General features: G+C 45.0%; 3 protein-coding genes across 15 annotated transcripts; all 3 read right to left on the bottom strand.

Annotated features, from left to right (window-relative positions):
- Positions 1-1,138: 1,138 nt before the first annotated feature.
- Positions 1,139-19,225, bottom strand: phf20b (PHD finger protein 20, b). Of its 6 annotated transcripts, none has more exons than XM_064298562.1 (20): positions 19,059-19,225; positions 15,502-15,602; positions 15,110-15,281; positions 14,304-14,363; positions 13,845-13,929; positions 13,500-13,576; positions 12,169-12,856; positions 11,340-11,444; positions 10,487-10,672; positions 10,328-10,384; positions 9,971-10,231; positions 9,470-9,685; positions 9,115-9,216; positions 7,671-7,820; positions 5,244-5,422; positions 4,888-4,987; positions 4,364-4,559; positions 3,671-4,079; positions 3,261-3,453; positions 1,139-2,915 (listed from the first exon to the last, which is right to left on the bottom strand). In XM_064298562.1, exons 2-20 carry the CDS (start codon positions 15,582-15,584, stop codon positions 2,773-2,775), a joined length of 3,462 nt encoding a protein of 1,153 aa, XP_064154632.1. In that variant the 5' UTR covers positions 15,585-15,602; positions 19,059-19,225; the 3' UTR covers positions 1,139-2,772. The 6 variants fall into 6 exon arrangements, with proteins under 6 accessions (XP_064154632.1, XP_064154633.1, XP_064154634.1 ...); XM_064298563.1 differs by lacking the exon at positions 19,059-19,225 and adding an exon at positions 18,565-18,593; XM_064298564.1 differs by lacking the exon at positions 19,059-19,225 and adding an exon at positions 17,764-18,106.
- A 4,023-nt stretch (positions 19,226-23,248) lies between these two features.
- On the bottom strand, positions 23,249-84,581 carry arhgap46b (Rho GTPase activating protein 46b). 4 transcript variants are annotated; one of them, XM_064298557.1, is made up of 10 exons: positions 84,423-84,581; positions 59,008-59,457; positions 42,446-43,802; positions 37,713-38,337; positions 37,028-37,126; positions 31,926-31,999; positions 31,144-31,343; positions 29,450-29,541; positions 28,174-28,343; positions 23,249-26,283 (listed from the first exon to the last, which is right to left on the bottom strand). In XM_064298557.1, exons 1-10 carry the CDS (start codon positions 84,434-84,436, stop codon positions 26,089-26,091), a joined length of 3,276 nt encoding a protein of 1,091 aa, XP_064154627.1. In that variant the 5' UTR covers positions 84,437-84,581; the 3' UTR covers positions 23,249-26,088. The 4 variants fall into 4 exon arrangements, with proteins under 4 accessions (XP_064154627.1, XP_064154629.1, XP_064154630.1 ...); XM_064298559.1 differs by having other exon boundaries at positions 37,731-38,337; positions 84,423-84,579; XM_064298560.1 differs by lacking the exons at positions 59,008-59,457; positions 84,423-84,581 and adding an exon at positions 45,060-45,417.
- Positions 84,582-86,920: 2,339 nt separating this feature from the next.
- LOC135234203 (extracellular sulfatase Sulf-2-like) lies at positions 86,921-205,058 on the bottom strand. Of its 5 annotated transcripts, XM_064298555.1 has the most exons (23): positions 204,633-205,057; positions 183,972-184,081; positions 162,241-162,302; positions 116,661-116,893; positions 113,066-113,305; positions 110,997-111,148; positions 109,384-109,553; positions 103,017-103,167; positions 101,767-101,942; positions 99,732-99,860; positions 98,252-98,308; positions 97,804-97,933; positions 95,423-95,630; positions 94,166-94,421; positions 93,857-93,953; positions 93,599-93,693; positions 92,992-93,051; positions 92,592-92,761; positions 92,108-92,250; positions 91,512-91,635; positions 90,446-90,479; positions 90,058-90,111; positions 89,330-89,503 (listed from the first exon to the last, which is right to left on the bottom strand). In XM_064298555.1, exons 4-23 carry the CDS (start codon positions 116,833-116,835, stop codon positions 89,473-89,475), a joined length of 2,652 nt encoding a protein of 883 aa, XP_064154625.1. In that variant the 5' UTR covers positions 116,836-116,893; positions 162,241-162,302; positions 183,972-184,081; positions 204,633-205,057; the 3' UTR covers positions 89,330-89,472. The 5 variants fall into 5 exon arrangements, with proteins under 5 accessions (XP_064154622.1, XP_064154623.1, XP_064154624.1 ...); XM_064298556.1 differs by lacking the exon at positions 90,058-90,111; XM_064298552.1 differs by lacking the exons at positions 90,058-90,111; positions 90,446-90,479 and having other exon boundaries at positions 86,921-89,503; positions 204,633-205,058.
- Between the last annotated feature and the right edge of the window lie 5,355 nt (positions 205,059-210,413).

Below are 210,413 nucleotides of genomic sequence, written 5' to 3'. Positions count from 1 at the left end.
TAAGATCACTTGCAGTTCTGAGATACTTATTTAAATTATATGCATAACTAATTCCACCTCCTTTTCAAAATATTTTGTTTTAAATAACTCAACTGGAATTGTCATTGTTCACTGTAGTTATACATTGAATTGAATTGATACGGTTACACAATAATAATAAATAAAAAGAATGGTTTGAGGGGTACTGCTGGTTTGTCATGGGAAATGTAACTAAATAGAAGAGCCTTATTGGGTGAACTGTGGCTATAATCATATAATCCTCTTTTTTCTCAGAAGAATTGGGCCAACAGAAAATGGAATAATGGGGGACAGTAGCAGCTGTCTGTCTCTGCATGTGATTATTAAATTAAATGCAAAGAAATCTATCTGGGACTTGTAAAAACCAATAACATAATACTGGTGTGGTTCTAATAAATCAGTATTTCCTGTAAATCTTCTCTGAGCCAATTTGTCACTGTATTGGTAGTAGTTGATTAAAACACAGAAATACAATCTAAATCCTGTAGAAAACTGATCAAAAAGTAATGCTCAAAACAATTTGATTTCTGTCCATGTAAAGCACTTTGGGCTACCTTTTGTGAAAGTTGATATGAAAATAATACATTTTAAAATGCAATTAAGCATTGAATCAAAGTTTAAGAAGCCAAAAAGATATTTCATTTGAGCACAAGAAATATTTAAACATATCTTCCCATGTGTGGTCTTGTCAAGCAGTAATTTGTAATGAACCAGTTAAAAAACAAAAAACAAAAAAAACAACACTAATCCTACGTACACAATAAGAGCACCACCTGTCCATGGGGAAGGGAACCACCTGGTGGAGAGATTAGTGTCCACAAAGAAAAAAAAAAGCTGATACAAGACAGAGCACATTCTGAAAATGTGTTTATTTTCTTCAGTCTATGGTTCTACTCTATCTTGACAAAATAGCACTATCGCTGGTGAAGGACTCCAGCTGTACAGACAGCTAACTGCACAACACTGCTTTCCATGGAGCTTCACACATGTTTAGAATAAAAAAAGACTCATTTTTGACAAGCGATATAAGAGGCTGAGGCAAATACCCTTTGAAGGTTAATTTCGAAGTAATAAATCCTCAAAACGAAACCTGGAAAACATGGTCAGAGATGCTACAGAATCCAGAGATTTCAAGGTTTATTAAAAATTCCACAAAGTCAGTAGTTAACTAACCTATAGAGAAGAGCTAAGAAAAACCAAAAAGGATTCTCTCTTTTCCCTTGAATAGAGTGCTGAGCCAATTCAATGCTGAAATATGACAGGACAGACCAACACAATTTAAATACAAAGGAAGAATAGAAAATAAAAAAACTTAATTGTGAGGCTGAGACCGCTGAAGAAACAGGCAACATGACTATGAAATGACAGATTGGACTGGGGTTGAAGGTAGCTAAAGTACAGGAATGAATCTACTGAGGGAGCAAGGCCTTCTTGGACTGCATGCCAAACCGCCGTCTGGGCCCTCTGCAACCAATCTCAACGTCTCTCTACAGGAAAATACACACAATCACACAATATGGTATAACTGTAGGTAGGACGAAAAAGTCAAATAAATTACCTTTTCATTCATAATAAATAAGAGGAGTACAGAAATCACCCAGGGAACAAAACAAAACAATGCGGCTGGATAGCAAGCATTAAGACGACAAAGGGATAAGGAAAAAAAAAAAAAAACAAATTACACAAAATATGAATTAAAAAACATTTACAGTAAAAATAAATCTGACAAAATGAAATCTACAAACTGTACAATTTCATTACTTATGGCTGATGCATTTTCAACATACCAAGGTACAAACCAGTCTCTCAGTTTCGCACACATACTTTCCATCATAAGTCTGTTATACTGAAACAGAAAAAGGAATTGAAGTGAAAATGGGAAAAGGCAATTGTCATAGGAAAAATGGAGGGAGGAAACATGGCTTTATATAATATGTAAGAAGGTTCAGTATGAATACAGTATAGGTTTAAAATAATCTTTCGGAACATCAGACTCCCTTCATAAATTCAGAGAATTTGCATGTTCAAATGAAATTAACTTTCTACTAGTCATCTCAAGCCTTTGGTTAAAACCATTATTAAGCATTTCAAAGCATTTATTGAATACAAACCCTTAAGAAAATCTCAGCAATTGCAGTTCTTACATAAAATTTCTTAGTTACAATCCTTTCTTTTTCTACACTGTGACACAGATCACATATTGTCATGGCAACAAGACCATTTTCATTTTAACCTTTTTTGTTTTTACAGCCACTGCTGAGACAAGCAAGCGTTTAAGAATATTTTCTTTTTTGTTTTCTTTTACAGTAAGACTGGTTATTCAGACAGAAAACACATGCTTTAACCCATTTCACTGATTATGACAGTAACAAAAATAACTAAATTTACATTATTAAAAAGAGGGTTTATAATATCAGAAAAGTAAGTGCTGAAACAACTGTATTTCTTATTTTGGTTGACAGTACATCCTTCAGCTGGTAGCTGACTGCAGGACGTCTGCAGTTCTGAAAGAAGAGCCATGTCTTGCAGTCAACATTTTCTCTTGCGAACCCCCAGCCAGCCTACATTTCCCATGAATCATCCGGGCCATCTCAGTTAAGTCCATGTGCGCCTCCTTCCCGTAGCCCTGAATAGGGTTTGTCTGCCACTGTGCGAGTTATACTGTCTGGTCGGATTTTATTCTCGAGTGTCTGGGTTGTTGTCGTCTGGCTTCCCCGCAGCGCGGATGAGGAGCTGCAGGGCTCGGTGGCGCCCTCATGTGGAGCAGCACAGTGCGATCTGCTGCACCTTGCCCAGCTCCGTCAGCAGCTGCTTGATGCGGTGCTTGAGCTGGGGCAGACGGGCCAGGGGCTCCGGGGGCTCCAGCTCTCCGGTATAGTCCAGCCAGCTCTCCAGCACTGCAGACCGGGCAGGAGGGAGAGGAAGTGCGATGTTATGGCCGTCAGTACCCACATTAATCCAGCTAACACAATTTCAGTCAATGCCATGCTCATCAGGACTCAGCAAAGCAGACACCTTTTGAGACCGTGCATGTAGAGGAACAGAAATTTCACAGTTGCACAGACGTCACCATCAATGAGTGAATATTCTAGCCCGGGGTGAGACTGCAGTTGAGAGTTTTCACAGTATCCTTAAATGAATAACAAGCTGGAATGAATTACAGGCTGCTGGACTGGTTAATCAGCCTTAAATCCCCCTGTAAGGCTGTGAGCGACGCCGTGTGTCTGTAGTGTAGGACTCACCGTCCAGCTCCCGCTCAATGAAGTCCATCCTGTGCGTGACCTCGTCCTGCACGGCCTCTATGTGGTCCAGCAGGTTGATCTGCCACTGCTGCTGCAGGCTGCTGTCCGTGCTGCTCTTACCCCCGGCATCGCCGTCCTCGCTCTTTACCTCGTAGCTGTGCTCCACGCTCAGCTTCTTACAGCAGTCCGCCTCCTGGAACCACACGCACAAGCACCACCTTTAGCCACGGCCTACTACAGAACTACAGCCAGGCTTGTGATTAGAGCTGAGCAATATGGCAATAAAATATTGATATTTCTAAGCTTTTTGGCAATGTACGATACACATCTCCATATTAATGCATTCTCTGAAATAGCCAAACAAAGTGACCTCTCCTATGAAATGAATGAAGAGGACAGGCCGTGGTCACCTTGGTGTGGAGGGGCCGGTCCAGCTGCAGGTGTATCTTGCCGCGGTCGGGGTCCAACGGGCCCCCGTAGCGCTGCTCCAGCTCCAGCAGGTCCTCGGTGCTGCGCAGGCTGTCCTCCAGCTCGGAGCCGCGCGTCTCCACCACCAGCCGCTGCTCCACCGCGGGGTAGTACGTGCGCGGCTTCTGGTAGCAGTGCTCGCTGCTGATGTACGAGTCCTGGAAGGAGGGGGCGCGGCACGGCTGCTTCTCCGCCGCGGCCTCCGCCGCTCGGCTCCTCTCTCGCTCCTCCCCCCCCTCGTCCGTCGCCGGGGACGGCATCGCACCCGTGTCGGCCCCGCCCCTCTTCCTCGGCTTCTCGGCCTGCTTCCACGGCTGGCACCACAGCTTCAGGTCTGGGTGCGCCTGGGTCCTAAAGGGACGACAGAGCGGTATGAGGAGAAATGCTAGCCCAACATGCTGAGGTAAGTCTATTTCATTTATGTAGATGTACTAGGATTCCCCCCCAAATCGATTAATACGGCTAAGGAATGCGTTCCCTGCTTCCTGCCAGCAACCGGAAGTGAATTGCTCTTTTTGTCTTGTTATAAAGCTTTGTTTCATCCTTTCCCTGTCGATATTGCCTTTCCGAATTCCTGGGCTGTGCTCCCCTTCCCCAGTTCTTGATCATGTGACTGACAGGAAGACCGAACTCACTGCAGGATGCTCATCTTCAGCTGCAGGCCGTTGAGGACCTCGATCACGCGGTGCACGTCTCCCAGCAGCTGGTGGGTGGCGGCGATCTTCTTGGCGTTCTGGTGGGAGTAGTTCTCCTCCAGGAATGGCAGGCCGTACATGTGCCCGCTGCTCAGCCAGTCCCTGTCGTACCAGTACCGTAGGCTCTGCCTCTGACCTGCACAAACACAAGCGTTCATGTGCACTCACATACTGGAATACAGATACGTCTTCAAGCTCCAAACCCTTCTGTTAGCGTAAACTTCTGCAGTCAGTATCCCATTTCAAAATTATATTTATTACACTATGCATTGCACTTAAATACAAAGAAATATAATACAACATGGCCGTATTCCTTCTCTGATCCTTAAGATATTGTTGCAATTTTCTTTTTAGGAAACAAAGGGTATGCCAAATGGAAGTTCTCCTGGTACGTGAACGGACCGTGGATTGTAAATGCACATGCGCACTGCCTCCAGCAGGGACAGCGTTTGCATGGTGCTCACCTGGCGGGTCTCTGCATATGTAGCAGGTGTACCTTTCTGGAACATTTTCCTCCAGGAGCCCCATACAGGTGCCATGTTGCCAGCATAGACACTCCTCACACTGCACATGTAGGACATACAAGACTCCATCACAACCAGCCGTTACAAGTCAGGCAGCATGGTGCATTTAAATATTTCCCACTGTGCAAATAGTACTGAACAATACATCAGTCTGAGTGACTCACACGTACACGTAATATCCCATCACATCTGAGGGCACTGAGATGCAGGTGCCACTTAAATACTTAGTGATTAAAGTGGATTGTGAGCAGCTCCGTAAAGGCTAGAAGGGCTGACCAGGCACGCTGCTCCCTCACCTGAATCATGAAGTCATTCTCCTCCTGTACCTCGCAGACACAGCGCACAATCTCAAAGCCATGCGCCGACATGGACACGCCCTGCTCCTGGGGGGGCGTGGTGACGTCCAGCTCCACCCCCAGCTCGTCCTCACTCCACACCGGACTGTCTGTGGACCAGTCGCTCGCGCTGTCCTCATCTGGGGAAGAGGGGAAGGGCCGTTCAGACCTTGCCATGCGCTCAGGTTTGTGTGAGCCCGCTGTCTGCAAAGGACTGGCCTCCCATGCTAGCATCTCCAAATACTACGAGTGACACCTTGTTAAAAGCACTTTCACTGCCTGATGTACTAAACATGTTCCACACAATTTAATTAAGCAGAAACAACTGATCAGTGAATGCACAAAAGCTCAATTATTTTAATTGCAAGTGAATGGCTAAGCCTGAAAGCTCAGCACGTCTATGAAATATGAAGTGTGAAAAAATAATTTCATCAGCTACCACAAAATCACTGAGAGCAGAATACTGAGAGTAAGAAACGTTCGCTGATTAAAATGCCCTTAACATTACTACACATTTCTTCCAGTGGTGTCTTCTAGGTCACAAATTGACTTGGTTAAATCTGTCTTTTTTATTATTCTTATTTTTTACTTTGCATGGAACAAGAACAGCAATAAACAAGTACGCAGGCTAAAGCATGGGTTAAAATAGAGAAATCCTATGAGATTTTTAAAGTGTCCACATAGGGACAGTTGGGAGGTATCTCACCTCGACATTCAACCAGAATCTGTATAAATGTGTCTCAGGTAATGGCTCAAGAACTTACCACCATGGAACCATTATTTTCTTTACTGATTGGGAGCATTAAGCAGGGTTCATACACTTTTTCACCAATGATTTTCAATGACTTTTCCATGACTTCTCCACAACCTTTAACTGAATTTCCATGACCAAAACAAATGACTTTATCTCAGCGGGACGATTTAAAATTATTTATTGTAACACTAAGTAAAATTAGGTCTGCATCTGCAACATATGGTGCCTCTCTAAAACAAATAAACACCAGACAGACACACTTAGATACATTCTCTCATATTTTAATTCGAATAGTTTAACATTTTTGTCAATGTCTCAGACAGGGCTCGAAATTGCGACCATTTTGGTCGCATATGCTCCCGAAATTTTACCTGTGCGACCTCGAAATATAATTGGGAGCATTTGTGCGAGTGCAAATAATTGTTCTGGTGCGACCTTTTTTTTTTCTTTTCTTTTTTCAGTCTAACGTCTCTTCCTCTGTACATTCGCTAGTTAGTACACTCAATATGTGCCTTGGGAGCTGACGGTGACCCTTCTAACCAATCGTGAGCTTGACATTCTTACCTTTAATGCCGATTTTAAATTGGTTAATATTAGCCTTCAATCACTCCCTTTCGCAGCACTCCACTGTCACGCGACAGAGACCTAACGCGGTAACTAATGTTACCTGAAGACAAAAGTTTATGTTCAATTTATTAGCCTTATCGAAAGCTGAAAAGTTGAAGCGAACGATTACAGCATTTATTTTAAAACATTAACGTAGTGTTTTGTGTAGCGACCCAGTTGAAACAGCTAATTTCTCCGATGCCGTTTACTGACGGTTGATTTAATTAGCGGTATTAATGTGACGAGAAGCGCTTGGTCGTTTGAATGCATAACACGCATTCAAACGACACATTTTAGGCGTGACAATTTAACTGTTATTTGTAAACAGTACTGTTATATTGTCGTTTTTTATCAATAAAAAATGTATTGCATATAGTGTTGAAGTTGGGAGCACAAGTGCTACCAAGTAAAAAAGTTAATTTCGAGCCCTGATATATTATTGAAGCTGCACTTCCCTGGTATATTGTCGGCACAGTAGGGCCTGCGTTTACTAACTGCTACATTAGCAGAAGCGTGCCTGTAAACAGACTGAGCCAGGCCGAATTAACTTCTCACACCACCAAAATACCGCGAAGGTTACGTGCCAATTTACATTTTATTACTATACATACTATTTTTATGATTTGATTAATTAGTAATTATATTTGATGCAACTTTAGCTACATTTCCATTACTTTTCAGAAAATATTATTTTCCATAGCTTTTCCAGGGCCTGGAAATTGCATTTTAAATTTCAATGACTTTTCTAGGTTTTTCATGACCGCACGAACCCTGATTAAGGCCTGCATATGCAGCATTTCTCAATGCTCTTCCTCCAAATGAAGTCTATTCCTACTGATCCTGTTCACTTTTTCCTTAGGTCCACTGAAACCAAGCTGAATGTGCTTCAGTGCAACACAGCCAGAGAGCACAAAAGCAGGCAAAAGTGTCATCTAAAGGACCAGCAAATGGCATTAGCAAAGAGTATACTGAAAAAGCAGGAAGAAAAACTCAAGAAAAGAGAAAAGATACAAGCTCTTGATACCCACCGTCCACTTGTATCTGTTCTGTGTTGTATCCCGGGCTGGAGTTGTATGACAACTTGTGTTTGTGTGAAAGGGGGAATTTGTGTAACAAATTCAATTTGGATTGAACATTGAACATTGAGATGTCAATATTCTCTTCACTACCCGTATACTCTGTCAAGGGGAAAGCAAATGCATAAGAAAATTAAACACTTCAAATTTCAGGACACAAACAAACAAAAGGCTACTCTACCAAGGGACAGAAGAACAATGTTCACAAACTGTTCCAGATGGACCAAACAATGACAATCAAATTCAATGAAAATAGCAAAAATGAAAGGACCAATTTAATTTTGTACGGTAACAGAACTTAAATTAATTTGTGTATTTGGTGAGACCTTCTTAAACTCACCACACATTCTAAAAACAATCCGACAGCACACTTAGCTTCAGGACAGTCATGGTGTACAGTATATTATAATAATTTCAAGGTATCCTTCACAGTTTGCACTAACTTATGTGCTCAGTGTAGGCTATAAAAATAATACATCTTTAACTGCAAAAAAATTTCACAAACAATACACAACTATATAGAGAATGATTACAACTTCCCTCCACCTCTTGCTGTTGATAGCATATAGAACACGCTGGAACACAACTGAGAAACTGAAGTTATTTTAATGATATTCTCAAATGCTACTGAGATGTCCAACCTGCAGTTTTCTGATCTGCTTCTAACAGTATAGGGTGTATTCTGTTTGGAACCAGTGGAAGTAATCCAATTACATTTGCCCCCACAAAATGAGAAGAGTGCATGTGAGGCATGGTGACTAAACAAAGGCAAATCCGCAGGGTCTGTTCTCTAATAAAGTTGTAAATGCTGTAAGAGATCTTTCAGTTTCTATTTCAGCTTGAATGTAACCATCTCCAGGTGTTAAATGCATCATGCATCATCACATGGTATAACAGAAAGTAATTTTATTGTGCCCAACACAATAATGTTTTGGGTAGAAAAACGTATTGCCTTGGTGCATGGTCCTGCGTAAATTAACCAATGAATGCAAAACGTCAGAGGAAACATTTACGGTATTCATCAGTTATCTTTCTGAACCCTCCATATGAGAGAACTATAAATTATACTGATAATCCTAAATAAACCGGTCAATGAAATGGACTGCTTTCCCAGGGCAGAAGCATACAGACTTCAAAGTTCAGGGGTCATCCTGTCCAGTGTTCCCCACAGATCCAAATAATCTGACATTTCTGGATATTGACCAGATTAGTGGCCAGATTGGAGACTTGTGACTAAATGAATTGAGTTTGGGAGATCCAAGTGACACCAGCCTGGGCTACAATCAGCAGTTGCAGCCTTTTCCATGTCGCCCCTCTTCTGTCAGACAGGAGGAAAGCGCATAGAGGCAAAGCAAGAGAGGTTACTGCTGGCTGAACAGAGCCCGGAATCCCTTACCTGACTTGGACTTCTTTTTCTTCTTCTTCTTTTTCTTCAGTTTGATGCGGAGAAAGTCCCTGTGCTTCTTTTCTTTCAGCTTTTCTCTCTCTTTTGTTACAGCTGTACATGAAAAAGTGCAGCCCATTTGTGAAGATGGTCCATGCTTAAAGGAGAATTTTGCCCATATTCAATTCTATGTAGCCTATACGTTTCTTTCATCGTTAATATGGTACAAAAAAGGCATTCATATTTATACAAGCTTGACACATACAGACATTAGCGTTCATTTATGTAACAAGATCTTGACTGTCGTGTCAGATTACAGATATTGACTTATGGGTGAAGCTGGCCTGGGGCAGGAAGGTGTGTGCACCTGTCTCGGCCCCGCTCCGCTCCCTCTCCTTCTCCAGCGGCTTTCGTCTCTTCTCCAGCTGGTTCTCCTTGCTCTTCTCACGCAGCAGGGGCCGCTGCTGATCCGCAGCGCAGACCGCAGGGGGCGCTGACGTGCGCCTCTTCTCGTTGAGCCGCGTGGCCTTGCCGTCGCCGCGGGGGGAGTGGAGGGCTCTGTGGGTGCCGTGCAGCGAGGAGTCTGCGGAGGAGACAGACAGACGGACGGACGGCACGGGACAGCCAAGGCCGTGAGCCTTTATTAGCACAAACACAGTCCCACGGGCTCATGAACACGTAAGCGTGACCTCCAAGGCCGAGACACAACAAAAATGTATCGGCTAAAGCCAAATGTCTATTGATAGGTGAAGATAAAAACGAACATTTTGCAAATATTTTCATAAAAGCCCTGACTGCAAGCGTGCCGAAACAGTGAAAAGGAGGGGCCCAAAACGTGAGGGAGACTGACTGCGCCAGAGGGACTCACGCATCGAGGCTGAGATGGTGCGCCTCCTCTTGGGGCTCTCCTGGGCAGCCTGCTTCTCCGATGCCCTTGTCTGGATGCTCCTGGTGGGGCTCAGGTCGTTCTCGCTGGTCTTATCCGCCTCGTGGTAGTACTTCATGTGGTAGTGCAGGAGCTTGGCCTTGCGGAAGGACTTGAGGCAGCCGGGGGCTTTGCACTTGAAGGGGTTGTGGTCAAGTTCGATGGACAGAATTGGTGGAGGTTGGTTTTTAATGACTCTGTACACTGAAGGAATAGGACATAATGGATCAGTGAGTTTGGCCATTTGTGACTGTGTGTGCGTGTGCGTATAAATGGACACACAAAGGTTACAGTACTCACACGGCTCCCTGCTGTATTTGTTGGTGGTTGGCAGATGGACCTGGCGTCTCAGTACAGCTGTAAAGAAATAAAAAATACGTTTTCACCTTTCTTTTCCCACATGTACAAAAACTCACAGTGTTGAACTATTAATATATATACTCCTCACAGTGCTCACACCTTGTAATGCAGGCGATAGCTGAGATTCATCCACTGCCGGTTTAGGGTTATCTGTCAAAACAGTCACCCCTTGAGCTTCTTTATCATTGGTGGCCACAGCTGAGGGTGTGGGGGTGGAGTCTGGTTCAGACTGTTTCTGATTGGACGGATTCGTTGTAGGCCTGGATTCTGTAGAACTGTTTCTGTCTGAAAGGGGGTATAAAGGACAGCTCAGAATTGATATACTTGCCTGAAAGTCTTACATGTCATAAAAATAAGCATAGCAAAAAGTTAAGAGCTGCAAAAATACATAATAGTTAATGACAATTACAGACAGGTGAACCACCGGGCAACATACATAACAGTTCAGCACAATCAGCTCTGGTTAAGCCATTCACTACTCATGGAAACAAAGCCTTACAGCTGGCGTTCTAAATCTGCATCCTGGAGCCAGAAGTATATACTTGATATTTAGAAGGTGGGTTTGGTCCATTGAGGACACCCTCTGTCAAATATTCAACCAGAGAAACATGCCTCCTCATACCAGAACAGTGGTGAGGGTGACAAAGTTGAGAACAGGACACACCATGCTGAAGTAACAGATGGCTGTAGTCAAGAATTATTCTAACAGTGAGATCATTTTCAAGCACATACTCCACAATAAAAATATTAGAGACGGCTATAGACATTGTACTGGCATTATTTCTGTCACTATTACAAGGTTCACATTAGTCATCATGCTCATTTATTTTAAGAATGAATTTGTCTCCCTCCAACTTGGCAACACTTGGAAATGGTGCACAAATGAATGGTTGATGCATCAATAACTGTAAACAAAAATTCCACTAAAAAAAACACTACAGATCAGGCAGACCTGTGCTAGTGTCTGGCTTGCTCTTCTTAGAGGGCGTGTTCTGTCCCAGGCAGATTTTTCTCTTTCTCAGTTCGATGACATCACGCAGCTTTTCCCCCCGCCCTCCTGTGAATAAAGGCAAGTTGAGAAGTCACAACGGGGTCCTATTCTGACTTGGGGAAGCAAAGTGCTTTTTGAGCACTCTAACAGACAGGACTCAAGCATCAGATAAAAATGCAGGCTCACATGAGATATGCACCAGTAACTGAAATGGGTAGCCAGTTGTGGGCTGTACATTATTTAGTGCTACATGGCATGTGTTACCCAAGGACCTCCTTGGTGAATAAATGGGCAAAAACACCCCACCAGTACACAAAAACTGTCTTGTGTGTCACAAGCTACCATTGTTCGGCTTTAGTTGACTACAAGCCCTCTGCCACACCTTTCCTTTTAAAGATTTACTCATGTCACAATGTATCATTTCCAAGCTGTACAGCATGTATGAAACAAGGCCTTGGCTGAGCCCGATTCTTCCAAAGCACAGTAAGCCAAAAGCTCAACGCCCCTCCCTGAAGACCAAAATGAAAATAAAGCAGATCTGACTCGCTGTGAGTCAGCAGAGGAACTAGGCGCAGTTCCAGAGAAATTTTGGGAACACTTTCAGCGCATAAACCGCATATTGAAACCTCAGATAAACTGGTTTCTTCTCAGTAAGGAGTTATATATGAAATACAACCTTTTGACCATAGTGTCTCTTTAACAAACCATTTGGCAAGTTTGCAAACTTGGAATGTGTAACATTTTGTACATGTTCATTTAAAACTAGTCTGAAAGAGCAAGACTGGCTCACCCTCTGTGAGTCTGCCCCGTGTCCTCCTGGTGTGGGAGGGGCCGTCCTTTGGGGGCTCCCCTTCGTCCTCTGTACAGGGCCTGGTAGCGGGCTCAGACCCTCCCTCCTCTTTCATGTCTCCATCCAACAGGCTGCTGGAGCTCTGCTGCTGTCCTCCCAACTGGTCCTCTCCTCCTGCTGGCTCGCTCTCCTCCTTCTCCTTCACTCCGTTTATCTCCTCCATCTCCACCTTGGAGCCCGTCTCCGATGTCCCGGATCGTTCCCTTGTCCGCCTTCTACCCGATTCACCTCCCGCCTCCACTTTCACCTTGCTGTCCTCCATGATCAAATCTTTGTCTGGCTTAGTGTCCTCTCTTTCAGACTCCTGATTCCTAGTTTTCTCAATCTTCTCCTCCTCCTCGGTCATTCTCTTTCGGTGCTCAACTTGCACTTCCTCTGTGGAGGCATTCTTAGTCACTTTTGGCTTGTTGCCCTTTCCTTCCTTCGGTTTGTTATCCTCCTCTTCCTCAGTGTCGCTCTCTGTGTCCTGGCAAGATGTTCCACGCTTGTCCCTCTGGCTCTTGCTGCTGCCATTCTCCTGTATGCCACGCCCATTCTCCAGAGGCTTCCTGTCTTTGCCATTATGCTCTCTTGTAACTGGATGCTTTTCCCTGTTTCTGTCTTGGGGCTTGTTTCTACCTCCACCTCTCTGCAAGGAAAAACCAAAACGGGGAATGTGAACGTATCTGATAAATGACAGGAAATACCATCTTTCTCTGTTAGGCCATCTTCAAGAAGTTTACACTAGAGATGCACCAAAATGAAATCCTGGGCTGATAAGAAGAACCGATATTTTTCCAGCCATAGTGGGTTATGCTTGGGCCAGTACTACCCTATTTCATGATATACCACAAATGCAAACTGCAGCCAAGCTCCACATTCATGAAAATGTTGATGAGCATGGACATCGACTTATGAAGGAAAAATCTGACAAATGTGATATGTATAATGAAATTTTAACTTCTTTTTAACTACTTTATTATTAAGCTGAGAGCAGGAGTCTTGAGAGCCAACAAGTCTCTGTAAAGCTTTGCTTGTGAGTTTGGCTGGAAAATATCATAAATAAATAATAAATAAGAGATTCAAGATCAACATGATAAAGCTTTTTTGAGGATAACATCTTCCCTTAATTTACCGTATCAGCAGTGCATGAAATGCAGTACCTCTGTGGTGCAAGCATGTTGTGTCATCACACAGGTCACAATCTATATCAAAGTTTTTTTCTTAAGCCATCATTGGTTCATTTCTATAACAACACAAACCTGAAGGACAGATATCAGAAAAAGACAAACCTCCTTGTAAAAGGGTTTCACATGAATTCCCTTGACAGTCTGGATGACGCCATCAAAAAACTTAACAGTGTACGAGGCTGAAAAGCAAACAAAACAAATTAACCAATGCAAACAATTTTTGTCCAAACCATTTTCACAAATACAACTTCCAGAGCATCCCATTTTATGTTCCATGCAGTCATACATCAATTCAATTTTTTCACAGAAAAATTACAAGTTTCTAATTGTACGTCAAGGAAAAGTGCATTGTAGAATTAATAAATCATAAAGAGGTGAACACAATAATAACTAAAAAGGCTAGTTATCTGCACTGGATGTGTCTGCTTGTATTTTCAGAGGGCCTACCATCTTTGTTGACTGCCAAGACTTTAGCAGGATAGAAACGGCAATCAGACCAACTAGCCAGGACCTTTTCATTGACATGAAACCCCTGCAGGAGACAAAAACACAGATTAAAGATTATTTGGTATCTGATGAATTCACCACCAGACAAATATAACAATAACAATGGAAGGTGCTAGCGTGCTCAAAGTTAAGGGGTCATGAGTTGTGTGTTGGAATTATTTGTGTTTTGGGTCTGGCTGCTCACTGCTGTACTGGCAGTGACAAAAATCTGCACTAGTGAGAGAAAGAACACTTTTTCAAATGTATGTTGTAGTTATTTAAAAAATATGTAACAGCAGTGCAACCAGAAAGAACATTTCTTGCTGCTCTAAGATCGGGGTGAGGAGGCAGAAGCCTAGGTGATGAGAGCTCATTTGTTTTTACAATCCCGCCTGACCGGTGGCTACCCTTTTCTGATACCTTGCTTAGCTGACAGCTCAGGGAGTGGGAGAACTGTCCATCATACTTGCTTGTTTTTACCTTATGAAAAATCACAAGAGGGAAAAAGTACAAAAGGGAGAAAGTTGAGAATACTGTACGCAACAGCTCTCTGTTGCATGTAACACCAATAACTGTAGGGAACATGGAGATTTCAATTAGAGTGATAGGGAGACCTGACAACACAGTACCCAAAAAAAGAATGCAGCCATGGCAGATTTTTCAAAAAATCTTAAGTTGCTGAGGCAACATGACTACATAGAACAAAACAATACACACGCTGCTACTTCATGCCCAAAAACAGCCAGCTAGGCATAAACTAAGCAGGGTTATATAAGATGCGGTTGGATTAATCTTATATAAAATATTTATTTTGTGGGTCAGTTTTGCTTTCACAAATTACGGACTATAGGTCAAACATCAGGCATTCGCGGTGTTGCCAAAACTGAGACACATTTCTTTCAAACACTACGGTAAGGCCCATTATTTTCAGGCATATACTTACAGCTTTATAATTCATTACAACAGCACAAAAGTGCATGTGTCAGGTAAAAGTAAATAAAAACTGTAATTAGAGAAGAATACAATGGTAATAACTAGGAATACTCCATGAGTTTACCAATAATTACACCCTAAGGCGTGTATCGCAGTGATTGCACAACATGACGCACGTATTTGGTTATATGGCCCAAGCTTTGCAAAGTAAGTTGTTTTTGTTTTAGTAATGCACCAAGTTATTTTTTGACGTTCTGCTGCTGTGGGTTTGTATGACTGTACTGTACACTTACCGGGACAGGGGTGTTCTCCTGAAGCCCCTCCCTCCTCAGCTGTACCCTCTCTACCGGACGCAGGTACGGACTGCTCCAGTCAAACCACTCATCGTAGCGGTGGCTCCACTGGCGGTAGTGGATCAGCACTCTCTCCTCTTCATAGTCAATCTTCTCAATGTTGGCTGCATACCTGAGATTCCCATTTACGAAGTACAATGAAAAATTGAATTAATGGAATTAACAATGACATAGTCAGGAGGGCACAGACCAAAAACACCAAAAAGAAGGCATAACAAAAATGCTTTTCTGTTGGGAAAAAAATACAGCACCGTGTTTTATGAGTGTAAAATACCATTGTGATGAGGTGACTTATATTAATGAGAAAGAGATCAGAGAGAGAGAACACTGACCAGTTCTTCAGACTGTCTCGAGCCTCAAGCTGTGCTCCCACCTCAAAGGATATCCCTCTTCTGTTGGGGGGCGTCTTGGTCATGCTGCACACATTCAAGACCTACCACACAAACCAGGACACGATGTCAGGTTCCATAAATTAAAGGCCAAATGGGCCCACACGTCCAATAACATGAAGGGAACAGGCACAAAAATATGACAACTGGCTGGAAAGCAAATCACTTCAGGGATATTCATGCCTCTGGCTAGAGTTTTATGACTGGTTTTAGTCTCAAAAACCCAGCCTATGCTATGTTTACTCTGAAGTGTCAACTAAAAAGATGACTGCATAAGCACATGACAGCTTAAGACTGGAACCGCAGCAGATCATTAGTACCAATCTTGATTTTTAGTGGCATGGAGTAGACCGGAAAAAAAACATGTTGGAGAAAAAAAAAAAAAAAAAAAAAACATGAATGGGCATTGGTGCATGATCATGGTACAACCAGACAAATACAAAACTCTGAGCGCACTGCTGCCCCCTCCTGGCACGGTTCGGATAACTGTCGAGCCCAGCCATGTGGGGACTTCCTGTCTCCTCTTCTGATATCTTAATTAGACATAGCAGGGCACTTGCCTCAGAGCAGCAATTACACAGGTGCTATAAGAGCTGGCCAAGCAGGGAGCAGTGCAAAAAAAAAAAAAAGAGCAGGTGCATGCCGAGGCGGCTCTAATTAGCAAAGAGCTGAGCGTTGCTGACCGCCGACAGGCAGAACGCCTGCGACGTGAGGAGAGAGGAGGACAGACGCCAGACTGTCTTCCGTTTGTGCTGCCGAACACTGGACAATGCTCAACCGCAGAGAGGGGTGATGCCTGGGAACAAGTCTGTCGCTTCAGCTGCGACTCTACCGCCCTGGCTCTGGGTGTTGATTAGCCTGCTGCAAGGATCGCCGAGGCATTACAGGGCCAAAGCACAGCAAGCAAAATTGAGGAACTGGGCCTTTAAAAATCAAAGAGGACAAGTGGACTTGACGAAACACAAGTATTTCCTGCACTGAAGAAATGAACAGCCTTACCCTTAAAGTAATGCCGCAGGAAATGCTATGCAGCCACATGTCCCATATGTCTTTACATAGACCATTCTTCAGCACTCACCCTCAGCCACATCCATAACTAAAAAACTGCTCAAAACACGAATGGGGTAACTGACAGCTTTTCAATGATGTAGTTGCATTTTATTATTATTACTTAGACTGGTATATTCGTGTGACACGTTCACTTTGCACCCATAAAATATGGTCTGCTACTTCCAACATCACTCTTGTGCAAAAGTACAGTTTTATGATGCAATGAGAGCATAAACCATTTAAACTTCTTCAGTCGCACTTAGTGTAAAGCCGACTATGTACGCCTATTAGACGTCTCACTTGAATGATGAGCCAAGCTTTGGACATGCTTTTCTTAAACCACGAAAGACTCTTTTATACTGTTATGCAAGGGCCATTCCATTTGGGCTTACTAAACAACTATTTTCTAAATAAGTGATACACTGCATTCGTGTCTTGGATTTGCGATTAAACATGTGAACAGCAACCAATACAAATACGGCATCATCGTTAACCAGGTTTTTCCAACCGTTATAACGTTAACGGGAAAGACAAGCTCACTACCACGTTACGGAAATGGCTTCTTTCCACATAAAGACACCTAGCTAACGTTATTTGGCTTCCCTTGACAAAACTAGTACAACAGACAGGTAAAGCTTAGCGCCCTACTATGGTAACGTCAATAACCCCCATTAGTCTAATATATTTTGACATTTTATTTATTCGGTCTGCCACGTAATAGCAATATTTCACCATACCCCCATAAATACATTAATTTTTAAACTTAATCCGACTATGTCGCAAGATGGCTAAGATCAGGGTTTGCCCACTAAGTTATAATTACCGTCTACATCATAACTATAGACTAGGTACCGTTTTTTTTCTCTTAACATTAGTAGTCTGTTAGCTGACGTTAGGTTAGGGACCATTAATATTCCGCCATGACCGATTAAAAATGATTAATTTTACATTCGTGTACTTCGGCGATAAAAGCAGTAAATTAGAAAGCCTCCCTGTGCCCAGGGACAGAGGACCACAGACCACGTGAACTGTTAATGTCGCTAGCTAGCGTAGCTTCAAAGCGTGCATTATGTCGTCGGCTCGGTACTCGGCAAGCTAGCAACCGGCAAAAAGGCACGCCATTTTTAAATGTGTCTTGTTTACAAGAATACAAACCTTTAAAGGTGGTTTGCGCTTAAAACCAAAAAGTGTATAGATTGCGTTGTATTAGATTATACAGCAGGTGATGGGTGGCCCAAAGTTTTAACAAAGGTAACTGTTAGCTCACTCTACCCTCCGCAAAGCGGATACTATGCGAATGAGCACGTGCTCAAGATTCTAAAGGTCTACTAACGTAACAAGGTTCTTAGGTACCAGATCAAGTATAACCACTCTGGTAACCTATGATTAGATAATAGCTTAACACATCACAAACATCGTATAGATGACCAGTGAATGTTTCAGCAACCCATTTTTTCCTCGCTACGAAACGCACAATCACTGCTACAGTAGCCTGGAAGCGAAATGACGCAAATGGCGCGCAATACGTTTCCTCCCCGTTGTTTATGCTACACGACTAGCTAACGTTAGCTAGCTCGCTAACACGATAGCAAGATCCGCGGCTACGCGCAGATGGATAGGCACTTAAGAGCGGACTTTCACAAGACACAACTTTAGTTTGTTTGCAGCAGATAGCCAAACATAAGCTTAAAAATAATATTACCAATACTAATATGTTTTCTTTTACTTTTCCACCAAATATGGCTTGCTAGCTCGCCAACTAACACAGTATCAATGATGGGAAACGTGTTTGCAACCTTTATCATGTTAGACATCTAGTTTGATAGCTTCGACAATAAAGAGTCGCAATAAAAGCACCTACACTTCAGATAAAGATTGCGGCTTCACAAACAGCAACGTATGCCTATATTATTATTCATAAATATCTTCCTAGGGAAGTAAATCCACATTGCTTACTTTTTCATCTGTATACCGATTTCGAAGAAGATCATTGGCCAAGACCACTAGCAGAACCTGAACTTAGAGATCTTATAGGCCGAGTGAGCCGTCAATCAGTATCTGACTTTACCGGGGCCTCTTCGGCCTGCTCCTGCACAGTCAGTGTACCGTAATTACGACACAGAAATACAAGGCTCTAACTTCCCAGAAAACTCCCCGAATCATCTGGAAAGAAAATCAACGACCGATTTACAGCGGGCTTCTATAGACACGTTTACATGAATATCAACATTTCTGAAGTAGCAGGCCCCTTCTCAAACAATATTATTTAATTTCCCACGTAAGTTGAATAGCAAGCATCAGTCAGTAGTACAGAAACACATGCGGGCAACTTTCATTTCTATTGATGCATCACCTCCATCATAAACGTTTGAATTTCATACTCCATAATAATGACATAAATGTTGTAGAAAATCGTTTGCACTATAAACAACTGCGTTGTGAGGCTTTACCTTGGGTTTTCTGGAGTCTTTCTTCGATAGTGATGCATGTACAGTTAGCTAGTCCTTCACGAAGCGTGCCGCCACCTTCCTTGCAGCGGTAGTCCACGCAGTTTATTTTCCGATTCTGCTACGGAGCAGCGAGAAAGAGAGCACCGCCGGTGTCACGGAGGGGGCGCTCATCTGCGCTTGCGCCACAGTGCGTATGTGCCCCCTTTCTCCCACTTCAAGAAGTGTAGAATGTTCTTTGAAAATCAAATGTTTTTTCTTCCATTAATTTTATCGTTTCATGTGTAGATGAAATAGGATTTTTCAGCATTCAAGTATATACTTTTTTTTAGCAATTACTATAATACAGGAGGAGCTATAATAACTCCGTCAAGTCGAAATACATCAATAATAATAATAATAATAATAATAATAATAATAACGGTTATTTTTCTTCTTCTTCTTCTTCTTCTTCTTAGTATTATTATTAATTTTAATAGCAGTAGTAGTAGTAGTAGTTGCAGTAGTACTACTAATAGTAGTATTAGTACTGGTGGTGATAGTGGTAGTAGTATTGCTCTTGCCCTTGTTTGTGTTCCAGCTACTACAGCAGTTAAGCAGCATAAACATTGAAAACAAACTTTAGCTGAACTAAAAAAAAAAAAACTAAAAAAGGCAGTATATGGTAAGATGCATCATTTCGCCAAATTATCTTGTTATCTATTGCGAGTGATGAAATGAAAACTAGAACTTTTTTTATAGTGGTCACTTGCAAAAACATGGCCCCAATGGTACACTGTACATCCTTAAAATCTCCCAAAACAACAATTATATAGTTACTCTCAGATGACCGCTTCAGCAAGCAACACTGTGATTCTAGCAAGCTACATAGCCTACATTTTAAATTTTATCTAACCTTCCTTGTTTCAATCAATGTGCAATGCAGGATTTTTTTTTTTTTGAGTGAACATTTCTTTTTCTACCCATCAGAGGGCAGTCAAAACAAAGATGTTTATTCACTTGAATGTAAATGTATTGTAAATCCCTTCTCATGGGGACATTTGCATTACAATTTATTGGTGTACAATTTCTTTGGGTTCATGTAGTAATCTCCAAGGGAATGGCTGGAGGAATCTGAACACTCTGGTAGCCTTGGTCAGTGCTGTCCACCAGAGCCTAAGCTACTGGGACCCCTAAACTGGATAAAGATCATCAGCTGCACAACAAACTGTGCATGTACATTTGCCAGCCAGCAGGTGGCGCTGGGAAGGGTTCTTGCTGAAGCTTTCATATATTGGATGGTACTTGGGAAGGCCTCTTCTATAAGGTGAAGCGATATTGGAAATTGTATGAAGGTGAGGCTGCAGTTGTCAGGACACTAATTCTCCAGCACAGCCATTTTTTCCTTGAAAACCCCCTCAAAGCCATTAATCATTGGGCCCAAGAGTGAAGTAATACCCACACTACAGACTGTTTAGTCTCCCCAGTGACTTGTTTATTAGACAGAAAATAAGTCAGCATTCTCAGTAGCACACTGCCTGGATTGAAAGACTATATTTTGGGACTACACAAGGCCTACATGATTTTTGAAATCATAGTTGGGGCACCATGGTGAGCCAAGGTATATGCCATAGTGAGCAGTGTGATGTAGTATCCCACTGTGCTACTGTGTTTGTGCTCCAGGCAAGAGTGTCTCTGAGTTGCTTGGAAATGGTTTTCACTTGAACCTGGTCATATTTTATGCACTATATTTATACATTTTTTTACCATCAAGACAAAATGGCTACCAATTAGAGGCTACATGGAAAGACTTACAGGTTGAAAGCTCATTACACATCCATAACAAGTTCCACGACTGTTACTAATTATTTTCTTGGATTTTTAATGTTGTTTTATAGAACACGCATGCAAAACACCATGGTGGATAATGTAAGAATTGCCCAATTTTGCCACCTATTTGTAAATAACCACATTAACCATTTATAAAGCATTATCAGTTTTGTATTGATCTTTTCTTGGTGTGTCAGTTGAAGGGTTAAAGTATATTTTTGTAAAAAAAAAAATGTAATTCTGATTTCCTGATATTTTTCTGAATATATAATACCTAAGACATAAGTCATTTCCCACAACAGTGACATTTTCAGAATACAGAATCATAGAACCATATTAGGCACATTGCCTTCATTTTGACTGTATTCCTGAATTTTGACGGTAGAAGATCTTTGCCACTTCCTTGAATTAATTAAAAAAATATATAATTATTAGTTATAAATAAATTAATAGAAGAAGAAGATAATTTAAAAAATGTATTTATATAAAAATGTATGTACTTGGTATGGTTGATGGCCAACAGTCATAGTTTGGATTGAACTGAATTACGACTAAAGGAAAAATATGCACCATATTTACTGTTGTGGCCTTAGTCTTCAGATGAAAAACACAAGACCGTATTATTTCTGAATGGGGTTATAATTTTTGTCAGACAGTTGCAATGATAGCAGTTTAACAGTGTGTCTTAATGAAGAAAAAACAAGGTTCTCAATAGTCTGTATTTAATAATCAATTGCACATGACAGACAGTTTTAAATCCTGGTTTTCATTTTTTCCCTAATTAAATGGTTTGTTTGTCCCCCCCAATCACTCAGTCTCTTGTCACCTGCTTGCCAGGGGTTATTAAAGATATAAATGAACATGTTCAGTGTGTTTGCCATCATATGAAAAATAACAGACGGCTTTAGTATAAAGTGGCATAGTACTTTAGAGGAGGTAATTAAACAGACACTCCCACAGGTGTTCTTGGGTTTTACCTGAACAGTGATTAACTTTAACCTTTAAGTGGAATGGCTAAGTGGCACTCACTTAATGTGACTCAGAGGCAATATTTTAAAGTGTGACCTCTAAAGAATGTGAGCAGTGAGGAGCTACTGTGAGGAATTACTGTAAGCTTCTCTTTGAGCTGTTCTGCTCTTGTAACAGTTAACTCCCTCATCACAAAAATACCAGTTCATTCTCCTTTCACTGAAAGTTGAGCTCTTTAAATACGCATTAGTTGGCCACAAAAATTTTAGTGGTCTATAGTGTGATTTTGATTTTAAACAGAGATACGAATCGTAACAATCAGAACAATCACTGGGTGCTCAAGTATAGAAATATCTACAAGCTCCGGAGATCAGGACGAGCTAACATACCAACATACGAATCATCTAACTTGTGGAATATCCATGCTATTCTTAAGTCATGAAGGCAGTATTTGTCCACCAGAGGTCAGTAAAGATTCAATTTATTAGAGCAGTCTAAAAAAATGTCCATAAAAGTGAGGGCAGCCCCCTTGTGGTGTAGATATACCAGGGCATAGCAGTACAAACATGCATACCCCGGTCATTCACTCTATGACATTGTTACATGAACAAAAGGCATGGATGGAATATCCTGCAACAATTCTCTTTCAAGTGATATCACCCTACTTGATAAAAATAATACACATATTTTATATATATATATATATATATATATATATATATATATATATATATATATATATATATATATATGTATATAGGTTACTGGTACAACAAGTTAGTTCGGTCTGGGTGTCTTTCCCAGCCTTATGGTGAACTGTAATGCTAGTATGTACAGTAACCCTGAAATAATCCACAACTCTGATGCCTATACATGGCTTCATTTATTCTAAAAAATGCCTATGAAGAGTCTCTTAAGATATTCAGCAATGCTATACATTTGGGGTTCCTATTCACCATTTCCTTTTGTTGTTCCTAGTGTCATGTGTTTTTATGCTGGAATATGTCACCATATTGCAGTTTGTCCTCACTCCCATTTTCTGTAAATACCATATACTTTAGAAAAAAACTAGATTGGCATGTTGCATGGGAACAGAACAGCTGACTAAGCCGCCCCCCCATGATAATCAGTGCAGGAGCTCCACACAATCATGTTTCACGCCCAGAGAAATGTCTGCATGCCAAGACAGAAAGGAGGTGGACTGAGGCAATCTGAAGGGGAACTGGGGCTAAAAACAAAATATATCTATGGTTGGGGAAAAAGGTGCTGGACCAAAGTTTTCAGAATCCCAGTTCAGAAACTGTTGTGTGTGGAAGCAGGTAGCATTATCTTACCATGGAGGCAAACTGTGTTGTGTAGATATCCTACTGCAGGTACATGTGGGGAAAAAACAGAAAACACATGGCACGTGAAAATTATGTAAATTTACAAACTTTATTTTTCCATTCATTTATGAAATTAGGGAGAAAATAAAGGCAGCCTCATCACCATTATGAACTGTCACTTGGTGTATTCACACACACACACACACATACGCACGCACACATATACAATATATCAAAAACTGGCAGGGGCATTTACAAGCGCCAACAGCATCCATATACAGGAAACAGCAGCAAGTACAGAGGAAGAGAAGCTAAGTGCAATACAGGAGAGCGACTTGTTGCTAGGTAACTGTAGTCAGGTACAGTTTAAAATAATACAGCTCACTTTTTTCAACAAACGTAATAAACAGTTATTCCAAAGGGAAAGCAAAATATACAATGAGAAAACACAAAGGCTGCAATGATAGCAGGCAGTCAGTGGCAAAGAGACAAAGTTATGAAAAAGTGAAAATCTTCTATCTTTAAAAAACAGGCTGGAAACAGAGTTAGCCTTGTGGATGTGAAAGTACAGTAATTAAGACCTTCCAATTCACTATTTACATCAGTGAAACTCGAGAAGACTGGATGACCGGTCAGGTTCCAGGAAATGTGCATCACTGCAGAGCATGTGCTATTTTCTGACAAACTTTCAGCTGGTTTGACTGTAGATTGTTCCCACAGAAAGCAGTGAATGGTAAAATATTAACATGCTGTACCTCAAACATTCAGCCAAAAAGATGGTTTGGGGGAGGGGGGGGGGGCGGGGTAGTACGTCCTGCAGCTACATAAAAGAATGTGAATCTAGTCCTTCATATCGCTATGTCAAAATGAATGCATTAACTTTACTAAGCTTGAAACTTACTAAAAGTTAATATGGCCAGTAAAAATACATAAAGCTAGTATTTCAGGACAGTAGATTCCTTTTTGAATAACAAAACAAAAAAAAAACCCCTCCGTTCCACCCTCCCCATTCTGGCATGAGTTTTGTAGCCTTGTCACATCTTGACAGGCACCAACCCCCATAGTCCTATCCCACATGCATTCAGAACTCCGCCCATTTCAACCGGGACATTTAGTAGGGTGTGCATTGTTAGGAAGACAGGCAGTCTGTGATGTAGCTATTGAGAGGGGGGCACTTTTAGTAGTAAATGATTAGGGAGAAAGGGAGAAAATTGAAACACTCACTGGAAAAGCTATGATGGAAAAGGGCTACCAACAAGCTAGCTAACCTCAAAATACATTTTCTGGCTTCACACACCCTCTAATTTAGGAATTCCAGCTTCCAGGAACAAGCAGGGGTATGCATGTGCACACAAACAATAGCACAGAACTACACATGCACATAGTGTAAAGACATTCAGTGTGTCACTGAACGCCAGTGTAGAAATACATTTTGGGGATGCATCATGGAGTCATCACCCGCCCCCCCCACCTCATCCATCAGCACAGGCCTGCGTAAAAGCCCTCAATGTAAGGAAGCAAACGGAAAAACATGTGGGGTGCTTAAGGCCCCAAACCCCAACCACACGGCTAAATATAACAGAGACATTTGGGGGGCAGCCAAAGGGGCTCTTCACTACGCAGCTGAAATACGAATTTCAGATAATCAACATTTTTGAGGCACAAGGTTTATTCTGAAAAGCAAGACCCTGCTATGTTTGCAATACCTTCTAAAAATATAAATGTGTGTTTTTTTTTGGTCTTCCTTCCAGCCTGCCACAAATGAACCATCTGATTAAAAGATGGACCATTTTGACTTTTGGTTGTATAGCTCATACATCCAGTCATAGCTTTGCATGAAGACAGAGCTCGCTCACATTTTCTCACATTCCTTTCGCCTGACTGCTAATCCCTAAAATTAGCATTTTTACAACCGCCTTCAAAGGTATAATTGTTTTCCTGTGTGTGTTCTGCAAACAGGACCTCTGGAAAGTGTATAACGCCTTGGGTACACCCCCAGCCCCTCAACCCCTCTGTAATTATCTACAGTAAAAAAGTTGAAAGTTTTTCAGAATAAAATTCTCCTTTGTTTTAGAAACTACCACAGAAAGGAACACTCACGGTTTTACCCATGGTTGTTTACACTCGTGTGTACAGACAAGGCCTTTCACTCTCCCACACAAAGCACAGGCCTCAGCCTGGCTGCAGTGGTCAATGGTTCCGGTCAACAGCTTTTCCATAGTAGTGGTGCTGGAGAGAAAATAAATAGGTTCCCCGTGAGGTGCCAAGAGACAGGCAGTTGCTCAGCGTTTGCTCCTGGCAAGCCCCCCTGAACTGGGCACAAGCCCTTTCACCCCGCATCTCCAGCTCGCTTTACCCAAAAGTTAAATTAAATAAAAACCAAACCAATCAGAATTAAATTATAATAAGAAGAGAATCACTGCTTTCATACATATTTCTTAAAAACGAAACGAAAACAAACAGACAATGGTTATATTACATGGCCATTCCATGATGTGTGCCAGTTTGGATGGCATCAGTGCAAGAGGCACCACTCACAACCACCACAGAAATAACAGATTAAAATAGATATTACTCGCACATAAAAAAGAAAAACAAAACAAACAAACTTTGATGCTTTTTACACTGCTCGTGCATTATTGTCTATTCACAATACACTTCATATGATGAACTTTAACAGCACAGTCCAGTGTTTGTGGACATTGGGAGATGACCTGCATGACAACAGTTTTCTCATCTAAGGTCCCCTTGGTCCAAAGATTATTAAAAATACGAATGGAGAAAATGAACAAAGATCCAGTAAATATGCATGACTCCCAGAACTCCAGACTGCGGCAGTGACGGATGAGGTGGCATGGGAGACGAGAGAGTGGAGCGGAGGACAGGCACCGGGCAGGGACGAGAGGGCAGGGGTGGCTGGGGGTCCCCTCTCACACGATGCCCTTGATGAAGCTGGTGTCCAGGTGTACGATGAGCATGCGCAGAAAGGACATCTCCTTGCGCGTGTTCTCAAAGATGACCCGCGGGTCATCTGACTGGCAGCGCAGGCAGTTGGGTGCCATCACCATGGCGAGGTTGTTGACGTCCATCTTGGTTTTGCTCACATTGACTGGCTGGGCAAACACCTGGAGAAAAAAGAGGAGAAAAAACACTGAGTGAGTGAAACAACACAGATACTCTTCTGTGCAATAGAGGCCCTGTAAAATGGGGCTATAATTAAACTTTTCCATCACAAAGTACTACAAAATCCACTCCCTTAGGTAAACAATGGACTTCTGGTCCGTGGCTCAACAGAACTACTTCCACAGAAAAGAAAGCAGGAATTCAAATCATATAAACCATTAACGACCGATGGTAGCTCTGAAACTCTCAAAACAAGATGGCACATCTAGGTAAACTACAATGAATGCAGCCAGGTTAGTCATCAGGCCAGAGCCACAAAGTCAACGTGTTTCACACTGTGCTGATGAAGACACTTTTCAGTCATGTTTGCTTCATGTCATGCTTTGCTTTGGCAAATAGCTTTTACTCCCACCTTTATTTGCAACCACAGCCAGTTCTACCTGACCTGAAACAGTAAATCATTTTCCTGTGCTTTCTGTCACTATTGTACATGCGAATGACCGCGCAATGGCAGGGAGGATACTCTCCTTCACATACATACAGACTCTCATGACCACCCAACATGTTTGTTAAAAAGAGGAACCAGCTGGGCTATTTTCAAAAGGTTTAGAAACTTTTGAAATTCGAGTTAATGCAAACAATCTGAAACATCAAAGACCGGGTTCAGCAATACATCCCTGACTAATAACCACAGCATTATCCCTGCCCAGTCGGACCCAAAAACACAAAACAAAGAGCCGTTTTTGCCACACAAACGATGAGAAGAGAGCACTGGGTCATCATGTGTGCCCCCAGCCTCGTCACCTGTCTCTCTCCGTGCAGTGAGGGGAGGGAGGAGGGTGAAGAGGTGAAAGAAACGGGAAGAATGAGTGGACAAAACAAAAAAGAAAAAACAACTTGGGCAAAATATCTACATAAAACATTGGCTTCCGAGCTATTGCCTGTTTTTTCATGCAATTCTACAACCGTATGATACCTGTTATATCTATAAAAACTGCTCTCTTTTAATCCTCTAACAAAAAATATTTTTACATATCAATACATTTACTGCACAGATGCTTCATATTTGCTGACAAACAAAAAAACAAAAAACAAATATGCACTAAACTTTTTACTGTCCTCTCTCTGATCCAGTATGTCAAAGTTACTGTGTGCACAAAGTTTAAAAAAACAGCTGGCTCCCCCCCACCCCCCCTTCTGACTCAAGGCTGTGGTTTTTCCATCTGCACTGAGGGTAGATGCCCATCTGGGCCCTCTTGTAAAGGAACACACTCCTAACCACTGACCTCTTCAGAGGCATGGCTAGGAACCTCTCATTCATCGGGAAAGCACAGCAGAAAAACAGAGGAGAATCTGATTCCTCTTGCATGTGAGGGTGCCATGAAAGGGGGAAAACCTAAATCAGGTCCTAGACATGTCAGTTTCAAGGGTGAAATGACCCGTACGGGATTCAAAGAACACCGTCCTCACATGTTGACCCTACTACAGGAAATGATGAAACCAGGAGGACAGTGTAGGAATGACTGTTCTGCGCTCACTCTCTGAATGTTCAGCTAAGGTCAGTCAGCCTGCCCTGGTTAATAATGACGATATCTTAGTTTCTGTTTTCCGTGGGCTTTTTCATTGCCACAGTTTGTCTTTGGGCTCACGTTACTACACAGAATGGCACTGAAGTGGCACCCCCACCCTGCATCGAGATGACCTGCAGTACAGAGTCTGGGTGTGACTGTACCTGCATATGATTGAATGTGACTGTGTATTGTAACTGAGTATGTGTAAGAGTGTGTGTTTATATGTGTGTGTGTTCATGTATATGTGTGTGTGCGAGTGTGTGTGTGTGTCTCTGTGCGAGTGTGTGTGTGTGTGTGTGTGTGTGTGTTTCTTTCTGTTACCTGCAGGAAGTGGATGAAGTAACACAGCACCAGTCGGCTGAGCTCTGGCAGGGACTGCACCACGCTGATGGCTGCCTCTGGGTCCTCGTAGTTAGTGATGCACTGTCTGTAGAAGCTCTGCGGGATCACAGGCTCCTCCAGCTCACGGTACCACAGCTTCAGCAGGGAGGCTGTAGGCAAGCAGCACGGCACAGTTTAGCACTCAGTTACTCACACACGTGTGCCCACTCCCTCTGCAGCTGCTCTGCGCAGCCACGCCACACAGCTGCCATGGAGGGTTGGGAGCAGCTAGCACGCTTCCCCATTTCACCCCAAAAGAGGACAAAATCTTACATGCTATGTGTGGTCAGGCACTGAGGCCATCTATAAACTAAGCCACACTGTCTGAAAACCCAGATTCCCTTGTCAAGGAATTCCAATGTTTCAGTCACTTAAAAGTGCCTTGAGTTATACAGTATGATCTCTACATTTGAATGTATGAAATAGATTTATTTAAGGTCATTATTAAGTATCACTAACTGGAAAACATTGCTTTGATAATTGATGTGTTTTGCTGGATGTGTCTTTCATGTTTGACAGTTCCAGTGGGAATCTCTGAATGGGGGCAGCAGGAGAACTCATCTGCTACACAAAATCCTTGCTTATGCTTTAGCCGACCCTGGTTTTGCTTTTCAAATTGCCATGTCCTTTTTAATCTTTCATTTGTATAAATTCATTTGTGGATTTAAGTTGGTAAGATTTTTAAGTTGGTAAAGATGGTATGTGCAATGTATAGTAAAAATGGTTTGAATATAGTGCATCACGAAAAGTTTCATTGTACAAAAAAAAAAAAAAATCATTTAACATATTCTCATACATCAGTGCCATACTGATAGAGCCATTAATCAAAGTCATTGGTAAGAGAGCACTAACATTAATTATGAAGAAGACCAGCAATAATGGAGTAGTAGGACAGAAAGGTAAGTCTGAATTGATGGACCCAATTCCTCTGACTTAATGGCTGTCAGTAGTTTATTAGCCATATATGTTCCATTAAGCAGGGCAGTAAAATATACTTTAAGTACACGGAAGGGCAACGGCATGTCTCATGTTATGATTCATCACTTACAAAAGTAAAAACAATGTCAGACTGAGCAAATGATTAAGCTAATTAAGTATATGAAGCAAAGCACACGTGACCCTCCAGGAATTTTCTCTCGGCATGTGTGGGTCTATTTCCACCAGGGAACATTCTACGCCCTGCCTCTTATCTGGACTGTAATCAGAGGTCTCATACCTGGGACATTGGGATCAGACATATTTTCCGGGATTTTCCACTGATCCACCTGCAGTTTCAGTGCATTCACCTCGTCAATGTCTCCTGGCACCCTGCAAGTTACAGCACAGAGCAGACATCAGACAGATGACGGGAGAAAGTGATCCATGGCTATTTGCAGTGGACTCTGCATGTGTTCTATTTAAATACAAGTATCGGAAAAACAATACAAGCAGAAGTTGTTTGGTCAATTACAACATATGGCCACAAGGTGGCACTTGTACTGTGAACCCCGGCAGTCCAAGCTTCCCATAATGGTAGAATCCATTAGGGGCCCTGTGACCCCAGCAAATACTTGGATAAAATATCCAAGCCCAATTCCTTTTGGTTCCACTAATTAAATTACTGACTGTGTTTCCTGTGTGCAAAGTGCCAGGCAGTGTAGGCTTGCATTTTTACATGGCTGAGGAGATATCAATTACACAGGTCAGCCTGAAAACAAAAATCCGTATCAAAATCCATAAAGGGTCAAAAACAATGAGTGTAATCAGCAAATAATATCTGGAATTCATGCAGTCCAAATTAATTTGCCGGATGTCATTAAAAACTGGCCAGAAATACATTTCCTAGGCCTTATATTAAGCTCGACCATATGGTGCTATCATTTCCTATATTAGACTACGTGCATAATCCTTCACTAAGACAAAAGCAAAGGTTTGTATCTGTGCTCCAAGGTCAGGATTAACAGCAGTTAGTGTTGACAGACATGTTGAGAAAGGCAGAACAGGCCAGTCGCTGTAATGCACTTGGATTTCACTGTCAGCCTCGATAAAGCATGATAACCTGGGCCCATGAAGCCCAATGAGAAGAGCAGACAGGGCCGCTACATTCGACCACTACTGTTTATCTTCTCCCTTCCACATGTGGGCCTCTAATTGGACTGCAGGGCATAGAGCATGGGATGGTTTCCATTGTGTTTACACTTGCATGTTTAAAAATAAATGAGAAAACATTTCTCTAATTAGGTTTGGTTTATAGCGGTTTGAGTGTGACCACAAGTGCAGTTTTGTGCAAAGCTATCCATCCGCCCCGATACCAGCTGAGAGAGCAGCTTTGTTGAAAAATGTTTTTCGGGAGATATTAACATTTGTTTGAACCGAAATCGTCTGTTTGGACCACCCAGCTAGCCGATGGTCGAGTGTGAGTTGTGGCACTAGAGAGCGAACACGTTCAGCATTAAAGCCCGTAGGGGTTCAGGAATCAGGACGAGAACAAAACTCCTTGACTGTCTGGGTGCTTGGTCAGGGTGGTAAATAATTAAACCATGGTTTTGGGACATTGGCTGTTTATTTAAGTGATTAGAATGGCTAAAGATTAGAACAAACTGAAACTCAGAAAACCCCACTCTCGGACAGGCTTCCTGTCCTGTTATTTAAGAGACACTGATACTAATTGCCATTTTCACACCACTCATAAATCTTCAGTGAAAGAAAGACATTGGAATCACTAATGGGAAGTTATAATTATAACTGTGCTGCTGCAGATAAGAAACTCTATGTCTATCGCAATAATCACTGCCTATCACAGCACTCCTTAACTTCCTGCCCCACCCCTGCGGTCACTGCGACCACCACACCTCCCCTGTCATTTAGCCTTGGTTACTATGGTTTCACCCCTTCCGCTGTACCCTTGCCCCGTGCAGTCCCCATCCTCACCTGAAGATGCCCTCCGTCTGGGCCCCGCCCAGTGCCAGCACGCACTGCGACAGCTGCACCTGCACCCAGGGCAGCTTCCTGCTGGGGAAGAGCTCGTGCTGCCGCTCCATGATCTCCTCCAGGGCGCTGCCGAACAGCGAGGGCGTCACAATGGCGTTCCTGCCGTGGTCGATCTCCTCCAGGGTGGGCTTCCGAAGGCCCTGCAGGGGGGACATGGGACGGGGGGTGAGGGAGAGGACACGTCATGTGCGTACGCCACAGGTTTGGGACGCTGGGGGGTGGGTGGTGGGGGCGGCGTAGACGCAGCCCGCGGGGGTTAAAAATAAGAAGGCAGTAAAATGGCTGGGGACGGCTGTGGAGAGCCTGATTACAGGGTGAGCTGGGCGGAGGGCTGTGCCGAGCTGGCTGTCTGCTGTGCCCCCCCACCCCCCCACACTTAACCTGGGGGGCAGGGCGAGACGCAGGAGCCGCAGACCCACCGGGGGCCCCATGGGGGTCTTCATAACCCCGTGGCCCTTGGCTGGGCTTACAAATTAGTGCCTCTCTCTCTCACAGAGGGACAAACACAGACATCTCTGTAAGAGCCACTCTGATCACTAACACATGTCTGCGCTCCCAGCATGCTCCACTACAGCGCTGTCCTCTCCACAGTCTGGCTCATAATGACAGCGATGTCCAGGGTTCCAGGCTTTTCCCAGATGAGGAACTGTTGTATTTTTTCCCATTCTGCCATGGGGCATAAATTTCCATGACAAACGGAAAGAAGACAACCTCCAGCTTACCTTTTTACCTCCAGTCACAGCCACCTTCTGCAGCTTGCGGTAGCAGTACTTTGCATATGTGCTGATGGGCAACCCTGTGGATAGGAGAGAGGGGACATACACTGTAACTGCCAAAACCACCGAACCGGAAAACTACCATTATCAGAACACCACGAGACGTTTCCCAACTCGCACGCCTTAACAATTCACAGGGGTGCGTTTATGAGGCTCCAAGGAAACGCAAACTTCTGGCTCCAGAAACTTGTAACTCACGAGTTAAGGGTTAAGTGGAAAAAGCTTCCCAAAACGGGAGCAATTTCTCAGAGATCTAAAAATAGCTCCTAGAAAAGCCCTGATGACACAGAGTGTTTTCTAACATACTTTTTCATGTTGAATTTGAGTTAAGTCAAAGTTCCCATGCTCGAGGACATTTCATTTCTGTTAAACACCTGAAGGGGGTGAACTGAGGAGCATATCCTGTTTCATGTGAATCACCTCGCAGAAACCCAGACTGGGAAGCCTGAAGGTTTTCCTGCAGGGAGCATTCCGGAGGAACCCTGCACAGTCGCCGAAGCCCAGTCTCCCCCGAGATCAAACTCCGAGGGGAGCAGCCTTCCTTCAAGAGTGCCTCAGATGTAACAACACCGCGCCTGTTTGAGCCCCAGGGCGCCGAAGCACAGACCTGTGTTGGCACTCCATGTTGGTTTTGCCTGGATCTCAAATCCAGTTCTGCACTATCAAATAGAAAGTTCCGGAGAAAAAAGCCCCCAGGATTTATGGTGCACAGGTAATGGCCCAGCACTGAAAGCCTGCTGAAGCCAATCACTCACATTTTTAAAATTCTTAAAGCCAACTGAGCCTAAAAAAAAAAGAGTACTGTTTCACTTCGATTTCAGCACAAATGCAATGCCTTTCTCTGACCCATATCAGGCTTAATTTCAAACACACGTCATGAATATAAAAGAAGTACTGTTTTCATGGTGAAAACATTTCAGTTTGATCTTTTCCACTGCGCCATTCCTTTTTTTTTTTTTTTTTTACAATACCAGCATTAATAAATGAATTTAGAGAAAAGGAACAGGAAGCAGCAGGCGGCAGTGACTCAGGACTGTGACAGAACAAACACTCACATTGAAAGAACTTCTGAAGCCACCTGTCACATGGAGGAGAGGAGGAGGAACAATAGGAGCCTCACACTGCCGCTGGCCCCGGCCCCACTCAGCACTCAGCTCCAGGGCCACGGGGCCCAGGAGGCGGCAACGCCCCAAGTTCACACCAGAGCTTCACACCCCGCCGCGCACAGCTGTGCAGCAAATGGCCGACGCCTCGCCGAGCGACCTGCGGGAGGTCACGGGCAGAGCTCGCACTGAGCGCGCCCAGTCCTGGCCCAGCCCAGAGCGCGCAGTCCACATGGACACAGACACGGCCACGCGGTCACGCTGGTCCACAGCCCCACCCTCGCTGTCCAACGCCGTGCTCAACGAGCCCGAAGCTGCCGTTCGACCCAAATCTGATGTTTTTAATTCTTTTTTTTTTTTTTACAATTGTTTCCATTGTCTTCTCAAACATCTCATATTGGGGTTTTCCAGACATTTCTGTGAGGATCAGCTTGAAGGCAAAGAAACAGAAACCTAGTTGGATGTAGAAGGGGATTCTGAAGCTCATGATATTGGCATATGTCCTCACAAACACAGCATATCAGAGCATTCCCACCAGCTGAAGCACAAAGGCTGGCAGGCATCAGGCACACTGGCCTCTCGACCAGCCCAGCACAGCAGACACCGCGCAAGCTCCTCAGGGCGGACGCAGGTTCACCTCCGCGCTGCGCTACGCGCTGAAGCGCTCCCGGCTGCATTCCGGAGGCTTCCGGCGCCGCGCCCCGGGGTGGAAGGGAGGCGCGCGGGTCAGGGTGCGGACCCCGCCGAGCGAGGGAGAGCGCCGAGGAGGGCCCGCTCGCTGGCCGACGCTGCCGTAATCAGCGCTAATAAGTGCTAACAGATGTTTCCCCACGCTGAACGCTGAGAGACAGATTGCTCATAAATCCTCCACGGGGGGAGGGAGAGAGAGAGAGAGACATAAACTCATCAGAGTGAGGGTGCCTGTCTCACGGTGTGTGCAGTCTGGATTTACAGTGCTCTTCAGCGGGAGGGCGCTGCATGCAGGCCCTCCCTGGGGGGCCTGGGCTACGACATCATCTTTTTCCACAAACACTTCCCGCGTATGTATTCTGGCCTGGTAGAACTCCCATGCTGCCTCACCGCCATGCCGCAGTCACCCCAGCGCAGGTGCGAACAGGAAGAGCCGCCTGAAGAGCGCGGTTCTGTGGGATCCGGGAAAGGCCCGCGAGCCGGCCGGGCTTTTATTGCCGCGTCCCGCGGAGTGGGCCAAACCCCCGCGGAATGTCACAACAACCCAAAACAGGCAGGGAGAGGGAAGCGTCCTTCAAAGAGAGGACGGGGGAGAGGGGTGTTGAAAACAGGCCAATAAAAGAGCATCAGAGATTCGCTTCTCAACGCCCTCTTTTATTGGAACAGCGCCGCCCCCTTCTCAGCACCAAACGCAGCGTGAGTGTGCTGATGTGTCTAATGAGATAAAACGCCGCGCCGAGCAGGGAGAGAGGAGAAACACAAGCACCCCCATCTCCACCCCTCCACTCGCCCCCTCCCCCTCCCCCTCTCCCATATTTGCATACAAATGGGCGGTGTTGTAATGGCTGGGGTGTTAATCCTCCGGCTCTGAGCCCACACAAAAGGGGCCGCTTTGCAGTCCCTCGCTGGGGGCTTAAGCGGGGGAATGTTTTTCCCAAGCTGCCCACCTCGGCCGACACAATGCCCCTCTGCCCACGCCGCGTCGGCCCGTCTGAGAGCGGAGGCGGACCCATTGTCCGTCGCACGCTCTCCAAACGCCGCGCGGAGGGCGGCGGCCCGCGCGAAGCCCCTCCCCCTCTCCTCCTCTAACGGCGCGCTCAGGATCTGAGGCCTCAAGCTGGCGCCCGCACAATGCCTCTCCACCCTCGGGGGGCTCCCTGCCCCCGAAAAACAGCAGCTGGGCCGGGCACCGTGGTGCCATCCCTCATGCCCGCTGGACGTCCCCCTCGCCTCCCTCCAACTCTCACGTGTTCAAAACGGTACCCGCAAAGCGCCTCAGGCCCCCGGCCCCGCCCTTTGATTAATAGCTATGAGAACCCCTAACCCCCACAAACACTGCTTTTGTCCTGCATTTTGACTGAAATCCCAGCCCTAGGAAAGCCAGCGCGATGTAGGAGTGATCGCATGACACTGGGTCACCAAGCGCAGTCACATTCCCATAAAGAGGGCTCCGCGGCCTCCGGTCTCCGTCCAACACTGGCTCTTCTGTCCTGCGGCCCGGCCAGTGGGAGGCCTGGGTCTGGCCTCTGCCGTTTTACACCCAGTGACTCAACAGCTCTTCCCGGTGATCGTCGTACCCAGAGCATTCCTCTCGAAGGCTGGCGAGAGCTCCCGATCGCTCCTTAATTGTGTTTATTTCCTCTGCAATGCGGGCGCTGACGCATGGTGTGAAGGTCTCCCTGATGTGGTCGCTGACGCAGGGGTACGTAACAGGCTACGGGTTAGCCGCTCTGGCGCTTTGGGTTTCAGTACACTGGGGAGGATTCTGGGATATAGTCCATATCTACACTGGTGGTGGCAATGTGAGACCACTGAGTGGGTGAGGGCTGGTGATTCACGAGCCTGCCAGCCTATGGGCTGACCCCATGCTCTCACGCACACTCGCAAACACAGACGTTAACAAGCCCCAGTCATACATGTACAAATGTACAGCCAATCTGACTCCAACAGACCTTATGCATGTGTGTAATCACATATACAAACACACATACACACACACACACCTGCTCTTAAATCCAAAAATGCAACAACAGTGCAGCATCAAACAAGATTATTACTAAGTTTCTCTGAAATGCTGTGTATTGTTCTTTTGCATAATGTATTTTGCATTAACATAGCCAATTATTTCAAACCATAGACAATAGATTTCAATGCAAATACAGTCCAGCAGGTCTTACTGGCAGACCCTTCTAAAAATACTTTTTTACAAACCCCGAACAGTGGGGAAGTGCCTTATTCTTGGCTCTGCTGGCCGTTCAATCCCAACTTGTTTCTTCAGAGCCAGTTATAGCTCCTGATAGGAAGGCTACAGTGAATGGGGTCCCTGTGTGCGTCTGGCCTACAGGCTAATTAATATGCGTCTCTATTGAAACTCTCCAATTATCAGCCTACAGCTTTTTTTTTTTTTTTTTTGGAACCTTCCAACTTGAAAAGAGTTCATTGTGCACAAGCTCCGAATGAAAGGGCCCAGAACACAAAAACAACTGGTGCGCCCAGCTCTCGGCACGGCTGCCAGGCGCTTTGGGAGTGGCGTTGTTTACCCCGCTCCACAAAGTACCCTGAATAGGGCATCACGCTGGAGGCCCTGAATTTCTGCCTTTCTCCAGCTCCCCTCTCTCTCTCTCTCTCTCTCTTCCAGGCAGGTAGGGCGCTGGGCCAGGGAAGCGTGGGACTGGTAGACTGTCACGCTGCCTGAACTAATCGCTGCGCGCTAACCGTGACACGCCGCTGAAAAGAGCCAGAGGACCAACGCGGCCAGAGACGCCCGCTTGTGCCGCTCGACCTCCCTGGCAGGTCCGCTGCTTGGCCATGTTCGGCTGCCACCACCATAGAACGCTTTAATGGATCTCTCTCGGCTCTAAGGCCAGCCAAGGGGGGCAAAGTTTACACCACAGCTAACTGCTCTCGGCGTTCTAATCCCTGCTTGTTGCGTCTGACCTGCCCCGCCTTCAAGATCACAGCAGAACTGCTGAGGTAGAGGCTGAGTGGACAAACCAAGCTAAAGATAGACAAAGCTTTATTCTGAATCGGTCAGGCAATTCAATGAATTAAACTGCAGCAGACAGGAGGTCTGGATCGCTCCTACATCAGACAGGGCAAATTACCCACCTCCATATAAAATGGCCATACCTCTGAGTGACTGCTTATATAATTCTGCTGCCTGCTATTGTTCTGCCCTTGTGTGCAGTAAACGGTGTGAAGGCCAGTTGGGACTTTAGTACCCACTTGACGCTAAGCAAGAGAAGTGAAACTCACCCTCATCTTCTTCCTCTTCATTGTTCTGTTTCCTCTTCTTCCTGGACTTTGAGTTCTTCTTGTTCTTCATGTCCTGTTGCTCCATTATGTGTTGCATTACTGCATTAAAACAAAAACAAAAAGGCCTCGTCTAAAGATCATCTCCAATCACAGCAAAATAACTGTGCTGTTGTTCCGCTCACCATGACATTTCACCTCAAATTTTTTTCCTCATTATTTTTCTCACTTTTCCAATTTGGCATCCTGTTTTACTTGGAAAAGAGCCATGGTATATTTAGCATTAAAACCAATATTCATTTGTTGTTTTTTGGGGGGGAAGGTAGGGTGGAGGGGATACTAGAAGCATGAACCTCTAAAATTACCATTGTCTCAGGAAACATATTTTTAAAGGAAAACAGCTGAGAAAAACAGGCATAGGAAAACACACACATGCGCATGCGCTCCTGCGCACACACACAAAAACATGGGTTGAAATGCACACACGTGCGCTCCTGTGTACACACAAAAACACATGAAGGAAAGCACAAACACACATGCGCTCGTGCACACACACACAAAGATGCATGCACTCCTGCGTACACAAACACAAACACGCATGACGCTCATGCGCACACACACAAACACCCGTGTTGAAAGGCACACGCACGTGCACGTGCACGTGCAGAGAAGAGAGAAGCGCACCCACCGTCAGGCTCAGACTCACTTTTCTTGTCGTGGCCGGGCTCCAGGTGCCTCTGGATGTAGCCCTCCAGGTAGCGGCGGAACTTGGGCGAGGGGGAGAAGAAGGCCAGGCTGATGGCCATCAGCTCCCAGCCGGCGGCCAGGCTGCGCAGGCTCAGGTTGTCGGTGGTCTGCCGCACCAGCTGCACGTACAGCTCGTCCCGCAGCCCCTGCATGCTCCAGCACTTGGTGACGATGAGCAGGGCCACGTGCCGCCGGTCCAGCCGGGCCTGCCGGTCGCCCATGTAGGCCTGCACCAGCTTGAACATCTCGCAGGCCTCCTTCTTGACGGCGCGGTCGCTGGTGATCAGCATGGGCTTCTTGATGGAGCCCCGGTTCCAGGAGAGCATGTTGGCGATGGACACGCGGCGGCGGAAGATGCCCTGCGTGTGCATGTTCAGGTTCTTGCTGGCCCAGTCCGCCATGTTGATGTCGGGAGGCGGCTTGCACAGGGTGGCGTAGGGGAACTGGTACCCCCCTCCCCCCGCGCCCGTGGTGCCGGCGTGGTGGGAGCCCAGCGTGCCGCTTCGCACGGTGCCGCCAGCCTGAGACCCGTTATCCAACTGACCCTTGGATTCCAGTGTTCCTGCCTGCGGGGGAGAGGGAGTGAGGTCAGGAGAAGAGGAGGGCACTGGAGGGAAGAGGGGAGCAGGACAGCAAGGGAGCAGAGAGCAGGGAGAGAACCTGGAGGAGGAAGAAAAGAGGAAGAGGAGAGAGGGAAGAGGGATAGAGAGAATGCAGAAAAGGGGGGAGGAATGTAATAGGGAGAAGAGTGATAACAGTGACAGGCCGAGAAGAGAGGGAAAAGAGTGAGGGAATGAAAGAGGGACAAAGACAGAGAGGGAGGACAGAAAGAGTAAGAAGGGAGAGATGAGAGTGGGAGAAAGGTGAAAGAGAAAAAGAGGGATAGAGGAAGAGAGGGGAGAGGGAGCGCTAATCTAGATGGCTGTTTGCAGTATCAGTTCAGTCATTTTTAGCTTGTGGCACCTGGAAACACTCACACAGAACTCAGTCCTCAGGCAGGTGACCCAATATGGAAATAAACGCTCCTTCCCCTCCCTGCCTCTGTCTAAATGACTGGTAATGCTACTCTATGGAAAATAAATAACAATTCATCTACGCGTGTAAATCTAATAAAGACCTTGTTTTTTGACCCAAATGGGATTTTGGTACATGACACAATGTTGTTGTTGTGGCAACATCTGCCTGGAAATAGCTGTAATCAAGTTAATGTAATAAGAAGCATAAGAACTATGCCCTCGAAAGGGAGATATTTTATAACTTGAGTTACTTAACAGAAGCGTTATAGGCCTTTAGAAAGGAAAAAACATAAATATAGGCATAGTTCTACAACCAGTTAAAAAAACAAACAAAAAAACAGACAGGATCATAACATGCAGATAGCAATGTTTCCAATGTTTGTTTGGAAAACATGGTTCACATCTACATTTAACAAACAGGTTATGTAGTGGGTTGCACCATATAATGATCAAATAAATAGCATATATGATCAATTATATAAGATCAATTTTACCATTTCCAAATATGTTGTTCCCTTAAGATGTTGTAATTCCTCTGTGGACTTCTGGAAAATATCTCTAAATGCTTTTGAGCTAACAAGGGCACACTACAATGTTGGCCCTAAGAAGCTGAATATATATCAGAATGTATTATTTACAGACTGCAACAGGCTCCATGTGAAGGGTTAGTTGATGGGGAGATACCAGCAGTAGAAGGATAAAATGTATGAGAGCTGAGTTTCACAGGGCTCATTAAGTGTCTAATTAAGCAGGGCCCATCCAGGGAATTACAAGCTGTCAAGCGAGCATCTGAGGACAAGATTAGGACTTTCTGGCTTTGTCATGCTAGAATTAATCTGATTGCTGCATAACCGCAACCCGCCCCCGCCCAGTCCCTTCTGCTCGCCCTGCCCTCCCGGTTCGTAAATCCCTTCCCACAATGCAGGGTTCTCCAGGCGCGGCCGGGCCATATGGGCCTCAGCATTCCGTCTTCCTGACTGGCAGGGGTGGCACTGCGGAGCTCTGCAACGGCCTGGCACCGGCCCCACTTCCTGGGCTGCGGGGGGGTAGGAGGGCCAGTCACGCCCCGGCGACACGTTTTGCGCGGCCGACAGGAGCGGAGACCGCGCTCTCAGGAAGGCTCGCCTTGCTCAGGCCTGTCAGTCATGGTCCAGGGTCGGGACCCCGTGCTGTAGCATTCATGCCACATTAACTACAAGTGCTTTCAAACGGCTACCTTCATAATGTGTCTTTTTCTGGGCAGCTCTGCTCAACAATGACTTTTTAAATGCCATCGTTAGCTACTTGTTCGTTTGAGTTCTCGCTGCAGCCACACTGAAGCGATTTCGCAGCGGCGTTCTTAAAGCTACAATTTCAAGGGCGTTCTGCACTTTCCCCTCTGAGGAAGATCCGGCCAAGTCACTCACGAACCTGACGAAGGCAAATGACAGGGCTCAGCGCAACTCCGCCGTGCTCGCACGTGTGTTTAAATACTGCTGCCCCCCTCCGAACCACGTCCGCTGCATCCATCCACAAACAAAACCTCTCCATGTGTTTCCCATCTGTTCAAAACGAAGCCGTTTGCGTCGTTCTTTAAAATTCAAGTGTACATCACATTACATTTATTTGGCAGAAGCTTTTATCCAAAGCGACGTACAAAAAGTGCAAGTCCAACGGCCAGCGTCACTGTTTGCACCATATGTTAGCGTGGGGTTTGGGCGAGTCACTCCTCCATCCACTGGCTACGTGAGCATGTTTCAGCCTTGGGCAGTGACCCTGAGCACCCAGACCTTCAGCTTTGCCCTGTTCGCTGAAGTAAACATCCAAACTGAAATGGCCAACAAACAGGTCCACATTCTTATTGCGTGAAACACGCCAAGACGCTTCACAAAGTAGGTACTTTCCTGAGTTTTCATGATGGGTAAAGAAAATGTTTCCCAATAAAAGGACTCCTGGACCTAAGCCAATGATTTTATTAAGCCCAGGAAAAAAAGAGAAAGCTTATTTAAAAGTCCACAATGGAGTCTGAAAAGAGATCAGCTTACGTTCCAGTTATTAATCAAAATGAGCCAACTGGGAGAGCAGATAGAGCAGCATCCAAACTGACCCTACTTCAAGCAAGTGTGGGAAAATAAACATCCAGTATAAATGGAGTGAGTCACCATTACAGAGTTACCTGGAGAAACACTTTAATGCAGAACCATTTGCTCTTCACAAGTTGGTGTCCTGACCCTGATTGATTAAACTAAAAAAGACAAGACACTGCACTAGTGATCAAAAGCACAGCTCTCTCTCCGCCTCTCTTCACAATCCTACCTAGTTCTCTCTCTCTTTCAACACAGCTGGCTATCACCATGAGAAGTCTGCCTGCACTCCAAACTGGTAAGGTCATATCTAGCAATTTCAGAAGAGTAGCTGTACTGCAAGAATCAAACATTCCAAAAACAGCACAATCGCATTCCTGAAACCCTGGGACCAAGCTTTGAGCTGACTGGGTATAGAAGCTGAATTTCAGTACTCACCCAATTCCAGCACTGAAGCTGACCTACTTGCCGTGCCTCTCAGTGAAAGCTCTTCCCATTGGCCTAGACTTGCATTTCCCTGGGACAAAATTCTTCCAAGGCCAATAAATCCACCAGACCCCGCTATTATTGCTCTGACACCGAAGAACGGCAGAGGGACTCTGTCCTGCGCCTCAGCCGCACGTTTCCCCTGAGAGATCAATTACACTGCAGACTGCATCTGCACAGCCAGGCAACACCTTGTGTATCGAGCCTTCGCCCCCATCAAAGCTCCTGCCTGTTTCATGTTTATTTTCCTGTCTACCGCAAACGTATAATCAGACTGGATGACTTGTCGTTCGCAGTGTATTTAAATCCCTTTCCGAGCTTGGGCCTCGCAATTATGGGGGTGGTTGCGGCAATGATAAAACCCTCTCACAGAATCGACTCCCAGGGTATGAATAACCACTTGCGCAGAAGGACTGAAATTAAAACGAAATACATACACTTTATTTACCGATACATAAATAAATAAGTTTAAATGTATTGATTAAAGCTGCTCAAAACCTATTGGGACTACAGTACCCCCGGCTAGCAATATACACCCGGCAACATAAATCGAAAGCTTTTAATAAAACAAAAAAAAAAAACTGTTATACAAGTAAAATGTAAATGTTAGCGCCGAGCGAGGCTCTGAAGTAAGTGCCTTTGCCTTTCCTGCTCTGACTCTGGCAACAGGAAGCCCAGTGCGGGCAGCTTCATTCTGCATTGTTTCTGCAGAGACAGGACGGAGACACTTTTTTAGGAGGGGGATTGGGAGAGGGAGGAGAATCAGAAAGAAGAATGCAGGCTATTCTGTACCATGGGATCTAAGGCTTCTTTTCAGTGGCATCCATATTGGACCATTTCCACACAAACTTTAAGAGAAAAAATAAAATACATCTCTGATTGGGAGCACAGTCTTTGTTCTAAAAAACAGACATGTGAACAGCTTTTTACTGAGGCGGATGGACAGTCCCAGGCCACAGTGCACAGTCCAGCTGACCTGCAGTGTAATGGACGCTCACATGAGACTGGGAGCAGTGACACTGCCTGTACTGGCTGACAGCATACACAAAAATGAACACACGTGGCCACACACAGACACACACACACACACACACAGGCGAGGGATGTACCTGGGAAGGGGACCTGGGAGGCTCGGGGGAGGACAGGCTTATCTGGCTGGTTACGCTTTTTTCGAGGGAGTCCACCTTCTCGTAGGTCCGTTTCTGCCTGCCCATCCCTTCGGACGCCAGGGGAGAGAGGGGCACGTCGCCGTGGTTACCGGCCCGGTGCAGGGAGCGGTTGCTGGCGGAGAGGTCCTCCCGCGAGCCCCCGCGGCTGCCCCCGCCGCGCCCCGTGTACTTCTTGAGGGAGTCCAGCGGGGAGCGCGCTCGGGGGATGGAGTTCTCGGACATCTCGGTGTCCAGGCTGGCCTTGCTCCCCCGCACGGTGTTGGAGCGGCTGACCACGGCCCGCATCTCCGCCATCAGCTTCTCGTTGAGGGCGTTGAGCTCCCCGCTGCTGCCCACCGAGCCGGGCCGGCCCTGTCCCGCCATCTGCCGGCGGCGGTTTTTGCGGCGCAGGCTGGGCGAGGGGCCCGTGGAGTAGCCCGAGTCCTGGTAGTTGACGGTGGCGGCGGCCGGGTACTCCTGGGAGGCCAGGCTGTTCTGCCGGCTGTGCCGCGCCTCGATGCTCTTCAGCACGTTGGCCTCCAGCATCCTCCAGGACTGCTTCTTTTCCAGCGCCACCTCCTTCTGCGGGGTCTTGGCGGGGCCCGGCGGGAGCTCGGCCGGGGCGGGGGAGCCCGGCAGGGCGCCCGGTTTGGGGGCGCCGGGGTCCACGTTGACCATGTGCTTGATGCATTCCCGACCGGCGGGGCTGTACTCGGTGGCGGAGGGGGTCCTCTTGTGCTTGGAGCTGAGGTGGGAGGGGGGGTACTGCAGCAGTTTGGGCTGCTGCTGCCCCTGTTTCTGCAGGCTGTGGGTGGGGGTGAAGTGGGCCGGGGAGGGCCGGCTCGCGACGTGCGCTCCCTCCACCTCCATCTCCACCGGGGGCTCGTCGTAGATGGGCGACTCCATGGGCGGCTCGTCGTAGATGGGCGGCGTGGCGCCGTACTGGGGCGACGAGGGCCGGGAGGAGCTGGCCTGGGGGCGGAGAGGGGCCTGGTAGGCGGGGCCGGACGGAGAGCTGCCGCTGCTGGGCATCACCAAGCAGAAGTTTCCGTTATCCGCCTTCTTCAGGTGGAGCGCCTGCCTGGAGTCCACGGGCGCCGCCATCTTTCCAGAAGGGGTGGCTTTGTCGGCCTGACCCGGGTACACGTAGCCCCCCACCGGACGGCTGCCAGGAGAGTTCGCAGTGCTGCCGTTCTTTTGGTGGGCGAGCTGCAGAGCACTAGTGGGTCCCGCTGCCTGGTTCCTGCCAATGCTGTTGACCTTCACCAACATGGCTGCCTTCGACCCAGGAGCTGGCTGCCATCTCTGCGCGGGTTCCCTGTACGAGACAAAAACGGGCATTAAGTGATCCGCTTAATCCCAAACACTATCGCATTTCGGTCAGTTGGAAAAATGTGACATTTTTAAAAGCTTACTTGTCCATATCTTACAGAGGAGAATGCATACCTAGCATTCCAAACCGGGGGAAGAAAGTCTGCGAGTCTTTCAACGCTCTGACCTAGGTTTTTCCTTTTTTAAACAAAAGCCTTTAAATAGCGGTTGGTCAAAGTAATTGAAGACGCAGCCACTTCTGTTTAAGGCACAAAGCGACCAACAAAAACCTGCTGCCCCAACTCTGCATTGCAGCAACTTAAAGACCTTCTATTCCTTTCCAATGGAGGCAGGTACTAAACTGTCCTGTTTTTTTTTCCAGAACGAGGCAGTGGCAGGGCTGTCAAAGCTGACCAGGGAAAACAAAGTGCATTTTTCGAGAGACGGTACCACGGTGCAGTAAAAAGAGGACACCCTTCCGGAGTTCCTGTTTTCACTACTCACGAACTGGATTTTCCAGGACAGAGTACCGTGTTTGTAGGAGAAACACAACAGGAAACATGGTACAGTGTGTTCAGCAAAGGTCAAAACGCAGGGACGCAAAAACAGGAATTTAAGCTTCATTTCAGAACCATTCTCTCGGGAAAAACCCACCTAGCTGAACCCCGGAATGCTCCGGGTTAAATTTGGGCTCTTTTCTCAGAGGAGAGTGGGATTAAAACCATTAATTCACCATTCAACCACTGCCGAGGTTTCCCCATCGGTGACTTGGGTAAGTTAGAATTTTAGAACAGTAATCACAGTTATTACCATAAATCTGTTGGGGAAGTTTGCACAATACTGAAAGTCTGGCAACTGTGTTCTGTGTCTCATTCCTGTGTGAAGCTTCACTTCGTTCATCAACTCTTCACCAGACACAGCAACAGCTTCTGGGAAAAGCTAGCCCTGAAATGCCTATATTTTCATCACAACTACAATCCACTTTCACGCATTCAGAATCCACTACAGAGATGGACACCGTGTCTTCAAAGCTACCCCAGGAACGGGTGTCATCATGCCCTGATTACTGTGCTGTGGTTCAACCCCAGCACTGACAATAAAAAACAGAGCTCCTCAACACTTTAAACGGTTTCCAGCAACAGCACAAAAGCCATCCCTTCAGATAAGCCGTCATATCCAGCGCTTGATCCAAGGGCAAAAGTGTACAAATCATGCGACCACCTGAAAAGCCCCCTTTATTCTGAAAAGATCTGAGTGTACTTACCCCCCCTTGCTCCCCCATGGTGGGCCAGTAAGGCACTGATGAAAGCTCTGGGTTCCTCCCGCCGGCTCAGGAGCATTAATAAACTGATACCAAATAAAACAAAACCAAAGACCCTGAACAGGAGCTTCCCTGCCCAGCTATTTTTAAAGTGTGTCTGAGTTCGATTGGCTCATTACTCACAGGTCCTGGTGTGCCACCCGCCCAAAGACAAAAGGACTCGCTGCTTTTAATTGCAGACTGCCACCAGCGCCTAGATGCAATTGTGGAGTTTTGAGAAGAAGGAGAAAAAGGCGGAGGCTGCTTCAGTTTTCCCAGTTACGGTAGCAGGAATGCAGGCCCTGCAACCCCCCCCCCCGCGCCCCCCCGTACACACACCCCTCCTCCGCCCCCGTCGCCTTCTGCCACTGCGCACTGACTTTCAGCATGTGAAACAATACAGCAACAACGCCCTTGAGGCCTGCACTCCACACTGACCCGCAGTTACTTCCTCTTCCTCTCCCTTTCCCTGCCTCCCTCCTCTTTTTCTCTCATGCTCCGTCTTTCTCTCTGTCTCTCTCTCTCTCTCTCTCTCCTCACATTATGATCAGAGCCATCCATTGTGGCTCCTATCACACGGCTTCAAATGTCAACAATCTTTTCGAACTGCTAAGGAAACACGGTGCCTGGCCAATAAACAACTGGGTCGAGAGGACGGACGATGGCCCGCAGAACACTATCTACCAGGAACAGTGTGGAATGAGTCCAGACGTGGCAGCACAACAATTCACTTGTTTACGCCATGCACTTAAAACAGAAAGCGGCTCGTAGTACTAGATAACAGCACATTGTGAAGTTTCCCCCACTCCGCACTGCAAATAAGGTTCTTAATGCCAGCTGTGTTGGCTTTTACACAAACGTGTGATATTCATAAATGTGTTCCGCTGGGAAGGGCAAATAATCAGGGCTCTAAAGTTGAGAGCCAGGTGTGCTTAAAAACTTTACATATCGTAGAGAAGGATTGGACTCTTGTAAGAGGTAACCTCTACACAGGCACTAACGGTATTGACACTCACAACAAACCCCTCCCTGACATACAGAGAGACCCATGTGTATACGTGTCTGGAACACAAACAGGAACGCCACAGCCATTCAGAGTGTGGTTCAAATTCCCACACCGGCTGTGCTCATGTTCCTGATGCAGGCTGTTGCTGTGTGAGCGCAGGCACTGGATGCTGGGAGAGGGGCCACGGCCCCGTCTGTGAGGGGGTCCTGGGGGAGGCTCCGTTAGAAGGTTCAAAGGACGTCTCTCGCAGCACAAACAGGAAATACCACCACGGCATTCACATCGACGAGAGGCGGAGAAGGGCTACGCGGCCGATGCAGCCCAGATTGGGGAACACAAATAAACATGTCCTCCGTACATATGGATGTAGTCTCTCTCACAGACACCCACACACAAACACACACACACACAATACATAATGCGACAAAGTACATTATAAAACCATCCATCTGCAACAGTACTTTTCCACCAGCATAGAAAATTCTCCAACACAAGCCCGCATCATGCAAGCCTTTGAGCTCAGAAAGAATGTCTCATGAACCAAAATATTACAAACCACTCCATGTGCCAGTAATGACTACCACAAGACATGTTACAGTGGAAAATGGAGCAAAGAAACAAGATCAACCTGATGATATCTTTAGCAGAAGGACAGAAGGCTTTGATATATAAATGTATATATAGAGACGGAGAGAGAGGGGAAAAACAGAGCAAGCTGTGGGGGTGAGCGTCCTGCAGGATTATGATTGGATGGTCAGGAGGTATCAGCAGGATTCTCATTTGACTGTCGGGTTCCTTCTGGGGATGTCACACCTGCAGGGCAGAACAACCGAAGAAAACTCGCACACGTGCAGATGCACACGCTGCGTAATCAAAATCCTCCGCTTCTTTTAATCAATGGAGGCATTCCGCGAGGAGGCGAAAATGAAGAGACGGAAGCAGAGGAGACGGAGCAGGTCCTCAGCCCGCTGCACGTGGGACGTGAACGCATGAAGTCAGCTCCTCTTCTGTGGGAGCGGCTCTTCCTGGGATGAGCTCACAGCTCTGATATATAACAGGAAGGTGTAGGTCAGTCTTTCCCATATTGTGAGGCTGGGGGTTAAGACAGGAGCAGAGCCCTGGTGGCCCCCGATCCTGTAACGATCTACAAATGACTATCGTCTTTCTCCGTGGACTTCCTGTGTGGAGGAGTGCCCTGCTCCCTCTGGCCACAAAAACATTTCTGCGGTGGCGCTGTCAGACCGATACAGTGCATCATCCTGCCACTTCCTCTGCCTCACACACTTCTCCCTGGACTTCCTGTGCAGGGGAGCACACAGATACGCTGGCCAGACACCTTCCTCAAACCTTCAGACAGCTGCACACTCCTCTTTGTTTCCTGATTACATCATCAGACCAGTGGCATCCCATGAGAGATAAGGCCTGGCTGACTCTGTTTTTCGCAGCAAAAGGACATGGAAAACATTCTCAAACATGGCTGATTCTCTATATATTGGAGAGTGTGTTCACATTTTTGTGCATGTGTGCTTGTGTGTGTGACAGTCTGTTTGTGAGTGTATGTGCTTGTTGGTGAGAGAGTATGGGTGTGTGTGTATGTATGTGACAGAGAGAGAGCGTGTGCATGTGTGTGAGTATGTGTGCAAAACTTCACTGGGAGAGTTGCACTGAGCTCACTCTAAAGGCACTTTGACTTAGTTGTCAGCATTGAGTTTTGAAGCAGCTGCCTACAGATTTGCCATCGTGTGGTGGATTGGAAAATGACCTCCACTAGCTACCCAGTGTGAGACTTGCATTCATATCTGCATGACTCTTTTCTATTATGACTTCAGTTATGATGCTGTTTGAAAAAACAATGCAAGGGGGAAGCCTTGGACTTAAGAAGCTTTTACGTCTTGAGAAGAGAATGTTGTTATGATCATAAAACTCAAAGCAGTTGTTTATACTCAAAGCAGAGCAGCTGATTGGTTGCTTCTGAAACATGATCAAGTAGCAAGCTGCTGCTGTAAATGCACATCAGCACTTTCTCTTGCCATGGAATTAGAGTATCCCCAACAATGGAACTGCTGAACTTCAATAAGGTTAGCATGGGTCATCGGAGCACCACCTATGACTTCGCCCTACCCTATAGGGCAGGCAGGCACAAGGAAAAAAAGAAAGCTTTTTAATTTCAGAAACTTGAACAAAACAAAAAAAGAATAGTGCATCTCTTTGAGCTCCTGCTTGGAAACCAGACAAACCGGTGTCATGCACTATGGTGGCGGTTGGCATTTGGTGTCTGTAGTTCCACAGGTTTGCTTTCGTTCAGTGTGGGGGTGTGTTGTCCGAGTGGATCACAGTAACTGCACTGCATCCAAGCAGAGAACACTCACACGCAACACAACAGGTCAAATGCATCCGTGTTTGCTGATATCATATGTCTGCAAGTCTGTGTAAGTCCCATTATTTAACCTTTATTTAAATGTATAAATCTATTGGATAGTTGTTAAATTATGAGTTATCACTGCTATTCTACATGACTATGACAGTGTCTAAAAAAAAAGTTAAATCCTGTAATTATTATTATTATTTTTTACAAAATACTGTTTTTTTACAGTGTATACTAGATAAACTGGTTTTTGCTGGAAGCACAACGCACAATGCACAATGAAACCTCTTATAATTTGCCATTTCTAGGCATGATGCAAACAGATTCTGGCTAATAAATACTGTTGTCAGAATAAGACATACCTAGGGTTCCACCATCCCCCAATACTGTTGTGTTACTGTCAAAATCCAAAAAAAGGAAAAGTTTAAGAAAAGATAGGTCACTGCTAGAATAGCTGCCAACATACTGTGGATTCTTTTCTAATGATACTCTAATTAATGAACAATAAAAATGAAAGGGAAATATTGAACACAATTTGTCTGCTTACAGTTCTGAACATTCTACCATTGGCTGCAGGGGGTTGGAATTTGTAACATATCCTACAGCAGCAGCAAAATATTTACACACATTTCTATACACAGAGAAAGGAATAGATGAAATAGAATGATTGCAGTCAGTCTATTTGTGCTTTTCTCTGACCCATTTTTCAACATAAAAATAACGTGCCTTCAGTGAGCTGACCAGTTGCAGGATTTATGCTATTGTGTGTGGTGTATTGGCATTTTAGGAACTGTAGGTCAACAGAAACTATATAAAGTGCAGCACTGATTCATCAAAAGAAAATGGACTAGAATTCAAATGTCACATGTGAAAGGCTCTAAAGCTGGTGGCTCATTCGATGAGATCAACATCAAGGGACCCGTCCCTTCAGACTCCACACACAGAGTACTCAGAGTCCTCAAATCCCTGTTCAGAAGTTAACCTTGCACAAACAGGGAAATAAGGAGGGCATTTGCATAGACATTGGAATGTATTTGCTTATAATTACTCACCATAGTATTCAGTGAGGAGTGAGGCTTAGCTTTCATTTCATGAGGAAAGCAGAGGAAAGCAGCATAAATACACATAGCTGAGCTAAGTGAAGACATAGCTGTACATGCACAACCTATATATAGGCTTGATAGAACAGCAGCTGGACAGATATGCATCTCTGCTAATTTTCCACCACTGCAGAAGGGGTGTGTGCGTGTGTGTGTGTGTGTGTGTGTGTGTGCGCGCGCGGGGTGGGGGGTTATAGAAAGCTTCTCTGTTGTGGGGGGTGGGTTGTGATCACATGCTCATTGCTGTGGGCTGCAGTGAGTGTCCTTGGCTCTAATCCTATTTGGTTCAAAGAATCCACGGCTTACAGTTTCCCCACCCACCAGCCAGCCCGAGCTGAAACTAACACCAGACACACAGTATTACATACTTTCCCATGTTTTCCCCTATTCACGCGTTCAATTTTCAGTTTTTCAGCTCTCCACTGAAGACATTCCGAATGTTTGCGCACATTTTTTAAAAGTCTTGTGGAGTTCTACTATAGTGGTAAAAACCGTGTATTATTTAATACAAATTTGTAGAGACTTCTATTGACACACACCGCCATGTGACATCAGACCTCAGAGTCTGGAGTTTCAGCTGGAAGTGTAAACCGTTGAAAAGCAGCTCAAGAATTCCACCACCTCCTTGACCCCCGACTGAAAAGCACCTGTTTCTTATGTGTATACTATACACACTAAATCCGGCAAAGCACTTGACCCTAATCTATGGTTTTAATGGTTTTAAGTAGAAGTAAAGACTTGGAAAGGACAGAACTGCTGCCGCACACATGAGAAAGTACATAAACCTTAAATTTAAAGAATATAAAATACCAAAAAATTCTCAAGAATCAGTGCTTCTTTGTGATCTTTTTTTTCCTTTTTGGTAAGAGGGTAACCTACACACTCCAATAGTGTTTGGTGAAGGACAGGCTGTGGTTTGGCAGTTGGCCTGAAGGCTGAATACTGTGGTAAATATGGGGAATGGCTTTCCCTTTGGGTCCAAGCTCCATCACTAGCGGTCACAAGGTACAGATTAGGGGGACAACAGTAGAGAGGTCAGAGCCAGCATCCTAAACAGGTGTCTGCCGCTCTACATCGCTCTGTGAGAGGGGAGGGCAAAGGGAGGGGAGAGGAAAGGGGGGGGGAGAGAAGAGGGGGAGGGTCCTGGAGAGATTTGTCATGGGAAAGCCAAGAAGAGGTTTTGAATCGACTTTGGAATTCCTGCTTTCTGGAAGGTTCTGTGGGCCCCAGGGGTGAACTGTGCAGCCAGACAATACAGTAATACTGACTCCAGGACCATATTTCTCAACAAACTGCTCTGTGTTCATGTCCTGAAACACAATCCTCTGCCTGCTATATTAAACTGGAAGCTGAAGCATATCTGACAAGAAATAAAGATTTTAATCTGACAATCTACTATCTCTATAGATGTCAAAGGCTGGGCCATGAGTGCAAATCTTTGATAAGAGTAGGAAAATGAAGATAACATACTTAGAAACATCAGCAACTCAATTTTGGACATGGAGAGACAAACTAAATTAGCAGTCATCAGGCTTCAATTTGTTCCAGGCAGCCATGGTGTCTCTTCGCTGACCATGATACCAGGCTTTCATAACGGGCGCTTTCTTGAGCAGAGGGGAACTGGGGAGGTGCCTAAATATACCCCAGCTATTTGTGTTCCAAGGTTTTCTTTCTGAAATAAATGTCGGCAAACAGACTTTGAATGACTCACAGGGGTAGACTGGGAAGTACCCATCTTATTTACCCCTCCACCACATTCCCCCACTCCTCAAGAATAGGGAAGTGAGGATTTCACTGTGAAATACCCAAATGTGTCTACCAGCAAGACTACGACATCACACTCTCACCTGCGGTGAGTTAACAAGATCACGTTCCCAAGCAGCACAACCCCTCTGGGACTAATCACTGTCATTCCAGAGAATAGTGACATGGGGCAGCATAACATGCCCGGAAGGTCTTCAATCAGTTCAACTGACTGCTTATTTCACTCAGATAATAAATCTAGTCTCTTATCTGTCATTTGTTGGCAGATTCCCATTGATAAAGACACAAAGGGGAGTGTAACAGGGTTGACTTGGGAGAGTCGGATCCCTCAGGGTGTCTTCAGATGGTGTTGGAATAAGTCATACAATGACAGATTTTTTTTTCTTTATCCATTCATTTTTTTCTACATAATAATACTTCATAAATTATAACTTTTTGAAATATGGAATGGGCAGTTCTACCTCTGAAGTAAATGTGTTTTAACCTGAAACCACACAAGCTGCAGCTGATGCAGGCATGACACGATAGCTTCACTGATGAGTTTTCTACTCTACATTACTGCAGAAAACAGCACCATAGGACAGCCAGTGTCAGCAAATCTCTCACCGATGGGAGCCTATGACTACGTAACATGCTGCTGGGAGGAGCTAACCCAATGAACCTGGACAGACTCCTGTCAGGACAAATCCAGTCATGTCCTGTCAGACTCCCAGTTGACTGATGACATGGCCTGAGCCTGCAACAGTGAGACTATAGGGCCAAGCCTGCTCTATTGTATTTCTATTTAGGGCCCTGTGTGTAGCATAATGGGAAGAGAACTGAGTAACTCCAAGATTATAGGTCCACTTTCCAGGTGGGGCACTGCCGTTATGCCCTTGAGCAAGGCAATTAAGCTGAATAAATATCCAGTAAACATCCAGCTCTATACACTGATTGTAGGTTAAAAAAAAAAAAAAAAAAAAAAAGCAAGCTGTGCAAGTCACTTCAGATAGAGTCGGCTAAAGGCCTAAAATGTAAATGTAAAAGGTGTTTATGGGGAGAGGAGGGTGTGATTTTCCCTAGTTGAAGCTACAGTGACGGGGTTTAATGGAAACTATGGAAGGCATCTTCTAAGACTAAAATCGAACCCAGACTGGCATATGAGACCTCAGAAATTGCAGGGGAACCCCAGCTGTCCAACAACAAGTGATTCCCCTGGATCCCCACTATGCCAATAATTTAGAAAGTCACTTAAAATCCCTCAACGCCCCCACCTCCTCAAAAACCTACTATCCCATCGTTCTCATCTTTAAGACCCCCCAAATTAAAGCATTAATATTTCTGTTGCTATTGATCTCACACATGATAAATGATGCCAAACTTCATTGAAATTTCATGCTAGGAATTTGAGCACATTTTTTTTGTCTTTAAAATCGCTGCGTGATCGATCATTAAGAAGACAATTTCCTAGCACAAGTTCAGCAACTCTTCGTACCTACTATGAGATAGTACACTAATAAGTGAGCGGGATAATAAAGTTGAACTCTGCCCCCTGGCCAGTCAACCGTGACGCAACAAACCATGTGATATTTGGATGGACCAATGGGAAAATTTGTTTCATTTAGAGTATACTGGTGCCTTGAGTATGGCAGTAAAATATAAATTGAGGACAGTCCTGCATTACGCCAGACCTCTCACTTCCTCTCTTAGAATGTGTGCATGTGGAAGCTGCTGCTCGTGACTGGAGTGAGGGGAAGATGATCTGTGGGTCGGAACTCAGTAAATTATGCCTTCTTGGCAGTGGCCATAAGGGCCATGGTGAAAGAGATCCCACTGCTCCACACAGCCCGCTCTGGATTAAACTGAATCCTGGGCTGCGTCATACTGAACCTGACCTAAACCCGGCCTCCGGTTTCCAGTGTCCCCCCACAGCTGTTCACATCTGTCTCCCCTTCAGGACCCTGGCACGCCCCCCGAATGGAGCGCTGCAGGGTAACCCGTACCCCGCTCATGGCTGCTCTAATATCTGCTGTGAAGAAGGCCAGAGATTCTGATTAGAGCACACAGTGGCACAGCATCCGGGACTGCTTTATACAGGAACCACAGCGGTGATAACGAATCGCTGTGTATGTAAGTGTGGGGGAAACACAAAGAAGGAAAAATGTCGCGTTAAAGGAGATGAGAGGACAAAGCCGAAAGCACTCTGAGCCAAAAGCACTTTGATTACAAGAGCCATCCCCGAGAACAGAAGGCAGGAGAACGTGTCTTCTCTCCCCTGCACACAGTGGTTCATTTGGAGCTCTACCCTGCATGGACCCTTCAACAGAGACTAAATTCACACGGAATGCACACAGGGAAATTCAGCTAAACCGCTCCGCTCTCTGACTTCAGCATGACCCACAATGCAACACGTGACACTCCCTGAAGCTCTCCCTTGTGCCGACTCAGGAACGCCCATCAGGACGGGCTGAGACCTGACTGCAGAAGCCTCTCAGAGACAAACAGGGCCTGGACACAGTATTTCAGTTACACACAGAGCATGGCGTGTCAAATCGGTCACCAGCGAGACTCCTATTATTCTGTCACACCTCATTTAAATCAGCTTAAGGCTAGGAAGAATGATGACAAAGATGACATCACTGGCATGTATCACCTGAAAATTCTGCTCTGCCACAGCAGGCAGCTGTGCTTCATGCTTCGTTGAGTCTGTTTTGATGGCACAAACACACCAGAAGGGATTTGCAGTAATAACAGAAGTGGTGTACCTAGTTATTCTTCACGTTATCCAGACTACTTCCTGTGATCCTCCAATGTAAGATAAAATAACCACGTGAAATCAGCTCTTTGCTTATTCAGACTAATGAAAAAGTGTTTACATCGGAAATCTAATCTAAACAGAATTATTCATATGGCAGGAGATAACAGGAGAATGTCCTTCACAGATTACCGTGACAAACCCAAATCCTCTTTGTGAAAAAAATCACTTTGATGGCAGGGGATGTATAAAATGCTTTCATTTTCTCTTTTGTGGCACAGTTGCTATCATTCTTCCCACTATCATGAAGTCAACAACGCAATCTGCTTCATATTTTTTAGCAGAGATGACATTCCTAAAACATTAAAATCTAACAACAAACACATGCATCCAATAAAATGCATCATAGTAAGCAAAAGCGACTGCATTCCGCATGAATTTCTTTACATAATCGTGCTTTCTTGCCGAGTATTGACGCCAGCCACAACACCCCGTGGCAAAGCGTAGCTGCACAATCCTTACGCTACATCACCGTGACTGAAACAGGCCTGAAGTACCATTAAATCACATCTACAAGTACCTCTAGAGCAGAAACAACTGAATCGTAATTATAGCCATAATTACGTTTGTTTACACCAAATAAAACTCGGAGTTAGAACAAGCGAGTCCTCAATGCAAAAAAATGCGTTTGGACCATCAGGCACAGGCAATGTAACAAACGACACACTGGAAACGTGCCCCACACTCACCGCCCCCCAAGCCACTCATCACGCTAACTCACAAAGTCACCTCAGCAAAACAATGCAAAGCAAAACACAAACACGCGTCACACTCTGCTCTGAGTCCACTGATGATCGGGGAGGAGGCGCAGGCGTCCCAACCCACAAAAGGCTTTGAGTTTGGGTGGCGGGCCGCTAAGACGCCCCATTTGTTAGAGTGAAGGGGACGTTCCCCGCACAAAGAAAGCCTGATTAGCGGACAGATATAAAAAACACAGCGGCCCTTTCACAAAAACCAGTCCGGTGCTGCCCATTGTCCCTCCGTCTCATCTCAAGAGGTCCCTCGAGTGCCATAAGAGAGGCACACCCCGCGCACCCCATGTGTCACACTCACCTTCACAAAAAAACAGAGCGGAGGGAGGGCCATGGCAGGGTGGTGCGATGTTCCTCTATTTAAATCCCATATGGCAGGAATTTGGCTCTGTTTAGTGGAGAAGGCCCCAGGAGATGCAGGGTGTGCGAATCCCAGGAGCTTGACCGGGGTTCAGGGACGTTAGCGGACGATGCCGCTGATTTTCATGGCGGCTGGCGGCACACACATTCGGGATCAGCAGCCCATGATTAATTCCTCTGGCAATGTGCGAAGTGTGCACCTAAAATAAGACCAGCGAGGCTGCCCCAGCTTCAAACGCGTTAAGACCTCAAATTTAGTTGTATGAAGAGTGGGCTCGTTGAATGCACACACACACACACACACATACAGAGAGAGAGAGAGCGTGAGAGAGAGAATTGATAAACCTTGCTGTCATAAAAGGGAAATGCGCAAAAGTGCAATTCAGTTACTCAAAGAAGAAAAACTGAGGGCCACCTTCAATTTGTGTCTGTTCAGTCTGATATTTGACATCTAATGGACACTGTGAAGAAAGCAAGTAAAAAGAAAATGGCTCTAAATTGGATCCTCATCCCTGAGAGTTTAGACACCAAGGCAAGCCATTTCATTGTACTTAAGCTCAAGGTCTGTATCTTTAGAACAGAACTTTCACAGTCTATTATCACAAATATCATAGGAAAGTAGTGACATCATCAATGAGGAAGAAGGGCAGAAACCACAAGAATCACAAGATGGTGGCAATCACTTGGACTTCTTTTTAATGAACAGGACTGTGTGTCAAATCAAAACAAAACTGACTCCCAGGGTTGTGGCCCAGTCGTCTTTCAGTGAAATGGAGATCACAATGACTAAAACATTGGGGATTTTTTCTCCGACACGTCAAGAGGGAAGTGTCTGCCACAAGCATAAACAGCCTTCTCCAATAAACAAGCATTTATAGTGTTGGACAATATAATGTTCATTTTTAAATCAGCCCTGACAAAAAAAATCTCCAGCAGGCTAAACCTCTTTAATACAAATTTAATTTCTTAATCATTCTTTTTTAAATTACCCTGCATTTGGCTAACAGATTTTATCATATCCTGGCATTCTCTATCCCCTCCCCTCATCTCTCAGTCTCTCTTTCACTCTTCCCTCAGTTGGCAAAATCAGTGGCAAGCACTAAATCCCCCCTCCCCACCTCTAAAAACAAATATCTTTCTCTGCCCTATGCACAGCATCATGAAAATGTTCTGCACAGCTGCACCAGTAGAAAAAAAAGCAGAAAAACCTCCTGCCCGTTTCAAAGGTCAGTGACTCTGCGAGACGCTTCAGTCCAGGCCAGATCAAATGTTCTGACTGACACGTCATGATGTAGAAAAAAAGCTTTTACTGAGGGAGTTTTGGAAGTTTCCAGACGGCTCAAATAGGGTCAAATTCCCTTAATATGAGATAACATTAAGAGATAGCCAGCTCGCAATAAATACTTGTAATGCTTTACATATCACATTCAATCCAGGTTACGGCTGTTGAGTAAAGGCTGCCAAAGCCAAACATTTTAATAAAAACAACGTCAGGTAAAAAAAGAGAAAAACAGAAAGTGTTTTTCAGAATCCTAACAGAACACTGAATCCAAAACTTTATTGGAACTGCTTAAATCACCCCGCACCACCACATCCCCCACCACCAACTCCTCCATCTTTTGCTACAGCTGCTCATATTTTAGCACGGTGTACAATACACCAACCTATTCTCCAAGGCCCAGTGAACTGATGGGAAAAGCAGAAATCTGCACTGAAAGGGTAGGCCTTGTGCATGGGGTAAAACTTGTTACCAGCAGCCAGAAACTCCATGCTCACTTTCGGTATGGGACTGAGGACAGTGTGGGGCTTGGGGGGGCTTTACTAAGTCAGTTTGGGGGCTAAACACACACAGTTACAAGCATGCAGGCATGCACTGTCACACACACATCCCACACACACAGACACACACACACACGCTCATATTCATGACTGGCGCAATCCCAGCTGTCATCTGTGGTGTGCAGGTGCTCAGGATGATCTGTGATAGGCTAAATCCAGGAGTGCGAAGGGAAGCGGTTTTCTGGGCCTTTCCATTACGCCACTCCAGTGAAAGGCTAGCCCTCCCCGTGGGCCACTCAGCCAAGTTAACCCTGCCCGGGACACCGAGGACCCCCCTGTCAAAGCGCTCCCAGTCCGAGCCAAGGGCCGCCTAACTGTAGAGCGTTTATTTTAAGGGCTGACGGAAAACCTGCCGCTCACCGCTCACCGTTCACCGTCACCCTGGAGTCTTCACATTTTCCTTTGGCGCTTCTCTCCAACGGAAGGTGGGAAGGACTGAGATCGACTAGTGCCCATATATGGGCTGCGGCTACTGCACATGTCCCTCTAATCAGCGTGCGGTGCGCTTAAGTGATTTTTGCCAAAGGAGAAGAGGGATGAAACACAGCTACCTTCTCCCTGCTTAAACAGCTGCGACTGCTTGCACCCGTATGTGTGTAGTGCTCCCCGTCATTGCCCCACACCCTTCCAGTCACTGAGCTGCAGGGCTGTTTCAGGGGTAAAAAAAACTGCCTCCCTCTCTAAGAGAATAAGGTAGCTGAATATAACCACTGTGGCAGTCAGCCAGGGGAAAAGATGGCCTACCTAAGATCTGGTTACACAGAAGAGGAGAAGAGAGAACAGGCAGGCGTGCACACAAGCACACGTGGCTTAAGCACACTGTTTGAGTATCTTACTGAGGAGGGATTTTTCAGCTGAGGTTTCTTATGAGGAAATGGGAGAATGGCACATGCTTCTGTGCATAAATAGAGGCTCGTGACCTCTGCACATTTGATAGCTTTTTTGTTTAAGCGCTACTGTACAAATCACCAGCTATTCAAAATAACAGCGGCATTTTTTTGTACATGATGCCCCAGAAAGGGGAAGAAAGTCCCAGTCCCAGACTTCTTTGAACCTTAAACCTCAGCATTTGACAGAAGTGCCAACTATAGCAAAGTATAGCTCTATCCGTTTTTTAAAATAATAAAATTCCATCGTCTTCACAGTTGTTATTCAGCACTTCATTCATCTATTCATTCATTACCCAGCTAACTCACCTCAGAAGGTTCCTTGTGAAAACAGAAAATCAGCCACCGAGTTTGTAGGGCAAGAGTGGATGCAACTGCTCTGCCTGTAGTCACAGGAGATAGTCAACACTAGGTGTCCTTTGGGAATACTGCAGAATAATGTCCTCATGACTCTTATTCAGGATAGATCCCCTGAATGAGGAGTCCATTCTCAGACCGGCTCATCCCCAGCTAAAGGGGGGGTTCATCCACACTGCTAACAGGATGAAGAACCTTCTCCAGCGAAGCCTTATTCTCAGGAAGAGGGGAAGGTTTCAGGGGGAAGCTGCGACAATCTCATTAAACATAAATTGGGCTCTGCCAGTCTCAGCTCTCCCCAAACAGGTTTAGAATTTTTATCTCTCTCTCTATCTCTTCCTTTCACGCTCTGTCTCTCTCTTTCCATTTACCCGCGGCTGAAAGCATACTGTACAGCAAGCTGACCACAACTGACTCAAGAAGGAAAAGTGGACATTTGCTTAGCCCATTTACATGCGGTTCTGGTATGACAGCTTGTTACTCCAGTGAGCTCAGCGCAGTCTGGCAAACTGAAACCATGCATTGACAATTCCATTATGACATAAAGGCAGCGTAATCCCACTGCAATAGCTCTGAGACAAAGGAGGGAAGGACTGCTAATGGAAAAAGATTCCTGTGGCACGCACAGCTTCTCAGTATCCACTCTCCGGGGAGACATTCAGTAAGAGCGGCGCGAGTGTGACTTTACCTGCCAGCGTCCTTCGTGCTGTCCAGGCTGTCGGTTCTGCCCTTAGAGGGGGTCTCCCTTCCGCTGCTCTCTAGTTCCTGAGGCGGGGGCACGACGTAGGCTCCGGGGCCGGCTCCCAGCAAGGGGGTGCGCCGGCCCTCCCCGCCCGCGCCCGTCCGCAGCTTGCCGGAGTGCCCCCGCAGTTCGGACTCGGAACTGCGCTTCATGGCCTGCAGCTGGGCCAGGGGCACGACGTCGCAGTTCTGGGGCCGGTGCCACACCGTCTGCTGGCTGACCGAGTTGTAGTAGTAGAAGCGGTTGTTGTTGCTGTCGAAGAGCTCCCACCACTGGTTGCCGTCGGACTGGCGCACGGGCACGCCGGCGGGGCGGTCCCAGCCGCACTCGCCCGTCTCCAGGTTCACGTACATACGCTCCCTGGAGCGGGGCTCCAGGATCTCCACCCAGTCAGAGCTGCAGAGAGACGCGGGGGACACCATCACTCACAGAGCTCCATATCCCACAGCATATAACCACACTCCCCCACTGCATAGCCACACATCACACTGCATATCCTACTGCATATTTACCCCACTGCATAGCCACACATCACACTGCATATCCTACTGCATATAACCACATTCCCCCACTGCATAGCCACACATCCCACTGCATATCCTACTGCATATTTACCCCACTGCATAGCCACACATCCCACTGCATATCCTACTGCATATAGCCACATTACTCCACTGCATAAGCACACATCCCACTGAATATCCTACTGCATATAACCACATTACTCCACTGCATAGCCACACATCTCCCTGCATATCCTACTGCATATAACCACATATCCCACTGCATATCCCACTGCATATAACCACATATCCCACTGCATATCCCACTGCATATAACCACATATCCCAATGCATAAGCACATATCCCACTGCATATCCCACTGCATATAACCACATATCCCAATGCATAAGCACATATCTCACTGCAAAAGCACACATCCCACTGCATATCCACACAATCCTTAGTTTACAATTTATTTGTCAGGGACCGTGTACAGTTTAGCAGAGACTCATTTTCATTGGATCCAACACCATCACAGAGTCCACAGAATGACAAACACTAAACTTCTGGATTAGATTAGTTCTTCTTGGAAAGATTTAACTGCCACTTTTTGTCACAGAGAGAGCCAATTAGAAGTAAGACAGAGTAGGAAAAAAAACTCACTTCATGCCAAATCAAAGCAGCTAAATACTAAAAAAGGAAGAAATGAATACAATCCATCCCGTACAGTTGACTGGAGTTGCAAATTACCTCAAGAACTGCAGGTCAAACCATTATGAACAAATCGAACAACTGGGCCCCAGGGATTCTCCTTTAACCCACACGCTGGAATAATTGTGATCAAATGCAACACGTCATCCCTCTGAGTTGTACAAAAGTGTGTGTGTATGTGCATGCATGTGTGTGCTTATATGCGTGTGTGTGTATGTGCGTGCGTGGGTGCGTGTGTGTGTCCACCGCGACAACATCTACTTACAAAAGCACAGTGTCGCTGGGGAAAGTCTAGACTGTTACAACAGCATTTAATAAGCGTGAATAATGATGCTATATAGTCCGAATAGTTACTTTAATAGGACCGGGTTGTCCTCAGATCTCCCCGTCAGATAGGTAAGGGGAGAACAGCAAGGAAAGAATTCCGCACTAGGAAAGAGATTCCAGAAGGGGAAACAGGGGGATGGACTCAGAGGGGTGACACTTCTGGCTTCTTCCAGTTTTTAGCATGCCTAGTGCCTCAATACCAGAGCAGTAAAGTAGCAGCACTTCAGCTGGAGGAGAATCCTCTGTGAGCTTCAAAGGCCCACGCCAGCCGCCCAGCAGCCCTGCTGATAGGCCCAATCAGAGGGAAGCTCCAGGGCCGCGGCACAGGGCTTTGCTGCTCTAATCGCCTCTTGTGAAGAGTAAAACCTAGGAATCTGCAGAAAGGATTTACCGTCCTCCCCAGATGGAAAAAAAGCACCAGCGGACGCACACGCTCACACACACACACACACACACACATGTGCTCACACACACTTGTAAACACACATATGTACACAAGCATGCATGAGCAAGAGTAAGCATCGTTACACACACTAACGTGTGCAAACAAACACAAGCACACAAGCATGCAGAATATCAGGCATAACGCACACATTGTCATGTTTTCCTATCAGCACTGTACCTGTAGCACACTAAACAAGGAAATATTGGGAGTTCTCACAGGACTGAGTGGACCAGCATGTAAAATTAAGGGTTAAAGTGACACCTCATCTAAGGTACAAGAAACTGAAAGCATTAAAAAATGGCATCGCTTCCCTCTACTATGAATGGGCACATTTCACCAAAAGAGACTCTGAAACACAAGTCCCTTTCACAGATCTGTTTCTCAGTTCTCTGTCCCCATGCTGATGCCATCTTTGTCCATGCCTAAAATGTTATTTTCCCTCTGTCTGCCCTCCCCGCCCCCAGCACCAGGCAGATAGCAGACAAAGGCAGCCTTCACATGCCAGGACATGTCAGCAGATCTGCTGCGGGGACTCCAGAGAAGCCCTCACAGGCTCTATCCTGCAGCCCGATCGCAACTGCACACTGACCTCAGGTGGAAGGGAAGGCCTCACAGTACAGAACCCACTACGTTCAGTTTTTTCTAAAGCAGAGCACCGAATAACCTTCCAACACTGGATTAACCACTCCTAATACCCAATGTCCCACCCACTCCCAGAAATCACAGGGTGTGCTGAGTCAGCGTTGTCACTCTACCTGCATGTACCCTCAGCTCTGTACACCAGTCATCGCTGCCCTGACCTGTACTTCTCTAGAGCTTTCATGCAGGTACAAGCCTTACTAAATCCACCCAGCCCCAGCCGTGCAGTGCAGAAGGCACATTGCCAGAAGGTGTGAGGGTGAGCACAGGTTACGGCAGCAGGTGTTTTCGGTGACCCTGTGGGGCGAGGAGGTGATAAAATGAGGAGGAGCTTCCCCTCGGCCTTCCACAGTCAACTCTGGGAACCTGAGAGGGGCTGCAGGACACTGCTCCCTTTGGGCGAGGGCATCTGCAGCACTTCCACTGCGGCCATATGGCGGCTCTCAGTGGTCTATTTCTGCCCAGGGACTGAACCCTGACATCTCGGGTTAACACAGGCCACCGACACCACCCAGCACTCCGCTTCCCAAATCGCCAGCTGAAGCAGACAGGAATAGACACCAAGTGTGAGTGTGATGCCTGTATACGACAGCAATAAAAACATTCAACCTGTGTGTGTGTGTGTGTATGTGTGTGTGTGTATGTGCGTTCGTGTGTGTGCATATATGTGCGTATGTGCGTGTGTGCGCTTGTGCGAGTGTGCATTTGTGTGTGTGTATATATATGTGTGTGTGTGTGTGTACACACATACACACAGAGCATATGGACAGAATACATAGTGAATTTTGGCTCAAGGGTGTGAAACAGGAATGGAGAGCCGCCTCCAGCAGGTTCTGCTCCTCAGCACGTCCCCTCTTTCTGGGGAGGCATGCGCTGTACCCGTTCTGAACCCTCCGAGAGTACAGCGTTGGCACAGTGGAACCAGAGCTGCTTGGATACAGTGCTTCCCTAGGCAGCCCAGCGCAGCTTTCTAACACCACTTACTAACAAAGTTTAGAGACCAACCAGCAAGCAGCTCAGTGTGGACACACCAGTCCTGAGCTCGCTCAGCAGTCCCTGCAGCCACAGCAAAGACTTTTCACCTACAAGGCCATAAAACTGGTCTTCACCCACCCCAAGAGTTAAGACTTCTCACCTACAAACAATGCTCGTCCAGCTGCTTCACAGTAAACAAGAAGAAGGTCATTGGGGGAGTTTTCACATTGTAATTGCTTTGATTGAGATTGTCTCTCGCTCCATGAATACAACCTCCATAGTTTGCCTCACCTCTGTTGAGCTTCCGCTAGTCACAATAGCAGGGTCTTATTTCCAATGAGTCAGTAACGGACGGCTAGGCCCTTCAACCACCTACAATACCAACCATAAAAGGAGAACAGTATGCTTCCTGGATGATGTCATAATGTAACACACCCACAGGCACACCTGGACTGCCAGACGTTGCCATGCTGATGGCAGAATGCAGGTTCCCTATAGCAGTCCCAGATACACGCACCCATGGCTTGCATCAGAAGAAATGCATATACTCCCGTAGTGTGACAACATTTTGATATACAGTGCCCTCCAAAAGTATGCCAATGATTTTTGCTATTTACTTCATTCGGATTTGGCATTCAGATTTGAGATCAAAAGATGAATGAGACAAAATCAAAGCAAAGTGTAATATTTGGTTGCAAAACCCTTTCTGGTTTCTGTCTTCAGCCTCCTCTTCAGCAAGTGAAATGCTAACACAATTGGATTTAAATCAGGTGACTGACTTGGCCAGTCCAAACTTTCCAATTTTTCCCATTGGTGAATGCTTTGGTTACACAGGCAGTGGATCCTTGTCTTGCTGCAGGATTAAGTGCTGACTGCCAATCGGTCATACTACTGCTGCTGTTCTCGGTTTTACATCATCGATAAAGATGAGTCAGCCTATAACAGAAGCAGGCATACATGCCCAAGCCATGACACTACCTTCTCCATATTTCACAGATGAGGGGGATGCACCTTCCTTTATCCACACTTTTAGCTTTCCATCGCTTTAGTAAAAGGTTTATTTTGATTTCATCTGGTCCATAAAACTTCGTTCCAGAACGCTTCTGGCTAATCTCTGTATTTTTTGGCAAATTCTAATTTGGCCTTTTGATTCTTGCTGCTGATGAGAGGTTTGCATCTTGCAGTGAAGCCTATAAAATAGTGCTCACAAAGTCTTCTGCGTATGGCGGCTTGTGATATTTTCACCCCGGCCATCTGGAGACTGCTGGTGTTGTCACTGACCGTTGTTTGAGAGTTTTTTTTCCACAGCTCCTAGGGTTCGTCTGTCATCAACTGCAGTTGTCTTCCCTGGCTGACCCGTACGATGTTCATTGGTGAGTCCACAAGTGGTGTCTTTTTCAAGACTTTTCAAAATGCTGTACTTGATATTCCCAGTTTCTGTCCTGTCCTTCTTACTGAATTCTTCTGTTCTCTCAGCTTACAGAACACTTCTTTTTCATCCAGTTAGTCTTCATGATCTTCTCTGTTCACCTCTCAGTCATTAACTTAAAATAATGAATTTCACTCCACCATTACTATACTTTTGGAAGCACTGTATGATGGAACATATGAAGGCCAGTAAAGCCAGGACTGCGACGTGCTGTGAGCCTGGAAGCAAAATCAAGATAAGGGCACAACTGACTTCATTTGGCAACTGCTACCATATTTTCTCACAGTTGGCTTTTGTTGCTGAACCCCTGAGGCTCCTCAAAGCATAATACATGCATTCACCGTTGGGACTGACCTAAATATATTTCAACATACAATGTAAACAAAACATAACTTTTTCCCAAGGATTCCAGAGGCACACTAATGCTTAATGCAAACTAATCCTTTACGTTAAAGACCTGTGTTTTACGGCCTTTTCCTGTCTGTTTAGCCAAGAACTCACAGCAACGTGTGACCGTAAGGGATTAAGTTTCAACAAAAAGACATGAAAAGCCTCCACAGCATTATTTACATACTTGTCCAGACAAGACTTTCTGAAGACACAAGCTTGTCGGTTCTGGAGCGTATTAAATTTAGGGAGGGAGTGCTCTTGCAGCATGGCCAACTTTTGCTGCCTTTTTTTGTCCAACATTAGGAAAACGAAATCACCTGGTAACTAGTTATGTTCAATAAATAAATAAATAAATCCTGCTTTTATAATGCCTTTAAGTAACCCTTGTTGGTCCAGTGACCAATATATCAATTAGGAGTGCCATGCTACTTCCGTAATGCTGAGTGGCCAAAATCAAAACCAAAGCCACATTTTTGTGAATTAATCCTATGAGAGAGAAAGTCTTCTGAGTTAGAGACAGACGCAGAAATCACACGAGCCATCTCTGGGGACAGCTCTGTCTGAGGGAGAGCTCTCAAGGAAACACTTTCCCTGAGAAACGGAGCAGCTTGTGTTGAAACAGAACAGGAAAAAAAGCAGACAAACAGAGACACATAAACAACTGCTCAAGTGGCCCCTCCTCAGCTTGGAACAGTGTGGTTTTTGTGGGAAATTTTGTCTGCCTTCAGAAGCTCTGTGTCCTGGGCTGCTTAGTGTCTTATGTCTCCTGAGCCCTATGGTCACATGGCTTTCACATACGGTTTTTGTCTGCTGTCGCCCAATTTCTGAGACACATATGGCATGTTATTCCATGTCTGATCCCATCTCTGAGAACCATATAACATGCTTTATCAGAATGCAACATAAATGGCAATCTGATTATAGATATATAAATACGGATTATGCAAAAATCTAATAGAGCAGATCTTAGCAGAACAAGCAAAGGAGATGCAAACATGAAGGTTCCCCAGCACTAAATTAAAAAATATTAAGGTTGGGAGCATTCTGACAGTTATTTTTGACTATTTGGGAATAATTAGAAAAGACCAAATTATTAAAAGTGGTACTTTATTTTTCCTTAGTTTGTGTAAAGATCAGATGGAACATTGAATGTGTTTTTTGTAAACATACACACATATTTATGCTTTATTTCCATAAAGGGACGTGATATGTTAACATGTTGATCCTTTTCATTTTTTAATTTTTGAACCTGATCTGCCATTGCTTGCCCCAGGATGACATCGTCTAAATGAATGGCTCTGAGGTAGAGAGTCCCTGGGCCTATGAACACATCAACATCAGCATATCTAAATTTGAAGCCCATTTCTAAAGGGAACAAGCATTGAAGTCAAATTATTTTCAAAATCTTTTGGATTGGGCCGAAAGTCTCCCCAAAGGTATCCAAAGGCTAGCAGGAGGTATGCTGTCAGTCTGAAATGAACCTGCCACTGTTATCTTCCAGTGTGCTCTGAAAAGCCTTGGTTCCCTAACACAGGTGAGCCTTCCACTACAACCAACAGACTACCTTAGACATCCCTGGGGCTACAGGCCAAACAGGACATGTTAGGGGCCATGTTAAGTCACTGAACTCTTTCCCTTGAGATCAAGGGGCTATCTTAAAATCATGGCCTTGAGAGGTGGAAGTTTAAACATTCTCTGGCCAAATACGATGACCATTTAGAGAGGTCTAAACTCACTATTACAATTTTGACCTTCAGAAAGAAGTAAATGTAAAATACAAAAATACTCTCACTCTTTTAGGGCAAAGAGTAATGCCCTAAACATACTCTAAACACTGCCCTTGGGAGAGGCCCTATATGCATTATGCACTAAAAGAAAAAAAGAGGCCCTGAACACAAGCTGAATGGCATGTCCTTGGGAGCAGCTCCAGCATGGCAACATGCCTCCTGCAGTATGTTTGGATGCCTGGACCAGGCTGCCCGCAAAGACAAGATTTAATGAGCTGCCCTCCGCCCGCATGTGACCACATGCCTGCTTGCTCCCGGGCTCACACCCAATGTGCACTGGAGCATCAGAAAATAGCCACCGAGCGGCAGGAGCCTGGCCTCCCGGGCACCGCCTTTCACCCCCTCCCTTCCTCCCGTCCACTGGCTTCCTGAGGTGCCACACCAGGCATTCCCCTCTGCACAGTCCTTATGAAAAGGCCTCCTGTCTGCAATGCACCTTGTGTTCTACAGTCTGCCTTTCGGCCTGTCAATCATCTTGGAATTCCCATATCTCCCACATCGCTGCCCGAGTTAATGGGACCCTGTACCATGAAACCCTTCTGAAAAACAATCATCAGGAAGAGACCTACTCACCAGACTGCAAAACTATTTTTCAAATGTAGCTTATTATTAGGTTAAATAAGATTTGAATATATAATAAAAATATGAAGTGTTTACAAATATACATTGTGTATGATGCTAATCAGGTTTGCAATGATAAAATAAGAACAGATACACTTCGATGTTAATGTTAATTCAAGTGTATTGCACTGAGATATGCATTTAACACTGCTGAAATACTGTGGATCAGCAAAAAACAGCTGTAAGTGAGAGTGACGAGATTGGATGTGGCTTAAATCGGAAGTGCAATTAAGTCTTAGGTCGTTTGTGTAATTAGCATGACAAAAACAGGAATGAGTAACTCAGTGCAATGTCAATGTTTTATTTTCCTTTTATTCTTTAGGTATTAAATTTGTCTGCAGAATGTCCAGATCTCCAAGACACTTTCTTTCCAGAGCTGGCAACTGCAATTCCATACATTATTTTCCTCAAATAGCTCAATTACATTCCTCGGCTTATGTTCGCCATTTGAAAATAAACAGTACATTTGCAAAGAAATGCATTGCTCATTGCAGCCAAACCCACAGTCTTAAGAGAGAATATTTTCTGCCTCGTATCACCCGCTACATATTCCAGATAACTGCTCTTTAATGCTAATTACAACATGCTATGCTATATATCTACCTTAAATGAAAGAACAGCTTGAACATGTGTACCCCCCCCCAACCACACACACGGTTCTCAGTTTTCACACCATTCCTGCCCTGAGCGTGTGACAGTGCCTGGGAGCTCCAGGGCACCCCTGACTCAGTGTGCTGCCGGCGACACCCTCGGACGGCTCGCTCAGCTGTTGCTAGGGCCCGGCCAAGAGGGGGACATTGCCCCGGTGACGGGCCCCACCTGTTGCCTTCACTTAGCCGGGAAGATAAACACGGAAAGCTCGGCTCCCCTTACGCCTGGCCTCCGCAGTAATTCACGCTCTGTACCTTGACCGGCGTGTCTCGGCCATCTGGTCCCCCCAGGCGAACCAGCTAACGCCTTTTGTGCAATTAGCGCAATCTGCGGTGCCTTTCTGCTTACCTGGTGAAAAACAATCTGGCTGCTGGATGAAGCCACAGAGGCTTCTTTCTTTGAGACAACTGAACGGTGTGGGGGTGCTCTTTGAGCCAATCACATTTCTTTTCCGGACAACTGACTGACCACAAGAAAGAACCTAGAGTTGCAAAACCCCATGTTGACCTTCACAGTCGGCCACGGGGACTGTGTACCAACTGAAGAGCAGACACAAAATGGATGTGATGGATACTGGAGAGACAAATAATTTAAGCGATGCATATCTTCTCTGTCACTGTGGCTTCAGAGGCCCAAGGGAGAATAGTGTTTCAGCCCCAGTAATGCCCCTTTTCCAATTCTTCTTTGTTAAAGTCACGTTCATTGAGCTGTATTACAGTGAAAGGAAGGCCAGGAAGGGCTTTGAAAAAATACACAAACGTGCACGTGCACATGCCAGCTCACACACGTGCACTCTCACTTGCTCTATCACAGCACACAGGGCAAAGTTCAGCCCTGAAGGGCGCTGAGTAAAATGGAGTTTGATTAAATATAGTGAGGAGCCCCTCAGGAGGAGAAAGGCATTGCTTCATACAAGCTCCAGCTGATTCTCTACACCCCTCCAACGACTCACAGGTTTGCAAATTGAGAGTGTGCTGTTGTTTTTTTGCTGATCCATATACAGTATATTACTAATGATTTCTGCTTTAAAATCTAAAACAAATTAAAGTACAGACTTATCTGGACTTGAATTTCTAAGATGATAAGAGCATAAAATGCATAATAATCTATCAGAGAGATAATTTATTTTCAATTTATTTTGATTTTAAGAAGAAAGAGTGTGAAATTGAACTCCACTTACATACAACCACAGGCTTACAGGAAGAACTCTTGAATCCCAAAAGCATTTTTTTCAACTTGGTGTATGCACTTCTGCACAAATACGGCTAAGAAAGAAATTTAAAGGCTATGATCTATCGGTGACTGGGGGGCGGGAATATGGAAACATCCCCGATCGGATTTCAGCAAAATCACACGGCAGTTAACACTCCTTTCAAAATGCCACCTGGGCCAGTTCCTCAAGAGGCTCCCTGAAAGGGCCTTAATGCTGCAGAGATCAATACCGCCTCACAGCAGCTGGGAACGCCACCGGAGACGGGACGGTCCTGCTGACACACAGCTCCGGGAGTCCGGATCTCATCACCAGCCCGTCTCTCACCTCACCATTCAGCCTCATGGCGGCAAGAGGAAGGCGACAGAAGTCACAGGTCAGCGGCGATGGTGACAACACAGACACCAACGACAAAGAACAACCTGCGTGAGGTCTGAGGAATGCTTCCTGCTGTCCTCCAAGTGCTCTGGCTACACCTTGCCACTGCACGCACTCTGTGGGGAAACATTCCTGTTTCTCTGTTTATGGCCTGGAGTACATGACAGACAAATATGGGGGCGGGGCTATGCAGTCGCCCCCCCCCCCCTTCCCCCATTAGTCACCAGGAAAAGGCTTTAACTTAAAGACGTACGGTGCTTGTTTGTTATTTCATGGAAACGGGAGAAGTGAATAACAGACACGGGTGTGAGTGTCTCCCTGACTCAGCTCTGAAAGCTTTTGTTTCTGACTGGAAGGGCAGGTAGACACACGGTGAGTCTGAAGAGGAAACCCCTGTCAATGCCTGATGGGGGCTGGAGACTGGAGGTGCTGCTGGAGACCTGAGGTGCTGCTGGAGGCCGTGGCCCCCCAGGTCATGTCCAGCTGTGAGGGGCTGTAAAAACTGGGCCCCTGGCAAGGGAGTGCACAGCTTAGTGTGTGTGTGTGTGTGTGTGTGTGTGTGTGTGTGTGTGTATATGTGTGTATATGTGTCTGTGGGGCGGGGTGGGGGGGTCAGGTAGGGCAAAGGAGGAACTCTTAATGAGTGGCACCCTGTGGTTTGTGAAAATAGGGGAAAAAATAAAAACTCAAAATAATGATGAAAAACTGAAAAAATAAAAACACAAAAGGGAAACTGATCCAAACAAGCTCAACTCAGAAACCAGATGTAAAACTGAGACGCCTGCTGCTTATTACGTATAAGAAGTGAAATGGGATGAAATGAGGACAGTGGCACTGGCCCCTTCCCCTACTCTGTGAGTCTGACTGAACCTGAGCACCAAGCCCAGCATGCATGCAGTGCCATGGCAGCAATTCATCCTCCCAGCCTGAGCCTGTCAGGTCTATGACTCTTCAAACACTCATGCCAATCAACACCATTTAATGGAAGACAGAGGACCAGAGCCATGCATGCATTACCAAACAGAAAACCTCTCACATGCCCACACACACACACACACACACACACACACACACACAGATATATTCAAGTGCTATGCTAATGAACAGAAATAAAATGTATGTTATAATAGGCCTATATGCTGTAATGCCCCCCTCCCCGGCCCAAAACCTACAATTAATTTTATCTGCCGGGCCATCCTCAGGGGGACACCCCCACTCTTCTTTCCGGCATGTCCAGCTTCCCCTTTCTCTGTCTATCTCATTTCCAAATCCCTTGTTTGCGGGAGTGCACTCCCCACCCTTCCTTCTCCCTTTCTTCTGCCATCCCCCCATTAATAACAGAACCTGGGCCCGTAACTGAACGCTCCTGGGCCAGGGTACTCCTTTACAGGTGTGGAATGCAGGGCCCATGGTGGAACAGACTGGGCAAGCTGAAAAAGACATCTCACTCGTGGCCTTCGAGTGGCCGGTCGAGAAAAACCCCCGAAAAACAATCTGCTCTGCCAAAACGGACCGGAGGTCCACGGTCAAACAGGCCCAGAGCGTGGCCATCAGCTTAACCCCCTACCCGGCCCAAGGTATTTCTCCCCTGGTGGATGAGCTGTTTTTGGACCAGGATGCCTAAATATAAACAAATAAGATCGGGAGACAAAAGAGAATAAATGTGGCACCTTGAGCCAAGCCAAGGGTAGCCAGTTTTCCGGGAAAGCTCTCGCTCTCCGCTGGTGTCTTCAAGGGCCTCTGACTGAGCTGTGTTTTCTTCGGGAACTTACACCTCTCTAAAAATAACAAGCGCAAATGTGTGCTTAAAATAGCCCGACGTTTCCTAGTGATGAAAAACAACAACATTAATGATCCATGCTATTGTCTGAAAATCTGAAAGAGGGAATTTTTCTTTGGAAGGATAGAGGTGGGTGGTTGTCCTGGAATTTGGAATTAAGCCCCAATTTCTGCAACATTCCCAAGCACAACATAATGAGATAAATAGATCAGGATAAGGCATTATTTTCTATGTATCATGTGAGTAACGCAATTTGATAGGAGAAGGAACATGGCACTTTTATCATAGCTGTACGAAGGATTACTGATGTTCACTTCATTTTATGTCAAAAACTTTGGAAACTTTGCAATCTTCTAACTTTATCACAACCCCATTTCGCCCCAATCAAAAGATAAAAATATGTTTGAACACTTTTAAGCTAAAAAGCAGACACTGCACTTTAACACAAAAAAACAAGACAAGCGACAATATTTTTAAATTCATGAAACAGCTCTTTTCTTTCATTAATTACTCAAAGTGATTTATAAACAATCTCTGAGTCACACTGAAAAACAATATCTCTAAACATCTGTACAACTACTTGAGAAGCAGGTCATAGTGATTGTTTCAACAGAAACACTTCCTGATCTCCCCTTCTCTCCCACCCTCCCCCCCGGTACCTGACATACATGTCTCAGACGTGCACACGCTCACATACATTCTGGAACAAACCCAATACACAAAACTCTAATGATAACCTTCTATCTTCCTTCCGTTGGTGGCAGTTGGACACAGTACAACTAATAAGTGTCTGACCCTACAACAGGCTCTCTACTGGACTAAGTGCTTCTCTTCAGGGAGCCCACAGTAATGGCTTCCACACTTATTGGTATGTTTGGGCACTTTGTATATCTCATGCAGACCCAAGGTCTGTTCCTGCCCGCCCTTTCTCCCTTGACTTGTAAACCTGGCTATAGGCTGGGTGATAAACAGTCTATTTGGAGAAAGGGCATGGTCCCTAACCTCGGCTGACCATGAGCGCAGCGTTTAAAAACAGGCGTTTGACGTTTATTTCGAGATGGGCGTTTGACCGACTGCAGCGCCCGTGGGCCAGATCAGCCCTTCTATTTGCTGCCAGCCGTTTCCTGCCTGAAGACACGAAGTCCGTTCTCCATAGAGGTTCCTTTTTCAGGCAAAATGCTTTTTCAAAAATAAATAAATAAGCTCCAAAACATCCTCCACGCCCACCACCAAAACAAATTACAATGAAACCAAAAAACAACCGGTCACTGTTTCCAGTTATTTTCTCTGCGCAGGGACACAGGCCTCGCTGGCCCTATGCAGTACACTGGTACTAGAGGGGTTTTTTATTTACAAAAGTGCCCCCAACTATTATACAAACATATATATATGACAGAAGAATCAGCACATCAATTATACTCACTCAATTACACCCACCTATTGCCAGCCACTAGTGCTGAGAGCAAATGACCTGCTTATAGACACTGTACATTTCCATACAATATTCAATTATCTCAGAAGGAATGACACTATATTTTTACACATATATTACCAGTTGCTACTTTATATCTAATAATCACTTATCTAATTGGGTATGAGAAACTATTACGAATAAAATGTATTGTCTCCCCCTGTCGAAAATAGCCAATTCCTTCTTGTCCAGCGCTTCCAATAAAATTGCACAGAATCCTGACATTCGAATTACGGCATTCCAGTTTGAAACCAGATTTGTCTGTTTAAGTTATTTGCAGTACATTAAGGTGGTAAACAAATGTACAGTAGCAAACGTGTGAGTTGACAAACCGGCAAACGTAAGTGGTGTGCACTACATTTATGAAAGTAGTGCACACTCGCGCCAAGCAACTGCTACCATCAGCAGATACAGTTAAACAAACGTTACAGCGTGCACGTGTGTGTGAGTGCATGTGTGTGTGAGTGCACGCGCGCGGGAGTGCACCTTTGCAGTTAGCAACATGCATCTGTTCTGAATTTCTGAAGACACTACACTATTTTCACAGGTTAAAGGGGCACTTAAAATGAGTGTGCATGTGCAAGAATGTATAAGTGTGTGAGTGAGTGGGCTTGGCAAGAGATGCAGAGAGGGTCCTGCTTCTCTACAGAGGAGTGTTTATTCTGCAGAAGTCAGCATGTTCTCTACCAGGGGGCGATGCACACTCTGCGCACTTCATTAACACACAATAATACCTTTGGTTAATAAATGATGAAAAGGTTGTTTTTAGGGTACAGTGAGGGCTTCTGGGATGCAGAAATAGGTCACCATGTGACATGACTAAAAGAACAGAGCATGGTTTTGAACAGCTTGCCAGTCCCCATCACCAAGAAACCTTTCCACCTCAATCCCACCGCGGGCTTTTCCCTTTCAGGTTAGAATTTCACAAAAATAAGCTTTTGTGTTACAAACTTTGGATGCAAAAAGGGAAAAGTTTTCCCAACATGTCTGTTGACAGGCTGACCTAGACTGAGACTGACTTCAAGGCCAGTCAGAAGTCCCACAGAACCCTATTAAATCTGCCAGAACCTTTTGTCATGCTCAAAGAAAGAAACAAACTGCAGCAGACTTGTGTTTCTAAGCCATGCTTGATTCCAGAATTTACCCTCTGACTCATCGCTCTCTAACAAGACATTTATCATGGAGGCTGAGAAATATTCCGTTTACGCACACAGGGTTCAGAGAAAGACATAGGTTCAGGTTCATGCTGACTGTTTGGATTTCTGTGTCAGATCCAAGTGTCAGATTAAAAAACAGTTCAAAACGTTTCAAAAAGCATAGACTGAGCATTAACATCCATGGGACAGGAGTTCAGCAGAAGGGGGTCATTGGACGGCTCACTCGAGGCTGGGAGGGCTGGTGGACTGAGGCCCATGAGTGGTGACCCTTAGCAGGCCTTCTTGTCCCAGCCACAGGGCTGTGGAGAGTCCTAACAATCTGACTGAGATCACTCCATCTCAGGACTGACAGCAGTCTGTAATCAGCGAATGTCAGCGTCTAGACAACAATCTGCTTTGCATTTAGCGCTCCTCTGACACGTGCGTACGAGACCGAACGCAACAGAAAACAACGCGCTCCACTTTCCAGTAATCAGAACTGCGACCGCCTCGTAAAACCAGCGTTATTCCGATCGCTCCCGGGGCCGCCGTTCACTCGGGAGGTTTTAGAACCCTTGGAACGTCGAGAGGAAAAAACGCAGCGGGGAGAGAGCTGGAACAGGATCTCCCCCCACCGCTACCACCCCCCCTTGCTCAGCAGCACTCAAAAAAGAGCTCTCAGACACAAAGCGGTATCGCAGACGGAACGATTCGCTGCTTGTTCACTCTGGTTTCCCTCGCATGATATTCCTAATCAAATGTGTGAGGTAAGCTACATGCAGAAGGTCAGGAATCTACTCGGAAAAATGGCAGGCGGACGGGAAAAAAGCGACTAGCCGGAAGAATTCACAGCACAGCAGAGAGCGAGGGAGAGGGAGTAACATGAGAAAGAATGCAGGAGGTGGAGAAATATGCGTTTTAAATGTCAGATTATTTCTTCATAAAGCAAAAAAAAAAAACTTCTGCACCTGTCCTTGTTTTCTCTTTTTTCCCCCAACTCTCTCTTCCATTTGTTGATCTCTCCCTCTCTCTCGTTTCACTCTGCCAACACCGGGAGGGCAAATAAGAGCATGGTGCCATCTGCACTGGTTCCACACAGTGGGGTGTATTTATTTAGTGAAACGTATGAGACAAATGCCTTGGCAGCCTTGACTACAGCCCACTTGCCCTGTATAGGCCATGGTCCCATAATGAGGCTTTTCTTCTCTGATTGTTTTCACAATGTGTGTGTGTGTGTGTGTGAGAGAGAGAGAGAGAGAACATGCTTTTTCCTCTGTTGCAGGCCCCAAACACATACACAGACACACACACACACACAGACACACATACAAACACACACACACGCGCACACACACACACACACACACACACACACACACAAAGCTGCCAGTTTCTGTCCTCACGCAGGTTGTGACTGCTAGTCTTTCCTATGTCTCTGGGGTGGTGTGCGATGGGGGGTGGGGGGGGGGGGGTGGTGGAGAAGCAGCTGTCCATGTCCGTTTGCGCAAATAAAGAGAAATTTTAACAGCGTGAACAAATGCTGGGCTTATTCCGCGAAAGGATAAACGGTCACAAATTATCAAGTGTGACTTCTGTTAACAGATCCAGCGCAGAGCCGGGCCCGGCCGCTGGCAGGCCGCCAGGAGCCCGAGGGAGGCTGGTGCCAGGAATCCTACCGCCACAGAGCCTGGCGGGACGGGTCTGGCTCATCTGCTCCTCACGCTGGAGAATACCGCCGCGGATCTCTCCGCTCTTTAAAGCGGTACTGACCACCACCCCCCAGACTGCCTTCCCCACATTCCCAGCCACAGAATACAGCACTGGGACTCCGCACACGATAGGCTGTGCCATAGACTATACAAGCCGTGTTCATCTCCGGAGAAATGCCATTACACACACTGGAATTTACTCATCATTTATGCACAAGTGTTTGTGGTTGCATGGTATAAATAAATGTCAAGATATAGATACTGAAAGAAAAGTAATGGCTATGGGGGCTCTCAAATAACAGATGCAGGTGAGTCATTATCCTACAGCCTGGACTGAACCAAACAGTGTCAGTGCTGACTGAGACCTGTGGGTCAGTGGGTCATGCGCATTTGCCAATAGCATTGCCCGGAGAGGGAGAGCTTAACTTTGGCCATTCAGGGCAGTGCCACGTGCTTGTGCCACCTATTCCAGCATACAGTAGCTGGTGTGAAAAGCAGAGGTCAGCAGGCTGTGAGCCACAGGGAAGAGCTGAATGCGGGTAAATGGCAGTGGTAGGATGAGCCTAAAGCTGGCAGATAGAGGCGAAAAACAGGGGAAATGTAACGTGACTAATCTTGTGAGAGCGTGTATCATAGTGTACTCCCTCAGAGGGCACCAGTGTCCCTCCTCTGTTTGAGTGTGACTCAGTGGTTTGGGGAGGGGGGAGGGGGGATGGAGCTGAGAGGGGTAACCCCCCCCACCCCCTCACGCATCCCGAGGAGCGGTGGAGCCGGCAGTGAGCTCAGAGTCGCTCATCCGGGGGCCTTTCATCTGCGCGTCTGGGCCCATAAAGCAGCCGTCTCCCTCACTCGCCCGAGGGCTCGCCCTCCCAAACGAGACAGAGCTCAATCACTGCCAGTCTCTCTCTCTCTCTCTCTCTCACCGCTGCACACGTTCCCAGGCTGACAGAGCTAAACGCTGCCGTCGCCAGCATTGCCTTACACTCACACCCAGGTCACACTGAAGGTCAATAGTACAACCCAACAATGAAAATCATACCCTGGACTTCATAATGTGCTCCCTGCTCACTAACCCTGGAGCCTGGACAATGCCGGGAAGCCTGGAAACTGCACAAAACATACAGTTTATAGCCACTCATTATCGCAAAATGGCTGCAGGAGTTCAGCCAGTGGTTTAAAGTTTTTCAATCACATGAAAAGCATAGACAGATGGAACGATAAACCGCTGATTTAAATTCTGCTCTACACTCATCCACGGACGGACGCACGTACGCATGCACACACACACACACACACGCAGATGTTGTCAGATCAGAGCAGTTCCTCCATTAGACCGTCAATCTCATTTACAAAAGCTGTCAGGATGTAAATTACCCTGCAATTTCCACAAAATTATAACAATTATGTCAACTAAGCCAGGAAGAAAATGAAAGAAATTAAAAATGACTCATCAAAATAGAACAATGTCAGCTAATTAAGATTAAGCTTATTTACTGGAATGAGATAAAATAAACAAACATAATTTGAAATAAGTAATTAGGTACCCTATTATCTCTATAGCATTGATAGAGCTCCTGTAATTTCTCATATTCAAAGACAGAAGTGAGTCAGAAAGTCACTGATTTGAAATTTGACCAATCACACCATCCCTCAGCCAGAGCCGCAATATCACAGCCTGTGTGTTTGATTCTACAGGCCTACTTTACATGGAGTTCCTGAATGGCCTTCTATCACTGTGGCAGATCAGCATGAGCCCGGGATGATTACAGTAACACTCACTGTGGTTCCTGCGTTGGGCACTACTGCCCTAATTACACCAGACAAAGAGCCTCACTGTCAACAGCCAGCCCTGATTCAGCGTTAATTGCCATCCTGATTGTGTTTCCAGTCAGGGCTGCAAGAAGCTCAAAGGCTATTGTAGGGGTTTATTGAGTGGAGACCGTGCTGGGGTAAGGGGTTAGGGTGCGGGGTAACCTGAACAGCTGCGCCTCCCAAACAGCCTGACCCCGGTCCGATCCCCTATCCACCACTCCAAGCTTGCTATTTAAAGCAGGTTGAGTTAACCTCTTCAGAGACCCAGCCAGGGTTACTGTATAACAGCCATTGTTTTCTGGGCAGTCCCCTCCACCCCAACAGCATGGAAAGTTCCAGCTCTCACGGGGACTGACCGGTCACCACGTTTGTCCGGAGGGCTGGGTGGTGCCAAACGGCAAACACCTTTTTTGGAGCCGGGCCTGAGAAACAGGACACCGCGGTGGGCCCCCCAGCGGCGGCGGCGGTGGCGAGCGGACACGCGGCGCGGACACGTCAGAGCTTCGCCCAGTGGAGGCCGCGGCGCATGGGAAGAGAGAGGCAGGAAGGAAGAGGATCGCTCAGGCCGACCGTTACTGTGCGCCGGCCGAGTCCTGTTTCCGCTCCAAAATACCGAGCCCAACGGCCACTCCGCAAAGCCACGGCCGCGCAGGACATACCTCTAAAAAACAGACAGAGCAAAGAAGAGACACAGGGCTTTTTTCACTTTAAGTGTTTAACCCTTCACCATCAGAAACGAAAGGCACCTGAGAGTCTGGTGAAACCCTCTATGTAAACAAACTCCACTACAAATCAGCAGAAAAGAGTGAATTTCTGTGTCGTTTTTGTGTGTTTGTGTGTGTGTGTGTGCGTGTGCGTGTGTGCGCGTGTGTAATAGTCCTTTGGCAAAATTCAAGGTCAACATAAAAGTTCCTCTTAATCTTTGGGCCCATATGTGACACGCCTGCAGTTCTGCTGCTCGGCTGCTTCCTCTCTCTGTGGAGACACGGAGAACTACACTACAAGCCAGAACACAGACCATGTAATGAGGTGAGAGAGAGGTCAGGGGTCAGGCGCAAACCACACAGGAAGGATCCTGAGAGCATTCTTAACGTGGGTGCGGCGAGGAAGAGGAGCTGGCCGCTGATCCTGGATCAGCCGAATGTCACCATTCTGGACGGTCCAACATACACAAACCCTGCCCCAGCGTTCAACAAATTCCTAGCTTCCCTCTGTTCCAGACATCACAATGAATGTACTGCAACTCGCTGTAATGGACAATAAGAGGGATCTTTCTTTTATTGCCAATTATAAACATATTTGGCCTGTGACTAGAATAAATCGGAACCACGCCTCATACAACAAAATGGGTTCCAAACAGTGAAACTGGGAAAGCAAGTAGAAAAAGTAACTTCCAAAGACCATCCAGACTGTTTTACTACGTAGATTATACAACCATACACCCAGAGCAAATTTCAAAACTATGCATTATTGTATAATTTTATATATACTAGCTATGGAACAGTAGCTCAATCACTTTAAATATAAACAATCAGTATTTGGAAGCACTTGGTATCTGACAGAGTGCAAGAAAAAAAAAACTGTAGGTGAGTGACAAAAGAAAAATGTTTGCGAATCAGTGACCTACATCACCCACTAAAACAACCTAATGTCTGTAGAGTCAGTGTGACAGTTTAACGCAGGCTCTTTGACCTGCTTCGAACCCAGGTGTCGACCGAGCTGTATTGCGCTGGGGCGTGGACAAGCTGGGCCAATCCATCAGAGCACAGGCGAGTCCACGCACACGCCAAGCTCAGAGGCTCAGCGCTACGGCTGCGTCTCTTCGGAGACGGACTGCTAAGAAGTGGGCCCTTTCTCCAAAAGCAACAGCTTTCTTCACCCACCCTTGGATGTGAAGAGCCTTTCAACAGGAGTTTGAAATGGCGTCCCATGTTGAAGCTCAGGTGAAAGCTCTTTAAATGGAGCCAGTTGAAATAACACGGGGCGAAGTGAACGTGCAGAGCCCATCCCCTATCCAGGAACAGGCAGGCCGATTCATGCGGATGCGTGCGGAAGCACTGACTGCCCAACCTTTCTGCGGCTCTGAGAGCGCCTGTCCCAGGAGCCCTGGCTTCTCACCTCTCTGTGAGTGATCACTCTGTTCACCAGACAAAAGGAGCCTTTTACCCAGCAAACGGCAGGTCGCGACGCATCACAATTCACCCCCAACACCACCCCCTCCACCCCCACCCAGCTCTGCCAATCCATCATGCACTTATTGTCTGTTGCCATGGAAACAGCAATTACACTAAGCCTTGTGACATCCGGTGAGCCGTGTGCTGGCATTCTGTGTGAAATGGGAACACCTCTTCCCTGCCCCTCTGTCAGGGGTCTGGCCTCAGGTGTCCCTCCATCCCATCACAGGGCACCCCAAAGCTGCCCCACCATAATGGCACAGTGGAAGACAAAGGGGCAAAACCTTCACTTTTCTGAGAGGCACAAAACCCAGAGTTAGCGTTGGGAGGCCCTGTCGCCCCGCACCCTGCCCTAATCCATCCCCCTACACCCTGACACACATTCTGCCCACTCTCATTCCTGAACATCTGACACGCCATCCCAGAGCAAACAGACCCAGGAGTAGGAGAGCAAACAAAACACAAAAAGCAGATCTATCAGCCTGACAGGCAGGGGAGCCCAGGGGACAGAGCGAGGGCTGGGGGCATGTTTGACTGGGCCAGCGGGGCCAAAGAAAGAGAATAGTTCTCCTCAGTGGAAAAGCCAAGAACTCATTTTGGGGGATTTTGAAATTCCAAACCGAACCGAGATTACTTTTCCACAATCATCTACTACGTACCTTCGCCTTTTGGAAGAGCTGGGCTCTTCGCAATCAGTTACCAAAATGTACCTCCCACATTTTGACCCACCCCCCTTCTCCTCCCCCCCTCTTGGTCACATCTCTGGCTCTCTTTGCTCACCTCCATCCCAGCAAAGATTTACTGCCGGGTGCTGAAAGGCCTCAGACGCCACAAATTAAGCGCATTGTGCGGCTCAGCCAGGAGGGACCACAGTGGTTACTTTCACCGGAGTCCAAGTGGCATTCATTAAAAGCACCGTTTAATTAGAGAAGACTTAAAAGGGTGCGTGCAGTGGGTTGGGGAGGGGGGATCAGAGAGGCAGGAAGGGGCCCGGGGCGCCGACAGCTCCTGGGTTTACGAGACTCCGCCGTTCGCTGCCTCCGCTGTCCCCCTCTGGCCACCCCGGCCAAATTCAGACCCCGTGGAGCAGAACGCACAGGAGATGAACGCGGAGCTAATGAGAACCCGGGGACTCCTGATAGTAATCACTCTAATGTGAGCGCGCTCACAGACCTCCTGTGTGTCACGGAAAAAGCAGGTCCCCATAAAGAAGATAAGTCACGTCAGGTCCCATTGTGCTGGTCTGTGCGTGTAACGTTTTGCCAGGATGCCGTCAAGGGCGGCAATAAAACAGAGGGATGGCGTGCTTTTGTATTCATATGAATTCATCCTCAGCCAATCCCGTCCATGGCCACCACTCCCTTTATATTTTGGGAACTTCTGCCTGAAACACAGCAACTAGCCTGGTTTTTAATGTCAGCAAAACAGAGAATGGTTATGTTGTTATGATAAGGTTATAAGGCAATGACACACCTGGAGCTAATGGCCTGTCTTGTCTGTATTCCATTTTTTATTACAGAGGGGGGCACAGCCCTCACCAAAAATCAGCATAACCATGCCCCATTAAGCTATAGAAAGGTTAAGGAACCCATACACAACTTAAGCCATGTCTAATGAGCCTAATGAGGGAGCCTTTACAGACTGTTTAACAGCTAGGCTACATCTTAAAGACCACCTCAGAATGGAACCAATTTTTAATGAGAATTGTTTTCAGATGACTGCAGACAGACACCGACTGAGTCACAGGGATGCAAACAGGGTGAAAAACACTTTTTCATATATAAAGGCCTTCCTATTAAATCCAGATGAGAGGTTCTCTGTCCTCAAAGTTCAGCAACAAATGTAAACATGCGTTGCATTTACACAAATTTACACAGTGGCCTGACTTTTGATGCCACTTATACTTTTTTATTTATTGAATTCTGTTCAAAGCTGAAGAAAATTTGATTAAATGGGTCACATTTAAGATTAGCTAACACTGGAACATTGCCTTCAAGTGATGAATGGTACATGATCATTAATTCATTGGCAAAGCAGTGCTGAGACATACACACAGCTGCTCAGTATGAGATTAGTGTCTCTTTCCCTGCTGAAATTAATTTTAAGCATACCCATATATACCCCAACACCCCCATCCCTGTTCACCACACCAGCCTCCAAGTGACTCTCCTGAACCATGTTTCCTGAAAATTATGTACATGCGCGCACACACACACACACACACACACACACTTATGGCCATTTTACAGTTTGGCGAGATGTTATCGTTGCCACCGGCGACTATCACAATTAATGGTCGCTCCCATCTCCTGGAATAATCTTTAGCGAAGTGTAAAATCATCAGCTTGCCTAACCTTAAAATAAATAAAATGGAAGCGCACACGTTTGTTTAGAGTTTGATAAACACAATTACAATGTTTCTGTGTCTGTATGCTGCCGACAGGGCAGACTACAAAGATGCCATTAATAACTCTTCGGCAATGCATTCTTATGGACTACGAGTTTAAACATTTCATGAGCAACAGAGTTCAACGTCAAAGTTGGGCGATAATGTAAGTTCGGAGACAATGTAGCCATATTCATCGGCCGATCATACATCACCCAACTGTAAACTGGCCTTTAGATAAGAGATCACACCACACACACAAGCACACTGTCCTTTCTTTTGCTCTTAAAAGCAGTTGAGTTCTCTTATTCTCACAAAGTACAGGTCTGTTGTTAAGGTGTTCACCCAATCAGCATTGACCAGGCCACTTAAAGGGCATCTAAGGCACAAAGCTCAGACTCTCAGTGCTTTATACAGCTTTCACAATGGTGATCTCTACCACCTCCACAATAGGCATCTCATACACTGATTTGTTCTGCAGCCCACCATCCAACAATAGTGCTTTTCAATGCAAGCCTACAGTCAGCACGAACTAATCCCAGGCAGAGGAAATTACCCATAATGCCCAACGCCCATCCCACCTGGAGTGAAACAAAAATGCACCAGTGATAAAAAAAGAGAAGCGTGCTGCATCATTTTGTGCTTTATGATGACAGCTCATACATATCCACACATACAAACACAAACAAGGACACCATGTCACTGCACACTACGCACACTCCTTCCACACCACAGTGAGGTGTCAGATACTCTGTCAGATACCTCCCACCCCCCACCCTTGAGTGACGTAGCTATGGAGTGACCCCTCCGTCTTCCTCTGACCCACAGCAGCAGGAGGCAAGTGATATGTAAGCAAAATCTAATACCACAGAGGAGTGTCCGGGCCACTCAGAGAGGAGCAGATGTTGTGGAGGGGCCAGGACACACACCTGTCCACACCATGTCTTCCTCTGATTTCCCAGTTGTCCCACGTGCAGGACTGGGTTTGAACACTCCACCTCCCCCCGGCACGTGCGGCTCAGTTTCTGTCCATGTGATCATGCAGATGGAACGCAACTTTTTGCTACACAACTTCTGAGAGATGCACCCTTAATTAACGGATGAAAGGAGTGCAGGTGGACTGGGATGGCATTAAAGTCAGACAGGAAGCTACAAACACAATTTCTATACCCATCAGTGCCAATGAAGAGTGTAACAGATGGCTATCCATTAACACACACACACACACACAAATAACATTTTTGGCTCTCTGATGTCTAAATTTAGCAATGCCTTCTATGAAAGGCAAGGAATCTATCTAACCCATTACATGAAGGCTTCAACTTGCAGTAGGATTACATCTATATAAAATACTAAGTGGAAATAGATCACACCACGTAATTCCACTGTTGGTTTAAACAGAAAACTTTTCTGTCATTAATGAACAAGCTGTGGTCTCATAAAGAAAATTGGGAGAAAGGAAAGCAGCCTACACATCTTTACCAGAGTGGAAAGAGGAATTCCAGAGGAAACAACCCTTTGACTCAAAATAGTAAAACAGTAGTTAAAACTAACCACAGCCAAATTAATCAAGTTAGACCTTTCCAAGCCACAATATAATGTTGTAATATCTTGCGCTACTTCATCCCATAGCAGTCACAACACTTCCAATGGCAACAGGCCTGATAATGAGCGACGCATATTGTACATTTATGAAGAACAGACAGAGATGGGGTTAATTAACACAGAAAGTAAAAGTAAATGAAAACATAACAGAATTTCCAATAACATTGAGTGCCGAGTCAATGACAGTGCCAGCAAAATGGTCAATAATACCATTTTCCAGTGTATTCAGTCACAAAATATTGACACATGGAAGGCGGGGAATGCTTTTTTAGCAACAAGACCGCTCTGAATTGTGCTAAACCTGACTCTGCCGCACAGCATCTGTTCAAAAAACATACCGGTCAAGACGAGACACGTTTCAGTGAATACCCCATTAATCCAGGCAAAACGCACAGAATTGATGTTTGAATTTACAAGTTGCCGGAAGGCATAGCCATGTCTGAAACGCGCATTCCCTGAACTACACTGCAATCCCGAAACAGAACAAAGGTTATTGGACAATCTTGTCTCTTGTAACAGATAAACAGATCATGCGTACTGAAATTTGTATCGAGATAACTAGCTAGTCTCTAGAAGGCACAGAAGCAGACAGCAAATAAAAAGAACAGAATGACGTCTAAAATAATGTTTATCGCACTGTTTAACAAACTTCAGTAGGCTACTTAAACAATAAATAAACCTTAGGCTACATCTCGGATGGGGTACTTTATTTAAGTAGGTCCATGCTTATTTTGGTTTTTATACGTTGTAACCCGAAACTTGCTAACGACTGGCTACCCAATGTGCAAATAATAACAATTATTTCATTAATCGAGAAACTTGTAACAATGTAGTATGGCTAGATGGATGTTTCACAACGCTTCACTTGTTTAATAAAATGGGTTGTGCTTTGCATTGGAAACTGACAATACATTTACATTTAAAACACTTAGACATCACAAATTGAACCATCTACGAACTGGCAGGGAGACGCTGCGACAAGCCAGCTAACTGTGCATTATAGACCAAACTTGCAACTATTGGTTAATATTGTTCATACCTGGCTAAGAATTACAGTATCCAGCAACAAATCTGACCAATTGAGCATTGGTGACTGTGCTCCTTTACCGAGCGGGAGGGTTTGCTAAAATGCTGGTTTAACTAAGTTGTCGCCCATGCAACAAACTTTCACGGATCAATCTCAAAAGTATACTTTTATTTCTGTTGATGATTTATTCTTACCTTGCTTCGGTCATTTTCCTCACATTGTACGAGCAAACTTGTTTTGAAATTGCTAGATAATAGCTTCCCCCCTTGTTGAATGCGAGCGATACACGGTTTGGAGTGGTGAATCTCCACCCCTGCCCTGAGTACGTGAGTCAGTCAGTCCTCTCCCGGACCCCTCCTTCGTGCAGTTGGTTGGCAGGATATGTAATTTGATCTCAGTACTGTATGGCCGCACGCTGGGGAACAAGAACTGGAATCCCGCTTCTGCCATATATTTATTCCACTTGGTGTTTCAAGGACTCCATCTGGTGGTGCCCTAGAGGTACGACGAACAACGTAAAGGACGCCAGTAAGCACGCTATTTAGCATAGCCACCAGCGGGCACAAATACGACCCTCTCACTAAAATCAAGATCACAGAATAGAATGCCCTTAACTGCCCTTACTACAGCTCTCCGATTATGAAAATTTACCTTCGTTTAATTTTGGTCAATTTTTATTTGGAGTAAAATTCACATGATTTTTTTTCTATAAACATTTACCAAAATTAAATAGAGATAAAAATTCTTAATCTTAATGCTAGTATGGACAGGATGGGGCCTTGTTCATAATACAAATGGACCTAAATTAAACAGAAGCAAGATTTTGAAATCTAAAAGCTGTAATATGTAGTATTCTAATCTCTGGTACTGGTCTTATAGCTCCCCTTCTCACGGCTGAAATGCTATTGATTTTTCATTTCACAGTACTAATGTTACCTCTAGCTATCCAGCTAGCTACGTTAGGCGGGGTAATTACTTGGTGTGAGTGGGTGGGGTTGAAAATGAAGGAGGACACTTCTTTGATTGCAAACAGGCCAAGAAATCCTGCATAGTTTACCTTTAACCAAAGTGTAAATGTCCAAATCTAAAAGCTGTTGTAATGCCAGTAGGGGGCAATCTAATCTGTGGTTCTGCCTTTATATCTCTCCTTCTCGTGGTTGAGAAGTTATTGAATACTTCTTCAAAGGGTGAACTTGTGTTTCCTTGCTCAGGTGTCCTTTGGGAGCCTCCTAGAACCTCGCTCTTAGCTCCTTCAAGGAGCATTTAACAAGTTGGAATGCCCCTTGCTGAAGTATTTTTTGGAACACATGACCTGTAGATGATCGACTTATGTATCCACCTCTTCCCATCTGCCATGGCTGTAATTGATCTGGCTTAAAACTGACACTTGACTAAACAAGCATGTTAAATTAGCTTAATACACATTTCCTCAATTCCTTTGTCCTCCTGTCCTTTCCTCAAGTCTTTTCCTTGTGTCCTCCTTTGGATGGAGCTAAGGAAGCAAGGACAGGATGTGAGGAAAAGATGCAAGGAGGTAAAATAAGTGCTAGGAAAGAGCCCCCTTGTCTCCTTGGTCCTCGTCTGACCCAGAAATCGAGGTTCACCATCTTCAAGGACATTCAAAATCGTTAAATGCTCCTTGTAGGAGCTAAGAGCGAGGAGCTAGGAGGTACCCAAAGGATACTTGAGCGTTTTTTCACCCAGACTAAAACTACGGTAACCTCGGCCTCTATAAACGCTGTTGTGGAATGAACACGGAATGAATATGTTCTACAGGAAAGACAACAATGACTCATCACCTTTTGTTGTTTATTAAAATTCACCTGTGAGGATTGTATGTTCCCCTGCCATGATCTGTCCTTAATCCATAGATAGACTGCGATTGCATCTCAGTTTACGTATTCAGTTATAGTTATTACAGCTGGTAGACAGCCAGTAATTGTTATTTATATAGGAATTGCTGTAACTTGTATTTAAAATAGTACCTTCTGCTGTGCACTTACACTGAATTGCATTGGAAATATAAGTGCATAGTATAACAGCTTTGTAAATTATACTTCTGGCTGAGCTAAATTTGATAAGAGCCAATTAAATGTACACTTTTCTCTTCATAACCCAAGTGAAAAAATATTATTTTAGTATTCCATAATGGCAGAGTAATAGCTCAAGTACAATTGAAGTGTACTACTTTATCCTTCTATCATACTAGAAGTATAATTCAAGTTTATACTATACTCCTATATTAAAGTATGCTGAAGCATATTATTTTTCATTGGGGAATGCCCTCATACAAATAGGTATTAATTTTATAAAGAATTGTGTCAAAAAGCTATAGCTGCACACCTTCGTAACTCATCAGTTATTTTGTGTGTGCATAGCCACAAGTATAAATACATTAATACCCTGAGGACTACAGAACACTCACACACTACCTGAGCATAAGCAGGACTCTTTCGTTCAAAAGTTAAGCATCAAAATGATAATAAAAAACCTTAACTGTATAAGATGCTTAGAAAAATTTGTGAAAAACCTTCAATTTAATCTGCATACAACAGATATATCATACTGTTTAACCAAGTGACCTTACCGACCTGTTCTGGAAGTCTTGTTGGACAGAGAGGTAAGAATGAAGACACAGTCACAGACACACCAATTCAACATGCAAAAGACCAACTGTAAAAAAAGACACCAGGGCATTCAACACTTTATTCACAAACTAATAACTGCTATCAAATGTTCACTGGTAAACCAAAGGAAACAAAAATATATGTATGATAAATCTATGTACTGTACATGGCATTGTTATTTAAATTGCCTATTTTTTCACATACAGCAGTCCTGTTAAAAGTGCTAATGAAAAGTCTGTATTCCTTCCTTCCTCTATATTTTCTTTCTTTGAAGGAATATAGGGACATAGTAGTTCATGTCACAATGTTGTAAAAACATTCAGTGGGGGGAGTTCCTTTGACAGAAAAAGCTGTTCATTTAGGATGTGCCTTATGACCAAAAATGAAGCTATAAAAATCATAAGGCAATACTACAGTTGAAAAATTTTGTAATATCCATGATACAGAACACATTGTTGGATCATTTAGCCTCTTTTGTGTATTATAAAATATATTTTAACATTTACATGAATTGCAAAACATACATTCAAATACATACAGCAATTTAATATATTTGTTCAGACTGTCATAGCACCATGTATAGCGAGAACAAATAACCAGGAACAGCAATCTAATGTTAAAAAGAATGTGACATTTGTTAAACACACTTTTTTATTTTTAATTAACTTTTTTTCTATGGAAAAGATGCAAATAATATGAAATTCACTAATGGAAATACAATGTGTGGTCCATGAAAACATAGATAATCTTTCTGATAATGGACCATTAAAAACAAGGATGTCCTGTGTGTCTCAGACAGAATAAATCAGACAGAGCTACGTTTTTTTCTAGCTCTGATGTTTGGCTGGGGATCACAAAATGGAGTTCAGGAGGAAGGACCCTCTGTGAATCATGACCAGCCTCCTCCAGACATTCTCTTTGACCTTTGGCATTGTCAGTGTGCGGGGATGAGCTCATGAATGAAGTGACTAGACCGAGCATGATTAAACTTGGGTTCTCTGGGGCTTGTTTCTTGGTGTACGCCAGCCCACCCTGTTAAAAGGAGACAGACACGGTCTTCCGGTACGATCTTCCCAGTTGCTGCTGCTTACTGAGAAATGTACCTCTCTGGGAAAACTTATCTTCAGAAAATGCTGATATGAGGACTTTTACTTGATTAATTGACAGAAAAAAATGAATGGAATTAACATATAACAAAAATACAATACACCTCAACAAGGTACTTTTGCCAGAATTAAATGCATTAGTTTCTAAAAGGTAAACTGCAACACTGAGATGGCACTGAGAAAATAATCTTTGAGTGAAAAATTGAAAACCACCCCAGCTCATACGCACCACCATTTTCTCCTCTGCCCTGGTTGTGTTTTACACAAGGGGGCATGGAAGAGGGCGTAGGGTTTGGGATTCAACAATACAATCTCATACATTCGACATACATTTTACCGTTCTTGGGTGTGGTTTAGCTTTAGCTTCATGGTCTCAATTCAAAGTCGAAGGCCAGACGTTAAAATCTGTAAAATCAATGTGCCAGGTACACAACTGGGCTGTGGGGGGAGTCACCACAAGGATAAAAGAAAAAGGCAAAATCAAGTATGAACACAATACAAAAACCTTTCCATGGAATCTGACAAATATCATAACAAAACATGTTTTCCCTCCCCCCCATCTCCCAAAATGTCTGTTACATAACAATAACAAGTGTCGCATTTCAAGCCTAGATGATCTCCTGGTGAAGTCTCTTACTCTTATCTCTCCAGCTTACAGAGGGGTACAGGCAGTAACAGACTGCATCCCTGGAACTGTGGGAATTCTCAGTGTGGGCTATGGGAGAGGAAACTGTCCTGTCATTCTGGGGCCTGGTCATTTTGGAGCGGCGTCTTGTAATAAGGATTTTGAAGGTGCGGAATCAGGGAATTGATGTCATGACAGTATCACATTTGTAACATGGCATTTCTTCTGCTGTTTTTGGGGTTGAATTAGCCAGAAGGAGGAGGAGGCGGGGTTGGTTCAGATAGCAGCCTCAAATATTTCCTCTTGAACAAAGTTGGTGCAGTCACAGGGGGTGCTGTTTGCCCTCCGATGGGATGGCTGCCCCCTCTGAGGCTCTGGCTCTTCCTCATCCTCATCCTCCTCCTCCAGGCTGAGCTGGCCGTCCTCCAGCAGTTCATTGAGGAGGGAGATGGAATGTGCCCAGTTGGCTCCGCCCTCCTCCTCGGGAAGGGCAGCGGGAGAGGAGGGAGAGGGCGCCCCCTGGCTGAGCCCCAGGGCACTGCGCAGGGTCTCCACGCCGGCCTCCCGCAGCAGGAGGGCAGGCGTGGCCAGGGTGGTCAGGTAGAGGGCAGAAGCGGATTGGCTGGTGGAAGACACCAGCGTCTGACCCCCAGCTCCTTCCCCTCCCGGCACTCCCTGGTGTGGGCGGAGGTGTCTGTCGGCATGGTTGAAATTGCCCAACAGTGCAAACATTCTGTCCACGGCCCCTCCAAAGTTGGTCCAGTCCTCCAGGCTCACGTTGAAGTTGAGTTTGAGATCATAGGCGTGCTCGTCAAGTCTGTACAAGGTTTCAAGTTCTAGCCAGTTGGTTTCCCCCGGAAGGTCCAGGTGGAGGGGCTCTGGGGCCCTAGCCCTCCCATCCTTCCCAAATCTGTCCTCTGATAAGAAACAACCACAAAACACAAAGAAGTATATGACTGCCATGGATTAGGCTTCTGCTTACATTTCCACACACTTTTTATGGCCCGCATAAAACCCAATCCATTTTGTGCAGAATCCATTTTGCTCATGATTTTATAAAACTGGCCTATTCGAGATATTTTATCACCACTGCTTTCCTCTACATGGGCATAGAAATGATGGTGGGAATATTTTAACGCCAGCCAACTTAAATGAAAAGAAAGTACTCCAAAAAAAAAAACACATGAAAGACGAGGAAAGTGATGTCATTTTCAAGGCCGAGGGACGGTCCCCTCTCTACAGACGAGAAGTGAACGGAGAGAGAGAGAGACGTGTCTGAGATGAGAAAGGACAGCAGTAGTCCACATGGTCCACAGCTTCATGCAGAGAAGAGACAGAAAATGGTTACGGTGAACTGGCCCAGATGCAGCATGCAGCTAAACCGACTGCCCCGGAAAAGAAATGCAAGTTAAAGCAAAGGGGAGGCCAGGCTGGCAGCGGGGTCGCGAGGAGCGGATGGGTCCAAACTCACAGCGATTTGGAGGTGGGCTTCTTCACTTTTGGCCATTTTCGACGATGAAACTGCCTGATGTACAAGCAACAATAAGACAAACTGTTATGCTGCCCCCTCAAGCGAAAGAGAGAGAAGCTGCTGACTGGTAGAGTAACCCCCTGGTTAAAAGCCCGGATTACAAACCCTCTTAACAGCGAGCAATCATGCAAGATGCAGAGAGACAGCACACAGAAATTCCTTTGTGTTCATATAAAACTTGTTACATTAAATGTGGTGTGTTTTTAATGTTTTTTTTTTAATTAAAAAAAAACTAATTTTGGTATTGGTGCCAATCAAAAGCTTTGGATAATGATTTGGTGTTAAGACTTGCAGTGCAGAGAGAATTTAATTTAATGAGCAAAGATACCTGTATTCATCAAAGCTGCTTCGCTCTTTACCTCCTGAAGAAAAGACAATATCATCAGTTAGAGAATAGAAACACAAATTACTGCATTAAGGCAAAGTCTAAAATCTAGCCTTAGTGCCTTTAAGGCCAGATTCTATGTAACTGCAATGCATATTGTCCTCAGGAGTAACAAACTGAAGCAAGTCTTACCTTCTTTTGATTGGACAATGCTCTTTGTATTAAATGCAGCGACAGCTGAATTTGAGTTGCTCTGCATTTTTCAGAAAGAAAGCAACCTTTGCTTAAATTGACTCTAAAAACAGGACAAAACGCATTGCAGTGAGACTGTATCTCGGCCTAACAAAAATGTCCTGTGAGACAGACCAATTTGTGATTGTGTCATCAAACATTTCACTTAGAGGATTTTTAATTGTCCCATAGGACATTTTTGGAAAAATGTTAAAGACCAAATAAATAGGTTTAGGTAAATGTGAGACACAAAAACACATACAATATGAATTACCGACCCTATCATTAACTTCGTTATTGAATAATCTTTATTTAAGATAATTATTTTGGCTACATTATGGTTGTAAATTGTAGTTCAGTCTAATTAAATCTTTCTTCATTATAATGTACTAGGAAGGGTTTATATTTTTATAAGTGAATAATATGTGTTTAATATTAATATGATAATATTAATTAAATAAAGTTTTGTTATTTTAATGTTTAATGTTTATTTATTACTCCAGTGGGAAAAGTAGAGACTGAAAAAATAAAGAGAACAGAAAGCAAGGCGGGGCTTTGGCCTGGTGACTCGTGAGGATGGCGATGATGGGATGCTGAACAGACTTCACTCCTCCAATCACTGGCCAGGGGTGTGGCCATCGAGGAAACACCCTGCATGTGTACATCATGCGTGTGTGTGTGTTCTCCATGTCACTGCATGCCTCATTTTTTCTGAGTGTGTGCTTGTGAGAGTATAGAGTGCAGTGTGTGAAAATGAGTGTCTGTGAGTGTGTGCATATGAGCATGAATGTATGTGTGCATGTGTGTGTGTGTGCATGTGTGTGTGTGTGAGACTCACCGATCTCAAGGTTACGTGTGCGGGGATTACACTGCTTGTGACCCTTGCAGCTGCGCAGTTCCATCAGCTGAACATGCAGCTGGTTGAGAACATGGCGGTCCAGTGTATTCACTGCATTGATCAGCTGCAAACAGAGAGAAGAACAGTCAAAACACAGCACTGTAGGTAGACAGAAAGGGTCTGCCTGACTGTGAGTGGGGCCACAAGGGAGGTCAGCCATGTGCATGTATATTCACCATCATCATGACCTTAAGATCAAAATATTTAAAAGACAGTAGTCCATATCAGTTTAATCAAAGTGACATTAATCCATGAAGCCAGAAAAACGAGCCAATATAGACCATTATGTGATCTTGGCTGTATTTAAACATAAGCATTTGTGCCTTAAGGCAGTTCTAAGTTCTGGAAAGAAGTGGGCAGATCATTGTTGCCTGTGCCAGAATTGGTTTATTTCGGTATTAAATGAGAAGAGGTAAAACTAAAAACTTCACGAAAACTTTAAAGAACCACATTTTCTTAGCAACTATGACTATGACTTTTTTTGACTCCAATCTTGATTAAGATTGAAGAAATGAAGAAAAACACCTCAGGCATACCTGGTAGGGGTCAGTGTTGAGGTCGAAGTACTCCAGGAACCCTGTGGCGAATTCACAGAACAGGAAGTTGTGCGTCTCGTTGATGGTTCTCATGCACCAGTATGTGTTGTTATTGGCGCTGGTGCAGGCACAGAATGGACCCACTGCAGCAGGAGCAGAGAGAGCAATGTGAGGAACACGTCAGGACATATCATATCACATGGTCACAATCAGGCCTATGTCAAATACAGATCTGAAATACTCTTATGGCCAAATTTTATACATTCCTGCAGATCCCTGAAAAAAAAAAAAAGATACATATTTACTCATCAAATCACACAATCATGCGAAAGCCTTTTTGTCTGAATATAGATGAAAATAGACAGATTCAGTACTCTTCAGGAATGTTGATTTTAGGAATTTAAGCATTTTAAATAATCACAATACGGGCTGTGTGACCATTTGGATGAGGGTGAGGATTGGCTGCTGTGCTGCACTGCCTTACTGGTCCAGAAGGGGGCAGTCTGCCAGTGCTGGTTGTCGTGGGTGAAGCAGGTGAGGCCGGGCATGCTGCAGGTGTCATTGTTGCGCAGTCGTTTCAAAAGCTTGCGTAACTTCTTCCGTCTCTTCTGTTCTTTCATAATCCACAGCTTTTTGTCTTTATCCTGCATTTTCCTGATTGGGAGAAGAGCCACAAACATCCATAAATCAGTATTACACACACAAACACACACACTTGCAGATCCATGCACACACACACATGCATACACACTCACACACACATGCATACACACACACGCGCACGCACGCATGCACGCACACATGCACGCACAAACACACACTCACAAACTCATGCACACACACACACACATGCACAGTTGTGTATGCAGCATTGTGATCCATACCTGAATGGGTGAATAGTGCCTCCTTTATGCCTGAGCTTGCCCTTGTGTTTAGACTGGTACCTGAAACACAAGGACACGGAGGACATTGGCATGTAGTCAAGGAGTCTCTGTGAACCACTGATGGAGTGAATACTGACTGCCTATACTGAGTCGGCATTGACTGTGTGGCTGTAATTCTGCTTTTGTGCTGTAAATAAAGACTGTTCAAATGCGATAAGAAATACATTCCCAAAAGTTGGTGTTGTACTCTGAAACAGCACTGCCAAAGATGGCCACAAGGGGGATCTAGTGACACTAAATATTGTACTCAGAAGATTACCACAAGCTGTACTGTCACAGCAGAATGTAATGTATTTTAGTGAAAGGTAAAGAAAGTCATGGGGATCAGTCAAATATACTCCCAGGATGATGCCTCAAGGTACATGGAGCAGAGCCAACATATGGAATCAGGCGAGGTGGTGCTTGTGCAGCATTTTCTAACATACTGGCACAGGGAATACTTTAGAATTCACAGACACAGCTATGGGGAGTGAATCCCTTCCCTCCTCAAATGAGGGGGAATGCAGAGTTAAGTGTCACTCAAGCGGTGGTGGTGTAAGACACTTACACGTATCTGTTGCAGTCACACTCCCCAGGCCGCGCCTTCTTTAGGTGACCTCTGACCTCACGCAGGTTCTTTATTTTTGTCTGCAATGTTTCAATCTATGTAACACACACACACACACACACACACACACACACACAGATTTAGAAGATGGCACTGTATTAAAACATGTAATATTATCAGCCTCTACAGCTCTCTGTAACATTACAAATCCATGAAAACATTTATGAGATCAGAAACCCTGCGGAGATAGGGCAGTACCTCATGGTCAATGTGCAGTTTGTGGTCCTTCCATGCCTGCAGTGACTTGTACAGGCCCGTGTCACATTTGACTGTGTCATTGGACAATATGGAGCACCTGGGGAGGAGGGGACAGCACCATTTAGCTACTGTGCGAAAATCATGTACATCACTTGCGTCTTACCCCCCCTGCACAGGTCTCTCAGTGAGAAGGGAACTGAACTTGATGCAAATCAATGTTACCACTGTACTGACCCCATAACTATAAATACAATAGTCAGCACACAAACATATTGTACACACACACACAAGTACACAAACAACACTCGCCTGTGTGTGACCTTGATGGATGAGGGTACTATGAGGCTGTTGCTGCTTTTGGGGCCGATAGTCACACCCATGCCACTGAACTCATCCTCCTCCTCCTCCTTGCGCCTCAGTACTATTTCACTGGTCTGGCTTTGGTTCCTGGGGGCCACAGGCTGATACCCGTCCTCCAGGTCCACGGCATAGAGTTCCCCATCCATCTCCATGGAAACGGAGCGAGATGAGCGGTTTCGGGAGTAGTTCTTACTGCTCTTCAGCTCTGCCAAAACGGGGGCATCAAATCAACATAAGCAAATTCATACAGAAATGCAGAAGGCTTAAACAGATGACATCACATTTATGGAAAATGAATATGGAGGTGAAGTTTTTTTCAAATTTCACAGGTGCCTCTGCTGTAATACCCTTGAAAAAGACAGTTGAATTACCACTCTATTAGAAAAGTATATAATTTTTATTATCCAGGGTAATGTTTCTGTTGACCACTAGATGGTAGTGAAGATTTGTGTGTGCTCTTACTCACTCCAGCACTTCTTGACTCCAAGCAAAACAAGCATTTTCAAATCTTTACAAATAAGATCAGCAATACATGGTCAGAGTCAAAAGGTATGGTATTTACATTTGTAAAAAATAAAAATAAAATAGTTTTTATTTTCTATGGCTTATCAAGTCTGCAAGAAGCTAGCACCTTTCCTGACCACGCCATGCCTGGAGCAGCTGATGGGTTTAATTTTCTACCTGTAATTTGTGAAATATCATGTTGCAGGAAGACAAAAAGACAGTGTGTTTGTGAGAGCAGACCAGACATATGATCTCAGCGCAAATCAGACATGGATTTGGAGATCAACAGCACAAAGAAGACAGAGACCATTGAGAGCATTACTTTAACATCGTTAACAGGAGGATTAATCAGATTTATAAAAGAACAAAGATTGCAAATCCTCTGCAACTGATCTCTGAGACTGACCCTGGAGCAGACAGCGTTCATAAGCAGATTCCAGAGAGCCCCCGCCCCGGCCGCCCCGCATCGTGATTATTTTCATAATGACTTGTTTGCAACATTGAAAAGATTTATGAATACAAAATGGTGTTGTGGAGGCACATAAACCTGCCGTGTGCCCCTCCCTAACCACCTCAGCATCAAACCAGAGTACCTACTGTGTTGTAGAAAAGCATATACAAATTTAAATTTGAATTTGAATTAGTAGGCGGCTCAGGGAACAAAACGGGAGACTCAGGGAGGAAATGCCTCGTTCCACTCACTCTTCTTGGACAACAGCTTCTTCTTCTTGAAGGGGCTCATCCGGAAGGTGGGGAAGTCACAGTCGCAGCCATCCGGGTCCGAGTTGCGTCTGTAGAGCGGCGGCTTGACGCTGGACGGGCCCTTCTTGCGCGGGGCAGACAGACTGGCCATGCCCTTACACTTATAGAGCCTCAGCTTCCCAGAGGGGTCCTCCACACACTGCCACTTCTACAGAGAGAGAAAGAGATAGAGGGTAGAGTGGGGGAGAGAGAGAGAGAGAGGGAGAGCTACTCTTAAAAAGAGATTCTGGTCTTGGCTGGTTATAAATACACACACACACACACACACATACAATACACACATAAATGAGCAGACACAGTAGAGAAAACAGCTGATTTGTGATACAACCCTGAAACCTTGGCACCTCTATTGAATTAAGTCTAAGAGAGTAAAAATATTTGGTAATTACTGTTAATTAGCAATGTAAATTGACACACAGGTGAGAATTTGGGTATTCCTGCAAATAATGCCTAAATCACTTTGCTGGTGGTAATTTTGTGTACAGTGTTGCAATTACTGTATCATGGGGAGTGCATCTGCTGAAACTCTCTAATTACCTTTTTAATTTCAGATATTTTAATCACACCCAGAAAGATTTAAATTTCCGGTAATTAATTCTGCATGTTCTGCCCTACAGTCAAAGAAGACAAATGGATCTCTGCAGAGCAAGTCTACAGTCATCTCCTGTTCTGAAGAAGGATGAGCCTCAGTGTGAAACTTGTTCATTACATTACATGGCTAGGCCTGCTGAGCAACAGGGTAACACATGCAGCTTGTTTTAGTGGGCCAGTACAGGGGAGTCTTCTTTCTTAACTGAACGTGATGCAATACTTGTGATGAAACTGTGCTGAAGGCCTTTGAAATAACATTAAACTGCAGCCTGGTCACCACGTGGTCAATACGAGTCACATGTGAGTCTTCACCTCCCGCATTTAGGCTGCATTCACAATCTGAACTTTCATTCAAATCATCCCCTGCCTCAATTGGCTAAATCATTGCTGCTCCACCCTAACTGGCCTTCTGGTGCATCACCCACAGCAATGAATGAGGTGAGTTACTGCCTACTGAGTTACTGTCAAAGCCCAAAGGCCCTTGATTAAAATGCAATGGATTTTTCGTCTTCTTCTCATTATTATTATTATTTCATCTTGGGTTTTGCATCAATAAAATACGTAAGAAATACTTAATGGAGGTGGTGAGATGATACTAGGGTGATTACCACTGCAATAGAAATAATCACCAAAAAATAATCACCATTTCCCTCCGATACTCTAAAAAGGTTATTTACTCATACAAATGTGGTGTAGGTGGTAAGGCGGTGAGCAGGGCACTATAAAATATTTATGAGATTTATGAGAATTTTTATATCTAGAAATAGATCCACAGAACAGGCTGTCATCTGGGCTGAGCTTAGTCACCCAGCAACACTTGTGTAGACCGTCTGCTTCAGGTTCTGAAATTCTCCTCCTAATCAGCCACTACGAGCTGTGACACCTGTTCCCCTCTCAGGTGCTGAATGAACAGGGAAGCGGGGGTGACAGGAAGAAGGAGCAGAAGAGACTGCTTCTGTATCCTTCTTATAGTAAACTGCTAAGCACTTGTTGTATACCTGATGATAAAATTTTAGATTTTCCAAATATAAGTGCTGTGATGGAAAATAAGGAAAGACCGGGATCAAAGGAAGCGAAAGAGAGCAAGAGAGATTAATTAAGAGAGAGTTAATTCATTCATTCTGAGGGGGCCCTTGGTGGTTTAGATGGTCTGGGAGTTAAATGGTCATATTGATAGATATGTGAACTCGGCAGAACAGACCTGTATCCTTTCCCTCTCTCATTAATGCCAGACATTCTTCTGAAGTCTGGAGCTGTCTTTGGGGACAGCTGATTCTATCTGCCATTAGAAAGTGTTACAAGACAGCCCTTCTTGTAGCTAATCACCCCAAACATCTCTCTCTTACCAAATCTCACTCCGCTGGGACATGCCCTGACTGACATAAAACCCTCTTGAAGTCTCTGTGATTGACTCCGTGTAAATCAATGATCTTTCACTATTCAAGGATCACAGATGTTGAGAATGTGTCTGTAGATGCAGAATGAATGTGATGTAGAACTTCAGTCTTGCCTGTAACATGAAATTCATATTGAGAAAAGTATTGTACATCCATTGTGATGCGTGTGTGTGCGTGTCCACGCATATATTAAAAATATTAAATGGATTCAGAATCCAAAAAAAGAAATATGTGTTGCTATGTATGTCTGAAAGAGAGCAGAAATAAACTACAGGTATGTATGATATATACTATATGTTGGTGCGGATTCAGGCAGAACTGTGCCTATTCTACCTGTCCCAGCTGTTCACAGGGTGTCTGGTACTCCGCACGCTGGCACAAATCCTTCACTCGCTGGTACTTGGGCAGGAAGTTCTCCTCCTGGGCCACATCCTTCCCATCATCCCGCTTATGCAGCAACTTCCTGTAAGAAGTGGAGCGTGCCATATAGGTCAAGTGTATCCTGTAGACATATCCAGCTACATTGCATATTAATGTGTTTTCCCCCTTGAGTTGAGAAAAAAAACTTTCCATTCTATCCCTCGGAGCAGAGAGGAGTTGTGGTTATTGTGATGCAGACCATCTAATTGAAAAACTAGTGCTGTATAGGAACCACCTCCTGCTGCACATGACTGTACTGGGAGATAAAAGCTCTGCGATATAGTAAATGGGCCATATTATTCTCTGTGATTCGAAGCCTGAAAAACAAATTCCAAATGCATGATTAATTTTAACTACTTACCCCCTCTCTACAAGGAACGAGTCTCTCCACACTTTTCCCTTCTTGTTAAACTGGAATCTGAAATTAAATGGAAGAAACAAGATGTCATCCACAATTACACAATTTATGATGGAGCACATCCAAAGCCGACAGAGTTGTGGGTAGTTCTGCTCTATCCGCCGACAGCAACAAAGCCATACGGTCCTGATTTAATAAGACCTTTAGCACACGCAAAACCAATAGCATGACCAATAGCATGACCAGGCTCCAAGTGTGCATGTCGCAATGACATAAAACTGAGTGGCTACATTTACATGCACACCAATACCCTGATTATTGGGAGTAATCAGTTTATGCCAGTATTTAGATTTTTGCATACACATGGATATAAGTAACGCGATTATTCCAATAGTCAAGTTTACATGATTTTTTCTGTAATCAGTTTTTTCTCGACGGACGCGATGTACACAGCATCCATGCTTGTTTTCATCTGGGACTTTAGACTTCTGCATGACGTGCAATTTCAAAAGGCCAAAAGAAAGCAGAGTAAGACATGTACATGCACAAAAAAAAACAAAAGATTGGGCAAAAATCCAGGTGTCTTAACTGGATTTTGAATATGCTGATTATGATCTTACACCAATAAAGATAATCAGATAAAGGCCTGTACATGATCATTTCATTAGTTAGTATATTGCCACGACTGGGGTAAGGTCACAGTATTAGTGTGCATGTAAACACGTCCACTGCAGTGTACATTATATTGCACTGGCAAAAATAACAAGACAAAAAAAGACCTTCCTTTTGACACCTGACCTTTCCTGACTCTTCTAATATATATGAGGCATTGATCAAGCAGATCTCTGTGTCTCAGATCTTGGTCAGGAACCAATGGGAGCCAGCCCGCCTCCCATCAGAGGGAGAGAGGAGTGAAACTGCCAGAAAGCCATGTCCTGCTTTACCCAGACCATCGCCGTCTCCTGTCCCCACCAGCCTATTTCAAGCCAGGCAAGACAATTTATTTCTTATTACATTCAGGAGTGCAAAGAGACTGGGTCTCCATATTGGAAGGCACTCACCGCCCCCCCCCCACACACACACACACACACACACACATACTCTTTCTCTCCTCCCCATCTGCACACTCACATCCCCAGTACAATTCTCTCCAGTATTACCACATGTATCGATGCTGCGGCGTCTTGGAGAGATCGAGGGGGATTATTTAATGTCTGCTCTTAATGAAAGCAATATCCAGGCAAGCAAAACAGTATTGCCGGGGAAGTAATTTCAGTAGATGCCATAGCAACACAAATCCAAGCCAATCTGATCTTTTATTCAGTGCCACAGTTCACAAACGACAAGGAACACAAAGTAAAGCCTTAAACCATATTCACACACAGACTGGCATTTCATTCCACACATGACCCACACATGCCCAACACATGGGACTGTCCTTGAAACAGCCAGGCAGTTTTACACACGACCGGCCCTGGCCCACCTGTTGACCGGCCTCTCGGTGTCCAGCAGCTTGAGGACAGACTTGCCGTCCATGTCAGGAGGGATGTCCATGCCGGCAATGTCGAGAATGGTGGGCGCCAGGTCAATATTCAGCACGATGTGAGGGTTGCTATTGGAAACGCAGAAGTGAAAACGGAGAAAAAAAAAGAAATCAAGGACACTCAAAAACTGACCGATGTAATCCGAAATGTCAACTCATTTCAGCAGCAGGAAGTCTTGGATGAGCAGTGCTGGGCAACAATGAGGGACTGCAAAGCCACGAGACACAGGGAGGAAAATCAGCAATGTGCCAGCGGAAGGGTTATCTACAGAGGTGATACACGCCTTCAGGAGCAGAACCATGGGCTCCACCACGAGGGAGATTACGCAGACTGACAGGGACCTCTAGCCATGCTGCGAGAGAGTGGTGGTGGAGTCTAGCACTCGACTACAGGAAACACTCCTAACTCCCTGAATAATGGCCAAAGGCATCAATTCACTTGATTTGTCAAAACCTCTGTAATATTCACATAAAATTATGATGTCATAGTTGTCATGGTACCTCAATGGACGTACTCAAGGGGCTTGGCTGCTTATTTTAAAATGAACTACAACCAGCAGTTTCTACAGTGGTAGGGTAGGGCATTCAAGTTTATTTCACTGAGGCATATTCTGGGGACTTTTCATTCCCACTGCAGTAGCTTCCCTTGTAAAGTTCTCTGGGAAAACAAACAGTAGGAGGAAAGCAGATGCTGGGCTGCCTCCAATAAGCCTGAGATTATCATCCATCAGGCCGGATACACAGTGCCTGTCTTCCACATCCCAGCAACACACTAGCCAGTGATCTGATGAGCGGGAGAAGGGACAGAACCAGCTTACTGAGTTTCTAAGGATTACTCAGGCCTTTTTCCAAGACCAAGGTGGGGTGTTGTAATGTGGGGGGTCAATAAGACTCATTATGACAGACAGATAATCCCCTTCAAACACTAAACACATTGACATATTCCACACCCCCTCCAACCCCCGTTCACTCATCCTGCCTGCTTGGAAAAGACCCTTCTGCCTATGGGGGACCTAGCCACACTAAAGTGAAAATCACCCAGTAGCCATGTGAACCACTTGTGCTTGTATAATCTTCTTAGCAGCGAACACTTAACAGAAACACCCACATAAACAAAGGTTAATGTTATTACAATGCAGAGAACAACACGGGGGCCACAGGGGGTTTGTGGGTATGTGGCTCACACGGTTCTGAAGGACGCCCCGGCCCACATAATTGGGTTCCGCTCCAGATAGGCAGCGAGGTCAGGGAACTGAATTAAACAGGTTCGGATTACCAATCTGATCCCAGGTCCCTGGAGAAGTCAGACTCTCCGTGCTCAGTTGCGCCGTTAAATTAAATGCATAAAAGCACTGAAAACAAGAAGCAGAAAATAATACAGCAGCAGCAACTAAAAAGTCAGTTCCGTAGCAGGATAGCAGATGAGGATGTCCTTTAGTTTGACTATAAATAGACTGCAGCCTCTCCCTCTCTACGGTGCGGTAATCCTGCGAGCGGACCCATGGGACAGCCCTGCAAATGTTCGGAGGATTTGAGATAATGCTCCAGTTGTGCGCACAGACCCTGCCATTCAGCAGACAAGAATGCAGTTTAACCCTTTGAAGAGTGGGTTTTCGGAATGCTTTTTTCAAATTTCTAGGAGTGTTCTAGAACTCCAGCGCTATCAATTAACCAGTAGTGATTGTGATTGATCTCACACCTTAAAGGGTTAAAGGAAAAGGGGGAGCAGAGGAGTGCAGAATCACAGGGCTCTCATCTTACTGCAGGTTGGCCCTGCCGCAGTAAATTTAGTCCAGACAGATTTGGGAATGGGAATATCAGAGGATGTTTAAAACGAACAAGTGGAAGGAGAAACATCTGCTGCGCTATTAGAGGCAAGGGTACGATAAATTACACGAGTGGGTGGGATTCAGACAAAGCAGAAAATCCAAAAACCTTTTCAAATGACTGGGCATGCAGACAATCAAACGCTTACATGGTTCCTGCTTCTACGTTGGGGCCTCGAATGTAGAACGGCACGCGGATGTCGAACTCGTAGGGCATGGACTTGCCCTTGACCAGGCCAAACTGGCCAATGTGGTAGCCGTGATCCGCTGTGTAGATGATGTACGTGTTCTCCAGCTCCCCGGTCTCCACCAGCATGTTGTAGACCTAAGACAATGACAGGTGTGTTATAGGCCTGTGAGACAACAGGGAGACTGGACATGTGGAACAAGGAGGCATGTTGAGATGAGAGAGGGATGCTGAAATCTAACAAGTGCTAGTTATAAATACACACAAACTATGTTCCCAGTTTGTGACACTGATACACGTTTTACACGACTGACACAATAGAAACTATGTCATTTATTAAGGACATTTATCAGACTCAGCCAGTACAATCCAGTGACACCTGCACACAATTCTATCTTGTACTGTGCTATCCATTATACAAGGTTGGAGGGTACAAAATTATCATTCAGTGTAATCCATTTTCTCATTACAAACAAGATATGTGGCTGGGAAAACCCATAAAACAGAGCGATAGAATTAATCATGAGGGTTTGCTTTAATAGCAGACTGTCTTTATGAGCACTTGAACTGTTGTGAACCCCATTCCAGGCAATGGTTTTTATGGTCATACCACTGTAAAAACCGAAGTTACTTAAACCCAGTGGTTCAAAATGCAGGAGCTGTAAGGCTCTTTAAACGAGGCGTACAAGAAACATGTATGTGCTTCTGTGGAAACAGAATCATTTGCTCCAGTAAGCAAAGAGCAAGTCACGGTCCATAATTTTTCAGTGGGGTGCTTCAAACAACCTTAGCTACTGTGACGCCGTGATAAATCTGAGCAGTCTTCCTGTGTTTACTGCATACATTTAATCTCAGCGAGGCTTGTTTCCCCCACCGGAAGTTAATTGAATCGGATTTACGGGCCCCGGGGTAATGCCGTGCACCGTGCAATAAAGGCCAGGGAGCATCAGTCACCCCAAACAGCAGGTGACACAGGAGAGATCCGAGCACCCCGCCTTCGCGCACACTGACCAGTAAGCACGTCGGCAGCGGCTCTGATTTACAGACAGTACGACCGAGGAAATGAATCTGCTCACCTTGCTTATCCCACACCACCCACCTCCCCACAGCAGTCAAGAGCCAGACGTATATCAGGATAAGGAAACGTCTCAGTCCCGTGATAAAGCTGCCCGGCGCGCTGAAGGAAGGGGCACAGGGCAGTGCCCGACTCACCCTCTCCACACAGTCATCCACGGACAGCAGCGTCTGCAGCCTCTTCCTCTGCAGCATGTTGGTGAACTCCATGTGGATGGGCTTCATGGCGCCCGTGTAGCGCATGATCCAGTGCTTGTCTGGGTTGGGGGCGTAGTTGTAGCTGGGGGTGCTGGACAGACACACGCGCAGGCGAGTGAATGAATCACAAAACCACTCTGAACGATAGACACAAAAGAGGGTCAAACTCTGGCCGCATATTTCTCCTTCGCTCCTTAACCTTGGCCCTGGTTTTAATGATGCCTCAGGTGTCCATTGAACATGGTACGCTCCAGGAGCAGACTTAACCCAGATTCAGTCTGAAAACGCCATGGTGGACAGGGAGGCAATTACTGGTACCGCACAGTAGGCTTATTCTATGCATGAGGCCAGAGCATCATACAGCCCTGACTAGTAATTAGTACAGCGAGCGTGACATCTTTAAAATGGATAATTTTGCATCTCCTTGATATTCAAGAGGATATACTATCTTGTAGGCAGAGAGGGCTGTGCACAGAATACTTGAGGGGCAGGGCTTGGAGATGAAAAATGGCCATCTCTGATGAGAGAAGGGGTTTATGGCACGTAGTCACGAAATAAAGTGTCTCACTGAAGCATACCCTCAGTGAATTAAGGCAATTCTTAGATGCAGAGTGAGGCAAATGGCCTGCCTGGTTTGAAAGACTGATGCCTGTGAGAGAGAAGTGAGAAGGAGAAGGTGAATATGAATTTAACATGTCTGAGGTGCCTGTATGATGTGAGAGACTTATCGACCCAGCGGGACACGGATGACTGAGTGAACGCGGCTTTGCCCTAAACGCTGAGCTCATCCTCATTCAGCTCACGGCTGCGTGTCCGCGCGGCTCGGTGCTCGCGCGCTGGTGAGCACACCGTCACCCCATCACCCCCCCCTGCGGAGAGACACAGCCTGTGTGATTGCAATGACAATCTATCCCCCCCCAGCTCTAGGGAACACACATGCATGAGTGCAACATATTACCGGAAATACAAGCACCACTAAAGCCAAGTCAGTTATTTCTAATTGTGGCCTAGGTCACTGAAAAGGCGTGAGTGTATCAAACGCATGACAGATGGGTAGATTTTTCTTTTGGCCGTGGTGTTTGCCGTGGGGATATTGCATGTGAAGGTGATGAATGACTACCGGTGCTGACTGTTATTAGTTTGCTGTGTATTTATTCAGAGCCGTGCTCCTCCCTGGTGTTTCAGGGCCGCTCTAACCGCTGTTGGTTAAAGAGGCGGCGCCGGGGCCATCAGAATCGCCTCCGTCTCTCTCTCACTCCCAGTTTTATCGCTGGAAGCACCAGCTTATTAAAGCTCATCCTCCAGTCTGGAGTGAGTCACACAGTCAATGTCAATGCAAGAGAGCAGTGATGTCGCTGAGAGTCTCCATCACAGGCTATTGTAATCACATAGTGTGCATGGTGAGCAGATCATAACAGAAACACGCATGCATGCACATACGCATACACACACACATACAAACACACGACTCTTGGCTAATCATGGAACATTGTGTTACAGTATGTATATTAAAATGCCGGGCTAGATTAGTCTGATACAACTTTTTAAGAAGTACAATGATATGTGCTAACTAGCTACCATTTTTATATTTAATTTTAACATTGTACAGAGACTACAGACTGCAAAGACAAAGAATCTCTCCAGAGAAGATATCTTGGTAGCTTGCTACCAACCTATAAAATGAGCAACATTTTAAAAGGCCCTTGTCTGCAGAAAGGCAAAATGGCCATGTCGCAAATACACAAGTGAAGAGCTTTTATGCACAGGCATTTCTGTGTTGGTTTTTCAATGGGAAATAAATTGGTGATCTTAGCTGGCTAAGTAGGGCCATGGCACTACAAAACACTGGCTCATTAACCGCGTTTCTCAGTTGACAGCTTCAGAATAAAATTAGCTTGCAAACTGTTACACTGTTGATCAAGTCAATGCAACGTAAAAAATAATTGGTATAGATCTTTCTGTTTAATTCAAAGTGAGTAAAATGTTTTGATTCAGAAGTCAAATATGACAAGATGAAAGGAGAAAATGGAATCGAAGAATGTTCCAATATTCAATTCAGCATGCTTAATCTGAACTAATCCAAAAATGTGAACAGTAAATTCTGATTATTAAATGTATTTTGCATTTATATATAAATGGCATACTAAAGTTAAATAATTTAATATTTATTATTTCATACACCATATAGCATTTTTATGCATTAGCCAGTCAGTTTAGTATTATGAAGTAAGAATGAACAGTCATTTGTCACCCAAAAGTCTATTTATGTGAATAGGTAATGATGTGTTTTAGGTCATTTCAAATATTTATATCTATTATGCTATATAAAAAATAGTTTGAGAGCTACTGGATGGCACATCCTATTAACACACTATTCCAGTCCATGGATGGGCCCCACAGTCTGGCATTAAATCTGAACCATGCCAGCAGCCCAGCAGGGTGACACACGATTGGCATTAATATTGCCCAGGGAGGGAGGGTTTTAACAGGCTGGAATGATGATGTCTCACTGTGCAGAGAAACCCCACTGGTTGACCGGGCACCCACAGTTTGCCTGTCGGGATTCACATTAAGTGTCATCCTCTGACTCATGTCTATGTGAGCCAAACCAACTGGACTGTGGTATGGTCAGAAGTGGCGCCTGACATCACATGCTTTGAAGGAGAGAACATCTGTACTCTCTTGAATTGACAGCAGAGATTGCAGTAATGACCACCATAGCGTGAGTACAATTAGGCAAAAAAAGAAAAAGTAGAAATGATTACACAACATCAAATAAAGTGACAAGATCAGACTTGAATAGATTTCCATCTCCTTCAGAAAAGCATAACTAGCGTACACACTCATTCTCTCTTTCTCTCACTCTCTTATTCTCCCACACACAGACACACACCTTTTTTCATTTGCAACTGGAGAACTATGCATTCCTAGAGCAGCAGTATTAGCTTGGGTAGCCATGTCAGGGTGATGTGTCACACACAGACATACATACATAAATATGTGCACACGCACACACACACACACACACACACACACGTACATACATACATACATATATCAGTGTATGTACAACAGACCTTACCAACATGGAGCCCTGGACTGATCTTTATAAAAGCTGTTGTACAAGTATCAGCAGGTAGAATTAAGTTGAAACTGACTTCTCACTGACTGCCAAACAGACAATTCACCAACGGTGGATGGACAGACGCTTCACTTGTGTACTACCAAAAACCACCACTAGAGGCCCTCACGGCTAAACCGCTTTACCAGATCCTAAACTGAGATTAAGGATCAGTTCAATTTATTTACCACAGGTTTTCACTGATTAAAGACAGATTTAACAAGCTCCAAGCACTGCCCGTGGTAGGTTTTACGACTCCAGAGTGATTTCTTGGCAGAGCCTTAGAGTCCAGCAGGTTAAACCTCCCTCCCCTCTACTGACTGCTATGTATTGCACAATGCTAAGCCTCTCAATCCAAACAGGTTCTCCTTCAAGACACCAGCTGCTCCCGACCCAGTAAGCCATCTTTATTTAAAAGGAAAAATTTGATTGTTTGGGTCAGGGGCAAACACTGCTTTCAGAAGCAATCGTTTTTTTTGTTGTTGACTGATCTGTTTTGGCGAAGAAAGAAGTGGAAAAGAAATTGCATGGGGATAGGAGAGATTTTTTCACGTTTGTGACAGTATAGGTAGAAGATAAAGGGGTTTTCATGGTGGATTTGGGAAGATGATGGGTAGGAGGTTATAAAGTTTACATGGTGGATTTGAGATGGTGGTGGGTGGAGGTCATAAAGTTCACATGGTGGATTTGAGAAGGTGGTGGTGTTCAGTAATGGGAATCAGGGTTCAAAGTGAGTTGGAACAAAGTGTTTGTTAGAAAGAGGATGCTCATTAATTATTTGGCAGAGGCCGACAGTAGAGAGTACACGAGCTGCTTTCGTTTGATTGGGGAGGTGTTGACCATGGACACTATATTAAGAAGCGATTGGAAGGGGAGAAAGAGCTAATGTAGGGGTGGAGAAAAAGATAGAGCAGAAGCAGGGATAAAACACAAAAGAGTGGAGACAGCATTTTGAAGTTGTAAAGAAACATCTAAAAAGTAGCTATAAATGTGAGCAATCTAAACAGACGAATGGGAAATGACTGTATGGCAGAACCGAGGCAATTAAAAACAAACTCCAAAGAAGCCACAGCAGACAGTACAAGCTCAACAGCATCTTTGTGATGCTAATGGCCTGCTACTATAATTGGAGGGAAAAAGAAGGGAAGGCACAGCTAGGCTCTGTAGGCTTTTATGACTCTTTCTCAAGTGGCAACTTTGAAAACATCACATTAGTCAAGAAGGCTGTATTACTGAGGCAATCAAAACATGTGATTCTTCTTTGGGCTGGAATTAAAAGCACTATCTAGATCACTTCAAAAGAATCCTTTAAAATATCCCAAAATCAATTCTGAGTTTTATTTCAGTCATGTTGGCATTAGACATTTCTGAAATAAAATGTCAAATTAATACTTGTCTGTGAAAGAAAAGGTAAAACGCCTGTCTTGCAAAGTAATGTGTTTTTCTACGTACGATACATTTCCTACCAGTCTGTAATGCATTTGAAATGTGTTTGAATTTATATATGAGCCCCTGTGGTCTCCCCCTACCACAGTAGGACGTTGAGTCCTCTGACGCTGCAGTTATTCAATATGACACATGCATCACTTGTTCAATTTGTTATTGTCTCTGAGAGACGGAAGAACCGGGAGGACTGGGAGGGAAGTGGCTAAAGGTGCAGGGTGGCTCACACAGGATTGGACGAGGGTCAGGGACAGGCTGCTCTGCTGCTTCTAGGCTATGATGTAACACGCCGGCCACAAACACATACCACAACATATCCTGACAGTTTTTCACATCAAATTATGTACTAGAACAGCTACAGGACTTGACGTATGGAATTCAGCTGTGCTGTTGGTTATGTCTTCTCTATAGTGCAAAGGCAGTGGGACCTGGAGGACCTCCCTACAGTACGACATCTAAAAACAAAGCATCGTCCTTGACACCAAGTCCCCCATGGCCATTTATAAAACGCTGTAGACTATAACTGACTGTACTGCTTTGAGAGTATATAGGACATGGTTCTCTAAAAAACTCAAACACAGGAAAAGTGGCTGGATACACCAAACCCCCATTAATTAGTCTTCAAAAGGCCAAATAATATTCTGGGCCTATTCAACTAAACATAATCCCTTTGCACTTTAAAAAAGGGAACACGATTAGGTTTAATATTCAAATTTTATTTCTTGAAAATTAATTTTCAGACAGAGGCATGCCAGAGCTGAACAGATTATGGAAGTAGGAAGCTGGGAAGCCGTAACATCTATTTTAATTGTTGTACGTGTGTGTGCCTGTGAGTGTGTGTGTGTGTGTGTGTGTATGCATGTGCGTGGGTGTGTGTGTGTGTTTGGCGGGGGGGGTGTGTGGCTTATAGGTAACAACTCAGCAGAAACCTCTAAAACCCCACGGCATGACTCAGATTATATTGAGTGTTCTTGTCACATTAGAGACTGGCAGTGCAAGTCCCAGGGGATTTAGCTAGAGTATGGAGTTGCTGGTGTGGGTTGGGGAGGGGGGGGGGGGCTGGTTGACTGAACAGAATTCTGAACCCAAATGGTCAGCAATTAACAGCAAGCTGCTTTGAGGTGTGAGCTGAGGCTGCCAGTAAAAGTACTACTGCACCATCACTGACTGGGGGAAGGAGGGGGTCAAAGAGGGAGCAAGACAGGAGAAGGGCGATAGCAGAAGAGAGGGAAAACTGAAGTTAAAAGAGTAGAGATTTTGCAAATATTAAATAATTCATTTTTTCCACTTCTATTTTACTGTGTGTAATTGCTTTGACAGTGCCAGTACTGTGCCCATTTGTTCTTCAGTTACAGCACCTCTGAAGTGACATTTAATGGGAGAGTGTGGGGGGGGGGGGGGGTAGACTGAAAGAGAGAAGAAAGGGCGACACACAGGAGATGCACATTAATTATGAAAGTGTAACAGAAGAAAAATTAGGGAATTTTACAAAGAAAATATATTCTTAAAATCTGTCTGAAAACACAAAACACTTTTATGTCAGGTTTTACATATCATAAATGAAGACTGAATCACTGAAAGCAATTCTTATTTTGTGCTACATAATTTTGAGGCCCCTGTATTGCTTCCAGTGATATCTCATTTAAAACTGATGCATATGTTTGAGTGCATCAGAGTGCACTTTGAGCTGCAGTATAGTCAGTGTGCTTGCATGTGTTGGACTGTCCCAGAGGGTGGACTCACATGTGCTGTGAGGCGTTCGGAAAGGCATTGCTGTACTGGGGTGCTGAGTCCTCCGGTCCATGGGGGGCAGCATGGCTCAGAACCATCATGACTGGCCGGTGAGGGTACATCTTCTTTGACGTGCGAAAGTAACTGATGCTGTCATTGGTGATTATGTCAGTCAGGTAATCCTGCACAGGATAGACATTAGGGGACATACTTTAATTACAGGGATGAAAATAAATGAAACACAAACTGCTTTGACTTTGTTGGAGAGAGCAGCCTGGGAAAGTGGAGGGGCTTCTGTGACATTCTCCGAGCGCCCGGTCAACCGATCCGCTGAGGAGTCAGCACTTTTTCTGCTCCTTCTTTTCAGCTCGTATTTAACTTGAAGGCTAACAAGAAACAAGCTGCATCTGGAAATCAAATGCTCGCAACTGCGAAAGAGAAGCACTTCTGAGAAATGACACAAATCCTCCCTGGTGGTGGTGCCAGTTAGGGATATGAATCAATCTTTCCACCACCAGGTTGGAAACATATGCAGGAGGCGTTTCTCTTTGGAAACCCTTTCTTATTGTTAGAAGGAATGTCTGCTATTGTCCAGGTCTTGCAATAGTTGGCAAACATCAGAGAGACCAAATTAGAGCCAGGTGCTGTTGATCCTGTAGGCAGTTAGGGTCAAAAAAAAAGGGCAAGTGAGATTCTCAAATAGCATAACACACACACACACACACCCCATACATGCCCCCCCCCCAACCACACACACACACACACACACACACTCACACACACACATAAAACAGAAAGCCCTGAAGGACACTGCAGATTGCATCCTGCGGACTTGGCCGGGCCGGGCGGACAGCTGTGATTTGTGGCCGAGCATCAGGGCTGAGGAATGAGGCAGTGGCGAAGTGCTCAGCGTGCCACCTGGGCCTCAGACACAAGCAGGACTCTGACAGTGGCAGCAAACCAGAGGGCGGCGCGGCACAGCGCAGCCCAAACCAGGAAATGAGACTCAATGATTCATTTGCATTTCCTCTTCTTTTTTCGCCTCGCTCTGAAGGGCAAGATGAGATGTGCGATAAATCTCAGTAACTGTGGCCCTCCCAGCTAGTTCAGGCTCAAACAACTCCGCATTACATCGTGATTAGTTTCAGTTAGAGTGCGGGAGAGGAACTGTGGCATCCATGAAGCACTCAGAGCAGGGAACCAGGGACCTCCGGCCCCTGGGATGGAAGACATCAGCTAGAGTGATGCTGGGATCTGTCTTTTGCCACAAACCAGGGATCTGTTGAGGTCAAACTAGTAAAGTTCCTGTCTCCGGCCAGCACACGAAGCCCTATCAGTGTGGACGGGCTGGAACACATTTCCTCCACATGCATTCCTGAGATTCTGCCTATCCCACAGGCGCACTGCCCAACACATGTATAGGGGAACCTCAGGGCGACAAGCAGGAGTAAACCACATGAACACTGCATATGAATAACACACAAGAGAAAACGCATAAGCAGTGACAACTAACAAACACACACATAGCAGAGTATTAATGAAGCACACAAGCCGTGCCTATATTAACAACCAGGCGGTGCATTGCTGGCAGATTTTCCAGAGGCAAGGAGGGGGTGTGAGCTGACCTTAGGGTATTCAAAGCCATGCTTCTCCCGGACACCGTTCCTGCACAGGGTGTAGTTGTAGAAGCGGGAGTTCTTCACCAGTCCCACCCACTCCTTCCAGCCAGGAGGGACGTATGAGCCATTATACTCATTTAGGTATTTCCCAAAGAAGGCTGCAAGAAAGACAGAGACGCAGGCATTGAGTGACTGAGAGGAACATTTAACAGAGCTTGTGGTTCCTTGCTGTAATTCATTTAATGTAGTTAGCTTGATCCCCAGTGGGGTAGTTTTGTTCTTGTTTATATAACTTAGTTTAGTAGTTGGCAAGTTGTTGCACCCTCTCTCTCTGTTACATCTCTCTCTCTCTCTCTCTCTCTCTCTCGGGAATCACTGCATTTTACACCTTAATCTTTAAACCACTGTGGAGGAGAGCATCTGCTAACTGCAAGTAAAGATAGCCTTCATCTGATCAAAACTATAATATCGCCTATTGGAAATCAGCCAAAGGCACAATGCACAAATGCTGGGGGAAATAAAGCCAGCATAAGGGCTTCTGAACTATAACTGAAAGTGTTTAGTGCAGTTCCATGTTGATGGTAGCTGAGGAGTGGCCGACTTGTTTCCCTTTTCCTTGAGACTAGGATACATTAGGTGGCATTAGAACAGATCTACAGGGCCCACACAGCCAGCAGAATACAGAGGGGAGTCAAAGCAAGGGATTCTGAGTTTTATGTCTTAATGGTTTTGTTGTTCATGGTTAGCTGCTTCCATGAGGGGTGCTCCTGTTGAAATGACTCCAGTTGGATTGTCTCCTGAAGGGTCAGCAGGTTATAATTAGATTTGTTGCCGAGCACTGCAGCAGCCCTGTCGGTTATAAACTGTCGGTCACAGAGGAAATGGTAAAATAAACAGACTCTGTAAAGGATGGAAAACCTTGATTATACCTGCAACCATCATCCTTTGTCTTTATGGGCAATACCACAGAGGTGCCTCACAAATGGTTTACAGAGATACGTCTGGTTTGACCAATATTTTTTCTGCTGTTCGAGATAAAAAGTAGTAATGGGGACTCGTGGTTGGGAGTGGTTTGCATGCGTGTTTGTGCACACACAGCAAAGGACATGCATAGTTCATTGTCAATCTCCTTGAAATCTTTTTGAATTTGTTCTTACGGCACACAGAGTACAGCTTTGTACCAGAAAAAATGCCTGTGTAATGCATCCAGGACAAGTAAAATGAAATGTGTCTGTTGATGAACATTGACTTCTCTCAAATTTGACCACACTGAAGATTCAGGCATTGTCAATACCTATGCAGAATGATAGCTTGTCAGAGAATCTCTATCGCACAGCATAGAAGCTAATAATATCAACAACTAAAGGGCAGCACCCATAGAAGCTAAATGTTAACAACATACAGGAGAAATAACATGTAGGAAATAAAAAAAGAAATCAAAATTTGATCAAAAGCAGAACAGGACAGTTTTATTTATTAATAAAAAACAAGGTGCCCTTGCTGAAGCCACAGACAGGTTGTGGTCTGTCCAGTGCATTAAAATCAACTGGGTGGAATAATTGGAGTTTTTTGGGAAGCATGACGGATTTACGGAGGTGGTAATTATTTCTCATGAGTTGGACAGGAAACAAGAATAAGGAAGTGCTCCACTGAGCATTTCCTGTGGGGAGCCAAGAAAGCTAACACTAGAAAATGTGCCAGTAAGAGTGTATGGAATATTAACAATGGGAGAGCGCTGTGGGGAATTCTTTTCTGAGGCACTGCCGAATGGTTAGCCTCCGCAAGTAAAATTTGCTCTATAAATTCGGGACAGAGATGGTTGAATGAGACTAGCCTTCATTATAAACTACTTTGAAAACCAATTTTCACAAACAGACTGTCCTATCCATCCTCCAGTCCAGTTTCTCTACGATAACACACTGGTAAAAGGTGTGTATGTGTGTGTTTGCGTGTGTTCAGGCATGCATGCAAGTGTGTGTAAGTCATTTAATTTATAGTGTGTGCATTAGAGGAAGTGCAATAGAAAGACACAGAGAGCCAGGGAGGAAACGTGACGGGCAGAGAGGGGGACTGACCTGTGCGGTAGCCGGTGCTGTTGAGGTAGACGCTGAACGTGCGGGGCTCGTGCTGGGCCTGCCAGGAGGGCGAGGAGCAGTTCTCGTTGTTGGTGTAGGTGTTGTGGTTGTGCACGTACTTCCCGGTCAGCATGGAGGAGCGCGACGGACAGCACATGGGCGTGGTCACGAAGGCGTTGGAGAAGTGGGTGCCACCCTGCTCCATGATGCGCCGTGTCTTGTTCATGGCCTGCATGGATCCTGAGGAAGACGAGGGAGGGGAAGTCAGGGGTCAGCTGGGCCTGGGGCGGACATAACACTCGGAGACACGAACAAACAGGCGACACCGCAGGCGATGTCACTTTATCCAAATATATATATATTTTTAATCTGTTCAGCTAATTGTGTAGGAGGAGGAAGAAAAGCTCCTCTGACAGAGGATTTCACAAGCAGAAAGAAAGGATCTGGACTGACAGGGGCTCTGACTCATTCGTTCTGTACAGCTCAGTGCAATCTCTCAGCCACAAACAAAAGGCTCAACACGCCGGGTGCTAGGCAGCACTTGCGAGATGCAGTGCATGGAAGGGAAAAGTGGACCCAGCCGAGAGGAGTACCTGCACGAGCCTGTTTGATTTTGGCAAGGCCCCACACACCTCATTTGGCTTAGAGCGCCCCGCTGTGCAACAACATTACAGAGGTCAATTAATTCTGTCTTTTCAAATGAAACAAAAGCAGTGCAAATGCCCCGTAGCTCCGTATGCTGCTCACGCTGTCCCCGGGCACGGCTCCCTCCCGCGGCCATCACTTAGCCTCTCAGAGGGGGGAGCTTTTTGGCTTTTCAGAATATTTTTTATGTCTACCCTCAAAGTGATTTGAGGTCTTCTGGACCGAGGGTAGTCGTTGTGCCCTTGTCCCTCCGTGCTTGGGGGACAGCGGGGCTCAGTTTAAAATGCTGCCCTACACGCGTCTGCCACCCCTCAGTCCCACAGAAAAAGGCAAACTCCAGCAACAAGCTTGTGTGAATGGGAGGCTGAAGTTCTGGGAAGCCTGGCTCAGATTGACCTTTTTCAAATGCATTCGCTCCATGTTTTGCAACAAGAGGAAAAAGGTCAAAACTAAGGGCCTGGTTTCAAAGACATGTTCAAACAGCACAACATGAACTCCTGACAGGCAAAGTTGATTAAAAAAAAGAGTGTACGTGAGCCCGTTTCAGATACAAAGAACCCACTGCTCTGATACAATTCCATTCAATTTAACACAAAGTCTTTGTGCATTAAGCACAACATGATAATTGTTCAAGGTAAGAAAAGACCTTTGGAAATTGCTACCGCTAAACCTACAAATAAATATTTTCAATGTATTTGTTACATTGTAAAAGAGAAATACAATCAAAAGTTATTTTGCAAAAAAGTTTTTCAATATACTTTCAGCATTTAGTGAATGCGTAACAACCCTGCAATATTTTTCTCTCAGCTATACAGTACCTGCCATTTTTCTCATTTAACAACCCTGCAATATTTTTCTCTCAGCTATACAGTACCTGCCATTTTTCCCATTAAATGAGAAAAATGACAGATATAGATATGTGGTTCAAAAGATGCTTTATTAATCTCAGAGAATGCAGCAATACTGCATATAATTTATGTTTCCCAAACTTCTGAGGAAAATAAACATTCAAAATCTTTGTCGCCAAATAAACATAAGTAGGCAGGAATGTCAACACTATATTCCCTCATTTTGGACTTTTTTTCTTTAACAATATTCAGTACAAAATCTCTGAGAGTTGGGGAGCTAAAATAAAATAATGAGGAGGGAAATGAAGAAGGAAGGAAAGAGTCTATGGTATTTATTTCCATGGACAGTATGACTGTGTCAGTGAGCATGCAGGCGTTTTTTCCTATATATGTGTGTGTGTGTGTGTGTGTGCATATACAGTATAGGCAGAGAGAGCAGTATCAGTTTTACAAAATAAAGCTTTTCAGTGTGAGGACAGTCGCCAATTCTCAGCCAGTCCTCTGAGGCCCATCACATCATTGTGGTTTAGGGAACAGATGCCTGACCATAAATTCACTGCTTTCAAGGGTGTGCCGATTGGTGAAGGACACATTCCATCTGGAACTCTTCATAGTCGGAGCACAATCAGTACTGAAGCAGTGAACAAAGTGAGATTTCACAAAGCACAGGCCAACCGACTGTTTGGTGTGGACAACAAGGGCATTGATCGTCCACTCCATGCTAATTGTAGAGGGAAAGTCCACATCTGTCCACAATTACCACAGGGACGGTTTCTTGTCCAGAGTGGTGAACACAAATGTGTGCTCTGCTACAGGATGATGTGTGTTGTCTATGATTGTATGTATCGTATACCATGTGCCAGTTTTTGTAAACCATTTGTCTAAATTTGTTTCTGGAATTTATAAATACAATAAGGTTTCAAATAACCCAAATGTATATTTCTTTTAGCTTAATTTTCGTTTCTGGCTTCAGTCAGTCATTTTAGATCCAAATTAATTCCTACAACTAAACGCTAAGCATTTCTTTTCTATTTTTGCGGTTCCACTTGCTTTCCTACAAAAATGAGTGGAGCTGACATAAGTGACTTTTCTCTTTGGTGCTGTGAAGGTCCTTTGAAGATTCATAAGAACTGAAAAAATGGTTGAAAATAAGAAAGCATTCATAGGAAATCAAGATGATGTATTTGTAGCATAATGGCTGTTGATGCACCCAAGGATCTCATTCTGAAAAGGCGTCACAAAAGCGGCTGGCTTGCGTCTTTCATAATCGCAGCTGTGTAAGTGACTGACAATAATTTCTCTGTCTGAGGTCTTGAAAGAGTTAGTGCGGGCGTCAAACTGTGCTGCAGCGAAGAATCCTGGTGCCGCTGCTATCTGTCACACCCAAGAAGAAAGCTAAACAAATGCATTCTGCTTTCCAGCGTATTTCATTAGGGGCTGTCTGTGGATATGAGCATCTTTATGTTTCAAAAATAGGATACCGTAAGCCTGCAGACAGGTCTCCTGCATCAATTAGCACAGAGACAACAGCGAATGAAAGGCAGTGTGGTCTGTCTGGCAGCCTGCAGAGACAATGAGGAGACTCTGACTGCAGACTATCATGTAAACAAAGCCAATACAACTGAGCCACCTGCCAGGTTACTCCGGCTCAGCCATTTCAGCCTCAGCCAATTAATTAGCTTAAAGGTTCCCCCTGTCAATGCCAGGCATATACCCCTGAGAAAGACAGAAGCCAAAATGTCAGCTGATACTTGGAGCAAGAGAACGCTTGGAAAAAAAGAGAAGCATGTAACTGATTCCCAAAAAAAATTAAATTGAATAAACACCCTCAAAAAATAATAGTTTAAGTCTGTGTGTGATCTTAATTTATTATTAGCAGTGGTCACATCCAAAAGACCAGGAACAATAAGCAAACGGGGACGGGGATATTAATCAGCGAAGTAGTTTTGTGTAAACATCTCGTAATTTAGCACGCCTTCAGCTTATTCTTTTTGCAGATTCTCAGGACACAGATATTACTCATTGCTTTTGAAGGCGCAGACCCTGCCCTGTGGCCTGTGGGTGGGGTGCCGTGGCTGTTACCGCAGGCTGCCCGCGCTCACCTAGCTCCAGATCCTGGTCATCGGTGAGGATGAGGATGATGTTTGGGCGGATGTTGCGGCGGTCTCTCTGGAAGCGGGCCTTCAGGCGCTGGTTGGACAGGAATATGGAGCCGTGGGCGAGAGAGAAGACCCCCAGGAGCAGGAAGAGACCCGTGGAAAGCCCCTGTCCCGCCATGGCACACCGAACCCTGCTTTGACTGGCTCACACTGCGGCTACCCCCCTCTCACTGCTCCTGTCAATAAAGCAAACGGAGACACGGGTCAGTCAAGCACACACACACACACACACACAAGACACCACTACGATACTCATTCTGTTACCAATTCAACGTCTAGCTGAACATGTCAACATGCTATGTTCAATCTCAGGCCGCAGCAGTCATTCTGACAACCTGTCTGCCACTCTACTCTTTGCCGAGACTGCAGTATAACTGCCATATGGTTACAGCTGTGACAAATCAGTTGGAGTATGTGCTCATTAGGTAGCATGAATAGCATGAAACAACAGCATACATCAGTTCCCTGAGTAATGAGGAAAATACTGCTAACTGCCCATCTGTACATCCCACTGCCATCGAAAAGCTCAGAGCAGCAGTGCTGGGGGTTCAAACTGCCACTGACCCAGGTGGACCATGCAGGTCTGCAGGTCTGCAGCACTGTTCTGTGCCAGTTAATTGGGTGGAGGACCGTGGTTAGTATGTTGTAGTTCTGCAATGTGTCAGTGCAGGAGCCCCCCCTCACACCAGCAACATCTGCCCTGCTAGCGCATCGCAGAGCAAGCTGGTTCAGCAACACGTCTGAGAATTAACACTACGTGTGAACGGTGCTAATGAGCGCCTCTCTTTCACCCATCCCTATGTGTCACACTGTTTTTTAACCTCCACAACCCCATTCTCTATGCAGAAGAACTTCTCTTCACATTTTTCTCTCCACCCTCCTTTCTGTCGCACTTTCACACACACACACACACACACACACACACACACACACATCCGCACAGACACACACACACACACACACAAACATCCGCACAGACACCCCACATGCACACACACAGACACACGCACAGACACACACACACACACACACACACACACATCCGCACAGACACCCCACATGCACACACACAGACACACAGATGCACACACACAGACACGCACACACACGCATGCACGGACGCACGCACACAGGAATGAGAGTATGCTCTTGATTATCACAGCTCCACAGGAAAATCAGGATATCAAACCTGGCTGTGGTTATTACCGTAATGACTATAACCGCTTTCCTGGGCCCCAAAATGATTATGCTATTCTTTAATTCACTGAAAGCAAATTCACCCGGTGACACTGAGACCCACTGCAGACAGCCTAATGCGAACATCTGACGAGAGTGTTCCAGCCGCCCTGCTGGCTGCGCGCACCGTTAGCATAGCGGCGGCGTTATTGTTCAGTGTGCCTGAGCGGGGAGGTGTCTGGGAGGCTCGCGCCAGAGACTGGCAGATGCAGCTGGCTCGCTGCTCAAAAAGGCGTCCACATAAACAAACCGTCTCATACACACCAGTCATTTATCGGCCATTAATAATGCATCAGAAGCGGTATCCTTTTCACCCTCGCACGTAAGCGCCTCGCCGCGCGCAAACACATGGCGACCGGCCGGGTGGCGGACGGAGCGCGCGCTGCCAAGCAGCACCTCTGGACTCGCTGAACAGCTGGAGACAACGGAGCGAGAGTGGGGAGAATGACAGAGGGGAGGAAAGGACTGTTTAAATATGTGAACCTCCGCCCTCACTGACAGAGGTCTACCTAATGGATGTGGTGTTAGGGAGAGGAGAACGAGAACAGTCCTAATCACAGATCCTAGAACCAGGCACAGACAGGATCTTGAAAGGATTAAGGGTGCTATTTGTGTCAGAGATGAGTCAACTGAACGAACCCCGCTGTATTGCTTTTCATGACGGTATTTATCTTGTTTAGCTTATTCTTACAGCAAAAAATGAGTGGCTGATCCACTCGAGCAAAAAGCCAGACCACTATTTTTTGGACAGGATTTAAAGAGTGAACAAAGTTCACTTAAGTTCACAGAATGCTGACAGATGCACTTATTTCTTATTTTGCTCTCTAACTTAAAAATATAATAAACTCCACCTTACTGTTGCATCATATCTTCCTATAAGGTGTGGAATAAGGGAAAAAGTATAGGTGAACCCTGGATTGGTTAGAATGGTATTTGTTAATAGCTATTGCCATTTAATGGGAATTTGTGTGAACATGATCTCTCTCATTTTGAACAGTGTCTGTGCAAGTCCAGTGCAGCAGTGTAAAATCTATTTATTTCAAGAAAATATCATTTTAATAGAATAAAATAAAAATATAATCTTTAGTTCATTTTAAGGCTTTTGCTTGTGCACCTCTATTATTTATAACAATTTTATGACAAAAGCAAGGAAAATAGGAGGGAACACAAAATTGCCTTATTTTGAAAAAAAAACAAATACAAATTGAAATATTTTTGAAATAAAAAATAATGCCAATTATTTTTAGCAAAGTGAGCGAGGGTTCAAATTTCAACAAGCCCGCCGGGCAAGAAAACTGAGTTAAACCACCACACATCATGTATGGCACCTATCAGTGAAACAACTCAATTATACAGCAAGCCAGAGCTTGTAAAATTATGAGACTTATGTTCCAACCAAGCCAAGCCTTCGAGCTCCCGCCGCACCACGGCATTTGACAGCTTTCCTCCTAATAGTTTCGTTACAGGAATGAGACTCCGTTTCAGCTCAGTTAAACATAACCAGAATGCAGAAGAGCTAGCAGATTTATTCACATATGCGAATTCTTCTGTACCCATCTGTCTGTCTGTCTGTCAGACGCTGAGGTAATTATTCCCGGTTTTAGCACGCGGTGACCCTCTCTCAGTCATCCACGTGGACGGCTACGGCAGATCTGACTAGCGAAGCTCGCGGGCCTTTATAGCGGCACATCAAAGCGTCCTGGCTGAGCGTCCCTCGCCTCGGCGCCGCGCTCCGCCGATCGCCGCCCGCATCACCTGCTCCTGAGGGAACTCTCCGCAGATACGGCCCCGCGCCTATTTACGGACGGGACCTACGCGGCGCGCCCTCAGCGTAGCGCCCAGAAGACTCCCGCTACATTAGCGCAGCGCTTCCTGAAGCGATCCCTGCATGAGTAACGTGAGGACTCAGCAGAGTACCCAGCGAAATGAACAGCAGAGCCCAGGGACGCCCGGGAGCCGTGGCACCAGCTTTAATTTGATACTAGAGCAGGAAGAAAGAGCTGGCAAAGTGGGCCAGCCTTCAGATCCGGGGCTGTGTGGGCACTGACACCCCGCAGCTTTATTAACCGAGCCCGTTCCTTTTGACGCAGTCGAGGGTGGCAGCCGAAAAGTTTCGCCGCCGCGTGAAAGGAAACTGCAGCAGTCTGCGCTCCTTCTGGCCACAGGGCTAGGCTTTGTTGTGGCAGGTTAGCCTTGTCTCAGATCGCTCAGCTGTAACTGAGGGGCAGGAAAGTGATGTGGAGCAGTGACACCGCGACAAGGTGTTAACGGCTTCGTCAGCGTTCCCCCAAAGCCGAGGCACGTAACTCACAGCGAGAGCTGTTCCTCCCCACTCAAATCTTAGAGTCACTTTTCCACAGGCTTTTCCACTACTTTGATATGGTATACTGTATCAAAATATACAGAGAAGAAAGGTCCTCACTTCTGCACAGTGCATTATAAGGGCAGAGATAGCCAGACAAACTAAAGAGATGGTGAAAAGGCATTGAAAGGAGACTGTCCATGAAAATCTCTGAGGATTCGCAGTGAAGAGAGCTTAAGCAACTGATCTTAGACAACAATTCAGGTTCATTTTTTGCTACACTCCACCCAAAGAGTTCAAAATGACCAATGCAATTGTTTTGCAGCTTTGGTATGTTCACTACTGCTGTCATTGACAATTTATGACAAGAAAATTCATAAGGAAATAAAACTATGAGCTGCATAAGTCACTTTATGTCTGCAAAATGCCTAAACGAAAATGTACAACAAAATCTACTCAAAATGATCAAACAGAATTCCATGTTAAATAGCAAATCAATAGGCTTCCTGGCTCTAATTTTGGATTTTACATATTCGCCTAAATGTCCATCACATTTATGTGACAGTGTGACTGTGGAGACTGCGATAATAAGGTGCAAAAGCGTTGCTTCTTTTGTTGTTCGCACAGCGGCATGTAATAGGTTGTCTCATCCAGGCAATTAAATTAAATCCCTATTTTAAATTGCAAAATGGGGATGTCATTTGCTTAACTGTTATTTTTGTACAACAGTCTTAAGCACCGAAACCCTTCCTACCCTTTGATTTCTGCACAATCTGCATAAAGCCACTGGTAACTAGCATGGCGCCCCACGGAGAGCGTTTACAAAAGAGCGGCGAGAAAAACAAAACACCACAGAGTGATCCTTCACAGCCTCGGGTACAGCATTACAGGCTTGTTAAGTCCTCACAGTCACTAATGCCAGACTTTCACATTTATTCACTGTGGGCTGGAGAAGAAAGCATCGCTCCCCACCCTCCCAACACCACTGCCAGTCCCCTTCTAACCAGGACCCCACTAAATTCAATTTGTGTAAATTCAATCTGCTTTTTCGATTCACATTTATTTAATGTTTTTAACTTAAGTTATTACTTTTAAGACCTTTCCATTGTCTTATGTGTATGCAAAATATAAGGGCATCATTACAGTTCACTGTAGTTTTTAAAAGTATAGAATCTTTCTGGCAGTTTTTAAAAGTAAAGAATCATTGCTTCGCACTCACTAAATATTAAGTCCTTTCACTATCCTTGGTTTCTTTCTCTATCTTTTATGTGAAAATGGCAAGGACCGTAACTGTTACATTTTTTTATTTTAAAACCTCTCCTTTGACCTAAACAAATTCTGGAGAAAAAATTTCAAGCATAATCAGTGGCCAACTTTTTAACACAAAGCTAACTAAGTAAAGTACACTGATAATGCTGACACCAACAAGTGAATATTTAATAACATTGAAAATTAATTTTAATTTCATAACATTGTGATTCATCAACCACCATGAACAGCTATCTATTTAAACCCATAAAAATGTAAGAACTTCAGACAGAAATATAAAATAACATTAATATTGGTAAATATAAAATATTTAATAAATAATGGTCGGGTGAACCAGTCATAGGTGAACCAAATAAGATCATATCTACCTTGAAATTATACCCTGGCAAATAATGTCTTTTTAATTCCATAATGTGGCCAAAGCAAAATTAAAACAGCACTAAAATAAAAACAGCAACAATACCAACATTTATGAATACCATAATAATAACTTGATATTAGAAAAAAGAGGAATAAGAAGGTGAAATTGAAACCTCTAATATGGAGGTAATAATTAAATGAAATTTACTGCGAGGGGAACACTAAAATGTACTCTGCAGTTTTCCATCCATATTTGACACAGCGGGGAAAATGATGAAAGTATTTTTGACTGAAGCTTTCTGGCCACACTCCCATAAATCAGCGTGGTTCTGAAAGGCTGCATGTCCCCGGCTGGGTTACAGCGGCGTGTGTGAAGCCAGCGGATCGCGGTGCGCGCGCGGGGTCGGCGAGGACAGCGAGCCGCTCTCCGCTGTGAGGATCCGGGCTGCGCCTTCGCCACGCTCCCCCTCTCTCTCCCCTCCCGGCTCCTCCCGGCTCCAGCGGCACTCCCGCGATTTCACGCACGGGCAGCTTTTGTCCCAAATACAATACGAGGCGGCCCGGAGTGTTAGAACCACCCAATTTAAACCTGCCGCGAGCCTTGAAGCCGTTATTCCCTGGGTCTCCCAGAAAAAAAATAAGGCTAAGTTTGGAGACTGCACAGGAAAGGAGGAAAAAAAGGAGAGAAACTTTTCCTGCCAGATGGCTAAAAATACACTGAACTGCAAAAAAAAAAAAAAACAGCAAATAATATTTAGTATTGGAAAGAGCCTGTCCAGCTGCGTGCAGGGTTGAGCTACAGTGATGCTCAGGTACAGCCCTGCGCTCCCTCGTCAGCCCTACCTCATTGTAGTGATGCTCAGGTCGGTCCTGAAGCTCGGTCTCAGGAAGGGCTCGGCGTGGACGGCAGCAGGAAACCATCCAGAACCACTACAGCTGCATCGCAGTGCAATCCCCGATCACAGAGTGATAGCAACTGTGTCCTTCCTCTAGTCGTTGCTCTCTCTGCATCTCCGTCTTTCTGCCCGTCTCACTGTATCCATGCTCCCCCCTTGCTTTCTCCCTCTCTCTCTTGCTTTTTCTCTCGCCCTGCCCCGTCTCTCTATCTGCACTTCGCTCTCTCTCTTTCTCTCTCCCTCTCTTTCCCTCTCTCTTCCACAGCTGTGTTCTCTCTGCTTTAATTTCTCTTCCTCACTTGTAAGGCATCCAATCTCAGAGGATTGATGTGCTCTAACCTTGGGGTCTGCTGTTTTCAATTTACCGGCCTAATGTCTTCCCACTCTGCACCATGCACTGCCCCCCCCCCCCCTCTGCCCCCCCCCGCCACCACCCCCCCAGAGCTCAGTCCGCCAGTCTAGCCGGCAGTGGGCCAGGCAGACATTTTAAAACAAGGGTTAAAAGAAAGACTGCCAAAGTGCCAAAGCCACTGGTATTGTGTGGTCCGACAGGGACAACATATTCCATGGAGACAAAGAAACTGCGAATTAATCAACAACAGTTCATGCACCACTGATTCATTAATACTGTCAGTCTCCAATTACTCCATATACTCAGCTGGTTAACTATAAAATAATTTAGCAAACCACACGCAGAAATAAAATTAAACTTCTTCATAATAAAGAAAGTGATTAAAGATCTGTACCTACTTGTAATTATTCAATTACGTGAATTGATTTTAATTTAAATGAGACTTAAATGAGAATTTAATTTTCTTTTAGTCCAGAACTTTCTCCAATTAGGTTTTTGTACAATAGTATGGTAATGTCACAAAAAGTAGAATGTCACAAAAAGTAGACTATTTTGTAAGTAATTTATTTTTAAAAAAATCTTTCATCTAATTAAAAAATTTTTCTGTACTCTGACTCTCATCTTTATCTAGGGTTCTTTTGTATAAATTGGTGTATTCTTGGTTGAAATATTCCTTTAGCTTTCAAAGTAAAAGAAAATTAAAAGAGATGAAAAAATCTGTGGCAATTATTTGCGAGAAATACCCTCTTGCATGCTTCAGCATGATTTAGTTGAACACACATATTCTTTCTGATGGAGAAATATTGATCCAATAGCAAGTACTGTGTAACTGAAAAACAAGGCTCCCATAATTATTCAAACAAAACCGTCAAAAAACGCAGACAAAACTGAGACCTCTGACCCTCAAACAAAACAAGAGCGAGCACAGTCTAGACATCTTCTGAGATGGGAAAAAACAGAATTCCCTCCAAGAAAGTTAAAAAAGTGTGTCCTTATTTCATAGGACTATAAAAAAAAGAAAACTCCTTCAAATGGACTATCCTATCTTTTTAATTAACTTTGTCCCTTTGCTTTCCTTATCACAACACATTAAGAATTGCCACCCAGAGAGAGAGAGAGAGGGAAAAGGGGAGATCAGCAGTGTGAGCGAGAGAGAAAGGAAAGGAGGAAGGAGGGAGAGACCAATGGCAAGGAAAGGCGGTGACTCCAGAGTGTCCGTCGCATACCAAACCCACCAGCAGGCTGCCTGGCTTCAGCAACCGGTCAATAATCCCTGGACGAATCATTTGTAACGGCGGTGGATAGATTAACATGTAAATTTTTATTACAGTGCCGGAATGGCCTGCGCTTGCAGAGATTAATGCATGTATAATTGAGTGTTTAAATGATGGATGCGTTTCGGGCTCAACGTCGGCCTGGATCTATACGGAGCGATGTGGGTTTAATGAACCCTTGGTGGTCCAATGTAAGTCTGGAGCAGAAAAGCCATTGGTTTGATTGATAAAGTGCCATTTTGAAGCGGTCTTCTCCTGGCAGAAAAGCTCATTTCTCCAGGCTTTTACGATGGGTTACAGCACCTACGGCTGGAACAAAAGCGCCGCTCTTCAACATGCAGGGGCTGGGTTGCCCATGCGTTTTCAAGGCTGGCCTGGTTGAATTGGGTAAAGGGATGTACATTATGTAGGTTCACCAACTGGGGTGCTGAGAGAGCAGTTTCTGAGGAAAGAGGTGATGAAAGTTCACAGCTTTGTTCTTCTTCTGCGTATATCACAGAGGGGCCATTCCTCAGCTCATTGGAGTACAGCACGGATTAATCTCCCTGCTTTCTGCACCCACATAAATACCACACACTCACACACGCACAAACACACACACACCTTCAGACTACCTAGACTAAGTCTACCACTACTCCTCTGCAGGGTTACTCCCAATCATGGATCACTGTCTTATATCACTTGTATCCTTGTATCTTGATCTTCAACCACTATCAGGTTACATCTTCATCTAGCACATTTGCATTGCTATATATATATGTATATATTTGTGAGTGTATGTGAGTGTGAATTACCGATGGTATCATGTATGCATATACTGTACATCTATATCTATTTAAATAATATATATACATAGATATATATCATAAAAACACACACACACACACACACAAATCATATGCACACAGATTTTCTCCTATATTATATTGCAAATACAGCACCATCAATAAATATGTCACACTCACATTACATTATCATAACTGTGATTCCCCCTTCATTGCAATCAATTTACAATGACTTAATATTTTCATAAAACAAGACTTCAACCCCTTAAATCCCCAGCATGGGGAGTGGTGGCCCATTATTAAAATAATAATTAATAGGGCACATGCTGTATATAGAAGTCCTCACCGAGACACAGTGGTAATGTGGGCATGGAGATGGTCTGTTCTCTCTCTTTCCCTGTGCCTGAATACCAATTAGGGCTTTTGAATTGTGGGTATGGATTCCAAATGGGACCCTGCCTGTTGTGCCCTTGAGCAAGATGTATTGCTTAATTCAGTCAATTTTAACCACAGTCAAATAAATGGGTTACAGTAGGTGCAAGGTGCAAAGACATTAGAAACACAGAGTCTTCTGGTAAAGGCGATCGCTAAGCAAATAAGTAAGGTTACATAGGCTTTAAAGGGATTAAATTTAATCCCGATCTCCGGTGTAATGAACTGTAATAGCAGATATTATAGCCTAAGCAGCCACAGCTACTGCAAATTCCCTCGTAGGTATCATCGTATCAAGTTACAATGTGGCCTTTTTGCTCTACAAAATTCAGTTCACATGAAAAAAGATTATGTACAGTACTGCATGTGATAATCTAATTCTTAACAAATACAAGAAAAGTACACTCCTGGGGAACAAATGCAGCTCTGAATATACATGGCAAAAATAATTATATTTTCATAAAGAAATTAATATAAAAAATGATATTGTCTCAAAATAGTCTGCACATTGGTAGCACTGAAATTGTAGCAGGTTGGCCACCAAGGGAAATTTATTTTAATTAAAAATATTATTTTATATTTGAATGCCAAAGTAGATCTATAAATTAAATAATACTCTTTTACATAAGGCAGGCTAAGAAAATAACCACAATGTATTGTTATTTGAAACAAGTGGCCTCTTAATATTTTAAAGTTATATGTTTTTATTTTTAAATAAAATAAAATATTTTACTTTATCTTCTGATTCAATTTTGGTGGCGGTGCAGTGGGTAGCACTGTTACCTCACAGCAAGAAGGTCCTGGGTTTGAATCCCAGCCTGGGCCTTTCTGTGTGGAGTTTGCATGTTCTCCGTGTTCGCGTGGGTTTCCACTGGGTACACCAGTTTCCTCCCACAGTCCAAAGACATGCAGGTAGGCTAATTGGAGACTCTAAATTGCCCATAGGTATGAGTGCGTGAGTGAATGGTGTTTGGGTGCCCTGCAATAGACTGGAGACCTGCCCAAGGTGTGCTGTATTCCTGCCTCTCAACCAATGCACACTTGGACAGGCTTCAGCACCCCCTGCCACCCTGACCAGGATAAGCGGGTATAGATAATAGAAGGTTGGTCGGATGTATGATACTCTTTTTAGGGGTGTGCAAATGACTTGGGGGAGGGGGGCAGCAGGGGACATTCTCTATTTAAAGCACAATTAAATGACTGAAATACATTTTTTTCCAATCCTCAAGAAAGCAACACGAGCATACACTATTGAAACCAGCAATTGCAACAGAGTTACAGGAATAGTGGGAACAACTATGAGAAAGTTTTTCATATACTTATTTCAGTATCACATTTTTTGAGTTTTTTCCAATTAAGTTTTGCTACTCTTTTTTCAGCTGCGCAGTAGTATATGGCTTGAGCGATTTTGGATCAAATAGTCTGGCTGAAAAGCTACCTCTTATCTGAACATTTGTCAACCTGTGTAATTAATACTGTGCATTAAGGAAACACTTGTAATTATAAGAATAATTACTGGATGATGTGACCTTTGGCTTACAAGGACACTTGCCTTTTGTCAAAGATAGATCACCAAGCAGCAGATATTTTCCACTCCTCATTTTACAAAGCACAAAATTCAAAGGAAAAAAAAAGCTTTAACCGAAATAAATGATAACTTTAAGCAGTGTTCAAAAAAGAAAGGATTCTGCAATCTTCATTATTGCCATTCCTTTTTCAATGCAAAATACACTCGTGTGCTCATTAAATCCTTTGCACTGTGTGTGTGTGTGTGTGTGTGCGTGTGTGCATGCGTGTGTGCGTGTGCTTTCTATGCAAAATTTCCTTTAATATGAAAAATATTAAAGGAAATAACTCATGGCTCTCAGAAGGCTGATAAACAGAATTTTTCACTACATGAATATTTTTTTCTGCAGGGTGGGGTTTATTTGTCCATTGGGTGTGTAAGGAGCCCATCACAGGGTGACACCCACTGTCAGGGCGATACTCTCATTCCTTGTGGAAACCAATTCCAGCGTGCCATTGCTGACAGCCAAAGCCAGAGCAACGATTAGGAACAAATCACACAAGAAGAAAGTAATCATAATCCTTTCCCTGAACAGAATGAATAACAGCTTCTTCACAAAAAAAAGAAACAGACACACAAACATGCACGGGCACACACGCACACACACACACACATATCACACTCCACACACACACAAACAAAGAGCAAAGAAACAGACCTAAAAATCTAAATGAATAAATAATAGGTCTCTTAATAAGTTTCAAATATATAAAGTATAAGATCTGTTTGGGACTTTTCTTAGCAAGATTAATTTTTAAATTAAATTTCACAGCTGAAGATGTGAGAAATTGAGAACAGCTTGGCTCCCCACAAGTACTGATTAATGGATCACGTATAAGGCAAATGGAGTAAGTTAACTAGCATGCAACAGGCATTATGGCATATATCAGGACTGATACCTTATCAGAGCACCTTTAGCTAATCACTCTACAGATCACTACAGCTTTGTATTTTATAAATAACTTCTTGAGTATTGATTTTTTACTATGCATAAAAAATAATTATTTGTAAACCTTAAAGAATTAGAATGAACTGTGATCTCCTACACTGAAGCTGGACTCCATGAGTTCTTTCATAAGCACTGCAGACGCAGAATTGCAGAAGCCGGTACAGGACTGGTGGAGGTGAAGGGAATTAAGGCCTCAGGAGACTGGTGTAAGCTGCGCACCTCACATTAGCTCTTGGCGACATTGCTGAGCCCAGCAGCCACAGACCAGAGGTGGGGACGTGCAGATGGGGCGAACAACTCTGAGGATGACTGGATGACAGAGGGCCACTGAGGAGCTGGCAGTGGCCAGAGAGGTGTGGCACCCCAGCTCAAACACAGCGTATCAAAATCAAATGGAGGCCCGTGGAGCAGTTCAGATGTCATATGTGATTAATTACACTTAGGCACTCACTTTGGAGGACTTTCCCTTCCATATTCAACGCAAGAAAACAGATTGCGCACACAACAATCCACAGAATAACAACGGCACTTCAAGAAAAAAAACGTTCCTCTTAACGGAGCAGTGCTGATTTCTGAGATTTTTTAAGTCTACAAAGCCACGTCTTGGATCTCATTGCCATGGCTATTATTTGTGAACAGGCTGATGAAGGGGCAGACCAGAATTTTGTATTGAGCTGCAGTGGTGCATTTATAATCAGCAGGTATATCAAATTTTTTACTTCATCTCTAATGAAAGGGTTTCCCTGGGAAAACTTCACAATGGGTGGAATGTGAAGTTTCTGTCTGAGAAAGGGGAATTCAAAACCACACATTCCAACAAACCTTCCTGTAAATATTTGTAAAGACACTAGTGGGGGGTCCGCACTTTCATATTCTGCTACTAAAGAGCCTTTCCTGAACCTGTGTGAAAGTTGTCAAATATAAATGCATAAGAATATTAATGAAAAATGAAAAAAAGCCTGAGAGGAAAACATGGGATCTTTTCATGTACCGAGGAGGGTACACACTGCTCATTGCTCATACCTGACCTCCACTTCAGCATGCACATAAAATATGCACGAGCCCACAAGTGAAACTCTCCCATTCTGACAAAGCTCCAGGCCTGAGAACAGCCAGAGGCTTTCAACACGGCTATGAGCTGAGAGAACAGTTTGGGGAGGAAAGACCGAGGTGCACATTTTTTGAGAGGACAAAACAAATTTGACATGCACAAAAAATGGCAAGAAACCATATTCAGCTCAGCTCTAGCCCTTAAAAATGTAGCTAATTAAAAAAATGTTTTCAAATTTCATAAAACGATAACTATGCCAATGGCATCTGGGCAGACAGAGCACTTTGGCTTCAGTTTTACAGTTCTAGTGGGAATATGTAAACTCACTCGGGGTCCTTTGAATTTACCAACAATAAAAGCCATTCAAATTCAAATAGTTCCACTACAAGGCTGTTTTGCCTAACAATTCAGTTTCAGAGTGTGCATATGGCAAGGGGGTGGGGGTGGGGGGACAGGGGGATGCTTCAGGCGCAGTACAGTTCCCCATTTCTTTTTTTGTCACCGCGCCAGTCTGTGCACGGATACGTCCTCTGAGGTCAACCTTTTCCCCGTCTCCTCTGCCACACGTCCCTCCCATTACAGAGTGGAACATACGCTGCATAAACTTATGACAACTGATTCTGCACACGTATTAGAGCATGGCCCTGCCGGCTAATGCAGAGGAGCAGCGAATCAGGGCCAGGCTTTGACTGTAACTGAAGGCCCATTCTGGGGCTTTGTGCTCGTGTGTAAATATGCATAGCTACGTCCGCGCGCTTGGTCACCGTAGGCACATGTTGTACAATTCCTCCAACATGGCGCTCCCTCAGTAATCTAAACCAACCAGTGGATGAATATGCCTGGCCGCCTTCACTAAATGAATGCTATTGACTGAGGGGGCTCGATAACTGCGGGTCCGTTTGACACCGATAATTTGTCAGACCAGAGGAACTATCTGTAAACACATTTGCATTGATAGTTTTGATTGATGCTTAGGGTTACAATACCAATCGACACCAGCCAATGTCTCACTATGGGAAAACGGGAGTGTCTGTTGGCCATGGCCCAGACAGAGCACCGCTTAGGTTTCCTGCCATGCCCTGTGGCGTATGCATTTCTAATAGGACTCTTTCAGTAATTATGAGCTTGTCTCCTATTAGCGACATTCCTGCTCCTGGGGGTTGGATGGGGTTTGTGCTTTGTGCTTTCCCAGCAGGCGGCAAGGTCCTGCGTGCTGTCCACACTTTGGTCCCCCTCCCACAGAACTAGACATCACACACACACGCACACAAACACCCACACATGCATGCACGCACACACACACACACACACACACACACACACACACACACACACACACACACACACACACACAGCACACAACACACACATGCATGCACGCACACACACACACACACACACACACACGCACACAAACACCCACACATGCATGCACGCACACACACACACACACAAACACCCACGCATGCATCACACACACACACACACACACGCACACAAACACCCACACATGCATGCACACACACACACACACACACACACACACACACACACCCACACATGCACGCACACACACACACACACACGCACACAAACACCCACACATGCATGCACGCACACACACACACACACACACACTACACCTACTTATTTATTCTTTGGCAGACCTAACTAGCAAGGCCATTATGGCAAACAACACAAGGGCCAGATTTAGTAAGCATTTGCAGGGGGTAAAATAAATGCATAGAACTACCTCATGCAATTTATCAAGGCTGGTCGCAAATGTGGGAAAGATAATTGTCTGTTGCTAGTGCCTCCTGGGAAATGCAGGTCGTTGGATCTTTTGGATCAGGCATTAGAGCAAAACAATGGCTGCTGTAATTCTTGCTGGAAGGAGAGATGGTCAACATCAGTGATTACAAATGCAAATGGAGAGAGAGGACTGCAGTCAAACAAGCATCTAGGAGATAAAAACATCAAAACCTACGGGCTGTTAAGTTTGCTAACATTTGAGATATTGGAAGAAATAAAATATTGTCTTGAGCCTCTGAATTACTCATTCAACATTCATACAACATGAAAGCATCTCCCCATCTTGTGTCCTTGCTTCTGGCTGAATTCACAAGGTCTTCTAAATGCGCCCTGTTACTTGCGCTCAGTCAAGGCTATTACTTTTCAGTGTTAGCTGATTAGTGTTGTCACCACATGTGCAAGACAAGATTTTAAAGACAGTAGTAATATTTAATCAGATATTTTTATGGCTGTGTTCATTTGCATAATTACTTAGAGAATGTCTTGCTAAATCAAAAACATGCATGAGCAACACAATCTGCAACAGTCTAAGTCTATTTTCCCCCAAGTTCAAATAACCAGGAAAATTACAAGCATCATAACAGAGAAAACAATAACACAAGACATTTTTTGTGAAGCTGATCAGCCATTAAATAACTAAATGTTGTGAAATATCAAGTGTGCTTGACACAATGCTTTTACTACTTTTAATAAAAAATACTGAAGTAGGTTCAATCAAATACATAAATATAGAAAGATAAATTAGTAGTGTCAGTTGTTTAAACTTGACCTCCAAGGCCACTATTAATATGAGTTGTCTGAGATTTCGGTTATGACTATAATTAAATAAATAAATAAAAACTAATATATTTAATTATCAACTGTTCATACACATAAAGTTGAACAACCACAAGTAATATATTTCACAAGATGTGGAATTAAAACACCAGATATTAATGTTTCTCTTGCCTCAGAAAGTAGCCCAGGCCAGACAGGTCTGTTTCAGTGTCCTTGCAGATGAGAGGTCAGACACAAAGAGCCCATCTTGCTCAATCTCTCTGTGCGAGTCACGGGTGGAATGTGAGACTGAGGGAACCGCAATAGAACTGCAAACTGTAAGCAGCATTAACGTGACCAAGATTTCTTACTTACACATTTCTCACAACCCCCCCCCCCCCCATCCCCCAAATGAAGTCTGAGCTGGCAGCATCAAGCTAACCCCCCCAGCATCAAGCTAACCCTCTAGCAGGCTAAAAGCCTCCCTGTCCCCCAGCCGTACTCAGCAGAGTTTCAGTCTGGCAGGTGGCGATCCTGCGTTTGCAAGGCCGGGGGGCTTCGGCGAGATGAAGCTAATCTTAAATACAGGACAGAGGCAGACGGATACAACAGAGCCTGTTGCCCAAGAAATGAAACAGCCTCAGGGTCTGACCTTGGGGAGGCGGGCTTCTCAGCGGCTCTGACTGTTTCGCAGTTTACTGTTCGACTGAGGAGCTGTGGAATAAAGAGTCCTTCTTTTGGGGATGGAGAGAGAGAGGAAGGGAGGCACGGGGAAGACAGAGACTGTGCAGGGAGAATACCGAAAGTACAGCTAAGGACATCTGGGCTCTGGGAGAGAAAAGTGTCCCCCTGGGGGGACATAGCACTGGACTGAAACGGAGAACAATACATCCTCCTGTCCAACGGGAGCCAGGGCAGCGTCACACTAAGATGACTTGGGCTGACTCAACAGCACCATTCTGCTGTGGGGAATTCTCCAGACTAAGTAATTAAGATAATGTTACTTGATGAGAAGCAATGTCATTGAATGGAAACAGGCTGCAGTGCTCACATTTTATTGAACAGTGTGGAATAAAAAATGGATAGCTCTGCCGAGTGTTGATTCTGTATATTGTCGATTTGTTTTACCCCTTATTACCTCTATATTATATTGATAGTCTTTTCCCTTGACAGTGACAGTTTCCATATGTCGAACAGAAAGCTTGCTTTGTAATTGCATAAGCATATGGAACTTGGTGAGATTGGATCACAGGGTACACTACAACCTTCACAAAATGAGTTCCTTGTCCCGATCATTTACACTGGCAAAAATAACTCAACATTAATCCTGGCAACTCCAACAAATGCTATACTAAACTTTACTCAGCATGTATGCCATATTTTAACCACATTTTCTTTTAGAACTCCCCCACAACAGTGAAGGACGATAATGCAAATTTGCCATCCGTCACCGGGCCATATTAGCCACTTTAAGTTCACAAGGAATTTAAGTAGTGATGTCATTAGACACTCCCTCGTCTATATGAAAAATAAACCTAAAAGAAGTCACGGTATCCCAGGGCAACCCCCACCTAGAGCATGGCCCTAGTGTGGCCCACCATAACTGCAATGTGATATAGTATTCCAGTCACTACTGGGCCCTGAGCCTGGCCAGTTCAGTTACAGGGAAGTAAATGGTCATGTCGAGGCTCATCACTGTTGTGTGCATCACACACAGAGACGGCTGTGAAACGATATTATAAACTCTGCGCAAGGAAGGGAGTTAATTACATCGCTGACGGTGATTCGGTTGACATTTCTCTGACAAGCGTGCTAGAATCAGCAGTATGCTGTTCTTCGACTGTTTGCTCTGTAAGCAATCCAGTCATTAAAGATGCTTGGGTTCGACCACAGGCAGATCTGTTCAGAGGGAGGCGACAAGAATGAGGCTAGAGGTCAGAGCAGGCCTGAGGGATACAAGAGCAACTGAGGGAGCTACATGTGTGTGTGTGTGTGTGTGTGTGTGTGTGCGTGTGTGTGTGTGTGTGTATGTGTGTGTGTGTGTGTGTGTGTGTGTGTGTGTGTGTGTGTGTGTGTGTGTGTATGCGTGTGTGTGTACGTGTGTGTGTGTGTGTGTGCGTGTGTGCATGTGTGTGTGCGCGTGTCAGTATATATATGTAGTACTAGTCTAATTACTTTTCCCCTAAAATAGGGGAACTATGTGTAAAAAGGGCAGCAATTCCTATACGGTCAATTTGATATGGATGTAAATACCCACAAATTAAAGGTGACAGTCTGCAATTTAACCTTATATTCATAGTTTCATTTCAGATTGAATGTGCTGGAGTACAGAGTCAAAACAACAAAAATCCTGTCACTGTCCAAATACAGATATATACATATATGAATATATATATATATATATATATATATATATATATATATATATATGCATATTTAGAGAGGGAGAAAGGAAGGATGACACAGAAATGAAGAGAAATAGGCAGGAAATGGATTGCCCGAAAAGGCACAATAAAACAGGACTAATGTTGAGCTGTGGTTGGGGCAGAGCTGATGAGAAATCCCCCAGAGAGACAGGAATCACTCCAATAAGGTCCAGAACTCATCATCCTCACTGACAGCTCTCTCTCTCTCTGTCAGCCACTCAGCCACAAACACACTCTCTCCCCCCTCTCTCTCTCTCTCTCTCTCTCTCTCTCTCTCTGTCAGCCACTCAGCCACAAACACACTCTCTCCTCTCACCTGCAATCATCAGATCAGATTCTAGACAACATAGTCCACTGGGGACTGTGAGCATGACTCAGACTCTAACCCTTATGACCATTTCTAACACAACTGCAGTGTGACAGTGCTCATTGGCAATATGAGTCTTTTTTCATTTATGAGTGTGCATGAGTGTGTGTGTGTGTGCAATAGAGAGACAGGGAAAGAAACAGAGAGAGAGTGGAGAGGGAGAAAGATAGAAAAAGACAGAGAAAGAGGAGAATATTAAATAGAAAAAAAAGTCCCCATGTCAGCTTATACAGGACATGCATTATAGATGAAATCTACATTATTTGTATATTTCTTGTCCATATCCATTTACCCCCTCCTCATTAAACTCATCTTTCTCAGTGAAAAGCCCACCACTGTAACTTTTCTTTCTAACAATCCTAAAATTAGAAGCTCCTGTCTGCGCTCAGTGCTCATCAGGCAATGGTCTCTGTGGGTGAGGAAACAGGATGACGATTCACACCATTGTTCCTGGAGGTCCGGCAATTCGCTGCACAATTAAGACGGTGGAATAACAACAACAATACAAAAAATAAACAAAGCAGAGGCTATTTGAATTCCCTTCTGGTTTTTTCAACACAGGGGCCTGTCAGATCTTGTTAACATGAATTGCCGATTCTCTGCATTAGCTCCAAAGAGGAATTGCCATTAGCGTTTCTTCAAACACAACAATATGGCCGACTGGTGGCTGACTCCAAGCAGAACGTTGGCCTTTCAGGGAGTGTAACTGAAAAGCAGTGCAGTATGATCCTACGCGCTGCACGTCTACAGTGATGCGTTTGGTCTGCAGTGGTATCTGCACATCTGTTTCTGCCTTTCGTCAGAACGAAGAGAGAACTGAGAGACTTTCTCAAAGCTCGGCTTCTAACTCATATGCCTCTAACCTTGTTTTTCTGAGAAATATTAAATTTTTTTTGCATATAAAATATGTGACCCATCATTAATTCCTCATGAGTGTGTTTAGAGAGAAGGAAGGGCTGATGTGGACCAGCTGTTTGAGAAGAGCAGGACAGCACCATCAGGAAGCCATTGCCTCACACCACCGACATGCCCGGAATATTCTACTCAGCCCACCTTATCTCTCGTTTACATTTGCACACTCATTTCGTCATAAATTCCTCACAAAGGACAGTGGAGGATGAAAAGGAGCAGACTTGGATAATACATAAACAAGGAAGAGAGACCGGTTCAAACTGGAAAATACCACTGAAATTTTTTTTCTGAAAGCCAGGCATTTAAAAATGCATTTATATTCTTATTTCATTCCTTGCTAATCACCAGAGGCAGATAGGCCATGGGGATTCAAATGCCATTGTTTTGGTTTGTGACTAAAAGAGAGCATTCAAAAATGTGACAATAAATTTCAGCAGGTTCCACAGGAAAATAAAAACAGAGAAGGGATGAAGGGAGCAGTCTCGGTACGAGCGTCTCCATGGCTGCCATGGTTGGGCTCTAATCATTTCTCTCCTGGCTCGGATAGGCATCAGTAAACCCCGCTATCGCGGTCTGGCCTGTGTGTCTGCCTCTAATGGGCAGGTGCTTCAGCTGAACATGGCTGCTTTGCTGCCCATTGTCCCTGGGGGCCTTCACTCATAGAGGGAGTATGTGCCTCTTTGTGAATGTGTGAGTGTGAGTGTGTGTGTGTGTGTGTGTGTGTATGTGTGTGTTTATGTGTGTGCTGGTGTGTGTCTGTGTGTGCGTTTATGCGTGTGCTGGTGTGCATGTGTGTGTGAATGTGCATGTATGAGTGTATTTGTAGAGAAGGGCGTCCGACTCTATTTGTTAATCTTTCAGAATGAGAGCTTCTGGCTCTGCTCAGCTTAACTGGTGTGTGAGCATTAATGAGGCCTTGCCTGTCACCTCCTGCTGCTAACAGTAGCAGGTGCTTCACAGATTCCTCCTGCTTTTTCACCTCAGATCCCACACCGCCTCACCTCCTCACCCCCAATGAAAAGGGAATGTGTGGCCTCCACATTTTCTTCTCAAGAAGTGAGAGGTTTAATTTCTGAGCTGCAAGCATACAAGCCAAAGGAGTTTCATAACTGCAGTACACTGGCCTTAAACGAGAGCATATGTGTCACGCCAGAATATATTGATCCTTTTTCCCCGACTCCAGGAATTGTACTTTCAATTGCGCAGAATTCTTAGTAAGATATCAGACTCAGACAATGAAAAGCCTTTTACTCTGCTTCGGAATAGAGCTAAAAATCTTTAATACTTTGCTTTTTAAAGATTTTTCTTTTCAATTTATTCAGTCCTTTTCAATGCACTTCCACCCCTGGCTGTCCTCTGCATGGGGCCTGTAGATTTGAGAGAAGAATGACAAGCTGCCTCATTTTTTAAATGATCTTGCGGCAATGGCTTTGACATTTGTAACAAATGCCCCCAACTGTCGTTCCCTGTTACTCCAGCTGTGTTTGTACTTGAGGTATAATTGTGCTGCACTCCAGCGCCATGTTCCTGATGCAGAGCAGAGCTGACACTACTCTGTCGGTCTGTGTGTATGTGGTCCCCTGGGGGCTGGGGGTGGGTGCAGCACGGAGGGTAAATACCACGGCAGCCTCTACATGGATCACAGATGGCCTAATCACCAAGGGAACAATTAGACTGTCGTTTCTGTTACATGTGATCAAAAAGAAGATGTACCATAGGCACACTTTCCACCACATACACATACACTCTTGTACGCAGACACACACACACACATATATGCACATGCACACACACACACACACACTCACACATACTTTCTCACAACAGCATTTGACTGAGAGCAGCCCTGCAGGAAAAAGAGACATCTGCTCCGGTTCCATAACAAAGTCATTAGGGAGCGCAGAAAAGACCCCGGCAACAAAAGTGTAGGGAGCGTGTCTTTGCCGGAAGCTATGTGAATACGAGGTACCAACAGACCTGCTCCCTGCTGCCCCTCTTACCCCTGGCCCACTGCCACCAACAGCTTTTCAGAGACACTGCAACAGGGCGCCAGGCCCCTGCTCGCCTCCGAGGGAGACCCTTTTTGTTAATCTGTGTTCAGTTGAGCTCTGGTATCCACCGGCAACCAGCAAGAATGAGAGACGGTGTGGTCTGGTAGACGCGGCAGGGCCACAGAGAATCAGGGGCTACGGCCTGGGGGGGTGGGGGGTGATGGGGGGACCCTGGGTCAGGCCACATTACCTCCCTCTGTCAGTGCCGCGGTATGGGCCCTCATTCTGGGTGAACAAGCAACAAGACCCCCCATGGATGACAAGATGTTTTGACTTGGCTCCATGGCAGTAATGAAAAAAGTAAATCTCCCACATGCTGAGGTGGAAGGGCATTGCTGGTCACAGCTGTTAACAGCCCTGAGCTCTGCACTTCACACTCACACCAGAAAACCACTCATGGCATCCTAATGGTGTTCCCATTCATCCAACGACGAGGAAAAGATGGGACATTATGCTGATGGGAAATTATGCCGATAACATGTTAAGTGACATTGTAGTTACAGGTGTTCACCTAGAAGGTTGAGGCCCGATTCCCGAACTGAGGCATATTAAAACTACATCTTGTGCAGCGTATTACTGTAACAGCTTTAAGACACAGAATCCAGTATGTGTAGGCATGACCATGTCTCCCATTCTGTCAGTGAAGGGTTAATCCTTCAGTCATATATACAGAGGGTTCAATTACACTTGCCAATGATCACAAAATAGCAACTTTTCAGGGTTATTCTCTATGAGCTCTAGCACCCAAATGGCAATGTCAGGTCCTTCACATCTGAGCCAGTGCATGTATGTGCCCTCTCTCTCTCTCTCTCTCTCTCTCTCTTTCTCTTTCTCTCTCTCTCTCTTTCTCTCCCTCCCTCCCTCATGTACTGTACTTTGATATTTCATTACATTGCTGCACAATTGTAGCCCTGCACTAGCAGCACTTCTCCCTTACCAAGGCTGTCAAACACAATTATGCTGCCTGTCCACAGCAACTGACAGCAAGCCGTCAGTAGCACACACTGGCTGCCATGTAGGGAGGGGGGTGGGGTTGTTTTAATGATGACATGGCAGTATCACGCTGGATGCTGTGAAATAAACTAATTATGACAGTTTCTCCTCACTTCAGTCGGCTGCTGGTGAAATATTAATGAATCTATAAAGGAAAGTACAAAGTTGACTGCTTGTTTATCATTTTTCCACATCATCTCAACTTCTTCAAAAATGTAATGCAGGCTGGAGCAGAGGATGAAACAAACAGGCGCACACATGCACTCACGCACACACGCACACACACGCACCAGAGTACACCATCTCTCATCCCCTGGTCATTACCAAAATCCTGATGGTGGTCACAGTGAATTCTGTTGAACTCTGCAGACTGTTCTGTTGACTGTTTATGTTTATACATTTTACATAATACATACAAAGCTCATTCGTTGGGTTCCTTCTGTAGCAGTTGAGGAAACCTACTTATGCTAAATATTGCAATTGGAGTGGCTGAACGTTAGAGCTAAGAATCTTGTGTTTTGGCTCAATATCATAAACAGAACTTCCATCCATTAGCACTCACCACTGGCTAGTAGACTAAACATGCCAGAATGACCCCGAGCTGGAAGATGCGCACTTCTCGGTAGTTAAACGACTCTACAAAATCAATAATAATCCCCCATCTTCGCTCAGCTCCTGAACAGCCCTCATCTCTTGGACAGTTCCTTAGCTGCTAGGACACTAGGACACTACCATCTACTTCTCCTGGTTTTAAAAGGTACTGTCAGACCCGGGGCCTCATTAATCAAAATGTTCAAGGATTTAATCTTAAAATAATTTAAAAATTATTTCTCAAGTTGTGCTTATGCACCTGTTATCAAATGAACTTCAATTTGAATTCCAATAATGCGAGTGCAGCCGTTACTGAATGTCATACAGCACACTATTTATAATGGTAGGTGTGCCCTGCGATAGATTGGCGGCCTGTCCAGGGTGTATTCCTGCCTCTCGCCCAATGCACGCTGGGATAGGCTCCAGCACCCCCTGCGACCCTGCTCAGGATAAGTGGGTATAGCTAATGGATGGATGGATGGGACACTATTTATAAGACATTTTATTATGTCTAAAATAGAACATACCTGGGACTTGTGGTGCATAAAATTGATTATCAATTCAATGTTATTCTAAAGGTGTGCATACAGCCACTTTGGGATTCGCATGAAGCCCTCAAATGTGTACCCAGTGAGCAATACCCCGAATCTAGAAGCGTGGAAATCCAAGTTAAGAGATGTTTTGACATAAATGGACTAGATTAGATCATATTTTACCAGGCCATAGCCTGGCTACGTCCTAGTCGGTTAGAAAGCTTTCACGTATCTACCAATTGTAGCTGGGTTTTCACCTGAAGGTCTCGATGGTACATTCAAGCTTTCGCTCACTGATCAGTACCTCCACAAAACCAGCAGGTAATTAACTTTCATCTCATGTACGCTTCATTTAGAGATGCAATTATATCCACATCAAAGTGAGATTTTATACTTAGACATGGTTTTCTGCAAAAGCCAGCATTTAAGATACAATTTGTTCGTAAGGCCATTGATCCCTGCCATACCCTCTCCCCTCAGCCCAATCCAAGCTCTGCACTGCAAGGGCAAGTCTTTGCACAGCAGGACATTCTGTTCCCTCACCCCACATTTAACAAATGCCCTCCCTACCAACTCCAGGCTGCCATGGCAACCAGAGCTAATTTAAACACACCTTCATGTACCCCTGTACCCCACTTAACCCATAAAGTGTACTATAAACTCCTGAAATGAAGTGCTTGTGATTTACCGATAACTGAAAAGCACTGTCAAAATTTAAACAGATATGTAATAATAATAATAACAATAATAATAATAATAATAATACTTTTATATACCAAATCAAGATCAGTTATCTCACTGAAGGCATAAAATAACTTCAGCCTCAGTGTCAGCTTCATTTTTGCAGACCTAAAAGCTTTGTTAATACGGCTGTGTCTACTTCTTATGAATACAATTTTAAAGATCTCTCTCCATGCATTTACAAAATGCAATTCAGAAAACAACCAAGATTTCAATTTCTCTGGATAGGCGACACTTCACAGCACTACACCCACTTCCTAATATGTTCCTATTTTCTCTTCCCGCCAGCCAAGAAATGACACAGCAACCTTGTTTGATTTGCCCATTTGTTTTGGTTTTAATTAAGGTGCATTTTTATGCTCTTATCAAATGAACTCAAAGGGAATGAGAATCACTAATAGGCGCTACCCAATTAAATGAAAATTACAGACATATCTGTTTTTGTTTTCAGTAAACAGGCATTGAAATGAAAAAATTAAGTGGAAAAACATCAATAGACACAAATGACAATTACATACTGGAGAAAGTCTACGGCTTGGCTTTCTGGCATTTATAAAGAATTAATTCATTCATAATTAATACCACAGAGGAAATAATAATAATAATAATAATAATAATAATAATCACAATCATAATTTCTGAATGGCATGCACGGCTGCTCTGAGCTGCAGATCAGCTCTGAGGCGTTGGAGAGGAAAGCGCAGGAACAAGACGGAGAGCCTGTACTTGAAATGGCTGCACTGTGGCTCTGGTTCCCCGTTCTCCTTGGGGCCTTGTTTGGCTGCAGTGACGTGGCTGCCTTTTCTAAGTCCTTGAGAGATTGATGAATCCATTATTTATGGTACCGGGCAATAAATCTCAGTGTTGAGCCCTAAGTGAGCACTTCGCACGGCTTGGCTTCTCGCATTACACTGTTATTCATCATGTTTAATCATTCATTTACCCCGTTGTCCTGTGGCAGGGGGTTTTTTTTTTTGGAGGGGAGGGTGGGGGTGTCGCCTGTTTGTGGAGCACGTTCGGGGCACGAGCACTGCTGAATTCCCCGAGGAAGCCCTGCAGTGGAGGCTCATGGGTAGTTAACCCCCGGAGACGTGCCTGAGGAAGGTAGGGGCTGGACCTTTTGGAAATGTCAACAGGGTGACAAAGAGCATTATGATAAATGGAGAGGAAATGTCAGCAGAGGAATGATAGGGTTATGAATGGAGAACTGGGGAGGGCATCCCCTCGGACCACGGGACCCAGAGCAGTCATCTCTTCTCATTTAAGTGTATGGGGAGACAGACCCCTGGGAACAAGAGACTAGAGCGGAAAAAGGTCGTGCTTCCCTCTACTCTCAAACCTGACATCCTGCAAGGGACCAGGACAGGAGCACACCTCAGCGCCCCACCTTTAAGGGGGCTCTCTGGTGCCTGGAGCTCAGAATATTAAATATACCAGAGGATAAAATACACGCTCTATATGAGAGAATAAAGATATCCGTTTGCAGCCCTAGCAGTGACTCTGTCTTTGTTCTTTCCACTCAGCTAATTTCCACACACTTCCTAACAGTAGCTGTGACTGTATGAGTCTGCCGCACTGCTTACTGCAAAAAGTTCCAAATTACCGAGTGCACAGATAACGAAAGACTGTGGTGCATGTGCTAAGAAAGTCAGAATTATAATTGTTTCTGGCAACAAAACATTACTTCTCGGTCTTTACAGAGCACTGCAGAGGAGGTGGATGTGTGATGCTGCTAAGCTGAAACCGTAGTGTGGCACCTGTGCCATCTGCGCGTTATAAATCACAAGCTTAATTATGTTCATTTGCATCTCGTTTCACTGGCTCACAGGGCGGCCATGTTCATTTACATCTTGTTTCTGTGGCTGGCGGAGGTCAGGTAGTGTATGTTCATTTACATTTTATTTCAGAGGCCCACAGGGTAGGATAAGTTTCCTGGTGCGAGTGCCTTTGGGCTCTTTAGTGCCCCGCCAACCTTCCATTTGGGCTGCACAGCAGGCAGGACACGCCCATATCGCAGCGTCACGTGGCTGCAGACGCAAGTGGGCCGCAGATTTGTGCTATCTGCCGTTGAGCATGCCCCAGGGTGCCAGGCTGCTCAGCCTGCTCTATCGCAGGCTCTTCTCCACTTTAATCCGCTGCTCCGTTGGCCTTTGTGACTAGATTACCAGGCTCAATAACCAGGCCTTTCTCCCACTGCGAAGATTACAAGCGGACGGGGGTCTGGGAGCACAAAAGAAGGAATTAGTGGAGACTGCATGCTCATTCATTTGAACCCCCGATTTCAGCGCTGATTGGGTCTGAATAGGCAAACAGGTGCCAGAACCATACATTCCTTAGATGTGACATCACAAAATGTACCATAAATATGCAGAAATGTACACTGTAGATTGGGAACTTGTCACTTTTCTCTCCCAGCCCAGAAATGAAAGTGCCCCCCCTGGGATAAATAAAGTCACATTGCATTGTATTGTACAGTGCTGTATTTCATACTGATTTATTCACAGTATCGGTTTCACTGACCTTGCAGACTGGAGCTGTGTGACACATCTTGAGGTGAAGTATTTGTTTTTGTCAATGCTAAAATGATAACAACGGAGCAATGTATAGAGAGTGCAAAAAATTATTTTAATGATAATGATGCCCACGCACACACACACACGCACACACACACATGTATGGCCACAGACATCAGCTAATGCAATGTGGGAAATTATGGTCCATTAGGACCAAAATAAATCCTGGCTTTATGGATAATCATGCCATTTAGACAGAGAATCCAAGGTGATTTTACCACCCACCCAAATATAGATTCACTGTTGTGGAAGACCGAAAAGCTGTATCATTTTTTGCCTATCCTGCCCCTGAGCAAAGTCACTGCCCCTGACAGAGGGGCTGTCAGTGCCTCTACTCTCCACTGGACATCACATTGAATTAGGATGTCAGGGCAAGTTTTCCAGTTAAGAAAGTCCTGCCCAGTGAAACCTATTGCTAATTGCTTGCGCACTAATGACCCCCTGGCTGCAAATGCCATCTCCAACAGATTCCCTCCTTCTTCTCTGGCGCGGGAGTATCGATATTGTATCCCCTTTCAGATACCTAGCAGGCTTTTAATGACTGCGCCAATTAATAATGCATCGGTGGACCTCCTCTGGCTAATTCTAATTGCTATAATTTGTTTCTCCCTGCAGAGCTGAGGCTTTATGTGTAATCTATACTGGCGACTTCAAATTAGCCAATCGCGCAGACACGCATGAGAGCGTGCGCACGCACACATGCGAGCACAAGGATACGCTTGGGTTTAAAGACCTCCGGGCATTCGCACGTAACCGTGTTGCAAATTTCTGAATAACCCATAATAACCCATGATATTTCTGGTTGTTATGCCGACAGGATTTGCAGAGGGGAAGGCAGCAGACTTAGCAGCCTAGGGGACAGGGGAGACGGCTGGAAGCCTTGTTTGTGACAGAGCCACCTGGGCGCCTGGGAAACCAGATCCACCTCCCAGAGAGCGAGAGCGAGCGAAAGAGAGAGAGAGAGAGAGAGAGAGAGAGAGACCCCTCAGCCGAGTCAGTGTGCTTTGGCAACTTCACCACAGACCAATGGAAACAGGAAATATAGGAAACACAATAACACCTCTCTGGTTATGCAAAGTCTCAGAGGGTGGACTGCACAGAAATGTTATTTTTCAGAAACTTCAGTGGGAGATCTTGGCTGAGACGATGGGCTCAACCCTTGTACCCAAGCGTAGGATGTGACCCTCAGAGCACAGTAGCAGATTGAGTAAGATCATGGGGTCCAGTGGCAGTGGCTCTAGATTTTAAGCAACACGCTCACTGCACTTTCAGTTCCTGCACAGCCTTACAGGAAATAACAACCAGGTGTATTTCTTACGCTCTGAGCGAGGCAGACGCTCAGGAGCATGTGCGTGTATGTCAGACAGGGGCAGGCGCGGGGAGGGGCAGGCTGTGAGACCTGCGCTAATTAACAGTCCTCTTTGCCATCCGGGCCGCCCACCCCCCACCCGCTACCCCGCATCCGAATCCGGCTAATGAGTCCCGGCGAAAGGCCTGAGCGCTCCCCGGTGAGCCATCCCCAAACCCTGCCCCGCGCACCCTCCCCACAGCGGCCCATAAATCGTGTGGCACCTCCCATTAGCGAGGCGCTTCTTCAGCGCGTCCTGTCATAAACAGCGGCCCGGGGCGTGCCGCGAACACGGCCCCCGCTGCTCTCCCGCTCGTCAGGGCCACGCCGTGTTTACTGGCGGCCTGCCGCTGCCGGCGGGATCATTCCTCCCTCGCGTCCCGCGCACGCTCACACCCCCCCGCCCCCCCACGCCCCCACGCCCCCTCGCTGCTGATGAAGCAAAGCTCAGACACCAGGATGAATAGGTGCGCTGAGAGACTTGGCTAAAAGATGCTAAATCATTGATATTTCAGGACACATCGGAGGGTGTATAAATGAGAGCTGCTCCTCGACGAAGCCGCGGAAAAATGATCTATTCCTTTCCGTCGGCGTGGCGGACTGGCGCACTCCACGCGGGCGTCTCGGCGCATGGCCGGCACCGGCTCCCCGCCAGACAAGTACGGCGTGTGGAAACTTTCCGAGGGTTGTTAAGCTTCGAGAGCGGTCGGGCGCGCAGTTTTAGAGCGCGGCTAGCTGTTGGCCGCGGACACGTGTGAGTTTGGCTTTTGTGGCCGCACTGCTTCCCGCTGAGACGCTCGCACCCTGTAATTTGGCGGTTTGGAAGCCGAGCGCCCTCTCTGTACCGCTGGCTGCTGCCGCAGAAATATTCCTCCCACAGGGCAAGCCGGTGCAGTAGGTAGAGCGCAATCTGCCATGTACATGAGAGAGAGAGAGGGTGGCAGCAGGCACTGCTTTTCACACAGTGTTGTCAGATCTCTGGCCCAGGTATAAAAGGCCTTTTTGAATTTTATGCCCGTGTGGTGATTCAGCACACAAAGCCTGAGGGCAGCGGGCAGCCCTTCGGAGAGAATGGGAACCAGCCCTGCCTTTATAGACTCTCCTACCTCAGCCTGCCATTTGAAGTCACGGTTTTATTTTAATTGGGCTTGTAAATTCAGGGGAAGAGAGGCAGCCACGCACAGATGATTCCACTTTTCAGTCACTGTGACCAAAGACCAAGTCTCTTCATCAGGCAATCCCTGAATTAGCCCGCAAGTCCAAACATTCATTTAATTTAGCTTTTTTTGTTTTTTTATTCAAAGTTGTGTCGTGACGAAAACTCTAAAATGAAATGTTTGACCCAGCAGTTTCAGTTGCTGTGAACACGTAGCACACAAAGGTCAGAAAGAAAATAAAAAGTGAGAGAGAGTGAGGAGAGGAGAGAAGCAGAGAAAGAGACAGAGATTTCTGAGGCAGAAGACACTCCGCAACTTAAAGCTGTCATCCCAGCGCTTTGATGGCTTTGGCAAAGCCGTTCCCAAAATGGACGCCTGGGACCCCTGGAGAGAGGTTCCCAGAGCCACAGCTTACTTCTCTTCCCTGCCCAGCAACTTCATTACAGGCGAGCTCAAGCTGAACGAGACAGTGTGCACAGGGAAAGATGAAGGGAAGCACTGAATATCTGTACTGTATGGGACTGTGCCAACTGCACTTTCACCTCTGACCCCCCCCCCACACTCACACTCACTTCTCAGATCAGCACATTGGATGGCTGTCCGTGGCATAACAGAGGTGCGCAATCCTTACTGTTCCAGACCCTCTCCAGCGCAACATTTGAATAACTCCGATGTCCGATGTTTGCGAGCCACAGTAAATCTGCAGGATTTATGCCACTCACTCAGAGAGAGAGAGGGGGCAGAGAGAGACACAACAGAAAAAAAAACTGGACAGGGTTTGTCCTCAGGAAACACTGAGTCAACTTTAATCCATGCAGATGTAGGAAGGTTTTATATGTGCTTGATTGTTTTCAGATAAACAAAATGAGCCTGGAAGTGCCTGGAGACTCGTCCTTGTCCAGTCTTTTTTTTATTTTTTACATTTGCTTTTATCAGGCTCTAAGTTAGAGATTAATGTGAAAATGGGGGGGTGGGGGGGGGGCTGTTTAGCTATGGGATAGGGACGCTGCTGTTTTATAGAGCTGCGTAAATTTATGTTATAGAGCACACACGCACACACACACACACACACATACAGATACAGGCCTTACATGGGTCATACACAGAGGGGTCTCTGGAGTAGCAGCGCTAGTGTGCTTGTGGCTGCAATAAATGTACTGTCAGAGCTGCATATGCAAAGAGTACAAACCAAACTGAGATTGCAAAAACAATTCTGAGAAAGCACAAACCAGTTTGGAATGGAATGGCCGGCTCTGAGATAGCACAACCCATTTTGAAAAAGCACAAGCAATTCTGAGATAGCACAGGCTATTCAGAGATAGCACAAACCAGTCCTAAGATAACCCATTACCCCCTTAGTAAGCCTCTGCAGATGGAGGTGCCAGGTGTGCCCTCTGGGTGAGATCTGGAGTATAAAGCCCTGCCCCTTCCAGATCCTGTGCCAGTTTTAAACTCTTCAACCCTCACTCTCCATCTGGTCCCTCTGACACTGCTGCACCCACCGGAGATAACAAGAGCAGCACACAGTTGTCCCAGATCAGAGGATTTTAGCAGGATGTATTTCATCTCCAGGACCACAAAAAAATTACACCCTTTAGACACCATTCAAATGCCTGCAGATTACAAATAATTTTAAAGGATCTATTTTTTAATCCATTTTCAGTGTTAAATACCTTTCACATGGTTGTACATTTTTGGTCATGAGAAATGAATATGAAAATGATTAGGGATCTGCAGAAGTGTTTTTAAATTTTTACCAGCATCAAAAGAGTATTGCATGAAAGTATTTTAACTAAGTGTGTGACCGAGGTCTGGAACCTGCACACACACTATTATCTTTCCTCTGCAGTGCAGGTCTGCCCTTCTGACTGAAGCCTGTGTGGGGCAGAGCTCATAGAGTTCATCAGTTCAGATCTGTCCACCGTTCCCCTGAGATTCTCGCATCCGTGGATGTTCTGCACTGTGCCCTGAGGGGTCTGAAGGTTATGTACCAAATGACAAGGTCACAAAACCAGCGTGACAGGCAGGGTCACAAGCACCTATAGAATCCAATCATCAGTGCCTGTCTGTGTGTGCATGTGCGCGCAGGGTGGGTGTGTGTGCATGCAGGGTGTGTGTGTGTTTGTGTGTGTGTGTGTGTGAGAGAGAGAGAGAGAGAGAGAGAGAGAGAGAGAGGGAGACAGACAGACATAGGGGAGCTGTGTTTTAGCCTGGAGAAATCCAAAGCAAATAAAACAAATAAAACAGCACTGACATGCATTACATGTGCTCTATTGGCTGAGCCCTGGAGATGTGTAGCACTGCGACACAAGGGTGTTCAAGCATGCAATAGCAATCACGCCTTCAAGAAACCCTGTCTCTCCATAATACAAATGAATAAACAAGGCCGAATAAATCATAATACAACTGACATGTAGTCAAATGAGTAGCATCACCAGCAGAATATTACACAGTTAATTTATTCATGCCGTTCAGCCCCGTGTATGGATCAAGAGCACCTGCAGTGTGTGGATAAACTGTGTCCCCCAGTTTGTGGGCAATAATGTGTTTATAATCAGTTACAGAGCACAGTCTCTAAACCTTTATGCTATTTTGAGAAAGCTGGTGAGCAGAGGGTGAAGACACAAATCTTGCTTGTGGCCAGCTCCTGAGGGACTTCTGATTCAGTCTGCATTGCAAAACAACACAGTTAGCACGAGCTGGCTTCCCTAACGTTTGCTATAAATACTGCTGTCTGGTATCAGGTATCTGTGCATTACCTGAAAAATAATGCTTGCACCGAAGGACAGCTACTCTATAATTATACTGTGTTGTGGTTATTGGCCAAAAGACAAAGAGAGGAAAGGAGGGAGGAGGGGGTAGTGTGGGAACAGAGAGAAGTGTGGGGGAGAACACTAAGATGGGGGAATTGAAGAAGGACAGCTAGAGAGAGGGAGTGGGAAGGGTTAAAAATGAATGGAAGGCAGAGAGAGAGAATCAGGCATGATGGTATAAAGTGGAGGGAGAGTGGAAGACATTCTGTAGGTAGGAAAGAGATGAATATGGAGGGAAACCATCTCTTATGTGTTCCATCTGGGCTGTCATGAGCAAGAGAAATAAAAAAACCCCTCTGATGTAGACAGCCTCCACCCCCACTGTCTGAACCACAATCAGTGTGGAGCTCAGCAATGATGCATGACTCCATTTCAAATTAAGCACACATTAACTTCCTGTCAAAAGAAGCCGGCCAGCTGTTTGCACTGTGCATAGCAAATTTACATAAAAACTTCAAGAGACTGAGCACACATGCCCACGATATATACACGTTACCCCCTAACACATACTGTACCTACACGCATTTTCACCCACACACTGACAGTGAACTCAGCCACTGGTGGGAGGGTGGGAAGATGAAGGCCTCCCTCTGACTAGAACAAGACACGTCCACCCACAAGCTCCTGGCGGAAAAGCAAAACAGATTCAGCTGTTTTCTACGGCAAGGTCACAACTGCAAGTTACTGCTTTTAGTAGAAACAATACAGCACGTCCCATATTCATTATAATATTCTATGGTGAATTTTTACTCTTCAGTTGATAAACAAGTGAGACATAAGAGAGAGATTTATAGACCTCATGATTGATGTGCTCTCTTAGTCATCTTGACAAAAGCAGCACATTTGCAATGCAGCTACGGTGTCATCAGCCACAAAATGAATTAATACATAAAACAATGCAGAACCACAGTAATGACTGACGTCCTCTTGAATTCCAATGATGCGAGATCTTCATGGGCTCTTATTGAATTCATATCAATCTCAGCATCAATCCTGACAGAACTGTGACAATTAAAGTGATGGAACCATAGACATCAAAGACAAGGTTGTCTGCCCATGGAATGAAAGCCTGGAATACTGCAGATGCATTAACGTTATTCCACAAGGACAATGGCACTAACAAGTAAAAGATATAAGACTTGGAATTAATCATATGGAGAGAGTTTGTAAGAATAGTAACGAACCAAATTGAAATGCATCCTGTAAGTATAATTTTTGGCTGGACCGCAACAGCAGGGCCAGCCCTACAAACGCGAATGTCTGTGACTGAGTCACTGAGTGATGAAGTTACACCATTGGTTGGCCGAGTTATGAAGTTACACCATTGGTCGCAGGTCCAGCCATATACTAGGTTTTGACCTGGTCTAGTTTTAATTCACATAGTGCAGTGATTACATTTTTACATTGCACTAACTGCACCAGGTACAAGACTGTAGACTAGATAAAGGTTGTCAACTGATCTGTCTCACATATTTTAGAAGATAGGGTATATTTGCATTTTCTTCCTGACGAATGGTAGGCCATTTTATATCCATTTGATATCCATGCTAGAATTAAAACTGGGTTTTTTTTTATCCCTAAATATATAAATCCAATACAGTTAAATATTTTTGCTGCTCATATTCAAAATGAATGTTTAAAAATTTGTAAAAAGTGCCATAATTTCTACATGGTGAAACCAAAGTGTATAAAACTACCTTTTAATGAAAGCTGAGAATGTGAACTTAACCATATGTGAATTGTCTGATTACAAATAAAAGAATGTGGAGTACAGAGCCAAATCAAGATAAATTATGTTTATTTTTCCGAAATATGAACCTCATTGTATGTTAGAACATCTTTCAACATAGATGCTCACCCATCTAGACATCTAGATTCCAGCTTATGCTCACTGGGTTCACTCAGACGTACAGTAAAGCACTGATGGCACTATAAAGATGCAAAATCGTTGCTTTCTTTTTTAAATGTAAATCTCAATTTCTGCTGGAAAATTATAATTTCAATCACAAATGACTTGCTTATTGGCAACTTCCTCAAGCCTGAAAGAATCTTAATTTTGACTGGGATTGCCTGAGCGTATTTTCATGGCAAGAATCCAAGGTTTCCTAGTCAGAGAATTGCAACTGTGAATTGCATTTTCAAATGAAGCACTGTATATTTGCGCAACTGTTCACTGATGTTGTCTGAAATCTTATCTGTGCATCATCAGGTCAGTTGAACAATTTGCTAAGGCATCTAACTTGGTATAGTGAGGGAGGTGCTCCACAGCCTGAGCCAAATTCCTTTTGGGGGGGGCGGGGGGGGGGGCACTGCATATTGGCCACAGTGCTGTACAGGCATGGAGGGTTTTAGTTGGCAGTGTGTCCCCAGCCACATACTCATAACTGTGTAGTTGACCAACCTATCTAATCTACTAGTGCAACTTGCAGAAGCTGAATGCTGTAGCTGCAGCAGCTCAGGGGCAAGATTGCATTGTGAACAAGGAATGCTACAATGCTCAGCTGATTTTACACTTTCTGAATGATGCTACGATAGTTTGGATTCCCACCTAGAGACAGTGGTACCACTACCACTGCAACTAGCCATTCTAAACTGGGAGAAAACGGAAAAGCTTTTTTAAAACCTGTGAAGCCCTGCATGGCATATTGATTATGGACTGCATGCAACAATTGCAAAAATGTGCTGCTGCAGTATATCTCTTAGAGTAGAACTTTCCCAAACATTCATTGGGGTTCATTTTGAACATTTGTTCTAAATGGCTAGAAATAGCTTTTTTTTTGGACCAATACCAAGTTTATCTCAAATAATTTTAGAATGCTGAAGAAGAGCAGAAACATTTTATACTACTGCAGACTGGATTTCACGTTTTCAGGCCGAATGGGACACGACAGAATGGAAACAGGAGCTGAAGGTAGGGAGCTATAATTAGATTAGAGCAACAGGGGGTCCAGAGCAATCTGATGACAGGATACGCAGCGTTAACAAGGCTAGTTAATCATTTAGCTTAATTGATTTAGATAAGTAGACCAGTAACAAACAAGCTACTCAAGCAACATCACCTGCAGAGAGCACATATGATGGTTTCATGATTTATAAAGAGAATAGTTTCCTTAATTAATTCCTCAGAAATAATATATAAACTGGCTGAACAGGAAAGAACCAAGGGTAACTAACAGCTTTCCATCCCCAATGATAGTTTGCATAACGCATAAAAAACTTGTTCATTTGTATATCCAATGTGAAAACCTACATCATAGCGGTGGACAAGAAATCACAACTTGAAGAGAAAATAAAATCCTCTGCGGCTTAAAACCTTATGAATATTTCCTGCTGTCACTTTAATAATGTTTGTCTAGCCAACATTTTGAACGAACACGAATTATCAAGCACAGGAGATGACAAGGTCATTAGAGGAGGTACTCTGACAAGATAAGGGATGTGGGATGACCCAAATCTTTGTCTCCACAACTGCAATCAGTCCTGGATTACCAGCCTCGGAATAAGTGAAACTCATGACCTAATCCGCATGTCTGGACTAGTTTTCCTGCAGGTCTGCTCACATTGTGTCACTACCTTACAGCTGTTGGTTTGAGCCCATGCAATAATTAATATGTGACTTGGTGCATTTTAAAACAGACAAAATGCAATTGTGGGACTTTTCACCAGGGTGTGTGCGTGTGTGCGCACGTTCACGTGTCGTGTGTGGTTTTGGTTCACCCACTATTCTGAAAGAAAGAAAAAAAGAATAAGAACAGCCCCAGAGGATTGGAAGCATAGCTGCAGAGCTTACATGCTTGTCCTGTGCATTCCGATGGTGAATTATGAGTATTTTTCCAAGCCTTGTATTGCATTCACAGAGAAGCCCAGTGGCTTTAACCCTTGCCGAGGAGACCATGGAAATAGAGGAATAGACATTGGAGAAGACAGGGGGCTTTGTCTGAACAAATCACCTCGACTAACTCACAAGCAGCCTACGCCAGTCTGAGAACACAACCAGGACTGATCAAATCCTATTGGTTACACTGAGGTGAAGATTAATGATGGGGGATTATAAAAATTGGAAAATCATAATTGGCATTCAGCCTGTATTGACATGTAATATTGCGGTAAATCAGATTAATGGTGATATTAAAAATAACATTGGGCTTCTTTTTTCATAAAAGCTTAAAAATGAAAATTTTAAATTCAGAAGCCTTATTGTGTGATTTTCTGCCTCTCAAGACCAATGACTAATTACGAAAGGCAGCCATTGGATTCCATGTACCATTTCTCTATTATTTTGAGTGCTGAAGAGGGCTCATTTTTATATTGCACTGCAACCTTAGTGCATTGCAGTATTCTAAAGCAAATGATCTGAGGTCATGTCATTAACACTAATGAAAATAAAAGCAACTAGAGGCCCAATTAATTATCAATTTTCTCTAATGTCTTATGTCTTTTTCTTCTTTCACACAGCTTAACTCATTCCTTTCCTCCCATCTCTTCCCATTTCTCCATTGTTCTGTGTTGTGTGTGTTTCACTCTATGATCGCCAAGCCATGTAATGTGAAGAGGCTGTATTGACTATAAGAGTCATATGTTCTATGTACATTAATTGTGCAATTAATCAGACTAATTGCACATAAGTGTGGTTGGAGGATTCTGATGGGAGTAAGTGGTTCTCAGGCCTGACATTAGCATAAAATGCTTAAGCGTTAAGTTAGTTTTACCTTTTTCTTTTTCCCCCACTATAGCATTTTGGGAGCTCCAGCATTTTGGCAGGATAACATTAAAACTATGCTGATCTTAGGTCCCTGTCCAAGAGGTCCAAGAAAGTATTTTTCAGTTTTTAATAGCACTTTATTGTAAATTATCCATTAGGATCATAATTCTTTCTAAGCACATTTCCTACACAGAATTGTGAGCTTTCATTTTATTCAAACAAAATCATTATAAACAGGGGTTGACATAAGGGGTATGCAAGCATGCATGCAAGGCAAACAGATTATGTACACAGTTATGACATAAAATTGCCTCATATTTGAATCATTTTGCTGTTTGTGCGTACTTGCATATCACTTATATCAATCCCTAACAATATATGGTATGTAGATCCTAAAAGCCATCTCCAATGCTCATGTGGACATTTTTTTTCTACTTGGCTGTGTACATGTTTATGTTCAAATAAAATATATACTAGTTATGTCTCTAATCGTACTGGTTTGTTTCGTACTGGTACGTCATTTTTGGCCACTGCTGATGGCCCGAGTGGTTTTATCCCCATTTTCTGTCTTACTCACTTCCCTCCATAACAATGGAGTCTGCAACCACCAAATGCTCTGCCCTGCAGTGTTTCCAAAGACTGAGAAAGTGGAAAGAATACAAACTGCAAGATAAATGAAAAAAGTTCTAATTAGGCTGTTCATTTATTTATGCATTTTTGTACAAAAGCAGCTGAACAAAATCCAGTATCCATGGGGCTAATTTCAATCAGAAAGTAAGATAGGGACTAGCCCTCATGTGGTCTTCCTTTCACTACATTGTTTAAGGGACATTCTTTTCATATACATTTAATCCCATACAGCACACCCCTATATCTGCATCTGACGTAATACTGTGCCAATTCAAAAAAACTTATGAAACAAACAAATCTGTGCTATGAAATGCAACATAAACCAAAACTGCAAATTCAATTCTAAAATAAAAAGTCCACAAACCGCTAAGCTTGCCGGCCGTACTGAGCGATTTTATAGCGGTGCATTAAGTTAACGACCCCAGACCTTCAGCTGATGTGATGGCTTCATAAACACACTGAGGCCATTCCACAGGGGCCGGAGGAGCTTGGACGGGCGCCCCTCCTCAGAGCAGTGAAACAGATGCCACCCTCCCCCCACCTCCTTCAGGTCCCCCAGTCCCTGGGCAGCCAAGCCTGGAGTCACGCCAGATTCGCCCCCTTGCCACCGTCTCCAGCTCCCATTTCATGCTCCATTCGGAGGGTAGATTAACAGCGAGCGCCGCGATTCACATGGCTTCATCGCCGGAATCCCCCAGCACAGCTGAAGGACAAACCCAGGGGGAGTGTTTCTCTCTTGATGTCCACTACAGTTTCCAAAATGATCTTCACGTCTGGTTGCTTCTGAACTTCTGATGGGAAGTGCGCACACTCTCCAAAACTGGTCAGTTTCATTTACTCGTTCAAAAACGCAGAATTCCTGTTTTACAAAAACATAATTTTCCTTCTTTCAATGGAATTTGATCGCATGTTTAAAAATGCATAAATGGCATTTTAATATAATATTTTAAAAAGAGCAAAGAGTTAGCTTAAATATACATAGAAAATACACAAAATAATCTACAAAACAGACTTGTATAATAAATTAGATGAAATAGATTTTATATATACAAATGTACCCACTGGCATCCTTAAAATTGTATATCTTGAATCACGGTAGCAATTCTTATATTTAAAACAGCATTATCTGGTTCTTCAACAGAACCTTTTGCTCAGAATGTCTTGTTTCAATCGAGCTGGTTAAACGACTATGGCATATGCTATTTTTCTCTCATTAGAAAATGACAGCCGAAATGGTTTGCACGGGGTAGGCAAGGCAGGGGCTAGCGCTGTTGCGATTCACTGCTTCTCCATGATGAATATTGACTCCTGGGTTGTGAGAGCCTTTTGTCTGGTGCAATTTGGGGATGCGACACTATTTTATGAATGACAATGAGATAATTCAGATTGATTTAATCAGGGCCTTCATGTACAGTTTTCTTAATGTTAGAACCTGTTAAGACAGCTACATTGGTAACTGGGTACTGTTGTGCACAGCATATAACTGATATGCCTATAATTTTAATCATGATCTATGTTAGATTTGGCCTGACCACAATGTATATCATTTTGTTAATGTAATTATTAATTTGTGCTGATTGTTAATTTGACATTTTATTATGCCACACATCTAGCCACAGCATTTTAGACCCACAAATTTACCTAAGAATAAATAATTAAGTTACTGGTGTTTTCCATTGTTAATGGCCACCCTAATGAGCAAAATCCATTAAACCTTGTGGAGGAAGTTCTGCTAAAGTTCTTCCTTTGAGCTCATTCGGTTTTAATCATTTCACAAATCTTTGTTTGGAAGGGAATTGTCCATTACTCACCTGCTGTGTTAAAGCTACCAGGAGAATTATTTACTGTGCACAAGCCTCATTTATGAATTGCACATACAATTGCTACTAAATTCATACGCATGTACACATTGTAGAATCTTCACATAACCAGATAAAATGCCATTGATTAAACATGTGAATAGCACGTGTGTATTTAAAAATACTATGCTCAGACTTGCCTTTTGCAGAGATGAAAACATCTGTTATGTTTCGTGAGTCTATGCCTTTAATTAGAAGACAAATATGATGATCCAATACTGAAAACAAAAGACAGGTAATTTGTCCAGGATGAAAAAAATGTAAAAAGGAAGCCGCTTGTCTGAAAATTACACATGCTTTCTCTCTTTCATCTGAGTGCTGAAGACTTTGAGACATTTCTGAAATTGAATGCAATAATCCCATTCCCCCAGTCCACTGTAAACTGGAATCAAAAACAAACTATAAACACTGTGTGTAAATGTAGTTGTGGTCACATTGCATTGTAATTTATTGCATTAGATATATAAATAAATACATTCATGATTAATTTTCAAGTCTACTGCAGGTACTTCATTATGGCTCAGCAAGGAACAATATACATATATTTCTACATTAGTAACTATAAGGAATTTATTATCCAACAAATGATAACAAGTTAATTTTCAGTAAACATAAAATATATCTTTCAGATATATTATGTGTTCAGCTATTTATCGCTGGAATACACAAACACAGAGAATGCTATAGTTATCTGGTGGTATATACAAATTCATTCTATGTAAAATGCAGCATGAAATAAAATTTAAATGAGCAACTAATAGCACATTTGCTTCTGTTTTTATAAAGTGCATTTCTTGCAAAAAGAAACCAGGGTTTCTAGCATTTTGTGTTTTTCCCCATTTGTTTCGTATGCAATTACATCCGTGCTTCTTGAATATTTGTCATGAATTACATGTTTATGGTATGTACTGTGGCCTCATTGCAAACACAGAAACACAGGAAAAAGCTATAATTCTTGGTAGAGAATTCTGAACACTTGCTACTCAGATGCTCAGTCTATTAATGGCCATCAATGACCACTTAAATCCATTAAAGTAATTACCTTATCAGTAAGAATTTTATAAGTACAAAATTGTCCTTCAGATCGAATCCAGCTGTTCAAACTTTACCTCTGTGAAAACTCTAAACTTTTCTACAGACAAAGTTATTTGTCAGCCTACAGTAGCCTCCTGGAGACTCTGGTACACAGAAAATGTGTACATGCTGGGGCCCTGGCTTAGGGAAGCAGCCCATAAATCCCTTACAGCAGAGGTGTCATTCTCAGAAAAGAGATGTTCTCTTGCAAGGAGAGCTGAACTTGACAACCCTCTGCCTCCTGTGCTTCTCTCTGTGTGAGACCATTAGGCCACAGATCTCCATCCTGGACTGTAGGCATACTCCCTACTTAAATAACGCGGCAGTGACGCGCCCTGACACCGTCAAGCATCAGTCGAGATGTTTCCTGTCATGTGACTTGAGAGAACACAGCCGAGGCTTGCTGAGCGAATGGGGGGAGGTGGGGTTATCTCAGGCAGGCTGCACCGGCCCATACAGCCCTGGTAATACTCTTCATGGGAACACCTGCCAAACACCCTGTTGATAGGCACCCTGGCACCATGCAGACGGGGTGTGTGCTTCCCAGAAACAGAGGATGGGAGAAGCAGCTGAAGCTCATGTCCGCACAGAAGATGAATGTGCCTGAGGAAGACTGGTGGGGGCATTTGTTTCAGTAAAGGAAAATGAATCAGCAGACCGCTATGGTTGTCATGTCAGTTTTTAAATTGTAATCGTTTTCCACTGGCTAGAACATTCCGCTAAGAGTAACTGAACCAGCGACAGGGAGGAATGTGTCCTATTCGGCCATCTCACAATACCTAGCCAGAAAAGAGCGTGGCTATCGCTTGGAACGCTGCAGTATTTGGCAGTAGCACAGTAGTGTTTTGAGGGCTTGCTATACCGGCACATGGCCTAATATTGACAGAGCCTGGTATCTCCTGCTGTCAGGCCATTTTGTGATCGCAGAGTGGAAAAATCAATTAGGCGTGCTCACAAAGGATGGTTTTCATTTTTTTCTCTTCTTTTTTTTCTCTGAGGGTGGTGATGGGAGGGTGAGGAGGAATGGTGTTTTAGTGGGCGGTCTGGAAAATTCACACTGATAAAACAATGCATCCCAGTGGCCAAAAGAAGAGATATCAGACCTCTTCGAGTGGATCCCCCAGTGGAGCATGCTACTCGCAATACACCAAGCTTCACTGAATGTGAATTATTCAAGATCTATTCAATACATACGCTGAATATAAAGGAACATCCAACACATTCTAAAATAACAGAAAATCCTCATAAAATCGAGGAAAAAATCAGATTTTTCAATCACTGTGTTTCTTTCTGAAATGAACTGGCATATTGTGACCTAACCTATGAGAACAGGTGCAACAGAAACTGGGAACAGATACCAATGAAGAAATCTGTATTTGTAATATGTATTGTTAAGATCCGACAGCATGGTGAAAACTGCTTCCTTTAATATTGTTTAGTAAAAGTTTCATTATACCCAGCAGGCTACTTATAATCTCATAAAGAAAAGATTTATCAGACTTCCTGTCCTTTTCACAGTTTCCCTGAATTTGACCCCCTCCCAGCCGTGGGTAAAGGAGCCCCGCCCCTCCCTACAGCAAAGACAGGAAATCAGCAGGTCCACCCCTCCACACAGCAGGCCTCTGTATTTACACCCACTGTCCCCTATCACACTCATTCAGATGTACATGCCCAGCAGCTCATGGATAATCATTTTCGGTGTGTGTGTGTGTGCGTGCGTGTGTGCGTGTGTGTGTTTGGGTCTTTTAACCAGTATGTGAAACACTCAAGAGTGTTTGGGTGGCTCACACAGCTAATATGGCACTTCTTAATATGAAAAACTAAGGATTGACACTTTAAGCATTCCAAATTGTAAATTATATGTAGAGGGGAATGAAAATATTTTGAAAATAAACACATACATACATACATACATACATAAATTATTGCATACAAACATACATACATACACACAGGAAATGGTTAAAGATAAAAGAACTTGCTTAAATTTCTCAGCTGAGCAATATTCCCCCAGCAGAGCACCTGCTGACAGGGTTCCTGTTTTTGCTGTAAATGTAAAATCTGGAGCTGCGTGCTCCGAGGCATTACAAATCGAGCTTTTGGAAAGGCCGGGATTACTGAGACACGGGTCAGAACCACACACGCCCTGAACGAAGAATTTAAAAATACAAAAAAACACAGTAGTGTTCTGTGCTCCAAAATGCAAAAGTCCTGAAATTCCATTAGTTTTTTTTTTTGTTCTGTTTTTGTTGTTGTTAAATTCTCAAGCAGCACACACGCCACTGTGGAGCCATTACACTGAAATAAATAAACAATATGGAGATTGTGACGTTTATGTGACCCTCCGAGAACTCGTCTTGTTTAGGAGCTAAAGCATTCTAAAATAAACAACCTTTCCAGCATGTTGTTTATAAATGAAAACAGCATTCTTCTCAGGCTACTTTTTCCTATCAGTGACAATGATGTGATTACTTAAAAATTGGTAATATTACAGAGGCTTTTTTCTGTCACACAGCCCAGTGCCTTTGAAACCATAATGCTTGATTGCTAACTTGTTATCTTTTTATTTCCTCTGTAATGGAACAGGCTGTGCCTCCCTACAGGCGTAAGCTAAAAAAGCTATGGTACATAGGGGTAAGATTTTTGCTACAAACGTGCCTCTGCACTTTGAATTTGAAATGGGATTCCTGATCGGAACAGAATAACCAAACCCAGGAGGCTTCAAGCTGAGCCTTTTAAGCAGGCTCCAGCCACAAGGACACTAAGATGAAAATAAACAGATGGTTTTGTTCCTGCACGATAATGATTTAATATGAACCCGAGTGGGTTCATCCGTACAATTGTGATCCACAGAAATACCATACTACTGTAGGTGAAATTAGATGCAATTCTACACATAATGGGAGCCTCATCAGAAATACACAGAGAAACAAGTTATTTTTTTTTTCCCTAAAAAATAACAATGGCATAATTCAATACCAGGGCGAAGCTTGTGAGAAGACTTAGGACTCAGGCAATATTTCAAGATGCTGCATCAATAACCGCAACACTGTACCATTTCAACTGAATTAAAATAAACAGCCATAATCTCCCCACCAATTTAAACTGGCTACAGAACAGCGGAGCTGCAAGTGTTTTTCATAGGTGTAATTATGGCAATTGGGGATTAGGCAGCTGTGTACACGTGCCCACACCTGTTTACAGCTGCTGGGGAAAGCTGCCTCTAGCTGCAAAGACGTTTACCTCTGCATGTAGACAGTATCTGCTGCTAATGCCATTACAGTAAACCTGGACGTAAATGGATCCTTAATGATAAAATGCATTTTCAGTTCAACTTTATTGGGAGGAACATTCTACATAATCAATATTCTGCAAGTACAAATGTGCGAATGCACTTATTCAGAGTTACATGCCCAGTAACTCATGCACAATGAAGGTAATTTTCTGTGTGTGTGTGTGTGTGTGTGTGTGTGTGTGTGTGTGTGTTGGATTCTATTGTTGAAATGTGGCGAGAGGAAGAGAGTGGCCGCATTATTATTCCGTCCACGTCTGCGGAGCGTGAACAACCCCGTGAGCGAGCGGGCGAGAGAGAGAGAGACAGAGAGGTAATGCATCTCCTAACAAACACCCGCCTCACTTTCATTCCCGGAGGAGACGGCACAATAATACCCATTATCCTTTAATCTTTCACCGGGGTGAAAGGGCGCTGACATTTCGTCAGGGTAGGAGAGGAAGCCCATCACCTCTCTCTCGGTCTGCCCTCCCCCACCCCCTGCCCCCCCCGCCCCCACCCCCACCTCCCCCAGCCCAGGTCAGCGGCTCCTCTGCAGACGATGAGGAGAGAGCCTCATTGGGTGACGGAACGTGCTGAAGGTCCTCTCTGCTCTGACCCAATCATGTCGGTCAAAACCGAAGCAAGAACCCAGGAAGACAGCGTGCTCACTGACCTGAGCTCAGAGCGAGCAGGAAAAGGAAACGAGGCGCCGCACAGAGGCCGTGCCTTCTGGAGCTTTCCATGAGCAGCCAGAGAGCGTAATGAGGTTGCCAGCCTTAATTACCTTTCACCCTCCACAGATTCCACGCTCGGAACTAGGAGCTGTGATTGATCAATTTTTAAAAGGCAGCAGCAGAACCACAGCAGCGGGGATTAGCTCCAGGAGTCATCAGGATGTGTCAAGTCTGATTCGCGCTGGAAGGAAATGGCAAATCTGATCGAGTCGTAGGAGCGCAAGGACGAAGTAGACCCAATGTCACAGCAATCAGTGATCACGCAACATAAACAAAACCATCTGAGATGATTATCTCCGCGCTGAGAACGTAGATAAGAAAACAATGCATCAATCCGTCGTGTTAACACACTATTTATCTTTCTTAAGCAGGCACTCTGTCATCATTCAACACAATGCACTGGCGAACACCCTTACTGTCCATAATATACTACTTAGGTTTGGAAATCAATCCGAAGGGAATTCACTGCTGGCCTGTGCAATCTTTCCTCTCACCCCGCTGAGTGACCATTGACCCTGGTGGAGTTAGATAGGGCCACAGGCTTACACAGCGGCTGTGACCAGTGGCCTCTGTCCCCAATGACCCACCCAGACATCATATTTCCATGTTTGTTTTGGCAACACAGAGAGCCGAGACATCGTGCGTCCCCTGAGTTGTGAAATGCTCATTGTTTCTGAGTAACAGCCCAGGGTCACTCAGGACAAATGGTGACCCTCAGTTCACTTCTCTAACTTTATTTCTTCATTTTGACTGAGGCTATCTGCACATACCCCCTCCACACACACAAACACACACAAACACAGACGCACATGCACACATACTCACACACACACAGGCATGCACCCACACATGCACACATGCATGCACATACACTGCTTGGTGCAGTTGTCCTACACTAAGACAAAAACAGAGCACCAAAACACAACCCAATACGGGAAAAGAGTCTTCAATAGGAACACCCACACAACTCAACCCACCACAAACGCACTGCTCAAGCAATGCAAAAAACACAAAAAACACCCCAACACAAAGTTAACCCAATATAATCAGGGTCCCAGTACAATGCATTCTTTCAGGTGGGTCCTGAATGTTGTTTTCTACAACAGTATTTGTTTTCACCTTATCAGATAACTGTGCAGCTGCACAAACAAGAACCTTATCCTTAATGACAGAGAAATGAGATGTTAGATTACTCTACAAATCGCTGGGACAGAGGGACGTGGGTCGACACGGTTCCTGTCCCATCTCTCGTTTCCATTTGAGAACCAGTTTCTTGTTTACAGTAAAGAGCCCATCTGCCTGCCCCTTATGCCTTTAGGGCTACAACTGCTAAGGAGTATTGTTACCACTGGCACCATTTCAGTCTACTGGCACTTTGTTTTAAATGTACTGTAGCCAGAGCTAAAAGCCAAGCTACAATCTAGGAACACAAAGGGCCATCAGCAAACATTCTGCCACCCGGTCCCATCCAGAGTCAGACCCTCTCAGGTCAACAAACTGTGTGCAGAATCTACTGATGTTTTAAAACCAGAAGAAAAGTCACCTGCTAACTTTATATGAAGTGTCTTTCAGAGCATAACCTGCTACAGTACACATCCTACTGGAGAACATTTTTGATGAGTGTGCTTGGGTATCTTTGGATTTCTGCCATCCCCGATGAACTGGCCTTACCATGAGGACAGGACAGAGGACAAGAAACCATACCTTGTGAAAAGGACGTCAAATACTTCGGGTCTCTGTTGTTTTCAGGCACTACTGACCAGGATCTAGAAGAAAATGTAAGGAGCAAATTAGACGTGTATTCCACAAAACAGTATGGTGCATGATGCATTGCATTGTTATGATACTGTCCATGATGAATGAAGGATGATAATATCATTGTGAAATGATGCCAATGCACAAACTGCATGCATGCCCTGGTCAGCAGGGTCAGTTGCACTCTCTTGTCATACGTAGAGCAGAAAGACAAAGGGTATAGGCAGATGCCACTGCTTTGAGGGCACAGGCTTTAATACATGCTTTAGCCTCTCCCCACTCCTCAAATGGAATCCTGTTCTCCTTAAGAGGGAACTGACCCATCACGAGGAGAGATGCTATTCTGACTCGCTGACCCATGTCTGGGGTCACAAAATGGAATCCGCCCATCTGAGAGCTGCTGCCGCCACACAGGCAGTACCCTGACTGCACACTCCATTACGGCTCCACTGTAGAGACACACTCCATTACAGCTCCACTGTAGAGACACACTCTCCATTACAGCTCCACTGTAGAGACACACACTCCATTACGACTCCACTGTAGACACACACTCCATTACGACTCCACTGTAGAGACACACACTCCATTACAGCTCCACTGTAGAGACACACACTCCATTACGGCTCTACAGCAGAGACACACACTCCATTACGGCTCTACAGCAGACACACACACTCCATTACGGCTCTACAGCAGACACACACACTCCATTACGGCTCTACAGCAGACACACACACTCCATTACGGCTCTACAGCAGATACACACACTCCATTACGGCTCTACAGCAGAGACACACACTCCATTACAGCTCCACTGTAGAGACACACTCACTCCATTACAGCTCCACTGTAGAGACACTCACTCTATTACAGCTCCACTGCAGAGACACTCACTCTATTACAGCTCCACTGTAGACACATACACTCCATTGTGGCTTGGAGCGTCCACACTCCACCGTGTGAAAATCTCCACAAATGGAAAATTGCTGATGGTGAAACAAATACGGGCTCGGACACCTTTCGTTTCAGTCCTCTTGCCACAGAGTACACACAGCCAGCACAGCATTGAGTTTCCCTCAGAATAGCTCAGTAAAAAGAGAGTTTTTTATTCCACTCCAAGCAGAGCAGACTGCTGCAGAAGTCATTGCAGAACTCTCTGTGCTCTGACCTTAGTCCCTTTGGAGCCCGTCGGTGAACAACGGCGTTTCCTGTCCTTCCAGCGGAGAGAAGCCGCAGAGGACAAAAAAAAACAACATTTAGAAGTTAGGCATCGTCCGCCCGTCCCTGCTTTTGGTTGAGAGCCCACCTCCGATATAAAATTCATACAGCTCATACATAAGGTATGAAACACGCTTCACTTTGTGACCTTCGCCGGTTAGATGCAGCTGGACTGGGTGTGAAGTGGAGGTGGGGGGGAGTTGGGATACTTGACAAAGAGACATTTCACTTTTTTTTTTCTTCTTTGTACTCGCTTTTTCCATTAACAAATCAGAACTATGTCACCAAAGGGCCTCCACAGTAAATAAATTGAATGCACAGACGAAAGACAAAAAGAGAAAGGCAGGCGCGCACACACACACACACAAACACACAAACACACACACACACACACACACACACACACACGACCACACATGCAGGCACACTGAACATTATTCGCAGAAGTCCTCATCTCCAGCTTCTTTTATCTTCAGAATTAGAAGTAGGGCTTTCTTAAATATGCAGGGATGAGGTGGCAGGTTACAATTCCCCGCAGTCAGAATCGGAGGGCTTTACATTTCTCTTCTCTTAGCACAAGGTGAGATAAAGTTATGTGAATATAATTAATGTATACAATGAATATGTATTTATACATGAATGCACTGCATGAAGGGCATTCCTTTTGAGTGACCCATTTTGCCTAGTGCTACTCATGGCAGAAAGAGGGCGGAATGAGGCAAAGCTAATCCTCACATGCCCCTGGCTGTGTGCCTGCAGACTACAGTCGAATGTGGGTCTTGCTAAATGAAAATGGGTGTTTATGTCCTTCCCCTGAGTCAAATTCTTCCGTGTTAACTGGGTGTGCTTGCCGCTAAAGCCCAAAGCTGGAGAAGTATGTACACTATTCAGATGTATACCTGTGGACCTGGGGAGATTTCATTGAGTTCTCTGGGACTTCAAACACAGATGGGGGTTCCTACGTTTGAAGCTACACTATGTATACTTAATTCTACAAGATGCGCTACTACTAATTCATTTTCTCCAGAGCAGGAAAGCCACCGGAAGGTAATATTTTCTGTAGGTAGAGAAAAAAGCTTACTTCACTGGCACTTGAAAGGGAGATACTCCTCCACATCGCTGTGGGCTAAAACAGAACACTTTCCCATCCGTTCTGTAGTATTTCTTTGTCCTGGTTTTTTTTTTGTTTAACCATGATCGTGTGAAGGTGCTCTACCTCTCTCCTGGTGAATCTGTTGCCCATCCTGCCCTGCACTGCCCTGCCTGGGCCTGCGGTGACAGCTGTGATGGATGACCGAATGACTGGTGCCTACAGCTGACCCTCTTCCCTGCTCCCCAATCCTTCACTCCTCCCAGGCAGTCCCTCTGGATCTGTTCCAGGGCTGGCTCGCATGCCGTATAGCCGGCAGGTTCCTGTTCGCTGTGCCATGCGGGGTAGCGTTTAAGACGGTAGCCGCCAAACCCGTATGCTTCACAGATATATTAGAAGAATTCCTCCCCCTAGTAAAACTTGTGCTCATGCTGGTCATGCGAGGCTGCGCTGCTCAGTCACACGCTTCCTGTCTGCGTTCACAAACAAGTGGCGACATCTGCAATCCAGCATGTTGCAGGGAGATATCTGCACCTTGTGTTGCTCTCAATAAGCTGCAAAACATGGGACCCATCTGTGCAGTTCTGTCAGTCCCCTGCCTGCGCAGACCCATCTGTACCCATCTGCACAGTTCTGTCAGCCCCCTGCCTGCGCAGACCCATCTGCACAGTTCTGTCAGCCCCCTGCCTGTGCAGACCCATCTGTAACCATCTGCGCAGTTCTGTCAGCCCCCTTCCTGTGCAGAGCCATCTGTACCCATCTGCACAGTTCTGTCAGCCTCTGCCTGCGCAGACCCATCTGTAGCCATCTGCGCAGTTCTGTCAGAACCTGCCTGTGCACAGCCATCTGTACCCATCTGCACAGTTCTGTCAGCCTCTGCCTGCGCAGACCCATCTGTAGCCATCTGCGCAGTTCTGTCAGAACCTGCCTGCGCAGACCCATCTGTACCCATCTGCACAGTTCTGTCAGCCCCCTGCCTGCGCAGACCCATCTGCACAGTTCTGTCCGCCCCCTGCCTGTGCAGACCCATCTGTAACCATCTGCGCAGTTCTGTCAGCCCCCTGCCTGTGCAGAGCCATCTGTACCCATCTGCACAGTTCTGTCAGTCCCCTGCCTGTGCAGAGCCATCTGTACCCATCTGCACAGTTCTGTCAGCCTCTGCCTGCGCAGACCCATCTGTAGCCATCTGCGCAGTTCTGTCAGAACCTGCCTGCGCAGACCCATCAGTACCCATCTGCACAGTTCTGTCAGTCCCCTGCCTACGCAGACCCATGTGTACCCATTTGCGTAGTTCTGTCAGCCTCTGCCTGCGCAGACCCATCTGTACCCATCTGCGCAGTCCTGTCAGCCCCCTGCCTATGCAGAGCCAAACCACACCAATCCTCTCTGATCAGACCTGTATACAGCCCTATCAGGGTCCACCTGCACAGCCAAAGAGAAGCATACCTGCACAGACCAAAACCTGTTTTTATTGGCTCATTGGCATCAGTCCTATTAATATGTACAAGTGCAGTCCAGTAGTTGCCAAACCTGCAGACACAATGACCATTTAACAAGTGAATGCATCCTTTGTGAAGAACCCCTTATTAAAATGTGCCCTGGAATGTGTTCAAGCATAGAATTTAAATATATTAACATAACAAATAACTGCATGTACCCTGGAACTAGCGCATCTAACAAGTGTATAACAATGTTTCATCTGAATGGTGTGAGTGTCCCTGAAAAGCACGTGCAGTAGGGTTCATTTCTTCCCAGTGTCATCCCCTAACCCACCATTGGGTCCTGACCCCCAGTCTGGGGACCACTGTACTAGCCAATGTTCATCAGCAATCATAGTCTCCTGTGTGCGCAGTCCAATCACCCCAAATTCCTGGGTTCATTCTGTCACCACTGGTCACGAGTACTGCAAATTGTCCTTCTGGACATCAGCCAGCCTTCATCATTAATAATACACAAAAATATATCTGGTCGGCAACTGCAGTGCATATGAAAGTGCGTCATAATGACTGATCTAATCTGTAACTCTTTTTTTTGCTTGGTTTATTTATTTTGTCGCAGGGTTAATTTATTCGCTCTCTCCTCTTATCTTAAACTTAACTGATAGAATTTGCAGTTATTCATGCAAAGAAGGTTAATTGTCCCTTGTATAAATGAAAGCCATGTTTTTTTTCTTTGTGAATTCATAATAAGAAGTACTGCAATGAAGCGTCTCCAAATAAAAATGTCATTTAAAATAAGTAATTGTCTATTTGTCTAGACAGTCTACATGCAGCACCTGGGCATTCAGTAGGGTATTAACCCTCCAGACTCAGAGGTGTGTGAATGCAAGGGCCAGGCAAACAGGAGGAAATATCGCCCTGCCATTCAGTCCACTGAGATATTGATGCCTCTGAAATATTTGTCTAAGCCTCCGTGTCAACATCTTAATATTACTTTTCCCCTCCAGCCAATATCACCAAATCTACATGGGGCAGGATATGGCAGGAGCATCGGGGCGGGGGGCTTTGCAGCAGTTTCTACAGGGCAGAATTAAAAGAGTTACTCGAGAAGAAAAAAAAAGGGGAGAATGGAAAAGAAGAAGAATATTGATCTTCTGTCTGCGCAGCTTTAGGAGTGCTGTCCGGGCGGATGTGTAAAGAGGCTCTTAGGGAGTGAAGAATCCAAAATCATGAGCGCACTTTTCTCCTGACGGTGCACACCAGTCACCTCTTAATAAATGGCTTCGGAATTCCACACAGCCACTGCAGTAGTACCCTCAAGATGGATTGGGGCCCTTGTTTGCAGGGGCACAGCCCGTCTCTGATTGGATGTGGCAACCCCTAGTCTGCCTGACAGCCACGCCCCAGCGTCTAACAGTCTGATGTCTCCTAGGGGAGGAGCCAGCCCATGGAGGAGGGGCCAGGGGCCTGCTGCCACGGAGACAGGAACTCTCACACACACCATCGATTGAAGTGTAAGGGATATTCACTCATTTAAGGAATGTTCTTAATTAACAATGGCCAGCTCCATTAGCAAACAGATCAAGAGATTGAATGGAGGAAAAAAATAAATACTTTATTTTAAAAATCATTACCAAGAAAAAGCGACTAATCACTCAAGCACAGTCATCATCAATAGGGACCACAACTGAAAATTGTTTACTTTCATACCTTCCTACTTATTAAATTAAAACCCCGTCCCCAAAAGCATTATTCCTCTTTGCACCGATGATGCCATGGCAACCGCTATTGGCAAAATGGATTATTGCTTTCACTAATGTCACCTTAACTTTCTGTGTCCACGGGAAAAAATGCCTCTATTGTGTGAACCACTTAACAGAAATGCATAACTGCAGACCCAAAGAAAACTATTCTGAATGAACCAAAGATTAGACGGTGATTACTAATATAATAATGCACTTGCTATGTAGGTACTCTTCATTTTAGTTTTGGAGTACAGTGCAGTGTCAGTGTAGCACTTGTCTGTACTGTAAACATGTCGTGCAGGAGAGAAGGGGCTATCTGTGGATAAGTGATGTAGCAGTGTTTGTCTATGTCCTCTGGAGGTTTGCCTGGCTCTTATGCATGTCTCCCCTGCAGGTCCGTGCCTCAGCAGGCTGCTAATGATGCCTCTTCAGCTCTCTTACCCCCAGAGCTGCTACCTGCTCCCTCGAAAAGCTTCCTTCAGCCAATGGGGATGCTCCCCCAAAGCCGAGCCCCCCGCCCTTTTCCCCTGTGGGGTCCCTGAGGGGCCACAGGACAGGAGGTGGCCTGCAACAACACGGCTCCTGCTCTGGGAGGTTACAACCTGAGCGCAGTCATGCCAGATGTGTGCCTTTCCATTTCTTCTGCTCCTTTTTGAAGAGCGCTTGATAATCTCACACCCGAGTGCAGGTGGTGTCTGCTGGAGCAACTGGATGTGTAGGGAAGAACAACAATTAAGGGCAAGGTGTTCTAACACATCTCTGAGCGCCAGGACAAACACTTCTCTTCTGGTTCTGTTTTGTCTTTTACGGCACAGGAGCAGGATGGTTGTGTGTGTTGTGAATGTCCCCCATGACAGCACAAGTGCAACCAGGGATGTGCTGAGGCTTTCGGTAGCCATGCCAATTTATCCCCCGCTGCCGAGGCATGCGCTTTTGGGTCCAGTTTAGAAGACATGTGGCCTCATAACATCGGGGGCAAATTTATAAAGAACATTTAATAACACACTTATGAACAGATAAATACAAAAGAAAGAAGTTATTTGATCATTATTTTTTTCACTATGCTGACTCTTAAACAAGACTTGTGCACCTTTCGGGTGCCTCTGTTGTCTAATAATACAAAGGAACTGGGCGCATTATCTTCCTACCAGTGGCTTTTGAGAGAGTCTTGTAAACTATGAATAGCATGAAAGAGATGCACATTTAACACTATCTCAGAGGGCTGTGGGGAGGACACTGGATTGTTATTACAGAGGGCATTAAGGATGGAGGGAGGGAGAATGGGAGAGCCTTGCCAATCTTAGTCCATCCTTCCACTACTTCATGGGACAGTAATTAAGGCTTAATGCCTGGGTCTGTAGTGGGAATGGGACGGCGGTATGGTTTTCTTTCCATTGCAGTAGCGCAGGACCTCCCTGGGAAGGTGGTCAAAGTGTCTGAATCTATCGACTCTTAAATGCTCCACAGCAGTACAGGTGTACGAATTTTCAACACTGGACACCAAGTCCTGAGATTAGAATTCCAGATGGAACACTACTGTTGTGTGAACAACACAAATGGCCTGGTAACAGCCTTGAGCAAGCTGCACTGTGTACAGCAGGGCTGCCCAACCCTGTTTCTGGAGATCTACTGTCCTGTAGGTTTTCACTTCAAACACTGACATACCTGCATCTACTAATTAACAGCTCAACAAGATCTAAAGCTGCTGAATGAGGTGTGCTTTGTTAGGGTTGGAGTGAAAACCAACAGGATGGTAGATCTCCAGGAACAGGGTTGGGCAGCCCTGGTGTACAGTATTCAGCTTGCATTGCCAAAAGTAAAGTTGCAAGCAGTGTGCACTATAGAGGCACTTGCAGATGAAATAAAAAACCGTAACATAAAATTCAGTGCATGGGGTGGAGATTCCAGACCGACTCCAGTATTCTGTGGCTAGTAAATAAACCATTTATTTCAGCTCAAAATATTTATACCGGCCTCCATTCATAAACACATACTTTGCAGCCACACCACAACTCTAGTGCCATCTAAACCTTTAGGTGAGAAAAAGGTGGACCACATATCTGATCTGCAGAACTACCGCGGAGGGACCTCTTTGCTTCACAGACCTCTCCTTACTGTTTGAAAGGCTGCAGCTAGTGTTTGCAGAACATAGAGTAAATGCATACATTTACTCTTTATTCTGGATCATTATTACAATATTTTGCCTCTAATTATGTATCAGCATTTTTACACCAGGAATCTTCGCACTGAAGCACAGAATAAAGGATTTTAAGTGACCTAAATATAGAAACAGGAGTTTAATGAAATCAGACTTGCCTTCCCTGTTTTGGGAGGACGTGGCATGTCATAACCTCCCTTGTTTGTTTTAATAAAATGGCAAATAGTGAACACAGCCTCCCAGTCAGGGCCCTTGTATGACAGTATCATACTGAATGGATGAGGTTCCCTGTTTTATATTAGACTCCAAATAAGCCTGTAGGCTTGTTCTGAGAGAATGGCTGAGTGCTGAGTGCTTACACAACATCCCCACCCCCACCCCACCCCAAACCTGCCCCCAGCCCGGCCTTCGCATTGAGAATAACAATCATTCAGACACCAACCTGGACTATGCAGCTTTCAACAAGTGAACATGTTCTAATTATACTACACTTAGCCTTTGAACCTCGCTAATTGCTTATTGTGGATGATTACTTAAACTTGCATCTATAAACATGTTAAACAGAGAAATAATGAACAAGTGGGTTAGTGGGTGGGAGAGAGGCTCCCTCCCAGCCTCTTTGGAGCGTGGTAATCATAACATTTTTAATAGCAGTAGTAATACACAGATTTGTGCTGTAGCCTTGATTGCATCATTCTACCCCCAGTGACTGTAATACAGCACTTAATTAGGACTGTACTCTTTGCACATTTGCCAATGAACTGTATAAGACACAGTTTTATAGCATTCACAGAAAATGTCTGAGGCACCAGTTAAGACTGTGTGTTGGAGTTAAAAGATGCTCTTGCTATGGGAAACATGCGGAAGACCTATCATGCACAGTCTATTGTGTGAGATACCCACAGCCTGCAGCTTGGGTCACAACGCAGCGCCACCTACAGCACCCCCGCCTTCACCCCCGCTAGCCCGCCTCCCGGTGCCTGCAGTCTCCCTGCAGTAACATCAGGCGGGGCTGATAAAAACACAACACTCACGGGCAGGCTAACGCTAGGGCCGCACATTTCCCCACTGCAGCTAAAGCTTGCAGTTCTGCAGTTTATTCATATCAAACTTTGCATTATAAATTTTCAGCTCCTCCTTTTCCCTCCCTCCCCCCCCACCTTCTGCTCATCATCTTCAGACCTGTTCTTCCACGCCGGTGCTGACGGACTCGGAAGCGGTTTGCGGTTTGTGACCTTTATCAGGAAGACAGCCCTGAGGGAGCAGAGCCTGCTCGCAGCCTGCTCTCCAGATGCAGCGATACCGGTAATCAGAGGGCGAGATATCCGTCGTTCTTCACACCGCTCCTCTGCTGCAGCTAAAAGGTTACACACTGGAGATGACCTGTCACGTCTGCTCCCGCTCTCCACCCGAGGATTTAAATAGCATCCCCTTGACTTGAGATCATGACTGAGTCTCCTTCTACTTCAGTGGTACCTAAACTTCTTTTAAAACTGTGTGTGTCAAAATTCATACTGACCAAACCAATGCAAACTATACATCTGCAGCTCTTTGAAGAGCAGGGTACTAACTCACTCCAGGACTTGCTCTCTGTGCTAAGATGCACCCACGCACTTCTGACAGTCTTCGGCTGTCCCAGCAGGGCTGTATTGACTGTAGGCTCACTCAGGCAGGGAGCTTCAGTCTGCAGGGTATTCCCCCTAATTCTGACTCCTCTGGGTGGCTGTGGGCTGCCAGTGGCCACTGCGATAGGCAGTTGTCCAGCACAGTAACTGCACAGCTCAGCAGGTGGGCTGCACAGTTAAAAGTGCCTGCTGGCCTTTTTTTCCCCAGGAAGATTCACGTCCTCTGGAAAAAGGATACGCGATTAGCACAGATTGACGGCAGATGCTGCGGTGGCGGTAGGAACATTAAAATGGCGCTAGGGCTTTCCAGATGAGGTGCATAAAGAAAATGCTAATGAAACGTAAAAAATTCATTGCTGCTAAATGAAATTGAATCAGGGGCACCGCTGAGGCTGCTGGGGGTAAATTCACAGTGGCTACACACCATACATTGGCCTATTTGCCGATGGTCTCTTGTTGGATTGAAGGAGCGGGTTTCAGGAAACTTGACATTTATGATTAGTCTCACCACAGGTTTCGAGCGGCATGGCTACACGCTTCATTTGCTGCTTTGAATTTTCATCCCTTCCAGTCCATGCCCCCCCCCCCCCCCTTCCGAAGAAATACATGAGCTCATCCATCTGAGATGCCCCCATCTATAAACAAAACTGCCCATGAGTAAGGGTATTCAGCACCATCAAAGAGGTTCTGCTCTCATGAGCTCCATTTAAAAAGACTGCTTTTTCTAACCTTGCTACTGTATTTATGATTTTTAAGATGTGATACAGCTGTACTCTGTAGCTGCGTTGACAGCATCACAGCCATCTGATACGCATGGTGATTAGCCGGGGGGTTGGGTGGGGGGAGGGGGGCTCATAAATCCCTACACTCTGCCAGAACTTGGTGGTGCAAGCTCCATTTCCACAAGCGAGATACACAGCCTGGGGTGGTGTAAGATGACTGACAAACTGTACCAAAGGTAATAAAAATATCACAAAAATAGTAAAATATCATACAGGACCTCTTATTACCATCATGGTTCCAGGCTTCATTCAGTCAAATTCATTACAGTGCATTTTTGCGAAATGAGACTGTACTGGAAAATAAAAAGTCATCAAGGTAATTTTTATATTTAAGAAAATTATAATGTGGAGGACATCAACCAAAGATTCCTGGGGAATGTGCTCATTTCTGAAGAGCCATCTCACGCTTCAGAAAGACAGCGTCACCACATCCACAAAGCCACCTGTCAATCTGAGAGGCACAGCAGCCTCCCCCTGCTCAGGAGTCTTTGTTCTCCCATAGTTTCCGTGGCAGCGGGCTCTCTGTAGCCCGGGGGGAAATGTGGATTCACAGCGGCCATTAGCCGCTGCCCCCGGAGGCTCGGACAGCGCCGCCTGGACCTCGCGCGCTCTTTCATCTCGGAGGGCAAGGGAAATGAAATGCCATTCAAAATGTCAGCCTTACTCTGGCTTTACTGTGCTTCGGTACAAACAAAAACAAAAAAACCCACGTAGATACAGGAGCAAGGGGTCCAAATGTAATCTCGCCGTTGAGCCAAGAACGAGATAGAAACAGAAATTGCATGATGTAGCTGTCACCGGGATAAAAAGTGTGCATGCCCCAGAAGCACTCAGACCGAAGAGCTTTTGGACCCTCAGAAGAAAAAAAAACCCTTAGAGGGAAACGAGCACAGAATGATAGGAGAAAAACTATTTATTAACAAAACCCTGGCTAAACGCCCGCTCTTCAGACAAGTCCATAAGTAATGCATGGTCCCTCGCGGAAAAGCCATTGCCCTTAAATAATATCTGCCTTTCATGACATGGAGGGAAGATACAGTTTTTTGCTGACTGTAAGGAATTGTTCTAGAGACGAGCCAAAATTTATCACCTCAAGTCTAATAATTTCTGCCAAAAAAGTGCTTTCTTTCAGGTAAAATCGTGACAACTGAAATACTTTTATTATGATATATCTCATACGGATCCAGAAGACTACTTTGCATTGCTGTTCACAAAGGAATATGGGTTTTATTACTCTGCTAATGCAGTAAGAGAAAACTATATAATGAAAAACAGCACTATAATGTGTTTCACATCTAGTCTGAAATTAATCACCCATATTCCAGAATGTACATTAAATACAACTTTGGTTTCAGAGAGAGGGGGATTTTATTTCCAGCAGCAAAGCAATGCCTTCAATTCAAAGTTTTTCATATTAATGTAAATACTGAATGCTTATTCATCTGGCAACGCACAGGCATGCCTGGCTTGGTGGAATAGCTGAGGGATGTTGGTAGGGGAGTTGCAGCATTAAAGCTGACACCCCCCCCCCATTTCCCACATGTCTGATCAGACCAGCCTGATTCACAGTCATGCACTGCTCTACTCAATCAAATCCTGGCATTAGAGCCAGAGTAAAAATAGCCATGGGTCAATACAAGACAGAGGACAGAATGGTAAGAAAGACAAACTGTAATCTTCTCAGAATTCCTTCATAGGCTGTGCATATCAATAAGCACATGCAATCAGTGTCATGTGCTGATCTGATGGCATGTGGGAGGTAAGCATGTGTGTGTAGCTGTCTGTCTCAGAACCGTCCACTGACCTTACCCCCTGAACACTGAGCTACTGGGCATCTGAGATATATGAGAAACAAGATCAGGTGTAATCCAAAGTCAAACTGATGAAAGATGACTCACAGGTAGGGTGACCAGCTGTGGTTCTTAGTGCAGTAATGTGTCCCATGGCCCACATCATGTCCTGACCTTTCCAGCAGACGCCATGTCCAACTAGGTGACGCATAATTGGCCATAGCATAACCCAGGGTGGGAGGGTTGTTCCCTGGCTCTTCTGTAAAACTGGGCAGCTGTAGTTTGCCCAGGGCGGTCGTACAAGCCTTCGGTGCAGTAACACCACAGCTCAGCTGTTAAACTGCAGAGTGAAAATAAGTGAAGGATGGCGACGCCCATAGGGTGAATGAATGTGCTAGTGTGGGCTCTCCTGATTTGACAGAGGAATCTGTGACAGGCCTACAATAATGTTTGATCATTTAAAAATGGGGGAGGAAAAAAATAGGGAATAAAAAAACTGTCAAAAACTATTAACTGACAAATCCATACAAGACTGACTTTTTTTTATAATACAGAAACTTGATTTTTTGTTAACGTATACCTCTCTGGCTTTAACTGACACTCACCTCATTCACATCCACTCAGAACACCGTCCAGCATGTAACCCCTAAATCCTCCAAATCCTCCACTGTAAAACCTCTGCCTTTATGCAGATATCGTCTATTGCCAGGGATAAGATTGGCCTGTCTACAAGTCTTTCAATCTGAGGGTTAATGGGTGCATGACACAGACACCATAAATGGAGAATAAACTGAACTTCCCAAGAGGCAACAGCCAGCAGAGCACAGTTAGGTCACTGAAAGCTGGGCCAAAAGACTTCTATTCAAATCCTGCATGGGATAGTTTTGGTCTACCCTTGAAGAAGGCACTTTTACAGTATCTCCGTAACTGGTTTAAAACAGCGAAAGCCACACCGGGTACGTTTGCCCTTGATAAGAAATCAATGGAAATGCAGCTCCTGCCCCACTGCGCCCAACGAAGCTGAAAGGAGAACGTGTGGGCGTGGCGGGGTGATGCGGGTCTCAGCGCTGCGTGAAACAGCGCAGGGCACGCGGGGGAGAAACCGAAGCCAACCCCCGCATGGCGCAGGCATCACACGACCAAGAAAGGCCGCCTTCTGCCTGTTCCTGTCTGCGCGCTGCTATTTTTCAAGCCAGATACGCCTCAAGGGGGACAGGCTAATGATACATTCAGTCCAGAAGTCACAGAGAAAGGAAATAATACCACTAAGGCCTCCTCCTCCCTCCACCCAGGAATGAGTACAAGAACTTTTTTTAGCATTCAGAGCAAATATATTCGGTACACTTCAGACTTATTTCAGTTGGGCAGGGACGTGGAGCACACTATGGGCTGAGGGCCCCCTCCTCTGCTCTTCTCTCACACCAGAAGGAGGTACAAAGCGCGCTTGCCCGTTTGGCAGGCAGGCAGTCTAGTGTGAGGAGGGCAGTAATGGCGGTGGGGGGAGAGCAGCACAATGGGGAGCTGGTGACTTGGCAGTCTGCACCAAACAGGCAGGCTTGAATACACCCTGTTAATGGGCTGCTCTCGAGCCAAGATGGGGCTCGGATACACACGAACCAGAGCGATTCTCTATCTGTGTGACTGGTTGGACGGTGTTAAACACAGTGGCAACAAACAGACGTGAAAAGCATTGGTCCACCTGTAGGCAGTCAAACTGGTAACACGAGTACCAGTAAGGCTGGGGAGCCCCTTTTTCACACAACACATAAGCAAAACCCTTTACATGAACAGCGCTGGAGGAGGCCCCATCTGATAAACAGGTCAGACACTATATCAGATGTAAGATGTGTGCAGTCTAACTCCAGCAGGGGATAACGGTGTCTGTTTAGCAGATAAATAATGTAAAAAAAAGAGATAGTGCAGGCCTGCTGGTAAGTGCAGGGCAGGTGGGGCACTGTGAGAGACAGAGGCGAGGCGCTCGACCGCGGCGCGCTGGATTAGATACATTAGCGCTGGGCAAATGTAATGATGAGTAACCGCAGATCTTCCTGCAGGCAGAATGCACGGGCACAGAGCAGGCATCAGAGCAGAGTGAGAATAAAGAGATCCATTTTCCTACAGAGGGGTAATGCGCTTTATTGTACTATAAGTAGCCGTATAAATCTAAATGTAAAAAAAATAAAAATCAGTCACTTTTACCTCACACGGACATTCACAGGGGAGTTTTTAAAACTCCTCTGTAAAAATTGAACGTATCAGTCATGTTCACTCTTCCGGATTATTCCCGCTCCATTGTAAGTGCTTAGGTTTGCAGCTCCTCGCTCATTATTACAGTACAATATGCAATATTTTTGTTAATAAAGATATATTTGGGACTCATGAGTGGCTTGGTCTGTAAAGGTACTTGCCAAAAGAAAATCTCAGCTTTATAGCCTATGTGTAGCTAATGTGAGTCTGGGTGCTTTATGACCAGGAGTTATCAGCAGTAGGACACAATTGGCTATGCACCGCATACTCATTCAGTTAGCCTGCAGTGCTCCTACTTCTGAACAACTGCCAACAGGTTACCAGTTACTGTCTGTGAGAGCTATAACTCTCCTTCAGCATTCAAATTCAGATGTTATTTTTTATCCATTACAGTTTGTAGTATGGCACACAAGATGTAGAACAGGGTATGAAATTGATGGCGTATGAGAACCTTCATGGGTGGATGAAGCGAGTTGTAAAACAAAGTCAGGAGGGATAAACAGTGCACTGGCCCAGGTATGAACCCACAGGAAAAAGAGCCGATGTTGCACTCATGAAAACATCCAAGGAGGACTGACATTTATTGCCAATAAGCTGCTGATAAAAAGCAAGACATCCAAATATGTTTTAAAAAGAAGACATGAGCTCTCAGCTAACAGAAACAACCACAGGAGCACACACACACACACACACGTACACGCACACGCACACGCACACGCATGCACTCACACACTGCACCTGCTGGCACTGGGTGACCTCTCCGCCAACTCTTTCGTGAGAATGGAAATGAGTTAACACCAAACATGCCAGAAGGTCACTGGCAGCGTGGCTAGCAAACACAGTGGAAACAGTCAAAGGGCTGGCGTGCCCGGCTGTCTCGTATTCGTCCCTCTCTGAGACCCGTAATCCGCAGCTGTCGGAGGGGTATTAAGAGATGATGACTTCTCCAGGGACAGGTGGGCTTGTCCCAGAGGTTAGACGTTTAAATCCGTTGCTGAAAAGCTCTGCCATTCCGTTCTCTGATGACTGACAGGGATCGGTTATGGCGCAAGACTCTAATGGCCAGAGCACAGAATTTGGATTTTTATTTTCCTCAGAGCTCTCAAGAAATTTCTCTAATTTCCTCATCCTTGCCGTAAAACTTATATCTAGCGGTGCCCGTGCGTACAAACGAGTATAGCCCAGGACAGGGGCCACCTTATGGGCCTGGAGATTGACAGGCCATCTGGGAGGACCATGAAAATCAATAAAACTATTCACCGAGTGAAACCCACACCTGTCTTCCTGTCTCCATCAAACTGAGAAACTGAGAGGATGGTTCCTCAGTTTGACTGAGGCTTCTAGTTTCACTGAAAATAAAATGTCACGTGTAAACGTCTTGTTTATTTTCTTCAATTTGTTCATTTGGTTACTGGCACCCACACAACGCAATATCTTTTTGGCCAGGTAGCATGTTGCAGGAAAGAATAGTCTCATTCGACTGAATAAATCAAAGATTACATTTTAAAAATACATTTTTAAACATTAACAAAGTCCAAGAAGGTCACTCTGCCAACAGCAGGAGAAAATGATCCGTGATTTCACGAAATGAGGCTTAGCGACTGTAACTAACGTGCAGAAACTGCAAAACAAAAACAAGGAGGAATGCTTGAATTTGTCTGCATTGTCAGTCTGTCATTTAACTGATGAGTGTGGCAGCAGGGGAATGCAGCTCTTTGCACTATCCTTCATTTGGATAAAAGGATGATACATTACACTCCGGCTGAGCTGAAGCAGGTATTCCAGGGAGAAATATGAACTATTGAGTGTAATTGGATTGAGAATGAGCACCTCCTATTCCAAGACGGCAATTATTAGACCTTTTCAGAGGAGACAGCTGAATGATTTTGAGACAGATTAAAGACAAGATTAGAGAGCCTTTTTCTCAGAACCTATTCTGCATACCTTCCCAAAGCACAGATTTAATTTGCTGAATCAAACTTCATCAAGGCTCCAATGAAAAGTAAGCAGTTTCTCCATTAGCTACTTTTTCTTTTACAGTGGGAAGGTAGTGTGTGCGTGTGCGTGTGCGTGTGCGTGCGTGCGTGCGCGTGCGTGCGTGCGTGTGTGTGTGTGTGTGTGTGTGTTTGTGTGAGGGGGGTCAAATAAAAGAACTTTAACAAAATCAAGATACCCTGAGCCATTCACCTATACATTTTATTTAGAGTGTCAGAGTGAATCAGCAGTAAGAAGCCTTTCACCTGATGGGTAAATTGATTAGGGCAGAGAAAGGTAATTACTCATAATTTATTTTAAGGCTGTGGTGCGGCTGAGTGATTTTGAAATCATGACCCCACATTAAAAGTGATCTAATAAAGACGTGGCCTCTAGGGTTCTTTTGGTTATTATTTTTCATGGACATGAGCACACATCAGGACAAAATGCAGATATAAGGATGACCTGATTGCCTTGAGATGCCAGGGAAACAGACACAGCTGACAAGGTAATGTGCGCAAGGTTATATTCATAAATCAGTTCTCTGCACATCCTATTCCCCTGTTGTGTGTGCGTTCTTGCGTGTGTGTGTGTCTGTATCTGTGTGTGTGAGCGTGTGTGCGTGCATGTGTGTTTGTGTGTGCGTGCGTGTGTCTGTGCAGGTGTGTGTGTGTATGTGTGTGTGTGTGTGTGTATGTGTGAGTGTATGCAAGCCTGTCTGCGTGTGTGTGTACGTGCCCGCACTCTAAACTATGCTGACACTTGAAATGTGGGATGATGCAGCATTGCTGATAGGTGAGCTTTACTTGCAAGTTAACTATCAGATGGGGGGCAACATTCTCCCCACAGCCTCCTGCTTTCTAACAACCTCACATCAGTCCATCCCACCCCACAATCTCAGCCAGAGTCCCTTCACCTTCTCCATAACACTCATTACTGTCACTCTGTGACTGACACCATTTATTGTGAGAACCACACTTTTGGGTGTGGGGGGAAGGGGGGGAGGGGGAGCAAGGATGATGAGAGGAGATGGGGGGGATGCAGGTGACTGTAAGGATCGACTCCATGTTGTCTCTCAGAGACAGCTCTCTGCTCCTTCACACAGGCAATAAGCATGCACATTTGGTAGGAGAGGCCACTGTCAGTCACAGGGAACAATCTTTAAAGACAGCAGAGTCTAATTGGTAACAGCGATTCGTTAAACTCAGAGGTCAGATGGGACCTCCTGGTCTATTCGTATTCCAGAATGAAGTGCAGTGCTAGGAGGATTAATTAAGCTTGCATTAAAAATGGCTTTGAAGATGGATGTTTAACCAACTGGATGTTTAACCAACTACAGTAGATGAGCCAACCAGTTTTGGCAGTTAAATCAGATCTTCTAAACCTGAACACTGAAATCTTTGCAGACCCTTGTGCATATCAAGTTGTCAGCATAATATCGTTCCAGCTCAACATTTGTGTGATGACCACTGGGAAGAGTGGGGTTAAAGCAGGGGAAAACTGACAGATAATGTGTGCCTGATGTATTGAGCCAGCTGTTATTTATGAAAGCAGCAATCGGATATCTGTCCAGAGTGAAATTGACAGCAAAGTAAATCATGTTTTTCTACTCCTACTTTGTGATGAAACACATTCACTTCAGATATAAAGTATGTGACCCAAACCCCATCTTAAACTTTTAGAGCTAAACACACAATCAACCACAGCAGCCTAAGGGGTTTGTGTGGCCCACACAGAATCCCATAAATCAATAAGTTCTAAAGCACAAACATTTTTAAAACTACAGATTCAAGCACCTCCTGAAGGTGTGTGTGTGTGTGCGTGTGCATTCATGTGTGTGGGTGTGTGTGTGTGAGTGAGAGAGAGAGCAGGGCTCACTAGAAGAGATTAACGCGTGGGTGTTGCAGAGCTGTCTGACTCAAGCAAACTGGGCTGGGCCTTCATTCCTTGCCTGTTCAGAGTTGGGTATGGCGCCATGTTCCAGGCTCTTACTGCTATTACCAGAGACACAGCCTGGGCTCATAAAGAAGCACAGTGACCTTTCACCCCCCTTACGCGTGCGCGTGAGGGAGATACGGAGAGCACATGCATGTGGGAGCACAGGTGCTTATGGGACTGCGCGCGTGCAGCAGCGGTGAGTGCAGGTATCCCGTTTCGGGAGGGGGTGCAGGGTGATGGATGAGCTGCAGTGCCTCATGGGCAACCATGGTGCTGCGCTGCGACCGTGATGAATGTGGCTCCTCATAATAAATCTGCACTGGTCTCTACGGCAACGCAAACAGGGCAGCAGAAGGGTCACCCACCCCAGGCTAATGACAGGACACCCCCCCCCCCCCTCCCCCCAGTACTCCTTTTCCTCCGGACAGGAGACTGCAGCTGCCAGGGAGCGGCACAGACCCCCACCCGCAGCCCATCGCTGAGCCCATCGCCCGCAGCCCACCGCTAAGGCACACCAGTGGGCACAGAGGCCACCCGCCCTGGTTTCCGGGCCTCCTCCGCGGAAGGCGCGCACATTCTTGATGCGTGTCGGGATGGAGACCAGGTCGGGACAAGCCTGCGCGCCCGCGCTCCTGCCACGGCGTGCTTTCTCGTGGCTGTTTCGCGGGCGTTCCTGCTCGCGGGCGCGGAGCCGGGAGGAGCGCGTCGTCTGCAGGTCCACAGATGTTTGTGGGCTGTGGGCTAGTTAGCGGGAACACCTCAGTCTGCGAACATGCTGTGAAAACCTCACCCTCCATCCATCTGGATTTAATTAAACACCCCAACTCCCCGTTCGCACACACTCCTTTCTTCTGTTATCGAGTGCACAGACATCAGAAACACAGGAGAGTAGCTGACAGCAGGAATATATGAGATTCTTTTTTTCCAGAGGAAACTCTTCTTAAAATAACCATAAATAGGGACCGCTATCAGATTAAAAGAGTGCAGCGCAGTTGGATATGAGGGATTTAATGTGCTTTCATTTGTAAATGACGGATAAATCATTAGGTAATGTTTGCTACTGTTGTTCTGCTGCAGGGAGGCTTATGCATATGTTAACGGAAAGGCCTTCCAAGCAGAGGATGCTCCACAGCCACCTTCCTGTCAATGGCATTAATTACTGTCATTGGTACTCTCCCAGTCTGAAAGATTCGGTGAATCACTGTGATCACTTATCAAGTTTCGTCTAGATGTTTTAGGCCTGCGCAGCTACAAGAGCATGGCAAAATGTTTTACATTTTTATTGATGGACAATATCTCATTGATTGTATGACAGAGCTTTAAAAAAATAGGGTAACTGTAACTAAAAATAGTTATAAAGCACCACATCTGAAGCATATGACAGGCCAGTGCTTACAAATTGCACATACACTTGTACTGAATAATATCCTGTCAGGATCTTAACAATGCATGACTGCAGTTCTGCATGCGAACAGCAGATACTTTTCAAGAGAAGTGAAAGGTACGATGAAACAGGTCTCTAAATGATTGCTGAGAGCAATATTAGACGTGTGAGACATCTTATCTGAAAGTCAAAGTGAATTACTCATGAATTTCCAGACCATGAACACAAGCCCACAACAAACTGTATACTGTTCCACACACACTACTGCACCATTCACCAAATGTCATGTGGGAATAAAAAATATTCAGACGGTAACAACCTTTTGCTTGAACGCTATATGTCATGGTCCAGTCGTGGGTTCGGTGGTGTGTAGAATTGCCAGCACTACTTGGGAAGGGCAATATGGAAATCATCCATTTTATTGCTGCTTTCTGGCACGCTTGTCAGATTTTGCTGCCACAGGAAAATATAGCTTGGGTCACAACAATAGCATATAAATAATTAATTAAAAGCTACAGATTTCAACAGAAGTTCCCCATTCCCCACTCATTTCGTAAGAGCACAAATTTCAGCGTGAATGTGTGTCACACAAATGAACTGCTGCAGTGCAATGTGGTGCAATGCAATGAAACCCATATAACGCAATAACGCAAACAAGCTCATCTACTGGAGTCACACTCCTTAGCATTCATGACTAAGCTGAGAACATGAAAGGGAGAAGCTGGAACAGGCCTCATCTCTGGACGCTACCTCACCCGTAGCAGATGACTGGTGTGCCTGAAGCCTTATGCTCTGCCCAGATAACTCTAATTAGTTTCGTTGTGCCCCCACAGGAAGTGCAGCTTCCTTTGGCCACCCCGGAAATCGCATGCAGAGACCAGGGCTGGTTCAGCCTGACCGTGCTGCACAGCCTCGCTCCCATGGGCTCACTATGCAATCCTAGTTCTCCTGACCCACCCCACTCTCTCCTGCTCCTTCCTCTATCTGCGCCAAATCTTTCGCCGTTTGAGGGTGGGGGGAAGGCAGAACACAAAATGACACAGTCAGGGAATGATTGCACGCGACGTTCGATTTGCATAGCCTGCTGGGTTATTGGCCAGCTTTCTGGAGCACCTTTCCAGAGTACACACTGTCCTCCTAGCAGCCCTGACACATATGAAATACAGCACTCCTGGAGGGAGGTAGACTATCACATAGAAGACAGAAAAGTGAAGTTATAGGCCACTTCCCTCTTCTATTCTTCCACTATTATATTTAGCTTTTTTTTGGAAAATACTTTGATACTTTTACACAGAACATACACCTGTTGGACTGGGATGACATTCAGAACTGTGTGCACTTTCTGAATGTTATTTTTTATAAAAAGCAATAATTAAAGGGGGATCCAGATTTCACCAAGAACCAAAAAAGCCACACAGAAAGAAATAATGATACCATTTCATAACTTTATCAGCTAGTCACAGTGAGAAGCCACATGCAGTACTGCTGCTGCGGAGATGATCAGTGGAGGTATGCATGTGACTGGCCAAGGAAAGGTCAATGGTCACTACCCCTTGATTTCAGTTAGACGGCCCAACCCGTTTTGAAACAACCACCCAGAGAGTCTGCTGTGAGCTGACCTCTTCACCCGTTCTTTCTCGCTGTGCATACCATATGTCTGCCTGGATGAAGTTGCACAAACATCTCAGGAGTGGGCTTCCAGGACACGAGAAGAGTCTGGTAGGCCTCAAAACTGACCATTCCAGAGAAGCTGTGGTCAGTTACAGAGCCAGCATCACAAACACACACACACACCACACGCACAGTGAGCCATGCCAGAGTGACAGTCCACCACGTGTAGCCCACAGGTATGTGTGAGCGAGCACGTCTGTGTGCACAGTGTGTATGTGTGTTGTTCTGGGGTGTCCGTGGTAACTGATCACCCCTGAAGCACAATGATTGCAGTCAGATCCCATGCCTAATCAGGAATGCATGGCTTCCATCCCATGCTCCCCTCAGGAGGTCGACCTTTGGAAGGACAGTGTGTCAGCCTGAAGAGGCACTCTCATGCCCACTTCCCCAAACTTTACACTCCTCTTCACAATTCACAGATCCCCCCCTCTCTTCTCCTTCCCTGCCCCTCCAGATTGGTCTCTGTCAGACCCCCCCCCTCCCCCCCTGCTCCTTATTGATGCCTTTTCCTACCAAACTGCTGCCTCAGCCTTAGAGCTTAGGGCTGGAAGACTAGCGGAGGGGAGCTACAGCGAGTGGCTGTTGGACAGGAAGCTGGTGCATCTCCATCACTCACCTGCTGAGGAAAGTGTGCACCACCAAGATCACGTGTCTCCTGGGGCTGCGGACAGGGGGAAGCTTCAGGGTCTGCCCTCAGCAGGGACGGCCACGGCCTACGCTTAGACTCTGCAAAAAACAAAAACAAAGCAGAATTGTTTCAAAACTGGGAAGGAGGCAACCGTAGGAAAATGAGGATTACTTCTTCTCATCGTTTTTTTTCTCTCAGGGCACTTTTGGAGATAGCTAACGATTCATTTCACCGGGAGCTCAAAAGGCCTTTGCTTTAAAACAAGGCGGAAAGAAAAAGATAGGGGGGAAAGAAGCAGAGCATTTACAATTTGCCATCAAAGGCCCCACTGTGCTTGCCCGTCTCTCTCCCACTCTGCTCACTGTCTCGGGCCTTTCTCTTCCCGCTCACATCAGGGCCTGTCTGGAATACTGATGTCAGGGTCTGTGAGTCACAATTGGACAAAAATGACTTTCTGGCCTCTTTTTATTCAGCACTTTGTGTTGCCAATTCCCACTGGACCACGCTCGCTGAAATAAAGCTGGCCCAATTAACAGGGCAGGGCTCCGGGACGGCTAAACAACCCAGCGACAAATGGCCCTGCGTTTCAAACCTCTAAAGAGCCTTAGTAAAAAGAGGGGAGAAGAGATGACAAGTTCATTCAGAGCCTTGGAGAAAACAGCAACAATTACAGCACGGAGCTGCGGTCCAAGGTTTAGGAGATTGCCTTGGAATCCGTAGGGGGATAACAACTGTATGGAAAGCCATCAATAGGGAAATCTCCATTTTCTATCAAATGTTAATGCCATGCCGTCAATCATTCGGATTAAGAGAAGACTTGCCAAACTAATACATATTCAACAGCAGAACTGTGTTTCAGCGGAGGAAGAGAATATAATTATACATGGACTTTGAAAACAAGAAGAGTGTGAAATATCATTCTGTGCAAAGAATGTTGAGTGTGGAATAATTCTATGAAATAAAACAGTAGATGAGACATTGACTTGACACTGACACGTGCTGTGCACCGCAAGACGTCTTGGGCCTTGTTTCTCCAGGCTGGTCCTCAGTGTGTAATTGTTCAGCCCTGAAAAACCACACGGGAGGAAGTGAACAGTAGATTGAATTAGACCCTGTCATGTGGAAAATGGATACGCTCTTTTGGTTCAGAATTAAAAGGATGGTGTGCAGACGGTGGACTTGCAGGGAACATTACTGCCATCATGGCCACCCCTTTTCGGGGAAGGGGTAACAATACTTGCGGCAGCCCGTAGGGGGAACCATAAATCATTGGGCAGCTTTATATGCTGCCATGCGGTGTGCTCTAGAATATGCCTTGCATAAGACTGGGCTGGTAAGAATCGATCGGCCAAGATGGCCAAATGGGCTTTCAGTGACAACAGGAAGCATCAACCAGAGATATGAATCTCAAGTGAGCGATCAAAGAGCCGTATTTGGCTAACTGTGTCAAGACATTGACCATGAATCTTTCAACAGAATTAAATATACTGGAATTCAAAAAGTTGACATAAAGGAACTACTGTATGCAATGCAACAAAGGTAAGGATTAGTGACAAAACAAAATGATGGTTTCCCCTTGTTGGTACAACCTGCTGTTCCCCATGTCCTTTTCTCCATACACACTGTCTCCAGCCCTGAGCTGTAGGGAGGTGTTTTACCGGTTAACAGTCACACCCGACACAAGAGTCAGGGCGGATCGCTTTTGTCTGTGCGAAGGACCAAACGGACATGCTTCTCATTATGCATGGCAGTGCCTGATTTATGCTCACATTCATACCACATCTCGAGTGCTTTTAATCACTGCACAGCAAACCCGGTCGCATAAATATACTGGCAGACCAATTAATGCATCCGCAGCTTCTCTCCCATTCCGCGGCATTAATTCAGTATTTGAAAAATCCCAACTAATTGACGATGAGCTATTGCAAGCACTGTACATCACTTGAAGGAACTCTGAGACATGCAGTGCAAAAATGGTACAGTGGCGATCCACTAAAGGATGCGACTCGGAGGATACCCTGGCTGTTTACCGCGTTAGCGGAGTCGTTGGTGAGCTCAGCTGTGGTCTGTAAATAGTTTCCTAGAAAGAGCCTTTTCCTGCTAAGTGTCAGTGTGCTGCTAATTACACGGTGGGTTTAAGCCGCGCAGGCTGACAGGCCTCTGTCACGCTCTTTCCCGCTGCCCAGCGGACGTGTGTGTGTCCGCCGCCTCGTCGCGGCACGCTCCCTCCCCCTCTCTGTCTTTGCTGAATAATTGAGACACCTTCAAATCTCAGTAAGACGAACTGATGACGCCCAATTACACAGGGCCCTTTGGTTTGCTATGGTCTAAAACATGCACGGGAGATCTGTGCTTTGATGGCTTTGTGTGCAGGTGTGTATGTGTGAGTGTGTATGCATGAGTAAATGTGTGTGTGTGTGTGTGTATGCGTGTGTGTGTGTAGGAGGGAGTGATTTTTCTGCGCTCCCCGTTGTGCATGTGTAAGCATATTTTAAGTCATTTTCTCAGTCGGCTTCTAGAAACCATTACTGTCTCAGCTGCATAATTATTTCAATTAATTTAAGTATGCCTTATACAGTCGCAGATTATAAAGAGAGGGTGCCTTGAAAAGAATCCATCCGTGAGGATGGTATAGGCTCTGTTCAGACTGCAAGATCCACTGTGAAGTGCTATTTTAAAAAAATGTAAAGAAATCTCTTAGGGCTCAATTAATGCACTGCTGTTTCAAGCACCTACAGCTTGCATTTCACTGACAGAAAAAGTGGACGAAGCATCAAAGCTCCCATAACTAGCCTGGGGGAAAATCAATCCAACACTTCACTTTACTTCAATTTTTGGCCGAATGTGCATTCACCTAAACAGCGAGCATATTTTAAAAAATGCAGATTAAAATATGTAAATGTCCATTTCTATCATTTTACCCTTTTTTTAGTAATTTCCACATCTATGTCAAGAGGCATTGAAAAGATAAGCTTTACTTGTCACTCAAAAAGCCAAAATGTGCAGTATTTTTAGAAAATTTAAGTGTCCTAACTCAAATGGCTTTAGACCTAAACGAGAATGGGGGAAACTCCCAGTGATGTTAGCCATGATAACTCCACAGAGGATGTGGAGAGTCTCTTGAGTAGGTGTATCACTTTTCAAGAACCACTACCACAATTCAATTGTTCTGTTTTCTGGGTATGGACCAAGGATGCATGAAGAGATCAATGTGTAATCACGTTCTTCACATCGCATACCTTTCTTGGCGCTCCATTTGGCCAGTGCACCCAGAGCATTGTGGGATTGATAAAATCCTATTTTTTTTTGAGGCAAACATCAGCTTGCCTTAGGATGTCTGTGAAATTCACTTCATTTTAGACTTCATTTTTAATCAGCATGACATTTTGTTTCTGAAATTACAGGATGGAAAAAGGGCCCTGTTTCCAAAATATCAGCAGCAAATTAAAAAGCGTATTAACTTGCAATTAAGAAGAACTGTTATGTGGACTCAACTGCTCAAATAACTAATTTCATTGCCATTTCGAAATCTGATTGATCATCATTTAATTGGAATTTATTATTCCACACAAAATTAGAAAAATAATTATATTTTTCACAAACAAAAACCCAGATATTTTAAAAAAAGGAAATAAATAGTCGAAAAATTAAGAACTATTGTATTATTATATACAAAATATTGTAGTTATCAGAAAAATTGTGATTAGATATTAAAACAGAAAATAATGATAAAAATTATAATTCTGCCTATAAGGCTACCAAAAATGTCTTGAAATTTAAAATGTCTTGAAATTCCTTACTGCATATAAATCTCATAATTATTATTAAAGTAAATTACATATATAAACAGTAATCACAGTGCATACGTGCTGCAGAATATATAAGCCAGTACTGTGGAATAAACAAAACCATACAAAATGAAATAAAACTGTCCACAAAAATAAATAAATAAATAAATAATAATAATAATATTTCATGGATTGTGTGATAAATAAGTATAAAATTGAATAAATCATGGTTCAAATAAGTGAAGTTAAAATAAAAACACATAGAGAGGTATGCTATTTAAAAGAGAGTATTTGCCTTCCATTGTGAGGGTCATTCTGAACTACATTCCAAAACCAGGGATCCTAGAATTTCTCCTGCACTCCTAAAAGCGGTTTAAGATACGATTAGAACTTTGGGTACCACAATTTTAATTCCATCCACTACCACTCACTGCCAATAGGATCTATAGACCTTTCCTGCACCCAATTAGAGTAAGCTGTACCATTAGTGGCTGATGTTTATAATATTGAAGCAGGATCTAACAGTTACTCTATCTCTCTGACACAGCACACAAAGCATTTCATGGTCCACAGTGAAAAGGCTATTTATCATGATCTAATTTTGTTTAGTGAAGACTTATAATATTGTTATCATTACTACTGCTGCGAATGCTACAGGAATTAACTCCCTTTCTCTGGTCTGTCAGAAAAATGACAGAGGGTAGATTCCAGTAGGACTTAACATGCCATGTAGACGTGTGATTCCCAACAGCACTATCAGAGGGTGTGGGAAGAAGGCCAGAGCCCTCACCACTGCATTCGATTACAGGTCAGGACACACTGAGCCACATAATCCTCTACTTAAACAGACTGAAAAATCCAATTCCAGATATCCGTTATTCTACAAACCTCATTTATACAACATCCAAGCTCTCGCCAGAGATCTTCTACAGGAGGAAGGGAGAGTTTTGGGTGGGGGTAAGCAGGAAGCAGGGTCCACCAGAAGGAAAGGGGAAAGGGCTCGAGGCGTACAGTCAGGCACCTGAAGCCTGTGTACCTGTGTACCGCACACCACTGTGCAGAAATCCCCCATGCTGCCCTTCAGTATACCTCAATATCCCTTCTCCTCTGACCTGCCGTTACCAATCAGAGGGAGCCGCTAGCTGGAAGGGGGAGAGGAGAGCGAGAAGAACTCCCGTAGGTCACCTCTAAATCACCAACACATGTTCACAGAGGAGCGCGCTTGTATACGCCCCAATAGCAAGATTTTTCCCAGTAAGAGCTCAGCGCCGTGGAATCGAGCGTGAATGTGAGGTAGGCAGCCCCCCCCACCCCCCACCCCTACGCCCCAGGCCTGGGTTTCTGCAGCCAGGCTCAGGGGTGTGATCTCCTGCCAGCGCCGTGAGATTTAGTGTCCTGATGTAAATTAAGTTACTCAGCAGCGGGGGATGCGCTGGCACGGACGTCACTGCCAGGTCCAGAGCAAACCACTTCCATACAGCCGAAGAGAGAGAGAGGAGATTTAAAGAGAAACCCCGCAGAAATTTCACTATGGAGCAGAGCGACGAGACGGTCAGCGCGCTGGAGTGACAGCGCCGGCCTTCATTAGCCGCTAGCCTCGAGCGGCGCACATCAAACCCTGTTTCAGTGTTAACAAGGCAAGGCGTAACAGGGATCTGCTTACACCTCACGGGCATCTCCCCCACCAGCCCAGCGCTGCCTGCGCACACCGGCCCTCTGTCAGCAACGTCTTTTACACTGTCTGTAATTACACACATTAGAGCGACTCTTTATGCACATTCTCTCCCAAATTCTAATCCCTGTCAATCACGAGGTGCCTTTCGTGTTAGGCCTTCTCTACTGCACCTCATAATGAATTTAATCAGCGCATCAATAAACCACTTACTGCGGGGAAGTTATCTGAAACCAGCAATTGATTTATTCGAGTGTAAATCGAGCAGGAGAGATTTGTACAGTCTGCAGGCCTGTGGTCAGTGTGAACACACCACTGAAACCAAGGGGGCGAGAGGAATGTCTTGGGAAGGGTTCTAACTCTGCCGGTGCTGCTGGGAAGACTGCCTTCCGGCCAACAGTGATGTACACATTTCAAATGGGCCATTGACACTCACAGCCTCTGCTGGAGGGGCGTGCAGCTGTCAGTCATCTGTATAGAATAACCTTCAGGTTACACTGGCAGAGTGAGTGTCATGTACGTCTTTGGAGTAGTTAGCCAGGAATCAAGGGACAAAAGGTATTTCAGCTACTTTCTCCCTCTCTGATACTTCACATTCTCTATCTTTTCCTCTCCATCACTCCCTAACTCAACCTCTTTCTCCTTATCTTATTTCAGTGGGCATTATACAATGTGATGATTCATCCTGTACACTGATTCATGAACTACAGGGAGAGACACTCGGTTTTGTATGCTGAACACAGAAGAGAGTTGTGCAAACACAATCTGCCTCCTCACTTAATCACTGTCCTTATCATGCTGCCCGGTACCTCGGAACGGGAGACTTCATTTAGTCACTTCAGAGATATTCTGCTCAGCAAGGCTGCCACATTTAATTTTAGATGCGTAAAGTTGCCATGGCTAAAGAACTTGCACCAACACACACAGTGAAGTGAGACAGGTATGCTGTCACCTTCTCCCTGAAGCACGAGCAAATGAAAAGAGCCTGGCCTGTATGCTTTGTGTTTGCTGAGATGACTCAAAGGTTCTGGCAAATGTAATTTTAGGGATAACATTGCTGAGAATAATTTTGCAAATTTGCAGACATATGGTTTTGTTTATATTATTGTGTAAAGGCACAGCAATGCCCCACACTCCTAATAGGAAATAAAAATTTAGTTTGTTCTTTCAGTGTCCGTAACTGAAAATAGATAGACTTTTTTGTGAGGTGAGTGAGTCATTTTAAAACCTTTATAGTTAGTCGGGGGTTTCAAACCAATGTTAAACATTCTATTCACATAGGCAGCAGGTCAATTTTTTCAGTTCTACAGCAGACAATGATAACACAGTATTTGATTGGTTACAGGATTGGAACTCATTTCTTTCTTTTCTCTTTTCTAGGAATTTATAAATATGGCTAAAATCATACTGTAATAAATCCCAACATGTGTCTTAATTATGCTCATTTACATATGTCCATTTAGCTGTACAAAACATTTATGTGTGTATATACATATAAAACGGTTAGTGTTGCGTCAATGTTACATCTGAGGGAGAAAAAAAAAATTCTCAGAAGAGATACTTTCATCCTTCAGACTGCTGTACTAGCAGCACTAGAAAACAGTTCAGCTTGTGTGTGGCTGTCTAATTCTGCTCCTTGTCTTTTCTCCCAGGTTGTGGGTGTAGACAGTTGAGTGACAGGCCCCCTGCACATTCAGCCCTCCTCCCAGGAATAATCAGCCAGTGAACACTGATGAGTAAAACGCGCCATCTTGTCAATAAGAAAGATGGACAGCAGAACTGGAGAAAAAAGGCCCTAATCTGCATTCCCGCTCTTTCTGAGAAACCCCCACGGTCCATTAACTAATTCTTATTAAGCGATACAAAGCTGGAACAATGCACAGCAATGCCTGGGATTTCAAAAAGAGGGCATATTGTGTGTGTGTCTGTGTGTGTGTATGCACATGTGCGTGTTTTTGCGCATGTGTGTGCGTAAGTGTGTGTGTGTGTGTGTGCATGTGCATATATGTGTGCTTGTGCATGTATGAGTGTGTGTATGAGTGTGTGTGTGTGTGTGTGTGTGTGTGTATGTGCTTGTATGAGTGTGTGTATGACCGTATGTGCTTGTGCGTGTGTGTGTGTGCATGTGTGTATGTGCTTGTGCGTGTATGTGCGTGTATGAGTGTGTATATGACTGTATGTGAGCGTGTTTGTGTGTGTTTGTGTGTGTGTGTGTGTGTGTGTGTGTGGGCGTGTTTTGCTTTTCAAAGTGAAGCGGGCTTGTGTTGCCACCCCTTTCTCTGCAGTTCCCAGGGCACTGGCTGTCAGGGCTGAGCTCAGAGGTCACCCGGGTGCAAGCAGGAACCGCATCCAGGTCAGAGCAGCTTTAATTCAATTTGCATTGTGCAGCAGAAACAAACACCCCCACTGGCTCTCACAGCACGACTGATTGTGTGCATGTGTTTTGTATGTATGCGGGGGCGCGAGCGTGTTTGTATGTGTTTGTGTGTGTGTGTGTGTGTGTGCTAACCCACAGAAAGGACACAATGAAAGGGTCTGGCAAATTGTGGTCTTCTGCTGGGACATGAGAGGGCTCCTGTTAGAGGGGCCCAGATTACAAAGGTGCAGCTGCAGGGAGTCCCTGCCTGGATTTGACCCAATGTGATGGGGTTGCATTTTTCACCAGAGGGGTTCTTGGTTATACAGCTGTTCTTTTACAGTGTTTTTGCTCCTTGGTTTTATCAAACAGCAGCAACATCATCAGAACATGTGCACACATACACACGTGCACAAAATTGTACACGCACACATGCATGCACACATACAAACACACACACACACACACACACACACACACACACACACGATGATGAATCGAGATTGTCCAACCGCTGTTACAAGCAAGTCTAAAGGTTAACTTTATTCATGAGCCTTGTACCCGCTCTCCCATTACTCTGTCGTCCGCCCCGTTTCCCCGGGCAACCCATGTGCTCTTTTGTTATCAAGATTGCGCCCGCACATTTTTTTTACCTAAACAGCAAGTTGGAGATGTAAAATATTTACTCCATGGTTGCAGGGTGTAATTGCTTCTTTCTCTCCCTCTCTGGCTCCCTCTCTCTCTCTCTCTCTCTCTCTCTCTCTCTCTTTCTGAGATACCGGACCTGCTGTTGTTCTGTCTCGCTGGGAGCTCAGAGGTTGCTGATTAAAAATACATTGCGCACACTTCACAGAACGCAAGATTAATGAATGGTGGGTCTGGGCGGACGGGGTGGTGGCTCCATGGTGACCGGGTGGGGGTGGAAGGGGAGGGGGGGTTAACGTCGCTCTGATCAGGGGCCATTATTAATGGAGTCCCAGGTTCCTGTCTCCTGATACCGGGGGACGAGCCAGAGGAGCATCTTCACACAGTGAGCCCCATTCACACAAGCATCTCTGCCTCCCTTTGCATTGGTGTGTGAGGCCGATCGACCGGTGAAGGTGTAATTAAAGGACATTAATCATCAAAGTCTCCGCGATGCCACTCCACTTCATTTACTGACAAAGCGCAGAGATAAAAATGCTTTCAGGAAAATTAAACAGATTCATTAGAAAAGGGAAAAGCAATTCTCAAAAGTTAAGGAGCGTTCCCATAAAATTGGACTAAGATGAAGATGCTGATAAACGCTGTCTGCAGCTCTGTGTACCCTTTCTTAAGTCGGAGAGGAGGGAGGAGATCACTCAGAGACCCAGCGACACCGTCATCTGACATCTTCATGAACGTGATCTAAGGACCCACCTGGGAGCAAAGAAATCACATGAATGGGCAAGTTTCAGGCGACACGTGCAAGGGGCAGGGTAAATATTTTCACTGCCCGACGGGCGGCGGTAGAATCCTGACACCCACGCGAGCGACACCAGCGAGCCGGGGGGACCCCTCAGAGACGGCACGCGTGGACCCCGCAGCCCGCCCACCCCCACGAAACACCGATAAGACACATTCCCATTCGTCACGCTTTATTTAGCCCTCTCCACGCAGCTCCCATTGAACTTAGTTTCTCCGCACTCTCGGTGCGTCTTCTCCAGTCATTACAGGCTCTTCAGCTCGCGAAAGCCGTCGCCCTTGTTCCCTTTTAGCACACTTAAACTCCACCGCAGCGGGCTGCCTTTCACTGGCAGCAGAGACATAAAAGGAGAGACAAAAATCATAAACCAACAGTCCCCCCCCTCCCCTCTCCTTTTTGCCATTGTATCCATTATATAGCGCGAGCTCATTTCCCCTCAGTGGAAACGGCTCCAATTAGAGGACATTTCTCACTTAGGGCACAGCAGCTGCTGATCAGCCTCGGTCTCGCCGCGTTTGAGAGAGAGCGGACCGTAAGCCGCAGCGTTCGGCTTTCCTGAATGAAAGCCGGTCGGGCAGGAAAAAAAAGTCAAACTCGCCTCTTTAGAAGAAATTATCCGAAGTTGTGGAACTAATTACCAGAAGGCAGAGGCCGCCGCCCCCGCCTCCCCTCGCATCTTTCTGCTCCGCTGATTTCGTTAGCGCACCCGCTGACCTTCGGAGATAAATGAAAACAAAGCGCCGGCGCCTGAACCTGACGCCCGGAGCAATGATGTTCAGAGCCGCTTCTCAGCTCAATCACTCATACTCCCGCTGTCCTTTCTGTAGGCAGCATCACCTTTGCTGGCCACATGAACTGTTTCCCTCTAGTTAATAAAACACTGTACAAGGAAAAGCATTAACATAAAACTATCTAGGGACACTTATTACCATTTTCTTTTATTGCCATTTGAAGTATTTGAAATGAGAAATAAATAGAAATTGACAATATTACCACATACAACATGTTCTGTATTACAGAACACTTCATGATTCAATACGCAGGTTGCAATGGTTGCAGTAAAGGCACAGTCACTGTGCAGAGCACCTTACCTGAAAGAACAGAAGGAAGAAGCTGTGTTTCCCATTCCATTTAAGTCTTAAACTCGCAACCCGGCTCACAGCCTCCTGCAGATACAGCGGAGCAGAGGAGCCCCAGAACTGACCGTGATTACGCGTGCGCAGCACGGACTGCGAGAGAGAGCAGGACCTTCAGCAGAGCGTGAAATGAAAGCTTCGCTGGATTTACCTGGTGGCCTGGGTTTGTGGCCAGATAGAATCAGGAGGCCGGCTGCGCTTCATAGGAGGGCAAATTTTACCTCTGCCCCACCCCCTCCTATCAGCTCCATGACCATACACATCTGCGGCCTGGCTTTCACAGCTACTGTCCTAGCCATATGAAGGATATTGGTCAGTAAATGCCTTACAGATTACAGTATCTTCTGGGTCTTACAGCTACTTGCCTAGCCAAATGAAGGATATCGGTCAGGAAATATCATGCCCATTACAGTATTTGCTGTCACAAGTTACTCAGAGAAACATCTTAGCCATAAAACAACACAAATCTGCCACTAATGCATCACAATAGCCCTGAGCAAATTTGCATGGTCACTTAAATCATGTCAGAGAACTGTAACAAAAGACAGTATTAAAGAGTAAAGAAGCACCCTGAACACCATTACAGCAATAAAAAGGAAAGTGGAAAAGAACAGGAAAAAATCTGTTCTTTCTGCTCTAGAAGAACCCCTCAGCATCCCCCTCCGCCCAGCGCATTACGCTTAAAGCCCGTGGACATAACCCAGGTCTGATCTGCGGCTGCCGCCTCCTCCACCTCGCTGTTGGCACCTCACGCGGCACCCAGCCGAGGGGGAGAGGTGCGGGGGCAACTGCGCAGGCACGGCTCTGCCCCCGGTCCCGGGGCTGTCCGCTGAAACCGCCTCTGTGCGCCATGGCCGCGGGCCAGGCCACGCAGGGCCACGCGCTGAGCGACGCCGCGCGCTGGAAATGTTTACGTTGGCACGGTAATAAGAGGCAGTCTATCTAACCCTGTTTTCCCTGGTATGCTGCTGGCTGTGGCCTGCGACGGTGAGGGAGGGAGCGGGGAGGGCTAGCGTAGCGCACCTTCGTGTATAAACACACACGCCCGCTCAAACTGCCGCCTCACCGCGCGCAATTAAATCGCCCGGGGGACCCCCGCAGACCTCGCAGGGGCGGCGAGGCCAGCTTCGGCGGCGCGGAAGATTAGCCCGCGCCGTCACCTTGAGCCTTGTCGCTGTGACTGATATCCGCTTTCTGTCACCCAGCAGGGGTGTCTGCGGTTTTGTGAGCAGCCCTCCGTCAATATCACCTTGCTTTGTGTTGTGAGCGGAGCGACAGCTCTCAGCGCCTCCCTCCTCCGCAGCGCGATTAGATCCGCGGTACCCGAGAGGACTGCTCCGGGCGTCAGGCTAACACACTCGCCACGGTCCAGAATTATCTTATCGGTTATTGGACAAATGGTGAGGTTTGCACATACTAAAGTGAACCGTGTACAGATAAATATGACATTATTAACGGGGTACATTTATAAACAATTAAATAGGCAACACATTTTCGTTTGAAAGCATACAGCTGAAATAATATTGCCCATATAATTTGTTTTAAAGATGTTAAACTTGTAGACAACAGTCCAATCAGATTACTGACACAACTAAATCTATTATCCATCTAAATAACTTGCCACTAATATTCAGAACAAATTTATACTTTCATATTGATGTACATTTCTCAGAGATATTTTTTTTAGTTTGTCTAGCACCTAAAGAGTTGGAAGTTTGACCAGAAAAGTTGACAAGAGCATGGCTCGGGTATATATTCATCCTGGATAGCAAACAAAGACTGGTGCCCATTTTGGAGTGAAATGGTAAGTGAGAAAATACCAAAAAGGATGTCCAAATCTTTTCCTCTTTTTTGCATGGTTGGACCTAACAATGTCAAATTGCCAATTTGTCAAGCCAATACATCAGATAAAAACTGATCTGCAAGTTCACAGGAAATCATCTTCACGAGAAAAAATGAGCAAAAAAAATCAGAAATGTTTGCACAGAAGCCCTGAAGTGAACTGTGCAGGCTAAGCACTTGCTTGGAAACAGTGGAGGAGTATTATCAGAGGTGGATGCTTTAAACCACACATGTACTCTATACATCTAAGGATATTTAGAACTGCATGCATGTGGGAAATGCAGTTGAAAAGTACTCCAAAAACAACTTGCTTCTGTCAGTGTCATTAAACCAGTGGAGCTGATATCAAGCACATTTCACAGCAGCCTTCCCCCCGCCCCCACAAAAAAATCCCTTATAACCACAAGTTTCGCTCTTGCTGCAAACAGCTAGAAAGATAAGTGTGAATCAAGTCACAGAGGATTTCTTCACTCAACCAGAAACAAAGATGATTGCTTTTTCGCAATGTAGTATAGCAAGACCGCTCCAGCCAGGGCACACAGCACGAAGGCCCTGATTATTCTTTTATTCTCACCAGAACTTTTAAAAATTGCATCGGCACACCTTTTCGCATCACTCTCTATTCACTGACGCAATGACTTAGCGGACCTACCTTCTCAGCTCAGCGGTGTTCGCCAGCATTCTGCAGATTCATTTCAGTCTGACTTTCAGGTCTGCTCACCGAAGCTGTTATTGCGTCGGCCCGTCCTCACTGGGAGTCGCTCGCAGCTACGTCGCGACGGCGGGATCTGTGATGCGTGTCACGCTTAGCAGACGGGTCGAAACACAGCCGCTGCTGCGCGCGGCTCCTGTCACTGCCCCGATGAAGGACGGACGCCGAGCCAGCGCTAGGCCCTGGGGCCGGAGGTGGGAGTGTCAAGCAGGTGGGGGCGGAGGGGGGAGGGGGGACATGACAGGTGGGCTAAAAGGGGGCAGAACCTCGCGGCTTGCCGTCAGCTTCCTGAGGGGAAAGGAGGGCAGTTGATTTGAGGATTCTGCCAGACTGCGGGTTAAATTATGCATAGGTAAACCATCAAAACAAAGCCCCGCGGGCAGTCTCCAGCACCCCAAGGCAGCCCAGCGCGGTGGGGGGGGGGCTCGCATGGCTGTGAGTCACTCCAAGTGCCCAATGAGTCGGCACGAACATGAATATTTTAGCCTCCAGATAGCGTGAAGAAGCAGGTCTCACTAACAGCACCGCAGTGAAGTCACTGTCTGACCCATTTGAGGCACAGCAAGACAGAGTCTCTGTCCCGGTTTCAGCATGAAATGTTTCAGTAACAACAAGGAGGCTTCTGTTTAAATCCAAATGTAGAAGATACATTTTTTATAGAATTCATGTTCAAATGATAGTGAAGAAAACAGTATCCATATATAATAACAGTCAAATATGAGAATAAAAATACATTATACAAAATATTTATACAGTGTAATTCAAAATTGAATATCTTTTCCAGCAGGAAATTTGAGCCAAAAATCATGCTTGTGTTGACAGATACAGTCAGAGCATGATTGCCTCTAAAAATTGAGATTATATAGTGTGTTCACTGTTAGTCAACCTAGCAGATTGCAATAAGAACAATGACATATTTTAGCTCACAGTGCCTAGCATCATCAAATATTTACTGTTTTAAATATTTACAGGGTGTGCCCCTCAGACAGCAGTCGGAAATTTACTTCAAATGAATGGACGTGGCTGTGTGTATGTGACAATAATGTCAACATCCTGTTTCACTGTGCAAACTCAAGCTTATTTTAAGAAATAAACAGAATGCCTACTGCTCTACTTCACACAGACCTAAAATTCAGGAAACAGAAGGGTTAAGTCCATTTACTTCTTTTTCTGTATGGGTAGCTGCTGAAGAGCTTGCTTCACAAAACCAGGACAAATCCCTGTACAAAATTCCACTGCAGAAGGAGTTAGAGGGCTTAGGGGAAATGGAGGTGGGGGGGCCGTGGGGAGGAGGTAATGTTAAACAGGCTCCACCAATCGGTGCCATGTGAAAGGAATATGAAGAATGCCTCATTGGCACACAGAAGGGCTTTTTACCCTCTCCTGGGTCAAGAAGATTTACTCTCCCTCCAACTTACGCCCCCCTGCACCCCATCCCCCCACTCCACAAAAAGTATGACCCTCCCATACAACCTCAGTCACAGTTGAGGTATGAACCTCATCACAGCTGCTCAGAACACAGTGACTCAGAGAAAAATAGACCTGGTTAGGTCTACATTTTGTCTCTCGTGTTACAGGACAAGGTACTGTAACATGCTGTTTGCTACGTTTTATTTCCTCAGAAATATTTGGGTTTGACGTAGAAGTGCGGTTGAGGACGGGGGGTATATGTGTGTCCCTGACAGAGCCACTGCTCGTGACCCTGTTGATCTGACTTTTGACCCTGCCCGGTCACGCCCTCTCAGCATTAGCGGAAGCAGGAGCAGGTGAAAAGAGTTACACTGGGAGTGCACACAGAGTTACACTGGGAGTGCACACAGAGTTACACTGGGAGTGTACACAGTGTTACACTGGAAGTGCACACAGAATTACACTGGGAGTGTGCAGAGTTACACTGGGAGTGTACATAGAGTTACACTGGGAGTGTGCAGAGTTACACTGGGAGTGTACACAGAGTTACACTGGGAGTGCACACAGAGTTACACTGGGAGTGTACACAGAGTTACACTGGGAGTGTACACAGAGTTACACTGGGAGTGCACACAGAGTTACACTGGGAGTGTGCAGAGTTACACTGGGAGTGCACACAGAGTTACACTGGGAGTGTGCAGAGTTACACTGGGAGTGTACACAAAGTTACACTGGGAGTGTGCAGAGTTACACTGGGAGTGTACACAGAGTTACACTGGGAGTGTGCAGAGTTACACTGGGAGTGTACACAGCGTTACACTGGGAGTGTACACAGGGTTACACTGGGAGTGTACATAGAGTTACACTGGGAGTGTGCACAGAATAACACTGGGAGTGTACACAGAGTTACACTGGGAGTGTACATAAAGTTACACTGGGAGTGTACACAGAGTTACACTGGGAGTGTACATAGAGTTACACTGGGAGTGTAGACAGAGTTACACTGGGAGTGTGCACAGAATAACACTGGGAGTGCACACAGAGTTACACTGGGAGTGCACACAGAATTACACTGGGAGTGCACACAGAGTTACACTGGGAGTGTACATAGAGTTACACTGGGAGTGTGCACAGAGTTACACTGGGAGTGTGCACAGAATAACACTGGGAGTGCACACAGAGTTACACTGGGAGTGTACACAGAGTTACACTGGGAGTGTACATAGAGTTACACTGGGAGTGCACACAGAGTTACACTGGGAGTGTACATAGAGTTACACTGGGAGTGTACACAGAGTTACACTGGGAGTGCACACAGAGTTACACTGGGAGTGTACATAGAGTTACACTGGGAGTGTACACAGAGTTACACTGGGAGTGTACATAGAGTTACACTGGGAGTGTACATAGAGTTACACTGGGAGTGTACACAGAGTTACACTGGGAGTGTACACAGAGTTACACTGGGAGTGCACACAGAGTTACACTGGGAGTGCACACAGAGTTACACTGGGAGCGTACATAGAGTTACACTGGGAGTGTACACAGAGTTACACTGGGAGAGTTACACTGGGAGTGCACACAGAGTTACACTGGGAGTGTACACAGAGTTACACTGGGAGTGTACACAGAGTTACACTGGGAGTGTACACAGAGTTACACTGGGAGTGTACACAGAGTTACACTGGGAGTGTACACAGAGTTACACTGGGAGTGCACACAGAGTTACACTGGGAGTGTACACAGAGTTACACTGGGAGTGGGTGTTCTGCCACATGTTCCATCGGCACCGTTAATCCCGCCAACGTCCCGCCTGTACCGTTAATCCCTCTGCTATAGAGCAAGAGCACATCTGGAGTTTTGTATTTTCCACTGGAAAAAAAAAAACATATATATATATTTATAATTATAGCTACACAACAACAGCAAAGTGAAACCTATTTTCTCGATCCCATCTGCCCACAAACAATTGTCCCTGCTGATCTATCAAGCTGAATTTAAAAAAAAGAAAAACATGGAAACTTGATGTATCATGAGACCCATTTCAGTTCCGGCAGAACAATTTAACCTTTGACCAGTGGTTTTAGATTTGAGACATTGAACAGACACATAATCTCCTTCGGTGATGACATAAAAGTTGCATTCAAAGATCACAGCAAAAAATAAAATGTAAGAGACCTGTGAGAGTTTCCAAGTAAGGATTGTGTATTTTATTTTATGGCACTCTGTTTTGACAATATTAATGGAAAGACAAAAGAAACATGTCAGGAAACATGCTTTCACTGCTTATTTTATGAAAGCACTTCCTCAGCCATTGTTCAAATGTATAAAAATTGAAATGGATTTTCATTTAAAAGAACAGCAAAAATGAAAGAAATATTGGTATCCGGCAGAATACACAGTAACTGGATTTTATGGATTGCAGGGATTCCCAAGAACTGTTTAGTCCCAGGGTAAGCTTTACCAAGGGAATATCTGCCAGTTACAGATTCCTGCTGTTAAATCCAACATATTAGTACACCATCCCACTGAGAGGCTACTTGCCCCTGTCTTCCTAACCCCCGCTAATCCGCCTCCCCCCCCCCATCACTCTCATCCCCCACAACTGTGCAGTTTGCACATCAGCGCTTGACTGCGCCTACATGCATACAATCAAACACAGGGGCCACAGGGGCCACAGGGGCCACAGGGCCGTGAGCACGCATAGACCTCCAGCACTGTCACAGGCGGAGCGACAAAGAAAAACAAATACAAATCCAAGCGAGGAAAAAAGCGGATAGATGTAATGCAATATTCCCCCCTTTGACCGTAAGCTGAGCCGATTATAAATCGCAACACGTGATTCCATAGCTACACAGTCACCGCGTCATCAGATATTTGCCTCTGGCTTCGGTTAAACTGCGGCACCACGCTGGTAATTATCGCCCGCCGGGCCGGTTAAAGCCGGTCAGCCGAGACTGCCTGGGGAAAAGCAGGCTGCGGTCCGCCACGCAACGTCAAACTTCTTTCATCGCCAACTTACAAACCAGAAAACAACCACCCCAGAAACAGCTGACCTGCAGCGGTGGAGGAGCCCAGCTGGCCCGGGCACACAGCCCAGCCACAGGGTCAGAGGTGCACGGCGCAGCGGGGGTGCTTAACCTTGCTGAAGGAGGAGGGGATAAGTGCCAGCGTGGGACTCCGGCTCTCCTGCACCAGAGGTGACCGAGTCCATCTCCTGGCCACACTGTACTCATTCATCTGCACAGAGCAGGCACTGACATCTGGGGAACGCAGGGGAGGGCAGTCTGCGCTAATGTCTTCATATCAAGCGGTCACAAGGTGTGCAATATGCCACATGTTACCGAGACAAACGCCGCCATTTACAATTAAAGAGCAAGCTACTCCAGACCATATGCTGTGGCTGCCGGGGTAAAGCAGCGGGAATCACATGCTGGTCATTCCATGTTTGATCCGGTGAAAAACTGCCTGTCAACCTCAGCCAACAAGCAGCAGGGGACATGAGAGAGAGTGAGAGGGAGAGAGAGAGGGGGGGAGGGAGGGAGAGAAAAAGAGAGAGAGAGAGAGGGGAGAGAGAGAAAGAGAGAGAGAGAGAGATAATATAGTGCTCTTCCCATACAGAATTCACAGGCATTGTCCTCAGTCCACAGAGAGAGAGAGGCCATTGTACAAGGCATCTGATTACAATGGACAGAAGATGGACAAACAGCATAAGAAATCAAGAAATCCCAACTGAATCAAAATATCCATAATAGTAATTAATGTAAATGGTTACACAACAAATTGTTGTCTAAAAATAAATAAAAAGGTGCTTCAAATTGTTCTGAGGAATATACCCTTGCTGGAGGCAAGGAAAGAGCCGTCTCCATATAGCCGGGATGTGGGCAGTGAAAGCAAGTAAATCCAGCTCATTTATGGATCAATAAAGCTTGACAGTATGTCGCTCTTCAGTGCTTCCTAGAACGTCTGGCCTTATCATCGCACACAGGGGCTGGGGGAGAAAGTCACGGTGAGCTACCATGGTAGGGGATGGGTGACCTTGGGGTAGAGAGCGGTGGTCAAGCAGAGCAGTGAAATTACTCAACCTCTTGCGCTCCGCACCACCATTTTAGAGGCAGTCTGGTCTGGATTCAACAAACATCTGTCTTCGTCTTTTTTCCTTTCACAAAAAGAGTTTGCCAGGTTCAGTGATAACGAAAATAAACTCTGAAAACCATGTTTGTGAAGTAAAACAAACACATCCTTGCATTGATTTGGAAGTTTCCAACAAATGTTGATTGAATCCAGGCCTCTGTCACCCTATATGACATTATCACATAGCACTGCATATCAGTAAATACACTGCATATTATTTTTGTGTATTAAAACATGACTGATCAGCTTGGCGCATGACAAGTATGACTATATATCACAAGAAACTAAGCCAGTAAGAACTATTTTGCTGCCCCTGTGAAACACACTGAGAAATATACAGCATTGTTTCTTCAAACCATTGAGCTAGAACGTGGCATTTAATGATAAAAAATGAAAATGCAGTTTTTTTCCCCCAACAAAACAATAACACTTTTTCAGACTTCCCTGCATTGGTATCGCTAAAGTAAATGCAATACTTTTCAAAGGCAGTTCCTTCCTCCCTGCTCTCCTAGCACACTGGGTGTGTGCCACTATCGAGCGGTTTTCAAACCCCAAAAGTCCTTGAGAAATGGTTACATAAATAGTTGCCGAATGAATATTGTGTGTCCCACACCCTTGCGCAAAGAAGAGCTCAGGAGGCTGCGTTAAGGGTGGGTGTTGCCGGAGGGAAGGTGTCTGAGGGGACGGGCGGCTGGCTCTGTGTGTAGATGTCACACGCAGGATGTCTTCATATCGAGCCGCTGGGCCTGACCCCCTGTCCTCCATGCGCTGCTGCACTCCCAGACAGCTGACAGTCAGCACTCCAGATAGGGACTCGATTATGTATGTGGCCATAATGAGAGCTGTCTCACTGGAGCAGCCGCAAACAACTCAATATGCCCCCTTATTTCGGTTTCTGTCCTTGCTCGTTTTTTGGGGATAGGCAGGGGGAATCACAGGCATTGCACCTACCCAGACCGGATCGAGCCACGCACAAGAAAGAACATCCGGAGAACTTGAGCAGTGCCATCCATAAATCATATCACTCACAGATGTGTGGCTAAACTCCACCACATGAATATGAGAATAATAAAAACCAATCATATCACAAAAATCAAAACTGAAAAAAACAAGACTTTTTCCAATGAAGCAGGCTTTCTGCCTTTTAAAAGTGAGAAATTGTCATTGATTAACAAAAACATACAATACATCACACAATCACTATTTAACCAATTCTTGCCAGAAGGAGAGATGTTCTGATCTGACCATCAGATTGTCTCAGTATGTGAACCAGGCCAAATCCTTGTTTGCATTCTGGGAAATGAGGTAAACCTCTACGGGGGACGCCATGCTGATGCAATTCAACCCCTAATTGAAGCTTCACTTGTCTGTCTGTCAGTCGTGGGAATTTGTAACCAAATGTAAACACCCTCAGCAAATACAGTCCAACCATTCTTAACTGCACTTGTCATATTCCCAAAGTCAACATACAAGTTCACCCCAAGGCAACATGATTGACACGATCACAGCTCCCAGCTCCGCAATTAATCCCCTGTTATTAAGAAATATAACAGTGTGTGGATATATATACTATTTTCTAAATATAAATGATGACTGCATAATTACATCGTTACTTCTATACCTGTGTGTGTGTGTGTGTGTGTGTGTGTGTGTGTTTATTTGTTCATGTGCCATTAGAAAAATGATAATCTGACTAACATAAAGTAAAAGAGTTGCAGAAGAGCAACACTATCTAACAGACAGAGAGAATTATGGACAGTGATTGTTACATTGCCAGCCTTGTTTCACAGCAGTTTTCCCCACTTTCAAAAACTTATGGGAACACTCATGTCTCCAAAACAATGTCCCATCATTACAGAATCCAAATACAACAAAAACTCACTAAGTAATGGATAGATCTCTGCTTTTAGGAGTAAAGAGCAAGTCTCCTTTAAGAGAAAGACAGAGTGAGAGAGAGAGAAAGAGTTAGGAAGGAGTGAGTGAGAGAAAAGGAGGGTGAGAGAAGTCTGTCAGCCCAGCATTGCTTAGCAGCAGCACTGCACTGGCTCCTAAGAATTCCCAGTCCGGTTACATCAGCGCAGCTAATAGCAGCAAGTGAAAAAAATGTGGATCCCAGGGAGAAGCAGGCAAGCAAAGTAGGGCAGAGTCACTGTACCTTGCAGCTATGGTCCTCTGGAGCTCGTCAGAGACAGCAGGTGTCCTCCTGGGCAGACACTGATTGGAATCTTGGGGTCACAGCCCCATCACCACTGCCTTGTCCTGCCGTGTCCTCTCACTAGCTCCCTGACAGACGAGACTGACCACCACGCTGCAAGCCTTGAGACTTTTGAGAAACGGCAGAAATATAGATACACAGAGAAGTGAGAAAGGGGGGAGCGGGGGAGGGAGGAGGAAAAAGCAGAAGTCCCTCTCTACAGTTTCATTGCCCTGGACTCCCGCTTACTCTCTCTCTCTCTCTCTCTCTCTCTGTCTCTCTCCCTTTCTCTCTCTCTGAGCTCATTCAACCAGCAGCAATGACTGAATCAGGACAGCCCGAGCCATCTGTTGAAACACGCCTGCCTCTTTGCTTTACTTACTTACTCACTCACTCACGGAGCGAGCAAGAGAAAAAGGGGAGGGGGGATGTGGAGGGAGGGCCGCAGTGCCCATGCCCAATCTGAAAGCAGAGCACTTTCTCAGAACAGTGGGCGGAGCTGCAGAGACTGAGGAAGAGAGAGAGAGAGAGAGAGAGAGCGAGAGCGAGAGAGAGAGGGATCGATTTTAATGGTGAGGGAGGGAGGGAGGGGGAGGGAGAGGGAGAGGGAGCGAGCACACAGAGGGAAAAGGCAAAGCTTGGCTCAGACACTTTGTATTCATGAGGCTGGTACCTTTCAGACTTAATGGCCTGTGTAAGCCTGTGTAAGACAGAAAGAGGGGAAGGGAGGTACAGGAGGAGGTACAGGAGGAACAAAGTTACAGAGTGGAACTTTAGTGAAAAACAGGCTCTCTCGCCCACACGGGGAAAGGTATTCATGGAGCTCAACACACACCCTCACATACAGAATCAATAAATTATAAATAAAAAAGACCAAACTCCATAAAAATAAAAAAAACCACACAGACAAAAAAAAGTCACTTTTTAAAATGTCTGTGGGTAGAAATGGCACCCATACCTTGACCAGCTTGGTCACAGAATGCGTTTCGCAATTCTTCCAAAAAAAAAATCCTGTTTATCCAGCTCTCACCAGAGTGACTCTTACAGGCACTCCCATCTGGTCTCCCTCTGGTTGCCAGTGCTTAACCAGCAGCTGCCCTGCGGTCAACCCTGTAAAATGAGCATGGGAAAGCTCCTGTGTCTTTAACAGACAGGTCCAGCCTCCAGGTTTGCGCTGCCACTTTACTGACACTGTGTCTATGGTTTTGAATTTCAGGCAGCATTACGGTTCAACATTCCAAGTGCAAACGGAAATAACAGGGATTTTACATGCTGTTCTGGGGGGGGGGGGGGGGGGGCAAGGCAGCAGAACAGTAGTTTAAAAACTAAAGGTTTATTTCTAATAGAGGCACATGATTGTCCTTAGCAACCTTTCTGAACCTCTGTTCTTCACCTGGTCTATAGTCCATCTACACATTCTTCCAGCAGTATATTATTCCAGTCCCTATTCTTTACCTGGTCCATAAACAACTGTTGGAACTACCTACATGTGTAAATTATATGTACACTCAGTATATCTTTAGTTCACTGCTTTCATTAATGAATTAGATTTAAAAATCAGGATATGTTTCTGGAAATTTGCTTGTATTTAAGACTTGCAGTTTGAACAGAATACCTTATACTGAAAAGCACATTAAAAAACTGGAATCATGATTAGCAAGAAGATGGCCATTTTCATAGGGTACTCATTTGTGGAAATTTCCTGGAAATTTACAGATTCAAATGTATAAATAGCATCACACTTCTATCTGTTTCTCTATCACAGCGTCACAGAGGAACATAGCCCTTCAGTTTCAGCTTCCTCTGTTCACCCTTCGGGACTCTGTCCTCCACAATCTCACTTCATCACCATGAAATGGTCATAAAAAAGAAGGAAGAAGAAAACGCGGCTGTGTTTCCACTGTCACAACACATACACGCACACATTCATCAACACCCCACAACTTTTTCTTTTCTTATTGCTTGCTGTGCCAACAGGAATTGTGTGCACTTCTCCAAATGAAAATGCAACCGTCTCCAATTTCCAGCACTACGATTTCAAAGAAAAAACACATTTCAGGTAAAGGTTCAAAAATCAATCAATGTCCACAAGACTAACAAGTGATTAATGCTTGTTCTTTTTGCGGGTAATTCACCTGCAGACGTGAGGCGAAAGCACAGAAGATTAATTGCGTGCACCACCCCCTATCTGTTTGCAATACAATAATTTACAGTTTATGATCTTCATCTTTATGGATTCAGGGGCTCAGGACTTTTTTGCATACAGGACAAATGTAGGATGTCAGGAGCCCACAGGGCTGCTTCAGCAGTCAGATCAAAATCACTTTTTAGATTAAGTTAACAAATTCACAAAAGAAAAACATCCTTTTAGTATTCTGCTCATTAAAATTCTTGAGACCACACAGAGAAAACACTCAGATTCAAAATTATAAGGCCTGACAATTCAGAAAAAGAATCTGGTTAGAGCATGTATTTTCATTCACCAAAGCTGTTGTTCTTGGGCTTGTGTCCTAACTGAGTAAATCGAGCCCAGCATAACACCAACAGGAAATAAAAATGGAAACAGAAACATTCCATTCCACCAGTGAGAAATGTGCCTGCCTGCAGACATTTTCAGATCCTTGCAGGAATGTCATGTGAAAGTTCAGATCATTAGCCTGCTCATATATTTTTTTTCCTTTCCAAAACCTAAAAAAGGACGTAGAAGCCTCCAGTGGAGTTCGATTCTGCCTTGGGAAACCAGCTGTAAGGCCAGTAATCCAAAAAATGAACAGGTAGAGAAAATAACAGGCTGTGTCCAGCTGTCATGCTGAAGAGCAGGGAACTGACCCCGCCCACTAGCTCAATCAAGTCAGGAAGACACGCCTCTCCCAATGATGGGTAAGAGAGCAGTCCCAGATGCCCCCCAAGCTGGTGACAGATGGGTAAGTGGCAGAGGCACCCTCCTGCATGGCCCGCCATCCCCTGGTATTAATCTGTAACCCTGCCGGAGACCCAGTGGCCTTGCTGAGCAGATGGTTTTCTGGGAAAGCAGAGTCCGCTGTCGCCGAGGTGGCAGAGCGGAACCATACAATGCCACAGATTCAATATTCTCTCCAGATACTCTGCTCTTTCATTCCTTCTGTCCTCTCTGCTTTTAAGTACAGGAGTTTCCAGTGCTGTATTACATTATGAAAAGTCCATTGCCACAATATAGTCCCGATCATACCTCCTAATGAATTTTCACAAGATGCATCACATTGTAATGTTCAACTTCAGTTGTCACGACGCAGAACTTTCAATGTCAAGAATTCAGAGCTGAGCATCTGTTGGGTCTATAGAATGTGGGATAATAACCCACCCTGTTCATTTACTCGTTCAACCACAAACTGGTCCAGTCCATCCCTGATTCGGCACTCCATACTACTACTCTGGCTACTTTTAAATGTTTCATCATATTAATGCCATATGAGTGTAACTCTATGCCGTATGTGGCACACTAATGATAACAATGTATCAAAAATGTAATTTTAAAAGTATTTTACGGAGCTCAACAGCATAAGCTCTGTCAATAACACTGAGGATAAAGAGTCATCCATTCTGAGAGACAAAAAACTGCGCTAACTGAAGGATACAATTATATTATGTCACTTATCATGACAAAGTTACAATTGATAAAACTCCCCGTTCAGTATTATTATAGGTGTAACTAAGGTCACCATACAAAAAAAATATAAATGTGAATACAGAATTTTACATTGGACTGAATAGATTAACCTTATTTTTCAGAGCAAGGTAAAAAGTCAATGGGTGCATGTGCCTATGTTTGTGTAACTGTAAAAGAAAAGAACCTAGCCTTTGCACTCTGGCAGCACACTGTATTGTATCCTCACATGGCCTCACCATAATGCAGTGACAAACCTGCTCTAATTCACCAATCAGCCAATGACTAACGGCTGGAAGGAATTCCCTCCCAATTCCCGATAGCCTGTAGGATCTATAAATAATAACTTACTGCATATGGCTACTGCATAAGTCCTGTTTTCATCCTGCTTTCCTCCTCTACTGCATTTTCACACTGCATTATCTGGTATGAGGAAGCAGAAACATGGTAAGATTACAAAGACACCCATCCATCAATCCACTATCTATAGATTCTGGAGCATATCCCAGCAAGAATTGGGCAAGAATACACCCTGGACATGTCACAGGGTACAGACACCATTCACTCACATACTCATACCTACGGGCAATTTAGTGTCTCCAATTAGCATACCTGCATGTTTTTGGAATGTGAGAGGAAACTGAAGAAAACCCACTCAGACATGGGGAGAACACGCAAACTCCACACAGAAAGGCCCAGGCCGGGATTCAAACCCAGGACCTTCATGCTGTGAGGCGACAGTACTACCCACTACCCACCCCCACTAAATAGACACAAAAAGCTTAATCAAAGAAAAAGAAATAGAAAGAATAAAGAGCAAAAACATAATGGCATTCAACATCTGTGTACCACCATCACACTCTTACACAGAAGCTAATGATGCTGCAAGTTCTTAACAGTGAAATTATGCTCGTTCACAAACAAGGCAGTTTGCAGGTGGTAAAGAATTAATTTTGTCTTTGTTCATGTTTAAATTGGCAGTTTAATTACTCCCCAGCTGGTAGATCATTCCCTGAACATACTGAAAAGACAAAGCAAAATTACAGGAATATTGTTTGCGTGCTGAATTTTTAGCTTGGTTATACACACTACATTTCCAAAAGTAAGTGGACACCCAAACATCACACCCATATGTTCTTGTTGAACATCTCATTCCAAAACCATGGGCATTAATATGGAGTTGGACCCCCCTTTGCTGCTGTAACAACCTACACTCTTCTGGGAAGGCTTTCCAGTAGATTTAGGAACATGGCTGCAGGGATTTGTTTCCATTCAGCCACAAAAGCATTAGTGAGGTTGGGCACTGATGTTGGGCGTAAGGCCTGGCTCGCAGTCGGCATTCCAATTCATCCCAAAGGTGTTTGACGGGGTAGAGGTCAGGGCTATGTGCAGGCCAGTCAAGTTCTTCCCCACCAAACTCGGAAAACCATTTCTTTATAGACCTTGCTTTGTGCATAGGAGCATTGTCATGCTGAAACAGGAAAGGGCCATTCCCAAACTGTTGACACAAAGCTGGAAGCACAAAATTCTCTAGGAAGTCAATGTACGCTGTAGCATTATGATTTCCCTTCACTGGAACTAAGGGGCCCAGACCAAACAATGAAAAACAGCCCCAGACCATTATTCCTCCTCCACCAAACTGTACAGTTGGCACTATTCGGGCCAGTACAGCTGGCACTATGCATTCCACCAAGTCCAGACTCATCCATCAGATAGTGAAGCGTGATTCATCACTCCGGAGAACACCTTTCCACTGCTCCAGGAGTCAAATGGGGTTGTGCTTTACACCATTAGAACTGACGCTTGCCATTGTGCAGGGAGATCTTAGGATTGTGTACGGCTGCTCAGTCATGGAAACCCATTTCACGAAGCTCTTGTGCCAACGTTGTTTTCAGCAATAGTTTGGAACTCTGCAGTGAGTGTTGCAACTGAGGACAGATGATTTTTATGCATTACACACTTCAGCACTCAGTGGTGCTGTACTGCTTCACGACTGAGCTGTTGTTGCTCCAATATATTTCCACTTCACAATAAGAGCACTCACATTTTACTGGGGCAGCTCCAACAGGGCAGAAATGTGATAAACTGACTTGTTGGAA

Source organism: Anguilla rostrata, chromosome 11 (assembly GCF_018555375.3).
Source record: "Anguilla rostrata isolate EN2019 chromosome 11, ASM1855537v3, whole genome shotgun sequence".
Classification (NCBI taxonomy): Eukaryota; Metazoa; Chordata; class Actinopteri; order Anguilliformes; family Anguillidae; genus Anguilla; species Anguilla rostrata.
Note: the sequence above shows the minus strand (reverse complement) of the source record. Positions and strands in the feature narration are given on the sequence as shown.

Bases quoted from the DNA above. Each gene is read 5' to 3' on its own strand.
- phf20b (XM_064298562.1), bottom strand. From the start codon at position 15,584: ATGACCAAGACGCCCCCCAACAGAAGAGGGATATCCTTTGAGGTGGGA. The intron at 13,930-14,303 runs GTATCAGAAAAG...TGTCTCCTGCAG, and splicing joins TGAGCTGTCAGCTAAGCAAG to GGGTTTCATGTCAATGAAAA. The intron at 4,080-4,363 runs GTGAGTTCGGTC...TCGTCCCTTTAG, and splicing joins CTGAAGATGAGCATCCTGCA to GACCCAGGCGCACCCAGACC.
- arhgap46b (XM_064298557.1), bottom strand. The intron at 32,000-37,027 runs GTGAGTTTCACT...TCCTATCCACAG, and splicing joins TGAAGAGGAAGAAGATGAGG to GGTTGCCCATCAGCACATAT. The intron at 31,344-31,925 runs GTAAGCTGGAGG...TCCCCCCTGCAG, and splicing joins CTGTGACTGGAGGTAAAAAG to GGCCTTCGGAAGCCCACCCT.
- LOC135234203 (XM_064298552.1), bottom strand. From the start codon at position 116,835: ATGGCGGGACAGGGGCTTTCCACGGGTCTCTTCCTGCTCCTGGGGGTC. The intron at 113,306-116,660 runs GTGAGCGCGGGC...CGTCTTCCTCAG, and splicing joins TGACCAGGATCTGGAGCTAG to GATCCATGCAGGCCATGAAC. The intron at 101,943-103,016 runs GTGAGTCGGGCA...TCATTGTCTTAG, and splicing joins TGGATGACTGTGTGGAGAGG to GTCTACAACATGCTGGTGGA.